Raw genomic sequence first — 288,358 nt, 5'->3', positions numbered from 1 at the left:
GCGTGACCGAAAGGTAGAGCAAAGATGGTTGTGGTTCGTTTCCCCGAAGTCCGTCGTCGATCAGGAACCCAATCGCCCGGGCTCCGGTTGATTTGGCAGGAGGCTGGCAGGGCGATGGTGTTGAAGTTCTTGGAGACGGCGGTCGAATTGACGAACTCAAGGCGTTGTGGTAGATTAAATGAAACGAAGTTTATATACAGCTATTTACAGTAGGAAAACTGGGTACATGAGTAATAAAAGGAAAACTTCAAACTTCAGCTAGACGCTAGCTCCAAGTGCGCACAAATCACTTGAGCTTCTCAACTTCGTCTAACTCTCCTATCCTCGGAGCGTACACAAACCGCTCGAGAAATGACGGCCGAGACTCTGTCCCGCCGCAAGATCCGTCTAGTTGCCCGGTACGGCGCTGCACCCTAAACCTCCGACGCGATCTTAACCTCTTGCTTAGGGGGCTCACAAATCCCAACCTAGCTTTAACGGTCGAGACTCCTTGTCGCCGCCGGGAACGGCTCGGCGCTCAGACGAGAACGATTTCCAACAGCCAAGTTCGGCCTTATAAAACCTCAAGATCACCCTCTCTCCGGAACACCCCTGTAGCTTTCGTACACGCGTAAGGAGTGCCCAAATTCACGTAGACAGCTGCCACTCAACACGAAACGGAATATTCAATGAGGCGCCGCCATCTTTGGGTCAACGGCACGCTCGCAGACGATCAGGTGCGTGCGACCCCGCGGGGTGAGAGCGAAAGACGGCGACAGTGCACAGTGCCGGCCGGGGCGCATTAACAATGGTGTCTTGCGCAGCGCGCGCTTCGACGCCGGGAATCCCACCACCTCCGCGCGTCACGCGGACGGTTCCAGGAATCCGGCGGCGCCGTCTGCTTTTTCAATGGGGGATTATCCCTGTGGTATGAGGTGGGCCAGACAATCCGTCTCCCGTGCGCGCCGTGACGAATTGGCGACGGCTGCAGCGTAGAGTCTACAGTGTTGGGCCACCCACCAGACAGAGTGGCGGGTTCTCACGCGCAACCCGGGCGCCTGGCCGCTAATCTCATAAGTGGACCTTACAGGTAGTTCAAAGAATGGCCTACAGCACGAACAGATTTAAAGAAAAGGAAAAAGAATTAAGGAAGACTGGGATTCCAGCCTGGTTCCTACGCGACGCGAGTCGAGCACGCATTCCCTGCACCATAGCCAGGTCGTATACGCCTCGAGCGCGGCCTGTAGGGGCGCCACTGAAATCCCCCTACCGGCCCGTTTCGGAAGCAGCCGCGGGAGTCTCCGGCCCGCTCTCCCCTGTCGCCGTTGCTTTTGCGGCTCGTTAAAGACTGCGATTTACCGTTTTTACGCGTTCGAAATGCGGAATAATGTGAAGCAGGCACTCTGTTTGTAAGCGTGGTGCGTTTACGAGAGTATAAACATTCATGACGCGATCTTAGTGCGGTACATTCGGTCTGTATGAGCGCCAGGTGTGTGTCACAGGCCGGCGTCCCGAAGCCGGCATATGCATGCAGCTGATTGCAATTCCGCTGCCCTGAAATTTAGTGGCAGTGTCTCCGTAAGCCGTGTTTCCTCCGATGGCCATGTTGCGGCCATAAGACTGTGATGTAAATCGACTTTGTGCGCTTGTATAATCTAGCGGAGCACTCATACCTGACAGCACGCAAGTTACGCTTATATTGATCACTACCCTGAACAAGCCAATGCGACATAAATTTCACAAACATTTTACGAAAGAAGTACGATGGATAATGCAAAATTATACTCTGGAGTCAGCACACGACGAAAATTTTAATGCTGGGTCCTCTTGTCCCGAGGTGAGCGCTCGCAAAGATAAATCTGTTACACTTATCCTCCACGAGAAACGCGGAGACGGGCTTATAGAGTAATCCGCTTCCGCGACTAAACACTTCTTCGAAACATCGTTATATGACACGGGGAGACTGCAGAATCTAGCATAAACCGAAATCAGAGAGCCTTATCGATACCACACTCTTCAACGAGCCCGTGTGTACAAGATTTCGGCGTACGTTAAGAATCTCCAGGTGGTCAAAATTAATCCGGAGCCCTGCACTACGGCGCACCTCATCGCCTCCGTTGCATCGGCGCGTTAAAAACTACAATAAATCAATCAACTCTTCCAACGACACCTCGTATAGCTTGTGAACTGCCTACCCTGTATTCAAAAAATGCGTCCGCCGAGTGATCAGCCGTTCCTTGAAGGCGAAAAACAAACGAAAAGTGAACACGCAGCTTGTGTGTGTGTGTGTGTGTGTGATTAATAAAACGTTCGTTCGTTGATTTCGCTCCGCGATTGTGAACAACGATAGTTGAGCGTCCCCCTCCTCCCTACCCCCCCCCCCCCCCCCCCAATGTCTTGCGAAATATCAGTGCATTTCGCATCTTGTTGGTCTGAATACTACCGTGCTTAAACGAACGTCTTTAGCATTTCAGAAGCTGCACCGGGTTTTTTTTCATTCCCGTACGACTATTCTATTTATTCCTGACTTGCAGACCATTCATTTTCCCGTGGTTTCATTAACTTATACCTTGGTGCTTGCTATAAAATTTAATTGGGCACATATTTGACAACGCACAGCCTTTGAGTGTACTTAACATTTTCGCGTGGCTTATATTCCCATAAAAAGCACAAGTTGCTGTGAGCTATTGGGTTATCACATCCCCGAAACATATTTTTCAACGCCGTACATATTCGAAGCAAAGCCGCATTTGTTGTCTGTTCTGCAAAACGCACCAACCTCTTATAGTGCCAATATCAGGTCTAAACGAGGCGACAATAAATAGAATTCACTTGTGCTGACGTGTTCGAAGGTGACAGGGGTGATATGCTGCTGCCGTCGCCGACGCCCGCAAGAGCGGCCAAGAAGCGCGCAGAACCGCCTCCCGGGTACCTCTCGTTGGCGTTCGAGCGCTCTACGAAGACGCAGCTGTTTTTTCTTAAGTGCCTTAAACGTGCAGTTTGCTTACAGACGTCAACATAACAAGCTGTTTAGTGCGCGGAAAGGCAAAGAGAAGCGAAAGAGAACCAAAACACTGCATAACCACTTATCAGTTATGCAGCGCTAATCCCGCAAACGCCGCGGAGAAGCGGCGGCAGGCGGCGCAGCGATCGCGAATCTCGAGGCGTATACCCTAGACTAACAGGAGGCGACCAGTTAATACGTTGTGGCCTGCGATGTATAAATATGTTGTAGTAACACGCATTGAGTCTTACAGGAGTTACTTGACCATGCTAACAACTGAAGAAGCGAATTCCGTTTACGTAATAGCGAAAAGCGAATATATATAAAAATTTATCCTGATTCATCTCCGCTGTAAAAATGACTGACGGTTTGTCTGCGCCAAACACCAAATATCATGCGAAAGCACATTTTCTTGCACCAAGTTAAGCACTGCTGGGCCGCCTTTTGACCTGCTGCTAATTGAATATTTTGCAGTCGCGATGTTGTTAAACTATTGATTAATTACCCACAGTCAGTCAACTTCTTTTTTCTTTATGAGTAGTATTCACTGCAACGCCTAATGTAGGAAAAGCCAGCGTACAAAAACCAACCTTACTTAGGGCTGCTACGATTCAGCGCGCCGTTACACCTTATTCGCGCGTGCTGCAAGTTTTGTGTAGTGCTCCTGGGCTTTGCGGCACAGCCTGCCTTCCTCGGACAAGCTACTACATGCCGGAGTGTGTATGCCGCACGGGCGCCTCGCTGGTGGCGCCTTAAGCCGCGGCAGCTACAAAACACAAGAACAAACTGCTCACGCTGAGACTTACTTCTGTGGGCGGACACCACTCGCCGAGATCTCTGCCCCTTCTCTCATGCTCAACGTGCGCCACTACTGCGGGTTCTCACCAACTCGGGAAAGAGTGTTTGTGTTGTGTGCCTGTACTATTTCGTGCCGCGTACAAAAGCACTACCCGAGTTGTTTGACCGTTAACGCCTAGGTGGATAAATACGCGGTTCTTCCGAGCGCATAATTCATTCGATTGACAGCATCGGATCCCTGTCGCTCTGTTCGAGTCTTGCTAAAAGCTCGTCCGGAAGGGTGATGTTCCTGTGTCGTCGCGGACTATCTCTCGACATGCAGTAAACCAGTTAAATTTTGCCTTAGGCTTTTTATCGTCATCAGCAAGGCAGCAACTTTTGCCGACCGCTCGTCCACCACGCTATCACTACATGACGGAGGCGACGGAGCCAGGTTCGGGGACGCCTTCCCGAATGTAACAGGGCCCTTTTAATGTCGAATTTTCAATCGCGCAAAACTTGCACCACTAAGAAAATACTTTGTAAAGACGATATAAGCAGAGTCATATTAAACTAGCAAGGCTTATTTTGGTTTCCATAGCAAGGCATACTCTGCTGGCTGAGAACGAACACCGAGACACAATCCAGAATGGTAATCCTGTAGTGCTTGCGCACTAAAAAGAACTAATTCTTCACCCATTTGAAGCATTACAAACAACCTTCCCCTTTCCCCTACGCCCCCAAATCGGAACCCGCAGGACAAACTCCTTCAGTTGGCCAACACACCGTTTATTGGTCTGCCCACTTATATGTTTCAGAGACAACTAGACAAATTATGTAAATGTTTCGGGGCAAGATAAATTAACCCGACAGCATCACAAAACGGCGACACAACAAAACGAGCTGTACATCAACTAGGCACAAGAATTAGCATTGCATACACACATAACATTTTAATGGTTGTAATTTTTGCATGTATCGGGCACTCACCCGATATAGTATTGTTAGCGACACTGCGGGCCCATAACTCTTTTTATGCGTGCGACTGCATTCCTCCACGACGACCTAGCCGCATGACCTCGAGTTGTAGCTTCTAAGCGTCAAGATTAATACATGCGTGTTCCACTATTATAACCTAGCATTTTTTTTTATTGTTCGCCAGAACCACACGCTCGGCTTGCGACATCTCAATCCTAAACGGATGTTGCGGCGTTCGTTGAACCTGCATGCGGTAAAGTCGTCTAACACGTAAACTGCCGCTGGTAATCTCGCTTGCATCAAAGCGTGGGCTTAAACGTCCTTGTAGGCTCCAGGGCTTTAGGCCGCGTTCACCATTCTCTCTCTCTATAACCGCGCGGTAGCCAGTGAAAAAAAGACCGACGACTTCCCGAAACGACGAACCAGGGTGTCGCTGCGCGGCCACCAAAAGCGAAGCGACTTTTAATGAACGCGGAAGAGGCTGCAAATCGGTCGCTGCGTCCGTACGCGTGCATGTTTCTCGCGCGCGGCCAGGGTTTCCGAAATAAAGTGCATCGCCACTACTATATTTATCGCGAACGAAAGCGACGCTCCTGTGCCGCCTTGTTCGTCATTATTATTATTTTTTTTTTGGTCAGCCACAACCGTTGCGTCGGCGCGCTGTTTTAAATATGTATACTCCGTATAGAAAGTGCGCAAGGAAGACTCGACTGTTCCTACACTGTGATTGCTGGTTTACTCGATCCTGACCAAGAAGTGGGGTTGTTTGTTCGATAAACTGAGAATAAGTGGAAAAATGGTCAGTATAATGCAGATACAATCTCGGTTCTGCTGTCTTTACCGCTGTCCTACACTTGTATTTTCGAAACGCAGTGGAGATTGTCCAACTGACAGCAAACATGCGCGCAATTAGAAACAGAAGTCGCGCTTACTTTCCTCAAAAGAATAAGCTCGGGTGCGGGAGTTTGGTACCACCAGTAAGTTCAGTTTTGTAAAGTGGGTTAAGGAAAAAATAAAATAAATGAAATGCTGCAGCTTCATGGCTTTTAAAAGATGAAGTGTTATAATCACTGGCCAATCCCGCCCTAGTGAGTATGTGCGGATTGACTTTCGAATGATACGCGCGTATGTGCTATTCACCTCACGTTAGCTAGAAGTATGGGAATCGGCATTGTCCGTCTTCAAGCCGGACTCTTTCTCGACTGTCATCAATTTGCTGAGGCATTAAATTCTTCGTCTTGTGAGGGCACCTGGTCATTGGCCATTCCCCATGAGTAGGCATGTTGTCATTGAGGAGCGGTGAAGCGACCATGCGGTGATAATGGTGATAACATATTTTGCCCAAAAATTGGGCTGAATGCAGGAGGAGTTTCCCGGGATTCCTCCCCCTTAGCCTTTGAATGCGAGCAGCATCTTCGGCCAGTTGGACGTCCTTGAGCTGTCGAGTCACACACTCCTCCCGACCGACGAGTTCGTGAATCGGCTAATGCTGTCGAGTGAGGACCCGTAAGTTCAACATGGCCGAATCGAAAGGGCAAAAGCGACAGCAAAATCCAACTGAATCCCATTATAGGGATTCAGGGACCACCAATCTTAGATCCAAATAAAGAATGTTTTCATCATAATTATCATTTCACCCCTTGAAGAAGGAATTTTAGAGAACGTGTTCGATGTTGCCTTAAAACAATTTAACCCTTTCTTGACTCGCACTTCACGTATGTGAGGTGCATGCTAATTGGCCGCGACTATGCTTGTGAAAAGCCATTAATTTCCTCAACTTTTCAAGCCAGCTTTCACCGGCATTGGCCAATCCCTCTAAGCACGTACGCGGCAATTATGGATGGACCTTTGCATGACGACATTCGCGTAACTTGCTCGTAAAATATCCGATCAAAGCGGCCCAAACAGCTTTGGTGTTAGAAAAGGAAAACAACATAAAGATCAGGAGTAGATATAGACCACATAATTTGCGCCATGTCCTCATTTGAGGTTCAGAGGTTCTAAATGCGGCAGAGTTTGACGGCAATAAAACGCAGTCAATTATTTTGTCGATACATGGTATTATTAATGGACTTTCAAGTTTAGGTTTCGTCAATTTAAGGGAAAATGGCGATAGAAACTAAAACCTTGCGGTCTTTGGCTGCCCATTTTGTTAAGCGCTGACTACTTCAGCCTGTGCAAGTATTTTGTATTTCTACTGGGCAAGTTGACCTCGATTTTTTTCATGAAGGATGGTCGACAAGCTAAAGATTGCCAACTAGTTTCGCCTCAAAGACCTTAACCCCCTCCCGACCGTCCCGTCCCCCGTGCCCCATACCTGCTCCCCAAGACGGGCAACTTGGCAGGCCCGAGAGGGGGCGCGAGGGGGGGGGGGGGGATACGGCTGATTCGGCTGAATTTTCGAGGGTTTGCCAGCTTTACAACCGGAAACAATTTTTGTGGCGCAGTTCTGGTACACAATTTTCCATGTTTAACACGCCGAAGAACGTGACAAATTTTATCACCAACCAAAAAAAAAAAAAAGCCCTTTCGGCTGTTACTACTCGTCATTACCTATTCGCGGTGATGCCGGCGTATCATTTTACACTTCCGAAAGTAGCCCGTATCTGCAGGGCGAAGTCTAATAGTCGATACGGTCGCCTAAACGGATTGAGCAAATAACGTACGGGCCTGTAGCTCGGTGTGCTCAAGTCAATAAAGTACCGCTAGCAGGGGAAGAAATCGGGCGACGCGGGCGATGTCGTAAACGAACGGCCCATCCTCGGTTGTGTGTATCTTCTCCCTCCTCCTCCTCCTCGTACACAGCCGTCCTTCCGCAGCGGGTCAGTCGGCGCGCCGTGCTCGCCAGCAGGAGGAAGTGACGGCTCGCCGGCTAAGCGAGGAGAAGCGATTGAACCATGCGTGGCACGCGTCCACAAGGTGATCACGATAAGAGCTGCCGCCGACGCGTCGGGGGCAGCGCGCGCTCTCTCCGCCGCCGTTTAAAAAGCGCGCGTGCGCGACCAACACCCCCTAGATGCGCGTAAGCCTGCGCTCTGCCTCATCAGTGATTTTCAGCACACCTCGCGACATCCGACTTACTTTCTGCGATCTAAAGGTCACCAGACAACTTACGACAGCATTGTGGGAATATTTTCTTTCATTTAGAGGGTCCTGCTAGGACTATCCGGAAGTCTGTTCGAGCGTGGGGGTGATTGTCAGCGGCGGATCCCTGGAGAGCGCGGCGTTTTACGTCGACACGACAAACAGAGCGGGAAGTAAGTGTCGCCCATCCGGCCAACTGGATCACGTCCGTCCGGGGCACAACGGGAGGTAAAGCAACGCTGGTAGAGCAACGAGGCCAGAAGGAGACGCTGCAGGCTAAGAGCTTCGCCGCCGTATTCCAAGCCAGGAGCGGCATACGCAGCGAAAGTCCGCGTGTTATCGCTTCCGCGCACCGCAGCGGACAGAGCTCTACCGAACGTGATGTACGGAACGCTCGGAAGCGGCTTCAGGATTTGCCGGGTTAAGATGGAACCGTTGCACGGGAAGAACACGTCGAACGTGACGTTGCTTGCTGCAGCTTGCGTGGAAGTAGTGATATACACATCCCGACTCGACACCGCAGTGATGGGTCAATGATACGGCCCTCAAATCGTATGCGGAAGGTACCGGGTTCGAATCCGCCTGCCGCCGGGTACCCCTACCGGTTTTTAATGAGTACAGGCGTCCTGGGTTGAGTGCGAATCAACGTTGCGGAGTTACCACTCCAGAATGGAAGTTACTCCGGATCAATCCGCATTTTCATGACCCCGTAATTAAATGGGAATGCAATGGCGACAACGCTTGGAGGAATGGAATGGGCTGGGTTTTTAGACTAGGTGCGTCGACTTTCACCTGGGAACTACAGCTGTGCTGCCTCTTGGGTCAATTTGACTGCAACTACAGCGGCCAATCGCGGCCTTTAGTTTCTCAGAGGCTAATCCGAACTCGTGAACCCAGCAAAACACAAGCTATACATGGGTGATATTTCTCTGGCACCTAACATGCGGCAAAGTGGCTGCTCCGCACGGCTGCCGTAGTGTTCCGCAGCCGCGCAAATGTCATGGCAGAGACAACAGCAGCAAGCGTACGGTCCCTCTTATGCACCACGGAGATTCCCATAAATGCTGCCGTGGATCTCGTCTTACTCTATAGCGTAAATGTGCAACTGTTTAAAAAAATTGAGCTGCCAATCTCTGATGAAACGAAACGTAATGCGCCAAAATAAAAGACAACGTTTAATAAGACAGGGAGCGACTATGACATTGCTAATACAGCTTACCTAGGATAAGCGTGCCCGTGCTGTGTCACAACCGATGTCACCTTATCGGTAATCAGGTAACGCACATAAGTGGGACGTCGTGGCAACGAGCGTTTGCTCTACCATTGGGCGATAGATTTGCCCACTTGCCGATTTCACATTTCAAGCACATATGCACCAACACACGGGCACAGACAGACAGACGGACGGATGAAGGGATATAGATCGATGGTTTGATTGAGAGATAACTGTGTTTGTTTATTTATTTATTTATTTATTTATTTATTTATTTATTTATTTATTTATTTATTTGTTTGTTTGTTTGTTTATTTATTTGTTTGTTTGTTTGTTTGTTTGTTTGTTTGTTTGTTTGTTTGTTTGTTTGTTTGTTTGTTTGTTTGTTTGTTTGTTTGTTTGTTTGTTTGTTTGTTTGTTTGTTTGTTTACATTAATACCTCGTTAACTCGAACTCGCATGTCTCGAAAAGTCGGTGAAGTCGAAATTTTCTTCGGCACCGAACCATTTCCTATACGTCCCGTGTATTTGCTGCCCTTTATTTCGAAGTATTTTCGGGCCAAACTGCGGATATCTCGAAATATTGCCTGAGGGTGGAACGAAAATTTCGTCGCAGAGGAGCGTTTCACAAGATTCGCGCGATGCTGCCGCGCCTAAGTCCCTCTCTCTCTCTCTCTCTCTCTCTCTCTCTCTCTCTCTCTCTCTCTCTCTCTCTCTCTCTCTCTCTCGTTTAGCCGCGCCTACCACAAAGCCGATGTTTTCCCCGGACGTGAAGTCTGAGCCTAGCGGCATATCAACTTCGTCAAGCAGCCCTGTGGCACATCATGTGACGGTAGAGACATGCGCAGAGGTACGGTGTACTAGAAGGTGAAGGTATGTCGTGAGGGGAGAAACCCATTGGAGGGCGCGGGTCCCTTTCGCGGTGAACGTCCCTTGCATGTTTTTCTTTTTTCTCTTCCAAACCTTTATGAAAAACAAAGATTTGTAGCTGCTGTTGAAGATCTGGTAAGTAGTATACCGCCTTTCTTGCAAAGAACTCGGTATTTCATGGCAATTCGCGCAACTTTGCTTATCCCAAAAATCCGCTTATCTTGAAATATTTCCTGGTTTTTACTACTTCGTGTTAACGAAGTATTATTGTGTTTATTTATCTATTTATTTTCATCTCCCGCGAGGCAACGTTCTGACGCGTTCACACTACACAAAATCATGTGTTTAATTCTGATATCTTGCCAAACAACCAAGTTTTCGTGGTCGTACTTCAAGGAGAAAAGGAGTTGTTGACGGGCGTGTTAGGTGTACGTGCTAAATTATTGCACTCGACCGCTTACACTAATAAAATGTTAATTTTCTACTTATCTTTCAGTTCCCCTCGCTAATTTCTTTCCTCATTTAGGACGTATAGCATTTTTTCCTTAACAGCAAAAATGAAAAAAAAATAATTTTTTTCCAGCACGTGGCGCGTCTCTGAACCGTTGTCACTTTTTACAGAAGACACGGGGGCCAGTGAGCTCAACCGAGTGTTTGTTCCGATATTTGAACTGTATCAAAAGCCTGCGTGCACCAAACTGAGTGTAGGCAATTATCGTAGAAGCACAGTCGTCACACAGAAGAGAAACTTAGCTTGCGTGGTTGTAACCTAGATCACGGCTGTCCAACACGCCGTCGGCAGAGCACTTCAGAGCTAGCGGTGGTGCCCAACGGAAGAAACCTCTCGAGCCACGAAAGCAATCAGGCAGCCAGCGGGAAAATTTCTGCATTACTCGACCCGCCTTCAGCTTGGTTTTCACGAGATAGCATTGATAGCATTGAGCTCTCCCAGCCATAGAGTTTCATACTAATCTATACTAGAGGGAAATCTGTCGCTGCAGTTGCGGGCCGCCGCGGGCGGCGCCATTGCCGTTAGCGACGTTCCTCGCCTACTTTTTTTTTTCTTTTGCGACAGTATGCCCGTTGGCATAAATACTATGCTACAAGTATAGGTTAACTCCCCTTTCGCGAACAAACGCAAGGAGGGAGCGGTGGTGGGGTCCCCATATCCACCGATGGAGGTCAGGTGGTCTGCCAGGGTGGAGGCCTGTGCCTCGAAGGTGTCGTGTTCTGGCCGCTTGCAATGAAGGGCACGTCCACAGCAAATGTTCTGTGTCGGCATCTTCGGCAGGAGCCGTGCAAAAGGGGCAGCTCTGGTCGAACGGGGCATCGTAGCGTGGTGGCCACTCCCGGGTAACAGCGGGAGAGAGGGCTACACCAACACGAAGTCTTCGCAGCAAGACCTCCTCCCAGCGAGCGAGTCGGCTAGGGAGGTCCGGTAGCCACATGGCTTCCTTTTTGTCTCGAGGCCAAAATAAACTTAAAAGGGTAACATTTTTTCTTGTTCATCGTGCATGAAGCTTCTACATAATCACTGACGAATAAACCTTTTTGGAGGTACAGCTTTGTAATAACAAACAAAAATTTGTTGAACCTTCTATAGTAATATTGTTGCTTTTTGCAGCCAGAGCTAACATTTCAGCCTGTTCATGAGCCATGTCAAGGACAAGTGGAACGTGCCTGCCCGGTAAATGACGGAACGCTCGCCGAAGTGCGGTTCCCCTAGACAGTGGCGCCGAAATTCCCTCTAGTATATTTTACTATGAAACTCTATGCTCCCAGCAGACACGTACGCCATCGGATTCCTGAGGTATGAATGTGTTGCGCAATAGAGGACGTCTCGACTTCGGCGATGGGGTGACAAATGCGCTCGTGCATGCACTCGTTATTTGCCTTTGACAGAGTTGCACAGTGGTGTCTCTGAAGATTGACCAACCGATCGTTTTTTGACTTATTAAACAGTTAATTATTCGCTTTATGGCTAATTTTGAATAACCTATATATTTTGATAACGAATTAACTATTATAATTCATTCAATAATTACCATGGTAGAAATCTAACTATTTAAGCAGCGTAGCAAGGTAATAATTACGATGGGGACTCCTTTTGAAGTCTTCCGCACGAACCCACAAGGATTGGCCAGGACTGAAGCGATAATTGGGCCCCTGTTTAAGTTTATTGATTTAATTTTTTTTCCGGACACAAATACGACGGTGTTGAATGGCTTAAAGCGGACTGCGATGAAATCCCGGATTGCCCATTAATTATGGCTTGCCCATCAATTACAGCGACTTCTCACAGCCGGGTGGCGGAAGATAAGAAGATGAGAAGGAAGCTGAAGAAGAAGAAGCAAGCAAGGTCCCCAACGGCCGTGTTCGGAGCCGCCGACGGTGCCAAAATGTTAGAGGGTTCTCAGGCTTCCCTAATGCGTGCCGAGGGTGGTGGCCAGCCGCAGCAGCGGAACAAACCGCAGCACCGCCCCGGCGACTGTCTGGTTCTCGTCGTCAGCGCCATCTTGGCCAGAGCGAAGCCGGCTACTCACCGACACTCTTTCACCATCCCCATCCTCGGGCACCGTCATCCCACAAACCACTCCGCCATCACCCAATCCGGCAACTTCCGTGGCTTGCTGTCGCCTGATGTATCCGCCGCGGTGTTTTTCCAGAAGGGCTGTCCTGCCTGCCTGCTTCGACCAGTCGTGTACCTGGTCCAGGCTCCTCACTGCCTCCTCCACGAAAGCCGCATCCTCATCGGTGAAGAGGATGCTGAGTGCCGGAGTCATGGCCGTTTTCACAAAGATGCGCGCAGCTGACAAGACTGGCGGATCTGATACCCCCACCGTTCTCAGAGCGGCAACCACCCGCATTAGCTGGATGGTTCACTGATTTTTGTACTACTCGCCCTAGCAGCGTCAGTGACTCCGCGGGCTCGTTTCTGTGCTATGCTACCTTTTTCCGGTCTTTGTGCGAGTACTACATAATTTTATAATTACACTTTGTCACCAGCGCAACCCTCCGGCATCTCCATGTTGATTTCAGATTTAAGATATTAATGACTATAGTTTTTGTTGGGACGTAAACCTAAGCGCGAAACGTTTAGCCTGCCCGCCTGTTTTTCTGCCCGCCCGCCTGTCAAATCAACCACTTGTTGCCCGCCCCCCGCCGAAGTAGGACGCACCTCGCGGGCTCCTGCGCTACGCACTAACCTTTGTTTAATGCGAAAGCCCTAAGTGACCCATTGTGCGGAAAGCCGTCGACGTTGTTGTGGCTGTTCTGCGGTAGCGAAATTAGCTTGGATGATAGCTGTGGAACAATAGAATAGTGCACTAACCGCGGTGTTAAAAACGCACGCTTTCCCCGAAAAAAAAAAAGAAACTAAATTTTAAACTTAAGCAAAAAATTACCAGTGGCTCAGGTCGGCTATGCCAGATTATACGTAGCGTGAGCTAAGGTTCAGCAACCCAATCCAGTCCAGTCCAGTCCAGTCAGTGCTCCTCGCGCATGCGCAGCCCGGCTCTCCAGGAGCCACGTGAAACTGCTATCAAGCGGCTACGGCACAGCGTCAGACTTGGCTACTGCGTAACGGAGACAGCTGGGCACGCGCCGGCGCCAGTGCGTCTGCCGCGGCGAATGCGCAGACCGGCGAATGTGCAGACCCAATTCTCTACACACCCGTACTTGAATTGGATTGGATTTCCAATCCAATCTAATACAATCTAATCCAATCCAATCCAATCTAAATCAAATCCAATATAATGCTCCTCGCGCTTGCGCAGTACGGCCTTTCAAGGTCCACACGAAAACTGCTCTGCCTCGGCCAGTGTAGCGTACGCTACAAAATGCGTGGTCCGGGCCAGCGTTTATCTATAAACGTTGGTCCGGGCGGAGCTAAATCTCAACGTCTAGCTTACTGCGAATACATGCACTGTATTTCTCATGGGAGGAGTGAGAGGGGAGGAGAAGGAAAGAGGTGTTTGGTGGGAGGGTGAGGAGGGGTTGCGTGTCAAGGGTAGCAGAAACCTCTCGTTTCTGCGAAAAGAATAAATTTTTTTTACGTATTTCTTTATATACCTTAAGAGCCCAGGGGGAGTTGCATAAGGGGGACTCATCAAGCTGGTACAACAGTGTCAACAGTGTATTTGGTGTTTGGTCAGGAACAATATTAATAACAACTTAGTCGTACATCGACGTGTAACACTCTCGAAAAGAGGCAAGCACAGATTGTTAATGCATATAATACACTTGACATGACAACAGTGGCTACAAATCATCATCGGCTACTAAATAAGATACCAAATCAGATTTAAAGCGTGATGAATCTGTGAGGGCGATATATATAAAAAAGAAAATTTGTTTTGCAAACAAACTCGTACCCCAACCCGGTAGCGTACAGCCATTGCTACCCCGGGCAATATTCTGAAAAGTGTCACCGGTGTAAGGATAGGGCAGACCTAGCACACATGCTGTGGGCCTGCAAAATCGCTAGTGTAGAGCAATGGGATACCGTATTGCTCCGCTCGGACCCAGCGGATCAAGTCTGCGCCATTCAGCTGGCGGACGACGGCACGACGCTGTCAGAGCCCAAGGGCTCTTGGCCGACGTCTAGGATAACTGGCTGTCACGCAATAAAGTTATTTCTCTCTCTCTTGTTGGTCCGTTAAAATTGTAGTACAGTCACGTTACTTCACAAAGCTTCCCCAACTGCACCATGATTGTATCTTTCACCCATTTACACTCCAACAATTCCGGTTAGGAGTTCGCTTTTAAATTTTATAGGTTTCACTTTGCGCACAGAACATTTGCTACCAGGAGCGTGACGCGGACATAATACTGCTTGGCAGGCGGTGTGCTGGGTCGGCCAGCATGCAGGGGAACCTTTTTAACGCGTAAGCATCACTTAAGCATAGTATAGCTCAGTTGGCAAAACACGCGCCGTTCCCAAATCTGCGTAACCACGAAGAGTGCCAAGGGCGCGGGCACGAACTTTACATTGGCTGCGAAAGCGGGTATGCGTCGGCCTAACGTCCTCGTTGGCTGCGACACGTCACGTGGCGGCAAACGTGTGTATTGCAAGCACAAGTGACTGCCGAGCATCCTTCCTCGTTTTCCCTCCATTTATTTGCCATCAATGCATCGTCTTCGACTTCTTACCTCGCCCGTTCATCATCAGCACATCATCGCCTGGGCGTGGAACGCTCGATCATCATCATCGTGGTTTGAAGTCCCTTCTCGGGTTCGGGCTGCTGCTTGCCGAATAAAGGGCCTTCTCGCCTTCAACAAAGCCTTCTCGCCGGAGCCTCTCAGTATTCATTCGCTCCAAAAGTGTGTACGTGTCGGACTGACATTCCGATTGGGTGATACGCGAGATGTGGTGAAAGAAAGAATGGTGATCATAAAAAAAATGCTGTGGTTTAGCTTTGGTTAACCCTAGTTGATAGCGAAGGCTTCACTGCCCTGGCTACGCCCATTATCGAGGCGTGGTCGAGGCGTGGTTTCGCAGTGATATACAGAAATGTTTGCCAAGAATACACTGCCTATTCATCTTTATTCGCCTCACGGCGTTGTTTAAGCCTCGCCGCTGCACGAGCGACCACAGCTGGATGTTCGTCTTCCTCCACCGCACACGGCTCTGCGCCACACGTGGCCACCTGGCCTTCCTTTGTGGCGGGCGCTTATCGCTGCGGCGGCGGCCTCCTCGCCTTGCTCCACCAGGTGGCGACACGGGTTTCGCGCACGTCTCCGTTCCCTCCTCGCCTATCTATCGGCAGAAGGGTTGCAAGCTGGGCTAGTTGGAAAGACATATTCTTGGATGAAACAAGGGCGAACTTAAACAAAGGCAAAGGAAGTGGAACACAAGTTGTATCAACGTGCAAATTGGAGAGATCATGAATTGTCATTAAAGGCCCCCCCCCCCCCCCCATCATCCCATCTTTCTTCGCATTGTACTAATTGCAGTGGATGAAAACCTAATTTTCCTGCAACCACATTTTATTTAGGCCCCGTGAACCAACGCCCCGCGAAATCTGGGTGGGCCTTGACCGTGGCCGGTGCCTAGGTAGTCTTTGAAGCTTTGACGAGCGATGGTACATACTCTCAGCGAAGCTTTCGGCGCACTTTTGATGTCAGAAAGCTTTCGCGCTTCTCTAAACTTGCTTTAGGAAAGCGTGGTAATGCTTTTTGTATAAACGAGAGAGAGGGAGAGAGAGAGAGAGAGAGAGAGAGAGAGAGAGAGAGAGAGAGAGAGAGAGAGAGAGAGAGAGAGAGAGAGAGAGAGAGAGAGAGAGAGAGAGAGACCTTTATTTGGCATATTTATGCGCGAGAGCGGCTTTTCAATTCAGAAGTCCAAGCACCGTCTTCGCACGTTTTGCCCTCTCCGTCAGCATGACTTGGTTGGCGAGGTGTGCGCTGGACAGCGCGGTCTCCCGCTGCTCAGCTGTGGGGGGGGGGGGGGGGGGGGGAAGCAAACCATTGTCACCCCATTACATACACCAACCACCTGACCATACGACCTGCTGGCTTTTATAGGGGCGAAGCCCCTTAGGCGCTCGGGCTGTCGGCGTCTCCTGTCATCGTCATCGTTTCATGTGGTCACGGTACTAAAATACCGGGACACTCGTTTTCCAAGGCCTCGCTCGCGTTAGAACGTTTCATCTCCGTGGGAAGACACGCGTACTAAAAGAACGCTGAAAGAAGGTTATTCGGTAAAAATTGCCAACAGCGCCAAACACAGCAAAAGTAAAACATACAAAAGTGGGTAAATTTTGTTTGGAGTTCGAACGAGGGTTCTACGAAACGCGAGTCCAACGCGCATCCCCTGCACCAAGGAGGGCCGACCCGTAGCCAACAAAAGATGGACCTTGTGAATGCGTTATTGCTTTCAACTTCGAAACGTGCGTTGGAGACACACTGAGAGCTACAGGAGTAATTCGAGCATGCTAATTGCAAAAGTAGCACATCACTCTTTACGCTAATAGTGTATGTATGTGGGCCCAACCGGGGCGATTGGTCAAGCCTCTCAGTCGCAGTAAGGGGAGAGAGGGGAGGAACCCGACGTTTAATGGGGAAAGGAAAATGACGATGGTAATAAGGGGACAAAATTTCACTACTGGCCACGTGTCTGCATGTCTGTCCTGTCCATACACTGCGATGGGCAATGAAGCGTCCACCTCAACGGCGTCTGTGAGACGTGGTTGCCCACTAAAGTGCACCTCAAAAGAGATCAGCTACCCCGTATTTCAAGCGAAGAGACTGGCACTCGCTGCTGCTAAAACCACGAGCAGCTGTCGCCACCGCAACTGTCACGATGAGAATATACACGCCAGACATATAATGCGCCTATCATGACGAACGCAACAGTAGAGCACATAATCCCGACAGGCCTACCATTCGACACCGAGGGTCGCACAGCTTGCAATAAAATGCGACAGTAGCCTTGTCTCCCTGAGTTCTTTTTTTTCATAACCACCATCTGTTTCGTACAGGTCGTTTCTTGCTTACGCATTCAGTCTCGTTTGAAGCGCAACTATTGAGTTTTTCAGCTATTTCCACGTCCCACCTTCTATCCTTGATTCCGCAGTGAATGAAAACAATCCCCTCTGGGATTTTTCTTCTTGGTCGTAGCTCGCCATCGCTGCTTCTAGCCTCGATGGCAGCCTTCCTCTTCTTGTAGACGCTCGCTCTGGAAACTTGACGCAGTCCCACAACACGTGCACGAAGTCCGCCCTCCCCCGTTGGCATACCTGGCATACTTTTTTTGTTGTTGTAGGGGAGGGGGGGGGGGGGTGGCAGGAGGGATGGAGAGGGCTAGTTCATGTCAACATTGGCTAACTAATTCCAAGCCGTCCGCCCGGATAGCTCAGTCGGTAGAGCGTTAGGCTTTTAACCTAACGGTCCGGGGTTCGAGCCCCCGTTCGGGCGTAGCTTTTTTTTTTTTTTTTTTGTACTGAAGAATCAAGTCAGCAGAGCCAACGCCGCTTGCATAATACAGGCGGCGTTGGTGAAACATTGTATATTTGCTTCGTTTTATTATTAGTTGAATTGACCCGAGCTGTGGTTGCTCCTTTGGAGGATGAACTCGTTTTCCAACTTCGCCTTCATCGCAACAAAGTTGCGCTTCGGCACATAACAGTCTTCGGTAGTAACCAATTTTGAGTGAATTTCTGGCAGTTCATATGCACAAACAATAACTGCATTTTCAGCGAAAAATAAACCAAATAAAGAATAGGGCACGGACAAGCGCTTAGCTCCCAGCGGATATATGCACGTTCACAAATACTGCAAACATGAACGCTAAATAAACAACCTGAACCAGCAATCAAAAAAAAAAAAAAAAAAACTACACGGAGATTGTGTTGAAAGCCCAGGTGCGTAAGGGAAATCGGCGTGTTTACCTTACGACACCCCCGAGGTCTGGCTGACACACGTAATACTTGTTGCTGGCGGCGGTGTGAATGACTTCAACGTTTTGGGAACGCGACAACGGCCGCTGGTAAACAAAACACCCCTTTCCTCAAACAAGGTTGCGCAGTCGCGCGCGAAGCGCCGGGGAGAAAAAGAGAAAAATAAATGAAGTGAAAACGAGGCGTACAAAGGGCAAGCGGCCGGGACATTGTCGTCACGCACGCAGTTCGTGAGCACCACAACTCGTTCAAGACATGTTTGCTTTCACGCTCTCTCTTCTCACCCCCGCGTTGTGCGGTCTTGTTCGAATGAACTCGTCACCTCTGCGCCTTTGTTTCGGCCTTCTGCAATCTGAGCTCGGCGTTGTATTCTAGGTGCACGGCAAGCTGAGGTCGAGGGTTGGAAGAACGCCCGTCTGATCAGGAGGATGTATACGTCGAATGAGCTAGAAGGCACCGACCGATCAATACAGCAATGAAGAATAAAGACGTTTCGACTCCCGCGCAAGAGCTTTGTTCACATTTGAGCGCACACTAAATATCCACAGGTCGCACAAAATCAGTCTTTGCAGCACCGTACTAGGGCCCTGGTATACAACATCGGCTCGTGAAATCTCGATAAGCAGTCATGTGCATATGAAACGCGATCATGAAAGTATCAACTAGGGGAGGTATTCTCGTGTTTTGTCCGTTTTGTGTCCCTTTAAAAAAATTCCGTTTTGAGTAAGTCCTCAGTAACTAAAAGCGACCACCCGGATGTGACGCCATGCAAGTGCGGCGGAGCTATGAGCCGCGGCTTCTCAAAGCAGATGATTTGGAGCAGACGATTTTTCGTCGCCTTGTTTTAGGTTCACTGGCGGAACAATAAACACACAAAGGATAGTTTAAAATAGGTGTAGTCATTTAAAACGTGTTTACAAAAACGGTTGCGCAAAAGTAAACCCAAAGCCCAGCTACAACTGGACGTAGGTCACAATAAAACGGACGCAAAATGGACGTTTTCAAAACTGACAAACACGAGAATGCCGCACCAGAACGCACAAATAGCGCGATTTCTTTTCATTCAAGACTAAGTGACGCGTACCTTAAATACAGTAACAAAGTTGAGAAATCTGGCTTTCCAAATATACCAATAGCGTGCCATTATTGGACCCCAACGAACACTTTTCTTCCATTTTGCGTGTCCTTGTTCATATTTTCGTGTTAGAATTTCATTTGTCCATGACTGCACGTTGAATTGCAATATTGTAATGCGTTAGCGTTTTAATCAAAAGTGCTTTGGTTGATCACGGCGCATCGCCCTTCGCACTGATCAGCCAGTCGGGATCTCACGGTGCAGATTTTGGATTCATGTTGTTCCTGTTGATAGCGCATCCTTGCCACCGAATGCGACGTGGTGACGTGGTCATGCGAACACGAAATGCGAACACAAAAATATGAAACCGAACGCACAAATAGCAAGATTTTTTTTATGCAAGTCAAAACGACGCCTGGCTTAGCTACAAAAACAAAGTTAGGAATTGTGGCTTTCCAAGTATATCAACAGCACGCTATTATTGGACCTCAACGAACAGTATTCTTCAATTTTGCGCGTTCTTGTTCATATTTTCGTGTTCGCATTTCACTTTTCTATGACTGTACCTTTCCTCTTGAATGAGGAGGGAAGGCAGCAATATAAAGATAAGATAAAATCCCTCAGCCCACACCATGCCCAACAAACGTGTGAACGGGTGGACACGGAATTGTGCATGCGCCACATAAGGAAGTCTGCTCTAAAAAAAAAAGGCATACCTTTTCTGAACAGTGAAACATTACAAAAACGGCTGGTGCGGTGCTTCTCTGAGCGACACGTGCCATTAATGCAAGAGCCATTTCACTGGGTATGCTTATCACGAAGGTTTACGGTCTGCGTTTGACAAGCCTCGTCCCCCTCGAAGAAATTCCTGAGACACTGGGGCACCGGAATTCCACGTTACTACCCCAAACTAACGAAGCCGTATTACTCTGTAAGATAAAAATGCTATCATTCGCTTTTTAAATATTCATTAAAAATACAATTCATTTAAAGTTTGGGGAGAGGAGCATGATAGACTGATATCTCGCTAAAAATTAGCCGCGTATCTGCTCGTTGCAAATGTCGTCAAAAGACGAAAGACTCTGTAGACATTTGCCAAGGAAATGCCCCCCCCCCCTTTGCTTTCCCGCTCATCTCCATGCTCTTCCTGCACTGTCGCGCTCATCCCAAGGTAAACAGACTAAAGGTTTGCTCAAGATGATTTGAATTTATTGCGTTCCACTGCCACAGGCCAGGTTCCTCGATGCCAGCGCTGCAGTACGGCGGAGACGCGCGTGAATCGAGGCGGCCGACTTCAAGGTTTATAGAACCGCGTTGCCGTGCTCCACGTGCGTTCTAAGCAGAACGTGGAACCTAGCTAGTGGAACCTTTAGTTGCTGTTACCGCGTGATTTCTCATATGCCGCCAGGAAGGAAACGGCGGTTTTCTGCAGTAGATGTAGAATATCATTTGCTACCGAAAAACCAAGCATCCATGAGTTTTTTTTTTTAAATAAAGGAACGCTGTAAATATCCCTTGTGTATTAATTTTCGGTCCTATATTTGCGTTATGACTTGTTCATGTTTATGAAAGTTCACAAGTATGCACATATAAACCGGGCTTAGACACTCACATTTGGCTGCTAGTATATAAGACTATTGCGCAGTAAGTATTTTACTTTGGCCGGGTGGCTGAATCGAGTCACAGACAGACAGACGGACAGACAGACATACAGACAGACCAAAATTTCTGGGTTTAAGTAGCCCAAGAAAGACTATCGTCTTTAATAACCCAGTTGTACGTGTACCATCGCTATGCACGAAATCGTACGTTCATTTTGACCCTTGACTGCGCGGTGACCTTATTTGGGTTTGAGAACACACAAAAAACAAATATCTATTAAAACACATTCTGAGGGATTGTACCTCAATGCGCCCCCTCGGTTTAACCAGCACCGAACTGTTCAAAGTAGAACGCGCGGACCTCAGACATCAAATCAAAATACAAATGTTCGGCGCCAGTGCAGCGAGCCTCAGCACGCGACTCGGCTGTAAAAACAGTCGTCCCGTATAGACAAACACGCATACACCCGTATCGGGCGGAAGACAAGCAAAAAGATGCCAGGAATGGCTTCCGTGCAAAGCCATTTCCGCGAAACCAAATTAAAAAGAGAAGGACCATGTCGCTGCAGCTCGAATCTACGCCGTCGAGGAACTGCAGCGAGCTGTAGGAAGAAATTCCGCCTGTCGCATATACCACCATATCGACGCGAACGATCGCGTCGTTTTAAGAAGTCACTTTCCTTCAACTTTCTCACCTCGTGACCAGCCTGCCTGAAGAATGAGACGAATAAAGAACGAAGAAAAATGGTACGCGCTCCTCTTCGGTTAAACAAAAAGGACGCCATCTTAATCCCTTCCTACATTCTAGGGCCGCGACACGAGTATACACCTATTAAAGGAGGAAAGGCCACGGAGCCTCGGCGCTATTCGTATCGCGGCAGCGTTTATTTTTGTTGCATATGCTCGTGCTCCGATCGCATTACACGTTCCGAACATGGCTGGGCCCGCTCTGGGTCGCGGCGCGGATATTTGATGTACGGAGAGCTCCCGCGACGCGTATATTCGTGACAGACCGCGAAGCAGCGCGGCTTGGATTTTGAGCCGATATGTAATACCGCGAAGGCGGTTTTCGGTCGCTTGCTGGATCAACTGCATGCATGCCGTTGCCCTCGTTAAAGTCGTTGAACCCTGTCTAGTTCGCAGTAAACGACGCGGTGCTTCTATTTCATTCGCGTATCGGTTACCTGCTTAGAAAGGCCGCCGTGAGAAATGCCAACTCGCATCTGGGAATTTCCAGTCAACTAACATTGGCGCCGACGGATTAATGCCAATGACCAAAAAAAAATGTCGACAAAGGTCAAACTTATTCTCCGCAGAACATTTCCTTGAGTGTCCATGACGCACTGAGAGCAGCTGGATTTGCAAAGCATTGCGGGCAGCAGTTGTGCGAGCTATTCGTGGCGTTTGTGTTTTGGCGCCAAATTGGTTCAGCCAGTCTTCTTGTACTCTTAAGTACTTTCTAGGTGCATCTAATGGCCGAGCTTGCATCTAGCTTCAACACGCAGAGTTTCCAGAAAACATTAAAAAAATGCTTCCTTACCACGTACCATATTCAAACACAAATACCTTCGGCGCAATTGCGCTAGGCGGCCCACTTCATGAAATCCACTGACGTCGTTCTGTTGCAGTGCGAAGCTTGTTAATCCCTGTCGCGAAGTGAAACAATGACGCGCGATCTTAGCTGTAAGCACATCGGCTACTGTGTGTACCGACTAAGAGTGTGGTAGCCGCACAGGGTGCACTAAGGACGACAGCATGGAGATGATTTTAGCGTATGTATAGCATGTGCCGGCTTACGTGTCCTCGTATATCGCCTATGGGATCAAACTATTGCAGCAATAGTGTCACAGAATGAGCGGGCCTGGTACTTTTACCGATACCGATGTTCAGCCTCGTGTTCGTCGACCGGAACCACAACGTAAACGACGCCAAGCTCAACGTGCTTCAGTTGACACCGGAGCGGTTGCTAACTTTACCTTAAAAGCAGAAGCAGAAAAAAAAGGGGTGGTGGTGGTGGCAAAACGTTTAATGAGGCAAAGGTAAGGGGTATAAGGGTGTGGTTAGCCTCCTATGTCTAGGAGTCCTCTTGTCCGCGCTGCCTCCAGTGTGCGCCGCACCAGGGCGACCTGGCGCTCCGGTGAGGGGACAACAAAAAATAACCGAGAGATTCCCTTCCTCACGCTCGATTGACTGGCATTCATCTTTCAAAGACGTACTCTTTACCATATCGTTAAGAGTGGTCCCACACACCCGACCTCCCTCCGAATCCGCAACCCTACCCTTAACAGCTGGGTGGCCCAGCTGTCCAGCTCTGAACCGGGCTCCCAGATTAACCTGGTGAGACGGGCCCAGACGGCCAGTCAGAGCCAGGCAATCCTGGACTAAGGAGGCCCCCCTCCTGGTACGCCTACAGACACGGAGTCGGATTGGGCTTCAATAAAAGTTTATTCAAGTCAAGACAAATGCGTCTAAAGTATGCGGCAGTTTCGTTCCGTATTGTATAATGGTCCGCATAAAATACCCGCAGATAGGGGGAGGGAGGAGGGGGAGGATAGAAGCCATGGTAACTTTCTGGCAAAAAGTATTTCCACTTTGTTCTCTGCAGAATGGTCCGTAAACTGCCAGGAGACCTAAAATGTTTCCCGAAAAAAAAAATTGAAGGCGGGGAAAGTAATCAGGAGACGAGACGCCTGTGAATCTTTACGTAATGCGTTCAGAAGAGCCCAGTGAGATGTCATCGCAGTGCGCTGTGCTTGTGGGAAGTTGGGGCGCTTAGTAAAATAAGCCACAGATTTGCGCAGGAAAACTGCGTGACCGGTATCACCCCGGGAGCAAATGGGCCGTGTTCCCGTCGGGGGGGGGCCTGGGATATGGCAATGCGCAGCACGAGTCGCCTGGATATATATATATATATCCGCGGGGGGCAACTGCGGTAGCGCCGTTTCGTCGTGGTAGGGTAGGAAAGTAGGCGGCATGCTTAATCATCCGCAAACGTTTAAGCCATAGGCGGAAAGGAAGAAGACTTCGGCCACCGCGACCTTTCTCAATGTCGCCCTTCAAAGCTTCCCTCGTTTTATTTCTTCCCTCTTTGTTTCGCTTCAAGTTCACTCACGATGAACGTCTGGTAGGGATACAAAGGGGCTATGGCGCGAAGTATATAGTAGGTTCATAGTGAAGTAGAAAAAACTGCAGCGCTAACAAGACGGAACCAAGGGGGGGGGGGCACATATACGGCCTGTGGTTAAGGATATGCATATCTAAAATTCGTCTTCAAGTTAGCGTTATAGCTTGTACGGCGCAGCTGGATGACATGTGCGGAATGAGGGCTGGAACACCGGCGTATTTGAGGGCCAACTTTGTGAGGGTGTACCTAGGATGGTAGCCTACACGAATGCTCGGACCGGCCCGCTATGTGCGTGTGCGTGTGTGCGTGAGTGCATGCGTGTGCGCGGGTGTAAGCATATACTATGACCCAAACGAAAGAAAACAGTAGCTGCACTCCTGCCCTCCCCCCTCCCACCCTCCCCGGATGTTTATTTTCAATGACCAGTATTGATAAATGCGATCAAGTTTCAGATCTGTGCTTGATTGATTGATTGATTGAATGATTGTATAGGGTTTAACACGCCGACGCAACGCAGGCGATGAGGCGCGCCGTAGTGGAGGGCTCCGGATTAATTCAGATCTGCGCTAAACGTGTTCACTCACGCATGCAGGCGCAACATCTGAGGGTGGGTTGGGAACTGCGAAGGACGTTTCACGCCTGAAAAATGAGAAATTAACGGTCATCGCGGGTTGCCGCTCGAGCTGCAAACTCCATTTTCTTCCCTGGTACAAACTAAGCTCCGAAGGAGTTCTTCCTCCTATTTTTGCCCCAAATAATGGGTTGATAGAGGCAGCTTAAAACAAAAGATAAGCCCAGCGCTTTTTCCCGGCTATTACAAGAATACCGGCGACGGGGACTGATTCATATCTGTCGAGCGCGCTTGTATACGTGGCAAGCGACATTTTCTCCGGGGAAAGATTTGCGCTAGGCGTGCTCTCTGTCGCGTTCGGATGCAGTGTATTACAAGGAAGCAAGTGCATCCAGTTTATCCAACTGCGTGCATGGATGCGCTAAACGGAGACGGCGGAAGGGGGGTCCCCGTATATGCGCGGCCGCCTGCTTGGAGTGGTTTCGTAGCGGCGACAACTTCCTCCGTGCCGTGGAGCGCTCGGAACAAATTCCCCTTTCTGGCAGTCTCCTTGCTTTTTAGGTTTTTCGTTCGGAGAAGGTAATCGTCAGTAGGCTGCGCACGTAACTCCAATACCGGCTGGGACGTGACAGACAGTATCGGTTCTGTTTGTTTTGCTTTTTCGTGCCGCATAATATTGGCCAATCATTTCGCGGGATTGTTTCGATCAAATGGTTGATTAAAGAAACAAGAAGTGTTAGTGCGATCGAAATTCTACGAAGAGAGATATAGTCGCCCTGTACGCTGTTGTGCGTAGCGGTGTAGCATCCGTCGTGAGTAGACTTGAGGAAGTCAATCGCCATAGCTTTCGCACCGATTTGTGCCCCTTGAGAAAATATCACACGCAGCAATTTCTATAAAAAGGGGTCGACTATTCTCGTGCAACAGTTCATACGAGCGTGGTCAGAAATAAAGCTTAATTTGGGAGTAAAGATCACAGCCACGTACAGGAAAGCTATACATTCTGTGTCGAACACGCCTTCCTGCATGCTTTACTAGCGAAGTAGTGATAACACAGGCCTGAAGGTGGGCAGGACGTCAGTGAAATGGAACCAATAAGTACACATAGTTGCAAACATACGCATAGTCCTTAAGCGATAAGTCTGAACTAGTATCACTAGATAAGGTTGCAGAGTATCGGCGCTATTTTCTCCTATTGTTCCGTGCCGCCACCATGATCATTGGTCAGTTCGCATCACGTAAGATTTGTTTACACTGCGACGGTTCGTGGGCGCCGTCATTTTGTTGTTTATGCTTTTGCACTCGGTCAACTGTGGTAATCTTATCTTGTCCTCCCTGCTGTCCCAAGAGAACAGTCAAGATTATCTGGACGCCTGCCCAAATTCTCTGCGCGGCAATAAAGCGGCGCACGCTCACGCCCGGGAACTTGCTCGCTGGACACCGCAAGAGGATGATGAGAGTACCAGTCACTCACTCGTCACATACAACGATATCACCCTACACAATATGCTCACACGACACAGCTTCCCTCCGCCGGCCGACCAGCTAACAAAAAAATTACGCCATCTTCCCGTAGGGGAACCCTGAGTAGTATGCAAAGCAGCCATGGGGTCGATTCAAGTGCCCATCAGTTTTCAGTTCGTCGTTTCCGTTAGGTTGAGGTAGGTAGCTACAGTTATATTTACAGTTTGGTTTCCATGGTAACTACCACACTTTTCACTTACCGGAACTACGAAATGAAAAATTGCGTTGAGCCCATGGCTGTTTCGCATACTACTCAGGGTTTCTTTACGGGAAGATGGTGTAATTTTATTAGATGCGACGGGGCTATGTCCCTCCCTTGTCGTTGTTGCGCCGTCCACACCCCCACTGCGCATGCTCGGCTTGCTGAACGCCCGGTGGGGTCTTACGCTTTAATGGCTCCTGGAGCGATAGTGTTACCGGTGTCTTCCTGGGCCGGCCCGAGATGAGCCGAGCATGCGCAGTGGGGGTGTGGACGGCGCCACAACAAGGGAGGGACATAGCCCCGACCATGAGATGCTGGAGTGACAGTGTTGCCGGTGTCTTCCTGGGCCGTCACGAGACCAGCACGCTTCCCCTTAAAGGGCTCCTGGAGCGGCAGTATTGACGGTGTCTTCCTGGGCCATTGGATGGACGGACGACGGACGAAGGAGCCGAGAGCAAGAGATGCTTTGCATTTAAAAGAACAACAAGTCACCCTTCGACAACACATTCCCACACCCCACGCGGCTACACACCTTCCACCCCACATTACACTACCCACTCACTGTGCAGGCACTGCGGCAGCCCTGCTACGCCCAACCATATGGTTTGGACATGCCAGTCAAACCCAGACCTTGATCCAATTCCTAATGCAACCCGCGTGCAGTGGGAGAGTGAACCTGCCAGCTCAGACCTGAGTAAGCAACTTTGGCTCGCTGAAAGGGCGAAGACGGCAGGCCGCACCAACGGAGTCCTGGACTAAGGACCCCGCCCACGAACCCGCTCGACTTCGCTGTTAATAAAGTTTTTGCTCCTCCTCTCTGCTCTGCGGCTGCGCGCGACTGGCGCCGTTCCGAACGCGAATCGAAGATACGCGCTTCGCAGCATTTCAGCTGCAGAAGTGTGTCCGAAGATACCGCTTTGCTGCGTCTTTGGCAGTGTTGTTTACAAATGACGTCGTCAAAAATGGCGGTGAGGTCACAGAAGCGGCGATCTGGCAACACTGATAAACACCAAAATGACCACCGTTGCTCACTTGGTGCCTCAGTGACGGTACTCTGTATCTTATCTAGTGACACTATGAGGGAAAACCACGTCTTTTGCTATATCTGCCGACGAAAGCTGAGGTTCTGAACAAAATAAAAAAGGGAGACGTGTTGCGGACTAATGGAAATGCTGTTATTGAGCTTTCTGTTTAATTGGAAGTTGGGTTAATCCGACGTTGTTTGCTCTCACCGTGTACGTCGTATTAATGGAAGTCGACTGTATTCAGTTAAAAACTTCACAAGCAAGAAATGCAGAACTCTTCGAATGCGTCACTAGCGCAAACTTTCAGGCGCGGTCATAAACATCGGAAAGGTATGTGTTCGTCTACCGGATTTAGAGAAAGTACCCAACGTGGAGTAAGTTTTTGCGAAGGAAAAGTAAACATCCACCTTAAACTCAGCCGTGCGGGTACAGTAGAAAGCTATACAGCTTTCTCGGGAACTTCGCAGTTGAAAAAAAAAAAAAAGAAAAACTGTCCTGGTTCAGGATTCGAGCTCGGGACCACTGCCTATATCGAGAAGTCGCTCTAGCAACTGCGCTAGCCGTGGGGCTAGCTGTTCGTAACGCGATAGCAAATTGATGAACAACTCGAAGTGACCGAAAAGTCCCAACCGGGCGTATTTAAGGAAAATCCCCAAGGTGGAGCAAGTTTCTTAGTAGGAAAATTTCACGCCCACCTGAAATGCAGCCGTGCGGCTACAAAGGAAAGCTATGCAGCTTTCACGGAAACTTCACAAAAACGTACTACAACTTTGGGATTTACCCTAAATCGGGTCGATTGACACCTGTTCGTCGCTTCGAGTTGTTGATCAATTCTCCGGCGCGCTACAGACGGCTGTCCTCTCGGTTATCTCAGCTGGTAGAGTGACTCCCCTGATAGGCGGTGGCCCTCTAGGTTCGAATCCTGCACCATTTCAGTTTATTGCCGTACAGCTGCATTTGAGGCGGGCGTCAAATTTTTCTTCGCAGAAAATGTATCTGGTTTACAAGAAAATTTCATGAACGACAGGGCCTCGACGCGGGTTGTTGTTTTATTTTTTCAGAGGTAGAGAGGCGGACGTAAAAGGGGGGGGGGGGGGTAGTATCTGGTGCAATTAGGATAGATTGAATACGGCACGAAGAGCAGCTTCGAGTAAGTATCCTGCGTGGTGCGAAAAAAGAAAAAAGTCGTCTCTCTGGCAGACTTAACAGTAACGTGACCTCACGTCTAAATACGCGTGCACCCTGCAAGCGGTGGTGCTGTCACTCGTAAGGCGGGGTGGACTTGTGCACACCGTTCGACCCGTATAAGTGGGGCCAAAAGGGGATAAACGCGAAATTGATGCAATATTTGCGCTATAAGTCGGCGTGCTGCACAAAAGCGGCATCTGGAACTGCGGCCCGGCCGGCTCGTAAATACGTCGTCCTCGTGGGCCTTTTCAGTCTCTCAAAAACGGGGCTTCCAGTCGGGACCGGAAGGATTAAGGCTTGCGTGATCTCTGTTCACCCCAATGGGAGCCTTGGGAAATCCGCTAGGTGTGCGTGCGTGCCTTCAGTGCAGTGCTATTTGTTTCCCGGAAGCTGGCGGTGGGTGGAGGTACATTTCTTTTCTCGGCGTGTATGGCACTTCCCGTTTGGAAGACCTCTCTGACACCGTTGTACAGGACGACACGAATGCCCGCTTTCTTTATTGTAGGCAATAAATATCCGGGTGTACGATGGTGTTACAGCAAGTTTTATCTGACATAAAACATCAAGCGTGCATACAGTGGTTGTCTTTGTTGCAACCAATGTCAGCGAAACACGAAAAAAAGTACACGGAGACGGCACTAGTGTTAAGTTTATTGACACCGCGCTTTTGGTCGGTATTAAGTACCATTTCACTTCAGCTCACTAGTTTGACAGAAAATCTCGTGGTGGGATTAAGGGTTTCGTGTGCTATCCTTTATCCAGCGGCCACTTTTACTACATGGTTGCCCAAGAAATGCAAACGATTCGTTGCGGTGGGGTAGATGCATCAAAAGCCAACAATAAGTACATTTTGCATTTGGCTTGGTATTTGAATAGGAGGGGCGACGGCTGTTGTCGCTCCTGTTACGATCCTGTTCGCTACACACCTAGTACTTTGAATTATCGCCTCGAATAAACATGAGAACTTGTGCATGAAATCGCAGTGGGAGGCGCAAAACAGTAGCCAGTTGCTAACTCAACACTGGCTATCATCACGGTGGCAAAGGTGAAACACAGTTGTGTAAACAAACCGCGGTACACTCCTTGTTTTACATATCAGAGTGAACTCCGACCAAACGCGAAGCAAAACGTTTAACGTCGCGAAACGGCGACGTTACGCAATCCGCAACCAAATGGTGGTAAATTTGCGTGTACTTATTCCATGCTCACCGCGCAATACGACCGGCTCTAATTAGCCATTTTAATTGTTATGACAGGCACATCGATTCACGGAGTCACGATGTGAATTGCTTTGCGCATGAATGAATGAATGAATGAATGAATGAATGAATGAATGAGTGAATGAATGAATATACTTGTACTGAATACTCTTGTACTAGCGGCAGGAAAAGCATCTCAACCCATAGTCTGTTTCGTTGTCGGGGTTTCGAGGAATGAACGAATGGTCAAGCCCTTTGGCACCATAGGTGCAGGCAAAGCACTTAACCCTTGCGGGGTTGCATTGCGTTGCAACTTTTTCCATCTACATGCGTCAAACTAGCGGATCTCGAGTGGACCCAGTCCTTGGCTACGTCCGTATTTCACAAAGCAGCATTTTGAGTAAAAGTGGCGCCAATGGAATAGTCTCGCATGGTATGGTAGTTTATCGCGCATGGCCCAAACAGGTGCGAGGCCACCGTGCGTCTGCCTTTAAAACACTTCCGTACCTGCCTCGTGAGGGCCATGCTGTCAATGGGACCACGCTCTTGTGTGTATTACGTCGCAAGGTCAAACTTCCGGCGCTGACCTCGGGCTGCCCTATTTATATCTCGCGATTAAAAAAGAAAAAAAAAAAAAGACACGCGGTGAAGTTAAGGCTAACCCGTTTTTCATGTGCCTAATTGGCCTAAAAGTAAATTACACAGAATACATTCGACTTTTTGTTGCCCAAACCTACCTCGTAAAAAACTGTTATTAATAATAATTAAATTTTGTATTAAAATGAGCGTTATTTTTTAGATATACGTGATACAGTTTCTCGAATACGCTAAAGGCCGAGGTTTATGCTTGCATAATTTCCCCCAATTCTGTTTTCGCGTAGTGCAGCAGCGTAGAAAGCCCAAATTTTTAATTCATTGATATAGAAGCAGTGTATGTACCGTCTCCATTTTTGAGCAGCGAATGGCTCGTCTGCCCGACCCGGGGACTTTGTATGTCCGTAGGTTGAGAAGACGTCGGCAGATGGGGTCAGTGGCTAATACAGCTGCCTCTCCCAAACGCCTCCTTAGCTCGAGGTGCCTAGACTGCCGCGCGTATAGGTTGTATTCACTGGCGAGGAACGTATGCAGGCAACAATGTGAGTACGCCGTCACTGATTACGTGACTGGTTACGTCAACACTGGGACACTCGTTTACTCCTCGCGCTAGAGAGCTTCGTGCTTAAAAGACACGAGACTTTTACATCAAAGCTGTATACCTCCACCTCCAACAGTTTCATCTTCATCTTCACCCAACTGCATGCTTCGCCCCTCCCCAGCTTTCGCGTTAGTGGAGATAGCCCTGGATTTTTTTTTTTTTTTTGCATTACAACTATTGAAAAGTGATTACTTTGTCTACGTGTTATTTCAGCATCCTTTTGTGTTTGACGGGGCAACTTGTGAACTTAGATTATTTTATGTACTTATTATACTTGCATGGGCCTCGGGCTTTTGTACAACGTGGAGTAAATGTAGAAATGTATACAAGTTGCAACGAACTGGAAAAGAACTGAATACCTGGAAGTCTACAATAAAAGTCAGAAAGAGCACTTCCGAAGCGGGCACTGCGTTCCGGCTTCGTGCATATGCCCTATAGGCAGTAAAACCGGCAGGTTGTGGCATCAAACTAATCAGTATTCCGCGGAGTATCTGGCAAAAGAGTGGGGTATCAAAGAGTACGGCTTTACATTCAGAACAGGTTTGAAGTCAGCGCCTTAATTCGGGTCTCCACTTCTGCAGGATTAGTCGGCGCCGTGGCTTAGTTGGTTAAAGCGCCTGTCTAGTAAACAGGAGATCGTGAGTTCGAATCTCACCGGTGCCTTTTTTGTCTTTTAATTTTGCCGAATGTGATATGGTTTTTTTTAATTCAGTACCTCAGGCTATGTTCATACTACCGACGTAACAGCCATATCGTGAGCTATGGACGTAAAAAATACGGCGTGTCACGCAGTTCGGTTGACTGAGACGTGAAATGACGTCATTCTTTACAGATATTAAGACAGTTGCGACAACAGTCTGGACCCGGCCTAAGGCTCGCCTTAATGAAATCTTCCCCTCCTCCTTCTCTTCCGGGTTCCTCCTCTTTTTCCTCTTGTCCTTACGTGAGCTCAGCGCGATTGAGTAAGCAAAATGCGGTGCCTAAAATGGATAACCTTCAAAAATACAATTCTTTCGTCCGTTGCTTCTGGAAACCGCCACCACTCCTAGCATGTTGTTTTTCTTTATAGCAAAAAAAAAAGAAGATAGGTAAGGCTGCCATCCGTTTTTTCTCGCGATATTCTGCAATCTTAAGGCGCTGCAGCCCCGTCGGCGCCGTGGCTTAGTTGGTCAAAGCGCCTGTCTAGTAAACAGGAGATCGTGAGTTCGAATCTCACCGGTGCCTTTTTCGTGTGACTTTTTGTTATCCCTTTCAGATTAAGGGTGCCGCGCAGTTTAAAAAAAACGGTACACCTGTCACAACGATGTCGACCAACAAGACGTTCGAACTTATTTTTCGATAGCCTGCACCGGTGACATGGTGCCGGCATGTCAACATTGTTTCACGCATTTGAAACTTATTTGAGATGGTAATTAAGTTCATCGCCCAGGCTGGAAATGTTATACTAAGCAAAAACAAAAAAAAAACTAAATTCACGTTGCGTTTCGAAGACTATGTTCACAGAGAGAGAGAGAGAGAGAGAGAGAGAGAGAGAGAGAGAGAGAGAGAGAGAGAGAGAGAGAGAGAGAGAGAGAGAGAGAGAGAGAGAGTACGAGTTTATTGAAAAGGAGACGAGGTCGGTATGAGAAACTGATCTCGGGCCTGCTACTTCCCACTGGGGGGAGGGCAAGGGGGAGAAAAAGAGAAAGGAATGAATATGGAAGGTATGAGTAATGACAATGAAATCGACAATTAACTATGCAAAAGCAGTAAAACCAATGAACGCGTCACATACAACTGGGCGCTGAATCACGTGATCACATTCCACTTTTCTGCGCATGATTACCTATCGTCCATTAAAAAAAATGAGACATTATGTCGCGGTCTGTTACATTTTGTCGCAACCTAGTGCAGAGAATCCAGAGAGGAGTCACAAAGAAATATAAGAAGGGCGTTAACGGCTAGGCTTTGTTTCCTGTTGTCAGATCATGTGCCCAAAATATTTCGTTCGGACAGGGCGTGAAAGTCCAAGCGTTGTAACGCTGCATCAAGGCTCTTTCGCTCACTAGAGTACTTTGGACAAGCGCTAATCAAATATTCAATAGTCTCAGAACAACCGCACAGAAGGCAGTCCGGGCTGTCCTCGCAGCCTGGACTGCCTTCTACGTTCAGACTACGTTCAGTTAGCTAAAGCGCTTGACGTCCGACTGCAATATTAGTATCTCCTTGGCGCTCTACACTGCGGGGCGCGAGTCTTATGCAAGGCCCCTTCGTCATCGATGCGGAATCCGCGCTGATCTCGTGGTGTTGTGGAGAGGTCGCTGGCGGAAAGCTTCAGCAACAGCCATTTGTAAAGGAATAGTCTCGTTAAAATGCAGTTTCCAAAACGTGCTGCTTGCCGTGAGAAACATTCGTAAACATGAAGAGTTTGATTGGGCGCACTGTGTTTCAAATGTTTTAGTTCTCAGCTTGAAGACGGTTAGATTTTGTGCCGGGCACGGAAGTTCTCTAAATATGTCCAAGGAGTGCCGCGGATATAACCTACCACTAGTTATCCCACGCGGAAGAACCTAATCTGGAACTGGTTGAATTATCCATTCATCACGGTTTCGTCCCATTTATGTCAATGAGCCGCATCACTGGAGCAAATATCCCAACTCTCCCGTTAGAATGTTTATTTTTTAATGCGAAGCACTATTTGGCTGTTAATTTATGGTTTTGGGTTGTTCAAATTTTTATGTGCGGTTTTCGGAAATACTATTAGCACAATCTGTATGCTTTCCATAACAGTGAGAGTGATGACATAGTATGTATCAGAAAACTTTTGTCATATTGCTAGCACTGGTAGCAGTGTTCACTGCAGTGCTTAGCCCACGGATTGCCTTGGGTAGATCCAAGGCAATAAACAAGTGCATAAAATTACACCGCTCTTTTAACTAAAAATAACGTCGCATTGTCTTTGACGCAAAAAAAAAATAAGAACCCGGATTGAAAAACGACGCTGAAAGGCGACATTGAAGCAGATCAAAAATGAGAAACAAAGACTCTAACTCGCTCTGTCTCGAGCGGCGTGAAACACAGCAAAGACACGATATACACAAAACGGTGCTCAAAACTCTCGTTTTTTTTTTTTTTTTTCATCCCACACTGGGAGGATAGCCGCCAGTTGACGAAGCCGTCACTTCAGGTTCAATACTACGCCGGCTTAGCCATTGAGCTACCCAGGAAAGATACGGCGCAAACGTAAAGCTAAGGAAGTTTTAATATACACAAATACGCGCAAGGTTACTTACAGCAATGCCGTAATTCAGTGGCTGCCCCCTATTCGGTCCCGGTATACGGTGAGGGGGTAGGGGGAGGGGGGGGGGACGCTGTGAGCGCAGCGCTTTACCTATAGCTTCTATTCCCTGGCTATATACGCATGCAGGCAACCATGTGAGTGCGCCGTTACTGGTTACGTCGGGCTCCGCGAGATGGCAGTACTTGTCCGTGCTAAGCACATGATGTGTGTTGGACGTTCCAGACTCTACCCACGCCGATCGCAAAGTGATGCCTCGACTCCAATGTGAGTGCGACTAATAACAACTCTGCTGACACCACCGTCGAGAATTGGGTTGAAACAGAGCAGACGACGCACGCTGGTGTTATTTTTTTCTTCGGCGTGCGGCCGCAGTGGCACAAGCCGCACCATGTCCGTGGCGCTTCGGCCATGTCCGTGGCCGTTTCCAGTGTTGCCAATCGAAGAAATTGACAGCTACCATGGTCATATGGTTATCTTCTCTGTCCTCGTGTTAATTTGCGCTTCCCGCCAATGCAGTGGTCTCTCCATTCCTCCAAGATTGCAAGGCTTTTAAAATTCCAGATTACGGACAGACACTCCTCCAGGTGCGGCAGAACAAGTGATTTTTCTCGAGTTGACGAAATAGAACGTTTCGCATGGATATTAGAAACCTCTGTATGACACCCAGGGATAACCCGTGTGTGCCTTCCCGGAAAGATAAAGCCGAGCACTCAACGTGTGCTTAACGCTGCTTGCAGATGTCAGCGGTTTCGTACTCTGAGAAGCCGCTTGCATGCGACATAGGATACACATTTAGTTCGTGGTGTATACGGTAGATGATGCGATCCTGTTCTTGTACACTTGCGCATTGAGACAAAAACAGCGGTGCGCCGCAAACCCCTCAGCCATTGCAACATTGTTTCGCAACAGACGGAGCGAGCACACGGCTATACGTCACTGTTTCCCAGTTTGGTGCTCACGATCTGCTAAGACGATTCTTACAGTCTCCTTCGCCTTGAAACTGCTCATCGGCGCGCACAGCGTTAGTTAATGGTACACAGCCCATTGACTTGCCTTTTTGCGTTAATACCGATGAATGTATACTCCTACTGGTTCAATTTTTCATACTCCTGAACTGCTGTAGTTCCCACAAACCCTAACCTTTGGGTACTTCCGTACCTTCTCGCAATCAGCCTGCTTTGCCAGAGTTATTTCCAACCGCGTGGGTCCACATTCGGTGTTCCCTTCTCACCTGGCGGCCACGTGGAGTACGGAGTCCCCGTTGAGGTCCCTGTCGTCGACGCGGCAGGCCGTGTGCATGATGATCCATCGCAGGGCACGGGCCCTGCCGGCAGCAGCGGCCTCGTGGGCCGCCGTGCGACCGGCCGAGTCCCTTTCGTGCGCCCGCACGCCCACGGAGCGCACCAGGAATCGGAGGGCTTGCACGTGGCCGCCCCGAGAGGCGTAGTGGATGCAGCCCGCACCCATCGAGTCCCGTACACGGCGCAGGCACGGCGCGACCTCGGGCCCAGTCGCCCTGGATCCGCGGTGCTGCTGCTGGTGATGACTGAGGTGATGCTGCCGATGCATCCACCACAGAGCCGAAATGTCGCCCCTGTAGGACGCTAGAAGCGCTGGGTGGATCATGGCTGCCGAGGCGCTGGAGGCCACTGTTTTGCACTGGTGTTAGGCGCACACGCTGTCACGGAATGCCGTGTCCTCTGTGGCACTCAGTGAGCTCGGTAGAGTCTGGAACCACGGTATCATCTCGACTTGGATTCAGCCCCCGTTCGTTGGCCGCTTCTCTCCATGACACTAACAAGACCTGTAATTAAGGAGGACGAAGACAATAAATAAATAAATAAATAAATAAATAAATAAATAAATAAATAAATAAATAAATAAAAAATGACAGTAGTTGGCCGTTCCGTTTTGCGCAGTCTTAAGTAGCTTGCCTGCGGGACGAAGCAGCTGGACAAACTGTATGAGCAAACCCCCGTAGATGAAAGATTTTTGAATAAGTATGTAGAAGGCCCGAATTCTTATTTCCTGAAAAGTGCTTACAACAGAAGCACCGCGAAATGGTATTCGATTGGCATGTCGATTACGGACGAAAAAGTGTGCGGCCTGCGGGAGCGAATTAATTTCTTCAGCAGTCTTAGATTATGCGTCAGTATCGTAAAATTGCAGTTAAAGCCGTCGTTGGAGACCGGAACTGCAGAGAACTGATTGTTGAGCACACTGAGAAAAGTTCTCGTTAGAATGTGCGCTCAACGGAAGAATACGAAATCTGTCAGCGTATTCCCTTAAAAAATAGGGTTTTCAAGTTTCAGTTCAGTTGCTGTTGAGTTTTTATAGAGTCCATAGAAACGTAATTCAAACTCAATGGCTCTTGATATTTGTCATCAGAAGGTCAAAAGGATTTTTATTGACAAAACGCAACACAAAATTTAATGACACCAGTATATTGAAACGTTTTCGAGCACTAATTGACAAAACTCATCAGGCTGAAACATTTACCTGTGAAGGGCTGTTCTTTCAGCGCTGGACACACTGTATATACTGAATTCTATAACCATACGGCTACTAGGTTACTTTTATGTGCTTTTATTCTACATTCATATTTCGAGAGAGTGCAGTCGATAAAAAGTCAACAAGCTTGCTATGGACATAACTCAACAGAATATCGAAAGACTTGTTGTAATTAGAACTCGATAGAGTTTATACCAATAAAACGCATTAGGGTAATCCTTACAAACGCATAAGCCCGGCATTTTCTCCTTATAGGCCTCTCAAAGGATTACCGCAGGTTGCCTTCGTGGAATACACGACGCACTAATCAAAGCAAATAAACCACTTTGCAGAGTAGAGATCAATTACACTTTCTTAAAAGTACTTACATATGCATGCTGCTATAATTTTTGAAAATTATGCAAATTAGAGTTTGAAATTTTTGAAAATTATCAGTCATTTTCCTAGTATATGAAGTAAAAGTGCACATATACTTTGTCAAGAGGGCCGGTAGGTTTCCTAAATACACCATTATAATAGCACCCAATATATAAATGGCTTCATGTCAGCGTACCATCCGAACAGTGTTCTTATGTCATCTTCACCATGTACATGTTGCTCACGCTATTTGCACTGAAGAGCCTCAGGGTATGTGTAACCTTCGGAAGAACGTTTCACGGTGTTGCTGACACACTGACTCAACGCTTTTGGATATCGTAGTCGTCATGTGGGTGCTGTGTGCATACGCTTTGTGGGACGCAGCTCTTTGGCGGCTGACTCTGGGCTGAGCCACGTTGTCGGCGTAACCGAGTGAAATATGGCAAGAACGACGAGTGATAGAAAAAACGAACGATGAGAGAAAGAACAGGAGGAGAGTGTCGCGAAATTGGGAGGGTAGGACGGTTCGCCGTGGCGGCGCGAGCGAGCCAGCGCTCTCCGAAAGTGTACGGTGGGGGAGGGGAGGGGGCAGTATGATGTGCCCGCACGAGGCACTCGACGGCGCGACCCTTGGCGAAAACGTGAGCGGGGCGGGTGCGTGACTATGATGCGCGTTCGCTTAAGAAGCAGTTCGCGGTCCCTTCCTGAGACGCACTTCGCGCCGCCGACGCCGAGGCTCATCATCGCTGCCGTCGAGAGAACTCTCGAGTGACTACTGCCTCAGCGCACTGCTGCTGCGCCGAAATATCGCATTAGGGAGTACCGTAATCGCCAGCCTTTTTTTTTTTCAGTTTCACAGTCGACCAGCACAAAAAACAAATAATTTTTAGTCCAGGAAGATTTCGGGAGAAACGGTTCGAACTTTCAGTAACGCCCATACAAAGCTTATTGTTGTTGTTTTCGTGCCAAACGTGATAAACTAACGTAACGTGAAGGCTATAACATGTTTGCTTGCTTGCTTTACACGTACTGTATACAAGCGTATTCAACGTACTTCGAGCATTTCATTCTAATCACAAACCAAATTTGTTGCAGTACAGTTTCCTTTGAACAAAGCTAGATTCGACGATCATTTCGGTTTACACGAACGCCTCAGGGTCTCTCGACTAAAATGTTTCATATTGACTTCATCGGAGCGAAGCTCCTCTCGAGCGGGCTTTTTCTTTGCTACTTTGAAGTTGGTTCAATCTAATCTATGTAATTTTATGTAAAAACTGCTCATAATCGCGCTTTATTTAAACACGGGTAGTGTCTTCGGTAAAAGGAGCTCACGCGTGCTACAAATTCGCACAAGGGAAGAGAACTCGAAAGCTACGAAAAGAAAATTGTTATTCTGAATGTTTGTGTACAAATATATCCGATAGTCCACCATTAAGTTTATTTATATTTTCATGGTGCGAGCTACAACCTTTGCAAGAACAACTGCCCGCTTTGCAACCATATGAACGGCTCTGAAAAAAGGATTTTTGATGTTGGTAGAGCTAGACACTGTTGGTACCTACGCCTCCCGCAAAGAATCTCTGATTTATACAAAGTGAGCGAGAGAGAAAATGCGAAACTTTCCAAGTTGAGAACATTTTGAGGTGTCAATCGTTATTTCTCCAGGTGAGGATACGGTACACCATTTTGGAAACCCCGTTAACAAAATGTCTTTTTTGTTCCGGCTTCCAAAAAACAAAAGCGACCATATTTCCACAGTGTTGTCTACGAACTTCTTATTTTTATATGCTGCGCAGCCGCAACGAGGAAGCGGCGTTCTTAAATTTTATTTCTTGGTTGGAGGGGGCCGGAGTGGGTTTCAAACTATAGCCGGCCTATATTTCAGTTTAGCCGGTTGCATTTAGTTAAGTCGGTATATTTTTTGTTACTGCACCACCCTCTTTAAAATCAAATCGAATCCCGGTCATGTCCTATATACTCTAATTAGCACCTCAAATTATCTAAGAACTAGATGCGCGGTATCGAGTAAAGCTGTCCCTTGCCCAGTGACTGTGTGGACCTTTTCTTTTTTTTCCCCCTGGACCAGACTTTGTGTTTGTATGTGTGGGTGTTTGAGTGTGCATTAACTTGTAAATATGCCCCTCTCTCCCCTGTCTTCTGTAAATATGTCACTGCTATCCTCTGTCTCTCCTCTCTATGAATATCTCACCCCTGCCCCAACTCCCACACCAGCAGGCGTTCCGGTGTCCACCGATAGGTGTGACAATTTACGCCTGCTGGTGGTCTTTCCTTTCCTTTTCCTTGTCAATAAATTCATTCATTCATTCATTATTCATATCAGAGAAATGCCTGCAATCGTGCTTCACCGCGGACCACCCGTGTGGTTGGTTGTGCGCGCCGCATTTCGCAAGATATGAAAGGTGTTTTGGTCCCTTGGAAAAAATGTGCTCAGGGCATGCAGGGAGCATAACGTAACGATTCCTAGCTCTCCCAGTGCATTGGATAACGCGATTCGCTTCCGAATGTATGGTCATGTACCTCGCGTAACTGAGTCTCGTTGTACAACTTTCACATACTTGTTTAGTTTCACCGATTGCCTTTCGAACTATGCGCAGATATGCGTATAATGCCGCATCCGGGAACCCAATTGTAATGCTTTAATGTAGAACATATTTTGTATACCCCACGATTTTATTCGAAACGCAAATTCAGCTAGAAAAAATTGAAAAAAAATAAAATCTCGGATTCTTTCCTATCCACAGTGACAAACCTGATGTCTCCCAACTATCAGCGGAACCTGACACAGCAAGATTGTACGCTCAATTTTAACTCAGCCAGAGGACATCGCAGAACACTGAAAAATGTTCGAGTAAGTGAGCATGATAGTAATGCGTTGTCATAAAACGTTGGATACGTACGAGCATTACCAAAGAACATTTCTTGAAAGAACATTGACATGGGCTAGGTGGATCTTATGCGTCTAGATTGGTGTGCACCAAATCTCGAAGCCAGTAATTGGCTTTGTTAGAGAAGTCTGATCAGTCAAAAAGACATCATATAGCACAAGGAATTTCGATCTTTTAGTGGGGTGGTACGGATCCCAACCAAAGCGAAGGAATCGAAAATGAAAGTACATCGTCTTTTGTAGCCCTTATTTCACCAGCTCCAATGAATTTGAACCACATTTTAGTGAGCTGCTGAAACAGGCACTTTGTTTCCCGCTGCCAGCAAGTACCAGTGTGGTATGTGACCGTAACCGTGCCTCTACTCCATGTCACACTTTCCCTTGTTTTCTCGCACTCCCTTTCTCCTATTTAGTAGTATTCTGGGCACCATATTAGTAGTGAGGTACGCGGACATCAAGGTAGATAACCGTCCCAACCATCCCTCCTATCGTCCCTCTCTAACCGATAGATAGATAGATACTTGACGGTCGTTCCCTTTGAAGCGGGCGGGCGCCTCAGAATAGGGTCACCCATACCAAAGGTGAAAACAAAAGAGCACTAAAGAACGAGGAACCGGACAGACAGGGAGCGACCTCTTTCGGTACAGCAGCGCACCGATGGGCTGGCTCTTTCGCAAACAGGTTCCGACACATGGCAGCACCGTTCTGGATGCAGCACTTTTTGTTTAGTTCGCATTTGGGTCGATTCTGAGTAGCTCCCGTGAGTTCTCCCAGGTGGCGCGTCATGGCTAGAGCTACGCACATCGAGGAAAGCCACGGCAACGCAGCTGGGTTCGTGTTGGCGGCTTGGATGAAGACGACACGGGGCCGAAAGCCGGGTACTCCTCAAAACTTGTTCTCTACCCAAGCTACTTCACAATGCTACCAGCCCTACTGGCATATAAATTTGGAGTTTTCACCCTCCCCCCTCTATTTGTTATTTACTTCTGATACCAACCCTACGGCGAGGCAATTTACGACTTGTGGGACCTAGAGACAGAGAGAGAGAGACAGACAGGGAGAGAGAGAGAGAGAGAGAGAGAGAGAGAGAGAGAGAGAGAGAGAGAGAGAGAGAGAGAGAGAGACTTGATATGTCATCTTTGCTGAGCGTAACCACCTGAGAGGGAGGTTTCGATTCCTTTCTTTTTCCTAATGATGAAGATTAATCACGACCGCAGTGTTTGTCAGCCGTATATCAAGGATCACTCAAACTGCGGCCTCGCACGTTCCAGACCCCAGCCCATCCATTGGGGAGATTGTGCGACGCAGGCAGGGGTTTATCCAGAATTACGATTTGGGAAGGGGGGTGGGGGTCGAAATCTTCCTCGGGGGTGTTGGTGGGCTGCTGGGGGGCGGGGGTGCATATAAGCTTATAAATCCGAGGGCTATGGTTGTGGAATTTTTTGCGAGGGGGGATGTCCCCAGACAACACCAAACATCCTAGGGACATCCCAAAAAAGGCCTTAAATCCCACGTCCCAAACAACACAGCCTATGGGCATCCCTGGGACTTTAAAGTCACATGGCCCCTTTAAAGTCGTGTCAGTATGATTCTATCGAGGCAATCTTTCTAATGAACCAAACTTGTGTTTCGTCTGCATGGCCCTTTTTATGATTTTCAGTAACTTTTTGTGCACTAATGTGCTTTTCCTGTGTCGTGAAACATGTTTGACCTTTTGATATTTCAGAAAGTACAGCACTTTCAGACCTCATTCTTCATGCCATAAATTGCTTAGAGATTAGGCTGACCCTGTTTTGTAAATGAATTATTCAGGCGCATGGCGCATTTCTGATGTACAAGAGAAGAGACGATACTTATCTTTCTATGCATAACTCGTGCTACCTTCCGAAAATTTTCATGTGAAATTTCACTTCTGCTTCAGCTAGTCGAATTTATTGTCAGAAACAGAAACAAAGTCATGTATGAAGCTATAAAGAACTTTTATTTGTGGTATTAGAAGAGTATAGTCTACCTTTAAGACTCGAGTGCTGCTTGATTTTGCCACTGATCGCTGTTATGTACGAAATCCGTCCAATAAAATGGTTTTGCAAGGTTTTGCAGAGTTCTAATTGTGCACCTGAGTGGAGGAAAAGCTCCATTGCAATGGAATGTTGAGCTATAACCTCAAGCATTAATCAAACGTGTCCTGAGAAGGACCTACGCGCACCTTTTTGGAACATCCCAAAAATTTCCTTTCTTTGTTCTACATGGGATGTCAGACCTCCCAGAAAAGTCCTAGTCTGGGACATCCCAGCGAGGTCTTTTTTTTTGTATCACTTGGGATGTTTTTGGAGCTAGTGGGATGTCCCTGGGAGTTCCCGAACTCAGGGATTTATACACACCCCCCTAACACCTCCCCAACACTCCCTCAGAAGGACTTCGACACCCCCACAAAAAGATTCCACAACCACAAGCACCCTGCCTATAGATTTATACAACACACCCCCAAACATCCCACCGACGCCCCCCCCCCCCCCCCCCCCCCCCAAATCGAAATTCTGCATAAACCCCTGCCCGAACTTCCAGGTGGGACATCCCTAGCACTTACCTAGGATGTATGTGCGTTGTCTGGGTCGAAATCATTCTGGGGGGTGGGTGTTGGGGGGGTGTATAATTTCCTGGGCACAGGGATGTCACGACGGGACGCTTCAGGTCTCCTAGGCGACCAAGGTTAGATTAACAGTGCTTATGGCCCGGTTAAAACAAACAAACAAACAAAAAACAAGGAGGGCCCCTCGCCTCCTCCTACCTTATCCTATCGTCATTCTTGAGATTTGACGCTTTTTATATTTCGCTGCAAAGAACACGTGCCGTATTTACCCAAACAATCTCCGCATTGTTTGTGAACATCGCCTTGGCCTCTACTTTCCCGCAGAGCACGTGGAGAGATTGTCATCGGAATTGAACTGTACAGGAGACGAAGAGGCATAGACAGCATCAAGATTTGTCGGGCTAGTTGGTTCATACTGAAAGAAAGGTAAACTGCGCGAGAAGTTATCACGAAAGGAAGAAATACACACGACACTTAAAAGTGCAGTGTAAGTGTCGTATACGTTTCTTCCATTCGCCTTAATATCCTGTAGCGCAGCTTACCCTTGCTCCAATCGACCACATCTTTCCATGAAAATCAGGAAGCGCATTCGTGAGAAACGGCTTCGTCTATCTGCTTTACTAAATCGGCAGCGCACGCTTTGGTTGCCTGCGTGTAAGAACTGCCGAAGTAGACAGGTGGACCTTTTTCAGAAACTGTTCGCCCATCCCTACAGTACATGCGCTACCACATCGTCTGGCTATTTGGTGATTTCATCCAGCAACAGAAATATAACCTCCACTAAGGCAGCGCTTCCGCCCACACGGTGATATTATGTGTATTGTATATGCCGACTGAGGAGAACCAATAATTTAAACGGTATTATTGAAATGTTTTCATCAAGCGGTGAGCGAAATCTTTTAAAAAAGGTAGTGCCTATAGAAATTTAAACGAGATCGATACCGAACTTCGGTAAAAATTAGTAGCACTCCGGAATACATATTTTAATTTACGCGCAGATCGTTCACTTTTGAACAGGTAATACATTTACATTTTCGCAGTCAATAACTTGCTGCGCATAACTTGCTGCGCATAACTTGCTGCGCATTGTTTTGCTGCGCATAACAATAACCATAACTTGCTGCGCAGCTTGCTTATACCGCCACCATTCTATCGTTCGTCCCGTATTGATCACATGCATAAAGTTGGAATCACTCATTGTCAAACCAACACATTTTTTCACTCATTCCTACCCTGCACATCAAATGATTGGAACCGCCTTCCTGCAGATATAGCATCCATAACAGATCACACACTTTTTCGAAGCTCGTTATATGCCTATTTGGTTCCAGATGACCAATCATAATTTGTTTCTTATAGTGCTGGCGCACAGTTGCCCTTGTATCTGCAATTATCTTTTATTTTGTATGCTTTGTTCAGCATATACCACTCGGTGTTAATGCTTGTGTCTTTGACATGAAACATTGCCACCTTCCGTTCCTATTTTCTTTTTCTTCCTTTGCGATGTGAATATATTTTGATTTATGCCTTTTTGATGTGAATATATGTTGGGATGTGAATATATTGATGTGAACTAATTGTTCTTGATTATGGTATTTATGTCGCGACCACGTATAGTTGGCCAATTTAAGAGATTTTGTGTAATTGGCCGCATCTGTCTTTTTTTGTGTGTACTCTGTAAACCACTCCTCTCTACAATGCTTCGGCGATTGAGAGTAAGTGAAATAAATAAATAAATAAATAAATAACCTCTTTTATAAGAACAAGAAACTCATTGATATTGCACACGCCTTTTCTGCTATTAAATTGTGGAATAGATTTACCTTTTGACGACACTTTTCTACTTCAAAACATTGTGGAAAATTGGTTTCGAGTTTTGCAGTAATTCTGCCTTGAAACGGGGCGTATACGTAATACCACGTTTTCTATTTTTGTTCATCTTTTAATTGAGGAAAGAAAGAAGGGTATGTACGCTTCTACAAGCGTTTCGCTGCCTTCTGCTAGGGCAGTTTGTTGAAGAGATCTTAATTGTTGACCCTTCAGTAAATCCAGGTCCTGCTGCTCTCTGTGCCCGTAGCTCGGTCCGCTCCGTCGCACTACGCGATGCATGATGGTTTTGGGTGAGTGCAACGTTTTTACCTCATACTGAAGAACTGTGAGTTGACTTCAGGATTATGCACATTACGCAACTAACAGCCTTTTCGAAGCACTCATAGATAATCCCTGTTTCAATCATCGAAAATCAGCAGGAAGCTTGACCTTTCCCCAACCAAACCACGAAGTCGGCCATTTTTTTCCCAGCCGTCGGTGATTTGGGGGGGGGGGGGGGGGGGGGGGGGGCGCTATGCCCGAGGGGCCCGGTTCATTTGAAGCATTTGAACGATGTATAATCCGCCCTGCAGGCGACCCCAATTGACCGGCGACAGGATCATCGGATTTCGGCAGGGCCGTCTTGGACGTCCTGGAGCCACAGGTGAAACGGGCCTCCTTGTTCTTCCCCTCCTCTTCCTCTCCCCTCCTCTCCTTGCATTCATTCATTCATTCATTCATTCATTCATTCATTCATTCATTCATTTGCACGTGCCCAGCAACAGCGCGTGGCCTTAAACGGGGCTTCGATCACCCTCAACTAAAAACTTTAACCGCCTCCTTTTCCGTAATACGACAGCGCACCAACATTGCACCTGTTCTTATTTAATTAGAGTTCGTAGATGTGCGCATTCTCAGACTGTTTCGACCTCCGAGTTTACGCGGAGTTTACGCTTTTTTCGACACCAACATTATAATTAGGAGGAGGAGGGAGGGTATGCGGCCGCACGCGACCCGCTCCGTGAGTGGAACCAGAATGCACCGCCCGTATCGCATCGCATTTCTCACTTTGTTTCTTGGTAGTTAGTCATGTAATGAACCATACCAAGCTTAATTGATTCTGGTAAGATTAAGGCCTCGATTAAGGTAATTTTCTCTTCCTTGCGTACAAACTTAGTCGACGCCATTTTTTTTTTTCACGGTTTGAGATCACACACTGCACAGGCTAACTTCTCTGAATGGCTACATTTGTTTTCAAGGCCATGGGTTCGAGTACCAATTGCGACGGACACAGCCCTCACTATTCGTAAACACAAGAGCGCCTGCCTATTTAAGGTTTTGGTGTTACCTCTGAATTGCACCCTTGACGCCGTTTTATGCCCTGATATTTTTTCGGCGTATCCAACCTCGAATATCAAAGTTCACTATCATTGTCAAAAATTCTGCCTCAAAGTGCTTTAATTAAACGTCCATATCATTCAACATACTTCACCATGAATGCTGCCTGTAATGTACGCTCTACCCCAGAACAACATATTCATAGTTTTTTTTATTTGTTAGCAGATGTGGGTTGTTGCTTTCTCTTTCATCGGGCTAGGACCTCTCCTTAAATGCGCTTCCAGGAAACGTTTAGGGATTATTTTAAAACTTACGGAAGAGGCATTTGCCTGCAGCCAACTATCTCTTTGCACAACTACTGAGTTCATTGATTGACGGATTGTGGGGTTTTAACACACCGACGCAGCGCAGGCGATGAGGCGCGCCGCAGTGACCGGGCTTCGGATTAATTTTGACCATCTGGGGATCTTTACCGTGCGCCGAAATCTCGTACACATGTGCGCGGGCGTTTTCGCTTTTCGCCTCTATCAGAAAAGCAGCCGCCGCGGCTGGGAATCGAACCCGCGTCCTCCTGCTCAGCAGCACAACGCCTTAGCCACTGAGCCACCGCGGCGGGTCAGTACTGAGTTTAGATGAGTAATTCAAAGTACCTTTCTATGCTCTGGGAATTCATTTGAACAAACTGGATAACGAGGTACCTCAAGGCATACATTTTTCACTGTTTTTTGCCTTCATTTTGCAGAATTCCAGGTACGCTATACCTTCGTTATAACGAAACGCCAACCCACAGAAGTATCGCTTATAACAAAGTCAGCATCCAGTACGGAGGATTTCTTTACAACGAGGGTTTACTGTGTGTCCTCACGGTGCATGGTTGCTCCAAGGTATGCCACCATTTTAAACGTTTCGCTTCGTCGTTGTCCCAGTGGCATTCGGGTAAGTTATGCCTTCATTTCCTGCGGTGGGTATTTTCCCTTGTCGTTTGCTCAATCTATCCCCGCCTCGCCCCCTGCCACACAAAATCTTGCAAGCAGTAATCCGCGCGCAGAGCAATTCATCGCCGAATTGCGGAAAGCTAACGAGGTAAATGCCTAACTTATGGCGCAAATTCGGCAACTTCAAGAATCCGACAGACAGCGACAGGAAGAAATCCGTCAGCTACGAGCAGCATTATCAGCAGTGGCCCCAACATCGCCGCTGCTATCGCCCTCACGGCCTCTGGAACCAGTGCAAGCTACACCCACCACAAACGCCTCAACAAGCTCGATCTAGAACTGAATCAGTCTAAATGGAGAGCTATTCAGAACCGGAACAGTCGAAGCTATAGACGTGATTATGAACGACATTCAGGATACGCAGCGCGCTATGCAGGACTTATATAAGGCAACGCAGGATAACATGCTCGCCATATCGAATTTACGTGAAGACATTCAGCCTATCCTGGACAGAGAGGCTGCGCGGAAGAAATAAAAAAAAATCGGAGAACGGAAGTGTCTGCCTCTGACGTGAATACAAATCTACAAACTCCGCATAAATCCATTCAAGAATGGATTGCCCCGATGCACGCGAACGTAAAATCCTGCACCACAGAAGTTTATCTAACTACAGACGCACCTGCGGCAGACTCGCACCTTCTACAACTGTGGGATGCAAGAAGATGTCTGAGCAAAAGATGGGAGCGGCAAAAGCACAACAGAAAGCTTAAGCTGAGGATAGCCAAACTCACCTATGAGGCTGCAGATTATGCCGCAGAGTTAACGCGACTAAATCGGCAGCAGCGGTGCAATGGCCTGCAAGGCACATTGAGCACAGCGAAAACGTAGTCCTTGCTCCGCCACCTGCTGGATCCCATCAGAAGCAATTCGGCGCGCCAGCAAACCATTCAGCGCATCGTGCATCAACACCCAGGTACTGATGACGAAATCCTAAATGCGCTTACTACGAAGTATATAGGTTGCAACATCAAAAATGTAACACACTCTGAATGCACAGGGGAACCGAACGAATTACTAGACCGTCCTATAACGGTGGCTGAAGTCAAACAAGCACTTGCCTCTCTCACCCGCAACACATCTCTGGGCATAGATCAGGTTACGAACCAACTCCTAAGAAATCTGGACGACTCTTTTGTTCAGGCCCTAACGAAATTTCCCAACAAACACTGGGAATCCGGCACCCTTCCTGAAGATTGGAAGCAAGTCCACATAATACTCATCCCGAAGCCGAATAAACCTCCGACCTTAGACAACTTGAGACCGATATCGCTCACGTCGTGCTTCGGGAAACTTATCGAGCACATCATTCTGAACCGTCTGCATCCATACTTGGAAGATCGGGAACTTTTTCCTGAAACGATGTTTGGTCTCCGGCTGAAACTATCAACCCAAGACATTCTGCTACAACTAAAGGGGGGCGTCATCCAGCACGCCTCTCCACACGGCGTCAAGGCAATCTTGACATTAGATCTGAAAGGAGCCTTTGACAATGTAGCCCATCATATTATCCTCAAAAACCTAATGGAAACAAACTGTGGCGTACGAACGTACAACTTCATCCGGTCCTTTTTGACCAACCGAACGGCCACAATAGGAATCGGCGATCTCCGCACAGACACCATAAGAACCCCGAACAAAGACACGCCCCAAGACACCGTACTCTCTCCAACCCTATTTAACATAGCCATGATGAAGCTCCCATCGAAACCGCACGAGATTGAAGGCATCCATCATGCGATTTACGCCGACGATATAACGATTCGGACCAACACGGGATCGGATGGCGAGATACAGGAAAAAGTGCAAAGCGCCGTACACACAGTGCAGCAATACGCACAAGCGAGTGCCCAATGTGCGCCGGAGAAATCGAAGCTCCTATAGTTAAACGCCGGCGACGAGGGTTCGCATATGGCAACCCCAGATCAGGCGGAGTTTGGACGGGCAAGAGATTCCCATTGTCGATAGAGCACGCATCCTTGGCTTGCATATACAGCAAAATGGGGAAAGCGGATACACAGTTCAACGAATCACACAATCAGCAGCACAATTAATTAGAATGATTGGCCGAATTACCAACAGACATCACGGGCTCAAGGAATCAGACGTGACGAGGCTTATTCAAGCCCTAATTATCAGCTGGATCGTCTGCGCAGCTCCATATCTCCAGCTCAAAAATTACGAAAGGGAAAAGCTTGAGACCATCCTCCGAAGGGCTTACAAACAAGCTCTTGGTCTACCACCTACCACAGCAACCGGAAACCCCCTCTTCTTAGGCGTCTACAACACGGTGGAGGAGCACATCGAAGCACACCTTATAAGCCAATGGGAACGTCTCACGCTCGCTCCTACCGGCAGACATGTACTCCGTCGACTGGGATATTCCACCAACGCTGGAGGGCACACCGTGAAGACGGAGCTCAGAGAAAAACTCAACGTGGCCCCAATACCTCGGAACATGCACCGCGAACACCATACAGGGAGAAGATCGGCGAGGGCCAAATATATTCAGTCCAGATTCGGTAGTCACCCAGATTCGAGGTTCACGGACGCAGCCAAGTATCCGCATCGGCCAGCGATGGCAATTTCTGTCATCGACCCAGACCTGCAGGAGATAGCTTCGGTCACCGTCAACACAAGCAGCCCATAGTATCCATCGCGTCAGACCAAACACGTACGCGTCATCACCGACTCCCAGACCGCCTGCCGGAGCTATGCAAGGGGCAGGGTCTCTTCTATAGCGCACCGCATTCTCGCCAGCAAGGTGACAGAACACCTTCCAAGTGTTACAATAGTATGGTGACTCCAGAACACGACTCTCTTTGTGGCAATCAGCGAGATAACGCTGTCGCCCGAGCCCATGCCTCCCGGGCACAAATCCTTAACGAGAAAAGACCTTCGCGCACGTAAGGCTCCACGCACGTACCCGACAATTCACGCTTCGAACAAATGCCCTGCTTGCACAACTCGGTATGGCTCCCTTTACCACGTTACGTGGGCCTTCCCCGACATTCCAAACATTCCTCGAATACCCAACCCAACTCTTGAGCAGTGGAAAGCTGCGTTGCTCAGCTCAGACCCGGAAGATCAGCGTCAGCTGGTACGACGGGCCACGAGTGCAGCCAGAGCTACAGGGGCCTTGGAATAGGGACACATCCCCTCCTCAAGCGAACGACACTCCTTCCTAAAAAGTGTAATATAAAGTTGTTCCTCCTCCTCCTCCTCCTCCTGAAGCATGATAAGTAATAACGTCCTTCTTTAAACGTAAGCATTTATCATAATGAAACTTTTGTATTGTGTCGATCAGCGTTGGTCCTGAACATTACTTCGACATTGGGTTCCGACTTGCTCGTGTTATCTTCTACGTCGTGATGAACACGCATCACCTGGGCAGGCTACCCTTCCGCGTAAAAAGAAAGACGACACTCGTTTCAAGAATCCAGGCAATAATTCCAGCACAGCGAACGCCAGGTTGCTCAAAACAATGCCAATGCCTGCCAATTTCTTTGTGGGGCCGGACTTGCGCTTCTTGGCTGCAAGTTCCCCTTTAGCTACTCTTCGGTTTGGGAAGGCTGTATTTTTAATGGAAGCGAAATTCGAAAATGCATGTGCGTGGAAATTTTGTTACGCGTATCTTCATGTGGCCAAACACTAGCCCGCCGGCCTCCACTGAAACTCGTCTTGTACCTTTGTTGTTTTAAGCTGCAATTCGAAATGGTATATTCGGTGTCTGGCGTGCAGCAACTCCTACTGCTTATATTAACAGCGGAGCTGTTGTGCAAGCTGTAAGGTCGCCGTTGCAGGAAAAAATACCAAGAAAATGCCGAGCGCTCGTGAGCGCGTGCCTCGCAGTGACCGCCGAGTCTCTGGCTCGCGCAGGGGCTTTAGCAAAAAAAGAAACCTCCAGCGCTGTCGTTAAGCGCTACCGCGCACGTAAAAAGCAATACTCCATCGCTAATGCTAAAGTTGAAAAAAAAATTAGCAGTGGCTTAGCTCGGCTACGCCAGGATATACGTAGCGTGAGCTAAGGTCCAGATAGGTTTCCTGGTTGCCTAGGATTAGCTGATTATCATGCTTACTGCTGCTAAAACGATTTCCAATCCAATCCAATCCAATCCAATCCAATCCAATCCAATCCAATCCAATCCAATCCAATCAAATTCAATTCAATTCAATTCAATCCAATCCAATCCAATCCAATGTAGTCGTGGCGGCAGCGGCTCCGGCGCGCCAGCTGTGCGCCGTGAGATGTTTCTGCTCCTCGAGCATGCGCAGCACGGCTCTCGAAACTGCTCAACCTCGGCCGGTGTAGCTCACGCTACAAAAGACACCCTGCTTAGGAGAGATCCCCGCGGCCGACGCATTCTTTAGAAGCCATCATGGATAATTGGAGACATGGCCACAGGTGTGCCAATCCCTCTGCAGCCGACTTGCAGGTCCCACCACCGCTGCCTCGAGTCGATAACGAAGAGCTGGTGGAAGTCCACCAGCTCAGAGGAGGACTTTGCATCCACCGCTCGCCGCGAAGAAGACGACGACTTCTTCGATGCATAAGACGGCGATTACTAGCACCGCAACTATGCAAATAAACAATTATCCTGAAAATTGAGTATGTGTCCGTTAGTGTTCACCTACAACAGCCGCTTCGCCGTTCAAGCTTTTCGCGTGAGCGCAAGCTTCCCTGACTTTTTTAGGACAGAGTGCGTTTGATTGGATCACCAACGGAAGATGCATAATCTCCCGCTGGCGATTCAATCAAACGCACTCTGTACTAAAATTTGGTTGCGAAAGTACGCGCGGAGATCCTGTGGTATTCCACCCGAAGCGCGCGGAAGGCAGTTTTCTAAAGTTCGCGAGCGCTCTAGCATCACGGAACAGAATGAAAATTATTTGCTGCTTTTCTAATTTGCTCCGTCTCTCAGCTGCCTTCGAGATTGCGACATGCAATGAAAGTGGCCCACCGGCGAAAGGTCCGCGTTCATCCAGGCATGAAGGCAGAAAGGGATACGCTTCAATCGGAAACGAAGAAATTTGTTGCACAGAGGCCGGCTCGTCGAGCAGTTCTTTGACGTTGCGTATCGCGCGACAAGGAAGTCTTGGGGCAAGAGGAAAAGGCTAGCGATAGTTCTTGACGAAAGATGCCGACGAGGCGACGAGTGATTCGAGTACGCGAGAACAGTTCTTTATTGGTCGCTGCATTGTCTTGCACCAAGCGGAGTAATAGTGTCGAGGAGAAACGTGACGGCAGTCAACGAGCTAGCCAATGATGGAGCCGTTCCCGAGAGTGTAGGTTCTGTGAGTCTTACCTCTATTCAGTAAGCCCGTCATCACAAGCCCGCCGCCCTACTCGGCACTGCACTGAACCACGACCGAGAGCGGAGGATGAAGATAAAAGCGCCGATGGACCGAACACGTACGTGCACAATCTATTACCCTTAGCTTGATTGGAAGCCCTGTATTGTTTTAATTAACGCATTTAAATGTGATTTAAGCTTTTACTGTTAAATCCATTTACGATCCAGTGTTCGCTACGTTAGCACGTAGTTCTAAATAGTAGTTTGCTACTTACCTTGCGAGGGGTATTCTTGGTATTTTCCTCGGAAAGATAGGCTTTAGTTTCAATTGCGACATTGCGCATAAAAGAAGAAGCGCGATAATTGTGTAATCGCACTCTCCTGGCCTGTCCCTGTACACGACAAATATTAATCTAAACAGTGATAGGCTTTGTTGCGGACGTGAATGAAGGTCGCAGGTCGCCCAAAGCTAGACAGTATGCAGAGCGGACGTTCTCTATTTTCTTTGACAAACAACAATTTTACGCTCTGCCGGCGCCAGTGTTCCGTCGCATGAGCGCTTGTGACCGCGGGCCTTACTTGGCCGCTGCATCCGCTCGTCGCAGGCAGACACCCACAATAAAAAAGGCAGGTGTTAAGAGTTTCTCGACAACATTTTTTTGTGCGAAAGCACCAGCCTAGCAAACGGGATGTCGCCTATGTTTGCGTGAAGCCTTTTCTAAGCTAGTTAAAAAAAAAAAAAAAAAAAAACAAGACGCTGCAGGAGTAGACTTCAAATCTGGGTCCTCTCGGTTGCTAAGCCGATCCAACCTGTGCCTTGGGACCTACTCGTCCGTATCGACGTTTGTAAAACGAGAATGTATCGGCCAGCAGAGGCGAAGTCATTCGGTTATGAGCGTGGCTGTAGCGACTGCGCGGAAGAAAGTAATCACTCCCTACACCAGCCTACGAATTCAAACAGCTGTGGTTCACCTGATTGTACCCGTCGGTACGTGAACTGCTATTCGGCGCGGATCAGGATCCGCAGCTTCACATACATCGGCATGCACCTTCTTCATACTTTCCGAGAGCTCAAGCGATTTAATACTTGGCATGAATTTCCTGAACGAAAACTGCCGTGATTTACTTACCGAAATCTACGATCATCTTTTTGGAAAGCAAAACGGCACGGCTCTCCGCCGCATCGTTGATGACGGCGTAACACTTCCCACCGGCGCCCGCACATTTGTCAACGTCAAGGGCGACGCATTCGAAAACTGCTAAGGTATAGCCGAATGAAACATCCTGCTACTTCTGCACAAGAGTATATATATCGCAAAAGAAGTTATACAACTGCAGGTTGCGTGTACGCCTTTCTTGCTTATCAACTTCACCAGAGAGCGTCGCCATCTCACGTAAGGCACCGTCGCATTCATCGAGGACGTCGCCAAAGTCACGCAGCTAAACACATTTGGGACGCGCCAGATAAGTCGACGACAGCAGACTTGCGCCTACCTGAGGAAGTCAACCAGGAACTGCCGACTATAAGGATGTCATAATAAGAGTTGTGCGGGAGTTCTATTTCTGCTTCGAAATGGCATCTAACATCCGTCATACTCCTGTTGTGAAGCATCGCATCATTGTGGATGAATCCGCGGGGCTTGTGCATCAGCTCCTGTTACGATTTCTTCTCACAACAAGCTTGTCGTGACACGCAATCAGCTCCTGATTGCTTGTCACGAGCGTCAGTTCCGATTGATCCATCCGACGTCGAGGAGAACTTTCCGTTCATTGGGGTCATTCACACAACCAATCTGGAAGCCTACCAGTTAACCGACATTGAGTTGCGAAAAGCCATCGAGTAGCCTCGTGGTTACAATGAGCGGCAATACGCGCCTTTTTTTTTTTTTTTTTCGCGTAATGATTCTGTACTGTCAACGGAAGAACATACTTTACGAGAAAAGACTATGACCACAGCAACGACAGAAAATATTCCTCGTCCCCTTATCAATAAGATACAAGCAGATAAAATATTAGAGGCCTCCCATGATCACGTAACTGCTGGACACTTAGGCGTAATTTGCATGTTTTCCAAGAAAATCTGAGATATTACTGGCAGATACGATCAGTGAAACAGTGCGTAAGGATTTGTCCTAACTGTCAGTGTCACGAAACACCACGCGCAAAAGCCGCAGGATTACTATGTCCGCTACATCCGCCTGACGCACCATTTCGACAAATTGGGATGGACTTACTCGGTTCCCTCCCGACGTCGTCTTGGAGAACAAATGGAGTCAAACAAATGTCCTGGCGGATTGTCTTAACCGAACATTAGACGATATGTCTAAGTTCATCGGCCTCGACCACAAGACTCCGCACGAAATTTTTCGTACTCGCAACCTTTGCTTTTAATACGATCATGTACAAAACCACTCGATTTCATCCTTGTTAAATCCAGTAGTGTACGGCTGCCAGGTGACGGCAACGCTCGACGCAATACTGCTTGTTGACAGTGTCCCAATAACTGACGATGAAATCGACGATTTGGCGCAGGGAGCCAAAGATCACCAGCTGCCACGCTTTAGAATTTGCAGACTTAAACAAATCGACGACCGGCGATATAACATGGGGGGATAGTGTGGAGCTGGGTGTGCCATGGACATCCATATGTGCTCCACCGCGGACTTTCGGACCGTAACTCCAGCACTTTAGGCCCTGCAGGGTTTTTTTTTCTCCCGTCCGGTCGTTGTTAGCTGCGTCGTACTACTACCGGGAAAATACGCACAGCTCGCAGAGACAACCCCGCCAAGAATTCGGACACATATGCGTCTTGAATCGTATCGCCCCCTTCGACGTAGCCCTATCTTTGTGTTTCTATATATATGCACAGTGCACCAATTTCACCTTGACGACACGTGGCTCCTTATTTTCAAAGTAGATCATCTCGTTCCCGACTCAGTGGCAAAGGATCTATGCCATCTGGGAGGAGGAGCGATTCCACCATTTCTGTTCTTCTTGAACTTTGAGTTTACCGTTACTGCTGTAGGCAATCCGCTTGCTTGTGGGCACAAGTTCTCCCGTCTAAATAATCCGTTGTTTCGACCGAGACAATAAGCATTTTTGACATGAATACCTCATAATGTGGTTGTATTTCGAAGGGGCCCTTCGTGCATATGTTTCTGCGCCTGCTCACTGGTTATCTTTACGTCCCTTCTAACAACTATTGTTCACCTAGTAAGCGATATAGAATGGGGTAGCCGCCATCCCATTGTGGCCGCCTGTTTCGGCACAACATACGCACACCTTGCAAACGTTTATATATTTGAGAAAGACGGACGACATCGGATACGCCATTCCGAGGTCCTGTAGCCAAACGGTTTATCCGGCAGGCTAAAGCACTTCGTATCTACCCAACTCTCTCACGGGGACACTTACGCCTGCTGCCTTCTGTGGCGTTGCCTAGCTCGCACGTCCGTCTGCCTGTCGGCTTGCGTATCATAGCTAAACGACGCACCCGGATGCCATGGTCAGGAACACTAGGCCTCGATACCACAGCTGATCGCGGCTCCCAGTCAAACACCTTTAACCGTCTTGCTTGAGGCTTCTCATCACAAGACTTCCGTGTGATTCCCCTACCAAGACGACGCGCGTAAATTAATTGAGCAGACCACTCCGTTCGTTCGTGTCTTGGCCAGGCTGAGCTTCCATCTACAAACGCATGCAAACCTGTAATATGCTTACCAGAAAACAGGCACCGTCGTCGAAGGCTCGAGTTGCAGGCGGTTGGTATGATGCAGTGCGCACTCCTCTGCGCGCGCATGGCGCGGCTGGCGGCGCGCACAGCGGCGAATGCGGCCGGCCATGAAGGCATGCAGCGGCGGCGGTCTTGCTCTGCGGGCCGTCCCCGTAGCCCAGTTCGGTCATTCCGAGGTGTGCTGATCATGGACAAAGGGAAGCGTCACCGCGGCTGCACAAGTACGGCCCCGCGACAACGGCCGGTCCCGGCCCGAGGAACAGAGACACGCCGGCTGCTGCTCCGCTTGGGGGCGCAGGGCTTGGCGTACACGTATGGCCCCCACGTCGCGCTTAGTGTACTTCGAGACACGGGGCACAATCCAGAAGGTGGCGTAAACAGGAAGTGATGATGTCTTGTTCCTTTTCTACTGCAGCGTCTCCTACTGTCGGAACATTCCTTGTCTCAGATATGCTTTGCGCACGATGGACCCGGTTTTCCGTTTAACGTACCTGAAGCACTGAAACGCGTTGTCACCGTCCACTGCAGTGGAACTCCGTCGCGGAAGTCCTGGTATTCTATGATAGTTGTATGAACACGACTAAGATATTGCCGCCTGAGGCCGGCTGCCAACGCTTATGTGGATGTGGTTTCCTCCCTCCTTTTCCATAGAGGGCATAGATATGCTGACTGTCCATCGGAGGAAGGGGTTCATTCGCCTTCTCTGACAAGCAGGGTTTAAAAAGATGGTGGCGAGCCTTCCATTTATTGTAATAAAAGGAAATTCGAGAAGCTCTTGACAGTATACAGTGCGATGATGGGGTGGGAAGGATTGCCACATGAACGTTCTCCGCCAGATCTAAATTCTTTGCCGCGAGTTGGTTGAAAGGTACGAGCTGCGACACCTCGACAGCTTGTCTGCGCTGGTGTGTGAGGAACCGGTAAATCAGACTCAAGCCAGAGCCTTGCCGGCTGATCAGTTTCTTTTAACGCTGTGTATATAGTGCTATCCGACATCAGCATAAGAACTTCACTAAAGTGGCATACTGAAGCGTCCTGGCACTACTTCACAGTCCCAAACGCTTTTAAATTGGCTAATATGAATCGTTGAGATAACCTAACCCAACGTAACCTGGCCTAGTCTTATAGAACGTAGCCACTAAACCTAATGTAAAGTTATGTAACCAGAAGAAGCGACCGTTTTAGGCGCTTAAAAACGAAATACTAACGTACATGATGAAAATTATTATCGAAACAATTACAACCAAAGAAGAAAACCCTCACATGCGTCAGCCTGGAACCTCAGCACTTTGAATTACCAAGCTAAGAGGTAAGCGTGGGACTATTATGCCAGACATTCCACACCGCTCCATGAAGACTCCATGAAGAAACCATAAGGACGAACTACAAACTTGTTCAGTCTGAAAGAACTAGCCTTTAGGAACTCACTCAGCTCCATTTCAGCCACTACAGACGTTTTTCAACCAGAAAAGACAAACAATATTGAAAAACTTTCAAATTTTGCGCTGCAGTGACGTAGTATGGGCAGGAGTGACGTTATATTGTCAGCAATTAAAACATAGCTATCAGTGCGTTAACTGCACATTAGCGTTCAAGTTATACAATAAAACGGAACTGGAAGGGGCCACTGAAATCGCCTGTTCATGCTAATTGGCGGTGACATAGGTCGGGAACCGCCAATCGCACAAACACGTTTCCGTGACGTCACAGCGAAGTCGCCGAAAATTGGCTTGGGTGTCGCCACTGGTCCTCCTCGATATACCTGTCCCGGATCGTCCGCGGACTGCCCCAGACGCGATCCGGCGCTCGATTTTCCCATGTATTCCTATGGGACCTCCGGTCCGAACGCAGTCCTCGGACTGCCCGCGGGCCATCCAGGACTGGTAAATCGAGGAGGCCCACTGTTTAATATGTCATTCTTATCTAGATTAAGTGTTTGAAGTTTGCGATGAAATTGGTATCATTGTTGCCGCGCCAAACCCGTTTTTTTAAAGGGGAGAAGCCCCTTAGGGGCTCGGGCTGTCGGCGTCTCCTGTCGTCGTCGTCGTCATCATCGTTTTATGTAGTCACGGTATTAAAACACCGGAGCACTCGTTTTCCAGCGCTTCGCGCTAGAACGTAACGCATACTAATAGAACACACCGGGACACTCGTTTTCCAATGCCTCGCGCTAGAACGGTGCGTGCTTCAAAGACACGAGAATTTTACAGCCAAGCTGTATACCTCTACCGACCCAATGGTTTCATATCCGTGGACAAAAACGCCAAAGCACCAAGAATACACTTATACACTGCATACTTCGCTTCTCCCCAAGTTTCACGTTAGTAGAGATGACCTTTTTTTTTTTTTTGTCTTCGTGGCCCATTTAAAAATACAAACACCGCCGTGGAGGCACTCGAGTCATGACTGCAGTGCCGAGCTGGTGCCCCGTCGGAGGGCACTCTCGACACTGCGTCGTTTTAAAAACCCATGTGAACACCGCGTGTGTTATTCAAACTTTTGTGATGAATAATTTCGCGCTCCGAATCGCGTGACTGCAACCGGCTGCAAATAGAAGTACGCACAACAAGTACGCAATGTCGTACGTGCGCCGAAAGCAGGAAAAGCGAATCGTAAAGAAGGCGCAGGTTAAGAGCAATTTGAGCAAGCTTTCCATTTCTGGACACGAGTGTTTACGCATGCATTTCTCCCTGCGCACGTACAGACCTCTACTTGTTGCAATCTCGAGACCACTGAACCGAGCAAAGAGAAAGCGTTGGGGTGTGCGGCTGGTTCACCTACACGCCCATTGGCACTCCGCCGGGAAAATCGCCGCACGACTCATTGGACCGCGAAGAATCGGCAAGCCTTCGCCTGAAATACCGCCACTGCGGCCTTCTACGACCGCACTGCTGTACCTGTGTGCCCGTGTTGCTGCGCGACTGACAAGAGACAGGCGATCTTTGTCCACACTGTCATCATAAATTTATAGATGCGCGCCCGCGTGATTGTGCGCCTGCTTGCGTGCGCAGGTGGTGATGCCTGTAAGAACGGGAAAGGACGGGAAAGGCAGAAAACTTGAAGGCAAAGGTGCGAGTCGCGTTTATAAAGCTTTTCATTCGTTAATCTTTAATAAGATCAGAGCATGATCTGGGCTGTGTTGCGCATGCGCAGTTACATCTTCCTGTTGACTGCGCCAATTGTAGGACCGCTAGCACAGCCCACTGATAAAATGGAAGCTCCTAGAACGAAGAAAATAAAAAGGTCTATATGTTTGCGTAAGACAAATGGTTGACGAAGCTTATTTTGCAAGCATTCACTGTAAAAGTTATCGTAGGTGCGAGTAGCCAGTGCAAAAATCAAATAATCGCAAACGCTTCGGACTAGTAATTGACACTGGTGATACAACCCGGTAAAACTGAAAGTTGCAGCACCCCCTGCTGTTTACAGGGGAAATGGTCTGCTGGCGGCAACTTTTAAGTGCGAATGCACTTCTTAAGCGACCCTGAACCTGCGTCCACCGGTGATGTCCGCATAACATACCCACGTGGGGGATTGGCCAGGAATCTCCTCGTCTTCCTTGGCAACGGGGGGAGATGGGCGCGCGCTGCCTGGCCGCTGACATGGCACATACCCACGTGGGGGATTGGCCAGGAATCGGGCGTGAGAAGGGCTAATGCACCCGCTTAAAGGAGTACTGACACGAAATTTCAAAGCTGGGATCCGCTCTAGCAATCAAGTACAACGACAACACAAATAGGTGTCTGTGAATAAATGCATCTTTCTTTCTTTGTAGTTGTGTGTGTGTGTGTGATCTCTCTTTCGCGAACATTACCGAACCGCGCAAATTCAACTCGTGCATTCGCACTTTCACATTCTTCCCCTCGGGGAAATGCGGGGAATTTTTTGTGAGTAACCGCCAGAAACTGCTTACGTGCGTGCCGCGTATATGTTAGGGCGACTGCACGCGAGATTTTTCCTGCGTATACCAAAGCTTGTGAGCTTGGCTGCCGCCTGTTGTTGCAGACGTCACGCCTGAAAATAAGTGGGAATAGAAGCCCCCGCAGTCGACATGCGCTGTCTCTTTAAGAGACCTTACCGGCCACGAGATATGGACGTTTACACTTAATCATCAGGTCGCTTGGACGTTAGCGGTGCGCTATAGGTTCAATCTTCTTAATTTCTGGAGATATCCAAAAAAAGAGAACTGTGGTTATGAAGCAGATCTTGCAAAAACACCCAGTGCTGGTATAATGACGGAAAAATACGTGGGCTCAATGAAAACAATGTTTCCTGCTTCATACAATCACGACAGACCCGCCACGGTGGCTCAGTGGCTAAGGCGTTGCGCTTCTGAGCACGAGGTCGCGGGTTCGATTCCCGGCCGCGGTGGCCGCTTTTCTGATGGAGGCGAAAACCAAAACCGCCCGTGTGTACGAGATTTCGGTGCACGTTAAAGATCCCCAGGCGGTCAAAATTAATCCGGAGCCCTCTACTACGGTGCGCCTCATCGCCTGCGTTGCGTCGGCGCGTTAAACTCCACAATCAATCAATCAACAATCACGACAGGCTATACTCCAGGTTGCCGCACAAATGATGCCGCGCGAAAAGTGCAAACGCCCGTGCGTTCGAGATTTCCAGGTGGTCAAAATTAATGCGGAGCACTCCACTAGGGCGCACCTTATCCCATGCGTAGCGTCGGTGCATTAAACCTCATAATAATCACAAATGACGCCGTTGACAGAAGCGAACCATATCTGATGCGCACGGCACTCATAACACAATCATTACCCGTCTATGTGTACCTTCTCATCTTCAGCATGATTCCAAAAAATATTAGTTGTGCGGGACATGGCAACCACATCGGCGGAGAAAACAGGGAGATACGGGATGACTACAACTACGAGCAACGTGTGATAGAAAATATTGGTAATCTAAAATGCTACGCAAAGCCCGGGCGGGAAATAAACTATTTTAGTATTCCATTGCTCTTCGTGAACAAGTGCTGCTTCCAAAGAAAGCAAGGTTGCGGGAGTGGGTACAGAAGACACGAAGCCAAGATAATGAAACATATGGCTAGCCAGTTCTTCAAGAATTTTAGTTGGTAGTTGCTTCAACGAATCACCCGTTATGATAGTTAAACCGTACAGGGAGATGATAAATATTTGAATGAATATAAAGGTATCTGCACTAAAAAACCGCACCCTGTCGCGATGTAGCTGCTGCGCCACTCCTAGTTTAGAGAACACGCCGGCATGAATACAGCCATAAATGCGCGGATTAGCGAACCCTGTTCGATGAGCAGCACATGCGAATGCGCTGACGGAAGAAATGAAGGCGACAATAGAGAGTTATAGCAGATCGGAAAAATGGTTCCGGTACGGTAACGTCTACCGTCTGGACACCACCGCGCAAGCGCAGAACCCTACCGTAAAGCGGAGCGACTTGGCCGGACGGTACCGAGACGTACCGTGTCCGTCGTTCCAAATCGGACGGCCGCTTTGGAAGAGTTTGGTAGACGTACGCTTGGCTCACGCCTAGTCGAACGGATTGTAATTATGAGATCGTTTAAGAAAAATGAGGTCGCAACAAGTGAAATCCGCGCGATTCTGACAGCTCAAGAAGCAAGCGAAACACGGTCCCGACCCAACTGCCGTGGCTTGTGTAATCGAGCGACGCATGTACGATAGCTTATTTTAGGTTAAATAAAGGCGATCGGGCTATATAGAACGTTTTTCCGATCTGCTATAACTCTCTAATAACACTCTAGTTATCATTCACGCGCAGTACGTCTTGTAAGGCGGAAATGAGCTCAAATGTACACCCAAGAGCAAAAGTTTACGGACCATGAAAGCAGCAATTTCGGGTTATTTTTTTGCCGCATGGCAGCCCGGGTTACTATGTGCGGTATTTTTCATTACTTCAGTAACTATACGACATCTCGCATGCACACGGCAGTATGTCGGGCTGCTACCGGAAGAGAAATAACCCAAAATTGCCATTTTCGTGGTCCGTAAACTTTTGCTCGTGGCTGTACATATGAACCAATTGGAGCGATATATTGCGTCCAGCGTATATGCCGGTGAAGAGGGTCCATCTTGCCAGCAAGCACCAAGGTATACAAACTGAGGGGAGAGAGGGCGAGAGAGAGAGAGAGAGAGAGAGAGAGAGAGAGAGAGAGAGAGAGAGAGAGAGAGAGAGAGAGAGAGAGAGAGAGAGAGAGAGAGAGAGAGAGAGAGAGAGAGAGAGAGAGAGAGAGAGAGGGAACACCTCTCACTGCGAGAGCGTCCCAAGATCGCGATTCCTGTTGTATCAAGATGATGCGCCTCACTTGCCGGTCGATCGCACAGCTGACTCACCGCCTCCACGCGAGGAACCCCTTCCTTCGAGTGACGAACTCGGGACATTTCAGGAAATAATTATACAAGCTCGGTCGCAAGACCTATCCAGCGGCCGATAAACAGCTCAGCAAAAAAAAGAGGAAGTTATGTGGAGGACATTGCAAACCGGGGTGTTTCCGAACCCTCAACTGTACAGCAAATGTCACCCGGAAATCTTTACTTCCAAATGCACTCACTGCAATAGCATTGCGGACCTAGTACACATGGGCTGGACATGCCCTTCCTATAACGACCCGAACGGAAATGTGGAATCTTGAGAGACCTTATTACTCAAAAACAAAGCAAAAGAGCAACGCAAAGTCATCGGTTTCGCCCTGACCGCCCCCGAATCTCAAGGGATTCCGGCCGACGTCTAGGGGAGTGAAAGGGGGTCTGGGTTAATGCCCTCTCCCTCGTCATTTTAGGCAATGCAAATAAAAGTTATTTCCCTCTCGCTATCTCTCTCTCTCTTTCACTCACTCGCTCAATGAGAGCGTGTGATGGTGGCAAAACCGCTGCTCGCAGTGACGCGAACTACAAACTTACAAAAACATTTTTCTGTCTGATTCGCGAGTCAAGATATTGCATGCGCAGTGGCGTTCCCAGGCCATCGAAAGAAGCCGCAAGTGTTGTACCGTTAGTTGAGGCTCCGGTCCTCAGGCGAGGAGGTTTCCTAGTTTTCAGAAGCGAACAAAATCCCATCTGGTCGACGTTTATTCCGCGTTTATTTTACCATACCACCGGAGCATACTCAAGAACGGGCCCCATTACGTGTTAAGAATTTGAGTGTTCGTCGAATATCTCTTGAAAGTTATTTGCCCAAAATCACCTTTCCGTTTACGATACATTAAAGCTACATCTGAAGGGTGCATAGATATTCAGGGCGTTAATAATTCTCTTTAGGCTGTCCTTGCGATACACGAAAAGGCTGTTTCTCTTTATTAACGGGGGAAATAATCACGCCAAGCTCGTTGTTTCATGAATGTATAGTTCATAAAGAACATGGCAAGGTCATGCGTTTATTTTTTACTTCAATCGTGACAAAACTACACCTTATCATCCTATGCATCAGTAGCGAAGCGATATATTTTATTACTATTATTATTATTATTATGTGCAAAGAAAACAAAGACAGTTTGGCGTCTTTAAGGGTTAGGACGAAAGCTTCATCGCGTTCTTGTAATCGAGCTTCGTCATATTCTACGTCTTCGTAACGGCGCTCGACAGTACAGCCAGAGGCCGCGGTCGCCTAAGCGCAGCCACGCACCACGAGCAGGACGGCGCCTAATCAGCGGTTACGAGACGTTCCCAATAACTAGAATTGGGGCAAGACTGGACGTAGGTACACAGTCCGGCAGTCGTGGGGTTGCGTTGATAGCGGTCATCAAGTGCAGGGGCCCGCACGCGCCGACAGGCAGCCGTTCTTTCCTCTCCTTCTATCGGCTGCACTAAGTCTCGAGGGCGGATGCAGTAGGTGCGGTGCGCTCAAGGTTGAAGGCGTTCGGCGTGCGCTTTTTTAAAGAGGCATGCGCTCGTTTTATGCAGCGAAACGGGAGGAAGAGCCAGTGAGCGTGCAGAGGCTCCGCTGCCCACTCTGACTTGTCGTTGCTCGACAAGAAGCGTTGCAGCCGGACGAGGGAGAAAGCCAGGAAGAGGCACTCCTGTGTCTCTTCGTGTCTATCTCCTTGTCTGGTTGCAGTACTTTTAATTCCTACAGGTAGGCAGGGGATGGCGCAAGCTCCTACAACCCGAAACACATGTCGTCATTAAAGTAGGTGCTTTTTTAACAGCGGAGCTGTTTAGCAAATCTTAATTTTTCGTGTCCGCAGTTAAAAATACCAACAAAAATGCCCAGAACGCCCATTTAGGGAGATTGGCCAAGACTAGCCAAAAGACGCATACCCACTTAGAGGGATTGGCCAAGATTGAAAAAAAAAAATCTCCCGCCTTCGCGTAATCGCGGCAACGCTTGCTCGAAACGAGAAAGACTCCAGCGTTTCCTGTAATCGTGGCAACACTTTTTCGGAACGAGAAAGACAATAGCGTAGGTAATAACCTCCAAGGTGATGTCCAATGACTATCACTTCCAAAAAAAGAACGAAGGAAGCTCGCTCTTATAGCAAGCAACAATGATGGAGTTGAGGTCGTCAGTGAAGAAAAAGCAAATAGGCTGCAATCGTGGACTTAAACCGTTGTGGTGGTCGTGAAGGTTGCGTACAGCTTCGCTACCTTCAAGCCTTACGCGTTCGTGTGAGCTTCCTTCGTGTTTTTTATTGCTGAAAAGGCTACGTTAGTTGTTGAAACCGGTTTCCACCTTCGTCTCTTTCTCCGTCTCCTTGCGCAACCTAAATTTCGAGCTATGTTAGCACAATTTGCCAACTGACATCCTTGTTAGCTGTGACATCAGTGCCCCAAATTACGCCCCCCTTCCCTCGCGGGAACTCTGGTGTGATGCAACGCATCTCATGGGGGGTTCCATTGGCGTTTTCCATCGTATTGATTACGCTTATAGCAGGGATTCTCACGCGAAGGGGAGGTGGGCGTAATTTTCCATTTTCACCATGCAATGCACATGCAGTACACGTATGGTCGTAAAGTGCACAGCTAGAGGCTCGACGATTGCATCAAGCAATCGTCGAGTACTGCGAGAGAGTGTAAGCGTAACGCGGGCGACCGTCGACTGAGACCGTCGGAGCGCGGCATGCCGCTTTATATTGACAGCGCCCGAAGGAGAGGAGAGCGCGGAGTACTGCACATGCGCAGCGCGCGCAGCGCCGCCCACCGGCGCCTAGCAACGGAGTGAGATCGCGCTGCGCCAACCCGCAGCTGTTTGGGAGAGAGTGTTCGCTATCGGAGAGAGGAGAGGAGGAGAGGCGCAGCTGTGCGGACAACGCCGGACAGACGCAGGAAGGACAGAGGGGCGAGCATGAGATGCGTTGCATCTAAAATCCTGCCGCATTTGTGCGGCGGCCTGACCTTGCCCTTTCGCGGTGTACGTTGCTGCAGTTGCTATCGGCCGCACGTGACTTTTAATCGGCGGTGAACTCGCAGCCGCTCGGGGAGGATAGTGCGCCCCGTCCCTTTCATGCACCGCGCACTGTTTATCCAAAAAGCGCCGTATCAGATGTGGCCCCGCTGGTGCCGGGTCTTATTTTGCGGCGGTGGTAATTCCTGCCGGCGGCATGTGAAAAAGGCATTTTAAACCGATACAGAACCCGTGCACAAAACGCTTCCATAGAGAAAGAAAATTTTCTCTATGACGCTTCAATCATGTGACCAGTTCAGCTTGGGGCGACGCGTGGTGGAGAGCGGCAACGTTGGCAAAACATGCTCCGGCGTGGCTCTGAGCTTTCTAGCGCTGGAGCGAGCGCCATTTCTTTGACAATCTCAAACATCGGTTGCCTTGGCAACAAGGCACAAACCGCTCCAGAAGTCAGTTACGGTTGCGTGATCCCGGTTCAGCTCGGGGCCCCACCTCGCGACATGTGGGAACTGCAGGCGTACCACTCACTCCCATTGGGAAGTGCGAGATGCGTTTGGCATTACAGGAGGCGATGGTGTATGTGTTGTGGACTCCTTTGTTTCGCGATGAAATGCGACGTTGTGCTTCTGCGGGTGGATAGTGCTTACCATGGTATGGATTATCTTTCTCGAGCGACGTACGACTCAGCCTCGCATGGGGTATGTGCAGTGTGCGTGGCTAAAAGCCATCTCGGCTTGTGCGCCAGAGTTAGTGACCTGTTCGCCCCCGCAAACCGCGCGCGAGGTGAGTGCCGAATTTACGACGGGTAGGAGGAGGCAACCTATCGTCTGTCAATCGCGGTTCAGACTTACAACGCATGTTGTGACGTTGTGTTCGTTCGAAACGCATCTCTGGATTGTTTTAAAGTTGAATAAAATGTATGCGTCATACCCGGGCATTCGGCTCAGGGCGTTCTCTGCGATTGCACGAAAGAAGTGCCACGGGGCTTCAACGCTTTCTTTATGGAACGTACTCAGGTAAGAGAATATGCATGTCGTGTTATGGCCGTGCTGCATTCAATACAAGCGGTTAAGCGTTTCTTTACACTTGTTTCGTTTCTCGTAAAATGTCCAACCACTCCGGTACTACGCTGGCATATCAGCCGGCGAGCCGCCGCTGAGCAGACGACTCATCTCGTTGCCGGAAGTGCGTGAAAAAGCCACCCAATAGCAAGATGTCTACCTCATGACGAACATCTGGGAACAGATGATGTAGACATGTGAAGATGGCAGTGTCCAAAAACACGAAGGGAAGGGTGAGAAAAAAGCGACAAACTTTGCAACAAAAGTTTGCGCTTTCCGCTGCGCGTAAAAGAGTAATACTTGGCACAGATGACGTTGACGACCCAATCTAACGATTGCGCTACTTCGTTTAGTGTGCTCAAAACGCCTTTCAGGGCCCCTTTAACAGGAAAGACGTAAGGAAACGGGCGAAGGCCCACGTCCGGGCCAGAGACGCATATTGGTGCGACAGACGAAGTCGTTGCTAGTACTGATGCAGGAATAAGTGTCGACCATCGTCGTAGCTTGCGATCGCTAACCCAGGGCTATTCCGTTTGCAACTTTCTGAGTGATTTCTAAAAAAGAAAAGGGGGGGGGGGGGGGGGGGGTTCACAAATGGACCCACGTATGTGGACCGACCACCACGCGCACTCCTACGCGGATTTGGTGGGAATGAATAACAATACAACTTAAATCCATCCTGCACGGACTAACCCAATTCTTATCACGCATCTATCAAGATACTTCGAGGCCGTCATGTATATACGCTTGCATATAGCAGAGTAATCTGAATAGTTTGCAAGAAACCCTTAATCTCCCACCCCTAGCTTCGAAGATATGTTGGCTAGATTGTTTATTTTCATGTCTTCAAGTTATCGTGACTTCAGTTCTTTGTTTTTTTGTATAAATTTATCCATAAGTCAACATCCGTTAGAACCCCAAAGGTTTTTTTTTTTAGTTTGCGCGTACGCAGTTTTGTCAATACGGTGTGCTCAAGGTTTGTGATGCTTGGGCATTGAATCCCTCAAATCGACTTCGAAGTCTGCTTAATATCGCCAGTGATACCGGTGAACGTGACGTCTGAAGTGTGAGGCGTTGTTACTGCCAACTTAACTGCTTTCCTGCCTTCAAGTATGCATACGTTCGGCAGTAAGTACGCTCTTCGCTGTTTTTGGGCTCAAACAAACAATAAGTGATGAAAAATGTCGTTGAGACTTCAAGGCTGACGAGGGGACTGTCTGGGCAACTGGGTGGAAAAATATAAAACAATGACATCGGTAGGTGCTGCTCAGAAACGCATGTAGATCGTTACTAATACTGCAGAGGCGGCTCTAAAGATGCGAGGAAAAGACTTGGGAAATCTCCCAGTAAAAGTGGGGTTCAACGAAATTATCTCTGGCTGAGCAAAAATCAATATAAGCTTTATTTTCACAATACAGGCGGAGGATGCTAGGCCATATTTCGATCCATTTAATTAATGTAATTAAATTAATTAATTTAACCATCTTAATCAATTTCATAATTTGATTTATTTAATTAAGCTGATTGATATAGCTAATTAATTTGTTAACTTTGTCACATCTCAGTCTTTTAACGCGAGTCAAAACGAAACCTGCTTGCGTGTTCCGCAGATATAAACTGCACGAACGTGTTTACGTATAACGGGCCACTGCTTACCTAATTTCGAGATGTTAAGGGCAACGCTAATAATGTGCGAAGTAACCGGATGGGCCGCGCGCATGACACACAATTTTTGATAAGCGCAAGGGTGAGCTCAAAGCAGACATCACTCGCATGCTCTATAAGAGCCACCCCACCATAATCCATCCTTCTGTACGTGCTTGTGACCGATAGTTTTGTATAACATTATGTTCTCATCCTCCTGCCTTTCCTGTAGTCCATAATGAAGTATAACGTTAATTAAGCTCGCTACCAGTAATTATTCGAAGCGTGAGTCATGCGTTCGAATCTTCACTTAACAGGGGCGAATCGAATATCGTAGAGTTAAACGTTCATTCTTTCCGCGCCCTAAATGAAGCTAGCCGAGACCCCCCTTAGCCACACGGTGAAGGCGATGCACCAGCTGCTCCCATGTTCGGCTGGAACGTCCTCGCGGATATTTAAACGGCCGGCGGTGCCAAGAAGCGGAGGCGCGCGAGCTTTGTCTCCCGTCCTTCGCGATGCAATCAACGGGCCGACGACAACTGGCAAATGCGCTGCCGCAGCCCCTGGCAGAGCGGCCGCCACCGCGGCGATCACGTGTGAGCAGCGCAATAACGGCCACAGGTGAAGACCTCTCCCTCCTCTTTCTCGGTTGTCCCGCGTCACTGGAATTAGTATCGGCCTTGCATCTGGAAGCGCCGCGGATACTTTGCCGATCGGAGCTCGACGAACGGGCGGGCGCGGGCGGCGAACGCCTTGCCGCCGTCGGCACCTGCAGCGTCTTCTCCTCAGCCTCTCGCTGCTCGCCATGGGAACCAGCGCATCCGATGCTTCTGGTCACGAGACCGGTGAGTGGGTGTGCCATCCCACACCATGGGTTGGGTGCGATATGGACGCAGGAGCGACATGTGAGTACAGTTGCGAGGGAGAGCGTTTCCGTTGGTTTGTGTGTACAGCTTCAAGCCGTTGTACTGATGCTGGCTTTAACGGAAAGAGAGGAATTCTTTTTCCCCTTCCTTACAACACCAATTAAGGAGGACGGGGATTAAACACCACTTTCCTTTCCCCTCCCACGCACCGGAACCCGCTTACCCGAGTTTTATTTTTCTGTGTTATTCTTTCGGTCGGTTTTTGTCTTAAGTTATACGTTGGGCCAGAGAGAGAGAGAACTTTATTGTGACTTTTGCTCAACTTTTACCTCGCATTGACGCACACGGAGTCGACGCGGATGGTCTTTAGCGTTTATTTGGGAGGGGGCTGCTGGAAATTTGTCAGTGCATGGTAACGATCGGGAGGAGGGGGCTCGCACTGTAGGCCTAGTGGCGCGGCAGAAGCTCAAGGGCTGTGGAAACCTGCACAGCATGTGGACAATTCCACAGATGGGTCATGTTTTCCTAGCACGAAATGACAACAAGGAACGGATCAGGGCAGCGTGGGTATACAGGGAGATCAGTGATGGAACTCAATGTGCGCGAGTGGACCTGGCAAGGATCAGACGTGTGCGACGGGACTCCCCTTCCGGGGAGTTAGTGTCTTTCTTGGGAACCGCTGCGGGGAGCTATGACAGGGATACCACGTGGCATACACCACAGTTTGAGTTCCGTATTCTGAAACCGTTCTTCACTGCTCACGACACGCTAGTGATGTGCCGGATGGGACAAAATTGATCCTCTATTGACTGCATACTGCGGTCAGCCTTGTCGCCAGGCCAAATACCTTTTGGGCGTGTTGCTGCGAGTGTTCTGTAGCAGGAACGACACTGTTGACTGCAAGTAATCAATCGTGCTCTTTGGGCGAGCTTTCAGTAGTCGCAGAAATTCTCCTAGGCTACACTTCGGCACGGGAGAGACAGCAAACAAATGTTGTCAGAGCATTTAGAATGCAATGTGGGGCTTTACCAACCTGCACGAGGAACACAAAGTGATTGTTGAGCGACGACCCCATGGTTGCCGCTCTTTTGTGTCCCCTCTGATTCATTCGATGCGGATAATGCCGTGAGAGCAAAGACAAGTCTTTCATTAGCACGACCCGCCACGCCCTACCAGCAGACACTACGATTTCCACAACTGGTTTAAAAGTTGTGTACAGAAGCAGCCAAATAGATTGCGGTAGCGTTGCTCTTTCACGGGAATCAGAAAGAGCGTAGGCGGAATTCGTCGTCCACGCAACATGAATCAATTAACCAGATGGTTTGCAAAGGCCATCGTAAGAAACATTTATTTCCACCGTGGATAAGTGAAACGCGGGTGCGACCAACTAATATACAAGGTCAAAAGAAAAAAAAAAGATTGGCCTGTTGTTTTATTCACTATATTTCTGCGATAGTATAAAAAAAAGCTGACATCATGGCGGGTGTACAGCAGGCCGGCTTTGCTTGCGTGGTGACATTTATAGTCTTCGCTAATTACTCAATAAGTATGTATATAGCGTAATGACTTAGGTTAAGTTTCGTGGATACGGGGTTCTAACAGCCGACCGTGGCTACCAGGACGGACACCTGAGAAACGAGGTTTCCTTGCGTCCGTTCGCGCCTGAGTTCCGGCTAGCACACTCACTGCCCCGCGTCCCCCATCCCCAATCCCCGTCACGTCCAGCTCGTGTCCCGCGCATCGTGTCCGCTTCGTGATTAGACAATTTTAGCATACAGTGTGTTCCGTACGTTCCGTGTGCTCCGTATGTACCGGGACCCGACTGTGCACTTGCGCATTCGTTCCGGCAGGGTGGCGTAGTTCCGCTGACGGGCCGTTCCCGCCTTGCCATGCGCGCGCATTCGTTCAGGTGGGTGGGGTGCGGCCCTCTTCGCCCAGCCTGCACGCGCATGCGCAGTCGGGTCCCGGTACGCACGGTACACACGGAACGTACGGAACACACGCTATGCTAAAGTTCTAGGTTGTCTTCGTTCGGTGTGAGGTGCGAGAGATCATCTACATTTTTCTGATATCGACCCAAGCGCTGCATTTTTAAAACCCTCATCCCAGAAATGTGTTGCAAAAAAAGAGCAGTACAGAGAGAGAGAGAGAGAGAGAGAGAGAGAAGGAAGGAAGGAAGGAAAACAACATCTTTATTACACACCAAGATGGAGAGTTGGGCGAGTTGGTATTGCGGCATGGTTTTGGAAACAGCGCGTAATACAGGACCGCAAAGAAAATAACCAGGCAGGACGAGCGCTGACTACCAACAGAAATTTATTCAAGACGAAGAAACATATTTATACATGGAACATCGAATCTGCGCATGCGCTGCGATAAGAAACACATCCAAACACTGATAGAGATAACAGGAAGGATTTTCCCTTGCTCCTGTGTTTAACTACAATCACGAAAGGCCACTTCTTTCTCGTGTAAACAAACAGAGGCCTGACTAACGCACTGTTTACCCAGCCTGTTTTGCGGGATCACTGTCGTTCATGTTCCTCGCGCTCCTGTCAGCCCCATTTAGATAAAAATGTTGTGCTGTTCTGTCATCCCAGTCGCTTAAGCGAGAAATAACAGTGGCTTTCAACATAACCAGGCTTGATAAAAGTGCGTTAGTCACGCCTCTGTCTGTTTACACGAGAAAAAAATGGCCTTTCTTGATTGTAGTTAAACGCAGGAACAAGGGAAAATCCTTCCTGTTATCTCTATCAGTTCTTGAATGTGTTTATCGGAGCGCATGCGCAGATGCGGTGTTTTATGTAAAAATATGTTTCTTCGTTTTGAATGAATCTCAGTTGATAGTCAGCGCTCGTCCCGCCTGGTTCTTTTCTTTGTGGTCCTGCATTAACGCTTTATTACACACGCTCATCGGTGTGTTATGGCGGAGAACCGGCCCTCATAACGGTTGAATGCTAAAGTGCTTCCAGTCTAAGCACCCATTCAAGCTATGAGCATCATCGGGTTAGGAACGGAGGGCAATTATCAGAGAGAAAATGGACAATTTAGAAATTGTGAAATGCATAAATCTTGCTGAAGCCTAATGCGCTTCATTAGAGTCGCATGCGTAACGTAATGCAGTGGCTGAATACCACCGTTCTAAACGCCTTGCTTGCAATTTTTGCCAACGAGTGAACCTACTAGACTGCCAAACCTACTAAATGTTCAATTAAAGTACCGTAATTGACCGCTCCGCAAGCTCATCACGTCTCAGTCTTCTGAAAATAGCGGTGCTTCTGCCTGCCGGGGCAAATTCAAGGACATTGAGTCGATTGATTGGTTTTTTTAAGGCGTGCTTGTGGCCGGGCATGGAAGCGTATACCAACAAACACTTGGCTGCAAATGGGTGGCCTTGTACGTTGATTTAGGGGTTCCACCCCTTCCTATCAGGCAGTAGGTAAGACGCGTGTGATAATCGACTCGTTTAAGCAAGTAAACGGACTGACTCTGCGCAGACGTAAACACTCTGAACCGGTCGTCGGCCAGCTGCAGTTTTGTATGTGTAGAAGGCTTGTGCGTTTAGAAGGCTTCGAATGCAATTGGGCCTTTCTCATGGCGACACTCGCTCCGCCGCTATTTTGCTACACAGGGATTTGTCTTAAATGCATTTGTCTCTGGAATTGGGGTGCTTTAAATGTCTTTTTTTAGAGAGAAGGGCAGGGGGAATTGGGTTTCTATTAACCAGTGTTAAATATTTTTTTTTAAAATGCGATACCCAGAACATCTTCGTAATCACGAGCAGAAATTTTGACGGTTTCGCGAAGGAACATCTTCCACATCTTCGCACATCTTCCTCGCGCAGCGGGGACATTAACGAATTACCATCTGAGCCATCGAAGCGTTTTTACGTCCCTACGGTGTTACCGCTATGTCGATCTGTCCCAAGCGCGTTTCACTCGTTAACTGACCTTGCAACAAGGAAGTTCACCTGGACCTGTTCTATTTTGCTTTAATTCAGGATACGAATGAATGAATGAATGAATGAATGAATGAATGAATGAATGAATGAATGAATCAATCAATCAATCAATCAATCAATCAATCAATCAATCAATCAATCAATCAATCAATCAATCAATCAATCAATCAATCAATCAATCAATTTAGAGGGTAGTGTTCGAACGTCTCATCTGAGGGAAAGGAGGAAGGTGAAGGGAATTAAATCCAGCGGCGGAATGGGCTGGAACACAATGCGCTTGGTTTGAAGTTTGAAGGTTACAAAGCACGGAATACCCTGGACACCAGGCTAGTGCAAAGGTATCGAACATCGCCACACAGGGTGAACTGCAGGCGTAGCCAAAAAACTGATGAAGCTGCTTGGATTAATACTGCCGTCACATTCAACAGGCGCAACGGAGGTCGCGGGTTCGATTCCCGGCCGCGGCGGCCGCTTTTCTGATGGAAGCGAAAAGCAAAAACACCCGTGTGTACGAAATTTCGGCGCACGTTAAAGATCCCCAGGTGGTCAAAATTAATCCGGAGCCCTCCACTACGGCGCGCCTCATCGGCTGCGTTGCGTCGGCGCGTTAAACCCTACAATCAATCAATCAGGCACAACGGACCTTATATATAGCAAAACGGTGGGACCTACAAGTGCTAGGCAGTAAACCTCGTTGTCTGCCTATTCGTTTCGTGTTCAATTCAAACAGTCGTCTAACGCCATCAAGACAAGCGAGAGACGATACGAGCCCTGTTTGCGTCTCGCCGCACGTCGTCTTTTCACAGTCTCGAACTTCTGTTTTACCTTCTGCACCACGCACCGTAGTTAAAACGTGAGCTGCATTGCGCAGAACGTTAAGCCGTTCTCTACGGCGGCACCGAGTCGATTTTCTGCTTGCACTTATAAGTAGCTGGCACTGGCAGCGCGATCTATCTCCGTGCCGTGCAGTCAGCCACAGCGTGTGCAAAATTAGTGCTGCGAGTTTCTTTAGAGGTCTGCTGGGTTACCGCACTAAACGGGCGTCTTCTGCTTTTGTGTCGCTAGTATAGGTGCACCGTCCTACGCTCTACCCAGCCCCACGCTAAGCGGTAAACAAAATATCACGCATCTTCACGAAGTGAATCATGACGAGTGGGCGAAGCATATGGGGATCGTTCTTACCGTAAATCACCTGTGGCATTGCCCACTCACGCATGTAAATGAGTGACAACGCGTGTGTACAGTATATACAATGCCAATCCAATCCAATCGGATACAATTCAATTCAATTTAATCCAATCCAATCCCATCCATTTCAATGCTGCTCGCGCATGCGCAACACTGTGTACACGGACGCCAAGCCCCGGACAAAGCGAAGTCCATAGGTGCTTCGCCCCCCCCCCCCCCCCCTAAAAAAGTCCCTTGTGCTTGTGGCGGGGCTAAATATGACGAGAGTATAGGCCTACATACAGTGCTATGCGGGCTGTACGCCGACATATGCGCTCATGGATTTGCAATGGCCGTCCAGGAAGGGGATATTACAAAGCAAATAGTAAGGATGACGCACAGGGTATACCCTCCTCAGGCGTGCGTAGTTAGTAGAGAGCTCAACAGCCCATCAGGCATAAACCTAGGTCTCCACCACGGCTCATTATGGGCGCTATACTGCGCATACTCACTATCACGCGCTATGTTCCGTACTCACGCGTAGTGGCTTGTGTCTGGTTACCTTAGTGGGACTGGTTAGGCGGGGTACGCTGCACTTGCCTTTCTTTTTATTCGTGAACATTGATAACCAGCATCCATTTTCTGCAAGTCAGATAATGTGCCATGTAAGATGTACGCAACAATACCTGTTTGCAAATTATTCCATTGCAGATATTTGCAGTGATGATGGGGTAAGTATTTTCAGGGTTTCACGAGCCATGTCGCATACGACTACGAACGAAGCAGCATTACTTCTGCTATTATCGTAGCGCCCATCCATGCGGGTGAAGTGGTATATTTTTGTCTAATGTTAAAGTAACAACCACGTATACGGTAGCAATAATACGTCGATACGCCCTGTCAAAAATGTTATCGTAGATATATCACCCACGCTTACACTAATGTTCAACTTCGCGATCGAACAAGTTTTCCCAAACCGAAGGTAAACGGCAAATGCAACAAAAACATATTGGGTAATCATACGGCCCTCTTTATATTATACCGGAATTAGGGGAAAGGTTTAAAGAAAAAATATTCTGTTAAGAACTTCCAATTTTGAAAACAAGCACTGAACTTTGACTGACTCGCAGAATGATTTCTACCTTCACGTTTTACTTAACTAACCCTAATTACGCAAGAAAAGAAGATCTTTCAGAGTAATTATGAATGCAAAACATCACATGTTCCCTTTTCTTTGACTCTATGAAAACCTATAAACAATAGCAACTCTGAAAAAAAAAATCTACCTGCCCACCTCACTTCTTTCCTGTCTCACATTACTGGTTGTAAACTTGCCTGGGGCACGACCAACCACACTTACAAGCAAAAATTATTCATGTTACAAAAGAGAGCATTCAAAACATTTGTAGCATTAACATAGACCAAACAATAAAATGAGTCTTGTATTCGCGCACTGTGTGAAGTCCGCTTATTCGTGGCCTGTAGAAAAGTTCCCCGTTGAGACCAGCGAAGCAGTTTTCCCCGCCTAGCATAAGGTAATTTATCCTATACGACGACTTAAAAGTGAATCATTGAGTGTCCCAGAACTAATTATAGCTTGAACAAGTTGTCACTTGTTCCTTCCTTGTTGAACAAATCACCAAAACTTAATGTAGGTTTGACGAATTCCGCCTCACGAGATCTTATTAGTGTGCTCACAATTTGACAACAGATTCATGTTTATTTTGAATCACGAAGAACCCGTACCTTACTTTTGTCTTACGTTGGTATTGTTATTTCATTTGTAACAATGCAGAATGCTACAAACTTTGTACTTTTGAGGACCTCATTCCAGGTCGTCGGGGTTTTTGCAGTCCACGGGGTTTGCGTCGTGCTCTGGACCAAAACGCAGTCAAGCTTTTTATAACAGCTTTTCTCCTTGGTCCCGCCACTTCATGCGTACACACGTTTGTATGTATCCGAGTGAAAAAAAAATTTAAATTTCATTCATTCGTTAGTTCGTTCGTTAGTTCGTTTGTTCGTTGGTTCGTTAGTGTTTTCATATCCTACGTCGGTAGGTTCTGTAAAGACAAAAGTCCAGCATTTCTTTCTACTGCAGGGACTGCTCATGAGGCAAGCAACACGAATTGTACTGAAGCAGCCGGCCCCACCATGAATCAAATTGTAGTGGCGCCGCGGTTGCTCCTAGCTGTCTTCTCTATGTGATCGCAGATGGCGCCTGTCCGTAGCTTGTAACAAGGCTGAGTGTCGCTTTCTCGAGCGGCTTGAACGGGGTGGTCCATTTTCTCGTGAGAACACGCGTATATAGTTATAACGCTTTGTGCTTCAGCATGGCACGGCCTTGGCTGACCAGGTAGCAGAAAGCAAAGCTTAGAGGAAGCCATGACGGCCGCCACCACAGCCACTGCTCTGCTGCTGGGTTTGCATCGAGCGGCCGATCCACCCCTAACAGGGCTCGATCCGCCGGCGCAGTGCTACACGAACCACCCCTTCTTAGGTCAATTTTGAGCCGCCGTGCACGTGTTCCGCGTTGTGTCCGCCTGCGTTAACTGGCGCTGGGAACGCACTAGAAACGCTAGCTGTCGCTCTAGGACATACCGCATAGTAGCGCATGAGTGGCTCAATTTTTTGTGCTTGGTAGGCACCGGCTGCTCTTCTAGCCCAGGCTTACGGAGCCATGAAGAGAAAACACAAGTTTGGTTCATTCAAAAGATTGTCTCGTTAGAATCATACTGACACCACTTTTAACGTAAACTTCGCTCAAATAAGCTACATAATTAGGAAAAACGGGAATGGTCATGCGACCCACCAGCTCATTTCCCGCAACAGAACCTATGTCGTCACATGGGCTAAGCTCTGCGATTGGCGGAGGCTGGCAGAAGCAGACGCAAATTAGGTAGAGCTTACAAACTAGACGAACGAGCGATTTGCGCTTAAATTTAGGGCACATTCTTTACAAAGCAATAAGAATGATGGGACAAACAGTGGAAGTTACGAAAGCACATGTAAACATAGAAGTACTGATGCGTTCTGCTGTTCGTACTGCGCACAGCATGCTTGGTTTAGCTGCACAGCACTACGGGGCTTGGGGTTGTCTCAGACGACACTGGCCGATTGACGCAAGCAACGGTGTCTTACGTGACCCCATTTGTCGAGCGAGCACTGTTTCAGGGGACGAATATTTTCTCCCAGAACAAAAACAAGCCAGGTTTAAATGCGGGAAAAAACAAACCAAACGCTTGCCACGGTATGGTGGCGCCATCTAGGTTACGGAACGTAAAGAAACGCGGGAACAAACCAACACCGCTGTACAGGGTGGAGACAACCTTTGAACGGTCCCGTGCCGCCGCAATTGGGCCAACGGGCTCAACGCGTTATTCTTTTCGTTTCCCACGAGACCTAGCAACGCGAAACAGACAATATGATTCAAAATTGTTCAGTAAACCGCGTTGCGGCGATAATTTTAGCGCGGTTTTGACACAATGACTTGCTTCGGCGGCGAGCGAGCAACCGAAAATGGCGGCGCCGCGTATACGTGTCTCTACCCTGTACGGCGGATGCGTGAATGAAGGTACTCTAGGCTGCAGAGCGGTCGGTTCCTGTGATGTCATTTGGGACCATGGAGGAAAAAAAAGTTAGGAGACGGCATGACGTCACGCAGCTAGCCTTCGCAAGCCCAGGTCCGTTGAAGCCGCTCCCTCCGCCGTTTCCCTTTCTCAAGCCTCCGCAGTCGGCCCTCCAAGGTCGGGTGGGCCGGCGGCGGCGGCGGTCTCCGACTCCGGGGCATCTCTCGTGTTTCGTTGGCGGTAGCTGTTCCCCGTCCTTCCTGCATTTGTCTGCTCGGCGATCTCATGCCCGTGTGCGGGCAGGAGTGCCGCGTACGTGCGGAAGACAAAAGCCGTGGGAAAAAAAAACCAACATATAGCAGGCTTCGCGACAACGGGCCGCAGAGCAGTTTCGAGCAGACGAAATTGAAGAGCGCGGCGGCCCATACAGAGGCGGTGCGGCGGGGTCACGTGGTGCAGTGACGCCCGGGCCGACTTCGATTTTACTTTTTATGTATAGGCTTCACGTTTCTCCGGCGGCGCCGTCTCCTAACTTTTTCTTCCTCCATGTTTGGGACCACGAAAACGCACGATTGAGCTGGAAAATCAAAATTTTAACCTAAATTGTTTAATTTCTCAGTGAATAAAGCACCGTTTGTATCCGGACAAGCGCTGGGGGCACTATAAAACACGAAATCTTTCGAATAAAACCAACTTGCATTTTCTCTTCATGGCTCCTTTAACCTCCGTGCTCGCTGTCCAGACACTACAAGTGTCGCTTTCGCTCCGACTTGGCAGCCTTTACCACCTAACCGCGCGCGGAGACGGGGCCATCGCGTGATTGATGCCAGGTGAATCGCACACACCACCCTTCTGTAAGTGTCGAGCCACGGATTTTTTATTCCGCTGCGCCCTCGCGGGCGTGAGCGCTGTGGGAGTGTGCCTGCGGCATGCGTGCTCGCGCGCATGTGGGCGGGCGCTGATGGGGCCGATGTATTGCGTAGAACGTGGCTTTAGGCGTATTTGCTTCTTGTTGGTTGATAGTTAGTTTCCTTAGTAACTGGAGAAGAAGATCGCAGTCTGCGATTTTTTTTTCTTGCACAAAGTGGGCGGCTGCTGCATCACGTAGAACGTGCATGATCATATCGCATGCTGTGTACGCGATATATACGATTACGATCGTTTTCAAAGTAGGATTGGGCATGCTTCTGAATTGATCGGCGCAACTCAAGATTGCAAGGCTATTCATTATTCGCAGTGTAAAGATGTGCTGTAATTTCGATGTGAAAATTTAGATTGTGGCTCGTTCTACAGCCCTCGCCCCCCCCCCCTTCCTCCCCCCCCTCCAACAAAAATGTTTTCGTCGCACGAACCCCGATGAAGACCGTACCACCCGAAATTTAACCCACTACACGCAATTTCTTCTAAATAATCACTGCTAGCAGTGAGCTTTACACAACAACATGCTTGTCCTTGTTTCAAAAAGTTACCTGACCTACCTCACCCTAGCCTACACCAATAAGCTTTTAACAGCTACCATTTGTCTGAGCTCGCTCTAACGGCTCTGATAGTCGCATATCTCAACAAAGTGTACTGTTGGGCGAGTTGGTAGTTCATTGTAAAAGATGCTACAGCGCGAAATAAAACACGGACACAGAAAGACAGCGCTCGTCCCGTCGTCTTTCTGTGGCCGTGTTTTATTTCGCGCTGTAGCATCTTTCTCATATCTCGTTTACAACCAGTGATTGCTAACTACGTGAGATTAGAAAGCCCCAGTGTTTAATCATTGCTAAACACATCTTGATGTTTTTTTTTTCGAAAGCACGGCATTAAAAGAACCATCATTTCACGGTCATCTCTCTCTTTTTTTTTTTTTTTTTTTCGCGCGGCGGCTTTGGTAGGGGAGAAAAGCCTGTTTGATTTGTTTCGTAAAAATGGGTCCATGAGTTCTTTGTCTTTTCATATGTTGCCCCAGAAGACGGATTGACCCTGCAATTTTGCGCGATTATTTCCTGCGATAAGAATCAGAGAAACACAGTAAGCTAGAGAAAAATGGGAAAGAAAGAGACGGGGGGAAGTACGTTGTGTATGGACGCACCATAGCGAATGCCAGCGGTGGCGCTTGACGAGCGACATCGTTCATAATCATAAACACTGGGTGCTACGGCATTCTAATATCGCGTGCACTAAAGAGACAAAGATTAGACACAACAGATCTCTTCTCGACGATTTTAGGCAGGGTCACGTGCTGAACCTCAGCGTGGACTCTTGCTGGCGTCCTCTTGAGACCCCCAAACCAAGACAGGTGGTCAGGAAACGTGCTAGAGGGGAAAGGGGGTGTCATGACCTTTGTGGGGTAGGTAATTAAACATAACCTCATCCAGGACAGAGAGGAAGGGGGAAGGGCGCGAGTGGGGGGCGGGGGGGGGGGGGGGAGGGGGAGTCGGCGGCAGTTTTCCGAGGAATTCGATCGCTCCTGGTGCATTCCAGGGGCGGGCGTTCACTGACTGCATTCCGGCGTCACCCGCAGCGGTCCAAGTCGAACGCCTCCTCCTTCGCAAACGACGGCCTGTCTTCGTCGCAGACTGTGGACACCGCCTCCTCACACGCCGTCCAGAGCTTGGCAGCGACCACGCAACCGCCACACACGCACTCAAGATCGAGAGGCCCTAATTACACGGCTTGGCAGTCGAGCAGAAGAGAGAGGTTGTCGCGCGCGGGACGACGCCGTTCACGCAAGGTCAGGGATCGGCCCGCGCCTCTGCTGAGCGCATCTCGTCGCGCCAACGTTTATTGCGGCCGCCGTCTCACTGTTCAAGGGACGTTTCTTCGATGACTACCACAACTTGCTAAAACTGCGGAAGAGTCAATTTTTAATCGTTGCGTTAATCGGCGCCGTAACAGATGAAACACTTGCTACTAATCACCGGAAGTTTATTTATTAGCGGTCTGACTGTTACAAATTGTGTCACAGCTCGCCAGTAATTTTCCAAGGTGAGCGCCCCTTGACATAATTATACGTGCGCGTGATTCAGAATATTTATCTTCAAATTGGTGTCATGTAGCTCGGCGTTGCCTCCCATGTTCTGGCCAGTTGCTGGATTTTAAGTGAGGATGTCAATACACCTTAGATGTTTGCAATAACTTCACTGTTGCCTAACTCACAGTGCGCGTTGGCTTAGGTTCGTGCAGAAATCTAATCAGTCATTTGTGCGTGCGTACGTGCGCGCGTGTGTGTGTGTGCGCGCGCGCGTGCGTGTGCGTGTTTGCTAGGGTACGTGCGTGCGTGTGAGTGTGTGTTCGTCCGTGTGTGCGCGCGCGCGTGCGTGTGTATGTGCGTGCGTGCGCGCGCGCGCGCGCGCGCGCGCGTGTGTGTGTGTGTGTGTGTGTGTGTGTGTGTGTGTGTGTGTGTGTGTGTGTGTGTGTGTGTGTGTGTGTGTGTGTGTGTGTGTGTGTGTGTGTGTGTGTGCGTACAAGTGCTTTTTAGCTTTACCAAACGAAGACAACTCCAGAGTCGGTATCCCAAAAATGCAGTGACGCCCGTGTGTACGAGATTTCGGCGCACGATAAAGATCCCCAGGTGGTCAAAATTAATCCGGAGCCCTCCACTACGGCGCGCCTCATCGCCTGCGTTGCGTCGGCGCGTTAAACCCCACAATCAATCAAATCAATCAAAAATGCAGCGTTTCAAATTTGTAAGTTTTGACCGAAAACCCCAGTTTATTAAGAGCTTAAAAATTAAAGGACGATGTGTGGCTGCAGATTCATTATGGCTGCGTAAGCACGGAATATGCTGCTTTGCGAAACACTTATAACGCCACGAGGCGACACGCGTTGCTCATCACGGAGGCCGTGCACATAAACACACATGCACACATGCACACACTCGCACGCGCCATCCGACTTTAGACAAACGGTCCAAATGCGTAGTAGGGTCATTGAATTTTGTTCTTAGACATTGGTCAATGGTGTGGACGCGATGGTGCGCATACAACGGCACTCGAATCGTAGAATTAGCGGCGTCGTCGACAACGGGGTGCCAAAAAACTTTTGTTTTGCAAAGATCACGGCTGCACACCTCGGAAAAAAAATTGTCCAGTGATCACGCAAAGCCCCTAGTGAAAAACTGGTCTATTTTCATGATTGCGCTCTGATCAAGAATGATCGGGTAGTCGTTTCTTGCGCTCACAAACACAACCTCAGACTCAAGCCACGGCATTTGCGGCCTTTCCCAGAACAAAAATCTCGTAGCGTTCCGTGATGCCCGCGCGCCCACTAAATATGTTGCCACTGCCTGTCCTCTTCATTAGCTCTCCAGTGTGCGAGGCGTTCAGACGCCAGTCACAGCTCTTCACGGCGTCCAATCACGGCAACCGCAGCCTCATGCAAGGAGTCGTCAAATTGAAGCAGGAGTTACTCGCGCCCGGCAAGAAATTGAATCAGTCAAAGCTCACTGCGTTGTTTGCACTCGAATTAGTTTTGCTTCTCTGAATACATTATGGTTTTATTCCTCGCAGTTGTGGCGCAATTAAAGCTCAACTGCTTGAATTTTTCTTGACTGGACGCTTATATCAAAGTACCGCTTATAACAAAATTTTCGTTATAACGAGATATTACTGTATATAGCGTGCGCTTCGTCGTCCGTATCCTCATGCGCTCCGGCAAACATGCGCAGCATATCAAGGGCATCCATCCCTTGACCCGGTGTTGACCACAAGGGCATCCATCCCTCAAGGGCATCAATCCTTGACCACAGAACCTTCGAGAGCTTCAACGACTTCGTCAGTGTCTTCAGCCGCCACTTGTTCCACGCTTCTTACAAACCGCAACATATCTCCGGCATCCAAAACTTCCGTAGTGACTGCGTTTGCGTCAGCTCTCACGTAGCCTGGCGGAGAAAGAGAGTGAGAGCGAGAGAGGGAAATAACATTTATTCAAAACGCTTTCCCCTCATGGGGTGGTGGCGACCCCCCACAGGGCCACCGCGACCCGTCGAGGCCTCCAGATCCAGACGGGCACTTCATCCACTGAACGAAGGTGCTCCCAGACATCTCCCTGCTGGTGCATGGAACCCGCACAGTCCGGTGCAGCTTCGACAGTTTCAGGACCTGTCTACAGCAGCCGGCAGACCTGAAGCAGTTGACAACTACAGTCGTAATAAACAAAGTCATATAAAGGTAGTAACGGCCGTATTTACTAACTCCTTACAAACCTTACCACACCTCTGTACAGTACGTAGGCTCTGCCTGTAGAAACTGCATGATTAGGAAATTAACTGGGTGTAGGAATAGTATACACTAGATTAAGGTCGTGCTTATGACTAGGTTATGCATGGCCAGTTAGTAAACGCATGTAGCTCAGAAGGGTGTTATCGCCAGGACTTAATGGTGCCTACTGCCTGCTTCAGTTAGTAACCCGGACTAGTGCTGCATTTACTACCTCCGATTGATAAGTGCTTAGTGTATACTGGGACAAGTAACTGGTTAGCGTTTCGTTAGTGGATACCACAACATTTTTAAAAGAGTGTATCGACTGCGTCGTTGCTCTTCAAGCAGCCGTCATCATCTCAACCGGCATGAAAACGTTGATATTCGTCTCGCGCTTCATATCTAGGTTTAGGACCCTTTCGACGCCTCAACGCCTGTATGCACACTTGACGGTATTAATAAAACACCGATTAATAGCAATAATTACTAATCCGACAACTGGGACGGAATTGGAACAGCGCCAGTGCCATCTACGACGTGCGAACGAAACTTTTTTTTTTTTTTTACCGCTGGCGTTATTGGTGAATTCAACTCGAAATTACAAACTCCCAGACGGTCTCTACGAAACAGACCAAGAATTTACACTTTCTGAGCTGAATTTTTGAGAGAAGGTCCGTTAAACCGGGACAGATCATGACATTGGTTTCGTTATTTCGAGTTAGTCAAAGCATCTGGCTCTATGGGTGTCTGAAGGGGGATCGGGATATCTATGTTAAATCGGGACTTTTGTTAAATCTGGTTTCGTTAAGTCGAGATTCGCCTGTATATCCATCTATCTTGGTCTCTCTCTCGCTCCCTTTCACACCCACCCACCCACGCCCACACGCTCACAATGTGCGTGCTCACAGCACAGGCGCGTCCTCTTCTCCGATGATATACTGTTTGTCCTTCCCCACTCGGCGCCCACCGAGGCTTCGGGCAACCTGTGACACGGATGTGTACAGTTTGAGCCTCTTATGCCTACGCATAGAAAGTAGGCTAAGCGCTGGCAGTGTTTCGTTTGTTGTTTAGGTTCCCGAGCTGGCTGAATATGCGTGAGACGCGGGCAGGAGCTCGGCATTAATGATCACTCACAAAGCCGGACGTCTGGTGTGAGTGCTAACGCGACACGAGGAGAGAACGGCCTTCGACGCGATAAAGCCTCGTTACTCAACTGAAGGCGTCGCGGATTACGGACAGGCAACATCCATTCTCCACACGAGCCGCCGCGTGTTCGGTAGATATAGTACAGGCGGTGATTTATAGGCAGGCTAGCGTGGTGTTCTGATAGGGTCGAATTTTTGTCATTCAAGTTTTCGTTTGTGCACTTCTTTTCTTCCCTTCCTTTTCCTTCCCTTTCTTTCCTTTTACCTAAACAAGCTTTGTCACTGAATAGGTTTTGTCAAAAAAAATCAGTGCCTTCTCTTTTACTGTGCTGTTCAATTGATACCCACTTGTTGTATAGGGCTGTATAACAGCATGTTTGGTGTAATTTTTCTTTTTTTTTTTCTTAGATACCTGGTTTCACGCTTTGCTTCGCAATTCTTTAACCGCACGTAGCGTGCAAATTTCTTGCTCGAAAATAACGTGTGGTTGAGGCAGATGAGAGGGGAAACACCGGGGTTTTGGGTCGTTCGCCACCTGCGTGGCTTTCGCAGGGCTTCATGAATTTCCTCCCTCGAAGGATACTGCGGTGAAGACTCCTACCGCAATATGCTGTGGTAGTTATAACACAGCAGCTTGCATTATCAACATAGATATTGATAGAAATCTGGAGAAGCCGACCCGAAAGATTCTGTAGCGCGGACAAGGAGAGGGCGCTCTGTGCTTTGGTTGGCTGCCAACAAAAATACCAGGAACCTTAGCCACATACAGCCGCACTGTAAAAAGAACGACTTTTTTTTTGCATCCGGAGCTATAAAGAGTTACATCCCCTCGCTGCGTGTCGGCGTGCGTGCGAACAACAATTTAGGACCTGTAAAGGGGGCTTCACTACAAGCGTACTCTTATTGAGAGAAAGCAGACTTCATGAACGGCAGTATCATGGGACCGAGCGTAAACGGAGATAAAGTTATGAAAGCCTTACATCACTATGCTTCCTCCGAAGTGTTGTGAGGTACAGAAAACCGTGAAGTACGGAAAATAGGAGGGCAGACCGGGAAGGAGAAACCAGCACGAACGGAGGAGGGTTCTGAGGAAGGGTGGCGGAGTGCGCGTCAGGAAAAGGAACAGCACCGCCGGAGGAGGGTAGGCCGCTGTCGCGCGTGCAGTACGAGCCGCCTTGAGGGGCAAAGGCACCATTTGGGGCAGAGAGAGAGAGAGAGAGAGAGAGAGAGAGAGAGAGAGAGAGAGAGAGAGAGAGAGAGAGAGAGAGAGAGAGAACTTTTATTTGCACCCGCCTAAAGTGACGAGGGAGAGGGCATTAACCAGACCCCCTTTCACTCCCCTAGCCGTCGGCCGGAATCCCTTGAGATTCGGGGGCGGTCAGGCGAAACCGATGACTTTGCGTTGCTCTTTTGCTTTGTAGTTGAGTAATAAGGACTCCCAAGATTCCACATTTCCGTTGGGGTCGTTATAGGAAGGGCATGTCCAGCCCATGTGTACTAGGTCTGCAATGCTATTGCAGTGAGTGCATCTAGGATTAAAGACTTCCGGATGCCATTTGCTGTACAGTTGAGGGTTCGGAAACACCCCGGTTTGAAATTTCCTCCACATAACTTCCCTTTTTTTTTTTCCTGATCTGTTTATCCGCCGCTGGATAGGTGTTGCGACCGAGCTTGTATAATTATTTCCTGAAGTGTCGTGAGTTCGTCACCCGAAGGAAGGGGTTCCTCGCGTGGAGGCGGTGAGTCAGCTGCGATCGACCGACAAGTGAGACGAATAATCTTGATGCAACAGGAGGCGCGATCTTCGGACGCTCTCCCAGTGAGAGGTGTTCCTCCTCCCTCTCTCTCTCCTCTTCTCCTCCTCTCTCTCTCGCTCTCTCTCCCTCAGTTTGTATACCTTGGTGCTTGCTGGTCCCCCCACAGCACTTGGGAAGGGGTTGAGAGAGGAGCTAATGCGATCCTGAGAAAAAACAAAAACACGTCAAGAGGTAGCCACAAGCTGTATCTATGCCCCACAATGTCGGAATGAGATCGCAGGGGCACTTTACAAAGCGTCATGACTCGTCCTTTGTCCTCTTTCTGTGCGCGCTGTTACTTTAAGTCACGAACCAGCTGTTGTATGAGAATACTTCTCCTGTCGTTGCAGGTTTTTGAATTAACCCAGAAGAAGCACTTCGATATTTTGTTCGTTCAACTGTTTATTCACACTTCTCGTTGGAGCCAATTCGAGCAGTCGCCGGAGCGATGCTCGTCCGTGGGCCCCTCGGAGTCGTTCTCTTGCTTTCCGCTTTCGCGGTCACCAAGAGCCCGGCCGCTCCCTCGCTTCCCCGAATTCCGCGAGCGGCCCCTCCCTCCAGTCGTGGTGTCCCGTTACTGCCAGAGGCGCCTCTTAATGGCTTTTCCTTTCCTGCGCCCGGCCGTTCTGTCGTCCCTCTGTGGTCTCTCTCCACGACTGGACGGAAGGTCCGCGCACAGTTCCAACACCAGCACCAACTCGCCCAGCTGTCCATTCTGTTGAGAGTACATGTGCAGTTGAGCTCATTAAATCTTTCCGCTTATGACGAACCGGCGCATATCACGAACGAAGGCCAACTTGCCATCAAAATGCAATGTACGGCGATAGAAACTTCTTTTAATCACAAATGCCGCGTGACAGAAAAGGTCCGTTGCAAACGCCTCGGCAGTCCGCACGGGATCTTTCACGCTAAAAATTAGAACTCTTCCGCAAAATTGGTAAGCACGTTAAAGATTTTTCGCTACAAATAATCCGATAACACAATTACATCATAGCGGAACCAAGGTGCGCTGAAAAGCACGAAAAAATGTGCGCGCTTTTCGTCTGGCGAACACAACAAACCGTCAAAAAGAGTTGAGTAAAGAACCTCTCATTATTCGCATGCACTCTTTGAGTCTAAAGCAACAAGAACAGGACAAGGAAGGTTTTCTTGCGTTTTGAGATGCGGAAAAAGGAAAGAAAAAAATTGTGAAATTAAAAGTAGTCGCCGAGCTGCGTTTCTGCCGTGTGCAGGGTTTTACCGGCGGCAGTTTCACAAGACGGATACAAGCTGGAATTTTTATGCGCGGAACTCTTTCTTCCGTGAAGCGTGGGGACTTTCGCCACCGAGACGTCTTGGACAGATAGTATTTTTAGGTTAAGTTGCACTCTTTGTTACTACCTCGTCCTGACCATACGAAGGTTCATTCTAAACGTTTGCTCATAACTGGATTGCGAAACATTAGCCTTAATCATTAGTCAGATTCAATTCCAATTCGCAGTCCGAACGAGCTACTCCTTCCTTAAAGGAGCCACGAAGACAAAATACAAGTTGGGTTTATTAGAAAGACTGCTTAGTCCCGATAACAATGATACCAATATCATCGCAATCTTCGAACAAATAACGGAGATATTAAAGAAAACGTGTGAAGCAGTCGCGACCCCCTAGCCAGTTTCCCGCAACTTTTCTATGACGTCACGGAACCTTGTTTGTGCGATTGGCGGCCGCCTAACTGACCTGTCGCGACGGCACATGACTGGACGTCTGTAATGGGGCCTCTAGTTCCATTTGACCGCATCACTTGAATGCTAAAGGGCAGTTAACGCACTGAAAATTATGTTTTATTGTTGGCCCGTATGACGTCAGTTTTACTCATAACAAGTCACTGTGGCGCAAAATTTAAGTTTTTAAATACTTCTTGCTTTTTTTTTTCCCTTAAAGAAACATCTTTTGTGGCTGTAATGGAGCTGAGTGAGATACTGAATCCTAGTTCTTTCAAATTAAACGAAGTTGTATTTTCTCTTCATGGCTCCTTTAAACGAGGTGGAAAGGGATGTTTAGGTACCATTGTGTCCGTCCAAACCATTGCAAACGAACGTCGACGAAACCACAAACTGTGGAAGGTACTGGCTTAGGTCGTACGTGATTTGCCGACCGGAATAAACTGACGCTTTTAGTTGCCTGTAAGGCTCTGTCCAAATGATAAGAGAGAAATTATGAAATCGATGAAGTTCGGCGGCCTAATCCCCACATAGCAGCTCCACAGTCCTCTTCATTTATTGTAATGGTTTTGTGTGGGGCGAAGCCAGATAGGAGAAACCGAGAAAGAACCGTCGTGTGGAACTGGTGTCGCTAAGAGCCTGATTATTTTTGGAGAAGGCGAAATACCGTATTTTTTGTGTGCCGTATTTTCGCGTGCTCTTGTCGATGTTGCGGAACGAACTAGAATGTTAGCTAAACGAAAACAAAAGGCTAACAGAAGCCTACGCATACTGTCCACGGCTGTGGATGCAGAAGACAATGTTTATATGTGTTAAAAATAACAACATAGTAATAATAATAATAATAATGTACGTTAAAAATATGTGGTACATTACGTTAAATTATGCACGGTAAGGCTCGATTACTAGGGCTGCTGCTGTCACCCTCTCAATCGTATCCACATTCACGCGCATTGATCTTGTATGTTTGTTTCACTGCCTTGTTTCTAGCGTACGCGTATACGACAAGAGGTATCTCCGCCATGTCTATTATACCACCAAAAAATCTCTTTTGCTGCTTTGTTGACCCCACGCCTCTGACGATGCAGTAAGGACGATGTAAGCAATTAACAAACCACAGAAAAAAATACAGACTGGAGTTATTAAAAATTAAGAAAAGCGCCTGTCGCAAAAAAAGGAATTAATATGGAACGGGAGAGGAACAAGCCTGGACAAGAATAAGTAGTCTCTTAGGGTGCAAATTCATACAAATGCAAATCCTAGTTTCCGCGTAATCCTGTGGGGAATTCGGTGCAAATAGCACGCGTGCACAAATGCACTGTACTATGACGATTATTTCCCCCAATAGGCATGGAGACAATTCGCATCATTTTAGAGACATCCAGGAGCAAAACTTAACGCAATACTTTTGAAGGCATTGTAGATTTTTCGCTCCCAGATGAAGGTATGGTTTGAATATAGTACCTGAAATCAAGAACTATAAGGTTTACGTAGTCCGTTTTTTCCCCTCACGACTTCACGCGATAGACTTCCGGTTTAAGCCATTGCAGTATACATGCCGAACGTGACACAATTAATGGCGGAACAGAGAGGAGCTGTGAAAATTCGCTGGTTTTGTTTGACCTTGCATGAGTGGCGAGTATAGTAGAGCTGCCATTCAGATCCCTGCGAAGCATGTTTCTGAAATAAATTTACCTGAGTCGACTCTTGGCAAAAGCTCAGCAAGCTGTTGTCACCTTTACGAATCAGAGCTACTCTTTGCCATACATACTCTTACGTATCGCGTTTACACGTGCTGCGCCGCAATCCAACGCATGATAGCGGTTACAGAAGACACGCTCCATGGATCCTCAGAGAACGTGGTTGGCCGGAAGAAACTTGTTCCGTGAAATGAGACTATGTTTCTTGGATCGCCTTTCTCACGTGCACGTGCCTTACGCTTACATGATAATGATGTCCGCGTCACACAGGGGACCATATGAAAGTGTTCCGATTGAAGTTGAAACATCATGATTAAGAAAAATGAATCACAAGAATTTCTGGCGATATAATGAAAAAAATTGGCCGCGTATCTGCTCCTTTCGTTGAAAATGTCGACAAAAGACGATAGTCTTTCATCGACATTTTCCAAGTAAATGCCTCCCTTCGCTTTCCCGCTCACCTCTCATGCTGTTCCTCTTCCGTCGCGCTCCTCCCAAGGTAAACAGGCAAAATAATTTCTCAAAACAATTTAAATTTGCCGCGTTCCACTTCTCCAGGCCGGGTGCCTCGATGCCAGCACTGCCGTACGGAGGAGACGCGCGTATATCGAGGCGCCCTACTTCAACGTTTATAGAACCACGTTGCCCTACTCCAAGCAGAACGTGGAACATATCTAGTGGAACGTTTCGTAACTGTTGCCGCTTGATTTCTTAAAATTTCACCAGGAGTGATTTTTTTTTTCTGCAGTAGATGTAGTATTTCGTTTCGCAAAAATCAAGCATCCATGGCTTTTTTTTTCTAAAGGGAACACTGTAAATATCACTAATGTATTGATTTCCTGACTTATATTTGCGTAATGTCTTGTTCTTGTTCAGCAATGTTGACAAGTATGAACAGTGACACCGGAGTTAGACGTTCAGATTTGACTGTGAGTATATAAGACTATCGCGCAGATTTTGTTTCACTTTGGCCGGGTGGTTGAATCGAGCCACAGACAGACAAACCAAAAATTTTTGCGCTTAAGTAGCTCAAGAAAGTCTATCGTCATTATTATTCACCGCCTCTTAAGCCCTTTCTGGTCTGCTCGGCAAACTATCGCAATTCTCGCTGTTACATGTACCCCCGTACACTTCTCCTCGAAGGAGGAAATGTGTCCCGAAATGCAACACCGACCGCCAGTGGACGTTACCGAGTGGAAAGCTTCAAGAGTTTTCCCGCTTTGGTCCTCCGTATGCGCTGTGTGGTCGTTACTTGTGTCTTTGACCGGCACAGCCTGCGTCGTCGGTGACGTTAAGGATGCACTCACACAACGAACGCAACGCGCGAGCGACCAACTGACGGAAGTCGGCGGCCGAGCAGTGTTGGCCGACGACGCACACGCCGTGTCAATCACGCCGGCGAAGAGACGCTTACGGCAGATCCGGGAAACACGTCCTCTAACTCTTCCTTCCCCCCTCTTCCCCGTTGCGTCGTCGTGTCGCCATCTCGCCCGCAGCAGCAATCCGCGGTGGCATGTCACATCCGCGACACTTCGGGAAGGTTCGACACCCCCGACGACGACGCCGCCTGCCACGCCCGGCACCGATAGGTGTCCCCGCGGCCATAGAGTTTCGCGGCGAAGCCGATCGACTGCGCGCGTGCGGCACTCACTAATACGCAATAAATTTTCGCGGCCGGCCCGAGGCGCTTGCACGCACACACGCACGCGCCGGCTAGATTGACTTCGAGCGTGCTGCACACGCGCACGAAGACAGCCGCCGGCAATCCAGTGGTCTCAAGCGGCGGCTGGGAATTATAACTTCGCGAAACAAACGGGTCTACCCTCCGCCATCTCCTCCCCCCGTCTCTCTGCCACTTGCTCCACACAAAACGACCGGCGAGACGGTTCGGTGGGCTCCTACATGTTCATAGCGTTTCAGGAAGCGGAGAGGGGCGTCAGAAAAGGGGAAAGGGTTAGATAGGAGAGAAAGAAAGAGCGCGTGTGTATCCCCGTGCGCGGTCGCGCGCGTGGCGTGTGTTCTAGACGGTGGAGTGACTGCGGCGGGCGAAGTGTTTACCTAGAAGATCAAGCCCGTGAAATGTGGATGCTGTGTCACCGCCGGTGTTCTCGACCCCGGTGCAGCTGCGAATGCCGAGGGAAAGCCACTACAGCTGTGTCTCCGCTGACGCCGACATCGACGCGCTGACGCCGACCAGGACTGCAGCTGACATCGACTGAACTGTGGCCGCTTGTCAGTGATTGTTCAGCCACCTCAGCTACGCGCTTGGATCTTGTTTGGACCGCGTCCGCTGTGCCCGTCACATGCCCGGATGAGCAAGAGGCCACGAGAAACATTTGTCAGAGCGTGAGTCGTTCGGACAAGTTTCGGATAGCTTAATAAGTTTCGCGGCTACCTCAATTAGGCCGCTCTGTGTGTTCTTCATAGCGGACCGAACGAACGCGTTCCTGGTTTGAAAAGAACGGGCTGCCAATCGACTGGACAATGACAACCCTGCAAGGGATGATCGTTCCAGAGGCGAGTGAGCTGGGAAACGGCGAAATACTACCGGAGGTGTCCGAAGAGAGCGGCGTTGTGGACACCACGACGCCGGAATGCGGCCGTCAGGACAAGTGTGCGGCACCGGGCGGCAAGCCGTCCGGACTGTCGTTCGCCGAGATTCCCACCGAGGATCCCCGCGACAAGAAGTGCCGCGTCTCCATGCTGAAGTCCAGGATCGCCGTGTTCAGGTAGGCGATCCGTCCGAGCAGAGGGCTACGACGGCGTGTCTTACTCGTTCCCGTGCAGATGTGAATGCTTTTTTGTCATTCAAACGGGGATCAAGCACGTTTGGTTTGAACCGCGTTCACACTGTTCGAATTTGAATTTACCGCGTGATTTTGCAGGCCACAATGCGGCGCGCAGACGGGTCTCTTTTCTTTTTTTCTTTTTTTTTGAGAGCTACACACGTGGTGACGAAGTGTGAGAAATGAAGCGGTGTGATAACCTTAGCCAAGCGAATTAAGAAATATAAAAACCTCTATCACTGCGCGTTAACAAGGCACACAGGGCGAACGCTTACTTCCCGCTCAGTTTTATTACAGAAACACGCCAGGTTTACAAAGCTGGAATATCTAACCGGGAAGCATTGTAAATTATACGTCGAGATATTTGGACGCAATCAAGGGTATCGGGGAGTGTGAAAGCGGCTTGGACAAACATGTTGCGGGCGGTGAAAAGTATTTTACAAAATACGACAGAACGAGAAATCGTGGGTATGGCATAAATAGCTGTTTGATGACCCTAAAAAAATTGCGGTGGCCAGTCTCGCCCTCAAGAAGGTCACGACGTCATCCCTCGCACGTGGCATTTAAATTCGAGCATGAAATAAATGCTACAGCACTTGATTTTCTGCAGCTTATCGCGAGAGACCACGCAAATGAATCTGAAATTTTCGTTGCACGTTCCGCGGCTTTCAGTTAAGATGTGCGTAAGTGCCAAAAATTGCTGTTAAATGACATGAAGTGAGACGACACAAAGCGTTAATCACTTGTTCACACTTTGCGCGTGCCATGCTGTGCGATGACGGGTGGTCTGCCTGCAAGAATCTCAGCTGTATCTAATGTCGTTGCGTCGAGTACCGTAACCTGGCCCAAAGAGTGATGCGAATTCAACCTTCACTTATGTATTCAAATTCACAAAAGCTGGACGCTGAACGAGTTGGCGGAATTCCAATAACAGCGCGACATGGCGGCGTAAATGTTCGTGTGAAAAGACAGCCATTCTTTCTTAGTCTTGACGTTTTCAGCATTCCAGAAAACCTAACGTGCACGGCAGGGAGGGAATGGAGGTAGAGTGAAGCGCTTGGCTTCGTAACGCAACCTTAGCAGATTCGCTGGCGGCCCTGATTATGGCGAACTCAGGAAGAGTGCTTTACTTTTAATCCTTCCAAGTTCCCCAAACTTCTCCCAAGACAACAAAGTCCTAAATGGGGCCTAAGCCACGCGGGGCAGCCCAGTCGAAAATTACAAGAAAAATTTCTGTAGTTTGCCGTATTTCTCCGTGTCGTCTGGTCGTATATTCTTGTCGTGTCGTGATTCTGATGTCCTGTCGTGTGTCGTATTCCTGTCCCGATTTTGATGTTCCGTCGTGCCGAATTCCTGTCTTGTCGTGATCCTGATGTTCCGTCAGTAGTTGGACATGGTTTGAATGTCATTGCCCAATGTAAAGAGTAACGTAAACGGCAGTTTTGTTGTGACTACAGGAATGTTTGTCGTTGAGGAAATTTACTTGAGGAAGCACTTCTGTTGTCACAACAAAGTTTTTTTGTCGTACGACAGGAATTCTTGTTAGGCTTTTTGCAGTATTTTTGTTGTGATTTTAGGCTGGGATGGGCCATGAGGACAAAACACGACCTCGTTTAATTACAAAAAACGAGCCTTTGGACATTCTGAGTAACTTTCGGTTGAATTTCGTAGCCACGTCCAGCACCGCTTGACCAGCCCCCTGGACGGCACCCCCAGAAGCTCGTTCAGCACATCACAGAAAAGAAAATACAGCAGTCTATTATCTTTGCACACTATTTCAGTGTCGTGATGGCATTACACTTAGGAACACCAAGTAAGAACCCTGTATTTAGCCAGCTCACTAGGGAGATAATGACGGCTTATGCTTCAAATGTGGCAATAGTATAGTGTGCAGGGTGCCGGGGCACAGCAGCATACGTGGGAACGAAATCACCGACCGGTATGCTGCGGCAGCTTCTCTTCGCACTGGCGTGGATGAACTTCGGGCTCCGCATCTGGACATGAAACCAGCTACACGACGGATACTTCGTGAAATGTGGCAGCAGGAATCCAACAATAAATTACGCTCGATTATTCCATACATAGGTAAATACCTCGCTGAGAAACAAGATATATTCACAGAAGTGTCTATTTGTAGACTGCGAATAGGCCACACTCACGCCACACGAGCGTGTCTCTTAAATGGCACACTCCCACCAGTTTGTGACAACAGTGGGGAACGGCAGCTCTTTTACCACAGGGAATCCAGGAACGTTATGTCAGACAGAATGGCAGATTGTCAGACAGTAATGGCTCTATCAGGAACCGGTCCTTTGGGGATTGTGGCGGGTAAGTCCTGGACCTCCGACATCAGCTCAGCATTCTCAGTCAGAGTGGCGCAAAAGCTCTCAGCTGCGGAAATACTTTTTGCTAAGAGTGTGAAATAAGCACACAAATGTGCCAAGTAACGTTCATGTGCACCGTGGTGTAAACAATTTCGGCTGCAATGCTTTTGTCGTTTGCGATTTCCGCCCTTAGCCGAGTTTTTAAGTCGTATCAATGGGCTGTGGTGGAAGAGGGACAATCGGTAACTGCTGATTGAAGACACAACTGCAAACCGAAGAAAGATCTTAACTGCAGGTGTGTATTCGTTGACAAAGTAGAACGACCTGCTCAGCCCTTCACAGCACCATTGGTGCCGTGGTTTTTATTGCGTTAGCAATGGATGGGGCATATGGGCAAAGTTCTCGCCGTTGGTCCGCGGACACAGCGCGTCAGAAGGACATAGAACAAAACAGCTCGCGTGGACTACGGTGACATCGGTGAGGTTGGCTGCGGTTGGATGCGTACGGGCCTCTGGCGGTTCGGTCGAGGTCTAGGTGGCGGTAGCTTGTGCACGGCTTGCGTTTGTGGGCTTTTTTGGCACGGCTCGTGAATTTTTTTTATTTATTTACTTATTTTTTATTTTCAAACGGGGTGCGACAAACACTTTGTTGCGGGCCTCTGAAGCGAAAACAATCCGTGCATACCACCGACTCGAAAAACTAAAAAAGACGCACATATAACACGAAAAAGGCATTTTTAGGGGCTAAACAGCCCATATAGGCCCATATAGTCAAAATAGGCGCTTTTTTTTTAAAAAAGCCCATGTAGTCAAAATAGGCATTATAGATACAATAAAGTATTGCTCAAAATGCTCCCCTTCCCTTAGTTCATGCTTATATGTTAAATAGGCTTGATACGGACTCAAGGAGAAAATAGGCATTTTGCCTAAAGTTCCAGTCTCTAATCATAACCTTGCCAGCACGCCCTCTGTCCGAGGCGTCCTCGGTCGACAAACGGCAGCGCGCCCCCCGGCGCCGCCACGCCGTCGGACGTGCGTTACAGCCCGGCGACCAATTTGTCTTTCCCGGCCGCTGTTGGCGAGCAAATATGTCTGTTGTTTTTCCTCCCTCTAAGCGAGACGTACGCGACGCCGTTGTCGTTCCTTACCGATGCACGCGCAACCTCCTTTGCTGTGGGGCTTTTCCTCGATCGCTTTCGCAACGTCGTCGTCGTGCGATCATCGCGGGCGACGTTCCGCAGCAACTCGCGATTGGTTGTTTGGTTCCAGTGGCACGATGGACGACGCTGGCGAACACGGCTACTCTTCTCCTCTCTCGCTTACTTTTCTTCACCAGCCAGAGATACGGCAAAAAAAAAAAAAAAAAGCACGCTGAGAACGACTACACGAACTCTTTGGGGGAAAGTTCTGTCTTGATGTTATCGTTTTATAACGCTGTATGACGAGTTCTATTATAGATCATCAACTCTTTAGAACAAAAAAAAAAAAGCCGCCCGCATCTTCCAACGGGGGGAACTCGAGTAAATGCGTCGCATCTACCCGAGTCAAGCAAAGCGTCACGTCAAGCGAAAGCCAAGCAAAGACGCCCTTGACTGAATTCCGAACGCGCGCTCCGCCGGTTATATACGTTGAGGGGACTGCGTAAGCCGGACCCAGTCGACGACGTTGGCGTACTTGTAAAGCGGCGTGGACTCTAGGTGCTTAAGCCAAGCGCAGATGTTGCTTCGCCGGAGAACGGCACACCGATTATATGCGCAGCGCGCCCGAAGGAGAGGAAACCGCGGAAGAGAGAGTACTGCACATGCGCCGACCCCAGCGCGTCTGCCGCGGCTATGACGCAACGTGCCGCGGCTATGACGCAACACAATCCAACACAATCCACTTTAATCCAATCCAATCCAATCTAAATCCAACCCAATCCAATCCAAGCCAATCCAATCCAAGCCAATCGAATCCAATCCAATGCCCCTCGCGAGAGAGTGTTCGCTATCGCCTCGACTCGACGCGCATGCGCAGTGAGCGTGTGGACTACGGACGCCAACGCGGGTGACATCGTGAGTTACTGAAATGCTCTGCATTTAAAAATTACTTCCCGGAGAAAGCTCATACAAGCGCGAAAGCTCTAAGTGCGTGTGGGAGGCGGGATGCCTTTAATGATAAAGAGAAGTCAGCCTGGCAGCGAGCTCGGCTTGCTACTCCGTAAAGTGCGTCCAACATTTCGCTGAAAGTGCGTCCGGTCGATCGTCAAACCTCCAAAGACCCAAATCGCAAACAAAAAACGAACCCATGCGGCGATTTTTCGCGCACTGAGTAACTGCATCTACGCACGATCCAAGTGTATACCCATACGTGGTTTATGATATAAACGTATACTGTAGTAGTCCTTCTTCATTATGGATGCGTGTATTGTCTTACCTAGAACCGTTCTTTTTTTGGTGATTTTAGAGTAGCCATTTTGGCACAATGGAATCCAGGTTTCACGCACGCGCTGTGTGTCCAGATGTCTTATCAGAGCTTTTCGGTCGACCAACCAGTCTATGGGTAAATGCATTAGTTTTTTGGCAGAACGCTATCAGCCCACTAAAAGAGCTTTCGCTTTAATAACAAACTGTTAGTCCAATAGCCGAAGCTTCGAGCTGCAAGCCGAAGCTACTAGCTGTGGCTTGTAGATGGGTAAACTTGTAATATCGATTCTTTTTTAAAAAATGAGATTGTTGCTTTATGTTCACCGCGGTGGCTCAGTGGCTAAGGCGTTGTGCTGCTGAGCCTAAAGACGAGGGTTCGGTGGCTGCTTTCCAGATGTGAATGTGACAAGTGAAGACGCCCATGTGTCGAGATTTCGGCGCACGTTAAATATCCCAAGGTGGTCAAAATTAATCCGGAGTCTTCCGCTACGGCAGGTGTAGCTTCGGTGCGTTAAGCCCCGTAACTCGTAATTCGCTTGTTGCTTTACAACGTGAACTGTAGGAGATGAAGAACGGTAGCAAAAGAGTGACTCATCTCTGAGCGGAGCCCCGGGGTTGGAGTGATCACTGTAACCTCCCTAAAGAAAGTTCGATCACAAGGCGGTTAGCACAGAGAGGGAGTTTAGTTACGAGCTAGATAGAGAGACAGAGCAAATAATGTAGACGATTCGTAAGGAGGAGGAGGAATAAACATTTATTTAACTGTATGAGTTCCGTTGTGGGAGGCCTCCTTAGTCCAGGAAGCCTTGGTCCTTGGCTGCCCGGCGGGCCCTGTCCACCAGTCGTTGCTGGTCTTGAGGGCGTGAGCTGGTCAGCTGGTTCTCCCACTGCTCCAGTGTAAAAAAAAAAAAAAAAAAAATCGAAAATAAGGTTTGCCTATTCCGCGCACCTTTTTTTCGCCGACGTCGCTTTACTGCTTTACTTTTCTTCTGTGCAACTTTTTCACCATGGATCGGAGGTCTGCAAAAGCGCTAGCTGTCGCGGAGGACAGCGACTTCCTAGTGCGCTGCGGGAAGCATTGACGTCATTACTCGTAGCGATCTCCTTATTCCTCGTCATTCTTTCTTGTTTTACTTTCTAACGCCCTTTTTTTTTTTTTTTTTTGCTCCGCCTGATCATCTTCCTCTTCTTTCATAAAAGAGCCCTTGCTGGATCGTTCGATGTGGGCTGAAGCACAATGTATACCGTTCGTGCGGTATGCGCCCCCACGAGTTGTCAACACGGCCGCTGAGTTGTGCCCACGCCACTCAGTTCGCGCATTGGAGTTCCATCACGATGGCTGCGTGGCCGTGGCCCCCGAAGCAACTGCGGGAACTCGAAGGCCCCGAGTCCTTCGAGGAGACAGCTGGGCGCAGTCCTGTCCTCTGCTCCCACGCTGAACGTAAGAGAAAAAAGGGCAAGCATCTCCGCCGTAGGGCCGCTATTCATTATGCAAAAGCTTCTCCTGTTTGTTTCTTTCAAAAAGTTAGTTTCTATTTACCACGCTTCAATCAAGGAGCGGAATAACGTGCTTATACAGGGTCACTTCCGTCACTTCCCTTCCAGGGTCACAACCGTGGTGTACCGCATTCAACCACGTCACATTTTTTGTTATGGTCTCACTATTCTTGATTATACGAAATCTCGTATAACCGATCCCCGTCGACCTAATAGAACTCCGTTCCCCTCCGTTCTGTAATAGTGATGATGACGATATACCAGCCTCGTCGGGCGAGGGAAAACCCTATGCCTGATAAGTTGACAGCTTACCTCTGGGTAGTTTGCACCGTGGCGACGTTGTGTGCGTCGCTAAATGAACCATTAATCACGTGACTACGCGTGCCTGGCAGCCGTGCAACTTGTGCGTAAATGTTCGCGTACGTCTCCGCCGTCTGCTTCGTGGTTTATCTGCCACTCTCGCTCCATCTTTCGCAAGTCATTTCTCGCTACTTGCGAAGCCATTGCAACTTGTTACTATTTTTTCATTGTTCGCGTTCTTTTAGGCTGCGCGATGCTAAAGGCATTGCAAGAGCCATTCGTGCGGGAATATATGTGTCTTTTAGAGAAGAGGTTTAACACCTTGCAAAGGTTTAATACGCATTGAATACATACATACATACATACATACATACATACATACATACATACATACATACATACATACATACATACATACATGCACACATACATACATACATACATACATACATGCATGCACACATACATACATACATACATACAGGCATGCATGCATGCATGCATACATACATACATACATACATACATACATACATACATACATACATACATACATACATACATACATACATACATACATACATACATGCATGCATGCATGCATGCGTATACGTACCTACGTGCACACCTACACAGTGACGAAGCATTGTCCTTGACAAGACTAGACAAGACTGCTTTGTATATGTCAGTCTGTGTCTCATTTCGGCCATGCCTGTTTAGCGCCGTATTAATCAACAGGAAGTATTTCTTTTCGAAGACCGGTGTCGATCTTTCAGGTCGAAGCGGTAAATTCAACATCAAACGGTCTCCGAAGGCAAGTGTGCGTTTCCTGTGTGTGTACCCCACGCAAATACGTATGCAAGCATAACAGCTACATTCAGTCGGCGGGAACAGAAATCCCAAAACGGCGTCATCTTTTAATAATATTCGCGTATCGCACGCCACCACCCACGCGTGACTTCATGTCGTTGCGGTCAAAGCAGCGTTCGGCGGGTATCGAACACGAAGGTGGAGGGCGAAGGTTGAGGCTTTTCGTGGCAGCCTTGGACGTGGAGCTTCACACGCCCAACTCCGATTACTCGCACGTGCCACGGAAGTTGCAAAAGTGAGGCCTGTGACAAGGTCGGACGATGTCTTTACAAGCTTTCGAGGCCAGCGATATATGCGTGCATGCCGTTACTGACAAGCCCGGCAGCTAGTTCATCAGCGCGTGGGCCGTTCGCTTCGCTTCAAAAGTTGGAGAATTAATAGGCCGCCCTGGCTCTACTGACAAAAGAATCAGAAAGGACAAGCGTGGCGACTGATTTTCCTGTCGTAATATGTTGCGACAAGTACCGAATGTGGCTGCGCGTCTAGTGCCTATGCCTGCGTGTCTCTACACGTGCACGCACCATTCACAAAGCCATTATAATTTCCCTTCATGAAGGACAATCGGCACAGCATCTGCGCTTGCGACACGTTGACCGGGTGTGCAGTCGAGGAGGCCATGCGTGGGGCAAGGAACGCTCTAGCGGGCGAAACCTTTTTGATTGGTTGGCTGTCGGATGGTCCGTGTTCGCAGCGCGTAGCCTCGTGACCAGGATGTCCTTCACGTGCGGTCACATTATTGCTGCGATTACACGCGTAGGCATTGGATTCTGATTTTTTTTTTCGCTCAGTTTGCGGCGTTCACAATGGTCAGCCCATTCACTGTGACCCCTAAGAGTGGTGTGTTAGGGCTGTGCGTTGAAACACAACCACCGGCGTCCGCACAGCAGGTAAGCTGGAGTCTTAATGGCGAATGGGCTGCAGCTGGACCTTTAGGGTAATTGCTGCAATGATTTTGTTAAGTACGGCTGATTAAATAAGGTTAGGCGTAGTTATAATGTTTATGGCGATTTTTCTATCCTGAAAAGTTCTAAGACTGTTCGTGGTTTGATTGGTAGATTGCTCGGTTCGTTCGTTTGTTCGCTCGCTGCGTTCGTTCGTTTCTTTCGTTTCGTTCATTTCATTTGTTCCGTCGGTCCGTTGTTTGTCATATCCTGCATTGAGCGCTGAAACTGGTGCGAAAAAAATTAGCAGTGGCTTAGCTCGGCTATGCCAGGATATACGTAGCATGAGCTAAGGTTCAGCTGGTTATTCTTAGCTTTACTGTTTGTCTAGGATTAGCTTGATTATCATGCTTACTGCTGCTTCAATGACACACACACGGTATACGCATTATGTGGCACATGTATATTTATCAAGCGGCTCCGGCGCAGCGTCACCAATCGCCCCAGAGCTAAGCTGGTTCCATAGGCGCATGCCGGTGTTACTGCGACAAACGAGCCATCGGTTCCACACCCGGCCACCCCTCGCATGATTATCAAGTGGACCGGGCCGCCACGTGCGGAACGGAGGTCGGCAAAGACACTGGGCGCGTGGGGTCTGCGAGAGACGCTGGGCAGCGACCAACGTTCTGTGCGCCGTGTAACGTCACTGCTCCTCGCGCATGCGCAGCACGGCTCTCCAGGAGCCACGCGAAACTGCTCAACCTCGGCCAGTGTAGCTCACGCTACAAAAAATGCTTCGCAATTAAATCGGCGTGGTGCTGCTGCAAACGCCGTTCATTGCCAGGTGACGTCTGCGCATCGCGCGTTACCATGGACGCCGTGGTTGCTGCGACGCACTGCACGGTGGGGAATGAGCGCGGAAGTCGAAATCAGTTTGATTAAAATGGAGTGGAGTTTCTGTGGGAACCGTCGTTGTTAGGGGATGTACGGGCGTGGCGTTGTTGCTAGGACGGCGCACGCGCTAGCGATGAGCGCATAATTTGCTTCGATGAAAGTGGATGGGATTGGAGTAGCTCATGTAGTTCAGATTAGCGCCAAACATGATCAGAATTTTTGGCGCGGAGAAATGTCGGGTAAAAAATGTTAATGAAGAGCGCCGCAAGTTACGAAGGCATCACGTATGCAACACAACTGCTTAGCAATTTGCAGAATTTTTTTTTTTTTGTTCAGTGTGTCAATTTTTCAGATTTTCCAGCTTTCCCGTTTCTTCCCATATAAAATCTGAATAGGTGAATTTTCGTGAGCCATTCCCATAGACATTGCCGAACATATATCGGCTGATACCGTCCCCCCTGCCTAACGTTTTATTTTTGCATGTTATTCTAATCGTTGGAGTAATGTCAAATCACCTTACACTAAAATCTACAATCAGTCTTCATAAACGACATGTGAATACTCGCATACCACGGGGAGCTCCAATGACATTTTTTCTGTCGATCAAACTCCAAGGGTCCGTACACACAGATCAGTGTGTACGGTGTGTGTAATAGTAAATTCCTGATGTCCAGCCCTGCTTCGTGAAGGCTGTGTGGACCATGTGCACATCCGCGATTTCCATAAATAGGATGCGTCCTCATTTCAGTGTCCGGTTAACATCGTGACAAGTGTTCGTCGTCTCCTCTGCGGCGAAACCTCGCACATTCTGGAACACAAATCCGCATCCATCATCCGCGATACATTGAGAGCGGTGCATCCTTTTCCTAAGCGTTCCGTGATTACAGGTGGGAAGACGCAGTGCCTTCATTTGTCCTATAACTCATGCAGGTCCGGCATGGGCCCCGGCCATGTAATGGGAATCGCTTAGCGTGACACTCAAACCACCCGCTCAGTGAATTGCCCCTCGAGGGTCAGCGCATCTCCGGTAACAGCTTCACGCCATAGGATTTCCTTATGCGCCGCGGCGGCCGCTTTTCTGGTGAAGGCGAAAAGCAAAAACGCCCGTGTGTACGAGATTTCGGCGCACGTTAAAGATCCCCAGGTGGTCGAAATTAATCCGGAGCCCTCCACTACGGCGCGCCTCATCGCCTGCGTTGCGTCGGCGCGTTAAACCCTACAGTCAATCAATCAATCAATCAATCAATCAATCAATCAATCAATCAATCAATCAATCAATCAATCAATCAATCAATCAATCAATCAATCAATCAATCAATCAATCAATGATTTCCTAATGTTTCACTCATCCCCGTAAGGACATCTTCACTACAATGCTCCAAAATGACCACTCGAGGTAGTCTATGTGCAAATTCGACTAATTACGTGGTCGCACATTAAACTTGAGTGAAAAAAAAAAGGGGGGGGGGATGCAAAACGCCATCCACGCCTTGCGTGTAGTCATTTTTGAGCACTGTGGTGAAGACGACCTACGGAGACTTCTTAGAGTGAATATCGTTGATAAACCGTCCCTACTGGGCTCACGTTGAACCGTAAGTACTTTTAACTCGTAAAAATCGTACTTGCTGTTAACCGACCGTCGGTAACCTGTTCAAATTCATGTGAAGGTTATGTAACTGTTCTTTTTTTTTTTTTTTTTTTCACTGCTGCCACCGCGTTAGCGGGTTGGCTGTCATGGTCGTACAATGCTTTATTGCTGATAATGACGGGTGTACGTACAGGCCGAGCGAGTGGCGTCACGGAGGAACGACAGCTTGTGTGCTCGTCATTACGGTACTGTCTACCTGGTTGCACTAATGATAGAAGAGGATCTCATCACTGATTATTGGGGCCGGGAGCACGGGCTTGCTATAATTCCGAGAAAATCCGTATCTTTGTCACGCCTGAAATGCTTTCGTATTTATAACTTACGCGGAAGGTGTCGTAGTGTGCCGTGATTTACTTCGCCTCAGGTTTGAATCTCCGACTGTTTATTGACAATTAAAACAGACAAAGCGCACGCAGTTGCTGATTCAAGGAGCATACTATCGCTGCGACCAGTTTCTGATAAAGAAGAAAAGCACGCACGCACACGCAATACTGCTTCCGGGAACCGGGGAGAAAAGAAGGTTAGTTCAATATACTATCGTTAAATAAAAATATCGTAAATCGGTCCGTTCATATTATTTAAACTACGTATAAAATTGTATCCGGTTGCAGCCTCTGTGTTGTTCAAGGCCCAAAACCCGCGAAATGTTTACAAAGACAAGACTGACACACTATATTATAGAGCAAACTGCATCAGATGCCGGCACGTATATTCATGGCGTATAATGCGTTGCGCAACCCTCCGTGATGACGCATGCTCTTCGGCGGTCCGTCGAGAGGACACCCGGCGTTTTCCTTTAGCAGCGGATTCAGCTTATCGGGCAGCACACCGCGCTTCTCTCTACTCGTCCCCGCTTGGCCGCATGCCCGACGGTAGCTTGATTGTTTTGGCTAGCTGCAGCTTTTTCCTGGATGTATCGCTCTCGCTTCCTGCGTTAGTGCTGCAAGATTCCGTACAGCGCTTTCCGGGCTTTCCTTTGAGCCCTTACGCATACCGAGCCCACTCGCGAACTCGTTCACGCCCACCAGCCTGCACGCTATTTCGATTATCTCCCACGTGCGCCTGCGGTGGGTAGGCAGCTGTAGGTCCTCGATTGGGGGCGGCAGCGGTGGCTTCGGTAATGATCTCCGGGAATGAGCACAGCAGCATATGATTTGATTGATTGTAGGGTTTAACGCGCCGACGCAACGCAGGCGATGAGGCGCGCCGTAGTGGAAGGCTCCGGATTAATTTTGACCACCTGGGGATCTTTAACGTGCGCCGAAATCTCGTACACACGGGTGTTTTTGCTTTTCGCCTCCATCAGAAAAGCGGCCGCCGCGGCCGGGAATCAAACCCGCGACCTCGTGCTCAGCAGCGAAACGCCTTAGCCACTGAGCCACCGCGGCGGGTGCAGCAGCATATGACAAAGAAAGACGGTTTTAGGGGCGAAGGCCCTTAGGGGTTCGGGCTGTAGGCGTGTCACGTCGTCGTAGTATCATGTAGTCACTGTACTAAAACACCGGTGTACTCGATTTTCAACGCATCGCGCTAGAACGTAACAAGTACTACAGTCAAACCTGAATATAACGAAGTTGACAAAAATTAGCATGTTTTCGTTACATCCAGGTTTTCGTTACATGCAGGTTTCGAGTTAAAGCTCACGCGAATGAAGCCGAAACGAAACCAATATGCTAGACATCAGTGGTGCTGAACTCACCCTTGTTCAAGGATATATTTCACACTGAAAAACTGCGCGGTTTGCGCCTGCTGCTGCTATCCGGCCCCCGTATTCACAAACGTAACTTAAGCATCAGTTCTGCTTTTTGATACTTTTCGGTGCCTTAACAAGTTTCAAGAACAAAATTTTTATGCTGAAAGGGCTCCTTTTTCGCAAAATCAATGCTCTTTTCTGCAGTCAGAAATGTTGAGGGGATGTTAGCTGGGGCACTGTACCGTGCGGTGCCGTTGTTCTTCCTCGCCGGTGGAGATGGCCCCTAGAATATCGAGCTTGGCTTGCAAAGACAACACTTTCTTTTTCCGGCAGCAGAACTAATCCCCGAAGAACCGACACCACAGATATCAGTGGAGACGCGCGACTACACGCCGACACGCAGGGCAATTACATAACCCACACCGAACTCACAGGTGGAAACACACGGGAGATTGCGGTGCGGGCAAAATTTGCTAAAGTCTTGCATTTCGGAAGCCGATGTTTTTAGAAAAAGTGCAAAAAATAATTGCTCATCAGCGTAGCGAATTCGTTACATCAAGGTTAACGGTCGCAACGCCTTCGCTACATAGAGGTCGCAAACACATGGGCTTCAATGGAGGTTGAAATGGGGAAATGAAAAACTTCGTTAAATCCAGAAATTCGTTACATAGAGGTTTGTTACATCCAGGTTTAACTGTAAAAGAACTCACCGGGCCACTCGTTTTCCAACGCCTCGCGCTAGAACGCTTCGGACTTCGAAGACACGAGACTTACAGCAAATCTGTATACCTCTACCCCCCCCCCCCCCTCCCAACGGTTTCATCTCCGTGGGCAAAAACATCATGGCGCCAGGAATACACTTGTACACTGCATGACATGCTTCGCCCCTCCCCAGGTTTCACGCAAGTTGAGGTGGCCCGGAATTTTTTTTTTAATGTGTAGCATTCTTTGCCGACTACCCCCACAGCCAGGACGGTGTAACGCCCTGCATTTCCACAATAGTGCAGATTTCGCGTTTGTTCCACTTTTAATCGTTATAATAGTGTAAATGGAGATAATTGGTCGCACACAACTTTGAAGAACCAAAAATATGAAAAATAGAAAGGAAGAAATTTTTCACAAGATGATCTGACAAAATCAAAAATATGCATCTTAGACTCCCCCCCCCCCCCCAAACCGAAGAACAAACGAAAAAAATCCGCAAAATAAAAAAAAACGTTCAAAAGACGAATAAAAATGGCGAAAAGGGCGAACTACCGTGTAACGCCCTGCAGTTGCACAAAACTGCAGATTTGGCGGGAAAAAAAACGCTGTAATCGTTAAAATAGCGTGAATGAAGATAATTGTTCCAACGGAATTTAAAAAAAACAAAAATAAGAAAAAAACAAAAGAAATGTTTAAGGAATTATCTGACAAAACAAAAAAAAATATTCATCTTACACATCTCCCCCCAAAACCGAGGAATAAACGAAAGGGTCCGCAAGAAAACGTTCAAAATGCAAATAAAAAATGTCGAAACGGATTAACTCTATAGTACTCCTTGCTTCGGGAAAAAATCAATAATCAGCGAAGTAAAGGCACTTCGTTGCTCTAATGGTATATATTTACATCACCAGAGAAAAGAAACAAAAAAGAACTTAAAAAGAATAAAATAACCCGTCTTTCGCTACTCAAAGCCATAATTAGCTGTAAAGAACTCGCTCTCTAGACAAGCGGCATAAGAATGGTACGCATTGGTAGACAGTTCTCTGAATTTCTGCAGATTTTTTTCTCTCGCTCAGCACATACTATGTCGTTGCGCCAGTACGGGCACGTATGCTACGCAAACGCCTGCACGGTGTATATGAGCTGGAGGCGGCGCACGGCGACATTCGCTGACTTCTACACGTGCGCAGCCGCATTACTGTGCTTCATAGCAAATGTTGTACGCTGTTGGGGTATGCCGCCGGTATAAAAACTGGCGGATTCGCTACATTGAAATCGACGCAAAGCGAAACTTCGCCCTTGTGCTTACTTGTACAGCACACGTACGTCATGCTTTTACAGTAGATGTGGTTTTCCTCGTCGTCAAAAACGTCGCGCGAGAGGGTCGTGACCATGCGGTTCAAACTCCTCGACCGTCTCGTTCGTATTCGCAGTTTGCACAGCGGATGCGCTTTGCTGGCCAGGACGCCATCTAGAAGCCACCAACACCAAGCGCACAGAACGTGATACACGCGTGAACTGTATCTTCCCCGCAGCCAGTCGCGTCCTGGCCCCGCGGGCGCGTTACGCGGAGGCCAGCGTTACCTGGTGCAACTCCCCTAGCTTCCGTATAAATCTTCGACAAGTATTGCGTACAGAGCGTACGTACAAACCTTCAGCGTAGCCCTGTCTTTGTAAGAAGCTTGTCGTTGCGCGGATAATGATGACCTGTGAAGGGGCTTTTCATACGCATGCAATCGCACACACACATCTTCTGATTATGTTCTGCTACCCGCTAGTTTTGAGGGAAGCAGTGTTGGCTGCAGGTCCTGTTCTCATCAGCACCAAGACGCGATCCCACTCGTACTGCTCGCGGTGAAGAGTTGTTAGGAGTAGGTAATGATGATGATGGTAAGTCAGATAGTGTTGCCGGGACGGACGCACGTACGTACGAATAGACCAGTCTTTTTTTTTCTTTTTTGCTTTGATCCAGGCATTATATCATATTCTGCTACAAAGCCCCGACTTTCGCTGATACATCTGGCGTAACGCTCGCACGCACGGCCGGCGACGCAGACGAGAGGGTGTAAGGGACTCGTCTATACCGGGCACGTTTTGTCGTACGCACTCGAAGCGGCCGGTAGCAGCTCATTATCCCGTTCTAGTTCCAACAGTGGGCGAAGCCGAGTGTATCACAGTAGTTAATGACTCTTTCAACGACGACTTCGCTTCGAAGAACGTTCCTGCCTACACTGCACTGCGTGACTTGCCCTGGCCTCAAGCAGGTGTGGCCCTTTCAGCGAATTTCGGTGCACGCTCTTTTCGTTCCTGTCCCTCTCTCTACCAGACGAGGCGTGATGTCGGTTCGCCTGTTAGCGCCGCAATCGTTGTTCCCATTATCGCTCGCAGACGGGTACGAGACCTTGAGCCGCACTCGTGGCCGTTGCGGTGCGGGTACAAAGAAAAAAAAAAACCCGATCAGTTTGTTTTTGTCTTTTGTTTCTCTTGCTCTCGACGGAGTGCTCCCTCGCGAAGCACAATGCCGGCAGTGCGTCGTACGCCTCAGATGTGGAAGATTAAGGAGGGATCGTGGCCTTGTAACCGGTCAACATTAAAAAGCGCCATTAACTAACTCAATAATTGCCTGAGGACTGGGGCGTTGTTTGGAAACAAGCGTTTATAGGCCTCGTCGCACATGTAGGTGGTGGTGTTGTCCCCCTTCCCCGGCTCTGTGAACTTCACGGCACGTGCGTGAACCACCGCCACAGACGACCGCGCCTTTATCCTTTGTCGCTATCGTGAGCCAGGCGGTGCGTGGTATTGCGGTTTCCTGCCTGGCGTGTGCCACACATCATTTTAAACAAATCTCGTGCATTGTAATATCCTTCCTCGTCGAATGCGTCCCCAGCGCCAGATGTTCGAAGCATAAGAGTATGCATCGTATTCGTTCTTTCCATTTCAACATGTCCTCTGATGCAACCGAAAAGTCACACTTTTATGATTAGGTGGCAACGTCCGTTGTGTCCTTAGCGCGCTGTAACCCGGAATAAACGTACTAAACGAAGCATTTCACAAGGCAGCCTCAGCCAGTTGTTTTGGTTGTGGCTGTTTTGGGAGGAATTGACGGGAAACAAGAAAAGTACGCCGTCCTGCCGTGCGGAAGCTGTGCGTCCAGCCAATGCTAACGCGTGAGCGAAAAATGGCCAAACAGCCACTCTCCTGTTGCTCTCCCCTACCCTTCCCCGCTCCGTAGCCTTCCAGCGTGCTTTCGTGTCCGCCAGCCAGCGCCGCTTCTCGGAAACTATGCCAAATAGTGGAAAGTTTGTTTAGCGTTCCCGAGGCGGCGCTCCTACGCCTTCTTGTTTTTCACCATGCCTGTCTGTCTTGGTCTGTCACTGATTAAACTTCCTTTGTGACGAAGCAAAATTCCTTGCGCTGCCGCAGGCTGATGCCGGCTTTGCGCGCTTATCTACTGGGATCACAGGCCCTGAAATTTTCTGAGTGGGGCATCCCACCTCTATCCCCTCCGCATTTAGGTACTGTTTTGACCCCGCTGTTCGCACACCGCATCGGTACGCACTTCTAAAATTGTGGACTGTACTGTAGAAGCGCCCGGACCGCGTGGCGGGATCCCAGCTGCTTATCCTTTTGTTTCCTATAATTTTCTGAAGTTTACAAGCACGTGATATTATTAGAAAGTAATCGTAGAAGTGAGCGCCTGAACGAAAAACGTGCACACAAGTTTTTCTTCTCTAAATACTCCAGAAAGAAAAATATCAGTAAAATAATGGCTGCCCCAGCAGAAAATATCATTTTTCTGTTAGCTATATGTCTACCCGACAATCAGTATGTTCTTACACTATTTCAGTCCGCCTCTGTCTTTATCTTTGGAAAAATGCAGCAAGTATGAAGCGAGCGACACGTTGAACGAGATCCCCAGCGCTCCACAGAACTAGCGCCCCGTCACGGCTAAGATGTAAGCGAAACGGCCCTTGAAGCCCAACAGGCAAGCTGACAGACACACGTAGTAGAAGTGGGTGCAGCGTTCGCGACTCGCGAGCAGTGACGTAAGGCGAGATGTCCGCCGGCACGCGCCACATAGCGGATCAGTGCCTGAACTAAGCGTCCCTACCCTTCCTATTGAAAAGCGCGGGACGCGTCAGGCAATGGTAATACAGGCGGCGTTGGTCCAGCGCAGCTGTTGTAAACCACTTCGCATGCTGATTGATGGGGGAGGGTATGAAATGTTCTTCGTCGTCTCGGCGGGCTTGTCGCTTGCACTCGGCTTCTCTGGAGGCGAATTCTGGGTCCTGATGCATGCGCTCGGCGTCTTGGGTGAGAACCGCTGGGTCCTCCCTAGCCTGACGCATTCACTAGCCCTGAATGACGTCAACCCCCCTCCCCTTTCGAGAGCAGCTGCAAACCTAATCTATCTTTACCAGAAGACATGTAGGGTAGGGGGTTCCATTGTTCGCCGGCGCCTTATCATCCGTCATGCGGTTTCGATGCTTGTTTTGTGGTTTTTTCTTTACACAAATACTGAGCTCTATGCTGCATGCCTGATTAGCCTCACGCATGCGCTCGGCGTCTTGGGTGAGAACTGCTGGGTCCTGCCAGTTTTTTGTTTACGACACAAAATTTTCCGACCAACGAGAGGATAACAGCTTCGCTGTTAAATCTGCCTAGCTTTTCTGCAAGTGCCTTTTCTGACATCTTGAGCTGTAAATATTTTGTACAGCCATCGTTTTGCTGTGGTAAGCATTCCTTGGTTGCTTCTGTGTAATCAGAGGTGTAGAAAAATTTGTGTGCTTGCCTTCTGTCTCTTCAGAGTTATTATCGTCTGTTTACAACTCCGAACGATATATTTTTTTTTTAGAACTACGATAGCGAGATAGAAGACGTGCCAGCATCGTTAGAACGTTGCCTTTGAAATAAAGCATAGTTTGGAGCGTTAAATAACTACTTCTAATCATGGCCCCTAGTTTATATGTTTACAGTTTTCAGAAACGTTCGAACTAGAAAATTGTAATCATTGCGGGAGATGAATGTTCGCTTTGCTCTGACCGGTTGAACGCTCGACGTTCTTATAATTATTAGTGCGTAATTTATTCAGTCACTGCCGTGGTCAGGATCATACAGCCTGCCAGATGTAGAAATATTTTATCGTTTCTCGTTTACTTGCTGTGCAGTTGAGGTAACTTTTGCCTGCAGCTGCTTGCATTAGTTCCTTTGGACGCCGGAAGTCAGCTTTGCTTGTTTTCTCTTCGGCTATTCCAGTGTAGATTGTTTTCTCTAATTTTACGGAAGAGGATATCTTTGAGATCCGAAGCTAGTTTGCGCCGAGCCCTCTCAGTCGACTTGATTTAAAGATTTCGGCATTGTCATGTTTATTTTGTTGATACGTTAGTTCTTATGCACGGCCGCTGGACCCGATGCACACGATACATTCAAGGGCCTTTAAAAGCTCCTGTTTGTCTGACTCGCTACAGATGGTATTCACTGAAAAGCTTAGCTGTCAATTTCTTCGCTTGGCAGCACTGGAAACGGCCACGGACATGGCTGAAGCGCAACAGAAATGGTGCGGCTGTGCCACTGCGGCCGCACGCTGCAGGAAAAAAAAAAAAAACAGCGTGCGTCGTCTGCTCCGTTTCAACCCGATTTTCAACGGTAGTTTCTGCAGAGATGTTATTAATAGCACTTACATTGGAGTCGAGGCATTAATTTTCGTTCGGTGGGGTAAAGTTTTAAACGTCCCATGGGCTTAGCACGGACAAGTGTCGCCATCCCGCGGAGCCCGGCGTAACCAGTGACGACGCACTCACATGGTTGCCTGCATGCGTGCCTCGCCAGTGAATACAACCTATACGCTCGAACGTTTTGAATGTACACGCCGAAGATAATACTGGGCAATAATGTGCGTTGTAGTGGAGCGCTATGGAATAGTTTACGCCGCCTCAGGATCTTTCACGTGCGCCGAAGCGGCGAAATGAAGGCGACAAATGAGAACTCAAGGAAATCTAAAAAAAGGGACAGAAAAAGGTGCATTTACACTATGTGAAGGTGGATGACCAGCGAAGCTGTAAAACATAAACATCACACACATGGTTAGATAATGCACACGTATTTATTTTTCACATCGTCTGGTAATGGTAGTCACTGGCTTTGTGATTACTTAATGAACCTTGGAAGGACTGGAGTTTTATCCTACCAGACAAACAAGTAGCTGACCGTTTTCCTCCAGTGGAAATCCATGTATAGAGAGCAGTCGGAATTCTGTAACGTTTTAACTTCACTGTTGACTAAATGACGATTGCAAGTAAATTGAAGTTGGAGTAATGATACCGCTCTTTTATTAGCCAATTGTCATGTAATTTTTAGGTAGTTTTAAAAAAAAACAAGAATTACAGCCGTTTTGCGCTGAGCATTCGCGATAAAGTTATCTTTGCCGCGGAGGGGTTTTGCTCGCGCACACCAAAAATGCACGGGATACTAGCCATATAAAGCTTGGATTCGAGATCAACACTCAAACAACTCGCATTCGGAGAATTCTGAGGCCCTGGCATTGATTGTAATAACGATTGTGCATGCCACACGGTGGATGCATTATACTCGAGTCAAATCGTTATCCGAGCCAAATCAGTCGCAAAAGTTGCTCCGTTGATCGCAGTGATTGGTCATCCGAAAGGCTTATTCGCGGCGCTTCAATTGGAAGTTTTCGGTTTCAGCGAACGTTCACTTAAGAGGACATGATGGTTCCGAGCGCAATTATGTCCGTGCGCACGTCACGGCGTGGGGACCCGCTCATTACTAATTAGGCTTGTCTCGTCGAGTGTAATAGGTAGATCCTCCTCCTCTTCCTCGTAACAGGTAGCGGCTGGTCACTTTTCACGTTTGCATTACTAGTAAGAACCGCAACAAGGAGCAGGATTGCGACACCTGGTGGGATACAGAATTGCGCATGCGTCGCTGTCGCCCTCCCTTTCAGAAGAGGACCTTCCACTCATAAAGGATACACGCAGCACGCTGTCGTCACATTCACTGTTCCTTCCAATACTCACAAAAGAGGCGTTAACACTGATTTTGCTTTTTGTGTGTAAATAAGTTGCATCTCGAGCCAAAAAAACTTTCGCAAGGAATGTCGTTATCCATTAGCCGAACAAGGCGGCCGTCGACAGCAGTGGGCGGACGCGTGTTTTTGGCCACAGCACGCTGGACTTGGGTTGGCGGTCGGGTGATGCGGTTCTTTCTATACAGCGGCGATGTTCTTTCGATCTCGGGGAGCTACGACGGGGGTTGCTTCCGGTCGGCCTTGGGGCAACCCGGAAGAAGGGAGTGTAGAAGGGAGTGTTTCGCATATCCTCTGCCGGCCTGGCGCGCCCCCGTACAGCCGGCTTCGATGAGGGTGCGTAGCGTCCACGAGGGGTGGTTTCCTAGTGAACAATTACAGAGTGAGCGCAACTTTTGATTGGCATGTTGCTTACAATACATACACAAGTGCATACATACATACATACATACATACATACATACATACATACATACATACATACATACATACATACATACATGCATGCATGCATGCATGCATACATACATACATACATACATACATACATACATACATACATACATACATACATACATACATACATACATACATACATACATATACATACGTACATACGTACGTACTTACATCTATACATGTATGCACATACGTGCATACGTGCACACATACATACGTGCATACATACATAAAGACAGAGAGAGAGTAAGAAGAGAGGTATATTAAACCGATTTAAATGGACCCGGTCTCGTCCACCACGTGTGAGGCAACACTGGGAACAAGATGAAAAGAACCCGCGGCTGCAGGTGGTTCTGCGGACACACGACGAACTAAAGCCACAAAATCATACACGCACCACGCATACACAGTGGCCGAATCGAATTTCCGTACCGTCAGTATCGAGCGCGGCCTTGAATTGCGCGGTCGATACGGCCCGTCCAGGCAACAATGGCACTCGCGACCGCAGCCAGCGCGTCGCCGACATCGGCCGTCCAGCGCCGCGAGCTCGCCAGCTGCAAACGCAGCAGCAGCAGCAGTAGCATCGAGTGCTGCGGTAACGCGGGCGCGTGCCACTGCTTTGCTTTGAGAAGACGACGATCCTTGGCCGCCATGGATGCGCCTCCGGCAGATGACATCATGAGCGCCCTTTGCCGGTGAATGTTTAGCTTTGTCTCGATCCCGCTCGCACTGTCCGTGGTTGTAAGTCACGCACGCCCGTTCCCACTACCGGGCGCTCTTTTGCGCACGTTGTCTCAAAGCATGGGCAACCATTTGGGAAAGCGCCGCTCGTCACGCTCGTCGTCTCACCCCGCTAGCAGCCGTCGCGAGAGCGTAGAGTCCATGCAGCAGAAACTCTGGTCTTGTCACGGGTACGCACTTACCGACGTTCCTTTTCTGGCGCGCTTCGGCCGAGTTCTCAAAGACCCTGTCTGTATCTTGCGACCCGTGCTTGCGTCAAACCACAACCCTGGAAGGCATACATTTTTCGGGGGCTGCGTCTAATCTCACGGCAACCGTGAGAATTACCTCCCGGAAATTTTCACGGCAGTTTCCATAAAAGCTGGCTGGCCTAAAATTCGGTGAATATTATTACCTCCCAACGTAACCTAATGAAAGTTAACCTAACGTAACCCAACGTAACGTATCATAACCTACCCAAATCCAGCCAAACTGCAACAACCCTAGCCTAACCCAGTCCAGCGACACAGAATACAATGTATATTTAACCTAATCCAACCTATTCTAAAAGTCCTGTGCGTAGGTTTTCTGATATATTGTTAACCAGGATAAAAAATAATTAAAAAATCACCATGAGCGAAAACTTAAAAAATTTCGAAAGGTAAAAAAAAAAAAAACTCCGGCCATGCCGGAGTTTTTTCAAGGGCTGTAACGTAGCGCCACACGAGCATCCCTAGGAAATAGTTTTTAGGAAATATTTGCCCCTTAAGATCTCCGAGGGGCGTGCTTAGCCAATCAGAGGCGACTGCCGTGAGAACTTCCTGACGTTAATTCTCACGGTGGCCGGGATAATAGACACTACCGTTTCGGGCACTCGCTCTCGGGAACCTAGCAGAACCGTTTTAAAATACCCATTCCTTGTACATGCCGTTATTTTGAATATTAGCTCAGTGAGGTAAACCTAGGGCCATAACTAGGGCCATGGTCCATAACTAGGGTTCTGCGTTTTCGGAGTTTATTTTTCAGCAAATTCGGAGGGTGTTTTTCGGAGTTTATTTATTTTTGCAGATTCGGAGTTTTTCGGAGCGTCCTTTCAGAGTACATAGAATTCGGAGTTTTTCGGATTATTAGGGTCGCAGAGTATTGATCTTGAAGAAATGTCATGTACAACAGTAAAAGAGATCAACAGCAGAGACATTTTTATTGCAGAGTCAATATTTGCAACATTCGTGGGGACATCCATTTACAACTTGTTGTAGTATATGCAAGCATACGTGTCTGTCCCCGCAGCTCGTTCCTTCCGACTGACCACGCAAAACATTCACAATCTTTGCAAGGTATGCCCAGATCTCCATTACTCGTCTTTTCTACATTGTTCCTATGCTCTCTAAGTCGATCATTGAAGCAACGACCTGACTGACCAACGTAATGTCTGCAACACGATAAAGGAATCGAATATAGGAAACGAATATCGAACACAATCGAATAAGATTGTGAATGTAGGCCTAATTTTGATAGGACCAGCATTGTAGGCCGACGCGAGGATAAGCTAACAAGAAAAATCACCGAGGCCTACCATATTGTTTCATTGAAATACAAATGCGTTAGCACAGCTTCCATAACACTGACAAAGAAAGAACTGAAATTCTTATCCAATCACTAGTTTTTGCCTTCCTTAAGTGCCTTTTTTAACGCGGGTGTTTGAACTGCCATCCTCCACTTTTTAGATTTTAGTTTTTATTGTGTTTGCTTGTGCTCCTCCACTTTCCCTCTTTTGTTTCGTTCGCAGTGTACCTCCCGTATAAAATCGGGCGACACAGTGAAAATAAACGAGTTGATAGTAGCGCCGTATCCCGTCCACTTCGTTCGTCATTGTTCCTTTGCGCTTACTCAAACGTTCAATCTTTAGCGAAATGATGTCAGAGAAGGGCGAATGAAATTCTAGGAAAAGAACATATCCGGGAAAAAGGCCCGAAGTGAAGTGGCAGGGAAGGTGAGCAGTGTTTGACCTTGGTTCGACTATTGTTTTGGGGAGAGATCTCGTTTTTCGTGATAAGGGTCCAAAGCGACTCCCTTTGTGAAACTTGGGAATGTAAGTGGAACGAACAACACCCGCCGCGGTGGCTCAGTGGATAAGGCGTTGCGCTGCTGAGCACGAGGTCGCGGGTTCGATTCCGCGGCCGCGGCGGCCGCTTTTCTGATGGAGGCGAAAAGCAAAAACGCCCGTGTGTACGAGATTTCGGCGCACGATAAAGATCCCCAGGTGGTCAAAATTAATCCGGAGCCCTCCACTGCGGCGCGCCTCATCGCCTGCGTTGCGTCGGCGCGTTAAACCCCACAATCAATCAAGTGGAACGAACAAAAGTGGAAACATGAAAATAGAATAGGAAAAGTGGTTCGAGGATGCCAGGGAAAGATAAAGGGTAGTCTGGTTTTCACAGGCGGCGGTTCCTGAATTCGGACTTTTTCGGATTAATCCGAATTCGCAAAATTTTTACCGGAGAGTGTTTTTCGGATTTTATCGGATTTATCCGAAACCGCAGAACCCTAGCCATAACATGCCCATAGTGTTGCTCCCGATGGTTTGTTTCCCTCCGGAACATGAGCACACCATGCATGTCCTAATTTTTATGGTTCATCCCACGAGAACTGGGCAGAGCACAAGATAACTGCCAGAAAAATTGGTCAGGAATTCAGCGCGATGTCCTCTCAAGCTGGGCATAGACATCATTTCACTCGGCAGAGCAGTAGATAACTATCAGGAAAAAAATTAGCCTGGAAAGCAATACGTTGTCGTCAAAGGCTAGACGTTATTTAACTCGGCAGAACATTCGATAACTATCAGAGAAATCGGTCGGCGAAGAAATAAGATGTCCTGATAAATCGGACTTAAACATCGTTTACGCCTTCTGCCACTATGCTGTTTGGCTGGCTCTTGACGAGCACTTCTCAGTTTTCTTTTACGTCGCCTTTGCGGCTAAATGACTTACCAGTGGTTCTCTAGTGGGGCTCGGTGTCCGAGGGGGCATTTCAGGAGTCCGCAAAGCCTTTTCCTGATCTCTCTCTCTCTCTCTCTCTCTCTCTCTCTCTCTCTCTCTCTCTCTCTCTCTCTCTCTCTCTCTCTCTCTCTCTCTCTCTCTCTCTCTCTCTCTCTCTCTCGTTCATTTCTCCTTTTCGCCAAATTTTGTTGCCAACGCAAAAGTGTGGCTTCGCTGTATGACATGCACGTTAATTTCTTTGTGCACATCACGTCGGCTTTCTGCCAAACATGCCAGCTATGCAAGAAAGCCAGGCACAGAAAAGTCAGCATATAAATGTTTGGGCGACTTATAGCTGCAAGAGCAAATCTTTTGGCAAATGACGTGCGTCGGCATAAAAGTCAGTCTCAATAGATTTACATTCAATACGTGTGGATGACTTAAATCTAGAAATTGTCTGACATTGCGACACGGATCAATATAGGTTATCGTGCCGTCACTTTTTCAAGCCCGAAAGGGTCCCCGGCGCACTCATGGTTGGGAACCAGCAGCCTAAGCTTTATGTGCTGCCCAGAACTCCGATCGCCTGTTGGACACTCGGCTGCGGCGTCCGTGTTTCTGGTGACAGGAAAGCTCAAAAAATGCCCATTTACAAGCTCTGAAGTCATGTGTAGCCTTGTACTATACCTATAACCCCGAGCACGAAACTCCAACCCTGTACCGCTATTTTCATGTTCGCCTTCTCGTTATCTGCGCTGCTGTATACGTTTACGAACACGTGCAAGCACTTCCAGTTTGCTGCACTGGCCCAAAATTGCTTAGCAAAATTTTTCTGGCGTACGAAAAAACTTTTCTCTCGATCTTCATTTATGACTTGGAATCATCGTACTGATGCCGAACGCAACCACGCAACTTCGCTGCTTCTCCGTACATACTGTTATCAGTTAGTTGCGCGCTCGTACCGCCGGCCACGCCGCGCCCAGCGTGCGGGTTGTTTCGCGGCCGCGTCTGCGCGCCTGTGGTGTGCGCGGCGCGTTTTCGCGAGCAGAAAACGCTCCCTGCGATTTACGCTTTCAGGGGTTGCGTCGGCGGGGGCAACATGGCGGCGGCTTCGGCCGCGAAGTGGTGTGGGGAGCTCGAGCGACCGCTTCTAAGCGCCCTTTAAAATGCAGCTCAAGGCACACACAAAGTTGCTTGTGCGGTAAATGAGCTGGTAATGAGGGCGAAAACGAAAACGTCATCCGCGCCGCTAGTGAAAGCGCCCATGAAATATCTGCCTGTGTGGTAAGCCTAAACATCTCTGGCGGAGCCAGCCGGCGGCCTCGAGCGCTTCGAAACTGCCGCCATGAGGCGCGCGCTTCCCCATTGGCGCAAGTCGTCAAGCTCCTCCGACTGACGCGCGCGTCGCGTGTCATTTTCTGACCGAGGCAGAAGCTGCCGCGCACGCGTAATTGTCAACGCAGGCGTGAAAAAATCGTACGCGCAACGCCGACGCGCACGAATCGCGTGGAAAAACGCGTCATGCGGTCCGCGCTGAACAGTCGGTCTTGTCGTCAGCTTTAACACTTTCGGCGCTGTTTCTAAGTATAACGTCGCACCAATTCGCCCAATCGTCCGCTCTGGCTTCTATTTTAACCACCACTCATCTGGCCAAAAATGGGTTCCCTCTGCAACGCGTCCTATTAGCCCGCGAATATTTGAAGCCTTTCACGACGATGTCATATCGGGCCACCCTAGCTTCGATACAACACATGATCGCGTCTATGGTCGTTTCTTTTGGTCTGACCTTTCGACCTACTTCGCCCGCTACATCCCAATCTGCCGGTTTCGCAGCAGTGATTTTCCCCTGAGATTGCGATAGCTGTCCCTTGCGGCCGAAACAATGTTTTCCCCACAGGCTGCGAGCAACTGACGCCAATATATACCTTATTGGTATGCTTCAAAAGTTCCGAGCTGCTTGTCTGTTTTTGAACGTCATAGGAACCGCCTTGTTGCACTGCAGCTGTGCGGTAGAGCCAGTCCTAGAGTTTTTTTACCATCTGGGTAAGTCGATCCTCCAAGCAAATGGAGAAAGAAAAAAAAGTAAAAAAAAAAACGTCGTCAGAGATCTACATGGCAGAGAAACTTGCAATCAGAAAGGGAAATATCTGATAACTTCAAGGACAGTGATTTGGTTTTTGAGGCGCGAGAAAATTGCCTGAGAACGAATAACTTTGTGGGGAGGTATGCCCAAAATAACTGGGCATGTGAACTCTGACGAAAGGAATTTGTTGTCGGCGCATTTCTAGGAATGTGAATGCGTCCATCCAAATCTACTCGAGTAAAACATTCGCCTTCTCGAATACCTAAGGTATAAAAGTAGTACGTAGAAAACTGCAAAGCTAGCCTGGCTCGATCGATAGATCATCGATCGATCGATCGATCAATCAATCAATCAATCAATCAATCAATCAATCAATCAATCAATCAATCAATCAATCAATCAATCAATCAATCAATCAATCAATCAATCAATCAATCAATCAATCAATCAATCAATCAATCAATCAATCAATCAATCAATCGAATTGTAATTGCTCTGACCGTTTTTTTAACGATAAGCTCAATCTCCCTGCAGCGTGATGATGCCACGCGATATTTTGCTTAGTTTATTTTTGCGTCATGCTGGCGAGATAAAAAATAGCAATACAGTGTTTCCATTACAACTAAATTTTATTCGCGATGTGTTTATTGCTTTTCCAATGACCGTGTTGTGTTTCGTTGCTCTCCGCAGGCGGACCCGGTCTCTGAATGCCCCCAGTCCAGTGTACCAGTTCGGACCATGCGGCCGAATCCTCAAGAACTCAGCCATGGTCATGTGAGTACGCAGGGGTTTAGTGTTTTTCCTATAGGATACGAATGAACTATACAGTCGGGATAAACGTCGTATTAACTTAAAGCTGTCGAATCTACGTGAAGCGAAGTAACATGTGCATGCCGTTATGAATAACTCCCTCAGAAAGTGCTTTGATGAAGTATTTATCTGCGCCGGAAAACGAGAAGCGCTCTCTTGCAAGGCCACGAGACACTGGCTTGACCTCGGCTGAGCCTGGAGGTTAGAGGGACGCTACCAGACGTTTCCTGGAGTTGTACCTGGAGTAATAAGGTGCGCTTAAATAGCCTGAAATTTAAACTTCGAGCTACCGGAGGAAACGTCGAAGTTAAAAAAGGTAAAAGCAGCCACCCAAGCTTAATTTAGATAACCCGTATAATATAGCGCTCGAATCTATCAATACAAATTTGCCTCATTGTCACTACTAAACCGCGTTGCTTATAGCACCGCAAAGGGTTTAAACATCGCTCTCATAGACATCATACCCACAGGCACGGTCCACGTCTACAGAGTACATTTCGTAGCACTTCATCCATTTTTTTCATCTTGATGTCAACGGGGCAGGTGGTGGCGGTAGCGGGGCGGTAAAAACGTTTTATTTGATCGGAAACGGAGATTGTCGAACCGTTCCTTTCTTGCGGGGGGCATCCTCTTTCCAGGAGGCTCTGGGCACGTGCGTCCAGTTGCGCCCGGTATATCAGCTCGAGCTAGTCACCCAGGTCGCCGCTAGCCAGTTGGTCCTCCCAATGCTCAGGGTATGGGCTCGGAAGGGAAAGGCGGCTTCCCATACCATATGGTATAGGGTGCGTGGGGACAGGCAGTGTTTGCTATTCGGAGGGTACTGGGTAGAATAAGTACCATGAAGGCGGGTGCGGTAGGGAAATGTGTTAGTCTGAGTCCGCCGTAAGGTGAATTTTTCGGTCGTGGGAAGGTTTTGTTTGTGTGGGGAGAATTTCTCGCGTTTTCGACGTAAATGAGCTGCTAGGGTTTTAGCATAGCGGAGGGGTATGGGCGGAGACGCACTTGGGTCGTCAGCCTCCGAAGGTGCTCAGGGTTGAGGATGCGGGCAGAGGCGTGGGCCGTTAACTCGCCTTTTAAAAGCGCCCCCCGCTAAAGTCAGGAGGTGTTTTTTGAGGTGTGTTCAGGCAGATAGACGAATGCGCAATCACTCCTTGACTTTCACTTCGGTTTTCGGGGCTTCAAGTGGCCCCTGAAAAATTGCGATTTGAGGTGGCATTTCGCAGTATTTCGCACGCTGATTTCTATGTAAACAGTTTTACTGATAAATTACAGCAAGTAATTTATGGGGAAGTACTCCGTTCCCACGTAAGTGAGCAAATAAGTAAGTGAGGTGACAAGCAAATCAAATGGCCGGTGGTACCGCCCGTTGGCTTCCGATCCGAGCACGTTACGGATACCGGTGGGCTTCGTACAAACAAAAACGGAATTGTGAGTCTAATATATAGTGCAGGAGGACTTCGAGTACTTGTTGGATTGCATCACTAGAATATTAGAATGTATTTAACGCAGAAATCACATTTCAAAATTGGTCCTTCTGCACAAATGGCGGGAAGTTTGAAAGTTAGTCGTTAGGTATGGATTTTCTTTTTTTCAGAAAACAACATGTTTGGCTGCTGGATAGGAGCCAAGCGACTTACCTTAGAATGAGTATTTCATTTAAAAGAAAACAAAAATACCTATTTTTACGAATAGTTCGTTAAACGTACTAGTTTGTGAATTACCGCGGCCTGCAATCGATAACGCGCCAACTCCATCACGCAGGACCATTCAGGACCCCGCCGGTCAGCAGCTGACGTGGCACAAACCGCCGCTGTCGGTTCTCGTCATAAAAAAAACCATGGACAGCACCGTCGTCAAGCCCTTCACGGATTTGGTGAACTGGCTCATCTGGGTAAGTACCACGCTTTTATCTTTTGGGGAAAAATACTGTGGTTGATTCCTCTGTCATATGAATCGGTAAAACACGAAAGAGAAATGTGCAGTGAAATCTGCAACTGAGTTTGATTTGCGGGTCGGCGACTGTCTTGTGGGTGTGCTTGGTGAGCGACGTCCTTCTTCCGGGTCGCTTCGGTGAAGGTGCACTGGCGTCATTTCTGTGACAGATATGACGTCAGTGAAATGTTGGTGTATCCCGGCGTAAAACACTTTCGTGTTAAAATATAAAACCCGAAAACGAACAACCCGAAATATCACGTACTTTTTGGTACTAAAGGTTGCTTCCCCTCAAGAAGACCCTGTGTGCAGGGGTGCACCCTTTACAGGCCGCTTGCTTCGTTATACAGTATTGGCGTCACTTCCGTGACGGATATGACGTAAATGAAATCTTCGTGAATCCCGGAATAAAACACTTTTAAATGCAGAGCATTTCTTTAACTCACGATGTCACCCGGCGTTGTCGGCGTTGGCGTGCCTCGGCGTCCGCAACAGCCGTTCCAGGTGCGCCCTCTCCCCCACTCCTCCTCGCCTGCTCTCCGATGCTCTTCGCGTGTTCTCTTGCGTTCGTCGGCGGTCGCAGTTGATAAGCGCCCCCTCCCCCACTCCTCCTCGCCTGCTCTCCGCGGCTCCTCGCGTGTTCTCTTGCGCTCGTCGGCGCTCGCAGTTGATAAGCGATGGAAGCAAGACCTTCAACTAGTACCTCGACGCAATCCAACATCAGCGCCGAAGCACCAGTTCAAGACGTCGTACCATCATCTTCGTCGACGGCGGCAGAAGACAAGGCGGCGAGGCGGCGGGCTGCCGACGCCGAGCGCAAACGTCGTAAGCGCGCTGCCGACGCCGAACTTCGTGCACGCGAAACCGCGGCCAGGCGTCAACGTCGACAAGCGGATCCCGAGCAGCGTGCACGAGAAGCAGCGGCCAGGCGTCAGCGTCGAGAAGCGGACCCTTCGAGTCGAGAGCAAGACACAGCTTCGAAACGTCAGCGTCGGGCCGCGGACCCGGCCGTACGGCAACGAGAGGCGGCGGCGAGCAAGCGTCGTCGCCTGGAGGCCGCCGCCGTCCCGGAACCCGCCGTCGAGGAAGCCGTCGGGCAACGACAACGGGACTTCGGGGGTGCCGACGCGCGCTTCAACCCCACTATGCTCTGCATTTACACGTGTCCCTCGCGCGGGGGCATGCGACGGAGGATTTTTTTTGTGTGTTTAAAAAATCCTTTACTTGCAAGCGGAAGTGTGCGAATATCCGAAACTTCGAATAATTCACGAATAGTGTTTGCTATTCGATTTTATTCGCAGAGCATTTTTACCATGCGAAGTACTGGGAGTTCTCGAACATTCGAAATTTACATATAATAGAGCAATTGTTGGCTTTGCCGCACAACATGCAAACTTTCAACCTTCACCGCACGGCTTGCTTGTTAAGTTGGCTTTTTTGCACGACGTCAAAGCTGTGCAAGGCCTAACACGCGTAAGCCTTGCGGAAAAGACGAGTGTGATGACTCAGGTGTATTGTAGCTGAGGTGGAAAGCTACTTGTGTGAAATTAAAAGCCTAAAATAATTATTGTGTCAGTATAATGGCATTAGTGAGAAATCAACAGTTCTAACTTCCTACTGATTGCGATGTTTGCAGTCATTTACTAAAGACTTTAATGGCACGCCTACCATTTTTTCAAGAACTTGATACTTCCTCCATTCACAGCGTGCTGAGGAATCTGTACTTGTTAATGGCAATCAATGTACGTCGAATTTTTCTTCCATTGCCATATTGTCCTGACATTACTCTTAATTTTTTGTACCATTTTTTTTTCCAAGCATTAGGGCGTACATTGCATGAACACTCGGATCAGATGTGTTGAGTCATGACTGCCCTTGTTATTTCTTGTAGGTGTGATTTAGAAGCTCACGCACTAAAGCAAAAATATTTGTCGAGAAAATATTCTATATGACTTGCATCAGTTTTTACTGTTCACATTCGAAAATATTCAATTATATTCACAGGCCGTTTTTAATATTTTTTTCTACAATACAGTATTTACTAAAATACGGTTACTCCTTTGCTTGTCATATGCATGTACAGCCGGTAAAAGGATTGTCTATAACACAGCTTTCGTACTCTCAGCCCTATCCTGTCCCGCCGGAGCGGGATTTTAATAAAACTACTGCGGAATTCTGAAGTCTTAGCCCTTCGCTTTTGCCTCCGACATGTTTGGAATGAGTATGTTTCGGCAGTTTTCAGATGTAGCTGGTTGAAGTTGAAATCGCTGTTATAGACAAGCCTTTTACCGACTGTACAATTACGTAAGCACAGCGGTTATCTTCCGAGTACGTAGCAAGCTTACCCGCACTATACTGGACAAAAATGGCAGCATCTCCACTCCGTGGATGATGGCGAGGGTGCGAAGTACGGCGACTCGAAATGACATCCAAGTTGCGTCCCGAATGACATCCGATTTGCGCCCCCACCGTCATTCGATTTGAGCCGTGGGTTGCACCTTGATTATCCCCTAAATGAAACTGCAACTAACGGCTCAAATCGAATTTCGCTTAATTTTCTCTTGATGGTTTTGTGCGAACGGATGGACGCGGACGGACATGGGGAGGTCCTGAGGTACTCCGCACCGTTACAGGCGTCGGAGTAAGCCGTTTGACTTTCGGGTACTAACTCACGGTCGTAGCCCGATGGGTGAGACGACTGACACTAACTCTGTCCGGTCTACCAGACACAGGCTCGAATCCTGCCGGTACCTGTGTGATTTTTTTGCGATTGTAAATGCTATGCGCACGGACCCGGACGGACATTGTGTGGTCCTAAGGTACTCCGCACCTAAAAAATTACCAGCATGGAGCTGCTGTTGCTACGTGAAAATTCTGTTTTTGCGGTGCAGTCAAATTATTCGCCACTGACTGGAGCATAGTATCTCGTTAACTTCATCTGGTTAAATGCATTCGTTCCTATTATTCTTTACCAGTTGCATAGTCAGATAGCTACAGCTGTGCAAAATTCGAAAGCAAAATGTGGATAAATTTTGGCACAGAAATCAAAAAGCCACATAATATAAGCCCACACTGTACAGTGCGTAGTCAACTTCTCCATCACCTTGCGAAATGCACGTGAACTGCACATACGGCAACATGTTTGACATCACACGTTGTGCTAGTCTAGCACCGGGCAGATAGCCTACATTGCGAGACCGCTACTCTAGTATTCTTTCAGAGTCACAACATATACTTTAGATATTGACACGCCAGCTTTACGCGAGCTCCTGTCGCTTGCCTGAGTCTGTTTTTTTTTTTTCGTTTGCTTATTCTTTCAGGTCAAAAACATGGTTGTCTTCGTTGAGGACGCCGTCTTGGACGACCCTTTCTTAAAAAACAACAAGGCGTTCCTGAATTTCAAGGAGAAGCTGTGCACATTCACCGAAGGTAATCAGATTATAGCTTAAAAGCTTAAAACGGTAGACTGAGACCGTTATTCTTCTTGTCACTACCAAAAATGACGTTACTGCTGTTATTGCAATGGCGTGCAAAGTCAGAATGAAAACGTTTTTCCGCTGGAAATGAATCTGACACACAAAAGCTTCAGTTTTTCACCTCTATCAGATAAAAGGCCCCATGGGGTCAGGATTAATCCCATTCGCTTGTGCTGAGCAGCTCAGTCTTAGCCACTGTGCTATAAGAGGCGACGGCCTCTCAAAATTTTGGGGCTCTACGCGAGGGAAGTAGGGGTAATATAACTCCTTACAAGGTAGGTACAAGCCCGGCACCCCTGTCGTGACGCAGAACGTCAATTAAATGCGTTGATATTATACCGCGTCTTGCATATAAACCTACCTAAAAGGTACCAAACCATCCTGATTTACGAAAAGGAAGCATGGGAGTGAGCTAAGAGAACGTGTTACAGTAAAAAAATTTCAGGCTATCTCCACTAACGTGAAACCTGGGGAGGAGCGAAGCAAGCGGTGTATAAGGCTATTCATGGCGCCTTGGCGTTTTTGCCCACGGAGATGAAACCAGTGGGGATAGAGGTGTACAGCTTTGCAATAAAAGTCTCGTGTCTTTGAAGCACAAACCGTTCTAGCGCGAGGCGTAAACGAGTGTCCCGGTGTTTTTTAGTACGCGTTACGGAGCGTTCCAGCGCGAGGCGTAAACAAGTATCCCGGTGTTTTTTTTTTTTTAGTACGTGTTATGTTCTAGCCCGAGGTGTAAGCGAGTGTCCCGGTGTTTTAGTACCGTGACTACAGGAGACGATGCTGATGACGACGACATGAGACGGCAACAGCCCGAGCCCCTAAGGGGCTTCGCACCTTAAAAAATGCTTGCGTTGGGGAAACATTTTCAGCAATGCTGGGGCTGGTACCTAGGCAGTACGCGCCAAAACCCGCGATTCTGACCCTATACTACGGAGGCCAAATAGCGGAGTTCTTTTAGCAATTGACCAGAAGAACAGAAGGAGTTCTCCAAGCGAACCAGCGGGTGACGCTGGGTGCGAACAAAGAGTAAGGCCCCTAAAATAATTTTAGGGGCCTTAACAGGGAGTGCTTGGCTTGCATCCATGTGGGAACGGAATTTCAGGGATAAATACACTAGCTCTGCCTATCAACAAACAACGGCTACCAATAATTTTATTTTATTTTTTATTTTTTTGCTTGTGCTGGATACTTAAGCTGACGCGGTTTCGACTTCTACTCCCAGCACAGTGATCAGCCATTTTTCAATGACCCTCAAGGAAGAAAAAAAGCTAAAAATGCAAATTGAGGTTAGATAGACTGCGCCCGCTGGGTCCCAAAGTCTCTCTCTTTCGAAAATTTTTAAATTTATTTTTAGATTGTTTACGTTGCATTTTTTCTTCCTCACCATGTTTATCTCCCCCCTCTTCCCTCCCCGAAATTACACTTTGCTTACGCCTCTAGTATCAAGCAAGAGCTCTAATTTCGCACTGTTCTTTCCGGTTGCGTCCTAAATGAAGCAAGACCTTGGCCACACTAGTTCATATCGTTAAAATTAATGAACCAAACCGGACAATGTTCTGAGAAAAGTACATTCCGTTACGATTACGTTATTGTGCAGGCATCAAAAACATGGTAGGCAATTCCGCCTTTGATGTTTTTTGGAATTGTGTAACTCTACATGGGCAAGTGTGGGTAATTTCGATGCGCTTCATGTCTTCCGGTCAGGTAGAGATGAGCTTACGGACCGGATCGACTTCATCATCTGCCTCGGAGGCGACGGCACCCTTCTCTACGCTTCATCACTCTTCCAGGTGAGCCACTGCACCAATAAAGGATGGGAAGAATTTTGACTTAGCTCGCTGTAAACAAGGTAGAACTCCATAAGTGACATCCTAATTGTTTATTTTTGAAAATTCGCTGCATATAGTACTGCGACTGACGGTCGGTGGTTCTTAAGAGGAACTGAAACATGCTTGTTCCTTTCGATTGATACGGATGTTTTTGCACCTCCATAAAAACAAGCTTAAACTCTTCGAGGAATATTGAATTTTAATATTTTCCACTTTGAGCTGCTCCAGGAGTTGTCCAGTATAGGCGTGTCTTAATCATAGTCACCTGATTTGATGGGACAGTCTGGATGATACTTCGAAGTGGGCTAATTGGCGCAACAAGAAGAGTTCAAGCAGTTGGGTCTATAGTGTAAAGCATAAAAGTGTCTAAAATGTTTTGGAAGGTTTGTGCCCCTACATTAGCTTTATGCGCACCACTCCGTGCATAATACATCTCTGCAGTGGTCAACAGTATCAGTAATTTAGATTTAAAGCGTTACCGCTGTTGAGATGAACCTACGAGGTTCGGAAGTATCTGAGTGGCCATGACTTAATTCTGCTACCTTGTGTGCTGTAGGCCACTGTGACCCTCTGGAAACAGTGACCTTCTAGGAAGAGTAACACGCGTACTTAACCCGCCCCGATGGCTCAGTGGCTAAGGCGTTGTGCTGCTGAGCCCAAGGGCGCGGGTTCGTATCCCTGCCGTGGTGGCCGCTTTCCTGATGGAGGCAAAAAGCGAGAACGCCCGCGTGTTCGAGATTTCGGCGCACGTTAAAGATCCCCAGTTTGTCAAAGTTATTCCGGAGCCCTCCATGCACTACGGCGTGCCTCATCGTCTGTGTAGCGTCGGCGCGTTAAACCCCCATAATCAATCAATCAGCACGCGCACTTCTGGTAATTTCAGATGCGAAAATGTCAGGTCATGCATACGCATGCACCGTGATAGTGACAACCTGTTAGTACCAGCTGTGTACCCTGCCCAAATATTCAGCCGCATTAGGAACACTTGGGGGAATTTTCCTAATGAAGAGTTAATTTTCATAAATAGGGAAAACGAAACGAGTCACGGAGTTAACTTTCGAAGGTGGTCGGTCGCCGATGTCGATGATCGAAGAGACGATCCGATGATCGATGATCGCTGAAACGATGACTCGTCGTCGGCACTCGTCGTCGGCACATAGCCGACGATGGTCTACTTCAAGTAAACTCAAAATTTACAATATGTACACTTTATTTACAGTACGTACTTACAACTTTCAAGGCTTATGATCGCATACAAGAGGTCGGGCAAGGCCCGCGTCGAGCGGGGCTCGCCGCGCTCCCTCTCCTCCCCTCTGTTCTCCTGTTCAATCCTCAAAAACATCAAACTCCTCGGTTTTTCCAACAAAACCCCGCCCACAAAAAGGGACGTCACAATGTGAGAGTGAGGATGGCTCATTGATTAGCCCACACTAGGCCACTGATTGGCCACGGTGACAAACAAAGCTAGGTGGGTTCAAAATAGTCACGTGACCCACATCTCTCACTCTCATACAGAAACCCAAAGGTATTCCGCAAAACCCAAATATAACAGAAATGAAAACCAACCAACTAAAAGCAGACCTAACGAGGGGAATCGGCTCTCGGGCGGCACGTCTTAAAGTATTGTCATACCGTGCACGCCTGTGTTTGCGCTCCGCGCCGCTACAATTCATTTTCTTTGTTAACACGTGGAGCGCCTAACAAAGCCTGGTCGCCTACCCATTGACGCATACCAGCAGCCGAGTCGCCAGGTTTAGACGTGACGAACTGAAACGTCGCCCACTAACTTTCGTCTGGTGACCTCCTCCTATGTTTGACCTGAGGTTTGACCCCTTGACCGACCTTCAGCTCCTGTCCGGTTCGGGGATTCTCGTGGCGGCAATAGCGGACGTTAAAATGTCAACTGTCCCCCTCTGCCGGCTTCTTAAACGAACGCAAAGGAATTCCCCTTCGAAAGCTTACATCCCTTTCAGCTATTATGGAGTGACCGACGCGTTTGTATGCGTCGTCTCCGGGCCCGCTCGTCGGGTGGACACAAAAGCGCGGCGAATAACAAAAGCCTCCGCGGGTGGTTCACCTTACGCCCCTCACGCCAAAGTCTGCTCGGTCGGCGTGAAAACAAACACCACAAAAGTCAACACTGTACTTAACGAACGATATCTAGCTGCCCGAACTTAACACACCCGGGGACCCGAACTTAACACACGGCCTTTTATCATTTCTGAGAAAAACCTTTTTGGGTACCTCTAGGCGACCTGCAGTAACATCAATTTGCGTACATGTAATCCTCCCGTTTCCCCCTCTCATTATGTTTGTATTGTTCTCCTTTCCCTGTCTGCACCCAGCAAAGCGTGCCCCCCGTCATGGCCTTCCACATGGGATCGCTGGGCTTCCTCACACCGTTCGACTTCGACAATTTCCAGGACAAGGTCAACAATGTCCTCGAAGGTACCTATCCTTCACCTTGTCGTGCAAATGTGCTTGCTTCTGTGCCTAATTTAAGTGTAACTAAGGGTAACTTAAGAAAGAATAACTTAAGAGAGAGGGTAGCTTAAAAGAGTAGGAATAACCTAATAGTAACTAATAATAAGAGTAACGGTCGGATTTCGCGGGAGTAGAGCCATTCTTCGATGATGTAGCATAAGTACGCCAGCGTAATCTGCGATGATTACTGTAATATTTGGTGTTGCCAATAAATACGTGTGGTATAATAAGCAGGTAAAAAGCTGGTTTTCTGACAAAGCACTCAAGCTGATCAACAAAAGGGTCATCTTCTTGCCTTGAGCTTCTAGAGCGACAGTTCGCGAAGCCTTTGAAATGGAGGGGTTTGGTGGCGTAGATATGGCACGCATTTGATACGCTTTTGAGCAAAAAAAAAAAGTATGGGGGGGGGGGCATTGCATTGATTACTACGGCGAACCTCTTCCGTATGTAATTTTTATGACCAGCTTTGCCAACTGAGTGTCCAACATGCACGGAGTGGAATGAAAGACATGGCTGCCCTGCTTTCAGTTTCTGCACCTTGATTTGGTCCATCTTTAGGAACTATTGGTGTAACTTCCACCTACTGGGTGCCTTTGACAACCTCAGCAATTCTTCAAAAGTTTTTTTTTTTGTGTGTGTGTGTGTCTGGACACTCCAAACAGCGAAATCTGGTGGGGAAACTACAGAGCTTTTCTACAGGTACAGGCGAACCGAAGTGCCAGAAAGCGTGTAAGGCACCGTAGACTATTTTGTCTTGTTTTAAGTTTGTGTGTATGCAAGTACCTGTGCTTGTGTATGTGTACACGCATGTGTCAGCATGCAGGCTTGTTTGTTCCTTTGTGTGGCCTTTTAACATGTGTTGGTGTGTGCGTGAGTGCCCATGTAATGCGCGTCACATACACAGCTGAGACACGTGCATAACACTTTTCCCTTTGCAGGTAACGCGGCGCTGACTCTGCGCAGCCGGCTAAAATGCAGCATATACCGCAGCGAGAACGACAACAACGACAACACTCTCTGCAGCAACTCGAGCTGCCTCGTGAGTATGCGCGGCAAGCCCTTTCCTCCCCAGTCCACTTGCGCACTCTTTGAAGACAAGTGTGGGCAGCTCTTCAGCTTAGTTACTCCTCGAATCAGCTTCCTGGGTGAGGAATGTGATTCGTGTAATAGCTTCGCAATTATCTCGTGGTGCTGTAAATATTCGTTGCAAGGCGGCAAAAAAATAGTCAAGACTCCGTCGTCGTTCCCTTTCGTTGCTGTAATCTATTGGGTCGCGCCCCATTGCAAGGAGACCACAAGTTCAAGCAAAGCCAGTAAGAGATTTTATTGTAACCGGAAGGTTCCGTATATGTTAAGGGTATACAAGGGGGTCCCAAAGTCAGTGACTGCAACGGGACCGTGAGTTAGCAGAGCTCAGATACTTTGAGGTTGACAGAGTTACAATTACAGTGAAATCTCGTTGATACGTTTTTCACGGGAACTGGAAAATAAAACGTATTATGCGAAAATGGTATTATCCGAAGCGTAAAAAAAGGAGGAAAATATGCATACCTCGTCAGCAACTCCCTTTTATTGAGCAACATTCAAGTAGCTGGTCAACTTGTGCCACACTCTCTTCTTTTCAATGTCCAGGAGTAAATTCTTATGAAACGTAAAAAAACAGAAGTTGACGGTATTTTTTGTTACGCTTCTTTTCAATGTCCAGGAGTAAATTCTTATGAAACGTAAAAAAACAGAAGTTGACGGTATTTTTTGTTACGCTGGACACTGTTTTGTACGACAATCCGTGTCGTGCCTTAAATCGTTGGAGACAGCCGCCGGACGCTTGAAAGTCTTCAATGTCTGAGAAGAGCGCGATGTTGTCAACTTTTTCGCACAGGACTGACCTGTCGACGGTCATTCCCACTGCTCTAACTTCCTTGACCCATGTAAACAGGGCGTCTTCCATTTGCTGGTGCTTCGCACCTCGCGTTTGTTTTGCACCGGGGATGAAAACTTGCAGTTTATTTCGAAGTTCCTCTTGCTGTCGACTATAGTGTTGTGGATAGGCAACACTATTGACGATAACAAGGGGAACATTGTCGATAGCAAGAGTTTATTGCCGCAAACCGAGCTCCCGTGCCAAGTCCACGTGCTTCCTCTTCGGCTTCCCTTCGAATTTGCATACAATTTCCACTTCTTTTTTTTAAGTGAGCGCATTTCGTTTTCTCTACATCGTCGCAAGCCTGGCAGCACCATCGCACACAGCAATAACGCAGCCAGACAAGAACAAAAAAAAATATAGCCGCAGAACCACAGCAGCACCACCTAACACTGCAACAAGGCAGAAAGAGAACAACGAACAGTGCGAGAAGTCGCGAAGGGAAGTCACTGTCTGCCGAGAGAATTCCACACCTTCGTTTGATAATATACGCTTCGCTAGATGGCGCGGTGCATCGCCTGATGTATCATCATCATTGAATGGAGCGGCAACGCATACCAGCGATGTTTTCGCCCCAAAGACGGCGCTTCCGCGGCATCAGCTGCTCTGCAACGTACAGATAATGGCTTGTTGGAATGCGGTTTGAGCTACTACAGCGAAGAATAAACGTAAGATTTCTAAAAATTATCTTATTATCCCGGAATGCGGTTTGAGCTAGTATAGCGAAGAATAAACTTCTGTTCGAATCTAAGCTGCATTGTTTTTTTTTTCTAGTAATAACGACACTTCAGGTCATACCAGTGACTTCCTGGCTGTGGTACATACAAAAAGTATGATACATAAAAGCGCTGACGGGATCGGCAAAACTGGACACATGAACATATGGCTCGCCAAGAAAATCGTGCGCGGTGCATTTTTCTTTTCGCTCATCGCAAAGCACAAAACATAAAACATATTCTTCGTGCATAACGTCTTCCCCTTTTTCGTACACCCAGAAATGCTGCAAATTTCTCGTCTGAATGAAGTACTTTTTGCCCCTTCTTCTTTCGTAGAGAAATCGCCGTGGACCTTGCCAGCAGCACGTATGTTGTTTAATTTCGCCTTGCATGCACGTTTTATCGCGGCGCCTGGGCCCAGGTGGGACCCATACTCAAAAATAGCAGGTCTGTCTTGTAACAGTGCAGACGATATCGAAAACCAGCATGTGCCACTCGTGCAGCAAGGATATATCGCCAAATGCGTCCGCAAAACTCTGAGTAGAGTAGCGTCAGTAAGGGAAGAGCGTGCAGAATACGGGCAATTTTGGGCTGACATAACATATATATATATATATATATATATATATATATATATATATATATATATATATATATATATATATATATATATATATATATATATATATATATATATATATATATATATATATATATATATATATATATATATATATATATATATATATATATATGGAAATGTTTCAGGTTGCGTCACACTGAGCAGTTCTGGTTGCGCTGCATAAAGGGGAACATACCAACAGGTGGGAACTGAAACCGGCCGCTTTAAATAAATAAAAAGAACACAATCGTTTTGCACTTTCCATCAGAAATATGTAATCTGTGACGGTCCAACAACGTTTGGCTGTCGCACAACACTAGGGGCAATCATCCGCGGTGGACCTTGGTGATGTTTGGGGCCAAGTATTCTGGTGTCCCACAATGACGTCAGCATCCGGAAAATGCAACACGGGTGTCTGGCCAATCTATTTTCCAATTGACGAACGATCGAGTATTACGTCGCTTGGCACCTCATACGGCTCAGTTCGAGAGTTGCTTAACGTTAAGCCTAAATATAGCGCGTTCGGCCTAAGGTCATGTCACGTTTTGACATCTCACGTCGTCAAAGGTACGGTACCCATTAGAAAAAGCATTCATTGTACACTAAGCTACGGGTACCGGTTCACGTCGCGAGGCCTAAAAACAAAAAAAATTAGGCTTAAGCTCTCAGGTGCAGTGCCAACAGTTGCTGGTGTTATTCTAGCAAAGTAATACAGAGCAGGAACGTACGCCGTTGCAGCGTGCATTGCTATAGAGACGCTGCTGTCCGCTGTGCATGCTGGTACCGCAGTACCAGTTAACCAATTAATCGATTAATCCATAAATTACTTCAAGCACAAGCACTGGGAGGGTCAACAAGAAATTTGCACCCTTACTCTGAATCCTGTGTGCGTACGTATACTCACCCACATAGTAGCACATACGTGCACAGCGCTTCCACACAATGTGCCATCATTAGTGATGCCAAAACGTCTAATTTTAGGGGCGAAGCCCCTGCTGGAGCTATTGCTGTCTCCTGTCGTCGTCGTCGTCGTCGTAATCGTCGTTCGTCTTATGTAGTCACGGTACTAAAACACCGGGAAACTCGTTTTTGCGCTAGAGCGTACGCGTACTAAAAAAACACCGGGACACTCGTTTACGCCGCGCGATAGAGAGCTTCGTGCGTCAAAGACTTACAGCAAAGCTGTATACCTGTACCCTCCAACGGTTTCATCTCCGTTGGCAAAAACTCCAAGGTGCCAGGAACACACTTATACTCTGCATGCTTCGCCCCTCACGAGGTTTCACATGAGTGGAGATGGCCCGGGATTTTTTAACAGGGGGGTTTGCCTTCTACATAAACGGCTGTGTAGCTGGGAATCGAACCTGTGAACTGATTGATTGATTGTAGGGTTTAACGCGCCGACGCAACGCAGGCGATGAGGCGCGCCGCAGTGGAGGGCTCCGGATTAATTTTGACCACCTGGGGATCTTTATCGTGCGCCGAAATCTCGTACACACGGGCGTTTTTGCTTTTCGCCTCCATCAGAAAAGCGGCCGCCGCGGCCGGGAATCGAACCCGCGACCTCGTGCTCAGCAGCGCAACGCCTTAGCCACTGAGCCACCGCGGCGGGTAACCTGTGAACTCCTGCTCAGATAGGAATGCCTAGCCTTGTCACTGAGCCACCGTAGTAGGTAGCGGTAAAATTAGGATGGTGTTTGGATTAGATACCCTTGACAGGCGACGCCACTATAATGTTGACAGGCATTCCTACAATAGAGCTCTCGATAACAGCTGCTTTGCATAGCAGACTTCCTCGACTCTTGAGGGGCAAAACGAAAGTGATAATGAAGCGATCGAACAGTGGTTAGGTACCTTGCACTGTTCAGGTGTTGCTTGCGAGGAAGATAACTGCTCCAGGTTCTTTCAGTCACCAAAATATGGCCACCATTCCTGCATTTGAATGTTTTATTCTACAGATAGCCAAATATTCACAGACAAAAAAATTAAACCCAGCTCCAACCAGTGTGAACTTTGCTGAAACAACGGAGCTGTGGTTCTACTGTGTCGGCTCGAACGTCAAAGGGCGCCCGTCTGAGAACAGCAGCGCCGTCGCCGCGCAAATTCTACGGTTCACGCAAAATGAACCGGCAGCTAAACGTCCTCGGCAGGAGGCTCTCTCCCATCTCCTTCTTAGAGCACCGCACGGGCCGGGGCTGACCCGAAAGCCGGGCCCGGCCCGACCCGCCCGGCCAGGCCCGCGGGTCGGGCCGGGCGGCCCGAAAAGTTTATAGGCGGGCCCAGGCCGGGCTCGGGCTCGAAGACGTGGTCCCGGGCTGGGCTCGGGCTTCAAGCCACGGGCCTGCAGCCGAACTAAGGGCCACTCATTAAAGGGCCTAAGGCGGGCCTCCGAGCACACGCGAACGTGATGGATTGCATTAACCTAGGTCTTGTGTGCCAAGCTGAAGTGACACGTGCAACTGCAAGGAGCGGGCTCTTTGTACGTCTTAGCAACGAAAATAGTAAAACAAATGATTCTTTGATGTTTTTACTTCCCACAGAAATGAGAACGTTGTTTTCGCATGAGTAAAAAAAATAGTGACGATTACTATGCGAAATTTGTGCGCAGTGCGAACTGTAGTCTTCTCGGTCACGGTGCATATCTGCTGCGTTTCAGGTATCGCGTAAACAACCAACGCACCGCGGTGCGCGCAACTCTGCCGTTACCTCGCAGCGCGTCGCCACCGCGGAGCATGTTGTTGCAAATCGTCTTTGAACCTCCCGCGCAAACGTCACGTCGTTCGGACGATCGGTGAACGGAGCAGCGCCTGGCGAAAGCGTGAGGGGGAAGGCTCTTATTGCCGTCGACGCATGGCGAAAGTGTGAGGGGACGCAGTGACAGAGATGACGCCATAGCCGCGCTTGCCGCCCTTCCCCTCACACTTTTGCCTGACGCTCCTCTCCGTTTTCTTTCTGCCTTCGCTGCCTTCTTCCCTCCCTCGGTTACGCGGATATCGGCGCAGCCAGACCGGCAGGGGTGCGACAAGAATGGGGTCGTCACTGGCGCCCTCCTCTCATTACGGCCTGTCGGCGTTCGTTTTGTGGAAACTGAAAGTGGCACGAATAAATGACCCGTAAATGATTGTTTACGCTGTGATCGGCCGTCTAATGGGCCACTCTGGGATTAGTGGGCTGGCAGCGAAAAAAACGTAACATGAAAATTTCGTGTCAGTACTCCTTTAAAAATGACGGCGTCATTGACCATGAGTTTTAAATTCTGCCTGTAAAGGCTCTGCACGGAGTAGATGTGTGCGCCATTTCTCCGCATTAGATATGTGCATGCGTGGTCGCGCGTCGCAGAATGTGTACTAAGGCGTTCTACTCACTCCCCTGCTGTACAGGTGCTCAACGAAGTCGTCGTGGACCGGGGACCGTCGCCTTACCTGTCCAACATCGATCTGTACCTGGACGGAAAACTAATCACCACCGTGCAGGGAGATGGTAAGCTATGCACGCGCTGCAGTCGCGCTCTCTTCTCTAGTGCTCACGGAACCCGCTTTTTGCAGAGGTGCTACAACGTAGGTGAAACAAAACAATAGCGAGCAATGCAGCATGAAAAGTTATGTCTGCAGGACCGGTGCTATAGCCTGACAAGTTTTCCCTAGGTTAGCGACAAAAGAAAAAAAAAATCCTTCAGAGGGTTGCCCATTCGAGAGTTGCTCAGGGGAGGCAATGTATGCACCTGCATAATGACGCTTGTCGTGAGTGATCGTTAGTATCGTTTACCCCCCCCCCCCCCAATTAAAAAAAAAAACTTTGCGATACAACTAACATGCGTTTATTTCCATGAAACGTTGAGGCGTCTTCGGACCGAGCAAATGAGGGTGATGGGCGAGTAAAACGCAGTCGAAGGGGGAACGACTATGGTTTTCCAAGCCACCGAACGGTGTGCGGCAGGCACTAGCTGCGGAAAGTTGGGCCACGTGAGTAGTGCCGCTCATGTGGTCAGCGGCAGCGCATTCACTGGGTGGAGTTGATAAGATCTGGGCTGTTTAAACCAGCTGAATGCGGTTGGCCCAGCTTGAAATCTTACTATGCAATCTCTGGGAAATGAGCCTGATTAGCTACACTAGAATAAGAACTACAAAGCCGCACTAGCTGCATAGCAACATGTCCGAAGACTTGAGCACGGGTTTTAGTACTCGCGCGAGTTATACAACCTCTAGCACTCTGGCAACGAACGGTGGCTTTACTGTTGGAGCAATTTCCAAGTCATGTGTTGGCCCAACTCGGGAATCTGTCGCCGTGGCGTGGGGACAAGCACCGACTGAATCTCTCAGCAAAGTACCAGAACAATCGTCATCGGTACTGGGTTCAGTGGAAATGGGAAGTGGGGTCCCTCAGTGAGAGAGGGTGCCGCCTGGAGACCAATGTGCCGCGGGGGCGGTGGCGTGGACGGCACGCTATGCGTGACCCGCAGCGGAGCTAGAATGCTTCCTACTGCGCCTCTGGACAAGATGGGCGCACACAGAAAACGAAGCTAAGCCCGACCAAGTGCGCGAACAAAGCATGGGCTCCAAGAAAGGCCCCCCGCAAGCTTGACCCGACAGTGCTTGAAAGTGTTCTATTCTTTTATGCTCAATAAACGCTTTCCAATCCAATGCAATCCAATCTTTGTGTTGCCTTTTTTTTTGTATAGCGCTCCTTGCGACAACGCGAGACAGTCTATTTTTTGATGTCTTTATTTCTGCTTTTGTCTTGCCTCTCGTAGCGCCATTTTTAAGCCATTTTTTATTTAGTTCGTTTCATTAAAAAAACAATCAGAGATGAATTTTTAATTGAAGGAACTCTGTAATGTTTTGTACCTAAGTTCTGCTTTAAAATATGCCCAAGGTTTGCTTTCCAGTAAATATCGTTAGCACTTATGAGCTAGTGAGCACTTATGAGCCGCCAGTGCTAGTAGTTTGCAAAGATCTTGCTTACATATAGTTCTTGTTCATGCTGTTTTTTATGGTAGAAATGCTTTTGCGTGAGCTAGAAAGGGCTTTAAATGACAAGGGTAATACTAAAGAATTATGCAAAGACCCTGTTGAGTTCACCAAGATATGCTTGGACGATCATTTAACCTGATAATGCGATAAATCAGGGAAGCTGCATGAACATTCGATGACATTGATATAAGTACTGCGTGGGGATGTTTTGACAAAAATACGCCGCTGAGCTACGCCTCAGTCGCTCTGCCTACTGCGGCACCGACGATGCGTTTTCTGTGCACCCTCAGTGTCTTATCGAGTGCGAACGTATAGCTTTGCTCATCATTGTTATGTTCTTCTTTGGTGTGTTCTCTCAGGCCTGATCGTATCCACACCTACGGGCAGCACAGCGTACGCGGTGGCCGCGGGGGCCTCCATGATCCACCCGAGTGTCCCGGCCATCATGGTTACCCCCATCTGCCCACACTCGCTCTCCTTCCGCTCCATCGTGGTGCCCGCTGGGGTGGAACTCAAGGTCTCTCTCTCTCTCTCTCTCTCTCTCTCTCTATATATATATATATATATATATATATATATATATATATATATATATATATATATATATATATATATATATCAGGGTGTCGAACCGGAACCGAACCGAACCGAAAACCGGAACTGAACCGGTATTTTGCCGGAACTGAACCCGAACCCGAACCGTTATTTTTTGAGCACGCTGAACCCGAACCGGAACTGAACCGAAAAAAGAAATAACGGTTACCGGTTCATGCCGAAACGGTTCGACCCTCCGTTCTTGATATTGCACAGTCAATGCAATTCAGGTCTTTTTTCTTTCACGTACTATCAACTTCGTAAACGCTCGCGCACATTCCACGCCAGACAGTTGAACACTATCACGCTCTATGAAACAATGTAGCAATGGTCTGTTGCTGCTAAAACCGCGAGCATAGTGCAAGCTGACCGAACGAAATTTCATTCTCGGCAGCTTGCAGGGTATATAAAACGACTTTGCCCCTCCCTAGCTGCGGCTTTATCGGACCAATCAGGCTGCAGGAGTGCTCCACTGCGCAACAGCGAAAGCACACATCCGATGTGTGCAAACATTTTGCATTTCATAATTTGTTTAAAAGGTCCGACACCTGCAAATTGTTAATACTTGACAAGTGCGACCGCAGGAGCTGCTCAGTGGCTAAGCCGTTTGCTGCTGACCACAAGTGGCCTCGATCTCCCTTCCCCACGACCGTTTTTCTGAAGTAGATGGAAATCGAGAACGTCGGTGTATCGAGATTTTGATCCACGTTTAATATCACCAGCTGGTTAAAATAAGTCTGCTGGCCTGGCCTGCAACATAAGCTGCGCCTCGAATCAGAGATATAGTACGGGGCATCAAATGCGCCAGTTTTTTTCAATGTGTTTACACGGAAAACAACAAAAAGGAAAAGGCGAATCACGTTGTTTTAAAATATTAAGCAAAAAGTAAGTAAAACAGAATATGTAAAAAAAAACTCCAAAACGTGGATATTGCTCTATACTTTTCTTTGCCCTGCCTTTCACAACCAAACGCGTCATCAATGCGAAGGAAGTGAGTTCCGTGGTCAGTTTTTGGGGACAGTACAGTGGACAAGTTCGGTTTTTTACAGATACAAATAACAACCGATATGTCAGGGAAAACTGTTAAGGTGCGCACTTAATTGGCAAGAAACTGCGGCCCTCGACCTTGTCTTGGAAGCAGAAACAGTAACAAAGCAGATGACACGTGCAGAAAGGTAGGCTGGTACCTCACACTGTCCCATTCGCCCAGCCATCATCTTTTCTGCTTGTTCTGCAGTTTTGTCTCTTTCAAATCTGCTTTTTTCGAAGGTGCACTTGTACTGACTGCCCAACTCGCTACATTACTTCTACTGCTACTCGTTCCGGAGGGGAGTACTGCTGTGCGCGAATTAAAGAGCGCCTAACCAAAAAAGTTCCATCTCATACTCCGCGCGTCAAATTTCCCTTTTATTTTGTAACAGCATAATCTGTTATAAGATTCCGCAATGTAGCACACGGAACGATGGCCGGGGTCAGGCGGTACGATGACATACAGATTGTAATGCGCGCATCCGGTATAGCTATCGCAAAAAGAATTGCAGTGGTCAGAGCAATAATGCAGTGACTGAGCGTTAACTAATTTTAACAAAAGTGTGGCTAACACATTCGATAAGGTGAGAGCTAACAAATTATTCAGGGTGACCAAATAATCTAATTCATTAGTAGTATTTATGTGCCTGTTGTAGGATTTTTCTGTTTTGTTAGAAATATAAAAAATGTGCGCCATTGGTATTAAGCACGCACTGGCATTTGAACGAACCAGTACGCAGGCCTAAATTAAAGGCTTCAAGGCTAGCGTGATGGGCGGTTTCATAGTGACGATTGCGATTTCAACAAAAAAGGAAAGGGCAGAAAATATATCCCACCGTCATATTCTTGGCGGTGGCCTTATGAATAGTCGCTAGGACAACATAAAGTCTGATCGAGAAAGTAGGCGGTGAATCGTCACCGCTTCATCTTTTTTTTTATATGTCGTGATTGTTTAAAGTTTGCTTTGCAATTGCGCCAACGCCTTTGGGGAACAGCAGCATTTTGAATGTTTGTTTGTGTTTTGATTTGACTGTCGTTTTAAACTACTAAGTGATTTTTTTCTAATTTCAGTGATAATTCAACTCATCGAACCGGTTTGCGAACCGGTTCAAGCTCCCGAACCGGTTCGCGAACCGGTTCGGTACGCGATTTTGTCGAACCGGAACTGAACCGGAACGAAATTATTTCACCCGAACCCGAACCGTAACCGAACCGGTATTTTTTTCGGTTCGACACCCTGATATATATATATATATATATATATATATATATATATATATATATATACACACACATATAGGGAGCAGTAAAACTTTGAAGATGGTAGAGAACACAAGAAAATAAAACTTCAAACACGGTAGAAGCACGATCGTTGCCAACGTTTCAAAGAGACTTGCCTTCGTCAGGGCGAAGGCAAGTCTCTTTGCTGAAAAGTTGGCAACAATCGTGCTTCTACCTTGTTCGAAGTTATATATATATATATATATATATATAGTAAGGAAATGAGGGGCTCGTTGAGGAAATACAGAAAGATGGGGCAGCAGTCTACAACGCCAAAGGAGGCATAGGGGTGTGGTTAGGCTCTTTTCTTTTTCACTACGGTTAATGAAGTAAACATTTTTTAATATACAGAAGAAAGAAAGAAAGAAAGAAAAACACGCGCCCAGAGTGGGGACCGAACCCACACCTTTCGATTACATGTCGAATGCCTTACCAATTCAGCCGAATTGGTAAGGCATTCGACATGTAATCGAAAGGTGTGGGTTCGGTCCCCACTCTGGGCGCGTGTTTTTCTTTCTTTCTTTCTTTCTTCTGTATATTAAAAAAATGTTTACTTCATTAACCGTAGTGAAAAAGAAAAGAGCCTAACCACACCCCTATGCCTCCTTTGGCGTTGTAGACTGCTGCCCCATCTTTCTGTATATATATATATATATATGCATGCGCTAGTTTGTCGATAGAAGCAAACCCGCTCCTTTCTTGCAGAGCGCACCCCGTGACGCAGTATGTAATTTCCGTGCAGATCATGGTCTCGCCGGAAGCCCGCAGTTCAGTATGGGCGTCTTTTGACGGACGTCTTCGCCAGGAGCTCCAGCACGGAGAGAGGTAGGCAATGCTTTGTGGTCCCACTCCATTAACCGTCTGCACACGGTCGTTGACTCAAGACTGCCAGAGACATCTAGTGCACACAGTATTTCTGCGGTTAAACAAAGCCGTAATCGAAAACTATTTTGCGGAATGGATGGGTCCACACTTGGGGTAAATGTTTAGAAGGTGATATCAGAAGTTATCTGGACACACGTACACAGAACTCTCCTCATCGTATGTACGTACATAACACATCATCCCGCGCAATTCAAAGTTAGAAAAGAGTTTTAAATCTCTCTTTGAGGTTGGCGTTTCAGCACACTTTTTACTGTGTATTATTTCTCTGTTCGTCGGACTGGAATTGCCATTAGTAAAGGTCATGCTTTGAAGTCGGTAACCTCCCTTACTTTAACGACTGCTGCATTCCTGTGTCCTGCAGTAGAGCTTATGAGAATACCCTTGCAGCCCTTGCTGTTCCTGCCCAGTGGGGCTGCCAGCGAAAAAAGAATATGGGGTAACAATGTGATATGTGAGGCCAGCATAAGCCAGGTAGCACAGGGCACTGCTGTCTTTTTGGAGCTAGTACCATGGTAAGCACTTGCTGGCACACAGGTTACCGTGATGCACCCTGTTTCACGCGTCTGAGTCAGCGACCGCACGTGGTATATATACGCATAGGACACAATGCATGGCATCGCTCACCTGTATAGGCTGTTGCACTTGACACCCTGTGTGCTGGAAATGGGTTAGCAGAGAACAAACCGATATTGGGTTGCTATGGTGTGATGATGCTTCTAGATTGAAGATGCTTTGTTTTCAGTGGAAACACGTGATCACGCTGCATTCTGGGGTTAGTGGCTTGCGCCATAAAAACTGCATTCCAGTGTAGAAAGACATGATGGTGTGACACTGAATTGTTCAGTTTTTTTTTTTTTTTTTCATCAATGCTTTTTTGTAGTTTCAAGCTGTACAGCTGAAATCCAATCTAACGAAGTCACCGGGAACCGCGAATTATTTCGTCAAATCGATAACTTCGTAAAATTGGGACTGTCATTTTACGAGCAGTTGATTCCATAAATTCGATGTCTAAAGGGAGGTGCTTCCCAGCAGCTACCGTGACATCGTAATTATGGCGGCAGCGGCACTCGCCGGCCGACAGTTTAGCAATGCGCTAAAAGTCCACAGTAAAAACAATAGGCAGTTTTAGCATATCGTTACTGTGTTTGCGTTACCGTTTACCGTATTACCGGAAGCCGCTGGCGACGGTGAAGCCTGTGCCGGTTAGTTACCGTTCGCAGTAACTCTCGCGCTGCGCAGTCGACTCCCGCTAACACGGTAAACGATAACGTAAACACGGTAACGATATATGCTAAAAATCTCTAATAATACGTCAGGCAGGGCCGTAGCCAGAATTTTTTTTTTCGGAGGGGTTATGGGTTTTCTGAAGGAAGGAGTTTTTCTGAAAGGAACACCAAGTCTCCGTCACGCCCTGCCTGGAAAAAAAATTCGGAGGGGGTTGAAACCCCAAACCCCCTCTGGGTATGTCCCTGACGCTAGGGGTTCTGGGGGAAACGAATTTATTTCCTGACAAAAAAAAGCTGTGATTTTTGCGTTCGTTGGATTTGTTAGCATTGAGTGCACATACTTTTCGTAGCACACAAGCGCGGTCAAGGTAACCTCGATTTCGTTCCTTCGTGAGCCCCAGCAGAGCCCCTGAGCTAGTAAATAATTTCTATCACCTAGTCCGGAGCGGGCACAGAAGCTTCAGCACTTTTAACAGTATCACTGACTGAAAACCGGGGCTGTTGAGTTTATCTCGTAGAGCTCCATAAAAACGAAACTATATGCCTCGTTTTCGTTTTCTCACGTGACACAATAATCTTCGTGGCGCTCTGACGAAATACTTTCGAAATTACTCCTTTTTTAAATGCGCTGACTCTATTTCGTTAGTTCGACTTCATAGAAGCATTGAGCCGTATAGGCACCTGCTGGGGAATCCGAATTTGTTCGTTTAATCGGGAAATTCATAAAATCGGGTTTTATTAGTTCGAGTTTTGACATGTACCTATATGGCTAATCCCCCAGTTCCCACGCTCGTGTGGAACGCAGATTCGAAGTGTGGAATTAAAACATGGGGGTTTTTGGCGTATGGAAAAATTCATAACAAAATTAAAATATTGCCTCAGGACCTCCATATTTTGATATGGCTTATACCGCCGCCTTTTTGCCGAGTCGTGTAGACTGCTCGCAATGTGCGGCGTCTGCCTTCCTCCTTCCATTTTTATGCGTACATTTCGAAGAGAAGGTGGGGGGGGGGGGGAATTCACGCATAGGCAGGCTTCCCGTGCTCACCGTTCACATACCCGTCGTGCTGGGGTAGGAGAGGGGACGTCTCACGGCCCAATGCGACCTGGTGGTTGTCCTTCGAAGTCGAGCGGTTTCGGTTGGTGCGTTAGGCAGTAAGAGGCCTACGACTCAGGTGGAAAACGGAAACGGGCCCAATGTTTATCCCTTAGAGTAAAAACAGTAGCTGTAGTGCTTCCAAGTTTTATTCAGCTAGTTAGCTAGGAAGGAACAAATATGTTTTGTTTCGTGCACTCCCTGCACTGCGCCCAGCCTTGCTGGTCATCCTTCACCGACTTGAAGGGCACTGATATTTTTTGCAGAAAAAAAAAGACAAAGTAGGCAACACAGTGATTTTTATTTTGTTACCGTTTGTTACCGCTGAGGTTCCACTTTGCCTCATTTCACTGTTGTCTTTTTTAGCCTTGTGTTCTAGAGGCGCGCGCAGTAGCTGAAGGGGGCTCAGGGGCGGATTTTTATTTCGGGGTTTTTCTCCACACGACGATACAACGGCTGTTCTGCGCTAATTCTTTCTGCCCTCGGTTTCTCCGCTCTGCGGTGTTCGCAGCCTGAAGGTGACGACGTCGATATACCCGGTGCCTTCGATCTGCGCCCAGGACCAGATCTCTGACTGGTTCGACAGCCTCGCCGAGTGCCTGCACTGGAACATGCGCAAGAAGCAGCGCCAGCTCACAGATGTCAGCAGCGAGGCCAAGCCGCCCCCAAAGGCCACGGCCGAATAGCACTGACCGTCGCCATTGAACGCGCGATGCACTCGCCGCGCACGTACATTCATCACGAAGGAAATACTACACTTTGATATATCGTCTTCGTTTATAGTATACTAATGGTAACCTTGGCATCAGATTCGCGTCACAATCGCTTGACAGTAGTAAATGTTCGTTGGGTGGCGCCAATGTGCGCATTCACCTAGTGGAGCAAATGTTTTCCATGAAATGTGGTGTTCACTGCGAGCTTTCTTGATTTGGCCACCATTAACAGTTTGCGTGAACTCTTTGATAACACGTACATGAAACTGCATTAGCCGTCTTGCTCTTTAAGGGGTCACAATGTGTTTGCCATGCTGTTTTTGCATTGGAAAAAAATTCGCTACCATTTACACGGCATTTGAGAACTTGCGCACAAGGCTTTTTTTTGTGTGCGCGGAAAGTGAATAGTTTAGGTTTCACCCGCACCTGCACATACTGAACATTTTCTTTTTTGCCTCATTTTTAGTTCTGATAAATAATGAATGTTGAAAATGAAGCCAGCCAGTAATTTAGAAGCGCTATTTTTTTTCACCTGAATAACAAACAGCGTGGATTAGAACGCTTATCACTATTTGTGTGAAATACCTGCGCGTGAAAACTATATTAGCGAGCGTTCCCATTGTCTTCTAGAGGCCAAAATTAGCACATCCTGGTAAAGTCCTCAAATAAACGTTTCTAGGATATCAAGGGCACTGACGTACTGAGGATGTCCTGAGGACATCGCAAGAACAGCGAGGACGTTTGCACCTTTTGAGGACGTCCTGAGGACATTGTGTGTTGTCTGGGTGAGACTGCTACATAGATGGCGGCCGCCATTTCCGTCCATGAAAGCTACGTTGATGCTATGGCTGTGGATGCATCTATAAGCTTCTTCATTGGTTTTTTTTTTACAGTGAAAAGAGCTTTGAAATGTCAGGTTTTTATTACATAGGATTAGTAGTAAGATAATGTGTAGCAAACAAGCAGAAGCAGGCGTTTTACAATGACTGCCCCAAACATGAATGACCGCCTCAAAAGTACTGTTCAAAAAGCGACGGGACCCCATTATCGTGTCTACACTTCAGGACTGTCAGGAAAAGGGAAATTGTAAAGGGACACCCACAGAATAGCAAGGCCAAACCCTGCAAGGGGGCCAGCAATAAGAGTGCCTCAGGGTGTATGGAGAGATAAAAACTCCCCTTCTCCCCCTACTCTTTGCCGCTGATGCTCAGCCCTGAACCATCTCCACAAATGGACGTCTATTTTTGCTTCAACTGCATCACCGTTTACACAACCAGGTAATGTGGCTTCAAAATTGCTGGTACCTGAAGTTTCTTGTTCGCATGCCACAAAACAATGTGCCTTGTAAATAAATATATTGCTGCTGTTATGTCATGCGTCATGCCTACATTTTCTCGCTACAGACATTTTACATTGCCACAAGTGTACTTGTGTGGCATGCAGATTGCACGTATGCATGCATGTACAGTCTGTCAAAATTTTCTAAGCCATGCCCCGAAAGTGAACAGCTAGGCCGCAAAAAATTCAACGTTACAAACTTACGCCTTGAGCGAGGCTGCAATGTTTTATGCCGAAAAGTTAGTGAAAACACACTTTTTTTCTTACTGTAATAAAGTAATTTGGTTACAGTGAGAGGCTAAGCTTATTCTTTGAAGTCTCTGTGGTCCGCCTAAAGAATTTCGGCAAAGACTGTACATGCAGATATGTGTTTTTGAAGTGACAACCGCCAATAGTTTATAAGTGGCGCGTGAAGCCTGTGGTTATCACCACCGTGTCAACTTGTGCTTGATCAGCACTGCAGTGGTGGTGTAGCAGCACGATTTTGGACATGGCAGCCATGTCAACAGCCAGAGGGTGCGAGTGCAGCAGAAAATGGTGGTCTTCTTCCTTCCCAACCTGTCAGGTAGAATGTGTTTAGTGGCACAAAGGCGAATGAGGCCAAAGAGCAGTGGGTCTATGTTGCATGGTCTTTCATCGTTTCGGCATTTAATATAGTGACAGGGTGAGTGCAAGGGCCATTAAGAACGGCTAGAAAGGTGTAAAGGGTCCTTAATTTAAAACCTGAACAACCACTCGGGGAGGTTCTGGGGCATTGCCTGTTCTTTTACCCCTTGGTGCCCGAGGTATTTCCTTGGCATTGAGCCCCTGCCAAGCTGCTGATGTGCCGGAGCAAAGGCACTTTCACGCTCGTACTCTGCAAGCAGCCCGATATCTCGATTTAATTGTGGGGTTTAACACGCCAATGCTACCCAGGCAATGAGGGGCACCATAGTGGAGCACTCCGGATTTATTTTGACCACCTGCGTAAACCTCGAACATATGGGCATTTTTGGTTTTTGCTTCCATCAGAAAAGCTGCCGTCACAGCTGGGAATCGAAAAATGCATCCTTGGGCTCAGAAGCACGCCTTAGCCACTGAGCCATCGCGGCGGGTAGCCCAAGACCTCTCCAAGCTGACTCGATGTGCATCATGCACTGTTAGCCGAGCTCTGCACATAGCAGAGCTAAATTGCTTGGAAGACCTGCGTAATAGTTGTGGGGGCAAAGCTGCCACCTGCTTAAACCCCTCTGCGTGAAGAGGTGAGGTCCTACCGAGATACGTGGATGATGCATAAGAAAATTCAAAAGCAGAAGTTCCGCCAGCAGGGGTGGGACAGCTGAATCAGATTTGGGAGCAGTTTTTGGAGCAGCGAAATCTCGATTTTGAAGCAGAAGCTTGATTTGGAACAGAACATCATTTATTATGCCACCTGAGGAGCCTAAAAAATCAAATTTTTGACAACTAATGGGAGAAAAGTGCACTTTTTAATCGGTTTTGAATGTACACAACACTGAAACAGCCTTTCAATAAAGTTTTTTTCTACCAGAGTATCACAAGATGAACTGCACTACCTTTTTACAAACCATTTTGAAATTCCTATAGGCTATATGCATATATAGCGTGAAGCGCCGCTGAAAATATCGAATTGAAAAACTACACAATCGTAAGGCATTTTTATTATCATGTGAATGCCGAAATTGTTATTAAGTGCAGAGCACTTTAGGCGTTCGCCTTGTCGTCCTAGCTTGCTCGCTCGACCCAAGCATATAGAGCACCAAGGCGGCGTCCCAGGGTAACGCTGTTGTTCGCGGCGTTGCAATGGTTTTGCAATGGTTTTCGATGGGAAAACTGTAAAAACACACAGAATATAACATATAACCCGACATTGTGACTTCCGAAAAAGTTATCTCGGGGACAATTTTATGCAGCTTTTTTATTAGATGCGACGCTGAGAGGAGCATCTCTTGCCGGCGGCCCTGTCCTGCGTGCATCCGCCGCCCGCGTCCGCACAGCTGCGTCTCCCCTCCGCTCGCCTCCTTTCCTCTCTCCGATAGCGAACACTCTCTCCCAACATCTGCGGTCGCGCTGCGCGCGGCTGCGCACTGTGCGCATGTGCAGTACTCTCTCTCTCCGCGGTCTCCTCTCCTCCGGGCGCGCTGTGCATAGAAGCGGAGTGCCGCGCTCCGGCCGGTCTTTCACTCGACGGTCGTCCGCGCTTGCGCTTGCTCTCTTGCCGTACCCGACGATTGCTTGATGCGACGCCAATGGAACCTTCTTCAGCGTCGCATCACACCAGGGTTCCCGCGAGGGGAGGTGGGCGTAATTTTTTGAATGATTAATCAATTGAACCTTTACAAACAGCATCGCCTTGGACTTGGGGGGGCTAGAACATAATGCCGTCCGTAAGCATTCTTCCCCACTGAAACTGACGGGAGTGTTAAAATCCTTGGCTCTCCCACTGTTTTGAAGCAGTTTGGCGCAATTTTTGCAATTTTCAAGCTTTTGGAGCAGCCTGGCACAGGAAAACAAATTTGTATCAAATCTGCGCAATATGTGCAGCTGTCTCACCCCTGCACCAGTCTATCGTGCTTATTGCCCGAGGTCTGCTAGCAGCAGTGAGACGTCTGAACTCAAAAACCCTATAGAAGTGAGTGGCACGAGTCCCACTCGAGCAACCTTTCACACATGGTAGCCATGGATACACATTTGCACACTGTAGTGAAGATAGACATTCTTTCCACACCCAAACCAATGTCCCGAGTAGGCCTACGGGTGCTAAAGCAAAACACACCCAACCGTTGTAGTGTACCCATGCCACGGGTAATCCATAATTTATTGCAAAAAATACCCAATATGCCCCATGTGCTTCCCAAGTATACAGCACCCCTTGAAGGAAAAAAACAAAGATAGAGGTCCCCGCTGGCTATTCATTTCTTCTTCTTGCCGGTCTTGCTGGACGAGGCGCCAGCTTCATCTCGCACCTTCTGCCACGGGAGGGCGTTCTTGCGGTAGACTGGCCAGGGAGGCAGTGTGAGCTGCAAGGAGAAGGGAGTGCCACACCATAGATGTAGCAGCAGTAGCAGGTCGCCCTGGTGGACGGACCTTTGCGCCCAAATATACACAGTTTTAAGCAGCCTAAAAAACTGCCTTGCATTTGCAGCAAGGGTGAGGCACTATATTATGGCAGCGTGGCATTCTGCTGCCTCTTTTGAGTTTAATACTGCGCTTTGCAGTAGGATCACTTGGTTCATTCTGAAGAAATTTCGATGCATACAAAGCCTAGCAGTGACCTACACACACACCCTTCTGAACAGCCCACGGAATACCTTTGAGATCACCCCTCCCCCCCACCATATCTTTCAGAAATGCCACTTTTCATAACTGTGACGTCGCAGAATATTTAAAATTGGTGTGGAAAAACACTGTTATATTCAGATTTTTTAACTCCTGGAAGCTGAAACAAATGAAATAAAGCCACAAAAAATGCATACTGAATGGCTGTCAGTGGTAGTGGTATGGCTTGGCGGAAAAGAAGCAATTCCGAGCTAAATCGCATAAGGGGCAAACTTAAGTACCGTGCCCCTGCGATCACTGCCAAGAAAATGCACGTTTCTTAGTTTTTCTATGTCTTCAGGCCAGCCATTCTACTCCAACAAAAATTTTATCACATATGTAACTGTTCATGGCAAAAAATTAAAATGCATCTTTCTTCCACTCTATTTTTCCTAATCAGGGGTGCAAGAGCACAAATTAGATTTGGAGCAATTTTCAGAGCGAAAGAATCTTGAATTTGAAGCAGGAAAATCCAAATTTCGAGCAGTTTAATACAAAATATGTGTAGACAGTTTAAAATCGGTTCAGTCATAATTCAGCTTTAGTGGACAAGGTCCTGCAAACGTGAACAGCGAACTCTCCAGAAAGCTACAAGGCATGGTGTATTTGTGCCAATTTGCAAAACAGGTTCATCTAAATGCCTGAAGTATTTGCAAGATCAAGTAATAAAAAAAAACAAAAAAACAAACAAACAAAAGAGAATGGTATAAAAACTGCCGACAATAATTTGCACTCCAAAGTGTCCTTATACATGACCTGTTTTAACCTAATGACATAACAAATAGCTCTTCCATGTGAGCAGCATCTGGATACACTAGATACAAATAAGAAAAAAAACTTTTTCAATACCACAGGAAGCTAACCATCAGCAGATACATGACTAGTGCAGACATCATTGGTATGACATCAGTGCTTTCCCTTGGACATTTTCGAGTTCGCCAAGCGATTGAAGAGTCTGCTCAAAGCTTCCAATCGCTTGCTAGCTTTGTGCAGCGCATTGCCTACATAGCTCACACCATCACCCCTAGGGCGCTTGCTGTATGTACTGTACCAGTGCGTTTGCCGTGGGAGAATTACTCGCGCCTGCTTTTGTTGCTGCAAGCGACCCGCTATCCACTGTGCACTTGGCAGTCATGCACAAGGAGGTGGCAGCGAAACCCACATTTCCATTGTCACCTATTAACTGCATGCAATACATTTACAGCAGCACCAACAGTGCTATGCCACACGCACTTTCGAGCAGATAGCTTAAGATGCTTATCGAAATTGAGTTGCCGGCGATTAGCCGCATTGGGGCGCTTGTTGGGGCCAGCAATTGCACCTCTGCTCACTTCCCATGCTTAACATTTAAGGCCAAAACTAGTCGCCCCACACTTTAGAGCGACTTGAATTTCGGCATAGGCACAGTGAACTAGAAGAGGCATACCGGCATAGGCTATGAACTGTGTACTACGGAGGGCTGCCTGTGCAACCGGATTGGATTGGATGCCATACAAGCCTCAGGCTGTCAGCGCATCCTTTATTCTTTGCAAGGATTAGCGAAACTGGGAAATTTTGCGCATAGTCGGCCATTTTGGAGCAACGTGGCACAATTTAAACTAATTTCATGGCTTCGGCGCAGCTTGGCTCAAATGTATAAAATTGTATCAAAATGGCACAATTGGAACAGCTGTTGCACCCCTGCCTAATACAGTACTTGCATCTTACGCTTTATTGCACCTCAATAGCTCAGTACACTGTGCTTGACAATTCACTACCTGTACACCCCAAGCCCGAAACCTTCAGCCTGTTTTCCTGAAGGAGATCGAAACAATTTTTACGGTAGCAGCATTCTATACAATGTGAGAATGACTCAGCAGAGGTATATTTGACACTGCGTTAATATCAAAACCAAGTCCCCCATCCTAGCTTTTATAAGGTCCCTTTAATAAACAGTATTCAAACTCCTCAAACAAGCATTTGTTATGACAGACTTTCAGCCCACAAAAATAAAACTTGCCCAATAGGTGGCATAAATGAGTGTGTGCAGGATTGTGTAGCTCCTGCCGAACAGAGAGAACCATTTTCAGGTTCTGCAGGAGAACTGCTTACCAGGCAGGAGATGACGAATCCAATGCCAAGTGTGATGACAGTGTAAGAAAACTGCTGCACGATGTATCCCCAAGCAAGTCCAATCACCTGTCAGAAAAAAAAAAAAAGCAACATTTGTTCGAATGGTGTCAACATAAAGAACGAACATACTGCAACTCTGAGCTGTGCAGCTACAGCACGATAAAGTGCCTCTTCAGGAGAAAAACTAGTAAAAAACTTGGCTCAACAAACGGGCTTCACGCTAAAACATGCCCTAGCTGCTGCTGCACTAATCCTTATTTCCAGCTAATAAGGAATTTCATGTTAGGAGTGAGCTACCTCTTAAAAAAAATTATGGGGCACCTAAACAATTCTTAGGATGTGTACATGAGAGACGAGTTGGGTCTTTCAAAAAATAACCGCGTCACCTGTCACGCTACAAGTTTTATAACGGTGCATTGTATGACTGAGATGGCACCACAAACACCGGCTTGTCATCTTTGTAAAAGGCTTATTTGTACGTGAATAACAACATAATGGGAGTGTTTGGTGCTGTGACCCCATGTCTTGCAGTTAAACAAATGTGGCCCCTTGTCACAGATTTATTTGTACCAAACTAGCAACTGCAAACTTGAGCAACTCATCAATCAATCATTCATTCATTCATTCATTCATTCATTCATTCATTCATTCATTCATTCAATCAATCAATCAATCAATCAATCAATCAATCAATCAATCAATCAATCAATCAAGCGCTTTATTATCACAAGACAGAAAAAATGTTTGCAGACTATTTGGACCGATAGCCAGGAGCCTAGTTTCCGATCCAATACAAAAATACACATACAAATGAGTCGCAGGTATCCACCAAGGGTCGAAAATAAAGAAAATGAACAGAAAAAAATGGCAAAGGAAACAAAAATGAAACACAAAGCAGTATGGACATCCACAATAATTACAATCGCATCATTGAACTACATTCTGTTTATCCAAGTCAAACATCTTGCAAGACAACTTTAAGGTTTTCACAGTTTTTACTTGAATAGGTAGATCATTCCACACTTCAGCACCATAGAATTCAATAAGCCTTTTGCCGTAGACGTTATGACAGATTGGCAAGTTGAAGTTGGCGTTGCATGCTTGCCTAGTGCTCCGAACAGGATAGAAAAATGTGCTAAGGGTGCAGGAAAGTTATGATTTATAATTGCGTCTACTAAAAGAGATATTTTGTATTCCCGAATAGTTGAAAAAGAAGGTACACACAATTCCTGAAAAATTGCATTGACGGGATGGTTGAATGCAGAAAATGATATTATTCTTGGTGCTCGTCGCTGTAATCGATATATAGTGGCGTCAAATATGTTTCATAGGTAAGCCCCCAGGCTTCCGTACAATAAACAATGTGGCACTGAATAAAGTGAAGTATAAAGATCGTAACGTTCTACATGGGAAGAAAGACCGCGCTTTGGTTAACGTGAAACAACTAAACGCAAGCTTTTTACACATCTTTCGGATCTGGTCTTTCCAATGTAGGTGTGAATCAAAGACAACACCCAGATATTTGAAGGAGGTTACATTCTGAATTGGCTTGTCATTTATATACACACTAAAAGAACTATGATCAAATACTTTTCTTGAGTGAAAGGTGACATATTTAGTTTTGTCGGTACTTTTGGCTAACTGACTTTTCAAAAACCATGAATAGATACTGTGCATTTCTGCTAGTATGGTATCTTGCATTTCAGATAGAGAATCGCCACAAAATATAATTGCGGTGTTATCTGCATACATTAGTATTGTCGAGGTGTGCATTGGGTGTGGGAGATCATTTACATACAGTGGAAACAAAATAGGACCTAAAACTGATACTTGCGGAGCACCACATGTTATGTCACTGTATGAAGAATGTAATTATCGATTACCACTTTCTGTTTTCTAGATAAAAGGTAGCTTGCAAAGAATTTAAGAGAGTTGTCAGTTATACCATATTTTTCCAGCTTATTTGTTAGAATTGAATGGTTAACCGTGTCAAAATCTCTTAGTGTTAAAATTTATGCCCTGTATGAGAGTTCGACACAAACTGCACTGTTCATATCCAGCTTTTTCACGATGCCACTGTCATGCTGAGACTTTAGAGGAAAGTGAAATAAATTGGCAGTTGCAGATTTCGCCACATCTGATAACCGCGTGCACAGCCATTGTGGCACGTCGCGGACGGACTTTGTCAAACATGCAGGGTGCACTAAGATGCTGGACTAACGTTCCATGGGTTCCCAGCTGTGACATCAGTGCAAGGCTATATATTGAACCAGTCACTACCCATTTTAGGCCACAATCGCGAGTAATTTGTAATTGCAGAAAACTTTACCTGTTGATGAGCACAGACCGATGGGCATTTCGACATGCTTGAAACACAGCACACTTGCCACAGTATAAAAGCATCTGCACCTTCCCTTGACCTATGTAAAGTGTGTTGTGTTTGAAATATTTGCTGCTTATTTCGGCCGTAGCAGGTTATTATGCTGTCCGCGTTGTTTTGAGTCAACATGCCTCACTGCAGAGCAACCCAACTTGCTAAGGAGGAGACCATAAATTTAGTGGTAACATACTGTGTCACTGGCCTTTTCAGATTCTCTCATTTTAGGCAGAAGTTATGGCAAACTGAACTCCACTGGTTGATATCAAAGGGGTGGGAGGTTGAATCTTCCAGGGTTCTGGAAAATCTCGCACCGATTGAACGAATTTGAATACGTTAGCACAACATAATCGCACTCCGTAAGAGAATCTAATGGAAGTTTCTGTAAAAAAAATTTGGTTGAGAAAGGGCAAAGCACTGCCAGCTGACCTGTTGAGTTTACTTGGCCAATTCAAACAAGTGGATGTCACAAGCTGCAGCAAAAGCGCAGCAGAAAAGGAAGTTAAAAGGGGGCTGAGCATGTGGAGAGTGCTACGCGTCACATTTTGGATGGCCGTTTCCAAAGTTCACAACAGCCTTCGCAGTCACTACTTTTGCCATATAACAGCATGCTTATTAGAAAATGTAGGAAACAGTGTCGTTTATGTTCAACCGTGTATGGCTGCGCGAGATGTTTGAATATTCTTCATCTCAAACAATAGCCGACTAACTGTGATTTGAAGGGACTGTATGAGTTGAAAGAAAGAACAGTGCTTGATTCACTACAGCGAAAAGGAGCAGTCTACGATGGAGGGAGTTGGCCTAAGACAAGCAGTGAAACATGTATCTTGTGTTTGAGAGGGAAAAAAAAAAGCTCCAAAGTGGCCGATGGAATTCACAGTTAGTTGTTCTTCGGCAAATCCAACTGCCACCCGCTTGACTACAGAAATTTTCCATAAACTTTAGCTATTGAGGCTATTTGACAGACGACATGAATGAAATTTTATGTATTCATTCTTGGCCGATGGTTTGCTAACTGTACTCGCTCGCTGCTTTCACGACAAAACGCTATGCTTCCTTGAACATGTCACATGTCAGGCACTGCAAGAATGTTTTCATTAAGCGCGGGTTTTAATGAATTGTGAATTAAGCCAGTGCATTCGTCGAACTGAAAATGAGAGCAATGAATGAGCCGTAAAATTGGCCCCATTGGCGAGCTTCAAGCGTTGTAAAGCGAGTGTTGGTAGGAGAAAAAAGTACGGGATCTAGGCAATCGACCGTACGAGCATGAACGGATCATGAGCCCGTTAATACGAGTACACTTACCGCGAAAATAACTATGACGACTTGAAATATTTTCTCTGCCACCTTCTGTCCTTCGAAATCCTGCGAAATGTAAAATTCACGGTTTTTAGTATCCGCGTCGCAGTACGGTGACCGCAACACTTCAACCACCCGGCACAGTGAACTTCGAAACACTGGATTGCTCTTACCATGTATGTAGGAATCCTCTCCAGCAATGGAGTTAGGAATGGAATATCAATCATGGTGGTATTTTTACTATGAAGGTGGACTTGCTCAAAGCTTATTTACAACTCTGTACAGCAGCAGCCGAAAAGCACACGTAGCAGGTAACGTTTCGGGATTGCCGGCCGCTGTTTACCAACATACAATCAAGCTGCTGCATACGTGTTACAGCAGCACGAAAAAATTAAACATAAATAACGATAATTTATAACACAATGCGATTAATTAGGCGTAAATGCATGCGTATCAAAACGTTAATATCGAACATTCGCTGCGCTGCGGACCAAAATGCAGGCCCGCAGCTACTGACTGTAACTACATCATTCGAAACCCTGCCCCGAGTTTGCTTGTGGGCAGTTCGAGGGCAGTTTGAGCGTTGTTTTTGAGAAAACGTTTACAACAAAAACCAACGCTGAATTACGTCACGGACAGTCCACGGGTGTCTCCAGAACGATAATCGAAGAAGCATCTCACATATTCTCGTTTACCGTTCGCGCTGAGGCGCACGAAAATTTCGTGACACCGAAGTAATTGGTTTTTGTAAATTAAAATCCAAACGCAGGAAAAATGGGGGTTCCAAAGTTCTACCGCTGGATTAGCGAGAGGTATCCCTGCTTGAGTACCGTCGTGAAAGAATATCAGGTATGTTTCATCTGGCGATGGATCTGAACCGTCAAAGGACGCCGTTCGCAAGATCCGCGAGAACAATTACTATTTTTTTGGTATATCCGTGGTGACATTGACCCCTTCATGAGCGCGTCATGTTTCTAACGCACAAATAAACTTAATGTTACTGTTTTCTGTAGATTCACGCCCTCGAAATCGGCGGCACGCAACAGTGCGTTCAATGTGTGTTCCCCCCTTTCATTCCTTTTACTGTTTTCGAAACATCGCGTTTAAAGAACACAAACATCCGTCGAGAGTTACGTCGTCGAATAGTATCTGTGGTCGCCGACAGAAGCATCAGCTTAACTGTACGGTGCCTCAGTTTCGGTATTTATCGCGGCCTGTCACCGACAGCAACAACGTTGAATGAGACGCTGCACTAAGACGCCACTTCGCACATGTTCCTGCTCATAATATGTCGTGTTCTTTAGGCGATCAAGACAGAAATTTTGGTTTTTAAACGTATTGTGAAATCTACCGGCAGGTTGTTGGTGCTGCTATCTAGAGAAAGACCATCTTTGTAGCATTGCTTTCCTTTTGGAACTTTCGAACCCGGATGTCTTGTTTCTGAGTAGTGCCATTTGTTAACATTTGAAAGACTTGAAAATTGCGTTGTTCTTAACTGATTCACCGTTGTCACGCATAACGATCAACAGTTTTGTGCTACTGTTAGCAGGCTATTTCGCTGACGGTCGCTCAGTGCTCCTCGCGTTTTTCGCCGCTGTACGTTTCAAACAGCACTCGTGAGCGGGAAACAGCCGTGAGTTCACCGTGCCTGCCGCAATTCTTTTCAGATTCCAGAGTTCGACAACCTGTACCTCGACATGAACGGGATAATCCATGTCTGCTCGCACCCCAACGACGATGACCCACACTTTCGTATTACGGAAGATAAGATATTCTTGGATATTTTTAATTATATTGATGTAAGTATCATTCTGCGTGTACATATTCCGTTTTACGTAGTTTTTCACATGAGAGGGCCTTAAACCTTCCAAATCTTTTTTTTGTAACACTAAGAAACACTACACACACACAAAAAAAGAACAAAAGTATTACAAGATCAAGCATTTTGGTGATGTAATTACAGCTGAAATTTGGGCAGCTTTTAATGTCAAGAAAGTCCCAGTAAACTGGTTGCAGGGCAGTTTCCATTTTGCCACCAGTGCTAAAACCCTGTCAACTTTTTAGCAGACACGAAAATATGCATTGGTCCGTAGCATTGATGTCGCAGGCCTGTTGCAACCCACACCAAGCTGAAGAATCGCAAAAAACGACCAACATCATGGCCCTAGCACAAACTGTGCGCATACACAATTGGCTTTGTAATGACTCTTTGGTGCAAGTGGAGGGTGCACTGGATTGTTGGGTGCTGCTGATAATGCTTTTGTTTGAAGTCGTAGCTCTATCCTTGCCTAAAGGGTCCGATCTTCAGTAACTTCATGGCAGTTGCATCTGTGCCACAAGCAGTCATTTTTGTGAGTAGCAGTCTATGCAAAGGCTAAAGAGTAAACTAGAGAAAAAAAATTTTTATCATGAAGCAAAAGGGGTGAATAGAAAGTAAATGGGCCTAGCTGAAAAGTAAGAAATGGGCTCTGAAAAGCAGAATACAGTTTACGAAATAACAATGTCATCTTGAGTACCTTGTTGGCCATGAAAAACGCATTTTTTCGCTGATGTTATGTTCCTTGCATTGTGCTTTGCAAGGGGTTTTAACGTTTGTATAGGTTCCATTATAGCATAATCTAAGGTGAATGTATTTATTCTTGTTCTTTCAGTTCTTATTTCGTATGATCAAGCCGAAGAAGACATTCTTCATGGCTGTTGATGGCGTTGCGCCACGGGCCAAGATGAACCAGCAGCGAGGCAGGAGATTCAAGTAAATGTTCACAACATCTTTGCAATAGTTGTATTCCCCCCAAACTGCATACATGTGTAGAAGTTTGCATAAGATGGAGTGGGGCAAAGCTTTGTATGCGTTGAAGAGATAAGCTGTATGCGCATGTTTTTCGAACATTTATAAGCAGTTGCCTCTCACCGTGTGTTTTCTGGGGTAAATTTGGCTGAGGTTGAAGTCAGTGGAATGTTTTGAGGGACCATGAATGCAACAACCACAACAAAAAGGAAGTTTTGCTTTATTCAAAAGGTGGTGAAGTCACACATCACTCCATTCTTGTTGGACAGGAAACATTGCTGCCATCGCAAAGCAATGGCTGTTTATGTGGGCGGATTCCAAACTATCTGCGGGCTCCATCATAATATAACGTATGAATATCTCTGTGATGTGCCAACAACAGGTGCTCAGTGTGTCAATGACATGGATTTTAACCTTGCTTCCACGACGAAAGCGGCTAGGATTGGACAACTTGAGCCCGCTGGAACTCTCAAAGCTTATTTGAATAGCAAACGAAATGCGCTGTCTTCGTAACATTTTTTAGACCTCAAGTGCTGTCACGCCGTTAAGGGACCGGGTCCTCTTAAGGGGCCATGAAGACGGAATACAAATGTGCTAAATCTAAAAAAACTAGCCTTTGGTAACTTACTGAGCTCCATTCCAGCGATGAAAGACACTTTTTTAACCGTGAAAGTGCACGCAATATTGAAAAACTCTAAAATTTCACCCTACACATCAACAGTGACTTAACACATAGAGTTTCACATAATAATAACTAGAGGGGAAACTGGTGCTAGTGTGAACGTGAACACCGAGGCGGCGCTTATGCTTCGATGGCAATGATGGCTAGTTCTGGAACTGGACTGTGTAGGATCGAAACGGGCTTATGGCTGTGCAAACTGTGTATGTATGCATGTATACATGCATAAATACATGTATACATGCAATAAATGCACCGCTAAAATGCTTGCAAAACATATTCTTTGCAACATGGTAGAACCGGTTGGTGTTCGGATGTTTATGATCCACCCCCAAGGGGAAGGTGCTTTTGGGGAGGCCTCTTATCTCATTGGCATTGGGCCAACTTGTGGGGTGTTTCTTGTGGAGCTCAAGCTGCACCGGTCAACAATCTTGAGATAAGAAAGCCCATCAGTCTGTTTACTTGTGATGTACCCATTTTTTTTCTTATAGAACATAGGAAAACCGATAAACTTATCTAGCTTCACGCTCCTAGACATTGAGAGATAAAGCTTTCGTGACAAAAGGGCGTTGACACTGCAGCACTTCAAGGGCCCTTTGGCAAATGCATATTTAAGATTCTTGTGCATGCGCGGGGTCATTCACAGAGCAGGTGCTTTTTAACAGCGAAATTCATGTGTTGTTAGTATCGGGAAAGGGACCCGTCAGCAAGTGCAAAGTGAGGATGGTACCACCACGCCAGGGCATGCCTGCGAGGGCTTAGAAATCAGGCTAATTTCTAATGCATTGCATTGCCCCATATGCCAAGTTTCGTTCCTAGAACTGATATGAATGATCACTGAAATGCCGTTTACATTTTTTTAAGGAGAAATATGTTAGTCACAGCTTGTCAGTTATACCCCTGTCACACGGCAGATCTAATGACAGTTAGAGCAAATGTCATTCGCTCTAAATGACATTAATTCGGCGCTACACAAGAATACCGAATGACATTTGAGGCGAATGACATTTAGCGGCTAACTGAGTTCCCGCACCTCAGTTAGTGGCCAAATGAGTAGCCTCGACAGCAGTAGCGCGTCCCTAGACAGAAAAATTCAGTAATAAACCAGAGAATATTGTTTCTAAAAACTGTCAGTAAACTTATATTTTCTTCTTTGTGTTGTTGTTCAAATAAAGGAAGATAAACAAGTACTAACAAAAAAGAAAATCTCGTCCCCAGTGCGCGCGCTAGCCGAATCCGGATTTTTTGCAGACTTGTCTCGGCTTGTGATGTCTACTGTCACTTAAATCGGTGGTTTTCTTGTTTTTTATTTTAAAAATAATCCTTTGTTACATTTTTTTTAAATGTTACGTGTGAAAACATTCTAGATGCGCTTGAAATGTAATTTCTGCGGTTTTGCGAGCTCGCTAATCGTCACCGCTATCACAATCAAATGACATTTGTTTCGCCGTGTAGACCCGCACGGCCGAGCCGAATGTCATTAACAGCTAATGTCATTCACTTTGAATGACATTAGATTTGCCGTGTGACAGGGGTAGTCAATTAGTCACAGCTTGTCACAGTACATACCCCCGTTACACTTACACTGAAACACTTACATGAGGTGAAAGTTGCCCGTGTATAAAATATAAAATCAACAAAACTAAAAATAGTTGGATAACCTCGATTTGTTTTATGCCGTAGAAAAGTTTGCAAGCCCTTTTTGACTAGACATTTTTCTGGAGGCTGGTTACCAAGGCATGCCTGAGTAATTGGAAATTTCATTATTCTTATTAGAAAGCACTAAATGTTCACTTCGATTTGCAGCTAGTCGGACAAAATCTCTATTTGTTTCGAAGGTGAAAATCACTTGTTGCACACCACCACAAATGTGAATGTGTATGAGCAGCAGGGAGAGGTGCTGGTATCGTTACTGTTCATCTTTGACTTCTTTTCTTTAGCAGGCTTCTGTAACATTTCCTAGGCCTCACAGCCCAATTACGCTGGTGTTGTTGTGGCACGATTTTTTTTTTTTTTCTGCAGGAATACTCCTTTGTTCTGATAATTTGCTGCACTAGGAGACGTTTAGTCAAGTTTGTAACAGTGGTAATTATTGTGGAACAAGCATTTATCGCATTGTGCCACCTTGGTTTGAGATTTCGATTCCTGGGCAGCAAAGTAACCTGCAGTGTCGGCTTATGTAATCTGAGGCAACGGCGATGAGTGCTTGCTTGTGTCTCACTCTTTGCTTGCATGTGTGCAGGTCAGCCAAGGAAGCCGCTGCCTTGGAGAAACAGGCCATCGAAAAAGGAGAAACTTTGCCCACAGAGGCGAGATTCGACTCAAATTGCATCTCGCCTGGTAATGACCGCTGAGCAATGATCCTTTTTTTTTTTTTTTTTTTTGTGACCCAAGTTTATGGTTGCTTGAAGCAACAATGGTGTGAGGGAAGGTTTACAAATGCATTTGAGTACATTTCTCCGTTTCGGGTTTATTTTTTTTCCCTCCGTCATTGTGGCCTTGGCTTGTCTATTTACCGCGCTATATTAAAGCCTAGGATGTGTTTGCTATGTTATGAATTTTTGTGTCAGATTGGCCTGCATTTAAATGTACGAAAATACATTCGAAAGTGATGCTTTCCTACTGTCACTCTTTTTGCCGATTTGCTGATGTAAGAAATCCACATTGCCAGTTTACCAGATGGCTGGCACACTTCACCTGTACAACCAGTGCGTGCCTGAACAGGCAGAAATTTGATGCGAACTATGAAATGAGTGAGAATTAAAATTTTGGAGGCTGCGATAGCATTCATATGCATTGAAAATCAGTGTGATGGGATTACAGTGGTGAAACGGGGGCTGCAAACTCTGTGTGATGGCTTCTCTTCTGTCGCCCATTACAGACGAACTAAGGCTCTGGACTTCCACTAAATAGCCAAATAATAGATTACATGGGTTCACCTGCCCAACACCGCCACACGTCAGACTGACTAATTCATTTCAGTGTTCCTTTGACCCTTTCAGCCCAGATTTTTTTATTTTAAGGAAAACCATGTTTTCTGTGGGTTTTCTTAAATTTTAGGTTGCCATCAACCCCTAAACAAAGAATAGAGCTGGTAGTACGAATAATTACAGATTTATTAATGAGACGATTATTCAGGACATCTGACAATTAAAATTTTTTTGTCGAGCAGAGACATCACTTTTGCATATTTTCTTAAACTTTATGATTATTAGATGAACCCACAAACAAATAATCAGCTTTGTAATGCACGTATTTGTAGATTACAAGCCTGGGAATATAACTCGGACCGCCATTTTTTTTTCAGCCTCAATGGCGTCATTTCGGTAGCTTCTTTTTCTTCGTAGCAAAAAGCTCCACTGAAATGAAACAACAGTGATATTTATCGCAATAGGCATCAATGAAGAATAATTCTCCAAAAAACTAGCAGTTTTGCTTTCGTTCTCTATGCGCTAGAGAAACTTTTATGTGATGGCGTCAATTGAGACCACCAGGGCCAAAAGAGTTAAGGTGGCACTGCCGGCATTTGTAACCAGGTGTTGACCTGCTCGATGATAACAGCGCTCGTGTGTGTGTTCTCCCTCGTCCTTCGTTTTTTCGCGCTGTTTTGCTTCAGTTCATAATGAACCAACTGGCCCCACTTCAGACTTTAATTCAGATATTGGCTTATCCACAGCACTCAATGAACTTGTATGAAGGAAATCGAATGGTGCTTCTTCTGTCTGGGTTAGATGCCCCCGGCGGCCTTGTGCAGGAAAACCATGTCGATTCCGTGGAGGCAGGAGCAGTTGGAGGGGAGTGCAGCCTCGTAGACTGAGCGATGTTCGTGTGTGCAGGGACCGAGTTCATGGCGCGGCTGCAAGCCCACCTCAAGATGTTTGTGGCCTGCAAGGTCTCCACCGATCCCCTGTGGCAGAACGTGAAGGTGTACCTCTCGGGCCACCAGGTTTGTGGCAATGTGTGACCAGGACCCCTTTTCCCCTCCCCCTGACTAGCCGCTGTTTTTACTGGCTTTTGCTACGAAGCCTGCTGTCAGTTTCAGTTTTCACTGGGTGACGAAGACAATGCTGGTACAGTTAGACAGCTTATAACGTATGTCCCACGGTAGCCGTGAAAATGCGCACTATAAGTGGGACCACACTGTAAACAAAACATGCGCAAACCCAACCACATCGCAACTGACCTTTCAATCATTCCTCGTTATGATCGTTCAGACGAAGGCCTACTAAAAAGATGCGCGGTCTTTATTTTGTCTTTTTTTCCCCCCACCCCAGCCGTTGCTGCAGGCTCTTACAAGCTTTGCCCGGTCTTACAAGCCGCAAGCGAGGCTTTAACTTCTTTTGTGTTTGTGTTTTGAGGGAGCACGGCTTGAACGGATGTCCCGAGACGAGATGAGAACGCAGGCAGGATTTTTTTGTCTGCCACCTTGCGTTCACAGTGCCAAAGGCGGTTGCTTATCAACACAGTGTACTGGTAGTGGAAACTTGCGGCGTCGCGACTCGCTATCTCCAGTTGTTGGAAAGGGAGAAGGTGGTTGCTTATCTGCACCACGTCCCAATAGAAACAACGTACCCTGTGTTCGGTGGAGGGGGCTTGCTATTTTTTGAGGCGCGTCAAACGAGGACAGTGTGGTTTTCCCGTGAGTGCAAAGGAAACAGTTGAACTAAAGGGTGCCTATTTTTGTGTCTCAGAGGAAAGCAGGGAGCGCGTGCGGCATCAGATAACTGATTCCGTCTTTCTTTTATCTCGCGACTCCCGGCTGCACCGGTCAATTAGCAGACCCACCAAAAAACCGCACTATAAACGGTATTGTGCTTCAGCCAACTGCGTCTTAAGCGGTATGCTTATGCATTGTGTTCAATTGAAGGCAAAACAGTGGTCACAAAAACCCACAAGTTATCCGGTCCTTCACTATAAGTGGTTACGTTATAAATGGTCTACACTGTATAACGCATGAATACCCGAGGCCAGTTGTAGGGCCAAGGGGATGGCTGCCGCAGCTGTGTGCATAGACATTGTTATGGGAGGCGTTTTTTTTTTTAGATGAGCCAGATCCACCTAATGCGAATTTGTGAAACAAGCGAAAGTTTGTTACCGGACCTAAATGCAATGCTGTCAAAGCTATTATGTGATATATTTTATACGTCAGCTAGGGTACATTTATGGCCACGAGTTATTAAAAATCATGCCAGGGCTTGTAAGTAGCGACTGTTTAGTTAAAGGAGCCATGAAGAGAAAATGCAAGTTGGTTTTATTCGAAAGATTTCGTGTTTTATAGTGCCCCCAGCGCTTGTCCGCATACAAGCGGTGCTTTATTCCCTGAGAAATTAAACAATTTAGGTTAAAATTTTGATTTTCCCGCTCAATCGTGCGTTTTCGTGGTCCCAAATGACATCACAGGAACCGACCACTCTGCAGCCTAGAGTACCTTCATTCACGCATCCGCCGTACAGGGTAGAGACACGTATACGCTGGCGCCGCCATTTTCGGTTGCTCGCTTGCCGCCGAAGCAAGTCATTGTGTCAAAACCGCACTAAAATTATCGCCGCAACGCGGTTTACTGAAGAAGTTTGAATCATATTGTCTGTTTCGTGTTGCTAGGTCTCGTGGGAAACGAAAAGAATAACGCGTTGAGCCCGTTGGCCCAATTGCGGCGGCACGGGACCGTTCAAAGGTTGTCTCCACCCTGTACAGCGGTGTTGGTTTGTTGCCGCGTTTCTTTACGTTCCGTAACCTACCGTATTTACTCGCCTAATCCTCGCACTCGCGTAATCCTCGCACCCCTAATGTGAGCCACCAAAACTTGAATTTTTTGGTTCCTCGCATAATCCTCGCACCCCCAACTTTGCAGCGGCAAAAGTTGCCTGCTCGCGAAACCCGCATGGTGCACGCGCTCTCCAACGCGCGCCCTCCCCCGCCGCCTCTCCGTTCGGCGGAGAGCGCTGTGTATCCAAGGCCATCCAGGCGCCCTAACAACCTGCATGGCTACTCCCTAACAGGCGCCCTAACACGCTACTCACACTGTCCTTGAGCCGGTTTCGCGCATGTTTCGCTTGCGGGGTTCGCGTGCGGTGCGGCGGTGTTCGCGCAGCCCGCTGTAGTGTCGTCGTGTCGCCGTCGCGCGCCGTTGAGCGGCAGCAGTTAGCGAGTCACTCGCGTCAATGGTGGATAGCTCGCTGCCATTTTGAGAACTTTTTGATCTTTTTGTTTTGTGCTTGGTGCCGCTTCGCCATGGGGAAGAACGCCAGCTACACTGCCGCTTTCAACTTGAAAGCGATAGAGTACGCGATCGAACACGGCAACCGTGCCGCAGGCAGGCACTTCGGCGTCACCGACTTCAACGTGCGTTACTGGAGTAGGGCACGCACATACGACGAGATAGTGCGCGCGCCAGAAAGCAAAGGCGGCAATTGCATGATCGCTGATCGACGGGAGCCTGTTTACGTTGCAAATAATAAAATAAAAAGAAATAGCTGCTGTTGGCAACACTGAGCTTACTTATACAAAAAACGACTGCTACATTTAGCGGGATTGGCATAAGGCAAATTGGCAACACTGTGCACCGGATTTTTTTTCCCCCGCATAATTCTCGCACCCCTAACTTTGCATTGACTTTTCCGAAAAAAAAGTGCGAGGATTATGCGAGTAAATACGGTAGATGGCCCCACCATACCGTGGCAAGCGTTTGGTTTGTTTTTGCCCGCATTTAAACCTGGCTTGTTTTTGTTCTGGGAGAAAATATTCGTTCCCTGAAACAGTGCTCGCTCGACAAATGGGGTCACGTAAGACACCGTTGCTTGCGTCAATCGGCCAGTGTCGTCTGAGACAACCCCAAGCCCCGTAGTGCTGTGCGGCTAAACCAAGCATGCTGTGCGCAGTACGAACAGCAGAACGCATCAGTACTTCCATGTTTACATGTGCTTTCGTAACTTCCACTGTTTGTCCCATCATTCTTATTGCTTTGTAAAGAATGTGCCCTAAATTTAAGCGCAAATCGCTTGTTCGTCTAGTTTGTAAGCTCTACCTAATTTGCGTCTGCTTCTGCCAGCCTCTGCCAATCGCAGAGCTTAGCTCATGTGACATCATAGGTTCTGTTGCGGGAAATGAGCTGGTGGGTCGCATGACCATTCCCGTTTTTCCTAATTATGTAGCTTATTTGAGCGAAGTTTACGTTAAAAGTGGTGTCAGTATGATTCTAACGAGGCAATCTTTTGAATGAACCAAACTTGTGTTTTCTCTTCATGGCTCCTTTAAGTGCTAAAATGGTAAATATGGGAGTAAAAAAATGAGTAAAACCAGGGTTATTTTGTTGGAACAGGTTAGATGAATTGAAATTATTGTTTCACATCTCTTGGTATCCTTTCGTTCATTTCTTCCATTTACTTCGTCGTTGACATCTGGTGAGAGATCTTTTGCCGATCTCATAATTGCCGCCTGAATTCATAATAAGCCAGCTCAGAGAAGCCAAAAAAATTTCGAAAATAATTGAAACAGTCTGAGCAATCAAGCCGAAAGCAAACTCCATTGGGCAAATGGATTTGGCTTATTTCGATGCGTGAAAAAGCTGGATCTGGCTCATTTCCAATTCGAAATACAATATGCATATTTATTTTCAGGGCATTATCTCAACTAATTTCAGGCCACTCCTTTTTTAGGGGAAAGTTGCCGAGTTTTTGTTGTCACTGCAGTTTTTTCCGACTCAGTTTCAGTTTTTGGATCTGGCTTATTTCGAAAAAAAAAACGAAAAAAAAAAACGCCTCATATGTCTGTCCATGGCAGCAAGGCAGTGGAAACTAGTAGCATTGATGCCGCGACAGGATCTGTCTGGCATAAGGAAGCGGGTTCTTTCTGGTAGCGTGACAAAACATGGTGCTGTTTGTTTTTAAAGGGTGAAGTGGTTGCGATAGGGTTCCACCTCGCAAAAGGGCATACAAAGGCTGCCCTTGTGTTTTACATTGAACATCGCATTGGGTCGCGAATCGATGGGAAGCCAAGTGTGGGAAAGTGGTTTTAGCTAAGAACAGGAAATTGGAGGAAGGAGGAGGGGGACATGGTATCTGCTTCTTCAAAGTTCGAAGTTTTCCCGTGAGCATTTCTTGTTGGAAAGGAGGCAGGGGGGTGGGGGTGATCGTATCATGTACCAGTCACCAGATGCTCTGATAGTTGACCCTGTAAACAATCTCACATTTGGTGTACCAGGTGCATTCTTTAGACAGTGGCAAAGTGATCTGAAGTGAGACAACAGCAGCATCAAAGCGTCAGGTTGTACACAACCGGTTACTGTCTTTAGAACTGACGGCCTCTCCTTATTCTTTGCTTTCCTTTTAGTCCCTTCTAGCCATGGTGTGTTACAGAAAGTAGCAGTGCTGTCGCATGTAATGGTCTTTTTTTTTTGTTTGTTTACCAAGATGCTTATGAAGTTCTGAAGGACGCTACCTGTTGAGTTTGTGCACTTGGCGAATTGACCACACCTTCCTGGTCAATTTTGGTGTGCTTTATTTCTTTGCACCATTTTTGGATGTGATGCGTTGCTCAAGGCTCTGTTTCCATTTTAATTTTGTAATTTTACGAGGCCTGAGATCATGGAAACAAACTGTGTTGTAATTTTTCGACGCACATTAAGGGGGCAGTTGGGTCTTTGGGGCCGAAAAACGGTCAAGAAAAGCGTTTTCTCAAAAACGTCATTTTTGGCCTCCACGGCCATTTTTTATCAGTCTGTAAATTTCCTCATCAAAAGGCACCATATTTTGTTGTTATTATATTATAATAGCATTTTAAAGTGCACTCTACAGCTCAGTAAGCGCAGAATTCGATGGTGAAACGGCACTTTTCTTGCAATGCAAAGCTAGCATTTCATCCTCAGATATCTTGGCACCCAGAGCAGGTACAACTTTAATTCCTTTTGCTTCTGATAACGAAATGTGTGGAGAATACAATGTTGGAAACAAATTTTTCAAATGGAGGCTTTGGAAAATTATTATTGTGTTCAATTGGCACCACCTGCGAGCGATTTCTGGCAGAGCACGGGAGAAGTGAAGTTCCCTGTGTTGTAAAACGACGAAAAATAGCTGAATAAAAAAAAGTACTTCCTATGTTGTATTCTTTAGTCATTTGTCTGCCTAGCCACGTGGTAATTGCCATTCTGTATGGAGTGGTTATTTTGTAACTGTGACCCAAAATAATGGCAATTAATCATTAATTAACTCAAAATATAATCAACTTACAAAAGATTTAATGGCAGCTTTGAAATCAGCACAAAAAACTCTATAATGTAGTGCAGTTTCATTAAAATTGGTTGGTAAATAAAAAAAATAGCTCTAAGACCAGTCTGCCCCCTTAAAGATCCCCAGGTAGTCAGAACTAATCCGGGGCCCTTCACTACGGCGCGCCTCATCGCCTGCGTTGCGTCGGCACATTAAACCCTGAAATTGAATCAAGAACTGTGTTGTAATTGAGCTGTCACACGTGGCCTTATTTAGCTTGTTAAATGTGCAGAAAGGGGCCTTGCCGACTGTATATTAATTTCCTTCGATTTTTCGCGAACAGACGCCGGGTGAGGGAGAGCACAAGGTGATGGACTTCATCCGGACTGAGCGATCCCAGCCAGGCTACGACCCCAATACAAGGCACTGCCTGTATGGACTTGACGCTGACCTGGTGAGATCCTAATGGGTTCCTCGTGCCTTGATGGGGTGCCCACAGCGTTTCACATGCCCTTTGAATGGCCGACGGAGTCCACCGTCAAGCCTCCCTTCCTGAAAACTGAGTTGTTCTCCAAGTCAATCGCCTCTTCAAATAGGGTCAAATGGGGTAGAGCACATTCACCTATTGTAATCGACGTGCACACTTAAGGCAACCTTTGAAACAGAGGTGATGTCAGTAGTTGGGCAAGTTTGTTGATGCTTCTTGTCTGTGCACGGTTTTTTGCGCTGTTATAGTGTAACGACCTATAAAGTTTGCTGAAAAAATATGTACTACAATGCTGACTGATTTGTGATTCCGGTTGTGATAGCTAATAGCTCATTTCTTCCTTTTTTCTTGCTCAGGTAGACCATTTTCAGTGATGTGTGTAAGTGTGCCTGTGCTACTTAACTCTTTCGCTACCGCGCCTATCAAAATCGATCAATTTGATCGATACTTTTGGGAGCGCCTTTTCATAGCGTTCCAGGAGTTTCTCGAACAAGTAAAGCTGTTCAGAGTTAGATCAGAAAATGGCCTTTCAAAATCAGTTTTGTTTTCATTTTTGCAACGGAAACGGGATTTTTGACACGCTTTTAAATCACCTGGGTGTGGAAAAGGGGCGTGGTCATCGTGCGTCACTGTTACCAATGAAGAATGCGTGCAACTCATAATTACTCTGCACCAGCGCTTTTTTGCTATCAGGGCGTGAATGGGGAACTAGCAAACGATTTTCAATCGTCAGGTTCGCGCTCTGACAGTAATAATCCCAGAAATCGGCTGAAAGTGTCAAGCAGTGCCTGGTTGCAAAGCTACTTTGGTTTTAGGCAGTTTTATTGCCTTTGCGCACGTTGTTCTAAGTACTGTGGTAGTTCTACTTACCCCAGGACCATTTGCAAACAGTTTACAACAGTTTCGGTTTCGTTTCTGCATCGCGAAATTCATATTTAGCGCTACTATGCAGTTACCCAACTTCAAGGCTACATGCCATGGCGCCTGGAGCGTCCGCGACTGATCCCCGAACAAAGCACGGCGCTCCTGATTTCCCCCATCCTAACCAGATTTCTGCGATACGAACTTAGATGCAAGTCAAAAAGGTCACACCCAGTCGCCAGATATCTGTTCCGCCGAGGACAGCGCTTCAAACCGGCCTTACACTGCTAGCTGTTCGACTTCCAGTTTCGTTTCCATGCGAGGGTATATCCGGGTGTCTAATGTTGCTGCTTAGTTGAACTGTTTGAACTGTCTATTCGGATGGAGTCTCCGATAAGTTTTTGGACTGTTTCATTTGAAAATTGTTAGGTGGCGCTGCAATAGAGAAGGCTCGTTGTGCTGATCTTTTTTATCGCGCAACTGCTACTCGGCCAAAGATCGCAGGGCACGATTGTAGCTCATCGTACCTCCTTTTTGCGAGCAAGGCTACAATTGCGAGTAAGAAGATGATAATAAAGCTCAGCTTTATGTTTTGAGAGACCGTGAACGACAACAAGCATCAGCCACGGCATTCCGTTTTCAACTTCATGCATGTTTTTTTCCGCATCGCGTGCTAGTCCCAAATATTGTGCTCGCTGTAAATGCAAAGTCAGCCATTGACATGATGTTTTTACGTTATGTGGGGGCAAATTGGTGCCTCTGATAATGACAAACCGCCAGGTTTATTCCAGGAAACCACCCGAAATTGCACATTTTGAATTGGAGGTTGGGCTTCACCGCATGACACGAGCACCGTGCATGCTAACATTTTTTTTTTTATATCTGACAAACTGTTGTTTCCCTACAAAATGTATATTCTAATTTTTTTCTACTACCGGTGGTTTGATAAACACAACTCCTTTTTTATCACTTTTTTCGACAACTTGACAAAAATTTTGATTTTGATTTTTTTTTAGAACTATGATATATAAAAACCTTTAAAAAACTGGTGTTATTGGAAAGGCCGTTAAATAATCTGCATTTTGTGTTCCTGCAATTAGTGCCTAACCAATTTTTTAGCAGGAAAAAAAATGTTTTCTTGGACCCCTAAAATTAGTCAATTTTCCGGCGGTAGCGAAAGAGTTAAGTGCAGCTTCAGGCTCCTTCTTAACCCAGCGCTGACTCATTCTTATGCCTTTCCTTCCAGATTATGCTGGGAATCTGCTCTCACGAGCCGCATTTTGCCCTGCTTCGTGAGGAAATCGTGTACGGCAAACGGCAGAGCCAGAAGAGGTTCGTTCCACTTCCTGTTTCTTTTCTTTAAACACGTCACTGTTCTCGCAAAGCCTCTGGTGTAGTAGTCTTTAGCGTGTCCTGAATGTAACTGGACACAAAACATCATTATCAAACGGGCGTCAAAACAATGGCATACTAGTTCTTAGCAGCTTATTGTACCTACCCAATGTTGAAAACTACCTGCATCAAGTGCAAAAACCACTCGCATTTGCACTTGGTGTGTTAAGGGACACTGAAGTGAATTTGTCAAGCTACCGTTTTTGCTTGCACTGCGTAGACTGGCACAAATTAGCACACTTTTTATCGTTTATCTGGTTGACAAATCGGTAATTATTTTGCAAAGCGCGAAAGAAGAAAAACTACCATGCGCGGTTTGCGGCAGCCGCACCAACTAAGGCTGTGACGTTGGGAGGAGGGGGCACCGTGATTGGACGATGCCCAAGGTTAGCAATCAAACAAGTTTCGGTTTCGGTTCTGTAAAACACAACCAATGGCGTTGTTGGATGGGCATTCTCAATATATATCAGTAATCATCGTACCGCGCTTCTGCATGTTGTCGGCTGTAAAATGCATAAGATAAGCCTCCCAGGACGGCTTGGAATCGTAGCATTCACTAGCCGAGGCCTACGCAGTGCATGAACGCCCTCCGCGTCCCTGCAGATGCTCAAATGCCATGCGCTTTTCCCCTATATTTGGAGCTTGCTTCACTCATGCCTGTATCATAAAAAGCGGGTTCGCACCAGGCCAAGGGTCTGTTGATTCTGGCCTGTGCCCACTGCCCGCAAGCAGTCGGTGCTTATGGCAACAGCACGCCAACGAGAACCCGCTAGCGCGCCAGTGCCAGCCTGCGCGCGTTCTGTGAACTAGTTCGTGGAGCAATGAACGTTGCAGCCCAAAAAAAGGTGAACTCAGTATAGAAAACATTGGCGGAAAACGAAAAAGTTAACTTATAAAAAAAAAAAAGTACGTACCTGCGGGGATTCGAACTTGTGACTTGCAAAACACTTGCGCTGGCACACCTAGCACTCCAAACCACTCGGCCACGGGCGAGCGGGTTTATCCTTGGAAATATAAGGTATATAATGTATAACCAGTTTACACTTTTATTTAGTTTTAGCATTCCAAGCAGCTTTGACAACTATTTGTTGTTTTGCGCTCTTGCAGTAAGCATCCCCCAAGTTTCCACAATATCTCACACCTAGCAATTGCATTTCTTAGACGGAAAAGCGTTCGCAGATGCGTAGTCGTGCTGCTGGCCGCTGTGCTTGTTCGCCCAGTGCAAAAAAGTGCTTCCCGCATCCTAGTTTTACGCTGTCCGGTAAACATATCAGTTGATTTTATTTATTTAGTACCTATATAAACTTCGCTGACTCTTCTCCCGCCTTCAAGAGGCCCTATATTTTCCTACTGGCGTACCAGTCAGCGAAGCGTCGCATGTGCGCTTGTGCAGCGCTTGTGTGAAGCGACCTTGACTTGGAGCTAGGTACAGTGTACAAACTAACCGAGTAAAGAAAGGCACATTCTTCCATTCACAAACGTGTCCTGGCTTTGTTTCAACTGAGCGAACGAATTGCGACGACCCGTCGGCGGCCGGCGGACGAAACGCTGGGCCGACTGACTCTGTCTGAAGGCCGAGGAGCCGTGCAGTAGCGCAGCCAATTGCGAGCTCGGCTCCTCCCGACGTCGCACAAAAACGCAACAGAAAATGGGCAATGGGCGAGCGTAAAGAGAGGAGGACAGCATTTTCGAATTAATTTTTCTACTAAATAAAATCGCGTAAACGCGCCCAGAGTGGTCGAAACATGTCCTGGGGACTCCAGACTACAATTTGCGCTAGTAATCCCGCAATGTTTACATATCACTTCAGTGTCCCTTTAAAATGACCCTATTTGGATTTATGCCTGATTCACTGGCATGAAAAGATAATTTGGAATAACACCAAGTAAGGGTAGCGTGCGGGGTGTGCATGCCTGCACGTGCTGCGCTCATTGTTTGCCAATCCTAGTGCTGGATGTTCGCCTACATCTCTGGCTTCTTGTGAAAGTTGTGGCCCCTGTGGCAAGCCCACCCAATCACTTTCTTCTCGTTCCCTTCAGGTTAAATGTGCCAGAAGAGATCACGTTCCACCTCCTGCACTTATCCCTACTCCGAGAGTACCTTGAGCTGGAGTTTCAGGCGGTGAAGGTGAGTGCGCTCTTGGTTTTTTCTCAACCCTTTCACTGTTGAGTGTTTCTGGCCGTGACATCTCCCAGTGTCGGATTGGTTTCCGGAATATCAGGGAAGGTGCACAGTGATTTGACACCCCTTCCTCGGGTGAGAAACTTTCAGAATGCGAATCCGAGCTCAGCTTGTATTCAGATCGGAATCAGAAGAACCATTGCTCCTGTCCGTAGTCGAAAACCCCACACGGTCAGCCATCCGGAAGTAACCGCACGCATGGAGGGAGCGTTTTCAGCAGCTTGCACATCGCACAGAATTGACACGTTGCGAAATAATGATGGCAGGTAGAGGTAAAAAGGGGATACAACATTGATACAAGAACCTCGTTTGCTGCTGACAGTGGCAAGTGAGGGCGCGGCGAGCAAGTGAAAGACGTGATTGAGTCATGTTTCCGTCTACTGGAGAGGAATGGCGCACTGAGCTAACCTGGCACGCCATAGCAGACATGGGAATAGATTTAAAAAAAAACAAAAACCTAGAAACTCGTTGCGAATGACACAGTAATGCTTGTACCGGTTATCGCACACGTGCTGCATGGTTACTCATCCTGACACAGTACAGCGTGCAGAGCGACCATGGCCCCAGCAACGAAGAGTGGGCGTGGTCGCTCCATACTCTTCAATACACCGTCGTCAGAGAGCTTGCAAGTGAAAATACGAGCTACTAGAAAGATTCGACAGATGGCGCAAACAGTCCGGGCGTGCCGCCAGCTTTGCGCTATGACGCGAATTTTTGAACGCACAATGGAGAACGTACCGGTACGTCAATGACAGCAACAGGGTTAAGTAGAGTGCCTTGTAATAAGAAAGCACTGATCTTTCTCTCTCCCACCTCATGCAGGAGCCCCTGCCCTTTGAGTTCAACCTGGAGAGCATCATAGATGACTGGGTGCTCATGTGCTTCCTGGTGGGCAACGACTTCATCCCCCACCTGCCCAACCTGCACATTGCCCACAATGCACTGCCCATCCTGTACAAGGCCTACATCGATGTGCTGCCCACCCTCAAGGGTGAGCCTTTCTCTCTCTTGTTTCCATTCGGCATTTTTTCCGCTTAAAGAACACACCACCTCCGAGAAGCGCCAACAGTGCGGGGCTACCACCTAGGAGATCGTGTAGAGAACAGTCACACAATTGGCCAGCATAGTGATCAGAAAAAAAAAAGGGTAGCAGCAGGAGTGGTTATGCACCTTTCGTGCTGTGGCCTTTTCTGCTGCTGGTGTTTGTGTAGTACACAAATGGTGGCTGTGAAAAAAGAGAATAGACCTTGTGTTCGCTCGCATGAATAATTTGACTGTGCTCGCTGAAGCGAAAGTGTTTCATCGAAATCAAGACTGAAACAAATTTTGCAACTTCTGATAGAGAGACAGTCTGTTTTATGATGTTTTTGAGTTGAATTTAGCTCTTTTTAGAGAACACACTCGGCGGAGGCTTCTACATGCATTTAGGTTACATTCGCGAGCCCTACCTTGCTGTTTTGTTCAGAATAAGCCGGGGCATGTTCTGCCAATCCTGTTTCACCATTAGTGATTCGTGACGTCTTAAATCGTGATGCAGAAAGATGTGTGGTGGCGGCATCAATTTTCACGCATGCTTTTCACATTTTCTGTGTTAATAAACGACTGTCACCGCTGTGAGTGGTATATTTGTATTTATGGCAGTGTAATGTGCCGCTAAATTCAGCCAGTGCCTGTTTTTAAATTTTAGTGTCCCTAATTCTTCGGCATAAAAGTTTTGGGAAGGGAAGTCTTGCAATCTTGTGCTTATCGAGGCGGCAAATGTTTTCTTGATTAATCTTTGACCCTTCTTTCTGCTGGTCAAAAAAGAAGAAAGAAGAAGATATTTTGGTAGATTGAAGATTAATGTAAAATCCGCTGTTTCTTTGGTCACCTTCAGTTGCAGTTTCTTCTCGTAATCATTACTGCAGCAAGTCATCACCTGCTAGCACGTTATTCACAGGTTCTACCTTTGTTTTACATGTTTGTGGCTCGTGCATAATACTGCTTCTTGCAATTTTCATTCCCATCCATTTTTTTTTTAGCTACGCGACGTCACCCTTGATGCCTTGAAGGGCAACTTTCAGGGCATGAAGTTTCGGCTTGTTTTTGGGATGTTTTTCTCTGTGAAAATGCTATCTCAGGCATTTGTTTAGGACTAACACTCACCATGGTCACAGCAAGCTTTGGGCAACTTGAAGCTCGTGGTTAATGGTACTGGATAATAGTAGTAATAACAGTAAAAACAGTTGAAATACCACTTAAAAACAACCATGGCAGTATAGAGGCCATTGTGGTAGTAATGGCAAAAAAAAAAAGCAGAAAAAAATTAGTAGTGGCTTAGCTCTGCAATGCCAGGATATACGTAGCGTGAGCTAAGGTTCAGCAATCCAGTTCAGTCCAGTCCAATTCAGTCTTATCCAGTCCAGTCCAGTCCAGTCCAGTCCAGTCCTGTCCAGGCACTGCTCCTCGCGCATGCTCAGCACGGCTCTTCACGAGCCACGCAAAACGGCTATCAAGCGGCTCCGATGCAGCGTCAGACCTGGCTACTGCGCAATTGAGGCACACACCTGGGCATGCGCCGGCGCCAGTGCGTCTGCCGCGACTATGACGCAACACAATCCAACCAAATCCACTTTAATCCAATCCAAATTTAATCCAAGTCAATCCAATCCAATGTCTTTTGTGCTCGCGCCGAACGGCCCTTCACAGCACATGCGAAACTGCTCAACCTCGGCCAGTGTAGCTTACGCTACAAAAAACAACGTGTTGATGTAGTACCTAGTTGCATTTTTCAGTTTCCCTCAGGTGCTACATGATAGGGCAGGGGCAGCTGCCTCATTTTGCCTTGAAAAACCAGTTAGTAAACAGTTCTAGCTCAAACACGTGTTTCGTGCAAGCGTGCCTCTTTGGAAGCGTTGTTATGCTAAAAATAATAACTCTCTGGGGTGAAAATACCACTCATAATATCTAGAATAGGGTAACAAGTTGTAGAAGGCAGAGTTTTCAAAATTCAAACACTTTTTTTGTAGCTTGCAGGCAAGTCTTCAGAGACGCAGTATGTTGTGTGGGATTGGGAGTACACACTAGCCTGTTAAATCTGGGGCATTCCTGTCCTTTTTTTTTTTCTTCCTGTGCCTGTAACAATTTATTTGTTTGCAGGTTACATCAATGAGAGCGGTAAGCTCAACCTGGACAGGTTTGAAAAATTCCTGGAAAGATTGTCTCAGGTACTGTTTGCTCTCCCTGTACTGGCTTGAGTTGCCCCCATACGTACCCCGTTCGTTTTCATGTCTTTGAATGGCCTGACATGTCAACCTTCCGTTTCAGTTTGACTACGAAAAGTTCTCCGACGTCCAGGCGGACCAGAAGTTCCTGCAGTCGAAAAGGGAGCATGCTGAAGCTCCAAATGGCATTGTGAAGAAGCAGAACGGGTCGCCACCGGCCGAGAAAGAGAAGGCCCGGGATCCCGATGAACTGCGTAAGCTTGGGTTTTGAAAGATTTGTTTCTGGAGCATCGTAAGCTGTGTGCACCTTTTAAACCTGCTGCCTTAGCATTGTCCTGCCAAAGCATCACAGGCCTCACCTTGCTGGTTGTCAGGGTGGTGGGGAGGGGTTCTGTCAATCTGTCAAGCCTCGAGTGCTTGCGAGCTGGGGCTGGAATTCAAGGCGTGACCTCTGTGGCATGCGCACTCCATGATGCTTCAGCATCAGCAGCAGCAGCAGCCTATCTACACCCACTGCAGGGCAAAGGCCTCTCCCATGGATCTCCAATTATCCCGGTCCTGTGCTAACTGCGACCAATGTATCCCCTTTATCTCATCTGCCCATCTAACTTTCGTCGCCCCCTGCCACGCTTGCCTTGTCTAGGGATCCACTCTGTTACCCTTAATGACCAATGGTTATCTTGCCTCCGCATTACATGCACTTCCCACACCTATTTCTTCGTCTTAATTTCCACTAATATGTCCTTAGCACGCGTTTGTTGCCTGACCCACTCGTATCTCTTCTTGTCCCTTAATGTTACACCTGTCATCTTCCGTTAAGTTGAACCCTCTTAGTGAGCCTCCAAGTTTCTGCCCCGTAGGTGAGTACTGGTAGAATGGAGCTGTCATACACTTTCTTCTTCAGGGGCAATGGTAGGCTTAGGTATAATGACAGGCCTCACAATGATTCGAGCCACACTGGTTTCTTAATTATTGTTGCGTTAGCTAAACATCGTACCAGCGGGAGGTCCTCGTAAGAGGCACTCTCAGGTAACCCTGACCCTCGCTTCTGCTAAGAAGGAACAGCAAGTGGTGTTGTAATCGCATTTCCTGCCTGCACTTGCCGTTAGTGATTACATCCGCCACTTGTCTTGCTGTTCCGGCCAGTTCGTCCGCTAGAGGCGTCAGTGGTGTCGTTTTCTCGCAGGCCTCCTGGACAAGTTTCAGCACCTGGACATTCCCGACTACGACAGTGACGAGGAAACGGAGGGGCTCTTGGAGATGGAGTTTCGCCAGCACAAGCGCGACTACTATGTCAACAAGCTGGAGTACAAGGATGTCAACAAGTGAGCTGCCCCCTCCTCCTCCTCCTCAAACAAGCAACACTGGAGGGTGGAAAGAGGGTGAGGGGTGATGCAAGCCGTGCCTCTTTCAGGGAAGTGATGCAGGAGCAAGCTCACGGCTATGTGCGGGCCATCCAGTGGAACCTGCATTACTACTACAACGGGGTCCAGTCCTGGAACTGGTGAGTATAGTGCTCCTTGCATCCGAAAGAAGTGTGGTGGTCTGAACTGAAAGCCCGGCCCCGCGAGCCTGGAAAGGCAGAACCTGTTGGTGGCGGCGAGGGAGTTGTTGCTGTGGAAATGAGTGAAGTCGATGCATGCTTAAAGATTTATGTAAAATTTCTTGATTGAAGTTATTGTTTCGCCAAAGTGAAATTGGCGTAGTATTAGCTGTCAAAACTTATCTTTGCTATGGTTGAGCAGATCCAACTGTTATTTACATACCATTCAACTTGCAAGATGAAGATGGGTAAACCTGCACAAGTTGTCCTCGTGATCCGTTCGGTGCTGCGTTTGTAAGGCTTTGTTTTGCTTTGTGGTACAAACTTTGCGTAATTATTATGCATTATGCATTATTGCGAGTCCATTTTAGCGCTTGGGCTTCTTGAAATCTACTTTGGGAACCACAAGTTCGTGCGGAATTGTCCATGGAACTTCATTACATTGAACTTTCAGCAAACTGGACGTCATTATGTAGAGGTTAAAAATACATAGCAATATACATCACTTAAAGTTAAAAGAAAAAATTTTTTTTTTCATCTTGTCAGGGGTTTTTTTACATCGAAGTTCGTTACATCAATGTTTGACTGTATTCAACTACATATTAGCAATTCATACCTCAAACTGAGTTAATAAATTGTGGTCGAAAATGATAATATTTGTTGAAAATGAGAATACTTGCACGTCCCAAAACTAGGTCTGTGTTGTTTCGTCGTGTGCAACCTCCTGAGCAGTTGCACAAGTATTGGAGAATATAAACCTGCCATGGTGGCTCATTGGCTAAGGCATTGTGCTGCTGAGCCTAAGGATGCTGGTTCGACTCCCGGCCACGGGGGCCGCTTTTCTGATTTAGGTGAAAAGTGAAAGTTCAAGATTTCAGTGCAGGTTAAAGATCCCCAGGTGGTCAAAATTAATCCAGCGCCCTCCACTTGGCACACCTCATTGCCTTTGTAGCGTCGGCGCGTTAAACTTCATAATCAGTGCAACCAACTGGAGGGTATAAGCCTGCCAGATTAAGGGAAGTCGCATTGTCAGCTTACCGCCCCCGCGTCTCTTGGGTGGTAAGGTAACCACAGTGTTCCCCCTTTCTGCCTGTGCGACAGGTATTACCCGCACCACTACTCGCCGTACATCTCGGACATCCGGGACTTCCAGAACCTGGACATGTCCTTTGACATGGGCAAGCCGTTCCTGCCCTTCCAGCAGCTCATGGCCATCCTCCCGGCTGCCAGCAAGAGCCTCGTGCCCAGCGCCTACCAGGTGGGGGTGGGGGAGACTATACATAGCTTGGTGGGGCTTGGCTATCAGCTGCAGCTTCGGATATTTTTTCGCCATGCCTACTTCGTCTTCCCAAATAGTTGGCACCTAGTAGGATTCTTGCAGCCTTCGCAGTTTGAATGTTTTACTATCTTTCCTTACACCTGTTCTGTGTAGGAGGCAAGTTCGCCAGGCCTTTTTGAGCTGCTTCAGCACAATGCTGAGCCATATGAAGGGCTCAATTTTCAGCTTAATTTATAGCTACAGTCGAGCCCACTTATAATGAACACATTGGGAAACGGAAATCAGTTCGTTATATCTGCTTTTCACTATATCTGGACACAAAATTTATGTATTCAAATGGTGACGGAAAATGAAGATTTGTTCGTTATAGCCACTACTGTATTTCGTTAAAAGCGGGTTCGCTATATGTGGGCTATACTGTATTCACAAATAGGGTGGTTTGTTTGGCTAGTTGTCTGCGCAACATATGGACCATGTGTCTGGAAAATTGGATTGAATGGTTCATTGGAGCTGGTTCATGTCACCTATTGGTCATGTGACCCTGTCCTTGTCCGCACACCAGCTTTGGGAACTACGTAGCGGGTTTTTGAGCTTGTCCTAGCCAGCGGCCATCAGTCTTGCACTGCCTAGATGTGCTACCTCAGTGTTGGTGCTCTGTCGTTTTTCTTAGGATCTCATGGAGTGCGAATCATCTCCCATCTTGGACTACTACCCAAAGGACTTTGCCACGGACTTGAACGGGAAACAGCATGACTGGGAAGCTGTTGTTCTCATTCCGTTCATAGACGAGGTAAGCCAGTTTCAGTGTTGGTTTGTTAGAGGCAAGAACTATCTGCATTCATTTTTATGGCCCTGCAGAGGGGATCTGTTGTCAAATTGTAAGCTGTGGCTTTTGGTGATAGCCTGACAATTTGACGACACCCGAGTCCCTTTGTAAAGATGTAGTGCATTTTGTTACAGCTCTGGCATCAAGTGGGGAAGCTGGTGCATACAGTTGCTTTCAATCAGGACTTTCATCATCATTTTAAGTGGCAGGGATTGGTGAAGTTCGATCATCAAAAGTCACCAATGAGTGAAGGTCATTGTAAAAGGAATACGCCGCCATAGTTCAACTTATTTCCTTAAAAACGACATTGCAGGGCTTTGGAAAGGAGAGTCCCGCGAGCAGTGTAATGCTGCACCTTAATATCTGCCGCTGAATCTGGTGGGAAATGTTTCCACATGGGCGTTTCACTGCAGCGTGTACACTGCTTTCTGTGCTTACCAACAAAGGAAAGTGTGCAATGCTGTGGATTGCTTCAAGAGCAGTGAAAGTGATTGATTCGAGAGCACGTAGAGCGATGTGTGCACTTGTGAGCCGGGTCTCCTCCTCATCTCCCCCGGGCATTGTCAAGGGAGTGGAGAAGGGGCGGTTCTATCTACTTGTACATCTCCCCTGCCTGTTGTGTCCTCTAGAACCGGCTGCTGCCTGCCATGGAGCAGAACCAGCAGAAGCTGACGGAAGAGGAGAGGGCCCGCAACGGCCACCGGGGCCACCTGCTCTTCACCTACTCCAAGGAGGAGCAGCCGGCCCTGCCCTGGCACTCGGAGTCCACCAGGCCACTGCTCCTGTGGCAGACCAACCACGCCAAGTGAGTGTTCCTCGGGCGTCCCCCTTGCCCGGCTGGGCTTGGCCCTGCCTTGTGGGGTCCCAGTAGAGGTCGGTCCCAATTTGAACGTCGGTGTGGATCAGATGCCCCTACTCACCTACTCGGCCATCAGCAACCACGAATCTGGGGAGCCCAGGTTCCCCCAAGCAGGATTAAGACCTTCAAGTGCTACTAAAAATGGCCTTTGCAAGCGTTCTTTCTTTCTTTCTTTCTTTCGTTTGTTTGTTCGTTCGTTCTCCTCTCTCTCTTCTCTTTTTTTTTTAAGGCCATCTAGCACACTGAAATAACACTTTCCCAGTCGAGATTGAAATGGGGTGTGTAGCGCCGATTTAAGTCAAAAGTAAAGGTTGCAAAGGATTATTTGACCGGGTGAAGAGTACGGCAAACGGAGAGAAGGGGGTGCAAGGCACGTTATTTTCCAAAGCTTACAGCGCTGCAAATTCTTGCGTGTATACTACAACGTCTAGTGACTCGGAGGTTGGCTGGTTTCTAATAGGCACTTTGTTTTGGAGTAGGGGATAGGAGGGGAAGTCTCTAAACTGTCTGGCCCTGGGGCCGCATCATATGTGCATTTTGCAGTGAAGAGGGCTCAAATCGAAAATGAACCATTAAAAAGCAACCAAACAAAAAAAATTCTTGCAGTAGTGATAATAAGGCCAAAATAAGACAGTAAATGAAGTCCACTCATTTTTAACTTCTGTATCAAACGAATTATTGCAGCATGCATTATTTAAAAGTGAGAACAGGTTGGAAAATACCAACTGGGACAGCTAGTTGTCTTGGAGCACGTGCAGAATGATGTAAAGCCAATAATTTAGTGAGAAAGTAGCTAGTGCACTGATTTCGCTGTTCAACTTATCTGTGGCTGATATTAGGCTTGATAATGCTCAGTTTTGTTCTCTGCATATTCAGGCATCAGAAGGTGGAAGTACTTTGTTGGACGAGACGATCAAAGAAAAAAAACTATGCAAGGATGCTTGTCTGGTCTCTCTATGCCTTGCCTATTCAGAGTCCTTTTTGTGCAAGTGTTCGTCCGTGCGTATGTGTGTTAAAGGGGGGTGGATTACAAAATTCCTTGTTGCCCTGGAAACTCCTAGTAAAACTCTCTTCTTCTTTGATTGTACACCATATTGTGCTCCTCATCCCTCCATGAGAGCATTGTGTCATTTTGTTTCGTCAGTGCAAGCTGAAATTTTGAGTTGTCAGGCTTACTTGTGTGGCTTTGTTGCCACGCATTGCAAATGTTTGGGAAGTGTGCAAGCAGTTTATAAACGCATCCTGTTGCGTTGCAGGGTGGTGGAGGTGGATGCAGCGGCCTTTCGGCTGCCCATAGCCAAGATCAGGAAGGGCCTCCTTGAGGGAAGCAAACTGGACGTCTACTTCCCGGGATTTCCAACCTTCAAGCACCTCGAGTACACCGTAAGCGGCTGCATGTTGCACCCTAAGCGCGTTCTTCTTCTTCTCCTGGGAGTACCACCTCTTGATGTCTATTACAGTTTGGAAGGCCAGGCAACAGGGTTGTGGGCAAAATTGAAGAGGAACAAGAGAGAGAGAAAAAAAAAGCCCTGTATAGTGAGTGAAGGAACTGCAGCCTCTGATATTACGTCCAGTGCTCCGCAGACTTGCCTTGGAAAAGGCTCGGGTTCGATTCCCGGCCGCGACAACCGCTTTTCTGATGGAGGCGAAAAGCGAAAACGCCGGTGTGTACAAGATTTCGGCGCACGTTAAAGATCCCCAGGTGGTCAAAATTAATCCGCAGCCCTCCACTAGGGTACGGCGTGCCTCATCGCCTGCATTGTGTCAGCACATTAAACCCTACAATCAATCAGTGAGCTGGAAGTGGCTGGCTTGTATTCTGCTTTTCATGGTGTGTGTGATACGTTTGGAAATATGAGTGTGTGCTTTAAGGACTGCAATTGTTCAGTAGGGATTGAAGGTTGCAGCATAATTCTTTCGCATAGCCTTGCGCCTATGTAGTGCCGTCGTAATTGGACACACTGGACCTTTGAGGCTGCAGCATTTTGTAGGCTCAAGGGCAGAGTCAAGACTTCAAAAGGCTTTCTATCTTCTTTGGTACATTTCAGGGTTCCTGCGAATCCTTGAAAACCCTGAAAACCCTTGAATTTGAAAAGCTTCTTTTCAAGGCCTCAAAAGCCCTGGAATTTCTAGGGAACCTTAAAAATCCTTGAATTTCTGGAATTTTCCTTTGTAATTAGCATAAAAGCAACATGAGGCTATGTAAGGACTGAGTGAGGATTTTCACTTGGTTGATCTTTCTTAGTGAATAAAGGTTTGCATTATGTAGTACACTGAAAGTGCTTGGCCGTGTAGCTCTAACAAACAATGATGAGAAATTGTCGAAGAAGGAAATGTCGCTGGAGCCATCATTTTGACAAGGGGACTTGCCTGAATGTGAGCCCTTGTTGAAACTTTGGCTCCATCAGTGGTCCCGTTTTCCGCCGATTTCTCAATACTTTAAGCCTCAATTTTACCCTGAGCATCGGTCTCGGATAGTTTTTTAGCAGACAATGAGGTCCTTGAAAATCCACACAGAGAGCCTCGAAAGTCCCTGAAAACCCTCGAATTTTTGTCAAATAAACCGGCATGAACCCTGTGTTTTGAGAACTCGCTTGCATTTGCACGGAGAAGCTGAAGGAGATGCTTCTTCTGTCCATGCAGGGCAGGATGGGCAAGGAGGGCATCAAGGTCTTCCAGTCCCTTACCAGGAACGAGAGCATGATCATCACCATAGTGAACAAAGAGGAACGGGTGAGTGCAACGCCTTTCCCTCCCCGTAATTATGTTGCTCCTTTCTGGTGTGACGCAGGGTAAGGCAGGGTCAGTGTAGAGTCTTTTAAGTGGAGAGCACTTTAGGGGCCTGCCTTGTCGTCATAGCTCGCTTGCTGGACCCAAGTAGAGCCCCGCGGCGTTCCGTCGTAGCGGAGTCCCGTTGTAGCAGCGTCCCACAGAGGCTTCGAAAACCAAGTGGTTTATGTAGTCATAACCGTTCGAAACTCGTGAACCGCTGGCACTTGTCATACATCTCCCCATTGTTTAGCGCAAAGAAAACTGTAGGTACATTTGAGGCAACATGCACGTAATTATTAACCGACAGTTCATTTACTTAGAAGCGCTTGTTGGGTTCGTTTTTTTTAACCGAAAAAAAAAAAAGTGGCAGTGCAATGCCGGCACATGCCGGAGGAAAAGCAAGCACAAAAAAAAATTACTCCCACCTCCCCTCGTGGGAACCCCTTTGTAGATGCGATGCATAGGGGGTTCCGTTGTTGTTTCCGTCAGGTTGATTCTCCCATCGCGTCAAACGTGCCGTGAACCCCTTGCCGCGGCTATGACGCAACGTTGCGCAGCTATGACGCAACAAAATCCAACACAATCCACTTTAATCCAATCCAAGCCAATCCAATCGAATCCAATCCAATTCCCCTCGCGAGAGAGTGTTCGCTATCAGAGAGGAGAGGGGGGTGAGCGGCGGAGAGCGCAGCTCGTGCAGCGAGGAGAATGGGGGAAGGGTGTGGACGGACAACGACAATGCCGTATGGAGGGACAAGGCGAGTGAATGAGATGCCGTCACATCTAAAAGAACAGAGCTCCCGCTGGTGCTGTTTCAGGCAGGGAGCGCGCGAGCACTGCGAAGGTGGGAAATTTGAATTGCATGGGGTGGTAGCAGTGAGCGGATAATGGCGCTACAGCCCATTATGGCAAACCACTGCTCTGCAATTCCGACAGCTTTCACATTGAGTGGAACGGATTTAATTTTTTATTTAATCATTGTCTTGGCAGCACACACTTCTTTCGGAAGCTCGTTTATAGAGCTCCATGAGTGCCTTACCATTCCATTTTCTTTTCCCTTCATATTTCTTGACATTTTAATCTGCAGATTCGATTTCTGGGGTTTTGTTTCTGGGATATTAGCCTTAAGGGCGCTCGGTCTACATGCCCAGCGCTTTCATAGTGCACGGTACATGGAAAATAGTTCTCCTGAAGTTGACAGTATGAAAAAAATCAACAAACTAATTAGATAAACAAATAAATGAAGCCAGGATGAGACAGGATAAAACGCCATACAATGGTGGGGATTCATGCGGTATGCCTCAGGGACCACCTCTCCTTTCTCGTCATGGTTTCTAACACCTGTAAACAAGGCTTCATGCTTCGGCTAGAGAGCTCATCAGGTAAAGCTTACTTTTTATGTCACTTCCGTCAAGAGAAACCGCGCTGTGGTGCCAGTGTCATTTGACGGCATATTTAACCACACCAATTTTTCTCTTGCAGTCGCTGAAGGACATTGCTACAGAGCTTTTGGGCAAGTGTGTTCACGTTCACTGGCCTCACTTGCTTGAAGCCCTCGTTGTGGAGCTGTCCAACAGAGAGGAGAGGTAATGGGCTTCTTTTGCTGGATTGGGCCTGTTAAGGTGTGTGTGCTATCGTGTGCGCATTTGCGTGGTACAGTTTGTGGATGAAACAATGCGGTCGCATATCTGAAACAGAAAAGTTGTGGCTGCTTTGAGTAATGCACCGGCTTTGGCTGTTTTGAGTGTGAAGTTTAGGTCACGGTGCATTGCATTCAGTATTTATCAAACCCTGCAAATCAGGCTTCCACCATGCTGCCGACTTTCACTTTCAAACATTCAGAAAGAAAAAAAAAGCCCCAAAAAGGAGGCAGCTGATAAACTAGCCGAGCTTTGAAAAGGTCTGCTTAGCGTCTCATCTGTTTTTTCACTGGCCAGTGTTTTGTGGGGCAGTTTCGTGAAACTTCTGATTTAAAATTGGCCCAAGTGTGTGAATGTTTGAGTTTCTTGGCTCACTTGTTTGGGCATAAGAACATTCTAGCGACTAGGGAGGACGATTGCACTGGTATGCAGAGTCTGAAGGCAACACTTCACAGTATTCAAGGTTAGCGCAGGTCCTTAAAAAACTTGAAAGTCGTGGAAATATTTAGCAGTCCTTGAAAACGCTTAGTTTTCACGAGGATAATCCGTTGCTTTGTCTTTTCACAAGAATTTAAAGCGTTTAAAGTTTTTAATTAATGTAATGAAAATGTTACGACCATCAGGTTTCAGTGAAAAATTACAATACATCCAGTGTAGTTTTGTTAATTTTAAGCACAAAGCAACACTTGGAGCACGAACTTTTCAATACAATCCGTTTCGTGATCCAATCTCACGGAATCCGGCTTCTGTTTGCCTTCTCCTGTAGTTCTTCCATCGTAGCCTATGGACACTGGCTTGTTGCTTGTTTGCTGCATCTCATGTTCTTCTCCCTGTGTGTTTGCTTTTACGCGGCATATGGCAGCTATGTACCGACATAGTTGACGTTCGCTGTGCCCAAGTACTGCACTTTCAGTAGCCGTGGCTGAGCACGGACCCGTACCCACGGGGTTTCGCCAGGCCCTACGAGTGGGAGTCGTTCAAAATTCTGACCAATCGGAAAAACGTTTGACATTTCATCAGTGGGAGAGTCTGCGCTAAAAAGCTGTGAGCAGATTGTGAAGCGCAATGGCAACGTGAAGCAGCAGGCCGTAGTTCCTTTAACACTTTTTGTGACCACAGAAAAATCGGTTGTCTCTGGGTAGTCTAAGAAATATTTTTTTTTCCTGCCACAGAAAATGACTGAGGCTAAAGTGTAAGGTTTGAAATGATAGAGGAAGGATAGGGCTTTCCAACAGTATTAACTTCAAACGACAGATTTATTACGAATATTATAAAAAAAATTATCAAAACAAAAAAGCAACAAAAAGAAAAAAAAATGATGAAAACATCAGTGCTACTTTGCAGAGGGTAAACATTTAAATATACACTTTGAATAAAAGGCCCTCATAGAATAATACTGCAAATACGAGCTCTGTAAGTACAAAAGTTATTTACAGACATGGAAAAATAGAAGCACTAGTTGCCTATCCTGCCACTGTGCAAAGCAGTTTTTCGACGCTCTGAAACAAAGGTTGGCTCCGATGTGCGGTCGGCGCCAATTGGTCTCGCCTGAACGAAGTCGACACCCTGCAGATAAGAGCTGTGACCTTTAGAACAGGCCGGATATGTTTACATCAATGCGCAGCAGCGATAGAACGACCCAAGGAGAAAGCAAAACTTGCCGGCGGATACCTGCTGACGTTCGGGGGTGGTTGGATGCACTTTTGTCGTCCGTACTGAAGTCTGACGAATCGAAGTCGTCTTTGCGTCTGTGCTGCTACCATCAGCCAGAAATTACAGCTCAGATTCATCGGAATCGGTCGAAATTTGACGTTCCCCTGGAGCATCGGCGAGCGGCATCGACGCTGCCACCGAAACCACGTGCGCCCAACCACGGAGGACCTTTAAAAATCCCCCCCGCGGCAGAGAAAAGAAACTCGAAAGCTAAACTGATGAAGTATTTCCTCTTTTACCATTCGGATGGCGTTAGCTGTCCAGAAACGCTCGGAGAGCGCCAAAATTTGAATTTGTATTCATCGATAACGTATTATCAATGGGAATAGGGACGGTCACAAAAGTGTTAAGGAAAACCTGGTGCTTTGCATGAGTGCATGACCCATGCATGCGAACCCAGCAATCGCGTGCAAGGCCCATGAGTTGGTGACAGATGCAGAGGTTTTGCCCTTGAACCTTTGCCCTTGGACCTTTGCCTTTGAAGTGTGTACGAACCGTGGAAATGAAGTGGATTTAAGGGAGGGTGGAAATGCATTCTGTTCTTGTGACATATTTTATCACAAAATAAGTGTCACAAGTGGATCAACCTTTGCGTAGGAAACTAACGTCCAAATTGTTTTTACTCTGCCTAAATGTTGTGGGTGTTCTGTGGACGTAGGCTTTTATTTTATTGTACTCGTTCGTCGTGTTGTTGGCACATGTTCTAGGTCAGAGGGAGCTAATCCATGCATGAAGTATTGCTTAGCCTTAAATCCCTCATTGATTCAAAGGTATTTAAAAGTCTAAAGGTTGACGATGGTGCGATCAGTGGAAAAGCCTGAAGGGTACACATGCACGCTCTGTGTCAAATCCCTTTTTTTTTTTTTAACATCACTGCTGGCCTAGCCGAAGGAAAACGACATAGGAAATAAGCGTATTCACTTCAGAATGCAGGTCCTGCTGATTATCCGAGTTTGTGAGCTACTGCTTTGGGTATTCTAAATGTGCATCCTTCTTGTACAGTAACTGAAATTAAATAAATATCAAGGCCCTTTCTTCTAATAATTCAGGATTAGCGGAAGTCATCCGTTGCATCCACATTGATCCAGGGGAGGAAGGAACCCTGATAACTTGAAATTGGTTGATTTGCAATTTAATGCAAGGTTGTAGAGTTTTCAGGGTCTCTTACGTTAAAATGTTCACTTTGGGTTCAAAGTGAACCCAAAGTGAACCCAAATTCAAAGACCCAAAGTATCAATTGCTTTCGAATTGGAATTGAAGTTTTATTGTACACATGTACGCCAAATGATGCCGCTTGTGTAAACGCTACGGTCATCCAATCTTACCTCTGTGTCGCTGTTCTTGCAGGTTCTTCTTGGACACCAGTAAGCAAGGGAAAAGCAGCAACAGCATTTCTCAGGAGTCGCTGAACAGCAAGGAACAAGAAATCTTCGAACTGAAGATCGATGCCATCAGGGACAAGTACGGATATTCTTCCATTCTAGAGTCAACTAGAGCTGATGAATCTATTCAGGCGCCGCAGTTTCAATTGAACGCCGCTGCGGTTCACAGAAGAAGAAATAATGAACCGGAGGGCAGTCAAATCCCGCTGCAACAAAATTGACGGGACGTGCGAAAAATTTCGTTAAAGTGGAAAATTCGTTGAGGCGAAATCTGCCCCTACACACCACGGAAGGGCGAGAAAAATAGCCCCGTATATTATCTGCTTTGTTGACCGCATAATGCAACATTTAGAAAAAGGAGCGACACGCAGTTATGGTGTGTTAACAGAGGCACCAGTGGTTATGTTTTTTACCCGCACAGAAAGAAAGTGTTATGGCGAGGGAGGGAGGGAGCGAGGAAATGCAGTCTGAAAACATATTGCTGTGTGACAGGCATATCTACCAAGTTAATTACTAGCAGATTACACTAGGCCCGTTATCATATCCTATGACTAGGCTCAGCAGCATCTGACCTTGGCAGGCACACCGCACGCGCTTGCATTTATTGCAAGTGCATGCTCACAATTAAAGGATGATGGGGGGGGGGTTAAGACCAAACACGAAAACATTAATTTTGCTTTTGTCTTTGAAGATCGGTACGAGGAAAACTGCAGTGATAGCTGCTCACAATGCATACACGACAGTGCACCACCAGGAGGGCACATTCGTGCGATTTCGGCCGGATACGGGTTGGCTGTAGCTCCGGCTTGGCAGTTCGGGCCTGCACCTCATGTAAAGTCAGCCAGCCACATTATTATCACCAGCAAACAATGGTGTCCACAGAGTTTGTTTTTGTTTATGGGTGGTGGCATGGGCGCACAGTGCATGTTTTCAGTGAAACTAAGCGCCCTGGATGTATAAAAAGCTGCAGATGTTTGGCGTGGCGTTATGCTTATTTTGGCGTGAAATAAATGTTCGAATCCAGCCCCACTGAGCAAAAATTTCAGATAATTGAAAACAATCGAGACGAATGGTTCATTGTGGCAAGTACTTTGTTGCATTGAATTCTATGGCTAGCTGAGAGGGAATTAGAAATATTTCATTGAAGCGGAAATTTCGTTGAACCGGAGTTCGTTGTAGCGGGGTTTGACTGTATTATGCTTGCACTTTGCATTGACGCAGTTAAATGGTATAGGCATTTATTGTGTCCCTGTATGGTTTTAAATGCTGCACAACCAGTACCACGTCGTAGTGAACGCAGCTTGCTTCGCAGTGCACAATATCATTGTTTTTCAAAAGTTGAGTGCTTCCCCCTCCCCCTTTGCTTTTGCACGTGTTGTCCAAAGAGGCACAGTGGCGAGGGAAGGTGCAAACCCACCGCCAGAAAGCTGAGGCATTAACAGCAAAACCTGGCTTTGCTATATAACTTGCTGCTCTCTGGGACAGCTGCTGATGGGGATCGACTGCAATGGCGATTTGTGGAGCTGAGGGCTGACATGCTGCAGCAGAAGGAAGAAGTTTGGGAGGCATTCGAGCAAGTTGCTTGCGTGTGCACTGTTGTGATAGGCAGTCACACAGGCATTGTGACCGTCACCTTGTTGATGCTATCGTGTGCTTTTTTCCCAGGAGCCTGGGTCGCTACGGTGTGAAGTTCGACGACATCGATGTGCTGGTTGAGTGCAAAACTTTGACAGGTCGGAGGTAAGGATGCGTAGTGTCTACTTATTCTTGCTCACAAGGTTTTTGGCTTGCTTCGAATGGCTGCCTGAGCTTTACTCTTTTAATAGTTGTCCACTTTAGTAAGCTGAACAACTTTGCAGTTAACTAGGTTTTGTCTCTACTGTCATCATCATCACCATCATCAGCCTGCCTACTCCCACTGCAGGGCGAAGGCCTCTCCCATGGATCTTCAATTATCCTGGTCCTGTGCTAACTGCGACCAATTTATCCTTGCAAACTTCTTGATCTCATCTGCCCACCTAACTTTCTGCCGCCCCCTGCCACGCTTGCCTTCTCTAGGGATCCACTCTGTTGCCCTTAAAGGAGTCATGAAGAGAAAACACAAGTTTGGTTCATTCAAAAGATTGTCTCGTTAGAATCATACTGACACCACTTTTAATGTAAACTTCGCTCAAATAAGCTACATAATTAGGAAAAACGGGAATGGTCATGCGACCCACCAGCTCATTTCCCGCAACAGAACCTATGATGTCACATGAGCTAAGCTCTGCGATTGGCGGAGGCTGGCAGAAGCAGACGCAAATTAGGTAGAGCTTACAAACTAGACGAACGAGCGATTTGCGCTTAAATTTAGGGCACATTCTTTACAAAGCAATAAGAATGATGGGACAAACAGTGGAAGTTACGAAAGCACATGTAAACATAGAAGTACTGATGCGTTCTGCGGTTCGTACTGCGCACAGCATGGTTTGGTTTAGCTGCACAGCACTACGGGGCTTGGGGTTGTCTCAGACGACACTGGCCGATTGACGCAAGCAACGGTGTCTTACGTGACCCCATTTGTCGAGCGAGCACTGTTTCAGGGAACGAATATTTTCTCCCAGAACAAAAACAAGTCAGGTTTAAATGCGGGCAAAAACAAACCAATTGCTTGGCACGGTATGGTGGCGCCATCTAGGTTACAGAACGTAAAGAAACGCGGGAACAAACCAACACCGCTGTACAGGGTGGAGACAACCTTTGAACGGTCCCGTGCCGCCGCAATTGGGCCAACGGGCTCAACGCGTTATTCTTTTCGTTTCCCACGAGACCTAGCAACGCGAAACAGACAATATGATTCAAACTTCTTCAGTAAACCGCGTTGCGGCGATAATTTTAGCGCGGTTTTGACACAATGACTTGCTTCGGCGGCGAGCGAGCGACCGAAAATGGCGGCGCCAGCGTATACGTGTCTCTACCCTGTACGGCGGGTGCGTGAATGAAGGAACTCTAGGCTGCAGAGCGGTCGGTTCCTGTGATGTCACTTGGGACCACGAAAACGCACGATTGAGTGGGAAAATCAAAATTTTTACCTAAATCGTTTAATTTCTCAGTGAATAAAGCACCGTTTGTATCCGGACAAGCACTGGGGGCACTATAAAACACGAAATCTTTCGAAAAAAATCAACTTGCATTTTCTCTTCATGGCTCCTGTAAGGGGGGGGGGGGGACGCTGGTCTTCAAACAACTTCTTTTAATTTTCAAGTAAACCTTGTGAAACTTGCCAGTCTTGCTGCTTTTTTCCCATTGATTTCAAATACTATGTGATTATTTTTCAGCTCGTCAATTAGTACCAAAATAATTGGAGATAATTAGCCATTCTTGGTCAAACAATAGACAGAACAGGGTTGGTCATAAAACTGTAATCTTTATATTTTGCAATACTATGAACCCTGATGAGTGCAATAATCAAAGCAGTTTTTTTTATGCATCACTTGGAACTAATTTTACGGCTCACTAAACTTCAGTGTATGAAATGGGCACTCAAAATGGTTCTTTGCCACTGGTGCCACCAAAGTTTAATGAGCTGTAAAATTTGTTCCAAGTGATGCATCAAAAAACTTCTTCGATTATTGCACTCATCAAGGTTCATAGTACTATTGGAAAATATAAAGATAACAGTTTTATGACCAACTGTCTTGTCTATCGTTGGACCAAAAATGGCGAATTATCTCTAATTATCTTGATACTAATTGACCATCTGAAAAAATAATGGCATATTTGAAATCAGTGGAAAAAAAACAGCAAGGCTGGCAAGTTTTACAGAGTTTACTTGAAAATTAAAAGAAGTTGTTTTAAGACCAGTGTCCCCCCTTAATGGCCAATGGTTATCAGGCCTTCACATTACATGCCTTGCCCACGCCCATTTCTTCTTAATTTCTACTAATATGACCTTAATACGCGTTTGTTCCCTGACCCACTCCGCTCTCCTCATGTCCCTTAATGCTACACCTATCATATCTTTATCTCTACTGTAACTCACGGAAATACACTTTAGCTATGAAACAGCAATATCAGCAACCATTTACCTACTTACTGTCGGAAAATTGTTTGCCTTATTTAGTAATGACATTAGTTGCATTGTGAATTGGTTGCACTAATTTTGCATTATTGAGTTGGTTGCATCAAATGAAAAGTTTAATTAACTGGTGAATTCCGTGAAGCAGCGCTAGTGCAGTGAGAGAGGCAAGTGAGAGTGGATGGAGAATGGTGAGGGGAAGATAGAAAAAGTCTAAGGGGAAGGGAATTGGATGGGTCTATGGACTTGATTGGATTGGTCAAATTGACCAACCAATTGAATCCGAACAGAAGTAAGCAAGTTGATGTTAAGTACATCAGTGTTAATGCTTGCTGAGCAATTGTGTTGCGGAGGAGAACATTCCGCCATAAAGCTTAGCAAGTGTGAAACCACAAGCAATACATGGCATTCTAGATAACGTTTCTTGTGGGGTCTACAATCCCCCTCCCAAAGAAATCACTGATTAAGTATCTCCAACAAGTCATCTCTAACGATTGAGTGATCACCTCCCCCTCCTTCCTTCTTCCCCTTCCCCAACTACGGCCATGTGGCCTCCCCCATCTTAATAAATGTCCTTCATTCATTCATTCTTGTGTACAACAATTTCCCAGCAAGCAACTTCACCCTTATTTTTTTTTTCAAAATATGTTCGTAATCACCTGTGAATTGAAGCTAGGAAATGTGGGCTTCACAATTTTAGTAAACATCCAGCAGCTGTTGTATTGTTGCTGGCTTCATTAATCATGGCAATTAAATGACGATAAACATACTTGAAGAGAAATTATTTGTAATTTGGTTGCTTCCGTTTTTATGTGAAATACCGTAAAATCGCTACTTACAGAGTTTTGCAGCTTGCAGTGTTCAGCGTGTTTTCTCAATTCTGAGCACCCTGTGAATAAATGCACCATTTTCCAGTTGTATGCGAAAGAGGTATTTTAAAAAAAATCGAGATTGTTATGTTACATAGTACATTTACTATCTTGCACACCGCTTCTCACTTCGAGCCCTGTAATTGCGGAAAAAAGGGGGGTGGAAAATGTGGTGCGGTGCTTAGAGTTGACAAAATGGGATAAAAAAAAAAAAAAGCAAGGAGTGTTACCCGAAGCATTACTGGGAAAATTGTGTTTGCTATTGTTATTGGTATGGTGTTCCTTTTCCATGGCTTTTGATATGTGGGAATGTTGTCACTGCTCGAAAACATGGCAGATTGTACCCAAGAGGTGTAAGGGCTCACCTTGACCCCCCCCCTTCCCCCCTTTTGTTTTCATTTCTGCCACCAGGTACGTGTGCTCCAGCAAGGGTCGCATCACGTTCGAGAAGCAGTGGTCCGAGTTCAGCGTGCCCTTTGCACTGCAGTCCATCGTCAAGGTAAGCAAGCAGCTGTCCCATTGTTTGATTAAAGCCACTGAACCATGAGCAGCACTGTTTCCTAAAGTCAGTGTACCGGGGGCTTTAGCTGGAGAAAAGCATGTCGGGACAAAATCCGGCAGGATATTGTCATTGGAATTTTTTCTCCCTTGGCATGACTGCAGCCTACGCCAGCTGTTTGGTGTCACAAAGCCTGTGCTAGTCCACCTTTATGGCTTATTGTTTCCACTGTTAGTGTGTAAGGCTGTGTGCATTTGAGCATGCATTGCTCTTCCTCTCTCCCTTTGATGAACTTGTATTTATTCTCGACTTTTGCCACATACAAAAAGTGTTGCAAGAAAAGAGTTCCCCGCTTCCAGTTGCTATGCCACTCTTTCCTTAACATGCCACTCCCTCCTGAAGTGGTGCATGGTGTATATAGTTAGGCACACTGAGCTGCCTGACATTCTGCATTTTCAGTAAAATCTTGGTGATATGATCACCGTATGAATTTCGGTGGGATACGAATTTGTAACATTCCCCGGCTGAAATACATTGCTTGCAATGGGGAAAACGGCCGTTCCAAACGTGTTGGAGTGCCGCTGCAGATCATACGAATGCGTTAGCAACAGCGGTTGTGGGGTTGAGCCAGGAGAGTGACTGGATTGTGGATCTCCATGGACAGAATGTACCGGACCATGCTTTGCTCGTTTAGGGGGAAGAAGGTAGGAAGCGTTTGAGAGCGTGTCAGCCAGCCAGCTTACGAAAGAAAGCCTGCCGGTTTCCCTCTACGCCATGTTATGCGAACCCTGTTTCTTTATTTCCTTTTTTTTCCCCCTTTCTTTACGTGCATCGCGCACACTGCCGGCTCTCCTTTATACCATTTCCAATGCTTGCACGTCGTTTGCCTGTTCCTGGAAGTTTTATCTGTTTATCACCAGTAGGCTGCGAAAGCAAAAGTCTGTGTCATTCACAGCGAAGTTAGAAAGTCTCATGCGGTGGACACATATGCGAAAAGGAAACAAACAGACCTTGCCCAGGAGTAAGGTTTGGCACTGTCCACTCTGTGCACGATTGTCGGTCAGCGTAACTAAATGACGAAAAATGGGCAGCGATTTAGTGTCATTGCTGAACAAGGAAAAAACTGCACATGTGCAGATTGAGGAAGTTTTATTAACTCGGTTCAAGGAGGTGACGGCAGTGGGAGTGTACTTCGACGGCAAGATGCTACATGAGAAGGCTGAAGACGTTGCACTCTCGCTTGGAATGAGCAATTTTCAAGGCTCCGGTGGTTGGGTCCGCCAATTTAGGGTGGGGCATGGACTCGTTTATGAGTCTGTGAATGGGTAAGGGAAAAAGTGGACGAGGTTGCGGTGAATGACTGGATAGGGACCACCCTGCCTTCACTCCTCGCTGGATGCGAGCCACAGGATGTGTTCAACGCAAATGAAGCCGGTCTCTTCTAGAGTTTGTTGCCTGACAAACAAGAGCCTTTATTTTGAAGGCAAAGTGTGCCAAGGTGGCCAAAAGAGTAAGCAGTGGATCAGTTTTGCTTTGCTGCAGTTTGGATGGCACTGAAAAGATGCAGCTGACAATTATTGGTCGCTATCAGAAATCTTGCTGCTTTAGTGTGGCTGGCCCTTCTTTGCCTTGCATTTACAAGGCCAACCGCATGGTCTGAATGACGTCCGCCGTGTTCAGCCTGTTTTTGACTGACCTCGACTGCAAAGGGGGGAGTGAAAACATGTTTGATCTTGGATCAGTGCGCCTCTCACCCGAAAGATGCCGTCCTCGGAAACGTCAACCTCATTTTTGTGCCTCCAAATACGATGGACCACTTACAACCGTTGGACACGGGCATTATTCGAAACAGCGAGTACCATTTGAAAAACCTCTTGGTGCATCGTCTGCTAGTGAAGTTGGGGCAGACAGGCATGTAGCTGAACACCAGCTTCCTAGATGTGAAAAACTTCATTTTTATGAGCTGGAATCACGTTTCGCAGACTACAATCGCTAACTCTTGTGAAATGTGGCTTTGGCAAGCCATATGAAGACCTTGCACAAGAGCTCCATATGAAGACCATGTGAACTTGCTCCATATGAAGACCTTGTTAGAAGTGGAAATTGTAGCGAACTGGGAGTTGCCACTTGCGATTTTGTCAGTGTCGACAACGACCTTGTGACATGTGGATTGCGTACGGGGGAGGACATTGCTGTAGAGCTGGCCACATCGTAGCCTGTTGTTTTGACCAGCAGGGATGAGGGAGAGGACCCCTGCAGCAATGAAGGCCACAGCAGCAGCCGTCACGGGCAACCTTTGATGGCTGAAGTGCTCCTTGCACTCGACACGCTCGAGGCAGTCAGTGGCACGCGAGAGCATTCAGGAGGTCACGTGCACGCACTTATACGCCTTCCAAAAGGTGATCGTTGACGATTTTGCTAAGAAAAACCAGACAGATAATAAAAATTTTTCTTCCATAAATGAATTCATTTTTTCTTGATTTCACGTGTTTTGAAGGTACGAAGTTCGGATGAATTTCAGCTGATATGAACGTATCATGCGACCCCGTGAAATTCGTGTCACCGAGATTTTACTGTACATAGATTTTGTGCGTAGGGTCAAGATGACGTCCATTTTTTAGCCTAAAAAGCAGTTCCTACGCGAAATGTGTCGCGCCAAGAGTATGGAAGTTGAATCGCACCGACCACTCCTGTTAGCATACTTTAGATCTGCAGTCAGAGATTGCTGGCACGGGGGGGGAGGCACAGCACCTTAACTTCAGTTTTCTTTTTCTTCTTTTTATTGGTGCAGAACATAACGGAACATGCGCCGGACTTTGTGGAGTGCAAGACCATCCCAGAACTGTTCCCCACTGGCTCACACTGCTTCATGGTTGGCCACCCTCATTACGGCTGCCAGGGAAAGGTGGGTGGCCGTTTTTCCTTTATATATATTTTTTTCCTTCAGTCATTTGAAATGTCCTGTCGCTGTAGATCACAGTTTCAATTTCGGTGAAATAACTACCATGTTTTGCTTGGTATGCGCTCATTCTATTTGAGAGCCATTTTATGCCTGAAACATTGAGCGTGTTGAACCAATAGCTCCCCCTCCCCTTTCTAAAAGGTTGTGGATGCTGAGCCAGCCGACAAGCAAGGACGTGTCCTGGTCAAGTTTGTGGTGCCTGTGGAGCCAAACCTGGCCGGTGTCATCCGGAACGAACAGGTGAGCACTCGTCTCTGCCGTTCTTTGAGGGTACCTGGGCGTGCAGTGGCAAACTCAGTGGATGAATGTCCTACGCGTCACCGAAGATGCTCAAATGCAATGCGCTTTTCCCCCACCTTTGGGGCTTACCTGGCGCGTGCCTGTATCGGGAGAGGCGTGCTCACACCAGGCCAAGGGTCGGCTGACTTGGGACTGTGTCTGCAAGTAGTTGGTGCTTATGGCATCCCCATGCCAACGAGAACTCGCCAGCGCGTCAGTGTCAGTCTGGATGCATTCTGCAAACTCGCTCATGGAGCAGTGAACGTAACAGCGCAAAAAGGGTGAACTCAGTAAAGAAAACATTGCCCCAAAACAAATAAATCAACTTAAAAAGAAACAAAAAAAAACATGCACTAGCGGGGATTTGAACTGGGGAATTGCAAAACAATGAACAGCATATGGAAAGGCTAACATGCTAGAATGGTCTAACAATGATGAGGGAACACAACCAAGCAAGAATGAATGGATGTTCTAGACCAACTTTTACATAAAACTCACTTTCTCAACCCAAGACGATAGATTAGTTTTGCAATTACATTGTAGTATTTATCTAACAGCAGTTGGATGTATCCTAGTTGCCGTGCACACACTCCAGTGGTTATATTTCTTTGAAAGAAGCAATCATGGGAATAGAACTCGTAATACGAGAGATAACTCCCATCTCAAATTGTGGCTGCTTTTTCTTCTTTTTATATACTTGTTTTTTGGCGAACCAACGAAGAAAAATACACATCCACAGCAAAAAATGGATGGCAAAAAGATGCTCTTTCCAATGAGATCAAAATGGGGACTGTCGTATTTGTAAGGCGAGGGTCATGAGTTGCAGGAAAGTGCTGTTTGAGTGCTAAAATTTTGCTGATTTGAGCTGGTCTCAATGTTATTAAGGGGGGTGCACTGGTCTTGAGGACATTTTTGTTATTTTTTAACCTATGCGCTTGAGATATACACATGAAGCGTATTTTAATAACATTGTGAGCTCATATATGCAGCCAGTTTTCGTCTACGTGGTTTAAGTTCAAAGTTGTGCAACATGTTATGCCATTCTATTCAGGGCAATTTTTTTATTATCTACCTATGAAATATTCGAATACATTTTATCCCGTTGTGTTCTAGAAGGACCAGGGGGTGCAACTATACCACAGCAGTAATTTTAGCGTTGCTTCTGCAAGCCACTGTAAACTTGTGAAATGTCAGGTCATCAATTACCAATGTTTTCGTAAATCTAACTGTGTTATATTTTGTGCTAGCAAAAAGATATTCATATTTTTGTGGTTTTATTGCACTGTTCAGTTCATAAGCATTCAAATGCAGCAAAAATGATACAAATCTAACCAGTACATCCTGAATATTGTACCCAGGGGACAGTTGACCTCGTGGGGGAAAAAAAAAAGGCTCAGAGAAAACAAGGCACAAACTGTGGAAGTGTAGGGAAAAATGGTCATTTAGGCAACTTCAAAGGGCGACAGTGTTGTAATACTTATGGTACAGATGCAATATTTTGCAGGTACATTCTTTGGGACCTGCAGGGTGCAAATAAAATTAATACCGAATTTTTTTGCAAATTTTTAGTCCTCAAGACAAGTGTACCACTGTGATAATGTGACCCTAGTTTCTATTCCCCAAACGCAAAATTTGCTGAGGCGAGAGAAAAACACCTATAACTTATCGAAAAATGCGGTTTGCAGAGAGCCAAGTGTTCCCCCCACCGAAAGGGTTTCCACTTAAGTCGTTGCTTTCCTCAAACTCCTTTCAGAACTTGCACCGAGTGCACTACATGAGTGCTCACCAGCTGTCGCAGCAGCTTGGCGTGAACGCCCAGTTTGTGTCCCGCATCACGGGCACGGTGTTTGTCCAGATGAACAGCAAGGAGGCGGAATCGGCCTCCCTCATCAACGTTGGCCTCAACCTCAAGTTCAACAAGACCTGCGAGGAGGTATGCCCCGTGGTTTTTCTTGGCTGTAGTGGCATGCTTGTATCGCGCATACTTGTGCGTATAGTACTTTGCCGCTTGAAATGTGGAAATGGCAGAGGGACACTATAGGGTAGTTTGAGTGTGTTTATGTGAGTGTATTGCTGTGCTGGCTGAAAAAGTAGAGAAATGTAGCCCTTCTGACATATGCCGGCTTCTGATGAGGGGGAAATTGACGGTGGGTGTTAAGTTTAAGTACCGTTTTTTATGCAACATTGGCAGGTCTGGCGACAGAGCAAGACTGGCAGTTGAGGTAGCTGAAGGCACATCAGCAAGAAAAGAATACTCCGATTTATGAAATGAGAGGAGTCTTATCTATCAAACTCTAAATGAGACATTCCCAAGTAAAACAAAACAAAGTGCAAGCTCTTGTTTTTTGCTATGTTGTGCGTGCAAGCATGCACCCTCCCATTGCACTTTATTAAGGCTCTAGGAATGTGTGTACAGCATGTAGAGACATCAGCAAGAAAAGAATACTCCGATTTATGAAATGAGAGGAGTCTTATCTATCAAACTCTAAATGAGACATTCCCAAGTAAAACAAAACAAAGTGCAAGCTCTTGTTTTTTGCTATGTTGTGCGTGCAAGCATGCACCCTCCCATTGCACTTTATTAAGGCTCTAGGAATGTGTGTACAGCATGTAGAGAGGTTTCTTTGTATGGGATGTAAAGTCCTTCGATGTAAAGTTTATATGCCATTGTGTTGAATTACATTATTACTGGAACCAGGCTGTCAAAAATAAACTCGGTGTTAGCCGTTCGATAATGTATTGCCACTTGTGCATTAGGCTGAGATTACACATAACACGCGTGCTAAACAGTTATCTCTTGAACATGCAGATACCCGGCTACTCAAGGAAAACCAACGAGAGTTGGCAGTACTCAAGCAAGTGTTTGGAGGTTCTGCAGAAGTATGTCGAGCAGTAAGTGCAGCCTCTGATCCAGTTGGAACCTGTACCCCCTTCTCCGACCGCATCCGTGTGATTGTAATTGCGGTAATTGTGATCTTCCGTTTTCCGCAGATACCTCAGTTTCGTGCAAAGGCTTCTCCCGTTCATGACGCAGGACAAAATTGCTGTCGAAGACCTCTACCCGAAGGGGGTCGGGTGAGTTTCTTTTTGCATTTAAACGTCGACTAGCATAAGCTCTGATATCAGTTTGGTTGCTTACTGGGGGACATCAGCTGAAGAGCGGTGCGAAGCCGTCTCGCAGTGACAGTAACAATGTTGGGGCTGCTGCAAGGAGGTGGCTTGTTTCAGTTTTTGTTCTAGTGGGCATGTTCTTCTAAAATATGCACTTTGAAGTGGGCGTAAGCAACGGAATGGGCTTCGCAATATGTCTGCTGAGTGTTGACTTGGCAGTGGGTGGGATGATTCGTGTGGTCTGCCTTGTGTGAAAGTTACTTGGAGCTAGTTGCTAGCCCTTTAGTCTAGAAACTGTGCCCCAAAAGATAAGGTTAGGTTGTGGCCGTAACTGTCGTCTCTGCCCCAAACCAGGAAGGAGGAGGTGAGGGAGGTAGCCAAGTGGATCAAAGAGCAGGAGTGCTCCCAGGTGCCTCGAGTCAAGAGCGGGGCTGTGCTGCTCGACGAAGGTGTCGTCCAGGCCATCGAGGAGACCGTTGACAAGTCCAAGGTATGCTTCGAGCGTGGGGGCCGCTTTTGGTGCCTCTTGGCACTGATCGTGAGTTGGGCAGCTGCTGCATTGTCTGTGGAACCTCCTCAGGCGAAGCTGCCGCCGCAAGAGGTGATTCTGGACGTGCACCCCAAGCACCTGTTCCGGCCGGGCCTCCAGTTGGGATGGGTGGCACCCGACGACGGCGCCACGTACCATATGTTCGACCGGGTGGTCAACGTGCGGGAAAACTTTGCAGTTCCCCTGGGCTACCGAGGAACCATCATTGGCTTCCTGCCCAGTGAGTGTTCCCCTTCCTTCCCCTCTGGGCATGGTTTTGGCTTGGTGCGTAATAAGGGCAAAAATTATAGGAAAGGGGGGAGGGGAGAGAGAAAGAGAAAGGGCCCAAGCAGTTGTAGGTGTGTGAGTGTTATTTCAAAGACTTTCTTTGAATACGTGTGAACTGCGTGTTCTTCTCTGCGCATTGTTAAGCTTAATGTTCACCCAACACCCCATGTGTCACCTGTGATGGTGCAATGCTTTGGTCATTGTGTTGTTTCAGCCATTTTCAAATTTTGGGGTTTTTTAATGTGTCACAGCTACACCTGAGGTGCACTGTAGTGGGGGGCTCTGGATTAAGTTTGACCACCTGGGGATCTTTAACATGTGCCGAAATCGCGACACACGGGCGTTCTCACTTTTTGCCTCCATCTGAGAAAAGCTGCCACCGCGGCGAGGATCAAACCTGCGTACTTGGGCTCAGCAGCCACTGGCTCAGCGGTGGTTCAGCCTTAGCCACTGAGCCACCGGGGCGAGTCGTTTTGAAAGATGGTGTGGAACTTCATCCAACACAGGCCGTAGTGTTGCGTGCGGAGGGTGCACCATCATCTTCTTGTTCTTGTCGTGCGTGCAGAAGAGGAGAACGAGCCGCAGATGTGCGAGGTGCTCTTTGACGAGCCCTTCCCGGGTGGCCTGCCCCTTCGCTGCTCGGTGGATCGCGGCTACCGCCTGTCCACCCTGTTCCTGGTGAACCTGACATACGGCAACCGCAGCCAGCGCAGCATGCAGCTCTACCAAGTGCCTGCCCGGCGTCAGCAGCAGCTGGACACCCCGGGCTCGTACCCGCAGGTAGGAAACGGACACCATGGTGGCATTGTCTAAGGGGAGGACACGGGTCTTAGAATCCCAAACTTTGGCAAAAAAAAAAAAAAGAAATTGATTGTTCAAAATTGACTATTTTTGGAAAGTAAAGCTGTTTTTCTTCCGGTCAGCCAAATATCCTGATTTTGGAGTACGTATTTTAGCCATAATATCAATTTATAGCCCCAAAGGCCGCTAAAATCTGCCAAGATACGACGCGAAAATAGCATTTTTTCGACGACTCACCGCTCGGGTTTTACATGCGCTGTGGCATCCATCTTGGTCTCATTCAAAAGTGTGCCTTTTCGTTTTTCAATTCCCTACCAGAACTGCTTCGTTTCGTCCATTGGTTGTAAGTAAAACGGGGGTAGAAAAAAGACGGAACGTGCTGCGTGATTGGCTACTGCCTGCATGTGACTGGAGGGCACAGTTTGATTGGCTGGGCGTCATGAGTCGTCTGCTTGGCACGCTCATCACAGTGCAAAGGCACATGTTCATGCAAGGAGTGGCAAAGGCCTCGCGCAGCATAAAAATGAAGTAAATATGTTTATCCATAAGCGAAAGGAAGTACTTGCGGTACTATTAGAAAGTGCCTAGAATACAATTTTCTGTGTGTCTGGCAGCATCTTGTTGTGAGGACCGCCCTGAGACAGAGGTAGGCTTAGCGCACCTGCGGGCTGCCGAGACGATAGTGTTAGCGATATGATTATGCTTGAGGGTGCACTGAGGTGCGTCTTTATTTTTACCATTTTATTCGCATGCAAGCAAGGTCGTACTACTACTGCAGATAAGAAGCCATAGTCAAGCAGCTTTGTTTGCTGCACGCGAAGCTGGTGCACATATTTTTCAAGAGCATCTATAAGTGCTTCACCTAGCTGAGCGGAAGCGGCGAAAGGTCCTTGGTGGAAACAAAGTTCCTGAGGGACTGTATCATGCGTTGGGCTTCCTGTGAAGACACTACCTGAGTAGGGTGCCCAACTGCGTCATCTGGGTCGTCACTGTCACTGCTGTCCGCAGCATATATCCGCGCAGCGATCGCCTCCTCAGTGAGGCACTCAACGTTTCCAAAACACCCCTGACGTGCCTTCCGCAGAAAAATGGAGGCAGTTGAAGAGGCACCCAGTCAAATTCAACTTTCAAAAGCAGCGCACGCATGACACTACCAGCGCTACAAGCGAACGCGCGAGCGGGAGGGTGGTTCGGAAGCAAAACTGCTCTCCTCCTCCCCGCGCTTCCTCGTAATCGGCGCAGTCGACTCGTTTTCTAAAAGGTGGAAGGGATGGAATGCGAGGGGCATTGTGACCTGCAGCACATGCCACCAGCACAGTCGCCGCAGAGAGCCAGCTGCAGCTCGCATTTTCAATGCACACTGTAGCCGGATTCATTCGTTATATCCAATATCGCGGCACTGGAGCATTGTAAGAAGAGCGCATACAAAAGTGCATGGTGCTACAGTTATCCAATGTATTCTTTATAAACAGTATTGTCACAAGTAGCCTCGACTGTATGCCGTTAAACGTAAATGCTTGATTGCATCTGACTCCTTCTCCCGTGTCTCCCTCCCCTACCGTGGCAGGTGATGAGCAGCCGGCCTAGAGTCATCTCCGGCCAGCCACAGCAAGTGCATGCACACCGGGGTCACAGCTGGGAGGAGGAATCGCCCCAGCGGCGGCCGGGGAAGAACCGCTTCCACCACTCACCAAACTCCCCATTCGAGGCACAGAAGGTGAGTCCAGAGGAGCTAACAAGGGGACTTCCTCCCCCGTTCTTTGATAACGGGGAAAAACAGTGAGCATGCTCTCTCCCTCGATGCTAAGGGGGAAAAAAGCAAAAGCTCAACCTGAAATGCTAGTTTACTGTTTTATGCCGGGTGGAAAATACACCTGGCAATGGCACTTGCGATTTGGGAAATTGCAGAATCACTCTCTGGTGGCATTCTTTGAGGCGTGTGAGGTTTGGTGGGCAAAAATGTTTTTACATGCGCAGTTGACTAGGTCAGCTGTACACTTTTCAGTGATGTGCAAAAAGCTGATAATGCTTGCTGTCATGACGTACATATTTATATTTATCATTTGGCCTAGAGCGCCTTTTCAAAGGCTCTGCAGGGAGAGGGGAGAGATTGGAAAGTCGTCCTGCGTTAAAAGCGGGCAAACAGGGAGGGACAGAGAATAAACTCCACGGAAAATGGCGGCAAATGCTCCAAGGCATTAAGGTAAACCAGAGCCAGGCCAACAAAAAAAACCCCCACAAAAATCCACCTTTGGACAGGACATGATTGACACGGTATGATTTGGTAACTTATTTTATTTGCTAATGGTTTTTTTTTGTTTTGCATGTTTTTAAGAGTTATTTTTTTTTATATACTGCAGTGATCAGACCTACAGTAGTCTGGCCTTTTTATCTGGCCTTTTGTTTATCCAAGTATAGTAAAATTATGTACAGTGTAGACCATTTATAACGTAACCGCTTATAGTGCGGGACCGGATATAACGCGGGTTTTCGTGACCACCGGTTTGGCTCCCATAGACCTCAATGCATAAGCATACCGCTTAAGATGCGGTTGGCCGAAGCACCATACCGTTTATAGTGCGGTTTTTCGGCGGGTCTGCTCATCGATCGGCGCAGGGGGCATCGTTTTAGGGTAGCAAAAGAAAAAAAGAAATGATGAAATCGGCCATCTGACGCAGCGCGCACCCCTTGCTCTCTAACTTCGACACAGAAGCAAAAAATAGGCACCCTTTAGTTCGCGCGTACGTGATAACCACAGCTGTCCTTGCTTGATGCACCTCGGAAGATAGCGACCGGCTCCCCGTTCGCGCGTGGCAAGTTATTTCTATTAATCGTGAACCGCATGGCCCGTTTTCGCACATCGGCGTTGCGCGTGCGTTTTTTTCATACTCGCGTCTACGATTCCGCGCTCGCGGTGGCTTCTTCGCGTGGCAGTGGGAGGAGCCTGACGACTTGCACCAATGGAAAGACGCGCACCTAATGGCGGGAGATTCGAAGCGCTCCGAGCCGGTTAGCCGCGCCAAAGGTGTTTAGGCTAAAGTCCCTCGATCAGATGAAGGGACTTTAGTTTAGGCTTACCGCCGCGGTATTTTTTGATGGGCGCTTTCACAAGCAGCGTGGATGGCAGTCTGTATTCCACTTTTTCGGTCACATTATCAGCTCTTTTCTTGCATGAGTATCCTCGCTTGCGCCTCGTGCGGCATTTCAGCGAGCGGTTAGAAGTGCTCGCTGGAGCTGCCTGCACGGCTTCACGGCCCGTGCCGACGCCATGTTGCCGCCTCTTACCGCGCCGCACACATTACGTCAGTTTACGCGCCGGCGTCGCCGCGCTTGCGGCGTGCGCTGCACGTTTTCGCGAGAAATCGCTCCATGCGGTTCACGCTTTAGAACGTTGTGCAGATAAGCCACCGCTCTTCCCGAACAAGCGAGCCGCGCGAAGATTTCCACCACCAGTACGTTGCGCTGATAAGCAGCCGCCTTCGGCATCGTGAACGCAAGGTGGGGTAAAAAAAAAAAAAAATCCCGCTGGCCTTTCTTATCATGTCCTGCGGCATCTTCATAGACGCAAAAAACGCAGCCATGGTCTTTCAAAACACAAACACAACGGAAGTTAAAGCCGCACTCGCCGTTTGTAAGACCGCGCTTTTGCAATGTGTGAGACCCGGCAGCAGCGGCTGATGTTAAAAATAATACGAAATAAAGACCCTTCCTTCGTTTTTAGGCGCTGTGCGTTTGGGTGATAAAAAATTTAGGATGACTTGAGAGTTAGGTGGCGATTTGGTTGAATTCGCGCACGTTTTGGTTATAGTGCGGTACCGCTTATAGTGCGGATTTTTGCGGCTCCCGCGACATACGTTATAAGCGGTCTACACTGTACTTTGAGCACATGCCTACGTTGCTGAAGTGAATCCCGGCTCAGGCTACGTTTAGCTCTCAGCACACCAACAGCTTCTGAGTACGGTGTAGACTGCTTATAACATATGCCGTGGGAGCCGTGAAAATCCGCACTATAAGCAGCACCGCATTGTAAGAAAAACATTTGCAAATCCAACCACATCACAGTCTGCTTTTCAATCATTCTTTGTTTATCATCACGCAAACAAACACTTTTTAAAAACAGGCGCGGTATTCTTTTCTTTTCTTTTTTTCTTTTTTTTAAATATCGGCCGCTGCTGCAGGGTCTTAGAAGCTGCTGTACGGTATTACAAACCGCGAGTGCACCTTTTGTCTGTGCTATGAGTGAGCACAGCTGCGTGGATGCCGTGAGGAATGGGATAAGAATGCAAGCAAAATATTTTTTATTAGGGTTTTTTTTTTTTTTAACACCCCAGTTTGGGTTAGGGTTGCCGAAGGCAGTTGCTTATCAGCACAACATGCAGATAGTGGAAACCTCTGGGTGGCGGCTTACTATCCCCAGATGTTTGAAAAGAGAGAAAGGGCGGTTGCTCATCTGCACAATGTTTTAATAGAAACAACCTGCCACGCGCGTGCGCGGGGATAGGGAGGTGGGCTTGCCATCTTCCGAGGTGCGTCAAGCAAAGGCAGTTGTGGTTATCTCATGTGGGTGCAAATGGAACGTGTGAATGAAAGGGTGCCTATTTTTTTCTTTTCTGTGTCTAGGTTAGAGGAGAGCATGGAGCGCGCGCTTTTTTTTTTCTCTTTCTTGCGGCCCTAAAATGATGCCCGAGCTGCGTTTTAAGTGGCATGCTAATGCATTATTGAGTTCTATGGGAGGCAAAGCGGTGGTCACAAAAACCCGTGTTATATCTGGTCCCGCACTATAAGGGGTTATGTACGCTATAAATGGTCTACATTGTATTTCTTAAAACTGAAGCTAAGTTTTACACCGTCTCTAGCTTCCCAATATCAGTTTTTGCATTAAAGGGGTCCTGAAATACATTCCGCCGATGCGTGGATGTACATGTAACCAAATAAAGCAATGTATTAGCAATCTCCTCCCGCAAGAATTTTGTTGAATCGATGAGTATTAGCTGACAAATCGTAAATCAAAAACCGCGCATTATCGTCGCGCTGCGTTTCCTCCTCCTTTCGACTTACTCTCCGCTGTTGACGGCGAGCGAGCATTCCCTCCCATGATGTGACGTACTTCCGCTATTGCGCTGCTCACACAGCCGTCTGCTACGGGCAAGCTTTGTTGACACCATGAATCCCGCAATCCGCTCAAGGCTGAAAAAGCGAACGAAAAATCTGGCCCCATGTGTGCGGCGGCCTGGCCTTGCCCTTTTGCGGTGTACGTTGCTGCACAACTTTGCTATCGGCGGCACGCGACTTTTTATCGGCGGCGAACTCGCAGCCGCACGGGGAGGATCCTGCCCTCGCTCCCTTGGATGCACAGCGCACTGTTTATCCAAAAAGCGCCATATCAGATGTGGCCCCGCTGGTGCCGGGTCTTATTTTGTGGCGGTGGTAATTCCTGCCGGCGGCATGTGAAAAAGACATTTTAAACCGATACAGAACCCGTGCACAAAACGCCAGTTCAGCTTGGGGCGGCGCGTGGTGGAGAGCGGCAACGTTGGCAAAACATGCTCCGCCACGGCTCTGAGCTTCCTCGCGCTGGAGCGAGCACCATTTCTTTGACAATATCAAACAACGGTTGCCCTGGCAACAAGGCACAAACCGCTGTAGAAGTCAGTTACGGTTGCGTGATCCCGGTTCAGCTTGGGGCCCCACCTCGCGGCATATGGGCACTGCAGGCATACTACTCACTCCTATTTGGAAGTGCGAGATGCGTTTGGCATTACAGGAGGCGATGGTGTGTGTGTTGTGGACGCCTTTGTTTCGCGATGAAATGCGACGTTGTGCTTCTGCGGGTGGATAGTGCTTCCCATGGTCTGGATTATCTTTCTCAAGCGGCGTACGACTCAACCTCGCATGGGGTATGTGCAGTGTGCGTGGCTAAAAGCCATCTCGGGTTGTGCGCCAGAGTTAAGTGACTTGCTGTTCGTCCCCGCAAACCGCGCGCGAGATGAGTGCCGAATTTACGAGGGGCAGGAGGAGGCAACCCATCGTCTGTCAATCGCGGTTCGGACTTGCAACGCATGTTGTGACGTTGTGTTCGTTCGAAACGCATCTCTGGATTGTTTGGAAGTTGAATAAAATGTATGCGTCAAACCCGGGCATTCGGCTCAGGGCGTTCTCTGCGATTGCAAGAAAGAAGTGCCACGGGGCTTTAACGCTTTCTTTATGGAACGTACTCAAGTAAGAGAATATTCATGTCGTGTTATGGCCCTGTTGCATTCAATACAAACGGTTAAGCGTTTGTTTACACTTGTTTCGTTTGTCGTAAAATGTCCAAGCACTCCGGCACTCCGCTGGCAAATCAGCCGGCGAGCCGACGCTGAGCAGACGACTCATCTCTTTGCCGGAAGTGCGTGAAAAAGCCGCCCAATAGCAGGATGTCTAGCTCATGACGAACATCTGGGAATCGATGATGTAGACATGTGAAGATGGCAGCGTCCAAAAACACGAAGGAAAGGGTGAGAAAAAAGAGACAAACTTTGCAACAAAAGTGTGAGCTTTCCACTGCGCGTAAAAGAGTAATACTTGGCACAGATGATGTTGACGACCCAATCTAACGATTGCGCTAGTGTGCTCAAAACGCCTTTCAGGGCCCCTTTAAGGGGGACACTGGTCTTGGGGACATTTTTGTTATTTTTTAACCTATGTGCTTAAGATTTATACATTGAGCATATTTAAACATCCCGAACACAGATATGCAGTCAGTTTTCGTCTATGGGGTGAGTTTAGAGTTGTGCCACATGTTATGCCACTCCATTTCGGCCATTTTTTTTTCATTGTCTACCTATGGAATACTCCGGAAGCTTTTATCCCTTTCTGCTCTAGAAGGACCAGGGAGTGCAACCATACCACAGCAGTAATTTTAGCATTGTTTCTGCAAACGCTGTACACTTCATAAATGTCAGGTCATCAATTGCATAAAATCTTGCGCCAGCAAAAAAGAAATTCTATACTTTTCTGGTTTTATTGCACTGTTCAGTTCATAAGTTTTCGAATGCAGCAAAAATGATACAAATCGAACCAGTATATCCCAAGATATTGTGCCAGACAGCTGACCTTGCGGGAAAAAAATTGGCTCTGTGAAAACAGGGCACGGAGTTTGGAAACATAGGCAAAAATGGTTATTTAGGCGACTTGAAAGGGTGACAGCTTTGTGAATACTTATGGTGCAGCTATGATATAATGAACACGAGACTACAGAAATATAATGAACATGAGACCACAGATGTAATAAGCATTGTGACGCTTTGGGGACAGCAGTGTGTCCCTGTTTGTGCATGAGTGTGCCTTTGGCTTCCTCTCAGGCATCCCCCGCTCCTGAGGTGACCAGTGAATCTGCCACCTCTGACTTTGCGTCGCTGTGGCTCGGCCTGCAGAAGGCGGCCACCCAGAAGCCCAGCGAGGTGCCAGCCCCGGAGAAAGTACCGTCCTCGCAGCACCTGGGCACCCCCGTCTCCCTGGACGAGCTCTTCAAGGGTGAGCGGAGGGGCTACTTGGGGCGTTGCGGTGGCAGTGCACTGTGTGCACTAAGGGGGCCACCCGTCCCACAGTACGGCATAAGTAGTCGTCGTCCCACATCAGCAAGAGATTTAAGAGAGTGGTCAGATGTCTTGGATTCTCCACTTGGTGAACCTCACTTTACCCCAAAGCACTTCTGTGACCCGAACACAGAGAGGTGTATATTTGATCGTCAAATATTTCTTAACAGCGTCCAAGCTGTCGCATTCCCGTGTCGTCCCATCCACAAGAAACATTTTGAAGCATTTTCTTCTTTCAGGGGAAATGTTCAGTTCTAGTCCCAATTCAGCCCAGAGAGGGAGCGCTCAGCATTCTGGATTTGTAAAGCTGCAGTTTCTTGACATTCAGGAAAGCTGTCGCGCAGGAGGGAAATTCAGCCAAGGCTGTGCTAACAATTCTCCCCGTAGCAGCAGGCTTCAGTGTATGGAAGGAAAAGAAACATACCCAGTTCCGAGCACCCTTGTCGGAATAGACCATTGGAGTAAAATGTGCTGTTGGGCTAGTTGGTGCGTAATGAATTACGAGAATTGCGCTAACTGGACATACAGAGGAAAGAAGACAAACCATTGGACATGCTCACCAGTTACGTGTTAGAGGCGCAAACATACTAGCTGCAACACAGCATTGGCCATGTTTCTGTGCAGCTTTGTTGTGTGTGTGCTCAATGTGGTTTCAGTGTTTGGGAGGGGTGGGGTGGGGGAAGGGGGGGGGAAGAAGGGGGGGAGGCTTTTATGAGAACGAATGGTTTTCTAATCAGGAAGGCTAGTTAATCCTTTGCAACCTTGAAGACACGTGCCAAATTTTGTCGAAAGCCAAGTGATTTGAAGGTGGCCATGGTCTGTTCCGGGAACTCCTCGAAGTGGGCAAAGTCTGCCTTAACCCGATGTAGCTGCAGACAGTAACCTAGTGCATGGTGGTTTGAGACGTATGCCAGTGGTTGTGCGGCCTGTGCGGTGTATGTATACCCGACAGAGTTGTGTAGTTATGCTGTAAACAAACGGAGAGGGGGATTTGTTAAAAAATAATAAAATCACATGACATGTACCATGCCCTGGGGATGTGGCATTTGTGTGCGTGCTCTGAAATTGCGGCAAATGGTGACATGTCTTCCTGGGTGGTTGGGGATGCCACAGGAGCCAAGCAGCTGGAGCAAACGGGCGCCAAATACACTCCGGTCAGCTCTTCGGCAAGGTACGTGTTGTCGCTCTGTTTTAAGTGTGTTTTAAAAATGCGCTGTTATTTTCCCTGGGAGTAGTACATAATCGGGGAGAGGATTATTGTTGTTGCGCATTGATTCGGTCCAAGCCAGAGCTTCATACCTGGTTGGCGCTGGTTCAGCCATGACTGAAATCAAATACGCCCATGCTTTTTTTTTAGTCTGTGGCAACGTACGAGTGGGCCACATGCTTGCTGTAATATTGTTTGTTTTGTTGAGTGCGTTTAATTGTTTCAAACGCACTCCTACTCCATTCGCGTTCAAAACCCAGGTGTTACAAACTTTCCCATTTGTACTGCAGGGGGTCATGTACCTATTGGTGGCACAGGGGGAATTGGAATTTGCAGGGAAAGGCCTGGGCAGAGTTGTCTCTCTGCACTGAAGAGCATTGCTCAGGGAAAGCGTGTGAAGTAGACCAAAAAGAGAGAGAAGAAAAAGCAGTGTTTGTCTGTCATTTCCTTTTGGGCAATCCTTGTCCACCGCTGGGTGCCTTGTGTAGTGTGTGCATGGTGATTTGCTGGAAGCCCGAAGGGCACGTGGTGACGAAAAAATTCCCCTGTTGCAGCATCCTGGAGGACTTGGTGAAACGGACCAAGGAAGTGATGGGTGCGGAGCCAGAGCACTTCTGCGTTGGGATGGACGGACAGGTGGGGGCCAGCACACCTGCTCTCTTTTGCCCTGCAGCTTTTCAACAGGATGAGGTTGCTTGCAACTACAGTTGAATCCCGCTACAACGAAACTGACGGGACGCGCGAAAAATTTCGTTGGAGGGAAAATTCGTTGAGGCGAAGTCTGCCCCAACACACCATAGAAAGGCCAGTAAAAATAGCCGCGTATGTTTCAGCAACATTGGCAGCATAATACAATGTTTAGAAAAAGGAGTGACGCGCAATAACGTCGTTTATTTGGATAACAAACATACCAATGGTTATCTGTCTTTTCACTGCACGCAAAGAACGCGTTACGGAGGGAGGTGAAGAAATACAGGCGCAAAACGTATTGCTGTACAACAAGGCCTGTCCACCAAGCTGATTACTTGCAGATAGCTGCTAGGCCGTCGGAAGCCCCCCTCTCGCTTGTGGCAGGAGCAGTGCCGTTATCTTATTCTCTGACAGGGCATGGCAGCTGACGCAGGCAAGACGCGCACTCGCATTTAACATGAACGCGCGCTGGCGACTAAGATAGGATGACTTGACTTCAAGACCAAACATGCAAATAGGATTTTTGCTCTTGGCTATGAAGAATGGTAGAAGGAAAACGGCAGGGACAGCTGCTCGCAACGCATACATGACGGCGCCGCGCCAGCAGCGGAGCACATTCGTGCGATTTCAACTGGATACGGATTGGTTGTAGCTCCGGCTTGGCGAACCGGGCCTGCGCCTCATGTAAAGACGGCCAGCCACATCGTTATCACCATCAAACAATGGCGTCCGCCTATGAGTTATTTTCTGTTTTGGATGGCGGTGTGGGCGCACCGCACAACGTTTTCGTTGAGACTAAGTGTCCTGAATGTATAAAAAGTTGCAGATAGCTGGCACTCTGCTTATTTTATTGTAAAATAATTGTTCAAACCCAGCCAAAATCATCGAAAATTTCGTTGAAGCGAAAGCAAGCCAGACAAATGGTTCGTTATGGCGAGGACTTTGTTGCATTGACTTCTATGGCTAGCTGACGGGGAATTGGAAATATTTCGTTGAAGCGGAAATTTCGTTCAAGCGGAGTTCGTTGTAGCGGGGTTCAACTGTAGTATATTAGGGCAGCCATGCAAGTGAAGGCTACGTTCAGGCATTTTCTGGCAACCGTTGCTTGCGGGCAGTAACTCTCGGCACTTCGCTTACGCAGCCAATGACAGGCCGTGATTGTCTCACTTTAGGGTGGGGACGTGGCAAGTAAAACTATGTTTGTTATTTATGGACCAAATCTAATCAGATTGGGAGCATTTATGTTGGTAACTATCCTAATAACAAAACTGAAATCAGTTTAAAAATATCTCCTATACCTTATGAGTTACGAGACTACCCTCTCTAAGTCACCCCAAGATTAATTAATTAGGCAAGAACTCAGCAAAACTTTTGTCAGTGTGGTCAGAAAGGTCCATTTTGTGCAAGGAAGCTATTAGGTTATTGCTTTATTTCCTTTAGGTATCCATAAAGAGAGAGAGAAATTTCACCGTCTTCTTGACATGAAATTATTTCTGATTTCAAGAGGAAAGTGAAACTTTTCTTGTTCTTTTTTATATGGCTAAAGAATATACTAATGCAATAATCCAACAGCTTCCTTGCACAGAATAGACATTCCCAATCACACTGACATAAAAATCTTGTTGACTTCTTGCCTAGTTAGTTAGTCTTGTAACTTGAAAAGTATAGAAGGTATCCTTAAACCGATTTCGGTTTAGTTGTTAGAACGGTTAGTTACATAAATGCTCCTAATGGGAATACATATGGTACATAAATAAAAAAGTCGTTTTACTTGCCACGTCCCCTCTTGAAAATGAGGCAGTACATATTCACGTTTTGCCATGTTACTCATGAGGGAGGAGCTCGGGCTGTCTGTCAGTTCCAGGTTTAGCTGTGCCGTGCATGATGTCCCAAGAACTCTTTTAAGTACAACATATAAGCATTTTATCACCATCATCATCATCAGCAGCCTGGTTGTGTCCACTGCAGGACAAAGGCCCCTCCCAAAGATCTCCAGCCCTGTCTATCATTACTGTTGTTGTAAATTCATTTAGATGCGATCCAATTGATTCGTTTTTATGAGTCATTTAGATGCAAGATGCGATAAGCATTTAGGGAGGACTAATATTGAAACCTTGTGTGCCCATGCCCGTGCGCTCGTTCCTTCCCCACCTGCCTGCGTGTTCACCTGTTTGCCAGCCTGCCTGCTCGTGTCTATTTGGTAGTTGCCTGCTCGCTAAAGCTTGCATTCTTGCACGCTCATATGAATCCTTGCTTGCTGCCAGTCAAACTAATGGGAGGCTCGTTTTTGCGGGATGCAGCCTTGCAGTTGAATTGGCATTTGGCACAGCTATGCAGGGTTGTGTGTGGTAAGATTATATACCCTCGCTTTGTTTGGCATCCCATTTGCAACTAAATGTTCCTGCTTAACGCTTGTGGTCTTGTTTTTGCACAATTTCAGCGTCATGCGGAAAAGCCAAGCACTTCAGATGCCTTCAAGTTTTGTGCCAAATCAAATTGTGTAGCGAAGCCTGTTTGAGCATCTTATCAAATGCTGAAATGTTTGCACACCACTAGATCTTGCTTTTTAAATAATTGCATTAGAGAAGCTGGCTGTCTTGTTTTCCCTGTGCATTTTTTTATTATAAGTGTCTGTTGTTCGTTGTTCGCACTGTGGTAGCATTTTTTGCTCACATAGTAAACACACTAGTGGTTCTAGTAATTACAACGTGAAAAGTCCCAACCAGGCCTGTGGTGTTACTTAATATGCAAAAACGGCTAGATAATAGGCAACTGGTTTGTTGCCGTAATTAATGCATGGTTATTAATGTAACAAATATAGCTTTTTATACATGCAGTGCCCCGCATTTTATAATGTAACTTGTCTAGGCCTAATAAATTATTGGGCATTGTGTCTGTAGAGAGGCCTAAATGAATAACAGTAGGAGAATGTATAGCAGGTCAGTGCCTATTGCTGCGGCTATTATGGAGACATGCGATTCCATCCTTGAGCCGCTGTAATCGGAAGGCCCATCCGTCTCTTGCAGCCTCCCAAGAAATTCAAGGCGTTTGTGAGCCTTCCGAATGGGAAAAAATTTGCCAGCGCCTGCATGGATAACCAGAAGTCTGCACTGCATGATGCAGCTCAGCAAGCACTAGCGTTCCTCGATGTGAGTCCTTCTTTTTCTGTCTCCCGTACTTTCTTGCCAGCGGATGTCTGTACTCTTGCATGGCTGCTTCAGTGCATGGCAGTGGGTTGTTTCACATTTGCTTTGCCTGAATGGTAACTACAGCCTGTGACATCATCGTAAACATCGTACCTGCATCGTAATCATCGTACCTGCATTGTAATCATCGTACCTGCATATTTTTTATCACACACGTGGGAGCTCGAATTCAGGGCAACCCGGCTTTCTTGGTGTATCCAGTTGTGGCTTATATTGCACGGTGGCTTCCTTACGGAACCCTTGGATCCAGCTGTGTGTCATTGCTATTAACCCTTTGTGGTCCGTTATCAGGCCCTGCCCGAAAACTAACACAGCCGTAGCGGTCCGCTGTTGGGTTCTGCCTGACTTGGGTGTCCAAGGTTAAAGTAGCCATGAAGAGAAAATACAACTTCGTTTAATTTGAAAGAACTAGGATTCAGTATCTCACTCAGCTCCATTACAGCCACAAAAGACGTTTTTTTAATGAAAAAAAAAAAAGCAAGAAGTATTTAAAAACTTTCAAATTTTGCGCCACAGTGACGTGTTATGAGCAAGAATGACATCATAAGGGCCAACAATAAAACATAATTCTCAGTGCGTTAACTACACGTTAGCATTCAAATGATGCGGTCAAATGGAACTAGAGGCCCCATTACAGACGTCCAGTCGTGTCGTCGCTACAGGTCAGTTAGGTGGCCGCCAATCGCACAAACAAGGTTCTGTGATGTCATAGAAAAGTTGTGGGAAATAGGCTAGGGGGTCGCGACTGCTTCACATGTTTTCTTTAATATCTCCGTTATTTGTTCGAAGATTGCGATGATATAGTGTCATTGTTATCGGGACTAAGCCGCCTTTTTAATAAACCGTACTTGTATTTTGTCTTCATGGCTCCTTTAAATTTCGCGGTTTTTCTCACTGCGATGCGCTCGTGTGCTTTGTATACATGGTGCACCATCTCTTGAGGGATCAGTGAACTTTTTTGAAGTTTACTTCTTTTTGCACAAGGGTGTAGCACAGGTCTTCTGGATCCCAGAACGTTTTCGTGTCCGCGCTGTTCGCTGAGGCTTCCTCATCGCGTGCATTTTATGGTGGGGAATGTGGTGGTGATGACTGCAGTGAGGAAGATAATTACGTGCCTCCATCACATGTGCTGTTTTATAACAATATAAAAACAGAAGGAAGCAGGAGGGAAACTGTATTACAGTTGAACCCCTTTATAAGAGACACGTACTGGGGAGCAGTTTCTGTCTCTTATATGAGATGTCTCTTATAAGCAGTTTTCACTTACTGATCAACCCCTATTTCAATGCAGGCACTATATGACTAAAATAAGCTCAAAAGAACACTAAAGCATGTTGCAAAAGATTCATTCTAGGTAATTTATGTTTGGCCCCCAGAATTTATGAAACAGTTCTGAATCTTTGTTTGCTAGCTTCATGACTGTATTTACTGTTTTTTACAACCAATTCTATGAGCTTTTTTCCCTTTCCTTGTTTCTGGAAGATGAATCGTAGATGTTGAGTTCACAGGCCTGATGAATAGCCAGAGCGCACAGCTTCTTCCGCTGTGTGCTCAGGCTATTCATTACGCTTGCAGGACTCAACATCTGCAGTGGTTCTTGATTGGGAGCTACGCGAGTGGGAGAGCCTGCATGTGCGGTCGCGCTCCAATGGATGGCAGTAAGATTCAACCACTTCTGTAAGCTGCATTTCCATTGTCATCGTCATTTCATAGCTGACTGAACCACTGTGTGTTTGCTGAAGTTATAATAAATAGCGACTGCAGGTGTCTGTCATCCACCTGTGTTTCCACAATGGAAGCAACTGCAATTAGTGACTGGTGGCACTGCATGTGAAGTTAAAATGTCTGTTACAAGCGAGATTGTTGATTGTTGTGAGATTGTTGTTCAGGGATGACTTGTCCCTTATAACCAATCTCCTACATCCGATGTCTGTTATAAAAGAAGTCAATTTAATGGAAAAGATAGGGCAGCCAACCATGTGGGTGAATTGTGTCTCTTATACCCGATTGTCTCTTATATCCATGTCTTTTATAACGAGGTTCAACTGTATTATGCAAAACCTGGCTAACAACCCTGGCCTGCATTTAGGAGAATGCTTCGAGCGGTCTCACACGCTGCTCAAATATGGGTGAAGGAATTGCAAGCAAAATGCATGAGATGTAAGAGAAAAAATAGATATCCTGTGAGTTTTTCTTGCACAGTTTGTGCTTTCTCTTTGCGGCGCCAGAAATCGGGAATAGTTTCGAACCAGGACGGCCGGAAAGAAGGTAAAAGTGTTAAACCCCAGAGGGTTGATAGTGGGGGAAACTGCTGCGCCAAGAAGCTAACTCTGCTAAACCTGGCTGAATTTTGGTGAAATTGAAAGAACTCGTACCCACCTTGCTCCAAAACATAACTGCCACTCATCTTTCGGGATTGGAACGTAAGCCCCTCAAGCTTCTTCGTCGCGTTGCGATATGGAATGAAGTGCCGTTCAGCACGTGACATATTACTGGTCGCTGGCTGCAGCCATGGTTGGCAACATTCCTGCGTCACTCGAGGTGCAAAACCATCACTTCTTACACCTTTGTCCAATGGCGCGGTTGTACCGCAGAGTTGGATGTTTCGCCGGAACGGTTTGGCTGAAAAACAATTTCGAAGTAAAGTACCGATTGCTGGCACCACACTGTAGGTGTATTATAAGACACTAGCCTGATCGCTGGTGTCATATTTGCGGTGACTGCAACACAGCTTAAGTTATGCTTCTAGGCAGCTTAGCCGTGTGTGCTCCTCGTGGGTGCTTTTGTGAAAAATCATGAGCTCTTTAATAAATAAGCATGCTCGTTAACCTTCCGCAACCTAGGTGATGCGGGTCGCATTTTTTCTGAAACCAAGTTATCTGAAGGTGACCTGGTCCTTTAGTGGGCATCCTCGATTTGCCAGTCCTGGGTGGTCCACCGGAAGTCCCACAGAAATACATGGGAAAATCGACTGCCGGGTCGTGTCTCGGGCTGTCCACCGACAATCCAGGACTGGACTGATAATCGAGGAGACCCAGTGTTGCACGTCAGTATGAAGAGTTTGTGTCCTCATTGAAGCAAGGCCAGCAGCTGAGAGGGTGATGTCGGGACGCAACGCAGGCAAGCCCATGTGGCCAGCTCGTGAACAAACTCTCCTTCCCCTCACGGCTGCCAAAAATAGGCCTGGAAAGGCTGAGCTGCATAGTAATTAAAGTTGTTGCACACGGGGATTTCAACATTTCGAAAAGCAGTGACAGTCAGTTTTAATGAAGGGGAAAATAGCGACTTGCATGTACTATCTTACCTGGAAAAAAAAAAAAAAAAAAGGGAGGTCCTCCAACTGCCCCGTCATTTAAGAAAGAATAGCAAGGTAAAATTTTCGGTGGCAGTATTTCTGAATGAGGGGAAACGCTTCTCTATGAGCATAGCTTGCTGCAGGATAAAGGTACAGGGGCATGTGGGATGAAAAAGTCTAGGATGTGTAGACCATGTCCTGAATTCTTGAGGCCAGTTCTAATGCGTTTTGGTTCTCCACGAAACAAATAGATTCAAAAGTGCAGTTTTCCCGTGCACCCAGCCTTCTCGCAGATTTGCTGGCATCGGCTATGACGACACACTCACTTAGGCAACGAGGTGAAAATAAATGGAGTGGCAAGCATCTTTTAAAGCGAAACTTTCTTTCTTTGCCCCACTGATGGTGACTGGATGCACAAATTCACTGCAGGAAAGCCAACTTCACACAGTGGGAGGGCACACGATGATGACGGGTTTCCTCAAAGGCACAGCGTTTTGTAATGTTTTGTAACGGGAAGCGTTTCGGAACAAACGCTTCCCGTGGTCGGAATCGAACCTGGGTCCCATGTGTTATGAAGTTGCCGTCTATGCGATTGGGCCATTCCAACGCGGCCGAAGCAGTTTGGATTTCGGATTTCAGCTTTCACTCAGGTTGCACGGGAGAAAGGTTTGCGTTTTAACCATGTTTCTCTTAAGAAAGGGGCTTTGATTTTTTTTATGTAGTTTAACCTGTGAGCAAACACACTAAGTTAGCGTTTACCATAATATACAAGGTGAAAATCTAAATTTCGAGGGCTGAAATGGCATCAAACCACGTTTTAAGCCAGCGGCATGCCGCTGTGCTGGTTCAAAAGGCAGCAGTTAAGGACACGGGGTGTTTTCTCTGCTGCTGAGTGTCACAGATAACTTAAGGTTTTGTACTTTAAGTAGTTCAATCAAGGGTCAGGCAGGTTAAATTACACTGTGTCGCCACAAGTAGGGGCTTGACACATTCACTTTAGTACCGCCCCGTCACGGTGGCTCAGTGGCTAAGGCGTTGTGCTGCTGAGCCCAATGATGTGGGTTCGATTCCTGGCCGCGGTGGCCGCTTTCCTGATTGAGGCGAAAAGCAAGAATGCCCGTGCGTTTGAGATTTCGGCGCACATTAAAGATCCCCAGGTGGTCAAAATTAATCCGGAGCCCTCCACTACGGCGTGCCTCATCGCCTGTGTAGCATCGGCGCGTTAAACCTAATAATCGGTCAATCAACTTTAGTGTCACCCTTAGGGACTGCCAGTTGGCCTGTTTCCAGCGTGTTATATTTCAAACTCCAGAACACACTGACCTCGTGGCCTAGGTATTTCTTCTTTGGTGCGTTTTTCTCTTAATCAGGAACTTTTGTTTTCTAGATGCCATCCTTTGAAAAACTGTACTTGTGAAAATCAGAATCGGGGCCCGTAGAAGCAACTTCTGTCGCCTAGAAAATGAAACCACGGCCAGCGCTTGCTGATTCATTGAAAGCAGGGGCGCATTTCTTGCTCGAAAAAACCACACTTGTATAAAATTGTTATCTCGATGATGTCTAAAGATGCTGCTATATCGGCCCGGCCGACGTAACAGATGCATTCCTCAATCAGGGGAGGGGGCCTGCTTTTGTACGAGTGTTTGTTTTGGGCACTTTGCTCCGTTTGAATTTGTATTGTACCACAGCATAACAACTTGACTTGTCTCTCTGCAGGAGAAGCCTCCGATTTCTCAAGCGCCAATACGGATGCCTTTACCAGGTAAATTTTTTTATTTGATCGTTATCGCTAGTGCTGAAATGGTGTTTCAAAGAGTGAGATAAAAAAAGAACATGGAAGTGCTGTCTCACAGATTGTGGCACAGAGTTATAGTTTTATTCACTCTGAAAGAAGAATAATAACTCCCAGGGACTGATCAGTAGCTGCAACATATTGCCTTTGCAGCCTTGTTTTTTCAGTCGATAAGTGGGCTAATTGTGTATGTCCTTCTAGTATAAATCATTTGAGCTAATGTACTAACTGGTGTTAGGCCGTGGCTTGCTGTACCATATTTTGCTGTAAGAGGTAGTTGCTTGGCATTTCGATCTCCTCTTTGATTGTCTGTTGGTCGTCGTCATCATCATCATCATCAGCCTACTCAGGTCCACTGCAGGACGAAGGCCTTTCCCATTAACTTCCAACTGTTCCTGTCATGCACTGCTCGAGTCCACAGTGTATTTCCAAATTTCTTTATTTCATCCCTCCATCGGATTAAATCTTTCGTGACCACGTCGTAGACCATCGTTCACGGGTGAACGAGAACGATGATTTTCGAACTTCCCGCGAAAGCTAAAAACAGTGCTTTGTTAATAACTAATGCCCCATCTGTCGTATGTGTTGACAACTCATTTTTTTCATTTCATTATTGTTGGTTTCCATTTCGCAAACGTAGACAGTGTCGGGAGTCCGGCTTTTTTTTTTGCTTGATATCTCGGCAGTTTTAGTTGGCGGTGCGGCCACATTTGTGTAGTTTTTCGCACCTAACCCAAGAGTTCACCCACCCCGTATTTTTCACTTGATATCTCTATAGTTTGGGTGGGCATTCTTTCGGAACCTTACGGTAGTCAGTCTTCAAGCTGGCGCTTCAGTCATTCAGCCAGCACAGGTTAAGGTGACATAGCAAGTGGGTACTTTTGTTCAGACTTGGCATAGTGTTTTTATTCACAGGACCTAAGACATTTTTACGGTTTTGCAAACGCTACTGCATTTTTGTAGTGGGTTTTACAAATGCGGTTCTGTTTGCACAGGCAGGAAGTCGTTGTGTACAGTGGAAAAAGGAGATGCTAGTAAGTATTTACAACAAAACAAAAAGTAAGATATAAACAGTGGCAACGTGGTGACCCTACGTTGCATTGCGCCCTTATCTCGCTACAATGGTCGACAAGCACTTGCACAGCGCTGCTAAATACAGGGTTCGTATATGCCTGCTGGCATTGCAAAGAGTGTTTTCTCTGAGTGGTTGGGAAAGCGGCAGCTTTCATCTGTTGCACGTTACATCTGTTGTCTGCAGCCTATCCTGTGATGTGTCGCGTGCTCCTCGATCTGGCGCATTTGCCATTTTGCGGGTTCGCTGGTTTTGGAAAGCTGCTTCCCCCCCAGTGTGTTTCACCCGTGTTCCACCGCTTGCAGTGCCAGCACTGCGGCCCAGCGTGCCCTTGCCGTTCGGCAGTGCGCCGCCGCCCTCTGCACTGCCGGGCTTTGCCCGGGGCACGCGCTTCGAGCTGCGGCCCCGCTGCGAGGCATCGCTGATCCCTGACTCGTTTGTGGAGAGCAACCGGCACCTGATGGAGACGCTGAACGCCCTGCCGCCGGACGACTGCCCTCCGCAGCCGCAGCAGCAGCACCGCTTGTCCGGCGGTGGCGGGCCCCTGTCGTGGCAGATGCCGCGAATGCCGGCACCAGTGCGCCACCCGGGGGGCTCGCCTCGCAAGGTGCAGCACCAGCAGCAGCAGCAGCAGTTCCCGTACTACCACCGGCCCAATCCGTGCAACGTCTTCGTGCCACGGCCTCCGTCGCTGATCGTAAGTGCAGTGTCGGAGCACCTCCTCTTGTTGGCTGCACTCGCTGAACTGGTAGAGGCAGTATGCGACCACGCAATGAAGTTACTTGCCTCCAAAGCACTTTCCACAAAGCTGGGCTTTTTCTTCCCTTCCTTTGGCATTTGCCGTGACTACGGTGCAATGTGCAAAGAAATTTTTGAAACAGAAAACCTGTGTCGCTATACGACACCTTTGTTGAGCCTGTACTGTAGCAGAGATTGCGGCTGTGGCGAACATGCAGTGACTAGCCTATCATAGTACAGTCGAATCCACTTATGGAAGTGCCATGAAAATGTTGTGATGACCAATTTTTGTAATAACTGGGTTATGCTAGAAATACCAAAGAAAGCCATGACGAGCATTTAATGAGGGGAAGGTGACTGATAAGAGCACTTAATGAGCAGAAAGTTGCTTACACATTTCACTTCGTAGCAGGTAGAAAGCCATAGGCAGTCAGCTTCAACTGGTTACTGGCAACCTTGCAGATATCCTTTTGCAAAGCGTCCAACTTCTGCGCGTGGCCGAGCAGGTTTTTCGCAAAGGCGAAATCGCGCAGGGAGTCAATCATTTGTAACGCTTCCTGATGGGACAAAACCTGCATGGTTTCTGGTTCCTCGTCGTCGTCACGCGCCGGTGACTGCAGTGACAATTGCCTTGTCAGTGAGATCCTCATTTGTTGCGACTGCATTGTGGACATGCAAAAACTCAAGTCCCGACACGCCGCCATCACCATTCTTCACAGCCAACCAGAGTTCGGTCATTTCTGTGTCGGCAGGAGTGTCGCGACCTTCCGCTTCCACCTCACTGGAATCCCCAGCAAAGCCTGCTTTCCAGGAGCAATTCACGACGGTGGAGGGAGCCGACTTCTGAAATGAACCGCACGGCCATCAGGAGCGGCACCTTAACGGCGTTCTTGTACAGAGATGTCCAGGTTCAGCACTAGCCTGCTCAAAAAACTCCCACCTCCCCTCGCGGGAACCCCTGTGTAGATGCGACGCATAGGCGGAGCGGCGAAGGAACCGCGTTTTATAGCGCGCATAACGTTGAGGGGACTGCGTAAGCCGGTTCCAGTCGATGACGACGTTGGCGTACTTGTAAAGCGGCGTGGACTCTAGGTGTCTGAGCCAAGCGTGGAGGTTGCTTCGCCGGAGAACGGCACACCGGTTATATGCGCAGCGCGCCCGAAGGAGAGGAAAGCGCGGAAGAGAGAGTACTGCACATGCGCCGGCCCCAGCGCGTCTGCCGCGGCTATGCCGCAACGTGCCGCGGCTATGACGCAACACAATCCAACACAATCCACTTTAATCCGATCCAATCCAAATCCAAGCCAATCCAATCGAATCCAATCCAATGCCCCTCGCGAGAGAGTGTTCGCTATCGGAGAGGAGAGGGGGTGAGCGGCGGAGAGCGCAGCTGGCGCGGCGAGGAGAATGGGGGAGGGGTGGACAACGCCGACGACGATGACGACGACGCCGCCGCCGCCGCCGGAGGGACAAGGCGAGTGAATCAGATGCTCTGCATCTAAAACACAGCACCGCTACAGTGCCTTGAAGCACGCAATTGCTCCTGCATCCATTGGTTGCAATTTCCATGTTCTACAGCTTCTAGGCTGGCGCAGTTGCCGAGCGCCAACGCCACCTTCTCGCCTTCGCGCTGCGTCCTCCGTTGAACTCGACCAGCCACTGACGGAAAAGTTCACCCATTGTCCACGCTTTCCTGTTGTGACAGCAGTGAACTGTCACCCTCGCGGCACCACGAAAAAAGCAGGGATTCCTCGATTTTCCTATCACTAAGGCGGGGCACTTGTCGCTGCCATCCACGAGGCGCACGCTCGCGTGCACTCGGTCTTCTTTGGGTTTTTTCTGGTAATGCTATGTAGCGGAACTTACAGCTCTGCTATTAAAAAAATTTACTTTCTCCTCTTCGTAATATTTCGTGGCTGTAAAGCTTTCATATTTCATTCAGAATTCACACTGTGATGAGAAAAAAAAAAAAAAACGCAAAACTCCTGTGGGATTTCGGACCTCTTGAATTTATCCCACAATGCTTCCTTCGTTAATCATGCCCAGAAATAACCTCTGCCGCTCGCACAATAGGGTCCACTTCGGTTCGGTGACTGGTTAGGTCGCTGACACGGGAAGCTGATCCTTCTTCTTTTCCATTACGATTCCATATGCAAGCATGCACTATGTACACCACAACAGAAAGAGCCACACATTTATCTAACCGGAAAGGCAGAGTAACCTGTCTTCACTCGTTTGAACAGTGAAAAAAGACAGTTGCCCAGGAATTTCAGTTGTACAACAACTGTTCTTTATTTATCCAAAACCATCTAAATCGATGGATTGCAATGCTGTCGACCGCTCAATAAAAGCACTTGTGCACACACACTCCTAGTGGCCGGGCCAGAAACGAGACTAGGCAGAAGCAGTCCCATCAAGCATGGCTTTGGAAGGTTCGGAGTGTAGCTAGTCACGGTGGAAACTCATCGAGTTTGAATTGCCTTTTTCCCTTCGCCATTCCATTTTGCGCAGTACCAGCAGGAACAGGAGCCCTACAGGCTGCAGCCATCGGCAGACAGCTTGCTGCGGTTCCCGAACCCAGCCGGTGGCAGGTCTCCCCAGAGGGACGGCCACGGCTGGCAGCAGCAGCTTCCAGCGCAGCGCCAGGGCCAACAGCAGCAGCCGCCATACCCAAGGGCCCATGGCCGCCACGTGAACCACTCGGAGCTGCACCCCCCGCGGACAGCCTCTTTCCCCGAACACCAGCTCTCGGCTGCGGCCAACGCATTCGTGCCCACCCAGGTGAGGCTCCCACCACCGTGGCCTTATTATTATTAGCCCACCCTGCCGTGGGCTAGTCAAACAATAAAAGTATGCCGGTAATTTTAAGATTCAGTTTCAGCTGAAACAGGTTGCTATTTAAAGGAGCCATGAAGACAAAATACAAGTTGGGTTTATTATAAAGACTGCTCAGTCCTGATAACAATGATACCAATATCATCACAATCTTTAAACAATTAACGGAGATATTAAACAAAACGTGTGAAGCAGTCGCGACCCCTTAGCCAATTTCCCGCAACTTTTCTATGACGTCACGGAACCTTGTTTGTGCGATTGGCGGCCGCCTAACTGACCTGTCGCGACGACACATGACTAGACGTCTGTAATGGGGCCTCTAGTTCCATTTGACCGCATCACTTGAATGCTAACGTGCAGTTAACGCACTGAAAATTATATTATATTGTTGGCTCGTATGACGTCATTCCTGCTCATAACACGTCACTGTGGCTCAAAATTTGAAAGTTTTTAAATACTTCTTGCTTTTTTCGTTAAAAAAACATCTTTTGTGGCTCTAATGGAGCTGAGTGAGATACTGAATCCTAGTTCTTTCAAATTAAACGAAGTTGTATTTTCTCTTCATGGCTCCTTTAAGGACGTGGCAAGTTAAACGACTTTTTTATTTACGGACCAAATTGAATCAAATTAGGCGCGTTTATGTAATTAACCATTCTAACAAAAATACTGAAATCAGATTAAAGCTACCTTCTATATTTTTAAGTTAGAAGACTAATTACCTGAAGCTTGCAATCAGCATAATTAACTAATTAGGCAATTAGTCAACTAGATTTTTGTGTCAGCGGGATCAGAAATGTGTATTGTGTGCAAGGAAGCTGTTAGATTATTGCATTATATCCTGTAGGCCTAAAGAAATAATGAGAAAAGTTTCACCTTCCTTTCGAAATCAGAAATACAGTCGAATCTCGCTACAACGAAATTGACGGGACGTGCGAAAAATTTCGTTGAAGCGAAAATTCGTTGAGGCGAAATCTGCCGCAACACACCACGGAAAGGCCAGAAAAATAGCCCCGTATGCTTCCGCATCATTGGCAGCATAATACAATGTTTAGAAAAAGGAGTGACGCGCAATAACGTCATGTTTATTCGGATAACAAACATACCAACGGTTATCTGTTCTTTCACTGCACGCGAAGAACGTGTTGCGGAGTGGGGTGAAGAAATGCAGGCGCAAAACGTATTGCTGTACAACAAGGCGTGTCCACCGAGCTGATTACTTGCAGATAGCTGCTAGGCCGTCGGAAGCCCCCCTCTCACTTGTAGCAGGAGCAGTGCCGTTATCTTATCTGACACTGTGCGGCAGCTACTGACCTTGGCAGGTTATACGCGCGCGCTTGCATTTAACACAACTGCGCGCTCATAACTAAGATAGGATGACTTGGCTTCAAGACCGAACACGCAAACATGATTTTTGCTCTTGGCTATTAAGAATGGTAGAAGGAAAACGGCAAGGACAGCTGCTCACAACGCATACATGACGGCGCCGCGCCAGCAGCGGAGCACATTTGTGCGATTTCAACTGGATACGGATTGGCTGTAGCTCCGGCTTGGCGAACCGGGCCTGCGCCTCACGTAAAGACGGCCAGCCACATCGTTATCACCATCAAACAATGGCGTCCGCCTATGAGTTTTTTTTTTTTTTTTTTTTTTTTTTTTTTTGTGGCGGTGTGGCCGCACCGCGCATGTTTTCGGTGGAACTAAGCGTCCTGAATGTATAAAAAGTTACAGATAGCTGGCGCTATGCTTATTTTATTGTAAAATAATTGTTCAAACCCAGCCCAAATCATAGAAAATTTCGTTGAAGCGAAAGCAAGCCTGACAAATGGTTCGTTGTGGCGAGGACTTTGTTGCATGGACTTCTATGGCTGGCTGACGGGGAATTGGAAATATTTCGTTGAAGCGGAAATTTCGTTGAAGCGGCGTTCGTTGTAGCGGGGTTCGACTGTAGTCTCATGTCAAAGAAAAAGTGAATCTTCTTTCTTTCTTTTTGGATACCTAAAGGAAATAAAGCAATAATCAAATAGCTTCCTTGCACAGAATTGACCTTCCTGGTGATGCTGACATAAAAATCTTGTTGAGTTCTTGCCTAATTGGTCAATTAATTAATCTTGTGACAGCTCTGGGAAGGTAATTAGACTGGTAACTCAAAAAGTATAGAAGATATTTTTAAACTGATTTAAGTTTTGCTATTAGGTTAGTTAACTACATAAAATCTCCTCTTTTCACTAAATTTGGTCCATAATTAACAAAAATAGTTTCACTTGCCACGTCTCCCCTTAAAGGAGCCATGAAGAGAAAATGCAAGTTGGTTTTATTCGGAAGATTTCGTGTTTTATAGTGCCCCCAGCGCTTGTCCGGATACAAACGATGCTTTATTCACTGAGAAATTAAACAATTTAGGTTAAAATTTTGATTCTCCTGCTAAATCGTTTGTTTTCGGGGTCTGCAATGACATCACAGGAACCGACCACTCTGCAGCCTAGAATACCTTCATTCACGCATCCGCCGTACAGGGTGCAGACACGTATACGCTGGCGCCGCCATTTTGGGTCGCTCGCTCGCCACCGAAGCAAGTCATTGTGTCAAAACCGCGCTAAAATTATCGCCGCAACGCGGTTTACTGAAGAAGTTTGAATCATATTGTCTGTTTCGCGTTGCTAGGTCTCGTGGGAAACGAAAAGAATAACGCGTTGAGCCCGTTGGCCCAATTGCGGCGGCACGGGACCGTTCAAAGGTTGTCTCCGCCCTGTACAGCGTTGTTGGTTTGTTCCCGCGTTTCTTTACGTTACCCGAACCTAGATGGCGCCACCATACCGTGGCAAGCGTTTGGTTTGTTTTTGCTCGTATTTAAACCTGGCTTGTTTTTGTTCTGGGGGAAAATATTTGTTCCCTGAAACAGTGCTCGCTCGACAAATGGGGTCACGTAAGACACCGTTGCTTGCGTCAATCGGCCAGTGTCGTCTGAGACAACCCCAAGCCCCGTAGTTCTTTGTAGCTAAACCAAGCATGCTGTGCGCAGTACGAACAGCAGTACGCATCAGTACTTCTATGTTTACATGTGCTTTCGTAACTTCCACTGTTTGTCCCATCATTCTTATTGCTTTGTAAAGAATGTGCCCTAAATTTAAGCGCAAATCGCTCGTTCGGCTAGTTTGTAAGCTCTACCTAATTTGCGTCTGCTTCTGCCGGCCTCCGCCAATCGCAGAGCTGGCTCAAATGACATCATAGGTTCTGTTGCGGGAAATGAGCTGGTAGGTCGCATGGCCATTCCCTTTTTTCCTAATTATGTAGCTTGTTTGAGCGAAGTTTACGTTAAAAGTGGTGTCAGTATGATTCTAACGAAGCAATCTTTTGAATGAACCAAACTTGTGTTTTCTCTTCATGGCTCCTTTTAGGCCAACAAACCTTCGGGATGCAGTTGACGAGTGTTGACTGGTGGGCTAGTTGGTATTTAAACATCCTTCATGCACAGCAACAGCGCTGTGTCTGCGTCTTTTCTTTACGTCCTATTGCTGTGCGGAATGTCTAAACACTAACTAGCCCACCAGGCGACACTCGGTGCTGTGTCCGCGTACCTTCAGGATGTTTTCGGCGGTTTCATCCTCTTGCGACACTGTGAAGCCCGTCACAAAATCACACGCATGAGTCTTCTTACATTTGCTGGGCTCCTGTAGTATGGCACCCTATCAACCTTTTCGTTCACTTGTACTACTATTAATACTCTTTTACTTTTTCCACTGACACTTGCATTTCCATTGTCTACACATGAATACAAACAAAGGGCACGTGAAGGTCTCATTACAAAGCCTGGAGATTTAGCCATCTATATTGTATAGGGGCATACATTTTTTTGTTATAATAATGGTAACTTTCATACGTAAGCATTTGATCTGTTGCACGATAATATTGTTAAATTGTAAATCCTATGGAAAGTCCACTGTAGAGGTGCAAAGATGGACTTGCTGATCTTTTAAACTGGTCTGTTATATCCGTGTGTATGTTGTAACAGAATCTGCAGTAAAGGAAGTGTAAACAATGGCACAGATAGGAAGACCAACCAAGCATCGCAAATCGGTATGTTGTATCCAAATATCTGTTGCTAGCAGATCTATTCAACGAGGTTATTATATCCGTTGACAGGACAGCTTTACTTTGTTGAGGTTTCAAATGCATGGCTCCCTATGGAGATTTCAAGGGGAATTTCATTTACTTCGTTATATCCTGTTACGTTGTAACAAGGTGAAACTTCGTTAAAAGTAGCAAAGGGAGCTTCTGAAACAGATCATATGTCTCTCATCATCGCACATGCCAGGTGATGCGGAAGTCCTCAAAGCCAGGTGCAGGAGCCAATGGATCGAAATCACCCATGAAGAAGGAGTCCTCAAACGGGGTTGCGTTGAAGGGAGTAGCAGCGCCTTCAAAACAGACTGCGAAGCCCACTCCGAAGCCTGCTGCGAAAGTGGAGCCAGAGCCAGAGACAAAGCCCGTTCCCAAGCCAGTTCTGCAGCCATCTCCCGAGGCTGACATTGTGCTGGAGCCGAAACGGACTTCTAGGGGCCCGTCAGCAGCGTCTGATGATGGAGCTTCCTCTGAAGCGAAATCGAAATCACGCAGGTCCAGACTGGCGCTCAAGTTTGAAAGCACGCCGGGTGCCTCGTGAGCACTTGTGTGTGAGAGATCAATCATCGGGCTCGCATCATCTGGATCGGGGCATCAGTGGGGTTTTACTTCATCGGAGTGCTTGCTGGAGTGTTGATTCCTTAATGACGAGGCTTTGAGCAAAGGCAACTCCGGTTTCACGAAAATTCAATTAGTGCAGAGTGCATCGTTAAGTTGCCACGCCATTATGTTCTCCCTTTACGTAGGCAGGGTAATTTTTAATTGATTTTTGGCCTAAGTCTGCTATTGTGGGGCGTTGCGTGACGTATGCATTGTCTCCTTTCTTTTTACTCCTTTTTTTTTTTTTTTTTTTTTTTTTTTTTTTTTTTTTTTTTTCCCCCGCTCGCACCAACCTTTTACAATCATGCTTGCCATTCAGACTAGCATAAGCTTTGTGCATAATTCGAAGCAGAAAAAAAATAACGCTTGTTACCTTTGGTGAATGCATCATGCGTAATTAATCGGCTTAGCTTAATCCTACTCATTCTCAATCGAGTGACGCATAACTTTGTGATTATTGTTGCGATTTTAAGCTTCCTTAGCGCATGCCTTATAATTACTGCCCCATTTGCTGTCAGAAGCAAACTGTTTCTGAGTGATCGTAACTGTCTGTCCTTTTTTTTTTTTTTTTGCTGCCAGTTTTTGTATTACCAATAACTGCGTTTTGTTTGATCGGCCGCGAAACTTTTCGGCCCTGTCTTGAATGATGATTAGCGCAAAGCGTTTGCAGCAAATGTCTTGTTCAACAAAAGTATACATTGTTGAATTAACCTGTATGATGTAGATGCTTGTTTTCTAATGATGTTTTCTGATGAGAGGGACATATGAGGTGCCTTTTTTTTTTTTTTTTTTTTTAATCTCGCATTTGGTGGAGAAATGAATTAGTAGGTATTTTTGTTGCGATTACTCGTACGAAAACCCACATCGTTGTTGAAACGGCAGTTTTGCTTGTCAATCGTGTGTTAAAAATGCTTGTTGCGCAGTCCGTCTCATTCGCGTCACTGCGCCTTGTGATGCTTATTCTGCCGTTCCATTTATAATTGTGTTTTGCTGTTTATTGTTTTGTGATTCCTAAGTGATTTGGAGACGTTTGATGCCATTTTGTTTAGTACAAAGCCTATTTTAACCGAAACAACTATTTGTACGTCCCACTGGCATCTCTGGCCTCTTCTCTTTTCTAATCCATCCTCATCTCATGTCATGCTTGCTAATAACCTTTTCACAGTCATTTCCAGGTTTTAGCGTCGTGGTTTTTCTGTGCCTGTAAATGAAATTTGGTTTAAGTGGGGTGCAAAATTTTCACCAGCAGTTTTGATTTCCTGAATCATTCATTAAATGTGGGCAAATTGTGGTGTGGCCGTTGGCCTGGCCTCACTTGAGAGAGGTGAGGATGATAAATGTAAATAAAGTCCTAAAAAAACACTGCATTTCTGTATTTCTTTCTTTCTTTTTTTTTTTTTGTGGGAAAAGTGTCTTTTCATTGCAGTTCGAAATGGTAGTGCATTGTATGGGAACTAGACAGAGGATGTTGGTGTAGTAGAATGGCTTAGGAGTCGCTGTGACAACCACCAGCTGTCAGGGTCATCAGATGCAATATTTCAGTGCATTAAACTATGGCAGTCATTGCGCCTTCTTGGCCACGGAAATTATTATACAATATAGTGGTTGTTCTAAGTGCGGAGCACTTTAGGGGCCCAGCTCTTCATTCTAGCTTGTCTGGCATCACGCACCCAAACAGAGGCTTCATAAAGAAAACCGCCTTCCCTGGTTGGTATTGAACCTGGGTTCCTCGCGTTACGAAGCCATGTACATCCCATTGAGCCACAGAGACACATTCACCCATATGAAAAATGGTGGTGGTGATCTTTGGGCTGCACCATTGCCATGGACGGTGTCGTTAACACATTAATTGCCCCAAATTCATGAAAACTAAATCCAGTGTATCTCTATAGATCTTTTCAGGGGTTGCGGCGCTTCTCTTGGCTACTTTTGGTATAAACACCAGGCTGATACCAAAACTAGTCAAGAGAGGTCACCACAGCCCCTCTTGGCGGGCTGTGCACTCGCAACTTTCACGTTGAGTGAAACTGCCTTAATCTTTTGATTCCATCTCCAAGGGAACTGGAAGTTGACTACCATCGCAGAGGTTGTCAAGAGAAACTATGGCTGTCAAGACAAGCTGTATGGTCGAAAAGTGCATACAGCATGGAGAGATTCTTAACATTTTTCATATGGCTCCACTGGAAAGGTGGCAGCGGTGGCCAAACTTGCACCACGTTGGTGTTGAAAATCATAAATAAGCTTGTAGTATTTGCTTTTCAGTGAGACATCGAGAGCCTTGGTGTTCCTGGCAAGAGTTAGTAATTTGGGTTCCTTTGGATTGCAGATTGCAACAAAACTGCTATTGATGTCATGTAAATCAAAGCACTGCCTGTTCGATTGAACGTAATCTACAAAGCCTCTTTTGCCCATGCAAATGCTGTGCTGTAGCCCGCAGTTCTTTGGGTGATAGTCCGTTCCAAGGTAAATACAAGCACCCCTACACCAACCTAAAAAATACCAAACCATTTTATTTACGAAAAGAATGCGCAGAGTGGAGCTAAGAGTACACTTGACAATAAGAAATCGTGCATCTTCAAAAAAAAAAAGAAAAGGCTTTTCTTGCGTTCGAACCCGGGAGCTCGTCCTCAACATCACGTTTCTACCCCAAGGCCACAACCCCTTTTAGCAGTTGCATAAAAGAATAGATGGAGTGTTCCAAGCGAACCAGTAGATTGCACTGGGTATGTACAGGAAATGCCGGGCTTGTGCCCACAAGGAAATAATATTGTGTTATTCAGTTGGTTAGGGCTTGCAGTGGCATTCGGACCAGCTTTTTTAATTGCAAGAAACGTGGTCCTCTATGTACGTAGAACTTGAGTTTCGGCGACGTGTCAGTAGACCTGAAAGCGCATGTGGAAGCATGACGGTAGGCCTAACGTTTTGTCGCCCCCTAGCTCGAGCGCTCTACTGAGCATCAAGCTTTCTGCAACTGCAAGCGTTTTATAAACTGGAAAATAGGTAATTTCAGCATGGTCAAACTGATTTCACATATTTTCCACTACGTTTGCAAGTAACAAAAGCGGAAAAAAAATTACTCGGAGCAACGCTTGCTGTCTGGAAAGTGAACATCAATTACAACAGGCCCAATCTGTTACATAACCGGCTTGCTCTGATTGGGTGCTGGCACACACGATTATTTAGCTCTCTCTCTCTCTCTTTCGTTTACAAGCTCCCGGACATGGCAACCTGACGGCTGAGTGTGGACATTCTGAAATAAAATTATTCCCGACAATAAACGTAAACTACGGCAAATATTGATCAATAGCAACAAAACATCAAATTTTATCTTCTAATGCTTAGCTCCTAGCCAAGGGCGCCAAGGCTAACCCGCTCCTCGGGTTCCTATCGGCATCGACATCAATCGCTTTCGCTTGTGAATGCCGCAAGTGCATCCGTGCGTTTTCACGCCGGTGCGACCGTCTCGGATGAGTGCGAGCAAGTGACAATGGCCAGAGAGGAATTCAGCACCAGTTACAAGGTTCCAGTCACACCTCGAGCTTTCGACGCAATACAGAATGTCGACGTCGATAGCCTGGCAGCGCTGCCAGAATGGGAGCTTCGTCCCCTACTACCCTGCCTCGTTCGCATGGCTTTATGCTCCCCTCTGGATCAGCGCAAGGACTGGGCCCAGAAAAAGAAGACAGTGCTGAAAATATTGTCTGGTATCGAGCTCGTCAATTCGCTCGTAGCCCTCCTTTCGATCGACTTTCACGCCCTCGAGCTTGACGTGAAGAAGGAGCAGCAACTTCGGTAATGACAACACCATCGCGCGCTTTGTTGCCCGTGGTGATCGCGTAACCGCTATAACGCTGATGTTTTTTTCAGGTTGAAGCTCGGAGCCCACTCTGGGGACAGCATATTGATATCTTCGCTCCAGAATTCCCTAGCCCTCGAGTTTGAGAGGAGCGATGCTGCCAGGAAGTTGCGACTGGTTCTCAGCGAACTTCTTGCCTTCATCGCTCAGGTCAGATCTCGAATGTTTTTCGTCATCTAGCGCAGCTTTCACCTTAACTATTGCAGCCCATTGATTTGGTTGACTTGCAATTAACTTTCGTGCATGTAACCGTACGTTTAGACGCTTGTTTATCAATAATTGTACGCAACGCAGTAGTAAGCACTGTTCATATCTTGGTACTCGCCTAGCTGTGCATACACCGCGATTTTGTAGGAAGCATAGTCCTTATAGAGAAGGCAGAATACAGTTCTAAATGTCTCAGAAAATTGATGGCATGGTGTGTTGCTCGGGCATCCCTGTCATCAACTGCGCGGGTTGCTTTGAAATAACTAGTTGCTTGTCACCAACTGCGCTATCGTGAGAACGAATAGAGGCATTACGCGTGCAACACTCTGGATTTCATTCCTACATCTTGTCTGACCATGCTGCACCACTCTTTGTTGATTGTTGAAATTATTTAGCCTTTCTAGGTTTTTAATGACTGCGAAATTTATGTGACCAGGTCAAAGACAACCGTACTGAGCTTGGCACAAAAACGTCGGACCTCTTCGACAACGATGTCTACTTGGATGAAGTTGCTGATGTTATGTGCATCGCCCATGCAGGTAAGCTCTTTGTGATAGTACACCGAAGCTTCGTCGTCACTTTACCTGCACAAATACCTAATACGCTTTGCGCTTGCATTGTTTTACTTCACTATCTCAACACCAACTTTTATGTTTACAGTGTCTGCCAAGCTTACAAGTTATGTGAGAGCGGTGACCGCTGTCAGATGTACTTAGTAACTATGAAACAAGCAATTGTGATGAAGTGATGAATCTTTCCAATTTTGCCTCATCCCCTCTCATGTGCATATCTCAAAGTTTAGCAATTCAACCTCTGAAAAGCCGGTCTCTCTCATATAGCAAAGGAAGGATATGGCTCTTTCTGGGCAAACGTGCTAGTTGCCAGCTTATGCATACGGTAATCAATGTGTTAACGTAAAACTGAAATAAAAGCAGAGTATAAATCTGACACATCTGGTGGTTACCTCAATTTCTCATTGTTTTATTCTTATTATGGTTGAACTTTTAGCTGTATTCATGTACATATTTCCCGGTTGTGTTTGAATAACCAGCAACTCAACAGTATGTGACAGCTTTTGCAAAAGACAGCGTAAATCCTCCCGGAAACTCTTCACTGCGTCACTGTGTTGCTTGGAGAAATGCCTGACAATATTTTGTTTGCTTCGTACTGTATTTCCTAATTGCTTCTGTGTACACCAAGGTTTCGTGCCATTCCATCTTATTTCTACTTTGACTTTCAAAAATTTGGATCAGGTCACAAAGGGTCAGAACAAAGGCTCGTCATCCTGTGCAAACTGCACATGAAGATTGAAGTAAGGTATGCGCCTCACAAGCAAAAAATCGCCCGGCCAATGGATCTAATACTACTATTAGAAACACAAACAAAGTACTCAAATACGATGTGCGTGTAATGAAACGTTATCGCTAGCTAGCTTGAAGTTGGGACTTACATAAACATGGGCCAATGTTCTTTCTTTCGCGCCATCTTGACTTCGAGCAATTGTAACAGGAAGATGCTTCAGCAATGACATTTGCCATTTCCACCATCTTCAACGTTCTCTGTTCTTGCACATTGTCCAAACTGCCCACCCCCTTTTCCAGGTTGTTTCATCGTACTTCCCGCCATGCCTTCTTTATTTGTTATGAAATAGCTGTTTTTTACTCGGAACATTTTTTTTAACATTTTTGAACATTTTTACGGAACATTTTTTTACTCGGAACCCTTATTTTTTTGCAGAGCTCCCGGGAATTCTTCACATTCAGGATATTGCGGAGACCCTCATCCACCTGCGGAATGGCCCAGACCTCCTGTGCCGACTCATTGCAAATGCCCCCGACAGCTTTTCAGAAGGTGGGATATGTACCCTGTAGCTGATGGGCACTGTTAAAGGGGCACAGAGATGGTTTGAACAATATCTGATACCTGTGCTACATGAGCATTTCGAAGGCCTTTGAGTCGAATGTCATTTGACTCAAAGACACCTTTAAGCTGCGACACGACGTTTTTCGAAGGCCTTTGGTTGAAATACCATTTGAGTCAAAGGAGCATAGTTAAAAAACTTGCAGTCACCGACCAAAGGCTTATTAAAAGCGTAAAAAAGAGATGTTTCGGCTTCCGTACGGAAGCCTTGTTCACTGATCAAATAAGCACGACGCTTTTTTAAGTGTGCTGAATTAATCGACCCACGCATCTGGCATACGTCGGAGCACCACCATTGAACTTTGATGTTCGCAAAGGCCCTTGAAACGCGAACGGTTGTGCTCTTGGGCACACTTTCTGCATGCTGTAATAACAAAACAATTATTTACGAGCAAAACTTGGCGACTAAAGTGCGCAATGTTCGTAACTTGTCACTTGTTTTTGTTTTCTATTACTCGCTCCAGAATTATAGGGTGACTTGTCACTCTCAACACCGGTGGTGCAAAAAAATAAACTGGCTGTTAGTGCATGTTTTCTGTGCGCTTGTAGGTTGTTATCAATTTGATCACTGATAATTGTTTTTGGCCCATTTTAACTCTAAAATTAAATTTTTTGTCAATAGCGAAACAGGGCAGCAGTGATGACACCAAAACACGGCGGGCAAACATTGGAACTTTGAATTGCCTTTAAGAATTGTCGTGTAGATTGACAGAACTCCTTCCACTTCGAATGGCATTTGAAATTTTGTAGTCCATTCGACTCAAATGTCCTTTTAAATGCTCGTGTAGCGCAGCTATGAGGCCACTTTAAAGAGTCTTTCCTGTCGCGTCTCTGGCCCCTTGCAGTGTGCCTGGCCCTCATCTCCAACGGTGACAAGCAGGACGAGGACTCGGCCAGTGGCTGCGTGCGCATGCAGGCACTACACCTGCTCTGCCGGATGAACCCAGCTCAGGCCTTGGTGGTTCGGGCCAAGGCGGTAAGGCTCCTTTTATCTTATTTTTCTGGGGGAGGGGGCGGCCAAAAGGCCTTGGTTGCTCGCGCATTTTTCTAAGCTTCAAATGAAAGTTATGGGCAGTTTCGATGCGAAAGCAATGAATGGCAAAATACACTTTATGGGCCGGTTTGGCACACTGTTGCTTTCAGTTCTGAAATACGATGACGAAAAGTTGTCCTTGGAGTCAGTGCTCCTAATGTGATACAAAAAGTCGCATTTAGAATCGTCCAAATCGCTAAATGTGTGGCATTTCTGGGGCGTTGTGGCGCGCGATGTTGACGCCGTCTGCGTATAATCTGAGCGCCCGTCACGTGACATCGACGGTGCTTTAAAAAAATCATGGTGCACAGAAAAATAAAGCAAAGAGGATGTAAGTGTCTTTACTACTCAGTAGATGGCGCCAGCTCTCAAAGCGCACCGTGAAAGCGCCAAATTCGAATGAAAATAAAAACATCAAAATTTGAACTTGAAAGCGTCGATAGTATACCATTAATTTGAACAGCTGTTGGCAGGAAGGTGTTAACGCCTCATTTACGCCTGTTTGGCCCTGAGTACCTACCTTCACACTCACTCTTAATGTAGTGTTTTTCAGGTGTTTAGAATAAGCAACAAACATAGCTCATGGATTGCAACTTCAGAAAGTGCCTGGCAAAGGTTTTTTATGTCAAGCCACACACAACATCCCCGTGAGCTATGCCGCTTGTGAGTGGGGTGGAATACCTCAATTTCTGCTGTTGTGCCACTTTCGCAACCACTGTCAGTGAGCTGGGCTTCAGGGAAGACTCATTCCACAGTTGTCAGTTTCCCTGCAGCCTTGCGTCAGAGCTGAAGATTAGCCAAGGACCCACCGCAGTGGCTAAGGCATTAGTGCTGCTGAGCCCAAAGGACACACGTTCGATTCCGGGCTGCGGCGGCCGCTTTTCTGATGGATGCGAAAAGCAAAAATGACCATGTGTACGAGATTTCGGCGCATGTTAAACATGATCAGGTGGTCAAAATTAATCTGGAGCCCTTCACTACGGTGCGCCTTATCGCTTGCATTGAGTCAGCGCGTTAAACCCTGCAATCAATCAATTGTCAGTGCAGTTGCAAGAACATTGAGAATGATGAGGGGGACATCCGGACTTTTTGTGAAAGGGACTGGGGGAGCGTTTGACCTGATGTGCCCTTTTCGGCAGTGGGTTGGAGCTCCAGCCCCCGATGTAAGGAGGCAATCTCTCTCCCTCTCGGTTCCAGGTGGAAATGTGCCGCATGCCGGGGCTGGCGGTGCTGCTGAGCCTGGACCACTGCCGCAGTGCCGAGCAGCAGCAGGGGCAGCAGCAGGGGGTGGGTGGGGGCACTGAGTCGGATGGGGGTGACCTGGTGGCCTTTGTGAGTGGCCTGCTGCTGGGAAGCGACGACAAGGTGCGCTCCTGGCTGGCCCAGTATGTGCGCAGCTGCCAGAAGGTGAGCGAAAGGAGGGCACCCCCCCTCCCTCCTCCTTCCTTTCCCCTTCTTTTAGGACCGAAGCCCCTTAGGGGCTGGGGCTGTTGGCGTCTCCTGTCGTCGTCGTAATCGTCGTTCGTCTTATGTAGTCACAGTACTAAAGCACTGGGAAACTCGTTTCCGCCTCGTGCTATACTCGGGAACAAGTTAAGAACGGCACCAGCTCATGTACGGTATCACTCCGCCTAAGCGACGGACCCGGATGTCAATGGGCACGCGCGTTTTGAAAGGAGACTGCCACGAATGCGTGATAGCGTCTGCCTTTTCTCACGTAGTTTATTTGCCGTCGCTGCAGTAGTTTATAAGCATATTAGGTCCAAAAAGATACAAAAACGGCTCGTGCCATGTTCAAAATATTCCCAGTAACGCGCTACTTGTGCTGCGCGGAGTGACATCCGGCTGCGGTGATGAGGCACAGCGGCAACTTCGGTGCCGTTCTTAAGTTGTAACCGAGTATAGAACGTAACGCATGCTAAAGTAACATGGGGCACTTGTTTACGCCTCGCGCTGGAACGCTTCGTGCTTTAAAGACACGAGACTTTTAGAGCAAAGCTGTATACCTCTACCTCCCAGCAGTTTCATCTCCGTTGGCGAAAATGCCAAGGTGCCAAGAATACACTTATACACTGCATGCTTCGCCCCTGCCCAGGTTTCATGTTAGCGCACATAAAAGATCCTCAGGTGGTCAGGATGTGTCTGGAGCCCTCCACTGTGATGTGCCTCATATCCCAGGTGTAGCTTCAATGCATTAAACCCCACCATCAATCTTATCAGTGAGTTTGTTCCCGGAGGTTTGGGGGTGGGTTGATTTTTGTTGCACTCGTATTTATGTTCTGCCAAATCTATTTTCATTCTAACAACTTGTTGAACATTAGGTTAGAGGAGTTGTGTTGTTATCTGTTTGGTTTGGACCCGATACCACCATTGAATGTGGATTTCCCTTGGCATGTTTTGTTTGCACTAGGTTCACTTGCATCCATGTCAGGTGTTTGAGCACCACACCAGTTCAGCCTCAGGGCTACCTTGAATGTATGAGACTGCAGAAACACTTGACCAGTTGGAATTAGACGATTGCATATAGAGCAGTAATTTAGGCGACTGGTGGGGGTGGTAGCAGCCAGTTATACTACTGGTATTTGTTAGCAGACAAATGTTGCACAACTTAAATGCTGCTTTATACTGGGAACGTTGCATGTGGGCAGCAAGAATGTAATGTAGTGGGGTGTAACCAAACCCATAACCATATTTTTGTAGATTCTTCGGCCTGTTTTCTCTTGCAAGAGGAACACTGTCCTAGTAATTGACTTACCTATTGCAAAGTATAATTCACATGGTTGTCAGGCTCTTCATGCTATGCCAATTTAAAACGAGATTTCTTTCTTTAGTGAGCAAATTAGGGCCCAAAATAATGAGAAATAACCTCCCATTCTGCTTCAGCAGAACAGATGAAAAGAGGACTGTCAGGCCGGATAGGAGGTATCGTGCAGTGAAAAAAGAAAATGTTTCCTTTTCTCTGCCCTCTAACGCTGAAGGCAGTGAGCGAGGTCCAATCCTCACTAAAGCAAAATAACGCCAACAGAAAGGAAAGCTTTTGCAGCACTTCCAAAAGGGATTACCTTAACTCTAAGGCTCAGTGGTATCGCTTGAGAGCAAAGTGTTAAAAGCATACAGCACTCGCCCACAGCAACGACAAATGTGTGGTGTGAGAGGAATAAGAAAGAAGTGATCCCATGTAATTCGAGTTCCTTAGGTGGGTCCGGACACAACTTAGAAAGAGGTTACAGTGACAGGGGTCTTAAAGGGGGGAGCAGAGGAGGAAGACGCCCTCCCTCTCCCTTCTCTATGTCTTTATTCGCAGAAGGGCGAGTCTGGCCGGGGCAGCACGCTGCAGCTTCTGCGGGAAGAGCTGCTGTCACGGCTGCAGCGGCTGCTGCTGTCCAGCCTGGAGCAGCAGCACGACCTGCCGGACTGCCGCGTGGTGCAGGCCAACGCCCTCCTGCGCCTCTGCTGCGCCCTGCGCGGGATCGCTGCCCTCAAGTCAGTGCCCTTTCTCTCATCCTCTCTCCTCCTCCTCCTCCTCCTCCTCTTGAAAGGGTCACTCTCGCTGTCGGCGCCCTGACTGCTGCAACGCAGACTAAAGAGATGTTTTTTTTTTTCTTCTATTTTCTAAAGCAGGCGTCGGACGTACTACCATGCTTCTTTTCATCATAAAGCTAATACGATGTTCTCTTACCAATATGTACACATTTTAATACAGGTTTTCTTTTGTAACCAACTTTAAACATCACTTTTGCAGTCTGAATCTGGGCAGTGTGTAGCTTTCCTGCCACTGGTGCACTCAAATGAATCAAAGCATTTCACCATTACCACTGCGTTGCCGAATCTAGAACCGCCCCTGCAGGAGAGAGCGCATGTTGTGGGCCGAAAAGGCGAATTTGTTGGTGTCGGCATCTAGTGTTCGTCACACTGTCGTTGACGCCCCCCCTGCATGCAGGTTCACGGAGGACGAGGTGGTGGTGCTGGTGCAGCTGCTGACGTCGCACCCCCCGCCGAGTGCGGCGGGCATCCGCTTCGTCTCCCTGGGCCTGTGCATGCTGCTGGCGTGCCCCTCGCTCGTCTCCAGCCAGGAGCACGAGCGCCAGGCCGTCCAGTGGATACGCTGGCTCATGAGGGAGGAGAGCTACTTTGGCAGGTCGGCTGCTGCGCTGCTGCAAGCGGGGGGAAACGTGGGTCCGCTTGCTCGAAGCCCAACAGGACAGACTTATTTGCAGTCTAATCTTATTGCCGGACTTATTTGGGGTCTTACGTTCCCTAGGCTATAAGACGCTTCCGGAAACTTGTACAATAACGAATAAGTCTCTAAATAAGAATGCAATACTGTATTTATTCGAATCTAGGCCGGCCCCGATTCTAAGCCGACCCCCGAAAGTCCGAAGTCACGAAAAAAAAAAAAAACTTACCTCAAATGTAGGCCGAACAAAAAGGCGAGGTCAGCGTTCACAAAAAGAAAACACGTTTATTGAACATGAAGATGCGGTGCTGGAACTCAATCAGTTTCTCTCCAAAACGACCGGGCAACTTCTGGGCGATTGAGGTTCGATGACAGAGGCTAAAGCCGAAGCGCTTCATCAGTTTCTGTAGCCAGCCCCGACTGGCTTTGGAGTGTACCCGCAATAAGCCTCGTTCCCTTGAAAGCTTCCTTGCTTTTGCCTGGAGCACTTCCGTCGTTACTGGAAGGGTAGCTGCTCGCTGCATCCGAACGAAGTCAGCCAATGCCATCTCCATTTCGTGGTGACGGCCTTCTCGTGGTCCGATGAATGCCATCCTCGTTGCGGCGCAGGCAAATATCCTCTCCCGTTGCGTCCTCCAACGACGGACATTTTTTTCATCCACGCCGAAGTCCCGCCCGGCTTCAACATTCGACGACAACTCCACGGCTAAAACAACCTTTCTTTTAAAAGCGGCACTATAATGGCACCGCTTGTTGGGTGCCATTGCGCTGTCAAAACCAAATGCCACACCGCACGCAGGCCACTATCCGCACAGTTCAAAATGGCGGCATTGCCCCCAGCTATGGCTGCTATGGCCCCTTAAGTGGCTACTCGCTCGTCTAGTAATGGCTACAATACTTTCTTTTCTGGGTGGCGCTAGCTGCGCGCCACTTCCCTCAATTTCACTTGGAAATTGGCGCGTGTTTCAAAATCCTCGAATCCAAGCCGACCCTGGAGTTTGATATATCAGTATTTCAAAAAAACTATCGGCTTCGATTCGAATAAATACGGTAAGTCTGTGAATTAGCCTGCTCCGAGCAGTCTTATTCACAGACTTATGCTGACCCGCCCTGTAGGGCTATTTGCATCTGTGTGGGAGACGAGGAACCTCAAGCCCACTCGTGACTAATTACTCACAAGACAAAACGTGCGCCAGTGTGACATCGCACTCCAGTAGCATAACGTTACGCGAGCTGTAATGAGTGGCAGTTAGGAGTCTGCACACCATGGGCGCACATGACGGGAGCGAGCAGACGATTTTGCAACAGCTGCGCCGCTTAGCAGACGATTTCAAAACAGTCCACTGCTCCATGACTCATGCCCTGGCATCTGCTGCCTGTGCAGGGCCTCTTCGGCACAGGGAAAGCATGGGGGGAGCGTACACTGCAAACGGGGCAGAGAGGCGGTGTCGCGCGAGTTGCCCAGTTACTGGGCTATTTGTAAATGATTCATAACAGTACTCACATGAGCCGCCCGATAGGCCAAATTTATAGAATTGTACCGATACTGTACGGATAATGATAACGCGTGCTCTTGGCCGAAATGCCAAAGCGACAGTTTTTTTTCCACATTCCCCACTCTTCCCTAGCAGCCCCTCCTGTGCGCGTCTAAGTACCCACTGTCCCTATAGACTTCAGTAAGACTGCTTTCTAACCTAGTTTGTGCGCGTGCGGGAAAGCGCACTAGTCCGAATCTTATTCATGGACTTGTTGAAATCTGCGAATAAGACTAGACTGTGAATAAGACAGCCAATAAGCACGTTTGCTCAAGCAAGCAGGCCCTTGTCATCGCAGCACAGAGCTTCTTCAGTGTGAGGGTTGTCTGATCGAAAAAGACACGGGAAATAACTCGGGGCAATAGTGCAAGAGCCGATCTTGTACTGGATTACTGTCGTGTGTGCATGTGTGTATCTGGGTGGGTGTGGGGGGGCAAGTGTGTTTGTGATGTGCTTGTAAGTGTTAATAAAAAAAACCCTCATAACCTTTAGGCTGCGGGACGTGTTGTAAAAGGAGGCTAAAAACTTATTTTTACCTGTCGTAGCTGCTTACTGTGTGACAAACATTGCGAATTCGGTTATTTGAAATTTTAAAAAATTGCACACACATAGCGACAGTGCACCCCTTGGAAGAGTAGCAGGAGCTCAGTGAGTGACCACACCACCGCTGGGTGTGCTGGTGCAGGACGAGCGGCGTGAGCGCCTCGTTCGGGGAGATGCTGCTGCTGATGGCGATCCACTTCCACAGCAACCAGCTGACGCCCATAGCGGACCTGGTCTGCTCCACGCTGGGCATGAAGATCCCCATCCGGCCCAACAGCCTCGCCAAGATGAAGACCATCTTCACCCAGGAGCTCTTCACCGACCAGGTACCACCACCGTGAAAAGGTGGTGTGCACGGGCTTGCGCGTCCATCCAGCACACAGAACAAGGCTGATTGGAGGCGGTGGTGTGCGCTTTGGTAAACTAGTTGTTTAAGAGGGTATCATTAGAGTCTCATCGAAGCGCACCTAACTTACCATTGGGCTGTTGTTTTAAGGATGTTTATCATAATGTAGATCTCTGGGCATTGTAAGGTCTAGTCTGAATTGTTTGACCACGGCCTGTGCAGCATTTTGAGCTCAACTTGGATTGCTGAGTGAGCAGTGACCAAATTGGGATCTCAGCTTGGCCTAAATTGTACAAGTTGTGCTTAGAACCCAGAAACAAGAAGGCACAAAATTTGGACCATGGCAAGCTGCAGCAGTTCAGGTACAAGTTGTACAAGCTATGCAAAAAAATTAATGGGGCTCATGCTTGCTGAGGTTTTGTGTGACCACTAAGCAGCTTTATCGCTTGAACGAGTTTTTAAATGTACACTCCCATTTGCAGCGTCGCAAAGCAACGAGTGGCATCTTGCCTTGAGTGTACCACTGCTTGAACGGTCAAGTTAACAAGTTTCCATGGTATCGCAACGCATCACTTGAAAATCTGAATGTGCATGTGCTGTCGCACCGCCGTGCGTGGGTATTTATGTTTTCTGTGAGTCTGACTGGTTTACAGGGGACAAAGTATGGCAGCCTGAGATGCATGAACATTGTGCTCTGAAGTGAGTGTTGTGGTGCGCTGTCCTTGAGTTCTCTCACCCCTTTCTCTGTGCCCAGGTGGTGACGGCACATGCGGTGAAGGTGGCAGTGACACCCAACTTGAATGCCAACACGGCAGGCTTCCTGCCTGTCCACTGCATCTACCAGCTGCTCAAGAGCAGGGCCTTCACCAAGCACAAGGCAAGCATTTTTTGTGGGCCCATTATGGGTTGCAGCCTGGAGCACTTTGAAATAGGTTTACTGAAAGGGTGGTGTAGCTGATGTAAAGAAGTTGTCAGTCAGCTGTAGCTAGAAAGGCGGGGAAGATTTTTTTTGGTAGTCTCATTTCAATGTTTTTTGTCACAGGGTTGTCTTTTTCTGTAAGTCCATTCATGAGCCACATAATAACCGTTTGCCAATTTAACACTTTATATGGGAGAGCCTTCTCTTTTCTTTTTGTTTTTCAGATTTCTAGGGTAATGTATTATTGTTATTATTATTTTCCATTCAGCACGATTTGGAAGACAGAGTCAAATCTATATTTGCCACTCTACTGCAGGGGAATGTTACAATTTCATGCCCCCATGATTTTGAGCTAAGTTCGTTGTGATCGTATTCAAACCAGCACCTGTGGTGACATGGCAGTGAACTTAAACATGGTACCTTAGGGTGCATCTACTCATACTTTCTCGAGGACAAGAAGGCTGACTGGAAGAGTATTGCTGTGAAGAAGCCGGCGGGCATTTTCACTACTGTTGCGAGTAACGTTGGGTCAGGGGTCAGCAACAGGTGTACACCTCAGTGTAACAGTGGGCAGTGGACGTCCCGAAGAGGGTGTGTACTAACATGTTGTGCTTTGACATGTGGCAAACATGCTGGCGTTCACAGGTTGCTGATACGGGATCACATATAAGGGATCAGTTATTTTATGTGTATGTATGGGATCCTATATACTTATAGATGGTATTCACTGAAAAGTTTACTTGTCAGTTTCTTCGCTTGGCAACACTGGAAAGGGTCACAGACATGGCTGAAGCGCCACGAACATGGCGTGGCTTGTACCACTGCGCCTGCACGCCGCAGAAGAAAAAAACACCGGCGTGCGTCGTCTGATCTGTTCCAACCTGTGGCAACTGGGCATAAAAAGGATAAGAAAGAAAGCAGTTGGGGGCACGCGCAGCGTGTGCACGGGGAACGAGACAGGGGATTGTGGCAGTGCGTGCCTGGGCTTCGGGGAAATCGGACGTGTGTAGACGGGCTCGCATCTCACTAAAGGTGGGGTTTTCTGGGGACACGGTGTCTTTCTTGGGAGCCGCAGCTGGGCACTACGACCCCGGTACCATAAACCTGATTCTCAACGGTGGTGTCACCAGAGATGTCATTAATCGCATTCACACTGGAGTCAAGGCGTTACTTCGCGCTTGGGGGGGGGGGGGGGGGGGGGGGGGGGGGGCAGTTTGGAACATAAAATACACGCCGTGTGCTTAGCACGGTCAAGTTCCGTCATATTGCGGAGCCTGATGTAACCAGTGACAGCGCACTCACATGGTTGCCTGCATGCGTGCCTTGCCAGTGAATACAACCTATATGAGGAATGACAATTTTATGTATGTTGCTGCAGCGGTAATTTTATTTTAAAAAACTGCAAATTATGCGGCAGAAAGTACAGCACTAACTCGCAGTGTTCACGGGGTGGAACTCCTGCACTTTTTTCTTATTGGCATTGTTCACCATTGGCCGTCCTTTGTTGCAGGTGCGCATCAAGGACTGGGTGTTCAAGCAGATCTGCGCCAGCCGTGCCCCTCTGCACCCGATTCTGCCGGCCCTGGTGGAAGTGTACGTCAACTCGGTGATCGTGCCCAGCTGCAAGAGCCCCACCGCCCACGAGATGACCAACGAGCCGCTCTCGGAGGAGGAGATCGCCTCCGTCTTCGGCACCGCCCTGCAGGACGGCACTGCGCCCGACGGGACGACGGACACCCAGGGTACGACCGGTGTAGACTGGGCATAGATGGAAAAGGAGTACACACTGCGCAAGGGCTCGGGGTGTGCGTGGTTTTCTTGTGTCTATGCCTGTCTTACTGTTACGACCATTCGTTGGTGCCATCTTGACGAACTTTCGCTGCTTCTCAGTTTAGTTTTCTGTTGGCGCCCCTTTGGTCGCCAGTCACAACAGCTGTGCGTGCTGTCAGCATGCGTTCCTCACCTGCCTCAGGGTGTGGGTTGTGTGGACCAACCTTACTGGTTGGCCGATCTTGTGGGTGGCTCCTCCTGCGTGCTGGACAAGCTAGGAGTCTATCAATTCCATTAACCAGGACATCATGTCCATCGGCTTGGACTGGAGTCCACTTTCTGCCTGCAGCTGAGCTGAGAAAGGGCAGAGGCAGTGCGTACGACAGAGAATGTTTTTTGTCACTCTGATACAGTTAAACCTCATTATAACGAGACGGGCTATAACGAAATAATGGATATAACGAGCAAATCGTAATTCCCCTTGAAAGTCCCCATAGAAACCAATGTATTTAAAACCTAATTTTAACGAGGTAAAATTTCCCCGTTACGGGATATAACGAACAAATTTCGTTGAGAAATCAAATTTTGAGCTAATTTTACAACAGTGCGCAACGCGGATTTGAGACAGTGCGTGACGAGGCAACTGTATTAGCAGTTCAAAACTCCCGCCACGCGCGTGAAGCTGGCTGGCGCGCCATGCGGACGCTGCGCCCGCGAAGCCCCCTCCCCCCTCCCCCCCCCCCTCTCCCTGCGCACGCCATGCAGACAATGGGGCCCTTCGATTTACAGTGTCGGACTCACCGCGGGCTCCCCGAGAAGCAGTCCGACGTTCGATTTTCCCACGTATCCCTATGGCTTCGGGGAATCCGCGGTGAGCCCGAGAAAAACCCCAATGCACACGGCGCGCGCAGTTTCGTCGCCTTCCTCCCCCGCCCCTCCTCCCCTGTTCATATCGCCGACGTCGCTGCGTAGTTGTGTGTGCGTGGGTTTTGGCAGTCTTCAGCCTTATCTTTTATGGTACTGCCGGCGTGATTCCAACAGCGCGAGTGCGACAGGCGGGAAGCGAAGGCGAAAGACTATCACTCTTGAACAGAAGACGGCTATGATAAGGGCGCGAAGGAAGGTAAGGTGCACTCCGTGGTAAGGTGGCAAGAGACTGACGTGTGGACGAGTACGCTGTACACCATCGTGAGCAACCGAGATTACATCGTCAGCGCTGTTGCACATGGCTTGAAAAGAAGCGCTAAGGACGGCGTCGGAGGGACTAGATGCGGCGGACGTGCTGCGTCGCTACTTCGGCGCGCACGAGGGCGGCGAAGATGGAAGCCATCGCTCGCATCAGGAAGGTGCATCAATGTCCAATTACGGACTTCGTAGCCAAGTCTGTTTGAAATACGAGTTTTGAACTGCAATAAAGTAGGTTCGTGACTTTTCCTTTTTACCTCCGGAATGTGTTTATTTTATAACTGACTATCGCCATGCAGCAAGATGCTATTTCGCCCGCTTTTTGTTTTAGGTAACTACAATGCATAATATTTGCTGTAAGTGTCGGCTACGGCTATAACGAAATATTGGCTATAACGAGCAAATCGCGGCGCCCCTTAAATTTCGTTATAACGAGGTTTAACTGTAATAAATATTTTTACTCTGTTGGGCAGTTTTGTAGGGCAGTGTGTGATGTACTCACACCACGCATACACATTCTGCCTGGCACTAGACCTTTTCTTTTTTTTTCTGTTTATCTACTCTATCAATGTTAATGTTTGTCATAGGCCTGACTGGGAGCTCTTTGCAGAATGACAGATCAGGCTTGTGCCGTCTTTGTGACAAGATTGAACACAAGCAACACATGTGGAGCCCACTGCTGTCGTAGTAGTAACAAGACAAACTGAGCCATTTGGCAGGGTAATGGGACGTGCAAGTGATGCAGTAGCATCAGGTTGTGTCAGCCATTAAAGGGGCCCTGAAAGATATTTTGTCGATACATGGGTGTTCACATTTTCAGGCAAATCAATGTTCCAGTAATCACCTCCAAGAAATTTGTTAAAGTGATGAGTATTAGGGGAGCTTATTGCAAATTAATCACCCTCGTTTTGTGCATCTCCTCACACCGCATGAGCGTGACTGCCCATGATGCCTCACTTCTCGGTGACATCTGCAAAAACATCCACTTGCGTCCGTCGTCTGCTGCTGCGATATTCTGCGCCGCAGCATCGCTCTGGGACGGGGCCGTCTTACTTTCTGCATTCTGTTTGCGCCGATTCTTTTTTTTATCATTCTGCGTATGAATCCTGCACTTCGCTGACGACTGGAAAAGCTGACGGAAGGAATGGAGCGGAACTTTAACGTTTCCACAACACGCTGAAAGATCACATGAAAAGAGACCGACCCTATCCCTGCGCGTATGGGGGAGTCTAAAATATATGAGCGAATGACTAAAGCAGTGGTTCTCAGCCATGACTGCCCCGGGGACCCGTTTTGGGCTTGCTAAAGTGATGGGGGACCCCACGATGGAGCATATGTTGTTTGGTGTCATAACGTCAAACAATTTCTACTTGCAGCTTACGTAGCCTACACACCTATTCGATGCCCGCCTTTTATGGTTGACGCTAATGACGATGCGCACCATGTTAAACAATCTGGTCTTGAATCTAAAATTCTTCTAAACACCTATATATTGCCTCTTCTGTGTATGCTTTTTTTCCTTCTCATAGCTGGCTTGTCGTGCAAAAAGCAGTTGTTAAAATAGGTGCTACGCGGAGAAACTAAACGTACATGTAATGCGGCAAAGCTACATTTTTTGCATTGCAAGAAAGTGGTGGCAAAATCGAGAAAAGAATGGCGGGAGTAAAAGCTTTGAGGTAGGCTTCGCGGACCCGTCAAATGCTCTCGCGGACCCCCATTTGGGAATCACTGGACTAAAGAATCGCCTCAAAATTGGTTTGAGTGAGCACGTACATGCGTTCCGAACCGATGTCAGTTTATATACAGTGGAATCTCAGTGATGTGAATTCGGTTGATATGAATTTCGTTGTGATACAATTTTTTGAAATTATCCAACCAAAATGCATTGCATATAATGAAAAAAAAAAAAAAAATCGGGTGATCCGTACAGATTTATTACTCCTGTGCGGGTATATGAACACGTGAGCCGTGAGCAGCCAACCGCAGTGTGGGTGGGAGGCGAGAGTTTTGGTGCGGTCGTGCGTCATGAATGTTGCCGGTGCGCAGTTTTCGCTTCTTGATCGATTCCGGATGACCGTTCGGACGATCGGTATTGTTGCCGTCTTCGATCAGCGAGCCAGTCACACCACACGAACTTTCAGTCGGCCAATGTGTTCGTGTTGCTGTCGTAGGACAAGGCTGTCTACCAACTCGGAAGTCAATACCGTCGTGTCGTTGTCGCGTCGGCCTAGCCAACGCACCTTAACGAGAAGTGAGGTAATAGATTAAAAAATATAAAATAGACGAAATCAATAGTGTTAAGTGCGTTGCAGGAAGGGCTAATTAAGCAAAGGTGCTGCCGCAACCCATCAACGCTGAGCAGACGACGCTTCTCTTCGCCGAAGAGTGAGAAAAAGCCGTCCTGATGCAGGATTTCTGCTTTGTGACGCACATGGGAAAATCGATGCTGTACATGTGTCGGAATGGCGGAGCCCAAAACACGCAGGAAAGGGTGGGAACATGGCAACGAACTCTGCAATGGAAATGGGAGCTTTCCACTGAATGTAAAAAGGTTATCAATGGCACAGGTGACGTTGACCACCCAACCTAAGGATTCCGCTTGTTCATTTATTGTGCTCGAAATGCCTTACAGGACCCCTACGTTTGGTGCCTGTAGTGTCCTGTCAGCCTGCTCTCTCCTGAGGACCCTGCCTCTGTTGCAGGTGGGGGCTCTCGAGAGGACTCGGGGGACATGACGGCACCCCAGCTGCTGCTGCTGTACTACCTGCTCCTGTACGAGGACACCCGGCTGAACAACATGAAGGCCATCGTGGCCTCTGGCCGCAAGGTGCGTGCAAGAGCTGGCTGCAAGCGCACTTGCTCTGCAGCCAAAGGGGTGACAGCCTGCTGTCGGAGAGAACCAGGACACAAGCTGTAGATGTGAAAACAGAATTAGTGTCTCCACCAAACGACCAAGGTGGGCAAAGGCTTGGATGTGCAGGGGCAGAAGTAACTGGGTCAGAGGCTGGCTGCACAGGCAGCCAGCCTCTGTGTCAGGCAGCCAGCCTGACAGATCTACGCTTTGAGCTAGCTAACTTCATCTGTTTGTGGAACTGCAAGGATGTTGCTTTTAGAACGCAGCTGTTAACTCTTTCCTTCCCACAGGAAAAGCAGTGAATTTGGGTAGTCTAGCAAATAATTTTTTCCCGATGGCAGAAAATATGTAACATATTTATACATGTACGGTATTGAAAGGTCGAAGGGTAAATTTCCTTTACAGTGATGATTGTTTTTAACAAGAATGCTTATTTAGGAGGAGGAGGCAAAACGTTTTATTGAGCAAAAAAAAAAAGAAGGTGGGTGGCGTCCTCAGTTCAGGAAGCCGCGTGCTTCCGCAGCTAGGGTTGCCACCTGCCCAGTTTTTGACCGGCCCGACCGGTTTTTTAGACAGCGGGCCGGTTGCCGGTCCTTTGTTAAAACCGGCCGTCATTTGCCGGTTTTTTTACCATCGTGCCGCGTTAATTTATTATTATTTTTTTTTTTTGCATTTTATAAGCGTTAATTTTGCAACTGCGACGATAAATAAGTGTCGGCAAACTGTGCAAAGACACGCGAACAGAGAAAATATGCGGGCGAGCGCGGGCGAGATGCAAAGAAGAGCTTTTATTCGACGAAGTATGGAGGTTACCTTTCAGTGCAGCACATTCAGAGCAATAACCAAAATTTCAGTAACTTTCATTACAAACGTTATGTTGATTCCTCTCTAGGAAAACGCCACAATGCATATGACATTGCATGTCATAAAACATGGCTTCTTGTTTTTTTTACCACAAATTTTGGCTCCTTAATACCACGCCCCCCTTCCCCTGAAGGGCCGGGTTTTGTTTCGAGAAAAGGTGGCAACCCTATCCGCAGCCCGGGTGGCCCGGTTGATCAGGCTTTGCTGGTCCTCCGGGTGCAGGCTGGTCAGTGCGCGTTCCCACCGCTCAGGGGATGGGGAAGGGGGAAGGGGATCGGAATGGTGCGGGCAGAACCATACAAGATGGGCTGTTGTGGCGGGGAGGTTGCAGGAATGGTAGGAGAATGTGGCAGGGAAGATGTGCGACAGTACGGTACAGTTGAAGTATGTGCCTGTCTGTAGCCGGCGCCACGTCCGGGCCTCTGCTGTACAGTCTACGCCCGTTACAACGACCCCGTCTGAATCCGGAAAAAAACGTCCACTGTAGCCGAAGTATGCAGTATCCGACGGGAGGGGGGGTATGAGCCTTACAGTGGGCACTTTGACCGATATTGCATGCATAGTACATAAACTTTGTTTGTTCTTTCTACACGCCTGCAGCACCTCTGCACAGTGTTCGCGCGAGGGCAAAGAATCGCGTGAACACCGTTTCCAAAGCTTAGAACCGGCACTTCGGAAAGGCCTAGCGCATGCGGTCAGGCGTGTAAAGACGCAAGATAAGCTGAGCAAATAAAGCAAGAATATAACTAGGCGCAATTATAAACCAGCTATAAAACATCAGTCGTGCCCATCAGCATTAGCTAGACTTTTAAATCCCCTCACGACGAGGCAGGTTTTCCCGAAACCGTTCGTCTAACAATCGGATCGCTGCCTGACATTCCCTCAAGGCAGCTTCCACATTTTTAGCGATTTTATTCTGGTCATTGAAACAGCTGTAATGAAATACTCTGATACTCTGACAGCTGTAAAATCGAAAGTTAGACCAGTTGGACTGCGCACGATTACCGGCAGATTGCACACAATGGATGGGGAACAACCCTTACTTGAGGCATTTCTTACCTTTTTCACCGAACGGAACGGGAACGATGCATGCGTGGGAATACCGTATTTACTCGCGTAATCCTCGCACTCGCATAATCCTCGCACCCCTAATGTGAGCCACCAAAACTTGGATTTTTTGGTTCCCCGCATAATCCTCGCACCCCCAACTTTTCAGCGGCGAAAGCTGCCTGCTCGCGAAACCCGCATGGTGCACGCGCTCTCCAACGCGCGCCCTCCCCCGCCGACTCTCCGTTCGGCGGAGAGCGCTGTTATCCAAGGCCATCCAGGCGCCCTAACAACCCGTATGGCTACTCCCTAACAGGCGCCCTGACACGCTATTCGCACTGTACTTGAGCCGGTTTCGCGCATGTTTCGCGTGCGCGCAACTAGACTGTGTTCGCGCAGCCCGCTGTCGTGTCGTCGTGTCGCCGCCGTGGTCCCACCGTTGAGCGGCAGCAGTCAGTGAGACTCGCGTCAGTGGTGGATGGCTCGCTGCCGTTTTGAGAACTTTTTGATCTAATTGTTTTGTGCTTGGTGCCGCTTCGCCATGGGGAGGAACGCCAGCTACACTGCCGTTTTCAAATTGATAGCGAAAGAGTACGCGATCGAACACGGCAACCGTGCCGCAGGCAGGCACTTCGGCGTCACCGACTTCAACGTGCGTTACTGGAGTAGGGCACGCACATACGACGACGAGATAGGGCGCGCGCCAGAAAGCAAAGGCGGCAATTTCATGATCGCTGATCGACGGGAGACTGTTTACGTTGTAACTAATAAAATAAAAAGAAATAGCTGCTGTTGGCAACACTGAGCTTACCTATACAAAAAACGACCGCTACATTTAGCGGAATTGGCATAAGGCAAATTGGCAACACTGTGCACCTGATTTTTTTTTTCCCGCATAATTCTCGCACCCCTAACTTTGCATTGACTTTTCTGAAAAAAAAGTGCGAGGATTATGCGAGTAAATACGGTAGTAAAAGCCGAACTTCACTGAATCCGAGTTTTTTATTACATAAAAAAACTGACGAGGGCAGACTCGCCTCAGAGTGCACCACTTCGAGTATTTGATAGCCCTGTTTTCAATCTCACCGGAGTCGCGTTTATCGGCAGCGGCCTTGTTCTTGACGGTAGAGCGGACACTCTGCTTAGACAGGCCTGTACTTCTGGCGATGTTAGCCTGTTTTTCCCCATGTTCAACAGCGTTAATTACGCTTAATTTATCCGACAGTGAAATCAGCTACCCTGCCGCTCATGCCGCTGGTCGCACAAAAAAAAAAAAAAAGCCACTGGCACTGGCTTGGCTTGGCTGCGCCAACAACCCGGCTGCCAGCAATGTTGCCAGACATAATAGTTTTCTTGCGAAAATAAACAAAGAAAAAGCACATCGAGTGCCGGCCCTGCGGAAGTCCGCTATAAACGTTCAGTCAAAACAATTTTCGCCTAAAATTTAGTCTGTTGTAGCCAATAGTCTGCTCTAGCCGGGTCCGTTGTGAGCGGAGTGGACTCCATTTAAAATTCATGGGGACCAGACAAACCAACAGAAATGGTCTGTTGTAACCGAAAGCCCGTTGTTGCCGGGCCGGATCCGCTGTAACGAGCATAGACTCTAGTGAGCGACGGGTGGGGAGGGGGGTAGTGGAAACGAGTGTGGCGGGAGTGGGCAAGCAGGTCGGTGTATCTGAGCGGCAGAGGGTGGAGGGATGGTGCGGATGCCAAGTCGTCTGTCCTTGGACGGGAATCCCGGAAAATGAGTTCACGGGCAGCGGCATGTGCCGCCTCGTTCCCTGGTAGGAAGGCATGCCCAGGTGTCCACACTATCTGGATGGTTGGGGGAGTCTTGAGGGATTGAAGTATCTTGAGAGCCTGGTAGGGAATGCGGCCAAGAAGGTAGTAGCGGCAGGCCTGCTGAGAGTCTGTTAAGATGGTGAGGTGGCCCGTACTTGTAGTGGTGGTGGCTGCCAGGGCTATGGTGCCACCAGCACTTCGTAGTCGGCGCATGTTTGCCTTTGTTTTCCGCGTAGTTTTTTTTTTTTGTGTTCCTCTGTTCTTTCCGCCGTTGAAATTCCCACAGTCACCACGGTGTAAGAAGAAAGTAATCTTGTGCGCGAAAAGCGATGGAAATTGGGCCGCATCACGTGCATGTGGTATTCCGGACACTTGCGTGCGGGACTGTCGCAAGCAGAAAGAGAAAATTTTCACAAGCAAGGCAACACGTAAAGGGTTCAGCAGACCAAAGAGGGGGCAATGTCCCCAAATGGAAGACCCGCTGGCGGAGTACGTGCAGCTGGAGCGAGCGGCTCAGAGACCCGTAACGACAGAGCTCGTCGCTGACCCAAACCGTCGTCGTGGTGACTCTTGCTGGCAATAACCGGCACATTTCATTTCGTGCCACCTTTGGAATAAGCCTAGCTTATTCCAAGTGAGAAAAAGTTGCATTTTTCTATAAAATAATGAAAGTTTTGTGCGCGTTACACTTTAGGACATAGTGGTGTTTTTTCTTCTTCGGACCATGAAAAATGGGTGCGCATTACAATCGAGGGCGCATTAGATTCGAGTAAATACGGTAATGAGGATGTAAGTGTGGCTCTTACTACTTAGTAGATGGCGCCAGCTCCGGAGTGCACTCAGAAAGTGCCAAATTCGATTGGAAAACTGTCAAAATGTAAACTTGAAAGTGTAGATAAACTGCTATCAATTTGAACAGGCATGGGCAAGAAAATTTTAAGCACCCACTTCTGTGGTTTTGCGCCGTCAGTTGCCATCAGCCTTGTTGTAACCGGGAGAATGATGAGAACACTGAAGGTAGATGAAATAGAGTGAGCAGAAAAGCAGAGGAGGAAAGTATGGCAAAAGTGTAAGGGGGGTGGGCAGTATGCTGAGGCTGCACGAGACATTTTCGGTGGCGGCGGCGCGCTGCAAGATAACGTCGAAGTAACGTGCGCCATCAAGCATTCAGTGGTGGCGCGATCACTTCCTGAGATGCAGCAGCTATGTGCCGTCACCAAGAAGACTGCAGTTCGTGCCGTGCTCAAATTTCGCACTAGGGCGTATCGTAATCATCCGCCAATTTTTATTGTGTCTCACATAGCAAAGTGACTGAGATGGAGAAGAGGACATGTCATGGAGCGACTACAGAAGAAATAAGAGAAGGAAGAAAAACGATCATTGGACACATGACACTCTAGCATTCAGATTCCTTTTTGTGGTGTTGTCTTGTTTCTCCAACACAAGCATTTTGTTTCTGGTTGATTTCCTTGTTTCATAGAAATTGACATATGAAGGCATGTCACTGTCTCTAACAGGCACACGTCACGTATGGTAAGAACACTCTGGCATGGGCCTTTGTTCCCTCCGCTCCCCCTGTGCAGGTGAAGCGGTACGGGGCGGAGCTGATGTCGCAGCTGCCCGTGCGCTACCTGGTGATGCGGGCACAGCGGGAGGAGCGCTTCGCGGGGCTCTTCCCCCCGCTGCTGCGGCTGCTGGCCACCCACCACCCGCACCTGTGCATGGTGGACGACTGGCTCCGGGGGGAGGGCGCCACGGCCACCACCGCGCTGCCCCACCGGCGTTTCGGGCACCGGCAGGGGGGACCCCGGGCACCCTGCACAGTGCCCAGCCTCACGCAGGGTGGGCACATGGGTGGGCGAACACCCTTACCCTCTGGGAGCATCTTATGCTTTGAGCTTGCGCTAATTGCTAACGTAAGGCCATCATTTGGCGCTGAATGCGTCTGGTTTCTGTTGAGCAGTTTAGTTTGCCGTTACCATGCTGGAGCGGCCGTGGCTTGGAAGTTTCCCCTTTTTGAAAGCAGGAGAAGGTTGTTGTCAGATGGTCTGTTTAATGTTCTGTGCTCTGCATGATGGTTCCTTGTGGGAGAGAAAAATTTCCACCTCTTTTTAATGGTCAGTTATAATGTATGTTGCAGGAGCCACAAAAATCCACACTGCAAGCGGTACCGCACTATTACCAAAACATGCACAAATGAGCCAAATTGCAACCTACGTTTCCTGGATTGTTTGTTTACAGTCACTCAAATGAACGCCACTTGAAAACGCAGGCGTGGTGTTTGTTTCATTGTTTTTTTTTTCCACATCGGCTGCTGCAGCACGGTTCTTCATAAATTACAGACGCGGCTTCAATTTCATTTTTACTTTTTGTTTTGACGGATCACATCTGGTGTGGCTTTTCTTTGTGCTTGGAAAAATGGATGCCACAAGGCAGAAGCCCTGCCATTACCATCAGAGTAACGTGATCAGAACTCAAGTCCCCCTTTCTTGCACTCTATCTCATTTTTTTGAAATGTGAGAACTGATTGCTTATCTCATTTTTTGAAATGTGAAAACTGATTGCTTATCAGTGAAACGTCTGAGTACAGACGCACCAGGTACAGTACGTCTGGCTCACTATCCTCAGTGCAAAAAGTGAAAGGTCAATTGCTTATCAGGTTATGGGCACACGTTCTGGTAGAAACAACTCATGGTGCAGCAGCTCACTTGTTCTAAGAGAAAGGCAGTTGTGGTTATCACAGTTGTCACGTAGCAGTTCAAACGACGCGTGAAGCAAAGGTTGCCTTTTTTCTTTAGTTTCCTCTCCCAAGCTAATGTTTTAACCACATGGGTGCATAATTAACAACGTACTCATTCATCAACTTATGCATACGTAAAAATAATGCACTGTCGCACTGTACGCCGGCAAGGGCAGGCAACGCCATCGCAGCGGCACACCGGCCAGTGTGCGGCCTAGGTGTTATGGCAATGTAACAGCTGCAACTGAAGCCTGCCTTTACAATTTCTGACCATTAAACTGCAGTTCGGATGAACGATAAAACCAGGACTTCTTTTGCACGACACCTCATTTTTGTTAAGAAAGGCAACAGAATACACCGTTCCTCGTCCTTTCATGCCTACTTTACATCTTTGGATGGGCGGGTGGAACTGGTTTCAGCGTGTGATGCATGGACATTTAGTTTGTACAGATTCTGACCCAAGACGCATGTACCAATGCGCTTGCTGTACACTGGCGTGTGCACTTTTACATGCACTCAGGCCAAGCTACGTTGATGCACAAGTACATTGAAGAGTATGCGTCCGTGAGGTTGGATGAGTGTGCGGTGCGTCCTACAGCTGATTCCTCCTTGTATTTTTTGTGCTCCTGAAATGATGCTCCTGCTGCACCGGTCGATTAGCGGGCCGCCTAAAAGCCCTCACTATAACCGGTATTGGGCTCTGGACAACAGCATTTCAAGTGGTATGCTTATGAGTTCAGTTCTATGGAAGAAAAACCAGTGGTCACAGAAGCCCTTGTTATATACAATTCCACACTGTAAGTGGTTGCGTTATAAATGGTTGACATTGTACTAGCAGTGACAATTTTCGGTCTGACCAAATTGATTTGTAGTAATGTCTTTCACAAATAACATTCATCTGTGCATGGAAGAAAGTACGACTAGTTTTGCCCAGTACTTTCACTGGTGTAGGACTCCAAAACTTTGTGCACACCCAAGGCAGAGGTTAGTGGCTTCCATAAAATACTATGGTTTATAATTTCATGCAAAATCCTTTTGATTCATAGGTGTACAGGTAAACAGACCCAAGTTTGTGAAGAACTACAAGTTTTAATACAGTTACCATATCTTCTGGTCTATAAGTCACATCGTTGTGTCAATAGCGCCCTGGTCCTTGTAAAGTGTGCATTTTCTGAAAAATTCTGCATTTTACTCAGAACTTTGTACAAGCTCATTTTTTGGGGTAGTGGAACCTGTTTGTAAATTCCGCATGTTTGTATTGTCCCTTTTCCACTTGAGAGCGGAAACTGCCTACAATGCTCCTTTTTCCAACATGCCACATAGCTTCCTCCGCCACCAGTCTGTACGCAGATCCATGTGAAGTGGAGAGGTAGAACAAAACAAGGCCACATTTTCTTTTCTTGCCCTTTGTTATTTGTGGTGGGACTCTGAAGATCTTGTATATGAGTTGCACCTGCAGTAATTTTGCAAGGAAGCTACCACAGCAAATAGAGCACTAACCTAGCTGTAGTCGTCAGAGCTCTTCCCATGGTGTTGCCACTGAATGTGGTTACTGTCACTTTCTGCCTGCAGCCTTCACGCGGCTGCACAAGTGCCCGATCGACCTGCTGTCCCAGTTGGACCGTCTGAATACGCTGCCCCTGCCCCAGCTGTGGCCCTATGCCCAGCCCCTGGTCTCCAACCTTCCCCTGCTGCTGGAGGAAGGGAGCCCACGACAGGCGAGTCCCCTTCTCCTCCCCAGGGCGTTTTGGTGGACAGGGGACGTAGGAAAAGTGAGGGTTCACCAAACCAAGTGGAAATTCTTAGGGTGAAGCAGGAAAGGTCTGTGTCTAATTGCTGTTGTGCAGCCTTTGGATCGAACTGCCCCTGTTTCTCAGTTCATGGTACTGTCCCATACGTTTTTTCTCTATACCATTTGTGGTATCGCAAATTGTAAATAGTAAAACAGGGTTGTACAAACTTGCTTAGATGTTTTTCTGAAAACAACGGTATTGTAAGGCCTAAGGTACGCAAAAAAAGTGTGGTTGATTCCTCGTTCATAGGAATCGGTGAAACACGAAATTGAAATGTGCAGCAAAATCTGCAGCGAAAGGAGCGTAATTAGCGGGTCGGCGGCTGTTTTGTGGGTGTGCTTGGCGAGCGACGTCCTGCTGGCGGGCCGCTTCGGCAAAGGTGCGACCACTTCGGTCCTGTTCCGTGGCGTGTACAGCACACGGTTTCGTTGCGGCGAGCTCAGCTTGCTGTACGCGATAAGCAGAGTTCATACCTTAAACTGTAAATGCGCGAATGCATTCCGCATCCCGCTTGCATTTCTCTTCGCACCAAATCAGTCACCTTTGCGGCGTTCGCCCGTCGACGTCGTTGCCTTTTTTCTTACATGGGGCCATCGACAGGGCCATGAGCAACGACACAGCTTACACTGCACAGTCGAGGCGCCAACTGTCGGCGCTCATTAGCATCATGATGCACTACTTCGCTTCACCCCCTAGACGGCAGCACCATCTGCGTCAATGAAACTTTTTCTGCTGTTTCTCCTGTTGTACTGGCATCATTTCCGTGACGGATATAACGTCAGTGAAATCTTGGTGTATCTCAAGCGCGAACCTTTTTCACTTTAATAAATGTTTCACCACCACCCGGCATAATCTATCTGACAACTTTAGTTGCACACATTTTTAAAGGGTCCATGAACACAAAATACAACTTTATTCAGACTGGAAGAACTAGCCTTTGGTAACCCTGTCAGTTACATTCTAGCCACGAAATACGTTTTTTTTTTTTTTGACAAAAATTAATGCCAAATAGTAACTTTCGAACTGAATATTGAATCGAATTTGGGAGCTATCGAATATCGATTTTTTTTTACAGGACTCGATTTTCCATAAGTTTTTGTGCAAAAGCAGAAGCTACTTTGCATGTTCTGGAAACATGACGTTCTTTAAAAGCACAGATGTGCAAAGCAAAACAGTTACGGCTGCGGCCTTTCTAAATGTTGACAATGTGATGCTGACTTGGTTTTGTGCACAGCACTGAACAATGAGGTGCCACTGTCTAGCAGAGTTCATGAACAAAACAAGCTGGACTTCACTTGCATGCCTGGGTGTGCTCGGTGCCGAGGGCCAACGAAAAAAACGTGCAGAAAGGGCAAACCCGCCGAATGTTCTGGTTGTTCTTAGCACGATTGGGTCGTTCTAAGTGCACACAATGATGACTAGCAATGAACCACTTCTTCTGGTGTGAGAGCTGTGCTGTGAAATTGGTGCACTTTCGGAAATAGATGTTCAGGTTGCAGGCTATTTTCTAGTCGTTTCTTTCATATTCGCGGCAACTGAATTCTTGCAAAAGTGAATTTTTTGGGCTTTCTGTGGCAGTTTCGCTATTACGAGGTTTGACTGTATAACTGTTCATTTGTACAGTTGAACCCCTTTATAAGAGACACGTACCAGGGAGCAGTTTCTGTCTCTTATACAAGATGTCTCTTATAAGCAGGGTACCATGTTTTCACTAACTTATTAAAGGGACACTGAAGTGAATTTGTCAAGCTCCCGTTTTTGCTTGCACTGTGTAGACTGGCTCAAATTAACACACTATTCATCGTTTATCCGGTTGACAAATCGGTAATTATTTTACAAAGCGCGAAAGAAGAAAAACTACTATGCGCGGTTTGCGGCGGCCACACCAACTAAAGGCTGTGACGTCAGGAGGGGGGGGCACCGTGATTGGACGATGCCCAAGGTTAGCAATCAAAAGTTTCGGTTTCGGTTTCGGTTCTGTAAAACAACATGCTTGACATCTGATGGCGTTGTTGGATGGGCATTCTCGATTTCTCAATTATCGCCGTACCGCGCTTCTGCCATGTTGTCGGCTGTCAAATGTATAAGATAAACCTCCCAGGGCGGCTTGGAATCGTGGAAATCACTAGACGAGGCCTACGCAGTGGATGAACGCCCTCCGCGTCACTGCAGACTCTCAAATGCCATGCGCTTTTCCCGCATATTCGGAGCTTGCCTCACTCATGTCTGTTCGTAAAAAGCTAGTTCGCACCAGGCCAAGGGTGTGCTGATTCAGGCCTGGGCCCACTGCCCGCAAGCAGTCGGTGCTTGTGGCAACAGCACGCCAACGAGAACTGGCTAGCGCGTCATTGTCAGTATGCGCGCGTTCTGCGATCTCGCTCGTGGAGCAGTGAACGTTACGGCCCAAAAATGGTGAACTCAGTTCAGAAAACATCGGCCGCATACGAAAAAATCAACTTACAAAAAAAAAAAAAAATACATGTACTCTCGGGGATTCGAACTTGCGACTTTCAAAACAAATTCCAGCACCTCAGACCGCTAGGCCACGAGCCGGCGCTGGCCGGTGTGGATATATAAGGTTTATAATGTATGACCAGTTTACATTTTTATTTATTTTAAGCATTTTAAGTACTTTATGTGACTATTTGTTGTACATCACTCCTGCAGTAAGTGTCCCCCAAACTTCCACAATATCTCACGTCTAGCAATTGCATTTCTTTGACGGAAAAAAGCGTTCGCAGATGTGCGGTCGTGCTGCTGACCGCTGTGCTTGTTTACCCAGCGCAAAAAGTGCTTCCTGCTCCCTAGTTTTGCGCTGTACGGTAAAAGTTTCAGGTGATTTTATTTTCTTAGTACCTATATTGACTTCGCTGACTCTTCTCCCGCCTTCAATTGGCCTTAGATTTTCCTACTAGCGTAAAGTCAGCGAAGCGTCGCATGTGCACTTGTGCAGCGCTTGTGTGGAGCGACCCGGACTCTGAGTTTGACACAGTGTACAAACTAACAAAGTAAGGAAAGGCACATTCTTTCATTCACAAAGGTGTTGTGGCTTAGTTTCAATTGAGCGAGCGAATAGCGACGACCCGTCGGCGGCCGGCGGACGAAACGCTGGGCCGACTGACTCGATCGGTAGGTCGGCTGGTCGGCGAACCGTGCAGTAGTGCAGCCATTTTCCAGCTCATCTCCTGCTGACGTCACACGAAAACGCCACAGAAAATGGGCGAGCGTAAAGAGAGGAGGACAGCATTTTCGAATTGATTTTTCTACTAAATAAATTCGCGTAAACGCGGCCAGAGTGGTCGAAACAATGCCTACGGACTCCGAACTACAATTTGCGCTAGTAATCCCGCAATGTTTACAAATCACTTCAGTGTCCCTTTAACCAATAGTTCAATGTGGGCACCGTGCGACTAAAATAAGCTCAAAAGAATGCTACAGCATGTTGCAAGAGATTCATTCTAATTTATGTTTGGCCCCCAGAATTTATGAAACAGTTCTGAATATTTGTTTGCTTCATGACTGCATTTACACTGTTTTTTACAACCAATTCTACAAGCTTTCTGTCCTTTCACTGCTTGTGGAAGATGAATCTTAGATGTTGAGTTCACAAGCCTGATGAATAGCCGGAGCGCACAACTTCTTCCGTTGTGTGCTCAGGCTATTCATTACGCTTGCAGGACACAACATCTGCAATGTTTCTTGATTGGGAGCTACGCGAGTGGGAGAGCCCGCATGTGCGGTCGCGCTCCAATGGATGGCAGTAAGCTTCAACCACTTCTGTAAGTTGAATTTTTATTGGCAGGGCTTCTCATCGTCATTTCGTAGCTGACTGAACCACTGTGTGTTTGCTGAAGTTATAATAAATAGCGACAGCAGGCGTCTGTTGTCCACCTGTGTTTCCAGAATGGAAGCAACTGCAATTAGTGACTGGTGGCTTTGCATCTGAAGTTAAAATGTCTGTTACAATTGAGATCACTGATTAAAGTTCAAGGATGACTTGTCCCTTATAACCAACTGTCTTCTACATCCGATGTCTGCTATAAAAGAGGTCAATTTAATGGGAAAGATAGGGCAGCCAACCATGTGGGTGAATAGTGTCTCTTATATCCATTTGTCTCTTACATCCATGTCTCTTATAACGAGGTTCAACTGTAGTTGTTTGCCGGAAAGGTGTGTAGGGCTGAGCAGGCTGTTGGTACAAAGGGCAGAAACGAAACCACTGAAATGAATAGGGACCCTCACTATCAGCATTAGTAGCTCCTTTACCTGACAAGCAACTTCATAAATGCCTTGAGCGGCATTTTAGAAAACGGTTAGAAGGGGTTGCTCGAGTGCCCCGCACGACTTCGTGGCTGAAGCCGTTGTCATGTTGCCGCCGCTGTTTGTGCCGTGCGCAGCGTGCGGGTGGTTCGGTGTAGAGCCAGTAGATCAAGTTGAATCAGGATCAGGAACTAGAGCACTAAATAAGTGTAGCTTATTTAGTGGCTCTAGTTCCGCGGTGATGTCAGTGCACCTGTGGTGTGCGTGGCACATTTTCGCCAGTAGGAAACAACAGCTTGGTCATTCCTGGAGAAAGAGACATAGCCTGTATGTTGCCGTCGCTTGCTCTCTCGGCAGTAGATCGCCTCGTTGGCATGTTCGTATCGTCCGCCAGGTCGTGCAGGTCTGTTCGTAACAACCAAAATTTGGTCCATTGCAAACGATGCAATCTTGCCAGGACTTCTCAGAAATTCGTATCACCGAGGATCGTATCATCAAGATTCCACTGTATTTGAATTCACTTCAAACTGAAAAAGTTGTTATTTGCACACCCTTAGTATCAGTCAACTCTAGTTGCTCGCGTTTTTTAAAAACAATGAACTCGAGCTTAGCAAGTAGTACTACCAAACAGGCAGCTTCACTACTTCACGTGGAAGGCTTTGTTTCAGTTTCGATTTTGGTTGTGGGCATTGTGTCCCAATCAAATGAAAAAGGTTTATGAATCTGGATGTGAGTGCAACCGTACGTTTGTACCACATGTGAGTGTGTACGCTCAAATGTATGATGTGACGGTTGAATAGCCAGGAGAGACATTGTGTGCCTGATCCTTGGGTTTTTAATTGACACACGCCTCAGTGACTCTTTGGGATTTCCTGCGCATAGCGACAAGAAGGTGTTAATTGGGGGAGCAATTGACAGTATATCACTCAAAGCTAGATACACCCATTAATAAACATAATCACCACCACCACCACCATGATGTGACGGGAGGATGGTGTCAGCTCACTCAGTAGTCCATACTTTCTGCAGTGTTTTCTAGGCGGCAGCAGTTCATGGCTTGGTATGCTTGTGTATGGTATTCGGTATTTTCTCGTTCTTCGTTCTGACTAGCTGTTTTATGGCACAAGACACCGAAGGGGCAGTCGAAGAGAGAATTACCAGCTTTAATTATGCATTTCTGAACAGCTAGAACCCTCTGTGCCATCAAATACAAGCAGAAAACGCTGAGGAAGCTGTGATCCTTAGGCTAAAAAAAAAAATATCACCCCTTTTAATGTCACTAAGGTAGCAGCTGAAGGAAGTAACGGGCCCTGATCAAAGAATTGTTTGTGTCATAATGTGCGACATGACCGGCTACATTGGTTGCCTGACAGGTCATGGAACGAGCCAAGCAGGTCTGGTGGCGGCTGAATGAGGTGTTTCCTCGGCGCCTGTGGGTGCTGACAGCCAATGCCCTGCGGCTGCCATGCCGTGTGCGACCCCTGACCCTGGACGACCTCATTCTGGACCCGCTGCATGTTCTCCGCTGTGACACTCGTGTGTTCAGGTAACGGCGAATGTCATCAAAACCTTGAACCTAATGTTCTCGTGTTATGCCGACTAGCTGTAAGTGACACTTGTGTGTTCAGGTAACGGCGAATGTCAGCAAAACCTTGAACCTAATGTTCTCGTGTTATGCCGACTAATTGTAAGTGACACTCGGGTGTTCAGGTAACGGCGAATGTCAGCAAAACCTTGAACCTAATGTTCTCGTGTTATGCCGACTAGCTGTAACTGTTCCTATTTGTCACGTATTTCCACGATGGCGGAAGTTAAAAAATTCGGTGGGAACTTTTCACTGCGTACGTCGAGATGTGGGCCTTCCTAGTTGCCTGTTCCTATCCTCACATGGATCCAGTGCCGCTGTCAAAGGTGTGGCGATGACTTACAGTGAAGTTGGAATTATGTCTTCTGTAGAGGCCAGGTAGTGTTTTTAGCTGCATGGAAGTCTCTTTAGCATTTTCTTTTTGTCTGTGCACATGTGCATGCGTGCTAAAGCAGCAGTTGAGGAGTTGCCCTGCTTTGTCAAAACCCTAGAAAAGCAAGGGTGGCAGCTGTGTTTTGAGCTCTGTGGCACGATTAGAGGCAACTGCACCTTAGAAAACATTGTAGTGAGCGTAGTGGGTGATGCGTTTGCTTCTGTGCACATGAGGTTCCGTGTCCAAAGTCAGGCTACGGTGGCAGCCTCCTTCTTCGAGGATGGAGCGAAAATAAAGCTGCGAAAAAAAGTCGACAAATTTTCTGACGGGACTCACGAGATTGCCGGCGAGAGCCAGGCACTTTCTGGGCAAGACAGTGCTGTGGGTTGAGAAAAGAATACGGACAACGCAGATGCCTGGTAGAATGGCTGCTTCCTAGCTATTGTCGAATCCCACTTGTCCTCAGGAACAAGTTTTTACGTGGATGAGATTGCATGATTTCACCAAACAGAACAGGGAACTTCAAGAATTAAAAATACGATAATGGGGGAATTTGTTTCTTCGGGTACCTATACTTCATTGCTGCAGCCTCACAAGGAAGTACTTGATGTAGAGTTTTTTGTTTTGTAATGTTGGGCATTTTTTCACATGTCGAGACTAAAGATTCCAGGTCATTAGTGCCGTCGAGCTTAAATAAGAGCCCTGACTTGCAGGACCTTACATGTGTCCTTGGTTTAGCTATGCTCACTGCAGTCTAGGTGGCGCAGCACTCCCCTCTCCTCGATTTGCAAATGTAGTGCACAGCACCTGCACTCTTTTCTCAATTTACGAGCGGTGCAGTGATTGCAGAACGAGTTGACGGCTTTCCCTGCGCTGCTGAAGTAAAAAGTGGCAGCGGGGTGGATAAAGAAGTCCAGGGATATTTTTGCACAGGGCAGCATTCACACTGCTGCACACATCACGTATTAACAGCCTTAGAAGTCGGAAGTTGTCTGCACGAACCTTTGACTGCATACTTCAGGATGTGTGCCGTCAAATCGTGGAGACCAGGGGTGGAATTCCAAGTTGAGTACGTTTCGAAATGTACATTTCGCTTCCATTTCAGTCGTGATGCAGTTGCACATGTGAGGCCTCTGACAAATGTCATTCACAGGAATTGATACGCGCAGCTTGATGTCATGTTTGGGTCATTTGCTTTCAGCCAGTCAGAGCCCACTTGAAATGGACACTTTTAAATGGCCAGAGTTGAGACTTCTGCCCCAGCTATTCCTGGATAATGAATGTTTTCTGATGGTCATAGGAGATTCATTCTCGTGAAATCCTTTTTCGCTTGTCGTTTAATCAAAATCTGACACCCGTGCTCAGTGAGAAAGATTATTCTGCGCCTATTGGAACAAAAAAAATCCCAGCCAATCCGAGTCAATCTAAAGCCATCCACTGCTTGTGATCCCCAGGTGTGCCCCGATGCTGGAGCTGGTGCTGCACATGCTGCGAGCCCTGCTGGCGGCCTCGCGCACCCACCTCAGCCACCACCAGCTGGAGCACCCAATTATGCAAGCCCCGCCCCCACCTCCGCTGCCCCCGCCCCTGGCCTCCGCAGTCACTGTTCCCGGGGGAGGCGGCACCTCTGCCCCCGTTGGGGGAGGGGACAAGGGGGGATGCTGCGAGGCCGAGAAGGACCGGGAGGAGCTGCGGCTGGCCCTGGTGGCAGCCCAGGAAAGCGCCGCCGTCCAGATCCTCCTCGAGTGCTGCCTGCCCACCGAGGGGGAGAAGGTCGGTGGTCCCTGTGCTGTATCCAGAGTTCTTCAATACGCACCTGTTGTGAAACTCCGCTTCAGAATAGAGGCCATGCGAGCACCCCTGCTTTGTTGTAGCTGAGGGGCAAGTGTATTAACATGGCACCTAGTGGAGAAAAACTGAAATTTGCTAAACATCTGCTGAATAACACAACATAATAACATAGTGCTTGCTTTTCAAATTAGAAAACATTGAATAAGCGATGTTTACTGATGCTTCTATGGTTTTTTCTTTTACAACTTGCGGCAGCAGCCGGAAGCACTTGAGTACCATAGCTTTCTCCCAACAGGTGGCAGGCTTGTCAACTTGCCCCACAGTGCCCCCTGTTTGCTACAATGAATGCATGAGGCCTATGAGGAGCTTCACAACTGGTGTGCATTGAGTAACTCTGTGCTGTATCTACACATACATTGTGCGTGCAAAAAGTATGTTGCATCCAACAACCACGTTGGCCAAGTGTACTCTCTAGGGTGGTGTTTACACGGCTCTCCATAAGTAAGAATTCTAGGAGCTCAGACCTGAACAAAGAGCGGAATCAATTGAGCGAGGTAATGCCTAAGATCGGTGTGGCTGGCATCCCAGTAGGACTCCTCCTATTCAAACCTTTGCAATATCTGTCTTAAGGGGGGACGCGGCTTTCAACTTCGGAAAAATGACCAAATCATCGTTTTTTTGAAACCCACATATTCGGCTTCTATGTTTCCTATTCTGTGCGCCTGCAAAGTTTTTACGCTGAAAAGCGTCGCAAAGTGGCATAAAAAAATACTTTTGTCAGGCGCGGTGACAAACTATCAGCGCAAAAGGGCGAAAAAACGGCAATTTTCGGAGCGCTCTATCTCCGCAACGGTGCCACCGGGCGCGGCCATTTTGATATGGTTAGATCGGCCGAGCGATCGTCTTTCCGGTTCCGCTCGTCTCTTGTATCTTCGTTCATTCACAAACGCACAAACGGCAGAAAAGAAACGACGCACAAACGAAACTAGAAATAGATGCTGAAGCGCTATTGGTCCTCCGGTCTCCTGATTGGATGTCGCGGGCGCAACGCAAGATGGCGGCCGCCTGAGCTGCGTAGCGAGCGGATGGAGTTCATTTTCGCCGCTTCGCTCGGCCGAGTTTCTGTTCAATCTGTGGTATTCAACACGCACGTTATCGCGATGGGAATGCCAGAGATAACGAGCCAGATTACGGGAAGTTGTGTGGCTCGAAAGGCGGAGGTCATCGAACGCTTCGTGGTGCGCGTGACTCTACCGTCGCCAGACCTTGGAGGGTGACGCGGTGTGCGCGCTTGCGATAGCGGTTCGTGAAGTGAACTTTTAGTCGGATTTGCGATGTTTACACGCTTAGTTATTGCTGTGTTTTGACTGTGGGCTCGCTAGCCTTGAGAAAGAAACGGTCGACGCGTCAAACGCTGCGGCGCGCACGGCATAGCCGACGCGCATTGGAGCATCACATGACTGGGCAACCGGTTACGATTGAATGCCAGTAGTTGTAATTAATGCCTGCGACGTTAGATTTAATATTAAAAGTGACCTGACAAGCCATATCAGGGATAATCAAAGTACGATATGTCGCGGTAAGCGTGCGCTGCGATGCGCGCGAGTCATATCGCCTTTCTTGCGCTACGTTTTTTATTCCTGTGCACTTGTAATTTTCATGCAAACAGGTTTGAGTTAGTAATATAGGAATAAAAATATGCTCTCTGCGTTAAAAATGTACGTTACTGTGGCAGCATTTAACAGTGATTTTTTTAGGGAAATTATTGATACCATTGCTTAGGGCATACTGGCTGTGCTGCGAGAAATATTGGATGCCTTGAATGTCAAAAGTAGTAAAAAAATATGCTCTTGCATTGAAGTTGGGAGTTATGCAGAATACTCTACCAATCTTCAAAGTAGCTCATTTTCATCCTTGTGGTATGCAAACTTTTGGCAATGAACACCTGCACGTATGAGTACTAAGTTGCTGTGCCAGGTAAGATAAAGCATAAAAAAAGCCAAAAATGTTCAAATTTAAGTAAAAAAAATGCTTAACTTGTTGCCATGGTGACAACACTGCAAAAGGAGGTTGTCCACTGCGATACAGCCAACCCGCTAACCTACTCTGCATTGAAAGCCCATTGAAACCCATCTTCCCCTCCGTTTGGTTTGCAAAGGGGGTATGTACTCTTCACGGAGGAGCTGAAAATGATGTTTTCTGGAAAGAGAAAGGCTGTAAAAGGCACTCCAATTTCAAGGCAAGGCCTTCCAGAAGCCCCATGTTCAAAAGGACATGAAAGGCTGCAACCGTGGCGACTTTTGATAAGTGAAACCTATGTTGCAACTTCGGAAGCCGTTTTCTCAAAACAGTTTTTTTTGCCACCTATGTCGCTTGTACCAGGGATTTCTTCGTGACCACTGGGTCTATTTTGATTCCGTTTCTTGCATTACATTCCTTGATGAACAGTTCAGGTCGTGACACTTTTGGTTTTCCAGATTTGTTTTTTGTGACTTTTTTATTCAAATAGTCGTTCACAGTCGACATGCCTGTTGCACATTAACCTCTAAAAAAATGAAAACTAAAAAATATTGTTTTGTAAAAAAAAAATTCTAAAACTGTCACGACCTCGCCCATTCATTTGGTAATGCAAAGCACTTCGAACAAGTTTTCTATCGTGTTTTATAAGTCGCTCAAGCTCGGTACAAGCGGAACAGAAAGAAAATTTAATAAATAAAAAAGTTATCAAAAGATTATCTTGAAATTTTTATGGTGTTATCACAGAAGCATTTCCAGTTGCTGTGCCAATTTTCATCAAAATCCACTCAGAAATAAAAAAGTTGATTTTGAAAGCCACGTCCCCCCTTAAGCATCATCTTGCTTAATTGATTCGGCCCTCTGCAGTGTCTCCCAGCTAGACGAGTGGGACACACTGGCACAAATGAAGTTCCGTGCCAAAAAGCTCAAAGCACGCTTCATCTTCTTTTTTGGTATGCTGTTTGTGGGTTGGAAACGTCTCAAAATTTATACACACGCACACACCTTGTGTTGCTTGAAGGTGGGGCCACTGTCTTTGTTATAAACAGCAGTGTTTGAAACTGTCTTCAGTGCAGTTAACGTTACATAACTTTGGAGCATAAAAATAAAGAAAAATAAAACCATGGGCTGTCCTTGCTAATCTGGGCTGCCCTGAGTCCCTTCTGCTCTGTGCAGGGTTCCAAGGATGGCTTCCTGAGTGACCTTCGGGAGGTCCGCACCCTGGTGTGCACCCACTTGCACCAGATGTTCATTGCAGACCCGAACCTGGTCCGACTGGTGCATTTCCAGGTGTGTAGGAGTTATCCAAAATGCTGTAGGCTAACCTTTTTTCTTCTTCTTCTTTCTTTATCTTTTTCTTCCCTTCCCCTACAAGCAGACCTACCGCTACAACAGGCACACTGACACAGCCGCGGAGCCCACCCGCGCAATGCGCATAGCTCCAGCGACTGCTTCTAACTGCTCACTGAAACGCAACACGAGGGGCAATTGTTGTTCATGTGGGAAAAAAAAACTGATAATGTGGGCGAAATTTTCACTGTAAAACGTCATCCCATCAAATATCCTCCGCGGTGGTAAGCCTAATTGTCTATGGCCTTGTTAGCCGGCATCCCCAAGCGCTTCAAAACTCCAGCCATACGGTGCGCACTTCCCCATTAGTGCAAGTCGTCAGGCTCTTCCCACTGCTGTGTGTGGCACGATTCGCTTTCTGGGCGAGGCAGAAGCTGCCGCCGGCGCGTAACAGACTCAGGCGTGAAAAAAAAAGGGCGCGCAAGGCTCATAAACACCCACAAACTCTTTGCCACGCACTTGCTGGAACGATGGAACCCTACAAGCACGAGCGAAAACGAATGGAGGACAAAGCAGAGGCATGCGACAGCAACGGCGCCATACACAGTTTGTAGGCGAGGAGATTGTAGGCAAGGAGCTCGCTCACAGACTCTGTGGCTCGCTGCGTCCGCGTCATTAGGCAGCCCGTGCTGCCGTTCGTGTTGTATTGAGACCCCGTTTTGGCGTTTGTGTTTCCCAGAATCTACTTCTACAACCAAAACTTTGTACCTAGTTGTCCATGAAACTTTTTTACATCAAACTTTTGGCAAACAGGACTTTGTTACACACAGGGTGAAAATACATGGTGTGCATACACTTGAGGTTAAAAAAAATTCTGTGGTTCATTACATCAAGGTTTGACTCTGTCTGTCTGTCTGTCTGTGTCAGTGTGTGTGTGCGTACGAGCATGTGCGTATGTGTGTGTGTGTTCATTCCCTTCCGTTCCTGATAGCACTTTGCATTCAACAGCTCAGAGCGGATGGGACCTTGAAAAGATGCATAAGATGCTCAAACAACTTTACTTTATCAAGCTTATTTCAAGGAAGTATCAATGATATTCCGGGGTGGGGCATGCCGGACACTCAACCTACTACTACAAAGACCTGATCGCTACAATGGTTTTAGTGGCCACTTTTGGCGCTTAGTAGTACATGCGGGTGCCACTGGCTGCCTCCCGCAGGGATACCCGAGTGAGCTGCTACCCGTGTCTGTGTCCCTGATCCCTTCCATGCACATCTGCCTGGATTTCATCCCAGAACTGCTCAGCCAGCCACACTTGGACAAACAGGTGCGTTTTCTTTGCTTTCTTTTTAACAGCAACGGTGTTTAAGCTGGTGGTTGGGCTGGCGAACATGTGCAAGAAAACCTCGTTGAGCGATGACACCATCGTGCACCGGCACCACGGTAGATTTGCCTCGCTTCGCTCGGGCAGGACTCGTGCCGCCACCTGTCGTAGGCCCGATATAACTGGTACAAGCACGGGTTTGGAAATGTGTCGCGTGGCAACTCACTATGTCGCTTGTTGCAACGGGTGGGGCGGTCTGGCGGTGAAATAAGAATTACTGCCAAAATTGAAGAAGCCAAAAGGCCAAGAACCGATAAGGTAAATCAACTTCTTATTTAGCGTTCCACACACCAGATCACACAAGCCGAACGGTGGCCACCAAACGATTTGAAAAATTTTGAGCAAATGCTCATTCCACTGTGCCCTCTGCTACTCTTGGAGGGCACGTGTACATTGTACATACTTTAATGATTGAGTGTTCATTGTTCTTTGCGGGGCTAACGGCGACACCACACAGTAAACTTGACCGAGTCTCGAAGCATATCTTAGGTGGGGCTGCCAGCTTTGCTGTTTGCCCAATCTTCGTGCCTCTAGTGCGAAGTTGCCCCAATTTTTTTCACGGGTGAAGCCCCTTAAGGGCTGGGGCTGTCGGCGTCTCATGTCGTTGTAGTAACCGTCGTCTCATGTAGTTGTGGTACTGAAATACCGGGACAGTCATTTACACCTCACACTAGAACAAAACGCGTACTAAAAAACGCTGGGACACTCGTTTTTGCCTCGTGCTAGAACGCTTCGACTACACAGACACGAGACTTTTACTGCAAAGCTGTATACCTCTACCCTCCAACAGTTTCATCTCCATTGGCAAAAGTGCCAAGGCACCAAGAATACACTTATACAGTGCATGCTTCGCTCCGCGCCCAGGTTTCACTTTAGCAGAAATGACCCGCGATTATTATTATTTTTTTTGTGCCGATTCTGTATGTTTTTGAAGGGGCACTATTGTTAAAGCCTCTCTTTTTTATAATTGTATGTTGCCAAATGGCTTGCTAACCTCTAGTTGAGGAGAAAGGTACAAGCATTTTTGAAGTTTGCAGTGCTGATGACAAAGCCTTGGGATGATCACTGTGATGATGATGAGGGATCATCACATCATTAAACCCTGTGGGAAATTATAACTTTGCTCACGCAAACTGCAAAATTTGTGCTTTATTACTAGTTGGGGTTTTGGTAGAAAATGTGGCACACATGTGGTCACACATTACCTGCCTGGGATGTTTGCACTGAGGGTTTCAACTAGCAATAGTTGCTGCTCTGCAAAACGTCATTGCATGCGACACTGCCTCTGTGCAAAGCTTGCACTGAGGGATGTTCACATTGCAGTCATCGTCCCTTGCACACCCAGCAATTTCTGGAGCTGGACTGCTTTTCATTTTGCTGAGTGCTTTTGTTTTGGTAATTGCTAATGGGGGTGGTGTTGGGGTCTTGTTTAGGGTGGCAGCTCAAAGATTTGCTAAAACTGCAGTAGTTGCCTTGAGGAGTGTGTACACTTGAAGTGTTCTAATGCTCATTGGCATAGCAGCAGTAAGCTTGCTTAGAGTGTTTTTTTTTGGGGGGAGGAGAGGCTAATTGGTACCTCTTCTGCTTTCTCTTCGTCAGGTGTTTGCCATTGAGCTGGCGTCGTACCTCTGTCTGCAGTACTCCATTGCCAAGTCACTCAGCATAGCTCGCCTGTGCATCAACGTGACCCACACCTTGCTTGGAGGCACGTGTACACTTTCTGCAAATTTTCGTTACTGGAATTTGCCAAGTGGGAGTTGAAGAGGGCTTATCTCGAAACATATTTGAGTTTAGGTACAATTGAATTGTGCTGATTTAAAACGTTCTAGGGGGAGCTTTCTTTTTCTTTTTTTTTCTTTTCCATTTGTGTGTTCATTTTGCCGTGTCTCACAACAGCAGAGATGGAGAAACAACTTGGGCTGGCAAGCTATGATGTAGAGGCAAGAAAATGTTGAGCTCCACTGTTTAGCTGAGCGGCCGTGACTCTTAACTCTTTCATTACGGCGGAAAAACGGCCGATTTTGAGTGCATCCACAAAACTATATTTTTCTCTTGAGCTAGTGGACACATGTAGCATTGCTATGCATGTAATTGTAGCTTATAGACTGCTCTTACAAACACATACCAGCAGTTTTGTGAAAGGTACAATTACTTACAGTTTATTAGTAAATAATCAGAAAATAATGCACAAAAAAGTATACACGCAATGTATATAGGCGATTGTAATGAGCCTAAAAAATATTATAGGAATTCTAAGATATACACATTGTTCCTACATTTCTTGGCTATGATTCAATATATATATCAACGCTGTACACCAAGTTTTGTAATTTTGTGGGCCCGTCAACCTAGCGGAACTGACGGCTGTGCCACTCCTCGAAGCCACTCGAGCGTAAGTCGGTCATGCAACCAAGCACACTTTTTTGTGTTCTGACACAAAATCCTTTTCACTTTAGTGGTAAAAAACTAGAAAAAAAAATCCAGCGCTCTTGAGAAGTGTTGCACATTGCTCCGTAGCGGTAATCTGACATGAGTGCCAGGCTATCATGAAGGTAATAACGCGATATGATGCGGCGCATTTGGAAAAATATCCCTACCGTACGTTGTCCAGACCCTACACATCAATGTAAAGCCGCAGTCATTAGATAGGAAGCCTGTTTTGTTTATAAATATAGCGGGACGCTGTTCTCACACAACTCGCCACTACCGCGGGTTCAAATTTCACTCTTGGCGCGGTCTCTGCACGTGAAATATCAACAAAGCATAATAAAATCGAAAAATTAGTTGTCAATAAATACGCCAGATGGCATTAGTTGTCCAACAGGTGCCGTTTTTAGCTTTCCCGGGACGTTTGAAATCATCGGAACTCCGTGTTTGATGGACGCCATTTTCACACAACTCGCCACTATTGCGGGTTCAAATTTCACTCTTGGCACGGTCTCTGCACGCAAAATATCAACAAAACATAATAAAATTGAAAAATGAGTTGTCAATAAATACGCCAGATGGTGTTAGTTGTCCACCAGGCGCCGTTTTAGCTTTTGCGGGACGTTTGAAATCATCGGACACCGGTGTCCGATGGCCTATGGCGTCGTACTGAAAGAGTTAAGCAAAGTTCTTGAGGCCCTAGGGGGCCTACAAAGGCATTCCTCATCTTCATCGGGCGCTCTATCCACAATGAGTGTTTTATTTCTTTCAGGCCCCGATCAGTGATGCGAGAAAGCTTACTTTGATGCCAAACACCTCAGTCTTTGTGGCTTTTGCATGAAGAATGTCTTTCAGTAGACCATTCCTCATGACAGTGAAGCCAATGTTTCTAGATACTGTCAGGTGTAAAACTCCGCAGCGGCGCATGACCCCTTCCCGTTGCCGCTTCGTAGTGGCGCGCACGACACAGTCGGCCTGTTTCACACATTTTGGAACGCAACGTGTCGCATCAAACAGCATGCTGGAGTGAGTTTCTGCTTGGGTGAAACTTCTTGTTCACGTTCACATTACGGGCCTGCAATGTGCAAGTTTGTGGTTTGTAGGGAAACATGGAGCATTGCTTTCCCTAGAGGAAATGGCAGCTGGTCCCAGCTGGTTTATGGCCAAATTCCCAGCTGGGCACTCCTGGGGCCAGCAGTACCCAACTGGGAATTTGACCGTAAACCAACTGGGACCAGCTACCATTTTCCCTAGGGTTGCTATTATGGTTTGACAGCAACCACAGTTAAGTGTGACCTTCAAACAAAAAGAGGCATTTCTTCAATCTCCCTAGAAACCCATTACGCCTTTAAGAATGGCAGCCCTCTTTGCAGAGACTTATATTGGGATGCCTCGGATCACGGTGAGCAATGGAGCATTTCTTAACTTGGAAGATTCACGTCCTCCCCTCATTATGATGAGGAAGCACTCCTGTTGGAGATGACAGCTGCCGCCCGAAAAAAACTCGCCTGCCTTGATTGCGCAGGCAAAACGAGCAACCGTGCCCAACTATTCTAAAAAAAGTATCAACAAACGTTCGTCTACCCCTTGTACTCCTTTTTTTTTTTTTTTTTCATGAGAAGAAATGGATGTGCTGGTTTCTTAGCATGTCTTTCTTGCGGGAGAACTCCTGTACTGATTTTAGAGACTTCACTATCATGCATAGGCATCCATCAGAGGCTGCTGGGAGTAAATACACTATTTGAAAGGAATGCTTCATGGGCTAGTCAGAAAACATTTGCTTAGAAAACGAAATTCAAGCAGCTCAGAAGCAATTTCTAAACCCTCTTTCAAACTTTTTTTTTTTTTGCTATTTATTTTTCACGTAGGCATGCAAGAACATTGTTACCTGGCACGGAAGTCATCCCCACACAGCCTTTAAAGTCACTCTTATAACAAGATTCCTAGCGTGCATGAACGGCGCCCGCAAGTGAACGATCAAACGGGCGTTTTTGCCATTCACTGTCTCACTCGGTTTTGCTGGCGTTCTGCGCTCAGCCCACAGCATAGGCTTCAGTACAGAAATTTTCACAAGTATTTCACGAAAATAGCTATGTTGAAGCCTGGCTCATTTGTTCTGTTAATGGCGGAATTCACACACCCTGAAGATGAATCCATGCCTGGTGAAGTGCGCAATCTCAAAAGTGTGAGACATACTGATTGTGGTCCAGGTTGGCATTTCAAAATTTCAGAAAGTTCTCGCGGGTATCTAAAGTCAATTATGTTGTGTGATTTGCTCATCTTGGCGGTATTTTAGTTTAACGCACCCTTGATATTCTTGCAAGTTCACGTACCATACCTGTGGCCTTGCTTGCCCTTCCAACACATTGTATGTACAGTACAATCATCAATTGCGTATACCAAGCATGCTAGGCAAGCATGCTCAGCCATTCATCGGTAGAACTGTCAAAGGGGCTCTGTTTTCTAGCAATTCTCAGCGTCTGCACCACCTCGCTGGCATTGCGTTATGTACCCAGCCCATAGCAACAGCCCAGACATTTTCAAGCGTCAAACGCATAAATATATCGTACTTTCTGAATGTGCCCCCATCAGATTACAACCTGAAGTTCTCTTAAAACCATCTCGAAAACAATCCATATGCATTCTTTTTTCTGCAGAGTGCTGCATAACGAAGTGTCCACCAAGCTCGCTGATTGGGCCGACTATGGCAACAGCGCGACCGCTTGGGGGATGTGGGCAGGGGCCAAGTTTAGGTTCCGCTTTCTGGCGGAGTTTTACAACTGAAATAGATCTAGTAACGTTGAGTGAAGCTGTATGAAGTAGCCAGACCCGATTAGATTGTCCATAAGTCTTGGGTGAATTATGAAACTGCTTTAAAGGGACCGACCACCGATTTTTGTGGAGTGCATGTCGTCTAGCTCATCTGAAAGCCAGCGTTTTATATACTGGGGTAACCACAGGGAATTTCTAAATAAACGGGTGGAAAAAAATTTTAATTTTGCGCTGAAATTTCTGAAGTGTGAAAGGTGGCGACACGTTGTGTCTAAACGTGACGTTGCCGTACGGTACGTGTCCAAACAACTCCGTCTATTTCAACGGGTGATTCAGAAACCACGTGAATGAATAGGAAAGGTTGCACATTATTGTTGTTTTCGCCGAGGACAAGTTTTTAAATACCTATTTTCATCTCATGTGCAGTTAAATTTGTTTCGCCACACGGCTCACTGCCATGGTTTCCAGCATTCTCTCTGGCGGAACACGTTTGGCTGGTAGATCTAAAAATTTCGACTTCAGAAGCTCTGGGGAGCTATTGGTTGTCTGTTTTTTTAAGAGCACGTCACGATCTACTACTAATCGACAATGCAGGTAAAGGCAGCCAGGCCGTGTGCTGTTCCTAGCCCTGTTCTTCCTCTGCCCGTGTGTTGGGGGGTGGGTGGTTCTCAGCGTCGCCCTGTGTGTGTGTGCAGTGCTTCCCAGCTACCAGCGGCCCCTGCTGTTCCTGCCCGCCCTTCCCGCCCTGGTGCGCATGTGCCGGGCCTTCCCCCCGCTGGCCGAAGACGTGGCTGTGCTGCTCATGCAGCTGGGCCGCGTCTGCCTCTCCCAGGAGTGCACCACTGCACCGCCCCAGCTGGGTGAGGGACACCGCCACAATGTCACGTTTAGGGTGACCGACTGACTATAGCTCAATTCGATTCACACGCGATTCCCTGCAACGCATGTACCGGTGCACGTGCACTGCACCAAAGCGCTCAGTTCGCCGCTGCAGGCATGGTGCCGTGCACCACGTCCCTCGATTGCTCATGGTGCAGCTGCGGTGCCGCCGCAGCGCAGAGAACTGCTGCACCTGCTACTGAGGAGGTGCAGCGGTTCGGTGCCATAAGCGCGCACCGTAGTTGGGGCGTTGCGGGTTGGCACATGGCTACTCGAAGATACGCGGGGCAAACTTCGCATCGTTGCTGATTTGTTCGGCGCTACTCAGATGGCCGTAAACATCGAGTTGTAGAGGACGACAGGCGGGGATGATTAGCGGATGACTATTCCTACACCTCGCTTGATTGTAAACATGCAGGGTCGCTGCTGACGGTGCAGCCATGGTGCACGGCACCGCGGAACCCTGCCTCTGTACTGCACCGGCACCACAGAGATTTCTCTGCACCGTTACCATGCACTGCTTCTGAATCGATTGGAGCTTATGCTGCACGAGTTCATGTCTGAGTGAGGAGCATGGCCACCCATGTTCCTTGGGGCCAGGAGGTAGAGGACCAGTCAGGCTGGGCACCAAAGAAAAAGTCTGCATGGGGGTGAGGAAAGTTGGTGGGGCAACGTAAAAGCTGAGACTTAGCATCGGATGTTTTGTTGCGGGGGGCTGCTTGAAAATGAGGTCAGTCGGGGCGTTGTACGGATTGCAAGGGCTGACAGCGAAGTTCAGGAGAGCCGAGCTAGTAGCAAAGGTTTTCTTGCTGTGGGCGACGGTAGTGCAGACATTGAGGCATGCACGATGGCAGTTACACTGCATGTATTCATAGCAAACACTTGTGGAAAGAGAAGTGCGCTGACAGCAATGCTTGCGCTGTGCAAAATTTGCTGTGAAAGTACACAAGATGACACATGCAATGTGTGCCCACTGTTCTGGCCCATGGAACAAGTAGTAAAAGGTGTGAAAAGTAGCACAAAAAAAAGGGGGGAAAAAGAAACAAGGAAAGACACGAGAAACTTTGGGTGCTGCTCGCTTGTCTGTCTTAAAGGAGCCATGAAGAGAAAACACAAGTTTGGTTAATTCAAAAGATTATCTCGTTAGAATCATACTGACACCACTTTTAATGTAAACTTCGCTCAAATAAGCTACATAATTAGGAAAAACGGGAATGGTCATGCGACCCACCAGCTCATTTCCCGCAACAGAACCTATGTCGTCACATGAGCTAAGCTCTGCGATTGGCGGAGGCTGGCAGAAGCAGACGCAAATTAGGTAGAACTTACAAACTAGACGAACGAGCAATTTGCGCTTAAATTTAGGGCACATTCTTTACAAAGCAATAAGAATGATGGTACAAACAGTGGAAGTTACGAAAGCACATGTAAACATAGAAGTACTGATGCGTTCTGCTGTTCGTACTGCGCACAGCATGCTTGGTTTCGCTGCACAGCACTACGGGGCTTGGGGTTGTCTCAGACGACACTGGCCGATTGACGCAAGCAACGGTGTCTTACGTGACCCCATTTGTCGAGCGAGCACTGTTTCAGGGAACGAATATTTTCTCCCAGAACAAAAACAAGCCAGGTTTAAATGCGGGCAAAAACAAACCAAACGCTTGCCACGGTATTGTGGCGCCATCTAGGTTACGGAACGTAAAGAAACGCGGGAACAAACCAACACCGCTGTACAGGGTGGAGACAACCTTTGAACGGTCCCGTGCTGCCGCAATTGGGCCAACGGGCTCAACGCGTTATTCTTTTCGTTTCCCACGAGACCTAGCAACGCGAAACAGACAATATGATTCAAACTTCTTCTATAAACCGCGTTGCGGCGATAATTTTAGCGCGGTTTTGACACAATGACTTGCTTCGGCGGCGAGCGAGCAACCGAAAATGGCGGCGCCAGCGTATACGTGTCTCTACCCTGTACGGCGGATGCGTGAATGAAGGTACTCTAGGCTGCAGAGCGGTCGGTTTCAGTGATGTCACTTGGGACCACGAAAACGCACGATTGAGCGGGAAAATCAAAATTTTAACCTAAATTGTTTAATTTCTTAGTGAATAAAGCACCGTTTGTATCCGGACAAGCGCTGGGGGCACTATAAAACACGAAATCTTTCGAATAAAACCAACTTGCATTTTCTCTTCATGGCTCCTTTAAAGGGGCCATGCAGCAAAATACAAGTGTTTTATTTAAAAGATTTGGTGTTTTATGATCCCCCAGTGCTTTTCAGGCAGCAAGTGATGCTTTATTCACTGAGAAATTAATCAATTGAAGTTAAAATTTTGATTCTCCCACCAAATCATGTGTTTTGTGATGCCTGCCATGACATCAAATGGCTGGGTCTTTGAGCGAACTTCGGGTGGGCTGTGCAGTCTGGAGCAGACTGTGGAGCCTTGTTTACCATCAGTCCTCCTAGATGGCGCCACCATACTGCTCCACACCACTATTCGCCTTTGCTTTGTTTTGGGCCACATTTATACCTGGCTCGTTGCGGTAGGTAGTAATTGTTTCATGAAACAGGGGGTATACTCTACAAACGGGGTCATGTAAACAATGTTGCTCACGCCAATTGGACAGTGTCGTGTGAGACAACCCCAAAGCACCGCACTGCTCTGCAGCTATCACAAGCATAGCGCGCCCAGTACCAACAGCAGTACGCCTCGGTACTTCTATGTTTACGTGTACTTTCATAACTTCCACTGTTTACCCCACTATTCTTACTGCAATAAAAAGAATGTGCCCTAAATTTAAAGGTGTTGTGCCACCAAATTTGTTGCTTGTGCATTCTTTGTTGCAAACGTTTTATATTTCGTTAAAAAGCATGATACATGCTCGCACATGCACATATTCTGAGTAAAAAAATTATTATTGCATGATTCATGTGAACAGGATCCGGTTTCGGTTTCTGGGCGCCGATTCAAGCAGTGACGTCACAGTGTTGCGAGGGCGCTCTGCCACGTGTGTCTACCATGCGGCGCTGCGGTACGTTGCGACTTTACTGCGGCGTCTGCTCCCCCAGATACGTGCTTCACCACGGAAGTAAACACGCTGACTCGTCACGTCAAGCCGCGACAGCTCCGACACGGATTCTTTGTCTGCATCCTCGGATGCAGACAAATGAAAACTATGGATATGCAAACCATAAAAATGCTAAAAAAACGTTCAAAAAAAAAAAAAAAATGTTGCCCCCGCCGCGAATCGAACCAGCAACGTTGACCGTGTTGGCGCAACGCGCGAGACCACTGAGCCACCAAACGAACGTTTCCCACCGCGATGTAGCCGGTGTGCTAGATGGAGGCCCATCCTTGGAGTCGTACGTCGGTGTTTACTAGCTAGTTTACAGAATTCCTGACTTGTAAATTCAAATTTCTTAAATAGCGCTTGCGCAGCAAGGTTCCGCGAAGCCCCCGCAACAGCTTATCGCCATCAACTCTGCTCTTTTGCGAAAGCGCTCGCAAAAATAAGTGTGCCCGGCTGCGACTGCGATTTTGCACTGAAGGGATAGTGCTTGCCGTAGTTTGGTTTTACGTTTTACGTAAAAACCTTTGCCGTAACTGATCTCTTATTACCCAAATTACCCTATGTAACTCTTCTTCTGCACGAAACTGACCTTACATTTTCTATAGGCGAGCCGATCGCACACGCATTCCGGGGTAGCGGTGTCGCCGAAGAGCACGGCCGAAGCGTCGAACGCCAAAATACAAATCGCATTAGCGCTAGTGTTGAGTTGTATGGGCTTCATGGAACTTACTGAGTTTATTACACTCCAGAAACTAACAAAATAGAGCCGCGTTCATTGCGGCACGAATGTTGTTGTGGCGCAGTTTTCGCTTCTCGGTCGATTCCTGACGACGCGTCGGGCGACCAGTCAGGCGACCGGTTTCGTTGGCGTCTTCGGTCGGCGAGTCAGTCACACTACGGCGACTTTCCATCGGCCAATGTGTTTGTGTCGCCGTCGGCGTAGTGTGACAACGCGGTCTGGCAATTGGCCGATAGTTTGGCAGTTGGCCGATTGGTAGTTGGCAGTTGGCCGATAGTTGGCCGATTGGCCGATAGTTCGACTCGTTGGCCGATAGTTGGCTAATTGGCAGTTGGCCGATAGTTCGACTCGGCGTCGCGTCGCCGTCGTGTCGGCATAGTGTGTCTGATACGACCAAGCGACCAAACAAACTGTGGTAACTGGAGTTCACGTTGACGTCGCTCGAGTCGCTAACGTTGTATGACGTCACAAACTTTGTTATGCTGGCATTTGACTGACGTCATGGTTAGTGGCGCTAGCGATGGGTCCCGATTTCGAGAAGAGCATTTAGGTAATTTTTAGAAGCGAATTAAAATATATATTAAGCGCTTGCTGTACCCAGCACTTCGTGTTGAGGGTCGTTGCATGCAGAGAAAGCTTACAGCAGGCTTTTTACAGAGTTAAAATTTGGTGGCACAACACCTTTAAGCACAAACGGCTTGTTCGGCTAGTTTACAAGCCGCACCTAATTTGCGCTTGCTTTGGCTGGCCTCAGCCAGTCGCGGAGATGGGCATATGACATCATAGATTCTGTTGCGGGAAATGAGGTAGTGGGTCGCATGGCCATTCCATTTTTTCCTAATTATATAGCTTATTTGAGCAAAGTTTACGTTAAAAGTGTTGTTAGTATAATTCTAACGAGGCAATCATTCGAATGAACCAAACTTGTGGTTTGTCTGCATGGCCCCTGTAATAAGTCTGCACCTGAAAAGGTATCGGGCTTAAAAGATTTAGCAGTAATAATTTGTTGCGAATAATAAACCCCATTGCTTTATTTGTAGGTCAATTGCAGAGAGGCTGTTAGGTGTGAGCATTAAGCTCAGCAGTCTTGTTTCCCTCTTCATTCACTGGGTCATCTGGTTTCCCTCTGGACTTGTTTGTCACAGCTTTTTCAACCAATCAGCTGGAGAAGTCCACTACAAAGGCGGAGGACAAGGCGGAGTCTCCCGAAGGGTGCCTTCCCAGCAACAGCGCCCTGTGCAGTGCAATCCAGAAGTCCTTTGCAGAACTGTGCGACAGTGCCGTGCTCAACCGAACTATTTATTAAATTCTGTGCAAAGATCACAACACTTAAGTATTCTGAATGATGTGTGGATGGGCGAATTTTTATCATCCCCCGACTGTGCTCCCATTGTAAAAGACACAAGAATGGCAAGCAGCTTCTCTAGTGCGCGCAAAAGGTTTGTACTTTCGCCAGAACTGACCAAATGTGATCTTTGTCCTGAGCTGCCTGGCCTGGCAGTGGCACCAGTGCCACTCATCATCATTGTCTGTGGCGGTGTACATAAAACTCCACATTGTGTCACTCAAAATGGTGTTGCATCATTTTACATTCGTACATGTTTTTTTTTACACTATCCTGCCTGGTTCTTCTCATGGAGTTCGCACCCTTGAACAAGTTGCCCATCTTTTGACAGTAAGGTCAATTTTTGCATCACTTGCGCTACTAGGGTGTATCATTTCATTTGCTGTAATGTATCTGTCCACAAATACAGCAGTGTGGGGTAGTGTGTGAAAATACAGGACGTGCCTGTCGGTTTGCTCGAGTGCACAGATGCTGGAGGAGGCAAAGCAGATCTCAAGTGCTCTGCGGGTGTCTCAAACGCTTGAGCATGCTACCAAAGCGAGCTTGCTGACATTGCAGTTATAATTTCCTCCTGCATTTCTGCCATTATGGTGAATTAATAACATGAATGCGTAGATAGCAAAAGGATTGTTGTTGCATGTGAAAAAAATGATTGATTAGCTGCATCAACCATGGAATACAAGGTGGAATAAAAGGTGACGACATGGCTGACTTGGTCCCGTCTAGTTTGAGCAACAACAATACGGCCGTCAAAGCTCCTTGCGGGCATACCTTAAACCCTAAAACAAGCATTTCAAACAGGCAGCATCATGTCTTGTAAAGCGAGGGGCGTACAGGGTGTACCACTGACAAGTGTGGCATCGCCGGTCAAGCTTTGTTCCCCTGATCGTCGCTCCACTCCAGGAACTCTGCTCACACATGAATCCCAAGAAACCCAACAGTGGCAGACTCCCAAAAGACAGTCAGTGCATGCGTTCTCTGGAATTCGTCGCAGCCAATAGGAATGGTGCAGGGGACAGGCAGACAAACAGTCGGACCAACAGTTTGTGCTTAACACCAAGGGCATGGTTTCGATCCTGGCCCCAGCAGCTGCTTTTCATACTGAGGCGGAAAGCGTAAACGTCTGGGCTTGAAGAGGCACTGTTTAGTGTATATCACAGGCTGACAAACCATGTGAGGTCACTGCGAACACTTTGCAAAACAAATTTTTGTCGAGAGGTCCTAACGAACGACAAGCAACAAAAAGAAACCATGCAAAAGCTTTTCCATCTTCTATCCATTAATGTGATTCCAGACTTAAACTAGTGACAAATTAATAAAAGGCATGAAGCATGCACACAACATTTTGGAGAGTTCTGATAATGTTCACAGCTCAATAAAGTGTTTGCAGAATGAAAACACAAATATTAATATAAATATCATTATTGTGAGCACCAACGAATAACTCTGAGTGCCAGCCTTTCTCGCTGCATTTTCTTGCCATCAGTGCATCATCATCGTTGCTCGGAGGCTCTTGGGTTCGGGCCGCTGCGCCCCGAATAAAAGGCCTTCGCACTTGCAATTAAACCTTCAGACCTCAGTCTTTCATTATTATTATGTTATATATATATATATATATATATATATATATATATATATATATATATATATATATATATATATATATACACACACACATACTGGGACTATTTTTAAAATTCTTTATCTGTTTCAATGACCTACCACATTCTCCCCTTTGCTTTCCGAGGTTTCCTTGACTGCCAACCCTTATTTCTGTCGTATACATATATATTAAATTAGAATCACCACGAAAAGCATAACGACATTTAATACGATGTTTCGGCTGGGGTCCAGCCTTTTTCAAGTGAAGCTCGTAGGGAGCGGAGCGCTGCGAGCACGTGGACACATGATTTCAAAAAGCTACAAAAGGAAAGTACAGCAAGAAACAAGTGGAAAGTGAAGAAACGTAGTGCAGGATTGGGCGCGCAGGTAATCCATTTCAATATACAACGCGGCGAAAAGCAAAAGCGAGGCACTCAGGAAGTATGTTTCCTTCAGCCACCGCCCACCCTCACACAGCAATATTAAGAAAAGTAAACAAATAAGGAAGGGGTGCTGGGCATCTCACTCCAAAGAAGCGAAAACAACCTGCCGCAAAAGGCGGACGCGTGGAATCGACAATTAGTCTACGCAAAACGCCAGCTATGTCTCAGGAAGAAGGCGACGTTAAAGTTAAAGAGCCCAGGAGGGTGGATTAGCGAGGGGCCGCGTCCTCAAAGGAAAATGCCGCCGCTTCCTGAAGAGACATAGCCGCAAATATGGCTTGTCCACAGCCCGCGTTCCGGGCACAAAGCGCACAATGACGACCCCTCGATGGGCGCCGACGCCGAGGGAGGGGCGCGGGAGCCACCCAAGAAGGGAATGTAGTAGTAGTAGAAAACTTTATTATAAAGTGAAGAGCACAGCTTGTACGAGTGCCTTGAGAAATGCAATACAAGGCAGGAGATAAACAAAGAAACAGCACACAGAGAAAAGAAGTTAAACGAGCCCCCGGCTCATGGCATGAAATGGATAGATATAACAAATTTGTAGCTTACATTTCTTATTCGTGCAAGTACCAAGGGCTTGCAGTCATAATGGAAAAAAAGAAAATAAAAATGTGACGCACGTACGAGAACAAATTTTCAGTGATCTAGGAAAAAAAAAAAGACACTTCGTAGTTAGTCATCAATGGCAGTATAAATTCGCACACAGCATTCTTTAAACAAACTGACAAACGAAAGAATACAAAGAATACACCTGTACAAATCGTAGAACATGGGGAACCATAGCAGTGAACAAAAAATAGCTTACAAAGTGACATTTCGGGCAAAAGAGCAATGAAGCATACGGAGAAAATAAGTTAATTGTTCACAACAGTAGACCGAATAGTGCTTGGAAAGTGTAATGATGGGATACAGCAAGATTTCGTGCAGGAGAAGCATTAAAGCATACGGAAAAGTAACCTGCTGACAACGATGAACCATCCAACGGTTGAGAAGTGGTAACGTGCGATACGTGCCGCTACAAGATCTAGGTTTGAAGGCACGACAGCCTTCCCTGAGACTCATTGATACCTCTTGTGAGAGTGTTATATTTGTGGGTCAGATAAGATTCGCAGGCTTTCCTGTCGAAATGGGTTTTAAATCCTGATGTGGCCTTAAATTGGTCGAACGGGTGTTTCAAAGAGTTGATATGTTTTGAAAGAGGGAGATAAGGTTTTGTTTTTGCATCGGATCTGTGATTATTGATGCGAGCTCTAAAAGAATTTTCAGTCTGTCCAATATATTGCGCACCACAATCACCACATTCTAGGAGGTAAACTATATTTTCAGTGTCACAATTAAAGTTGCCCCTGATCTGCATGGAAAAGTCAGATTCCCTGCTCTGAGCGCTTGTTGTTGGTGTCTTCATTAGACACAATTTGCACCGGGGTTTTCCACATGGTGTGGAACCTGTGAAACTAGTTTCTCTTGATCGAGATGATGTTACAATGTCTCTGATGTTTCTTGCCCGGTGTTATGAATCGGCCAGCGCCGCCGTACTGTCCCGCATCACTCCTCGGCTGTGCGGTGAAGCCCCTGTGTGCGCCTTCAAAAACACGCGCCACCATGTCAGTGGCAAGTTGCGACAAGCCGCGTCAGACGCTTTGCTCTCGGCGCATTTCAAAACTTCGGCGGCTGGCGGCGAGGCTCGTCTCCACGCTCTTCAAGGACACAGAGGCCCCGTCGATCGCAACGGAGTCCTCTCTCCCCTCTCCCGGACTCAACGCGCGCCGAGGCTATGAACGCTTACGAACTCTGGAAAGAGTGTTGTGTGTGTCTGTGACGTTCGTGGCGTGTTGCCGCTTGTTGCGTTTGATCGTTATCGCTTTTGGGTATAAATATAGCTGCCCAAGCGTTGTAAACCATTCCTGTTAGAGCAGCGAATCGATGTTGTCGCTCTGCTCGAGTCCTGTATTGTAACCTCGCCCGTCGGGGCATTGTTCTTTGGCTTCGGCTCACCTCTCCCTATGAAGTAAACAGTTACGTTAGCCTACGGCTTCTGGACTTCTTCACGGCTGCAACAGCGGCTGGCCGCTCGCATCATACACGCTACCACTCGTATGTCGGAGGCCACGGAGATCGGATCGGGTGGCCCCGCCCGGTCGCAACACCGGCGATACACCACGCGTGGTGGGTCTGGAATGACGTGCTTCATTCTTTCACTCTGGAGCAAGATGTTGTGGTGTCTTCTTACAATTTCATTGACGTTTGGGCCAGATGCCGAATATGTCAGAATCAGATTGGTTTGTGACCTCTAAGTGGAGGTTTTATTGCCACTAATAAGGCTAGAACGCTCCTGTTCTGATGCCTTCCTGATTGAATCTTCAATGAGTGGTAGTGGGTATTTTTGTCGTGCGAGGTCAATGCGGAACTGATCACAATTAGAAGCGAAGTCATTTTGGTTAGAGCAAATTCTGCGGAAGCGTAGGGCTTGGCTGTATGGAATGGCCGTTTTGCAGTGTCTCACATGGCTGCTGTGAAAGTTCAAGTATTGGTGTCGGTCGGTGGGTTTTCTGTACACCGAAGTATCCAGTCTGTGTCCGTTAGTTGTTATCTGCATGTCAAGGAAATTTATTGTAGAAGTTGAATAGTCATGTGAGAATTAGATATCACTGTGAGCACTGTTGAAATCGGATATGAATTGATTCAGGGCTTCCTCACCATGAGACCAAACCAAGAAAATGTCGTCGATGTACCGCTTGTAAAACAGTGGTTTTAAAGGGAAGTTCTCCAAGAACTGTCTCTCAAGGGTTCCCATGAATATGTTTGCATAATTTGGGCCTATTTTTGTCCCCTACATGTGCCACTTATTTGGACGTAGTGCTGGTTACTGAATTCAAAATTGTTTAATTCAAGTATTAAAGTTAATAGTTTGGCCAAAGTGTTGCTGTCAATCGGTTTGTCCCCTTGTGAATTTTCGTAGGCTCTTATGACGGATTCTATTCCACCGGCGTGAGGTATGTTTGTATACAAAGAGGCTACATCTAATGTTACAAGTAAGGAGTCATCCGGTATCGTGAGGTCTTTTATTTCACTTAGAAAATGAGTTGTATCCTTTATGTACGAATTGAATGTGGGCGGAATTTCCCTTATAATGTTTATAATGTCCCTTATAATATAATTTCCCTTATATACTACCAGGGTGGTCTGTGAGCAGACGCAGCCTGTCTGCTGCTAATTTCGAGTGTACCCCAAAACAATAACCCAATTCTGGAGGCGTTGACCTGCTTTCCATGGGCACCCAGAAAGGATTTAGACCAAGGCTAGCCCTCCAGGCCCTGAACCAACATTGTAGGGGCCAGGTCCAAGCACTTTTTTTCCACTGGAAGCTTTCCTATGCAGATGCTGCAGGAGCAGGATTAAATGCTGTGTCAGCACAACTGAAAGTTGGGTACATCTTTGAAAAACAAAATGCGTAAAATATGGCGACATAGAATATAGACCACACAGTACAACCCACGACAAGAAAAGAACACACAGCGCGTTGTCCTGTGTGTTGTTTTCTGCAAAAGCAAAAGTGGGCAATCTCTGCCGCATTGTTAATAACAAGGATCATCCAAGGAAAGGGAGGAACGAGTGCAGTGTTCACCATGCGCAGCCTTTAATTCGTTGTACGATTGGCATGGTTTACAGAATTTCGTTTTCATGTAAGTCCGTGTATGTGGGCCAGACAAGACACTGTCTAAGCGTCCATCTCGGAGAGCAGTAAATTGTTTGAGACTCGAAAGTTGGGCGAGTTGGTATTGACGCATCTTAAAAATCAAACTGCGCGCAAATTAACGAGGACGTGAACACACTGAAGACACCACAAGCGCAGTGGTGTCTTCAGTGTGTTCACGTCCTCGTTAATTTGCGCGCAGTTTGATTTTGAAGATGAGTAAATTGTTTACAATAACGAATTCAACGGGCGCAAATCTTCCTGCGCATTATAAAAAAGTGTGGGTGTCATACTTTGTTTGACGAGACTGTAGTGTGTCCCTCCTGCCTATACGTGTTATTTGTGCGCTTTCAAATTTTCAGTGACTTTATGCCCTGCCCCATACTATTTGTCCCATACGCAGCTTCTTCCATTCACCTTCAATGTACACTTTACTGACAGTTGCTCCTGGTGCCTCCTCATAAAGGGCCCAAAATGCCGCGTAGCAATCACAGCCCCTCGGGCTATCTGATTCTGCCGCCGTCATTTGGTCTATCCTTTCTCTCTCCCTCTTCCGTCTTTTTTGGCTCACGGTTTCACGCTTTTTTTTACCTTTGACCGCGATATCCTTACGTTCTCTGTACATAAGCGAAGTTTCCCATTCATCTCCCCCAACGCAACTTAACGGCCCGAAGAGCTAGAACTCTGATGCGTGCACACTACATACTCGCGAGATTAACGCTATCAAACGCACGCATACTTACGATCGAGGCACTGCACCTCACACATCCAAGACTGCGCTTCGGGGAGTACACGCCACCGGTTCGATCAAACTTGAGCAACGTTATGGGCTCTGTTGCGACCGGGCGGGGGCACCCGATCCGTTCTCCGTGGCCTCCAACATACGATGGGTAGCGTGTATGATGCGAGCGGCCAGCCGCTGTTGCAGCCGTGAAGAAGTCCAGAGCAGTAGGATAACGTAACTGTTTACTTCATAGCGAGAGGTGAGCCGAAGCCAAAAAAACATACAATGCCCTGACGGGCGAGGTTACAATACAGGACACGAGCAGAGCGACCGCATGGAGAGTAACTTCGTCACGAATATCACAGACACCCACACGCTCTTTCCATAGTTCGTGAGTCATCGACTTCGTCCCACGTGGCGTCCGAGAGTGGGGGAGAGAGTGTCCTTGAAAGGTGCCGGGGTCGCGCTATCGAATGTTGATCGCGCCGATAGCGAAACGTCTGAGCCGGGGATGTCAAGACGGGACTCACCGACGCGCAGGTGCCTGAAGGGTGTGCCGAACGTCGTGAAGAATGCCTGGGCGTGCCGCTGGCAGACGCCGGAGGCGCGTTGCAAAGCGAGGTGACTGACCCGGCGATTCACCGATTCACCGATTCACCGACACGCGGGCGCACGGGGTCGATTCCCACGTGGTGGCTGATGCGGGAAAATACGGCGGCGTTGGCCGATTCGTAACAGCTCCTACACAAAAGGAACAATAACGAAACGCTTGAAACTGCGGCCGGAGTGTGTGGGGACATCGCATCGTAATTTGAATTTAGCGTATGCTGCATACTTGAACGAGAAACAGGGACTAGGAAAAGACAAACCACAGGCACGTTGGCTACAAGAAGCAGGTGTTTGTTTGCGCGCCAACGTCTGGTTTTCTTTTTCCACTGCCTCTGTTCCTCGTCCAAGTATGCAGTGCACGCTAAATTTGAATTCAAGATTATACACAAATCGTCAACTTCACAGTACTATCGGGAACGAGAATGACAGCTAGGAGGCCGAGGCGGCCACGCAAACAAGAATTCACGCAGCTTTAGGTACACAGTACAGTGGTATAAACACAAAAACTACAACAAACATAAAATAACGACGTTACTGACCTTGCTGGGAAAATGAGCGCATAGATGCCCTCTTTTCCGCTCTTCCGTGTCTGTGACAGCAAAACGCCGGAGACCGGCATGGATGATCTACGCTGAGCTCAGGCTGCAAGTCTCTCTTGAAATGTCGTAGTAGTATGTAGGTATGTAAGACACCTAATCGGAAAGGAGGAGGGAAAATAAGGGAAAGAGTTAGGTACGAAAGTCATGGTAGCAAAAGTCAGAAGAGTTGTCGGGTGGGAGCGTAGGTCTATATGAAAGAATGCAGTCCGGTTTCGGTGTGAAACTTCAATGGCGACTTGTAGCATGTGTTGTCCTGCAAAAAGTGGTTTTATTAATCCCGTTTACCTTGCGGGAGACCAGCGTGCCTGAGTGCATTGTCTACAGCGGTCTACGTGCCCGGGAATATCCACAAGAGATGCCTGGCGTCCCCCTCAGCCTTCGGAGCTCAAGGACAGGTTATTGGATCTTCTGTTGCGAGGGCCCGAGTCCAGATAACTGATGGTGCAAGGGCCACCCCAACGCGAAGCCCCCGGAGAGAAACTTCCTCCACACGAGAAAGCTTAGTGGGAAGGGAGCAGACAGACGAGTTAATTAGAGCCCGTGGTTCCCGCCTTAGAGGATTCCAGGGCTACAAGACGGGAAAGGG

The 288,358-nt window shown here is 47.4% G+C and overlaps 4 protein-coding genes, 3 non-coding genes and 1 pseudogene across 12 annotated transcripts; 6 read left to right on the top strand and 2 right to left on the bottom strand.

The window, feature by feature from the left end:
• Positions 1-17,748: 17,748 nt before the first annotated feature.
• On the top strand, positions 17,749-17,821 carry Trnak-uuu (transfer RNA lysine (anticodon UUU)). The gene has a single exon. It is a non-coding gene; the product is annotated as a tRNA-Lys (tRNA).
• Positions 17,822-31,596: 13,775 nt separating this feature from the next.
• Positions 31,597-31,670, top strand: Trnat-agu (transfer RNA threonine (anticodon AGU)). Its single transcript has one exon. It is a non-coding gene; the product is annotated as a tRNA-Thr (tRNA).
• A 487-nt stretch (positions 31,671-32,157) lies between these two features.
• Positions 32,158-32,231, top strand: Trnat-agu (transfer RNA threonine (anticodon AGU)). Its single transcript has one exon. It is a non-coding gene; the product is annotated as a tRNA-Thr (tRNA).
• A 58,475-nt stretch (positions 32,232-90,706) lies between these two features.
• Positions 90,707-145,190, top strand: LOC144145740 (NAD kinase-like). 4 transcript variants are annotated; one of them, XM_077677445.1, is made up of 13 exons: positions 90,707-91,296; positions 91,378-91,679; positions 118,928-119,011; positions 120,809-120,938; positions 124,300-124,408; positions 126,160-126,245; positions 128,630-128,732; positions 129,707-129,807; positions 131,742-131,771; positions 135,408-135,507; positions 137,357-137,514; positions 140,644-140,726; positions 143,620-145,190. In XM_077677445.1, exons 2-13 carry the CDS (start codon positions 91,435-91,437, stop codon positions 143,792-143,794), a joined length of 1,404 nt encoding a protein of 467 aa, XP_077533571.1. In that variant the 5' UTR covers positions 90,707-91,296; positions 91,378-91,434; the 3' UTR covers positions 143,795-145,190. The 4 variants fall into 4 exon arrangements, with proteins under 4 accessions (XP_077533571.1, XP_077533570.1, XP_077533572.1 ...); XM_077677444.1 differs by having other exon boundaries at positions 90,715-91,679; XM_077677447.1 differs by lacking the exons at positions 90,707-91,296; positions 91,378-91,679 and adding an exon at positions 112,931-113,151.
• Positions 145,191-147,939: 2,749 nt separating this feature from the next.
• Spase12 (Signal peptidase complex subunit Spase12) lies at positions 147,940-154,777 on the bottom strand. Its single transcript, XM_077677443.1, has 4 exons — positions 154,436-154,777; positions 154,269-154,328; positions 150,566-150,652; positions 147,940-148,176 (listed from the first exon to the last, which is right to left on the bottom strand). The coding sequence occupies exons 1-4, from the start codon at positions 154,487-154,489 to the stop codon at positions 148,069-148,071; spliced, it is 309 nt and encodes a 102-aa protein (XP_077533569.1). The 5' UTR covers positions 154,490-154,777; the 3' UTR covers positions 147,940-148,068.
• A 148-nt stretch (positions 154,778-154,925) lies between these two features.
• Pcm (5'-3' exoribonuclease pacman) lies at positions 154,926-228,961 on the top strand. Of its 2 annotated transcripts, XM_077677441.1 has the most exons (39): positions 154,926-155,111; positions 155,930-156,061; positions 156,914-157,014; positions 159,972-160,069; positions 161,566-161,675; positions 167,276-167,386; positions 169,527-169,612; positions 171,712-171,799; positions 172,676-172,844; positions 174,992-175,059; positions 175,160-175,310; positions 176,243-176,381; positions 176,471-176,560; positions 177,701-177,857; positions 178,549-178,668; positions 179,334-179,509; positions 180,820-180,946; positions 182,207-182,296; positions 183,818-183,921; positions 187,036-187,149; positions 188,736-188,810; positions 192,408-192,495; positions 195,287-195,400; positions 195,599-195,697; positions 197,490-197,669; positions 198,546-198,628; positions 198,728-198,811; positions 199,202-199,337; positions 199,428-199,617; positions 200,230-200,444; positions 202,033-202,182; positions 207,809-207,980; positions 209,156-209,213; positions 209,804-209,885; positions 212,966-213,088; positions 218,157-218,202; positions 219,610-220,001; positions 222,554-222,823; positions 227,190-228,961. In XM_077677441.1, the coding sequence occupies exons 1-39, from the start codon at positions 155,037-155,039 to the stop codon at positions 227,535-227,537; spliced, it is 5,211 nt and encodes a 1,736-aa protein (XP_077533567.1). In that variant the 5' UTR covers positions 154,926-155,036; the 3' UTR covers positions 227,538-228,961. The 2 variants fall into 2 exon arrangements, with proteins under 2 accessions (XP_077533567.1, XP_077533568.1); XM_077677442.1 differs by lacking the exon at positions 212,966-213,088.
• Positions 228,962-230,978: 2,017 nt separating this feature from the next.
• On the top strand, positions 230,979-280,806 carry Ints2 (integrator complex subunit 2). 2 transcript variants are annotated; one of them, XM_077677439.1, is made up of 21 exons: positions 230,979-231,388; positions 231,464-231,602; positions 232,096-232,198; positions 233,397-233,510; positions 234,425-234,555; positions 235,810-236,019; positions 237,917-238,095; positions 238,553-238,750; positions 241,010-241,193; positions 241,968-242,090; positions 243,643-243,874; positions 247,790-247,914; positions 253,218-253,488; positions 255,947-256,092; positions 261,801-261,973; positions 263,840-264,158; positions 267,369-267,482; positions 268,702-268,809; positions 270,466-270,571; positions 274,761-274,925; positions 279,899-280,806. In XM_077677439.1, the coding sequence occupies exons 1-21, from the start codon at positions 231,084-231,086 to the stop codon at positions 280,057-280,059; spliced, it is 3,606 nt and encodes a 1,201-aa protein (XP_077533565.1). In that variant the 5' UTR covers positions 230,979-231,083; the 3' UTR covers positions 280,060-280,806. The 2 variants fall into 2 exon arrangements, with proteins under 2 accessions (XP_077533565.1, XP_077533566.1); XM_077677440.1 differs by having other exon boundaries at positions 230,980-231,388; positions 253,218-253,476.
• Positions 269,987-270,163, bottom strand: LOC144147436 (U4 spliceosomal RNA; annotated as a pseudogene).
• Positions 280,807-288,358: the final 7,552 nt, after the last annotated feature.

The sequence above is a fragment of the Haemaphysalis longicornis genome, unplaced genomic scaffold, assembly GCF_048455015.1.
Source record: "Haemaphysalis longicornis isolate Haplotype H1 unplaced genomic scaffold, Haemaphysalis longicornis Haplotype H1 scaffold_7, whole genome shotgun sequence".
In the NCBI taxonomy this organism is placed as follows: domain Eukaryota; kingdom Metazoa; phylum Arthropoda; class Arachnida; order Ixodida; family Ixodidae; genus Haemaphysalis; species Haemaphysalis longicornis.
Note: the sequence above shows the minus strand (reverse complement) of the source record. Positions and strands in the feature narration are given on the sequence as shown.

What these genes read in the sequence shown, in the direction of transcription:
- LOC144145740 (XM_077677445.1), top strand. Translation starts at nt 91,435, where the DNA reads ATGACAACCCTGCAAGGGATGATCGTTCCAGAGGCGAGTGAGCTGGGA. An exon ending in AAGAACTCAGCCATGGTCAT is followed by an intron (nt 119,012 to 120,808) that starts GTGAGTACGCAG and finishes TCCATCACGCAG; the next exon opens with GACCATTCAGGACCCCGCCG. An exon ending in GCTGTGCACATTCACCGAAG is followed by an intron (nt 124,409 to 126,159) that starts GTAATCAGATTA and finishes TCTTCCGGTCAG; the next exon opens with GTAGAGATGAGCTTACGGAC.
- Spase12 (XM_077677443.1), bottom strand. Translation starts at nt 154,489, where the DNA reads ATGATTGATATTCCATTCCTAACTCCATTGCTGGAGAGGATTCCTACA. An exon ending in TCGTCATAGTTATTTTCGCG is followed by an intron (nt 150,653 to 154,268) that starts GTAAGTGTACTC and finishes TTTTTCTGACAG; the next exon opens with GTGATTGGACTTGCTTGGGG. An exon ending in GATTCGTCATCTCCTGCCTG is followed by an intron (nt 148,177 to 150,565) that starts GTAAGCAGTTCT and finishes TTCTCCTTGCAG; the next exon opens with CTCACACTGCCTCCCTGGCC.
- Pcm (XM_077677441.1), top strand. Translation starts at nt 155,037, where the DNA reads ATGGGGGTTCCAAAGTTCTACCGCTGGATTAGCGAGAGGTATCCCTGC. An exon ending in AGACCGTTGACAAGTCCAAG is followed by an intron (nt 199,338 to 199,427) that starts GTATGCTTCGAG and finishes GAACCTCCTCAG; the next exon opens with GCGAAGCTGCCGCCGCAAGA. An exon ending in CCGGTCAGCTCTTCGGCAAG is followed by an intron (nt 209,214 to 209,803) that starts GTACGTGTTGTC and finishes CCCCTGTTGCAG; the next exon opens with CATCCTGGAGGACTTGGTGA.
- Ints2 (XM_077677439.1), top strand. Translation starts at nt 231,084, where the DNA reads ATGGCCAGAGAGGAATTCAGCACCAGTTACAAGGTTCCAGTCACACCT. An exon ending in TGGTGGTTCGGGCCAAGGCG is followed by an intron (nt 234,556 to 235,809) that starts GTAAGGCTCCTT and finishes TCTCGGTTCCAG; the next exon opens with GTGGAAATGTGCCGCATGCC. An exon ending in GGGCCTTCACCAAGCACAAG is followed by an intron (nt 242,091 to 243,642) that starts GCAAGCATTTTT and finishes CCTTTGTTGCAG; the next exon opens with GTGCGCATCAAGGACTGGGT.